The sequence below is a fragment of the Lepidochelys kempii genome, chromosome 9, assembly GCF_965140265.1.
Source record: "Lepidochelys kempii isolate rLepKem1 chromosome 9, rLepKem1.hap2, whole genome shotgun sequence".
Taxonomy (NCBI): domain Eukaryota; kingdom Metazoa; phylum Chordata; order Testudines; family Cheloniidae; genus Lepidochelys; species Lepidochelys kempii.
This window is the reverse complement of record NC_133264.1, coordinates 24,959,937-25,204,886: the sequence shown is the minus strand read 5'-3', so window position 1 is coordinate 25,204,886 and position 244,950 is coordinate 24,959,937. Positions and strand designations below refer to the sequence as shown.

The 244,950-nt window shown below is 41.3% G+C and overlaps 2 protein-coding genes and 1 pseudogene across 6 annotated transcripts; all 3 read right to left on the bottom strand.

Annotated features, from left to right (window-relative positions):
• Nucleotides 1-26,026: 26,026 nt before the first annotated feature.
• On the bottom strand, nt 26,027-35,664 carry STRIT1 (small transmembrane regulator of ion transport 1). The gene is made up of 2 exons (XM_073358764.1): nt 35,625-35,664; nt 26,027-26,121 (listed from the first exon to the last, which is right to left on the bottom strand). Exons 1-2 carry the CDS (start codon nt 35,662-35,664, stop codon nt 26,027-26,029), a joined length of 135 nt encoding a protein of 44 aa, XP_073214865.1.
• A 34,907-nt stretch (nt 35,665-70,571) lies between these two features.
• Nucleotides 70,572-72,107, bottom strand: LOC140916990 (uncharacterized; annotated as a pseudogene).
• Nucleotides 72,108-79,784: 7,677 nt separating this feature from the next.
• Nucleotides 79,785-242,833, bottom strand: PLCH1 (phospholipase C eta 1). 5 transcript variants are annotated; one of them, XM_073359624.1, is made up of 24 exons: nt 242,689-242,833; nt 213,669-213,786; nt 158,284-158,430; nt 156,934-156,969; nt 152,948-153,191; nt 146,460-146,589; nt 141,538-141,708; nt 133,482-133,575; nt 129,635-129,838; nt 122,714-122,834; nt 119,833-120,004; nt 115,729-115,836; nt 113,225-113,386; nt 104,510-104,581; nt 101,365-101,459; nt 100,463-100,560; nt 97,389-97,568; nt 97,182-97,289; nt 96,237-96,361; nt 95,699-95,783; nt 92,240-92,386; nt 91,825-91,904; nt 88,985-89,345; nt 79,785-83,514 (listed from the first exon to the last, which is right to left on the bottom strand). In XM_073359624.1, the coding sequence occupies exons 2-24, from the start codon at nt 213,745-213,747 to the stop codon at nt 81,410-81,412; spliced, it is 5,124 nt and encodes a 1,707-aa protein (XP_073215725.1). In that variant the 5' UTR covers nt 213,748-213,786; nt 242,689-242,833; the 3' UTR covers nt 79,785-81,409. The 5 variants fall into 5 exon arrangements, with proteins under 5 accessions (XP_073215725.1, XP_073215724.1, XP_073215726.1 ...); XM_073359623.1 differs by lacking the exon at nt 156,934-156,969 and adding an exon at nt 89,813-89,872; XM_073359625.1 differs by lacking the exon at nt 156,934-156,969 and having other exon boundaries at nt 79,786-83,514.
• Nucleotides 242,834-244,950: the final 2,117 nt, after the last annotated feature.

The following is a 244,950-nucleotide window of genomic DNA, read 5'->3' as shown; positions in this document are numbered from 1 at the left end:
GATGTGTTTGGGTGGATATCTGAGGGTTGTCCATTGTCTTGTAAATATGTGAGGCAGGCAGCTATGCCACCACTGTGAGGAATGTTGGTGTCAGGGAAGTGACATCCATGGTGGCAAGGACAGTGTTCTGAGGGAGGTTGTTAATGTTGTAGAATTTGTGGAGGAAGTCAGTTCTGTCCTGGAGGAAGCTGACCCTTTGTGTGGTGAGTGTGGTTTTTGTTTTGTTTTATATTACAGTCCATTCGCCTGTGACAATGGGCTGTGGGGAAGGAAGTATGTTAAATTCCAGTGAGATACAGAATATAAAAGAAAATGTGTGAAAAAATGAAATGACATAGTGTCATAAATATAAAGGGAAGAGTAACCACCTTTAAAATCCATCCTGGCCAGAGGAAAAATCCTTTCACCTGTAAAGGGTTAAGAAGCTAAAGGTAACCTCGCTGGCACCTGATCAAAATGACCAATGAGGAGACAAGATACTTTCAAAAGCTGGGAGGAGGGAGAAAAACAAAGGGTCTGTGTCTGTCTGTGTGATGCTTTTGCCGGGGACAGAACAGGAATGGAGTCTTAGAACTTAGTAAGTAATCTAGCTAGGTATGTGTTAGATTATGATTTCTTTAAATGGCTGAGAAAATAGCTGTGCTGAATAGAATGAATATTCCTGTCTGTGTGTCTTTTTTGTAACTTAAGGTTTTGCCTAGAGGGATTCTCTGTGTTTTGAATCTAATTACCCTGTAAGGTATTTACCATCCTGATTTACAGAGGTGATTCTTTTTACTGTTTCTTCTATTAAAATGTTTCTTTTCAAGAACTGAATGGTTTTTTTCATTGTTCTAAGATCCAAGGGTTTGGGTCTGTGGTCACCTATGCAAATTGGTGAGGTTTTTTACCAAACCTTCCCCAGGAAGTGGGGTGCAAGGGTTGGGAGGATTTTGGGGGGAAAGACGTTTCCAAACGATGCTTTCCTAATAAAAATAAACCCAGATAAATGTTTGGTGGTGGCAGTGGAAGTCCAAGGGCAAAGGGTAAAATAGTTTGTATCTTGGAGAAGTTTAACCTAAGCTGGTAAAAGTAAGCTTAAGAGGTTTTCATGCAGGTCCCCATATCTGTACCCTAGAGTTCAGAGTGGGGAAGGAACCTTGACACATAGTTTCACTGGTTTGATGTTAATTGTGTGCTCGGTGAATGTGGCAGATCTTTCTGACATGGGCAAATGAAATCGAAGTTCAGTGTGCCTACACAGAGCTTCCAAGAAATAACCACATGTTACTTATTTAGAACTTGCATGAGATACCTGGACAACAGGTAAGGGTAACATTTTTAAAAGCACCTAACTCCCATTTTCAAAAGTTATTTAGGCACTGAGGAGCCTGCATGACATTGATTTAGGTTCCTAAGTCACTTTTGAAAATAGGAATAACCAATGGGAGGGGTTTTCCATATGACCATGAATGGAAGACAGGGAGTGTAAAGGAATAAGCACCCATGTGGGTTTCTTAAACTGGGTAAGGGCTGCCTCGGAGGAAGGACTCCTACCTATACCTCTGACATCCCTTTGAAAATCACTTATGCCCCCACCTTTCATTCAGATGCTCAACTAGGCACCAAGCTGGTGATTTAGGCAACGAGATATTTTTGAAAATTCTGACTTCAAGTGTTCAAGCAGAAGTGCTATTAATGTGCATGCTGTACTCTCCCTTGTTTTTAATAAGCAGGTTTAGTAACTGAAACAACAGAATATTCTGATTTAGAAGCAGCCTCATTACTCAGCCATGAGGCAGTGAATATGATTCTTTCACTCAAGCGAAGGCAAAATCTTGGTTTTCTTAAAAAAAAACCCATAACACTCCTCATTCAGAGGTGAAATATTTGACATTTAACAGCACTGAAGATCAAAACACACTTTTCATCACAGCATGCAAACTAATTAACCACAATGAGGTTTTTCCTTCTCTAAGCATGAATATGTCAGGGAAATATTTATAGATATGCCCTATAAAACATATAAGATAGAAAGTGTTTACCAAAGGCCTTAAAAACAACAGGCCAAGGAAATGTCACTGACTCCTACATTTATATTTTACTGCTTCCTCAATCAAACATTTAAATGCCCTGAAGATTTCACAGCAGGAATTCAACTTGTGGGTGACTGCATTGGATCTCTGTAGAGCTCACTGTACAATAAACTGTCAGATTTACAAGTTGAAGTTATAACCATTATAAAGTCCACAATTTTGGCACAGAAATGTTTAGTAAATTTCCTGGCAGAGGTATGGGAGAAAAAACAATGTCAGAAAAAGGGGGAAGATTGGGGTGCAAGCCCACCCCACATTCACCCTGCAACCACCCACAGCTCCTCTGCCACAGAGCTAGGCCCAGCTCCCTGCTCCAGGCTTTGCAACCTGGCACATGGGATTGCAATGCCTCTCAGGTTTGGTCTGTCCGCCCCTCTGTAGATGGAGACAGGCCACATTTGAGTGGCATTGCAACCCTGTGCACTAGGTCGCAACACCACTCAGTTTTTACAGCAACTACCAACAATTCATGGACTTTATTCAAATTCACGATTTCCATGATCACCGTGACCTCTGTGACAAAATCGTAGCCTTAACCATGATGAATAAACAACGTACCAGTGATGGAAACAATGTGCTACCAAGTGTCTGCATTTTCCATAAAATGCACATGGCTCCTAATGCTATAATGTCGCCAATGAAAATCTGGGGTTTGGATTGGTTTTGTTGAAGGAAAAATGCATGTAGAATGAAAGTGGCATTAACAGAGACACCATGAAATAGTAATGTCTGGGAGAAAAAACTAACTGATGTCCCATAAAGCATGGATCAACTGCTTCTTCCTCAATTTTCTTAGCAAAAGAGAATCTCACACTGACTGTATCAAGGTGTACATGAAAGACAAATATGCTAATCTCTGAGCATTTCAATTTCTCCTTATTAGTGAATGTCAAATGCGAATTTCCTCTCTCGCTAAACCCCTCCACTTTGCTTTCCCTGAAGGTTCCATCCTTGGCTTCCATCTCCTGTGAACATCTTATCTCCTTTGGTCATCTCCTTTCCAATTCATTGCAGGCTGAAGCCAATGTACAAACAGGGGAGGAGAGTCTCATGGTCTTCTCCCTGAGGTACTTCCTCAGTCGAAGTTCTCATCCTCCTTGGTTCAGGGAGGGAAGACGCTGCAAATTCTGCACTTGGCAGAGATATGAGCCTCCCCCAGGCAGTAAAGGCAGTGCTGATGTTTGTCACCACCAACGGAGTTAAACCCCAGGACAGTCTTAAATCCCAGGACTCTAGGCATAGTCCTTCTCTCCAGGGAGAGGGTCCCTGAGGCAGAGAGAAACTAAAGTATAGTATCTAAACGAAAAAACCACAAACACTAAAAATACACAGAGGATTCCAACTCAGGCCATGCAGCAGTAAGAAGTGTTAGTCCACCCGGCCCCTTATGCCTTCAGTATGGAGCACAAGGGGAGTGATTGTACAGGCATAGACCAATGGACTAATCACTCCCAAACCCCATCCAGACTAAAAACTAAAGCTTTCCATCCTCAACCTACTTCCCTCCCCATTCAACTCACCCCATCAGAAAAAGACCTGGGGAAATAGACAGGATTTGTAGCATGTCCTGAATGCTATACTCCTGAGGGCATGCTGCACCAAAAAAATAAAAATTCTGTGCACAATATTTTTAAATTCTGAAAATTGTATTTGTCAAATAAATGTGAAGCCTCCAGCATGGCATTGGGGAGCACAGGCACAGAGGTGGGAGATCACTGTGCAGCTCCCCCGCAGGACCCGGACTGAGTAGTGAGGCTGCGCCCAACCCTGACACAGTGCAAGGCCCAGGGCCTGCCCCAGAAACACCCCAGGACCCTGGCCCTCCATGCCAGGTGCACCAGGTGTGAGCAGGCAGGCTTAGCAAGGCAGAATCCAAATGTGGAGGGACTTAGTGGGGGAGATTCAGGTGTGGGTTGAGAGGGTTCTGTGTGGGGCAATCTGGATACAGGCGGCTCAGTGAGGGATCCAGGTGCAGGGCGGGATCTGGCTGCACAAGGGCTTGTTGGGGCATTCTGGGTACAATGGTAATGGGACTCTGCAAAGGGGTCCAGGTGAAGGTGGTTGGGGCTCAGCAGGAGGAGGTCTCTGTGTGTGGGGGGGAATAGAGCTTGGCGGGGGCTCTGGGTGTGGGGAGCTCAGTGGGGAGTCCAGAAGCTGGGGAAGTGGGGCTCGGTGGGGTGGGGATCCGGGTGCGGGTGGCTTGTTGGGGTAGCCCAGGTGCAGGGGGAGTGGGACTGGTCGGGGCAGTTCTGAGTATGGGAGTGTGACGCTTGGCCAGAGGATTTGGGTGTGAGGGGGTCTGGATGCATGGGGGTTAGGCAGATGCGGGAGCAACTCCCCGGACAGGGATCCATCCCCCTGCAGCTGAGGAGCAATGGGTGCAGGAAGCGGAGGGCAGGAGGGGGGGGGTGAAGTTTGCAGAGCTTTCCTGCATTGGGGGAGAAATCTGGGGGTGGGTCTGACCCGGCCCCAGATGCCATGCAGGGGAAGAGGAAGTCCTGTCCTTCCCAGTCCAGCCAGGACTAGCAGCTGAGCCTGGCACAGGGTAGGAGCCACCAGCCTTGTCTTCCCCAGTCCTGCCCCCTGCCCCACCGTGATTTACCTTCTCTCTGTCTCCAGGACCCTCTCCCTGGGCACCCAAAACATACTGCTGGGGAGGGCCACATGACCACTCTTGCAGCTTCCCTTTTCTTCCCTGTCAGAAAGTCATTTTTCTGCAGGGACACAAATAAATCAGTAGGGGACATAAATTCTGTGCATACGCAGTGGCGCACAATTCCCGCAGGAGTTATGTCAACCACCTTGGGCTCTGCTGGACCAAGAGGGGTAAGAACTACATCCTTGAGTCTGGAATCCCTTTCCTGAGAACACTCCAAATTGTGGGACTGTGACCTGGAGAATCCCAGCTGGCCTCCAGTACTTGTGACAACACTTCCAACGCAAAACTCAGTGCCAACTACAGACATGTAAGCAAAGGTGAAATGGGCCCTATGGACATGAACAGTGCTGTTCTCTGAAAAATGAATTTATATGGCAGGGAAAGAGCACAGCCACACAAATTTCCCATCTGGTACTGCTAACAACTGTTTTTGCATGATAGCCCAAATACTGCTCATGTGATAAAAGCAAGCTGAATGTGTCCCCATGTGGCCTGGAGGTACAATGTATCCCCCAAAATGGACAGAGATGTGAGAGGTGTTGTTTTGCAACAGACTTTTTCTATTCCAGTGAATACTTTTGTGCAATTAAATTGGCCAAGTTTTCCTATTTCCAGTGGCTATTTATTCATTCAGCACTTTAGTATTTAGCAAAAAATTACATTATAAATCTAATCACCCAGAGAAAGATGTAGAAGTTCTTTATTTCTTTCTCTTTAACAGTTTTATGACAGCATTCATAAAGAGTTAATGTATTAGCTGAACTCAGTTTGGAAATGCTTTATGACTAATGGGGGGAGGCATAGCTCAGTGGTTTGAGCATTGGCCTGCTAAACCCAGGGCTGTGTAGTTTAATCCTTGAGGGGGCCATTTAGGGATCTGGGCCAAAAATTGGGGATTGGTCCTGCTTTGAGCAGGGGGTTGGACTAGATGACCTCCTGAGATCCCTTCCAACCCTAATATTCTATGATTCTATAATGTGAACATCTGTCAATACCTCTTTTATCTATTATTTGCAGACTGTCCTGGCATTCAAAAAATCATGTATCTGATTGAGTACTATGTTTAAGTAAAAGATGATTTACCATGCTGCAAGCGTTTATTGTGCAAGCAATTAATGTAATCAAAATATTTGGTTACATCTGTCAACTTCATTTTCCAAATACTGTAAATGAAAATGTAATAAAATATATAAATGAATTAAATAAAATAGCCCCTTTTCATTTGCATGTTGTGTTTTAGTCTTTCAAAGCAACTGGAGATTACATAATTTGCAGTTGGAGTCACAGTGTGACTTCGTGTGGGGTCAGAGAGTTATGTGAGCATTTTGTGGTGCAACTCTAGAAATAGATCTTTATAGGCCATAAATAGGTGGCAAAATTTGACAGCTTTGTTCATCCTACTCAGCTTAGTTTTGCCGTTGCATTTAATCATGATCCCCAGTGCTTCCGTCTACTCCTATTATTATAGCAAATGGTGTCTCTAAAGCACAGACTCTCAGTTGGTGTAAGTTAATTGAGGGTTTTATGCGAAGGATGAATTTCTGTCTAGACACTAGACTGAGATCCCTAACCTTATTTCACTTATGACTAAAGCAAAATGTGAACTTGGGCCTATACGGAATCATTAGTCTGTTAGTCAGTTACACCACTTAACTTCTGCTCTTTCAGGAACCCTTTCCCTATTGCTGTTTAATACTTTCCTGGGAGGAGAAGCAAGAGTAATGACCCTTTGCCTTTCTTCAGAGCAGTAAGAAAAAAAATAAACTTTTTTGAAAAAAAGGGTTATCACAGATTATTATCTTCTCAGCAAGTAATTGACCGATTTATGCGCTAGTGGGTTTTTGGTGTTATTTCTTCTTTAGTTTTTGGTTTCAAGGGAGTAATTTTCTATGTGAATCTAAAAATGCATTACCACAATCAACCTGAACATTTCCAGCATACAGCTTGAGGCTATTTATTAGAGTAGGATGAATGGTTCATGGGAAAACATTCAGAGCCTTGTGAAATTAGCCTGTGTGAATCTGTACACATCCAAGTTTGGTCATGCAACCTTGGCATTGCAGCATTTCAAAGGGAGACATTTAGCTCGCTCATTCTCCCTGAGCTCCGTAGGACTACTTCCTGAACTAGCTATCTCCTAAAGCTGGCACTGCAATGGAATATATCACAATGCAAATAGAAGCACTTTAGCTTTGAGTAGGGTTTCAAGTTCACTGAAATTTGTGGCCAAAACTCCAAACTTGAACTTCTGATCTGTCCATTTCAACTCCTTATGGAGGAAGGGAAGAAGCTCTCATTAGATTTCCAGGCCACTGATAGGATGATGCTGTGACCACCTTTTTTAGAACATAAGATGTGTTGCACAATATTCCAAAAGGGACGGCAAACAGAGAAAAGGCAACAAGAACCTGGGGTAAAACTGGATGCTATTGGAGGTAATTTTAACAACTGAGTAGTGAATGTTAATGGTGCAACTATTCATGATCACAGATGGGTTTGGGATAGTCTCCTCTGAATCCAGCATGTGAGGCCGTAATGTCTAACTGACCATGCCTAAAAATTGTATTTGAATCCCATAGTTAAATGTAAATATGTGTATAGCATGAAATATTAAATTCACAGCCATGATAAATGTGTCCCGGACTGTGAAATCTGATCTCCCTCCATGAAATCTGTATAGTATAGGGTAAAAGCACACAAGACTGAATCCAAGCATTAGCTACAAATTAAAAAAACAAAACATTCTCTATCAAATTTAACAAATGGAATAGAAATGAAGCAAAGGAAACAATGAACTGTACAAATGTCATTTTTAGGCATCAAGTGTCAGGGACTTACCACTACTTTCAAAATGCTCCCTTGAAGTCTTTAAACCATGATTTGAGGACTTCAGTAGCTCAGACACAAGTTAGGGGTTTGTTACAGGAATTGGTGGGTGAGATTCCATGACCTGCGTTTTGCAGGAGGTCAGACTAGATGATCATAATGGTCCCTTCTGACCTTAAAGTCTATGATTCTATGATTCTATGATATTGAACACTTATTTCTGCAAGCTGATACACCCATGAATGCATACTTATTTTCAGCATTTTTTCTTGCTATACTATCCACAGAAGAGAGACTAACTGGCATTCCCCATCCCAATCAGCGAAGGTTAACCATCTCCTTTGGCTCAATGGCTACTAAATAGGCCCACCTTCAGGGCCTGCTCTACTTGGAAGAAGCAAGCTTAAAAGAGAGAACTCACCACAGGAAAGGGCAGTAACCAGTAGGAAAACTGAGAGATAGTGGGCACTTGTAACAAAGTTGTTCGGAGGAAGACAGCTTGTAAACCTCTGCCGCTCACAAGGCCTAACCAGACCAGGGACAAGATGATTGTCAAAAGGGAGGTTTGAAGATAAACTAACTCTGACCCGGGGTTTAGCTGTACCTAACTACCATAAACAAGCCAGGCCTCTATAGATTCTCCTGAAGGAAAACCCAGAGCTTAAACATCCTCTTAAATGGCAGATCCCTATACCTGTGAATCTGGAAAGACTGGAGCAGGGTTCCAAAAGGGGGGAAAGGCCTTTGGAAGAGAAAGAGACTCTGAAAATGCACAAACGGGGGCCTGGTAGAGACTTAACGTATCACTCTCGCCTATTAACCTTTTCCATGTCAGACTATGAGAGGTTGGCTTGAAACAAATTGTTGGTATCCAAGTGTCCCTGTGTGACGAAGTGGGAACGTTCTTAATGTTTTCTCTGAATACTGTGTGGGTGCCTCAGTTTCCCCTATGCAGTTCTTAAGTATCTAGGTGGTGGGGTAAGGGAGTGTGATTGTCGCAGAGTCCTAGAGGCCAGTGTGATGGTGTCTGCACAGAGAATGGCCAACACCCTGTCTCCTGGCAACTGATGGCCTGGGCCCCTTCTCTGCAAAGGTGCCAACTGAAGGTGTTGGAGAACAAAGAGATCAAGTGGCCTCCTGGCCCGGGGAAAGAAACAAAGGCCAGAGGAGGGGTGAGAGAGTGGCAGTTTGGAGCTGGCTGGGGAAATGGAGGGAGGCTCAGATGGGGCTCTGGCCTCTCTGCACCCCAAGACGGACCTGACTGAGGGGTCCTGTTGTCTGTACCTACAAGCTCTGTTTTAGACCATGTTCCTGTCGTCTAATAAACCTTCTGTTTTACTGGCTGGCTGAGAGTCACGTCTGACTGTGGAATTAGGGTGCAGGGCCCTCTGGCTTCCCCATGAGCCCCACCTGTGCAGACTCGCTGTGGGAAGCGCACGGTGTGAAAAAGGGGGTGCTGAATGCTCCGGAGTCAGACCCAGGAAGGTCGAAGCTGTGTAAGCTTCTTGCCCTGGAGACAGTATGCTTACAGAGAGGAGGCTTCCCCAGAGTCCTGACTGGCTTCATATGGAGTAGTCCCAGAGCATTACCCGGTGACTCTGTGACATCCTGAAGTTTGAGACCTATGTCTGAACTTTGTGACTTAAGTTCATCCTTACATATTCTGTGAACCAGGATGACTCTGTAGTAGCTACCACAAGACTTAGAGTGAGCAAAGTCACCTAAATCTGCCCCCAAAGCAAGAACAATCCCCCTGAAAAGGGAAATGTACTACATGACCTCATAAAAATCTTTCATCTCTAATTTCTAGACCATAGAATATCCATCTATCTTGGAGTTTTGCACCTGTCTATAGTAATACTGAACCAAATATCTGCGCCTATTCTTATGAAGAATAATGGTGCAGAGTATGTGCCCTTCCACTTCTTAGCATGTAAATTACACAAAGTTACTGACATGTAGCTAACACCCCCCTGTATAACACCTGTGAATTTTGCTCCAGGACTGAGTGTGTCTACATAGCACCTGGGAGGTGCTAGCACACTAAAAATAGCAGTGGCTCGGTCTAGATCCCCCAAGTATGTATCCGGGGGTCAGATGGGCTTGTACATGGGTGACTAGCCCAAGCCACCACCTGAGCCATTGCAGCTACACTGTATTTTTAGCTCACTAGCCTGAACAGAGCATGTATATATACCCGAGCTGGGAATCAAATCTCCCAGCAGCTTTGTAGACATAACTTTTGTGAGTTTGCTAAAGTCAAAATGTTTTGCTCTTTTCCTGAACTATATTTTTAAATGTAGATTTCTTTACTAAAGTGGCAAATTTGTACTTGTAGCAAATTTGGGACTTTTGACATTTTCATCACAAAAAGCTGTGTTAGTTGACAAACAAGGAGACTTGCAAATACCTGAGAATACGAAAATTCAAGTGCAAAGCTAGACTTGCAAAGCTAGTGTGGTAGTTTCTCTCACCTCCAGTCCAAATGATTTGAGTCTGATTAAACTTGCACTTGCATCAGTTTAGATCAGGAGTAATTCAATTAAATCAATGGATTTGTACCAGAAAAAAAACAGAGGAGAATTGGGCCCTTTGTATGCTATTCAACTGGAAGTTCCTTTGCTGGAGGTGAGAGCAGCAGATGGGGAAATATTCACAGCATTTTAACACTACCTTGAATTAAGCTGCAAAGATTCATAGATTCCAAGGCCAGAAGGGAACATTGTGATCCTCTAGCCTGACCTCGTGTATAATGCAGGCCATAGAACTTCCTCAGAGTAATTCCTAGGAGACACCTTTCAGAAAAACATCCAATCTGGATTTAAAAATTGTCAGTGATGGAGAATCCTCCACAACCCTTATTAAGTTGTTCCTATGGTTAATTACTCTCACCATTCCTCCATAACCCTTATTAAGTTGTTCCTATGGTTAATTACTCTCACCATGTATGCCTTATTTCCAATCAGAATTTGTATAGCTTTAACTTCCAGCCATTAGATCGTGTTATACCTTCCTCTGCTAGACTGAAGAGCTCATTATCAATATTTGTTCTCAATGTAGGTACTTCTAGAAGGTAATCAAGTCACCCCTTAACCTTCGCTTTGTTAAGCTAAATAGATTGAGCTACTTGAGTCTAACACTATACGGCATGTTTTCTAATCTTTCAGTCATTCTCATGGCTCTTCCCTGAACCTTCTCCTGTTTATTAACATCCTTCTTTAACTGTGGGCACCAGAATTGGACACAGTATTCCAGCTGTGGTTGCACCAGTGCTAAAGATAAAGATAAAATAACTCTCTACTCCTACTCAACATACCGCTCCGGACCCCTCAGTCAGGTCCGTCCTGGGGGGCAGAGAGGCCAGAGCCCCATCTGAGGCTCGAAGGATTGTAATAGCCCTTTTGGTCACAGTGTTGCACTGAGAGAACTTGCAAAGATTGTGGAAACAGCATCTCTAGCTGTGATGATGATCATAACACCCTTTGAGCCTTGCTTTCTATAGGATAAGATGTGCTGTAGTAGTTGTATATTGACCTAGGGGGTTATTTCATAATGAAGGGACAAGGCTCACAGTTATATATCTTTATGCTCAGCAGAACTACAAAGCACTAACACAGTAAGATGTTGTAGTATTTTGAAAACAACTCTCCCAATGTAAAAACCATTATAGATAGGTTTTTGCTCTCAGATTATTCTTTCTGTGAGTGAGGTCTAGCTCGGCTCATGTGGCAGATAGATCTAGCTTTTCACTTGAAATTAGAGCAGACACTGGATGTGTTGAAATAGAATTTATGTGAGGAAGATGGGAAAAGATCTATAAGGGATGAGTGCGGGAAAATTTCTTTTCTGTGTGAAGGAAGATAAGTAGCACAAGGCAAGAGTAACGAAATACAACATGTTCCAACAGGCAAATGGCTGTACTTTTAATAAACTTTGGAAAAAAGCCACCCAATTCAACATAACAACTTACAGTACTATTCTTCTGTCATTGTCTCTCAGACATTAGAACGTTAGAACCATTGCTTATAAAGATACTTCTTGACTATTATGTTTGATTTGAAGATTGACCTACTGTAGCAGTAGGCTGCTGAAACTTGAGTGAAACACAGAAAATACACACACTTAGCTTGCGTGTGAGGTACTGAAATGAAATATATACCCAAGAGATGGCACTGTACCTAGGTAATATTGGAGCTGAAAAGATTTAAGCGTATAGGTTTTGTTGCAGCTACAAAGAAACTCGGAGCCCAAACCAGCTCCCACTAAAGTCAGTGGCAAAAGTTCCACTGACTCCAGTGGAAACAAAATCAGGTTCTTCAACCTGGATTTTTTAAGGATTTAGGCAAGCACCCATGTCAATTTCAAAAATAAGATTCAGGTGTTGCAATCCTGAGCACAGTGACGTCGAATACCTTTAAAATTCTGGGCCTTGGGATCCATTTTTGTCACATGCTGAGCTCCCTCAGCTCCTCTTGAGTTTGTCATTCCAGGTACTCGGTCTCTAGGAAAAGCTTACAGATTATGGGGACTGGATATCTGAACAGACTGGTAATGATGGTGGCAACTATTGGGCTCCTAATGATTATAGAAATTGTGACAGTGAATGTTGTGGAATCACTGAACCCAAGCCTTTCCAGCGCAATTCAGAATGTGAATGGAGATGCCAGCTAGTGGTGGAAAACTGGGTTCAATTCCCTAGTATGGACAAGGTTTATGTGAAGTAAATATTTCTTGCCGATCAACTTTTGTATATTTTCCTACATACAGTAAGTTTCTTGCTTTTCTCCATCCAACAATTTCAGAAACTTGAGCAACAGTCAATTATATTAATTCCAAGAATGGTTTTTAACAAAAATGCAAATGCCTTGAGGTTTCTCAACCTATTTCATAACTTCTTGCTCACAACCATAGCATAGCAACAAAGCAAAAAACAAAATAAATTAGCCATCATACACACACGAAAGTTTCATGGGGATAATCATACATTTAAAAGCCATAAGTATTAGAAGAGGTTACTGAGTAATTCCAGTTAGGCTTATTGCTCAGTGCATGATCTTCCACAGCATCATGTTGAATCAGATGGAACAATATAAGGCAAATCATCATCAAGATGACCTGGATATCTGAAATCACTGATCCGTAAGACTCACTATGTATCTTAAACTTACAGACGGCCTAGACACTATGGTGACAGCCATTTTACAAACAGATAAGATGAATAAATACATCTGAACAGGGGAATATCAAATAGGAATAAGGAGGTGGCATAACCTATCTATATGGCATTAGGCAGACCGGTATTGGAATAGTGTGTCCAGTTCTGGTGCTAACGCTTTAAACAGAATGTTGAAAAATTGGAAAGGGCTCCAAAGAGAGCCCTACTGCCCCATGGTGGGGAGTCCACACCTACACCCTTGTAGGCCCAGGGGGTGTTGGGTGGCTAAACAGAACACTTAAAACAAAATCCACCTAAATTATTTTAGCATGAGACCCATATACTATTTAGTTATTTTTCTTTCCAGAAAAACAAGATATAGATCATGTCAGTTTACAACATGAGGTAGTGCAATTGGGATGACTTAATGTAATCAGTTTCACGCTGTTGGAGAAATGCTTCACAATACCGAAATATGTCAGTTTGGAAAACAAAAGAAGATGGCAATTGTGAGTATAATAAAAAGTAAACCCTAGGGATATAGGGCAACTAAATCCATCTTCCACTGGATATAGTATTCTCCAGTTACTTCAATAATCTGTAGTGCAGTGAAGCTGGGTTCTGATGTATTTCTCAGAGTGAGCAGTGGAAAGCCAGTCTTTGCAGTGATCTGCACCCACTGCAATCCACACTGCAATCTGTACAGTCTTTAAAGGGCTTTGGGATCCATTTCTGTTAAGGCACGAGGTAAGATTCTCCTTAATATAATGGAATCTTTAAATTACATATTCTGTACAAAACTTCACATCCTGTGGGAGCAGTGGTTTGCAGATATTCAGAGCACTCAGACCCTATAAACATTCACACATTCTATTTTACATAGGCCATTCAGTGACAGCGGCTACAAATTTTCTCACTCTGTCGTCGTCAAAAGTAGTTGCTTGATTCACGATGTCATCTGATGTCCCCAAAGATACATTATCCATATTATATCAATCTCAGGGCCAAATCAGCATTCAGATACCACAGTGTTGGGCCTTACAGAAAACTCTAACATAGATCATGATAATCCACAATGTGGGCTGACAAGAAAACCTCATAAATGGATCCTTGTATTCCTTTAAAAATTCCTTCTTTTGGGAAGATTTTATCTGTGTGGGGTTTTAAACTAGCTGAAAGAACCAAACAATCCTCTCTCTTTATAATCCAGAACAGGATAACTCATGCAGAGAGAACAGGATAACTCATGCAACACACAATCTTTGAATTTTTCAGAGTTTTAAAGCATATACCTCCAAATGCTATGGGTGTGACTCTCTGCTTGCTTGTAACCATGTAAATCCTATCAATGGAGTTACAGTGGTATAAATGGAGTGTAAGTGAGCACAGAATCAGGTCCTATGAGTCTTCTGCCGTCAAGAACAAATTACTTCCCCAGGTCATCCTAACTACACCCCACTTGTTTATCTCATTCACCTGTTCTATCGTCTCTCAGATTGCAAGCACTTCAGGAGCAGGTGTAAGTGGGGGAATGGTCCCACTATTGTGGGGAACTTTCCTGGCTTCTGCACTACCCCAGTGAAATGGGCTAGAGGAAGGATCTGAGTCCTCTCTCCTACTTCCTTTTCCCAGAGGCCTCCCTGCCCTTGAGGACTCTCCTTCTACTCTCCTGTCTGGCAGATTTTTTGTAACCCCAGCAGGGCTGGGCCCAAGATTGGGAGTCAAGCCTCCCAGAAATCCTGCTGTGGTCACCTAGGACAGGGGCTAGGGTGTCCCCATTCCAGGGTACTCTCTCTGCACTGGACACTTCCCTGACCCATTGATCACTACGTACAATTTAAAGCAAATACAATTTATTTAATCAGCAATTAATTTAAAAAAGAATAAGGAAAAATGGGAAAGGTTAAAGGGAAACACATCACCCCGCTCTGTGGCAGGGAACATCACAAACAGTGTCTCTGGAATGTCAGGGCAGTTCACAGTCTGTTCCTTGTAAGTCCCAGGCCTTCTTCTCAGGCCCTGGCTGTGCTGCAGGGATGCTGTGGGTTGGACACTTGCTCTGGGGGTGGCCACACACCTCCAGGCTTTGGGTGGTGGGACCCTTCTTCCCAGCATCAGCCCCACATCAGGTTAAGATCCCCCTCCCAGTCTGGCCTGCAAGGACCCTTGGCTGGGGGTGTCTTTCTGCGCTGGGCCCTTTGCCCGGGGTTTCCCCTTGGCTGGCCCCAGTGGCTCACCGCACCCGGCTCCAGACTGCTCCAGCTCCAGCCCCAGCTCCACTGTTCTAGTTTTGGCTCCGCTCTGCCTCAGCACGGATGCTGCTGCTCTGCCTCCAGCCCCCTGGGCTGCTTCTCTGACCCCTCTGGCTCTGTGGCTGCAGCCCTGCTCCCAGCACAGAATCTGCTCTCCCTGGGCTGTGTCTCTGGCTTTGGGGCTGCAGCTCTACTCCCAGCACAGGATCTGCTCTCTCCTTGGCTCGGCCCCACTCTGTCTGTCTGACCTAGGGTGACCAGACAGCAAATGTGAAAAATCGGGACAGGGATTTGGGGGGGGGGTATAGGAGCCTATATAAGAAAAAGACCCAAAAATCGGGACTGTCCTTATAAAATCGGGACATCTGGTCACCCTAGTCTGACCCAGGGCGATTCCAGCTCACATGGAGGATGGGACCTTTCTGACCCCCTAAGTCCATCATTAGCCTGTCTGCCCTGTCAATCAGGCTGACCTGGAGCATTGGCCTCTCCCCATTGCCCCAGGGGACTGTCAGTCTCAGGGTCCTGGTTTCCCATCAGGGCCAGCTCCGGGCACCAGTGTTCCAAGCAGGTGCCTGGGGCGGCAGTTCCTCCAGCCGCGGCAGCAATTCGGTGGCAGCTTTTCCCCTTTGCCAGCCACGGCGGCAAATCGGCAGCAGCTTCTTCCTTTTGCTGTCCGCGGCGGCCGGTTTTTTTCACTGCTTGGGGCAGCAAAAACTGGGACCTAGCCAACCAAAACCCCCCACTGAATTTTAGCCCCTTATACAGGGACTGTCACTGACTGATTGTTTCTATCCTGCCTCGCACCACGGGGCCCTAATCTGGATTGCCTCTAGTGCTACTTCAATATAAATATTAAATAACAACAACAATTTTAAATGAGGTAGCCCTATAGTGCTTGTGTGCACAGCTGCCAGAAGCCCATCAGTGCTGTTGATCCTGCATGCTGCTGAGTGCCTTCAACTCCAGTTTTAGTCAATAAGAACTAAGGAAGCTCAGCACTTTGACGGAGGTTCTTCAGACTCTTGAAATATCAGCCCCAAAGTCATTCGAGGCATTCCTAACCTCACTCCCACTCCCCATCCCTTCCTCTTCTCGGGGCTGGAAATACTACTTATGCAGAACACCCAACTCCTGCAGTCTAGAAGTGAGTGACCACGTTTGAGCCTAACCCTCAGATTGGCATATGGGGGTAAGATACAAGTCCAGGAGTAGCAACAGCTTCTTTCTTACACATCGCTGTGAACAAAATTATAGCACCTTGCCGTCTTGCACAATAAGTAAGCCTGCTTTGATCAAAAGCAAGCCTGTAACCAACAGCGAAGAAAACTGAATTTTAATGAAGTTAATGTTTTTTATTCTGCTAAATATATATACAAACCTCACATTCTCTGGAACTTTCAGTGTATGATGGTATTTTAAACATGTCAAGTTCAAATAAATACACCCTAAAGGTTATTTACATTTGTTGATTAGCTACATTAATAAGTCAGACAAAAAGGTCTGGTTTACATTAACCATTTGAATGACGTAATCTAATTTTACCTGACAATAGCATAACATAGGGCCAAGTCTTTTGATAAATTAGAATACTAGCAATCAAAAGACAGAAATAAAAGGGCTGGAGTAAACTAATGAGTCTCAATGTATCCTTGGAAGGCTCTACCACACGTGCTACACTGTTTTAATAAATTAACAGATGTTTATAAATGGAGTAGTGGCCAGGGGTCTGAAGTTCCATGTAATGATGACGTGGGCCCTGGTCCTGGAATGAGCTACATACATCTTCAGTCCCAGTCCTGAAATGGGGGCCTCTGCCCACATGGACCTTATTGCAGGATCAGTGCCTTGCTTTTTACAGACCTAGTTCTGCATGACACTGAGCATCTTCAGCAGGGAAATCTGAGAGGGCAGACCTCTGTGGAGCCCTACTGAAGTCAAAGGGGCTCCACACAGATGCAGGCAGGTCCACCTGTGCAAAGCCCAGTGACTTCAGTGGGGTTCTGTGCAAGCCAAGTGGAATTTGCTGAAGGATGATGGCCTTCCTGCATGCTACTAAGCACCTTCAAACCCCCTTAAATACTCCTCAACTTCCACTGAAATCAGATAATTAGCCTCTTACAGTTGGTATGGCTACTTACACCTTTTCATGTTCACTGTATGTATATATACAGTATTTCTTACTATATGTTCCATTCTATGCATCCGATGAAGTGGGCTGTAGCCCACAAAAGCTTATGCTCAAAATAAATTTGTTAGTCTCTAAGGTGCCATGAGTACTCCTGTTCTTTTTGCGGATACAGACTAACACAGCTGCTACTCTGAAAACCGAGATCAATGGTAGTTATGGGTTCACAGCACATTTCTCTGATCTCCTTGCTCATGCAATGAGAGTGTGGGGAGAAAGGAGGCAGAGTAAACAGAAGCAAGGGAACAAGAGGAAGAAACAAGATAACACAGGAAAAAGCAAATCCCATATGGCAGAGAATAGTAAGAATATGAGAAATAAAGAATCAGTGTGCATTTTCAAAGGAAGAGATGAAAGGAGAGAATGAAAAAGAGAAAGCAATCAATAAAATGAGAGAATGGAAAGAAAGTGGAATTGAGGTGAGTAGAACAGATCAAAAAAGGAAAGGAGAAAAGAAAGTCAGATGGCAAAAGAGAGAAAAGCAAGAAAGGGCATATTTTAGGCCACCGAATTTAATTCAATTACTTTATGTTCCTTGTCTCATTGTAGGGGACAAGTGCCAAATACTATCTGTCTATTTGGGGGAGAATGTCTATTTTTATACTAATGTTGTATGAATATTGCTAGCTACTCTGGATAAAATAGCTAAACAATATAAGCAAAAGACAGAGAAGGTAATATGTACCAGAAAGCAGCACACAACCCCCTGTGACAGATGGAACCCCTAGCAGCAACCAGGCCCTGGCTTATTTGGATAGATGTCCCTTGAAACAATTTTGGGGAAACTATGCACAGATCCCAGCACAAACAGCTGGGTTCCACTTCTCCAGCAGCAAAGGGGGCTGGTGGAGCTCAAAGATTCTCACTCTGCTTCTTCTATCTAAACAATATCACTTTGGGTTTGGGGGTGGTAGTGAACGAATCACCTCTGCACAAAATCCTGAGGGTAGTCCTGTGCCTAAGGCAGTGATTGCATTGGACAGGAATACAATCAGTTTTGAAGGCTCTGAAAAATTGGTTTGCAGATCCACCCTAAAATGTTATGGGTCATCTTAGCTTATAGAGAACCAAATCCTCAACTGGTGTATACTGGTGTAGTTCCTTGGACCTCAATGGAGTGACACAGATTTATACTATACTAGCAGAGAATCTAATCCTATACTGTATGCATAATACAAATGCTAACACATTGTACACTGACCACGCACTCAATGACACAGAGATAGAAAGATAAAACTGCCTCAATTTAATTGCAACACAGCCCTCCCTTTGGTGGAAGTCAGCCAGAGAAAGTCTCCTTGAGAAATGCTTCAAGTGGCTGAACGCTAAGTGCTCCTGCCAAATGGGGCAAGATCACAGAGACAGAAATGACCTATTAGATCAAGTCCACCCCCTGCAAGTGCAGGAGGTACCAGCTGAATGCGTTGGGTTTTTTTGTGATTAAAAGGAACATGTGTGGGCTGCTCAGAGAATGGAGCTGGATGGTTTGTAACAATTACAAAAAAATCGTTCTGAAGAATGGTCAATGCAGTTTAAACTGTGTGCGGGGTGTATATTTTGTTGAAACAATTCACCCTTTTCTTCTATAAAACTGGCCACAGCTGCCTTTCCTTATCATAACAGGACCCAACAGTGGGAGCATGGGAACCATCAGTGAAATACTTTGTTTCAGCATCTTTTTCTTTTTATAGTGCTGTCAATTCATTTATATTGTGGATTCTGCTGTAGGAGAAAGAGGGCAGAGACAAGAAACTAGCTAAGAAGGACATAATCTGACGAGAATGACTACACAGGGAAAGAGAGACAAGGTGGGTGAGATAATATCTTTTATTGGACCAAATTCTGTGTCTGTCACCAATACCCCAACAAAAAACTTCAAGAACAGACTCCAATGAGAAACTGCAGAATTGGAATTAATTTGCAAACTGGACACCATTAAATTAGGCTTGAATAAAGACTGGGAGTGGGTGGGTCATTACACAAAGTAAAAATTATTTCCCCATGCTAATTTTTCCCCTACTGTTACTCACACCTTCCTGTCAACTGTTTGAAATGGGCCATCCTGATTATCACTACAAACATTTTTTTTCTCCTGATGATAATAGCCCACCTTAATTGATTGGTCTCATTACAGTTGTTATGGCGACACCCATTTTTTCATGTTCTCTGTGTATATATATCTTCCTACTGTATTTTCCACTGCATGCATCGGATGAAGTGGGTTTTAGCCCACGAAAGCTTATGCTCAAACAAATTTGTTAGTCTCTAAGGTGACACAAGTACTCATTCTTTTAACTGCTGCTCTGCTTTTCGCAAATACTATAGCTGCAAAGAGAGTGCCATCTGGTGGGTGCATGTGAGATAAACCTCTCTGAAAAATAATGGCCAAAATATGTAGCATCACCAAGGGGTAGGTTGCAGCAAATGTTGCAAAAATTAAAGAAATAATTAAATCTACAAAGTAAGCTCTGTCACTTAATTTGCTTTATGTAACAGAGTTAGTGTAATGCAAAACAGATACAGCTGTGAAGTCGTCTGGTAAAAGACCTTAAATATTTGCTCTGTCCAATTGCAGGAGGAAAACTGGTCTTATTGAAAAAACATAGAACTGGGAGTTAATAGAACTTAGATCAGTCCCTGGCTCAGCATAGGCACGGAAGGATATATTCAAACACACAAAGCTGATTTTCAGCGGGAGCTGGGTGCCTCTGAAAATGTCCCGCTTTCCGTGGGGCTACGATCAACTCCTGCAGGAACTGATCCCTTTCCTCCTAGTAAGTAAATAATATAATAATACCTAGCTTTTATATTGTGCTTTTCACCAGTAGGTCTGAAAGTGCTTTACAAATGAGATATAATTATCGCCACTTTATGGGTAAACAGGCACGGGGTACACTAAAGTGAAGCGACTTGTTCAAGATCACCAAGCGGAGCAGGGAATACATGGAGGTCGCCTGAGTTTCAGTGTTCTATCTCCTAGGCTACACTACTTCATTAAAATCATTGAAGGGGCATTGAGTGGGTTAATTCATGAATGTCTATATAGGGCTTTGAGATCATCCGATGGAAGCAGTCACTGGGGAAGTTCTGAATATTTCCCAGTGCCAGATTGCATGCTTTTATACAGAGATAAAAGAAGAGCACAATACCAGGGCTAATTCAGCTGGTGCTGCCAATCCTGCAGCTACAAGAGAAACGTCTCATTACGGTGACCCATGAAGGCTAGTGAAATGGTTGCCATACTTACTGCTCGTTATTATAATTTAATATTTATATTAAGCTAGTGCCCAAAAGCCCCGAACAGGATGTGGCCCATTGTGCTAGGCACTGCACAAACACTCAGAGACCCCCCACACACACCGAAATCAGACACTGTGTCTCCATGTGGAGGCAAGTGTCCATCCATGCAGATCCAGTTGCAATATCAGGGACAAATATTGCACGGGATGAAGGATGAGGTGTTGATTTAGACTTCTGTGAGCCCTCTGTGAAATAAAATCATCTCCCACTTTGACATGGCCTTGGCTGGAGCGTATCACAGGTTACCTCCCCTGTTTAACAGAAAATCTCCATTCCCCGAACTGCTTCCACAAACACCAGTTCAGACTCATTACCTATCCTCCCTTCCTTTTGAGGCACTTAATCTCTATAGCTGACACTGTATAAGAGACCGGGGCAGGTAAGGTATTCAGAAGAAAGAGGTTTGTTCACCAAATCTTAGGAATTAAATTGAATAATTTCTCAACAGAACCCAAATTTACTTGAGGCAGTCCTGACTACAATTAATGTATGTTCTATTTATTGGTTTGATTTGTCAATGGGCAGAAGATGAAAACTGAGTTTTTATTTACTTGCATAAAAATCCAACAAAACACTGCAATCTGAACTCAAGGACAGGGTCAGAAAACCATCTCTAATGTGATAAATATGTATTTGCAAATTCTATTTACTTTACTGGGCTTGCTTTCAGAAAAGAATTCAAAGAAATGCACTAACATCCTAATCTATTTCAATGTTAATCGAACTAACCTTAAATCCACTTGAAACAGCTGCTTCAACACATCTGATATGGATGATGACACTAAGTCGAGACAGCTGTTTGAATATTTATCAAGCTTGCCTTTTGGCATTGAGATTCTATGAATATTTTCTGGTTTTATACATCTGATTTTGTTTTACCCTTTCAGCTCCATGTAAATGAGCTCACATGTGAAACGAGTGGAAAAAACAATATATCAAATCCATTCCTACAAATCTGGAACACTCTAATATTTCAGAAGTACTCTCTCAATGCATTATATCATCCACCCTGACAATGGTGTCTGCGGCTGAGCAAACCTTTCAAGAAAGTATGCACGCTTGTCTTATGAGGTTTCAGAGTAACAACCGTGTTAGTCTGTATTCGCAAAAAGAAAAGGAGGACTTGTGGCACCTTAGAGACTAACCAATTTATTTGAGCATAAGCTTTCGTGAGCTACAGCTCACTTCATCGGATGAGGCTTTCCCCAAGGCTTTTCAATCAATCAATTAATTTATTTTGGGGAAGATTGTAATATATGTTTTAATGCACTCTGCTGCCAGGCCTACAAGGTCCAATTCATAAGAAAACAAAAACCATAACTGTCATATGCAGCTATTCCTAGATTAGATTGTGAAATATTAGGGTCATTAGAGTATTAGGAATCCAAGGGGAACTGACGGTTTAAAAGAAAACCTGATGTTGAAAGTGTGTCTAGTCTAGGTCAGACTAGATGATCTGGTGGTCTCTTATGGCCTTAAACTCCACAGCCGTATGCTTAGTAACATCTGTATATATAAACCACTTTTGCTGTACAAGCTGGGTGCAGCAAATTAATAGCCCAGTCCTAAAATCTTTACCTGACCAAAAAAAAAACAACCCATTGAGTGAAATTCTGCTCTCAATTACAGCAGTATAAATCTTGAGTAATTCCATTGACTTGTCGCCATGGGATCTTTACTCAAAATAAACAAACACTCATCCATAGTAACAGAAAACAAACACACCATTTAACCAATCCTTGCTCTACCCTAGGAAAAGCAAATGATAATTCCCTCGCTGGGTACCTAGGAACCCCTGATGTATCCACTCATGCTTGGCCCTTTATTACTCTGTGACCTCTGCTGTGCCCCCCTCATCACAAGGTATCCTTCTCACCTCAATTCTTGCTCCTTCAGCCTTCACTTCTCCAGCCCCCCTCCTTACACGTCTATTTCTTTATCCAAAGTTAAGCGGACATCACCAGCTTCAGTTCACTATTCTGAGTGCAAAGTGTTTAGCATCTTGTCCCATGAACCAGGTGTCTGTCTTGGAAGTGTGAATGTCTCCAGCTGGTGCTTGGAGGTATACAGCTTTCAAGCTGGTGCTCCTGTAATCTGCAGGGCTTTCCCATAATGACAAGAGGAGCTGCTCCTGGGGGAAGTCTTCAAGAATCTCTCTCCTGAGACGACAGGAGAAAGAAAGGAGTAGCGGGGCCAAGAGCTCCCTTTCATCAGAATGAAGAAATAGAAATTCACCTTGAGGAAGGGGGTGGGAGGCTGCTATTATGGGGATATTACAAAGGCCCCCTATAATGATACAGCAGAAAAGGACCCCCCCCAAAAAATATTGTGATCTAATAAAATGATCAAATAGCTTTCTATTTCATATGCCACTCTCTAACACACAGATGTACTTGCATTCCTCGGTCACTCTCCTTACTATGTGACCGGACAAGAGTATACATTGCTTCCAGGGCCACACGTCAATCTGTTGCTGCACATAAACTGGGGGTACCAGGATGTGTCAGCAAATCTGCTCAGAGTTTCTTTCTATTGCACTCGATCACATAAATGGTGGCTTCAAGTGCAGGGTTTAAGTGTCTATCTCACCTTAGCAGCTCAGCAACCATCCGGAAGGTTCTCAGAAAATACTGAGTTGAGGCACTAAACCAGGGGTGGGCAAACTTTTTGGCCTGAGGGCCACATCGGGGTTGCAACACTATATGGAGGGCCAGGTAGAGAAGGCTGTGCCTCCCCAAACAGCCTGGTCCCTGCCCCCATCCACCTCTTCCCACTTCCCGCCCCCTGACTGCGCCCCTCAGAACCCCCTACCCATCCAACCCCCCATGCTCCTTGTCCCGACTGCCCCCTCCTGGGACCGCACCCCCTACCCAAACACCCCTTCTCCCTGTCCCCTGACTGCCCCGCCCCTATCCATACCCCCGCCCCCTAACAGACCCCCCGGGACTCCCATGCGTATCCAGCCTCCCCTGTTCCCCATTCCCTGACCCCCCCCAAACCTCCACCCCATCCAACCGCCCCCCTTCTCCCTGTCCCCTGACTGCTCCCCGGGACCCCCCGCTCCCTGCCACACTGGAGCCACCACGCCGCCGTGCTGCCTGGCAGGAGCAGCAGGCCAGAGCATTGGCGGAGCAGCACGCTGAGGCTGCAAGGGAGGGGGAGCAGCGGAGGAGGGGCTAGGGACTAGCCTCCCTGACTGGGAGCTCAGGGGCTCGGCAGGACGGTCCCATGGGCTGGATGTGACCCATGGACTGTTGTTTGTCCACCTCTGCACTAAAGAAAACTGGCATGGCTCAGAAGGCACTCACTCCTTCGTGGGCTGGTGCCTGTAACTAGGAAATGGGACCATTATCCTGTGATATAGTTTTAATGCATTCATCAAAAAATTACCTAAGGGCTTGGCTATACTTCCAAGTTGCAATAAAGGAGCCCTGGGCGCACTAGCTCACTACCCGTCCACACTGGCAAGGCACGTAGAGCGCTCTGACTCCACGGATACAGCGCGGCTGGTACTCCACCTCGGCGAGTGGAATAACATTTGCTGCGCCCCTGCTGGAGCGCCGCGGCACCAGTGTGAACGAGGTGTTGCAGAACTCAAAGCGCTCTACATCTCCAAGTGTAGCCATGCCCTAAGTATTCTTGTCTTCCACTATGGGCATGGCTACACTTGCAGATGTAGAGCGCTCTGAGTTAAACCAGCCTTCGCAGAGTGCAGTAGGGAAAGCGCTGCAACCAGTCCACACTGACAGCTGCAAGCGCACTGGCATGGCCACATTAGCAGCTCTTGCAACGGCCACAGAGAGCAGTGCATTGTGGTAGCGATCCCACTATGCAAGTGGCTGCAACGTGCTTTGGGGGAGGGGATGTGGGGGGGGTGTGTGACAGGGAATGTGGGGGGAAGAGAGATGGGGGGGGCTGAGAGCATGTCAGCATGCTGTCTTGTAAGTTTAGACAGCAGCAGACCCCCCCGCCATCTCTCTCTCTCACACACAGCGTTCCACCATAATAGTTTGCTTTGTCTCAGAGCAGATAAGCATGCCGGATGTCAGAAATGGTGCTTTCAAAGGGTATAGCCGCATTCCTGCAGTGATTCGAAAACAATGACAAGAGTGGCCACTTGACTTAAGGGGATTATGGAACGTTTCTGGAGGCCAATCAGAGTGCAGTAATGCAACACCTCGTTCACACTGACACCTGGGTGTCTCAGCCAAGGCACACCAAGCATTAATCTTCTCGCCGAGGTGGTGTACCAGGAGCGCTCTACGTGCCTTGCCAGTGTGGATGGCTAGTGAGCTAGGGTGCTCAGGGCTGCTTTAATGCACTCTAACTCGCAAGTGTAGCCTCGCCCTGGGAGTGAATTATTAGTTCCAAATAAAGTCAGTGATTAGTATCACTGGTGTAATTATTGTGTAAGCTTCTCCAGACAGCTCTCCCTATGTACCTCACTCCTGAACCACATCTCCCCTGCTATTCTACACACAGGGTTTTTTTTTCCAGACATGCCACCTGTATCAAATTTGATATTGATTTGATAATGTGCACAAATGGACACTAAAATGAGAAAATCATTTTCATCAGCCACCAAAGGGTCAATTTCTTCTCTCCTTATGCAGGCAGTCCTATTAAATTTAATGGAATTACTTGTGGTAAGGCCCAATCCAACTTCCAGTGAAGTCAAGTCCCAATTACTCTGATGGGAACTAGACTGGATTCTGAGTGAGGAGATCAGAATCTGTCCCTAGAATTGGATTTAAACATCAAAGATCAAGAGTTAAGTTGACACTTATCTACATGTTTATTAGACAATACTTTAAGCTTTCAGGCCTTATGAAGCCTAAGTCATGCTTATACTACAAACTACATATAGAATTCTTGCCACATAAATATAGCAACTTTTCCTAGCTCCCTTTCATCCTCCAGAGAACACTATGGATTTATACATAGCCATGTTGGTGTGATTGCATTTTAAATGAGAAAAGAGAATTTTGTTTTGGAAAATTTATTTAGAGAGTAAACATTATTCCAGAGTTAGGGGGGGGTTTCGACAATTTATTGTTTAATTTAGTATTTCCTTTCTACCGCAAGACATTAAAGATGATCCATGTACTGCTTCGAGGTGTCTTGCATCCCACAGAGTTTACTTGTGTATCTAGGTCACCAGCTCCATTTGGCACTGTTTGTCACCACCAAAAATAAGGATTCTGGACATTTTAGTTCCAAGGAGGCTGATTTTCAAGATGGCTAGGAACTAGTGGTTTGGAGGGTAGGCAAATACCTGACCTACCACAGGACTCCAAATACCACTCAGTTCAGAAGTATCTGAACTAACCTCATATCTATGTTGTAGATAGAAAGTGTATATCATGCCTACATTGTGGTATTAAAATAAAATAGGCACTGTACAAGTTGTAAGGACTAGACATTTCCATTTAACTTCTGGGTTCTTCCAATCAATGTCATTGTGAAATCTTCTTTTCTGCAGAACAAAAAATTCCCTTAGTAAAAAGGTAGCACTGCAAATTGTAATAAGTGTTGACTGAATATGCACACGGTACAAATAACTTACCTTCATCAAGAAAAGACGATGTAAACCATTAATACACAACCCACAATCCAGCCAACCATGAGAAGTGCAGGTACAACAAGACGTGAGTATGGGATTTCCCCTGAAGAGAGAGAATATAGACTTTTATTCAGAAAGAGTATGACAGATAGGTCATGTTACACTAACTCTAAATCTGTTAAGTAAAACATGTGAAAACTGTGCTGATCTTTAAAAAAAAAAAAAAGACCAGTGAACTGAGGCAACCAATAATAGACAATAGTGAAAGCCTAACGGATTTTTTAATTACCATGTAAAATTATGATTGTACATGAAAAGATTCTTATTTAGCACAGTGATTTAGAAAATAGAAATCAAGTTTTAGGAAAATCTATTTCTGTTCTAAATCAGGATTTCAAGAAAAAAATTTCAACCTCTTCCAGCAAATAGTAAGTTTGTACTGCCCAAAAGCTTACTACTAAGAATGGGATCCACAGAAATACTTTTTGGCCAGGATGAGTCCACTTTAGTTTCCTTTTAGAAAACATTTCAAAATAAGTCCTCCAGCAATGAAAAATATAGGAACTGTTTTGATAGCATAAGACCACGCATCACATTGAGGTGACTGGATCACATTGGCAGTCTTGGTGGGGTAATCAACAGCTCAATATTTTGCTCACTACACTATAAAAGCTAAATACACAGAGTATGCCATACCACTAAATAATAGACAGCACCTCTACACACAAGAACTGCATAGACTTCTATTTAAAATACAGCATGGATAAGCAACCACATAACACAAAGATAAACTCCATTGTAGGGTTTTGGTGACATGGAGCCACAAGGAAATTCCAAACTACACTTTCTTTTTGAGACACTTACGTATCGGATACTTCATTAGAGAAAGATACTTCTATTGAGAGACTGGCTGTAATATTTCCTAAAGGTCACATTACAAATGAAGGGCTGTATCCTGCAGGGTGGCAGCACAGAGTTTGTACAGAACAGTTGCTAAATTAACAGTAGGGCTGCTGAGTATGGTGCTTTGTTACTTGAGAGCTAATTAGATGAAGTAAGATATGAGAAGCAGGCGCTGCAAGCTGGTGGGTCAGCAAGAACACTGCCCAGCATAAATCATAAAGCACTGAGCAGCTGGCTCTGTGGAATAGTGTTTCATAGGAACCATTGGAAGCATTTATGTTAGTGGAGGAGCAGTCCTAAACACTGCTCACAAGCACAAGACACTGCTCCTGGGACCTAATCCAAAGTCCATTGCAGTCAACGGAAAGGCCCACTGACTTCAAGAGACTTTGGATCAGAGAGGTGGTTGACAGCAGGAGTAACTGAAAATCCTAAAAACAGCTGCTATGCCCCATATTTGCCAGTCAGCGCCTATGCTACTGCCATGCTCTCTTTCTCCCCATCGCCCTAGTTTTTCCTCTTTCTTAGTTGTATGAATCTCAGAGCCAGGGGTTTGTTCAGATTGCCGAGCACCCTGCTCTTTTCTGCACACTCCACGGAAGCTCCTCTGCACAGGAAAGGAGCAAACTGAGTGCTTTGGATCTCTGCACTTCAGCAGCTTGCAAGAACAAGTGTAAAGAGCCTAATCCTGCAATCCTCACTCCCATGAGTAGTCCTTATGAAGTCAAGGATTTCGCTAGTACAGGATATTTGCATGAATGAGGGATTACTGGCTAAGTGCATCACTATATAACTGGAAATGGGCACTAAGCAGCCAGTCTTTCCATTCCTCACTCAGCTTCCTCCTTTTTATCCAGAACGGTGTAAGGGCTCAGCTTTTCAGTCTTTACTCAGGTAAAGCTCCCCCTAACATGAATAGGATTGTGCCCAGGGTCTCAATGAACTCCTATTGCACTTGAGATGTCCAATCTGGCCAGGGCTGAAATGGGTTTACAGTGGTGAGTAAAAACCACATTCTTTGGTCTTTAAGCCAGTGTGCAAGCCAATTTGCTCCTTGCACAGGCTTAAAAATCTTGATCTTATACCTCCCATGCCCCTTAACCCCCAAATATCTCAGCAGATTTCACTTAGTAGATTTTTTTATATTCTATACCGTATGTACACACACATACCCCTAAACTACCATTTAGCCAACAGTCTGAATATGGAGTAGTGTGGAATCACTCGGGAGCTCGTGGAGGGATTGTGCAACCCCATGCAAAGGAGATGGTGTATGCTGCACCACCCTGTGCTGTGAGCCTGCGCTGAGGGCTGGTACAGATGGAGACAGGCTATAAACTCTGCCTCGCTGTCCCCTCTGGGGTGCTATATGCCTATGGGGTGCACTGAGGGAGGGGTCATTATGTGTCACTGTCTACATCTATTCCCCTTGTATCCTTGTAAGTGCTTGTCACAATATGGCAGATGCTGCCTATGTGTGTCCATCTACATATCTATAGCCACACATGCTTTATGGTACAGAATAGAGACCATACAAATATGTTGGTCTTAAAAGAAATTTAAAGATTCTTCTAAGATTCTATTATTTCCCTGGGATAAGGAGACTCATTCCAACAAACTCTGAAGAAAGGACTAGCATGGGATCTGCGTATAAGAATATATAAATAACTCGGGAGCTTTTGTTGACTTTGTGTCCTCAGTATCGAAGAGGCATATATTGTTCACAATTACACAGCATGGAAGATGTTGCTGCTTTTATAAAATATGGACTTTATTTTTTTTTTATTTGTAACATCTATCCAAAGAGCAATAAGGGAATGTCATTCTTACAGGAAAATAATGTTACAAAGAATTTCTGACTGGAGCAGAAAGTTACAACATTCTAAAATGAATGTGCAATCAAATAAATACTTTTCTAAAGAAGAGAAGCACTCTTTATAAAGTGATAATTCCAATTACACAAATCAATCCATCTCCTGGGCTAGTCAGCTCACGCTAAAGAGGTGCTGGTTTGAGGCATCAGTATCCCAAAGGGTCAACAATATGATGAAATAGTTAATAACCAGGCACCCATCCATACTTGTATGCGTGGATTAGAATGATAAAATAAACCTGTCAATCCTGCTTTTTCAGAATGTGTATTTGATGATACACTGCATACTACATCTTCCTAGATGTCAAAAGCCCCAGATGTCCACTGTCCACCTGCCAAACTCCTCTGACAGCTTCTTCAATGCAATTATGTATTGTCAATACAAAATCTCTGACACACTGAAAATTCATTTCAATAACAAAATAAATAAAGGGAGAGCTCTGGTATGGATTGTTTTAGCAATTTTCATATTTAAATAATTAAAATCCTTTTATCTTTCAGTTAAGTGAGGTTGCCTCATGAATTGTCTGTCTGCTGCACTGAGGTATTGCAAGAGCCAGGGACCTTAATGGAGAATTTTGATCCAGCTTGCAGTTGAGTACATAGGACCTTGGTTAAAGATATAATTATATAGGAAACAGTGACATCTAGTTGATAGGGCACCAGGCTGGGCGTCAGGAGACCTGGGTTCTAGTCCTGACTCTACCACTGTTTTACTGTAAAATCTAGGCCAAATCATGTGTGTCTTCCTTTATTTATTTATTTGTAAAATGGGAACAATGAGACATACCCTACTGATGTAAAGTACTTTGATATCTATGGATAAAACAGCTATATAAATACTAAATATTATTATTTATTCTGCATAGTGGTTGAAATGAAAAAGTCAGCATTCACCAACATTTATCACACTGCTGAAGCTGAGATTAGCACAGTTTTCCCTGTACTTAGAAGATACCAATGGTGACTGTGTAGGTGGCAGATTGTTCTCACTGGCTTTTACCATCTACAAATTTATAACACTTAATACTACAAATAATAAATCAAACAGAACATTTCTACAAGTAAACAACTTGAGTAACTACATGTACCAACCGCCAACATGGTTACACCTATAGTTGCTTTCCATCCACTCCTCGTGAAAATGGTGTAAATACAGCAGTGCACTATGTGTAGAATGCACTTTATTGTCGTTTGTTATGGGCAATCAATGCAAAAATCACACGTTGTGATTTCACTTTGCCCTGCCATTTGGAAACTGTGGAGTCACAACCTAGCTCATATAAAAACAAAAGGATATTTATCTTTCTCACTTTCCCATACCCTCAGACTGTACCCACACAAACAATATCATTTATACACACACAATCTATACATATACATGCACTGAACATATTGTTAAACACAAATCAAAATATTCACAATAGTTTGGTAAATTAGAGACTCCTGTCAACTTAAAAAGTACATGTCTGGCTGAATAGATTGCAACTACTGTTGTTTAAACAACAACTGAGATGACTACTGCTGAAAGAGATCAAAGAGAAAAAAGTGTTCTCCGGTTTCCAGTGTGTTGGTATATTTGACAATACTTTGCATATAGTCATTTTTAGTGTTTAACCTATAAAGTCAGTTAGTCACTTTCCCTTACTGTTAGTCTTTCATGGGGACAGACTTTAAAAAACAGGAAAATGTGATTGTAAAAGCACAAAAACTGCCAGTGAGATTCGGAAGCAGGAGACTTCAAAATACTTTTAACTTTTTTTTTTTTAGCAGATTGGATTTCAAATGTACTCTATTCCTTTACTGAAAAGTAAAATATACAATACATCATCTAGGAATTAGTAGCTTACAAGTAGCATAATATCTTTGCACTATACTGCTATACTTATGCATTTTAAACATACATTATTTATCTGTGCATCTTACCTACTTCTGCCATTCCTCCCTCTACTGGATTTATTGACAAGTTTTAAGGTTTGCCTCAGCAGTTGTTACTGTGAGCTCTGGGATGCTTTAAATAGAGCAATATTTGGAATGTACTGCAGCTGCTTTTACACTGATGCCAATTTTCTGCTATATGCATTCAATTGTTTGAAAAGAGTTCAGGTCTTAAAGTTTACAACTTCCAGTTCTTGTTAATTTATAGAACTGTATTAAAGAAAGATAGGAGGTTAATTTTTGCATGGACAATGAAATGAGGGCTGAAGTTTGATTTATGGTGTCTTAGCTTAGTTTCAGCATTTTACTGTGTAATATTCATGATCATCACTTTATTTAGAGCAAGACTGGGATCCAATTTGCTCTTGAATTCCCAATCCTCCTTAATTCCATTCCCTGATAAGAAGACAAGCAACATTACAGTTGCTTGTACATTTGTGTTACTATTATTTTCTATGCACCAACATTGAGTTTGGCATTGCACAGGACAGGAGAGAAAAGGAGACAGTCCCTAACCCTAAGAGTTTACAATCTAGAATCCTGTTTCTCTTATTCATGTGAGTGAGTATATTCAGTGGAGACACTCACATGAATGACGTAAAAAGCATTTTGCCATAAATATAACATATAAATAGGTAATTTAATAAAAATGGTTACAAGCTGCAATCTCGAATAATGCAGGGGAAAAATATAGGAACTGTTGCCAGCTGTATGCCAAAAAGATAAACTGTATGTGTTGAATTAAGGGGGAAATCCACATACAGATTATTAGGAAATGTTCCTGGTAATAGCTTTTTCACTGATTCATTAAGGATCTGTTCAGAGATCATTTGCTCGATGGAATCCAGTATTAAATATAGATTGTTCCACAGAAGATTGGAGATTGTTAGATATGCAGGTTCAATTGTACATTATCCATAAACACTAAACAGGATGTTTTTCTCTATTTTGCTTCAGGGTTAGGATGACATTAATTTTCAGCATGCTTCAGCTCACGAAAGCTTATGCTCAAATAAATTTGTTAGTCTCTAAGGTGCCACAAGTCCTCCTTTTCTTTTTGCGGATACAGACTAACACGGCTGCTACTCTGAAACCTGTCATTCATTTTCAGCAAAATTATGTCCTTCAGAAAAATTAATATGATATGCAATCCCACTTGAGAGCTGTGCCTAAATGTCAACAAAGTGAACATTCTCCCCTATGGTTTTGAAATATAGCAAAATGATGAAGTGTTGGTCAAAGCTATGACAAGCTTTACTGGATTTTTGGGGGTTATCTGATCCAGATGTTTGCACTGTAAGTAATTTAGAACTGATCATACTGCCCCAAAGCTCTGCCCCTGCTCTACCTACATGTGACATCAAAATGAAATGGTGCTCACAGCATATTATGCAGATCTTCATAACATAATTATCCCTTTTCATATGTGTTTTAATCAGCAGTGAAGTAATTAACATTGTTGACCTTTAAAATGTTATCATTGTGCTTCAGCATTAACTCCTTATTAAGATGGATGGGGAGCTCACACCTTTCTTAAAGCAACTGTATCAGGCTGACCACAGGCTGACATTTTTAAAGGTTTTCTTAATATTTCTTTTGAATCAAAGTTTAAATATTGGAGCACAAGATGTTCTCCACCAGAGACAAGCAAGGACTCGTGGAGCCATTGTGAGCTAACTGATTCTAAAACCTGCTGACAACACGTGCACCTGCTCTTTTAAAAGGGGTGTAAATGAAAGCTAAAAGCCCAGGGTTCTGCGGGGTGAGGGTTTCCCTGGCACAGGCAATGTGGGATACAACGATACAGCTACTTTTCAAGGACTCTCACAAGCCCTGTGTAGGAGGCACGCCAGCTATGGAGATTCTGGGCCGAACTACAGCCCACAGGGACAGGAAAGACTGCCATAACTTAGAAACTAAATACCCACGTAAAAGGCAGTCGAAAGTGTGCTCACCACTGTATACAGGGTAAGAGCTCTTTTTCCTGTAACGGTGGAAACTATGGGCCCCGTACGGTGTATATTTGGTATCTGTGTGCAAAATATTCTCATCTAGGATGAACAAGAAAAATGGGTGACAATGAGATAATTGAAAGGGAATGATTTCTATTTTCATAGTCAGTGTCTTAGAAACCACACTAGGACACACAAAGTGACTTAGCTGCACTCAACTCAGCATAACTTTATTGAAGTCAATAGAGAGGATTAATTTAAACTTATTATGTATCTATTTCCCATCTTGCTGTCAACAATTCTTGTTTCCATGCCTGCTTACTTCAGCATGGTTTCTAAACTGATGACCACAGAAAAACAATGAAACCAAATGTCACCCACTGAAGTTCCCACCAGTCTCCAGTATCAAATGTCTGACTAGTTTTCTGGTTTCTCTTTCTGCCACTCTGTATTTAACTGATTCACCATTGCTTTACTTTAGCTTAAGGACGAATTACATGGACATAAAACAGAAGTAATACTTTTAAAAGGGCCAGAGCAGTATAAAGGGGACCTGCCCTGAGTGCATCAGGCCCATGCTGTCCTGTTTAGGTAGGTATATTTTTTCCTGTATTTACCTTAAACTGTATTTACCTTTTGTCCCCAGGCCAATGGAATTTGGGACTTCTATGTGGACTTCCACTCCTACCACATAACTCCTGGGCCATAACTCTCTTCAGGCAGACTGGCCAATCCAATGGTCATACTATTATTGGTCCATCTGTCCATGGCTGCATTCCCTGCCACCCTTTTCAAAGGGTGGATGAATGTACGGATTGCAAAGTAAAACTGCTACCGACATCTGCTGCTACTTATATGGGTTTTCCCTGGGGAATATATGTTCCTAGACTGGCTGCTCCTCGACTATTGCTCCCCTTCAGCTACAATATCCAAAATTATGTGTTTAAATGGGCTGCCACTGACTCAGCGGGTTTGGGGAGATGCTATGTAGGTTTCACTCTACTATTCCCATTTGGCTGCAATCTGTGGCGTGGTTTGATTTCCTCCATGCATTGCAATGGAATGGAGCAAAGGGCCCTTATCCTGATTCCACACACACTCTCTTATTCCTGTCTGATAGTCATCTAACTATTTTCTTTTCCATTTATATACTTCTGTTTCAACCCTTTCTCCTAAAGTAGCTTTGTTCTTCATAACCCTTGCAGAAAACCTCAGTGTGTCACAGCTAACCTTCTGGTCTGTTATCTGCATTGTATTCAGAATGGAGAGCAGATTTGTTCCCTGTTTAATGGCCACAGTCCTCTACATTCTCTAAAGAAATCAGAGATTACATTATTTTCCCGTGATACCTGAAAGATTTTTTTAAAAAATTACAGAAATATTGAGCCCATCACTGAAGCACAGCTGCTTCGGTCAATTTGTGCTTATATCTCCTACATTCTTCTGTTTTTAAATGTATGTCAGGGGCACCTAGCCCTCTGGATGAGTGCTTTCTTTGGTGGAGTTTCCATTGCTACAGGTACCATGGAGACACAAAGCCTGATTCTCCTATCGCCTGCATCAGTTTTACACCAGCGTGTCTGGTGACATCAATGAAGTTACTCCTGATTTACCTGAGGGCAGGATCAGGCCTGTAGAATCTGCAAGCTCCTGCTTGGTAGAACCATGAGGCTGATTTCCTGCAGGACTCTGCAGTACTTCTAGCACTGCAGAAATGTGCCATCTACTTTTCAATGAAGGCTCCTCTGGTCTCCTCAAAGAACATGAAGGGTCTGATCCTATGATCACTGAAGAGGATGGAAAGACCCCCCACTGGCTTTTATAGGCAGTGGGTCAGTCTGACTGTACGTTTTTGCTCTCATAAGTCTAACTATTCTGATTATTATACTATTCCTGCATCCTAAATTTGATTTATTTCATTGAATTATTCCTAGGACCCTATTGTTGAGAGTTCTTCAGTTTATAAACAACCATTCCTCACCCCGGTGGTCTAGCAGGAGTGAAGTTAGCATTGAGGGATTATTAATCACAAAACCTGGGCAGCAAAACTCATTCTCTCTTCCAAGAGGAAAATAAACTCCCAACTGGGAGTTATTAACCTCTCTTCCAAATTCTTCAGCATTACATTCTGAGATTTGTAATAATCACCTTATAAAATTATAGGATAAACAACCAGCACAACGCAGGTCTGTTTCACTCAGAAGTTTCAACTTTTGCTGGCTTTAAAACCATTTGTTTTTTCATAGGCCTCTGAGGAGCGATTCTTCTAGCACAGTAGGTGAAACACAGTGTTCCCTAACAGATCTTTGTTTATAATACTTCCTAAAGATGTCAAGATTTAATAAAACAGGTCCCAAGCCTTTTCCAATCTATAGTACATCCTAGTAAAATCTCTAAGTGAAGCATTTAAAACCTGAAGAGATTTTCTACATATTGACTAAATCTTTCTTTGTTCAAGATAAACCAGAATTTTAATCTACAGTCTCATCCAGGAACTTTCTTCTAAATCTAGGTAGTGGCATATGCATCATCCCTATAGTATAGCTGCTCCATTTTAAATCATATTTAAAATCTGTAAAGGCATTTCCCTTTTCCTATCTTACCACTTGAGTCCTCATTGGTTTTATTGGGCTATTTATTTGTGAACATACAGAATAAAAACCTGTAAGATACAGTATAGAATACAAAAAGACCTCTGATGGAGTCCAACTAGGAGAGCTTGTAGGATCAAATATACAGCACTTTAGTCAATTGGCTTATGAAGCACTGGGGAACAGAGTAAATGGTTCCACTGGCTACTAACCATCGCCATCTTATTTTTCATTACTCGCATAGGAAAAAACAACATAAACAAAGAAGGAAAGAATGCAGTGGAGTAAACTGATGTAAACAGGAGCTAAACAGCCTACATCCCCTGTTTCTCTCTCTTACATGACTAACCTTTTCCGTCTAACCTGCAGATTCTGTCACCATTATTCATGTTAGGGTTTGACCTCAGTGGGGTATTTGTGCAGTAGGGAACTAACTACTCATTCAACAACTCCATCAGAATCTGGCCCCTGATTTCTAATTTTCGTGGTAACTCCTCTGTTACCTTTGTTTGGGTTAAAACCTGGATTAGGCACAGGACAAAAATGAAAATTAGTGTTGTGCTTTTAGATTAGTTCTTAATAAAGAATGATGCAATGTTGTCTGAGTCACAGTTATCACTCCTTTTTAAGGAGACACTATGGACTGAATTAGCAAAGGTGCTGCAGATTAGTCCCGAAGTTTTTTGGCAGGGGTGTATGAATATGCCTACAGACTGCTTGTCAACACATTGCTGGCTTTTGCAAATCATTCTTTCAAGTTCACGAGCAATACAATTCCCTTTAAAAAATGCCTGCCTCTCAGCAAGCATTGCATGAAGAGTCTAATTTGGTTTTAGTAATTTAAAACAGGTACTTTGCAAAACAACTCATGAATCTATAATATTCTATCATGCTATGCATACCTCCCGCACAGCTCAGTGTATTATTTCATGATGAGAGACAAGATTAAAGATTAAAGCCCAAGCTTTAAATGCTTTTTCTAACTTTGGTGTTGAGGACAATAGTTTTTTGGGATAGTATCCAGTTCATTGTAGAAATAGGATTCTGTTCCCTGTACAACACAAAAACATTTATTTAAAAACTCTGTGATGCAATACCGTCATTGTCTGCATAGCTGCTCCTATAAGAATTCTATTTGCTGTACTTCTGCTAATTATATACACCTGATCTAGTGGAAATAATTTCTGCCATGAACAATGTATCCCCAACAAGACATACTGACCTTCGTGAATTGGGATCTTTCCAGTCCTTGCTCTTTTGAGCAAGGACACAGAGTCAATGCCCTTTAAAACAGCTTCAAGAACTAAATTAATTTAGCTGAAAGCATAAAAGGGATTATTTAGCAAATCTCAGGTGTGAAGTTCAGTTGTGTTACTCTACATTTTTTGTAAATTTACAGTTTAAAATGCGAGTTATTTGAAGCTACTAAACCACAATACAGAATGCAAGAATACACATTGGAAATAAATTAAATTCTACAATAGATCAAAGCACAACAGCCAAAACAAACAGGTGTACAGTTTCAAATATAAAAGCAAAGACATCTACACTACAAATGACCAAGGAAACAGAGCTCAGAGGATAATTCATAGCAAGTACTTGACTTGCTTCTTGCCTGCTTGCAGAAAGTCCATGAGAAGAACATGATTTCCTGAAATTGACTAGTGATTGAATTTGCAACGTTTTTTTTCATTTCCCCCCTTCCCTGTTTATTGTGATGATCCCATATGCAATATTCAACATTTGACCTGTTTTGGTTAGGGGTGATTGGTCACCAAATCACAGGATATAATTTCTCCTCATGAACTGGGTGAATAAGGTATTCAAGCAAGTGAGTAGTCCTATTGACTTCAATGAGTCTACTCATGTACTTAAAGTTAAGCACATGCTTTAAGTGAGCTGCTGAAATCAGGCCATAATCAAGAGGAGGGATTGAACAATCCACTGGAGCTTTGAGTTTCTTGGGAAGAGAAAGCATTACATGGGGTGGAAACAGGATTGTGCTATTTTAGAAAATATTAAATCTTTTGCTTTCTGGGCCATACAGATTTTGCTTTAGAGAAAGATCAGGCTACTGCTAGATTGGCCATATCTATTGTTTAAACGACTATATCTATAAAATAGTTGATAAAATACCATGGATCAGAGTGACTATCTAGGTATCAAATGATAAAGCATAGCATTTCTATTTCTGTTAGCAGTATTTATAGCATCTGAACATCTATACACACCATTTTGTAGATTAGCTGAGGAATGCTTTCCTTTTTACATATCCCACTTGATTCATACATTCTTTTAGGAGGCACTGCTTCCAAAAAGGCTAGAAGCATTTCACTGAGAATATTAAAATCTGATTTGAGGAGAAAATTGCCTCGTATAATTTACAAGTTTCTTGGACTTTCCCATTATGAAATGTTAGCCCCCATCAAAGAAAATTGACATTTTCTTCCATTAAAGCAGCTTCTTCTCTTAGAAAATGAGGCGGCAATAAGTCAAAGGCCCTATTTTTATATATATATATATCTTATTACTATTATTTTGCCAGATTCCATCAATGGCCTAGGAATTTTAATATTGATGAGAAAATATTGCAGTTTTATTAAATCTGAAGTTTAGGGACATGTGGATATAAACACATCTAGAGATATTTTTATTTGACATGGGCCTGAGTCTCAAAATGTGAATCCCTCCCCTGCCAAAAAGTGGCAGCAAGGTTGGAGAGAATTTCTGATCACTTTTGAGAGCATGAAAAATAAGACTGGTTGTTGACTTCCTTCATATTTGTTAAGTAGAGAAACTAAGAAATCTCATTTACTCTGCCATGTAAAATTTAAATCCACACACTCTTTCCCAGGGCTCAGGGTATACGTGAGCAATTTGTTTGTGAGCTAAGTGGGGTCAAGGACACTGGTTTATTGGAATACTGAAGCATATCAGTACAAAGATAACTGTGAATAATGTCACTTGGAGAAATGATGTTACCAATTCGCAACTTCACATACAATCTAATTTGGGGGTTGTTTCCTTGTTGTTTTCTATAATTTTAAAAATTATCTTGACAAAGATTTAGGTTTTGACTTTGCATTGTTTCATTTCAGACAGTGACTTTTGAGTGATTGCTTGGTGAATATCTTCTTTTGGATTGGCACAGGGATAATTGTTGTGAATAAAAATTCTTGACAGGTGATTTATGAAAAGTCATCTCATGCTGGATTTCTTCGTAATGGGCTCTAGATCACTAGAAGGCATGCTGCACTGTAAATTGACAGTATGTAAGGCAATATCATATTTTAAAGCAGCCACTTTAGCAGCTGCAGTATCTACTGGAGCATTGCAATTCTGTGTGGTGAGTAACAACAACAGATAGAGCAGCTTGTGATCTAGTTGTCAGGAATTTTATTTTCCAGTCAAATGTTATCCTTCCTCATCTTTTAACTGTATTTATTACCTGGGACAGAACCAGTTTAATAGCAGTAATGCCAGCCTGTGTTTTCCATACACTCTACCAAGAAATCTGACAACCTGCCCCATCCTCTGTCACATGATGTGCTATATGATGAATAAGAGGCCAGGCATATTTTACTACCGTGGTTTGGACACGTAGAGAAGATTAGGAGTCCTGTCCTGAAAAGTGCTAAGCCACTTAATCAGCCACTGATCACAACTGAAGTTGAGGGTACTCAACACCTGACAGGAATTACTCAGCACCCTGAAGAATGAGGGCCTGGGTCACTGACAGAAAGCGCTATAGATATTTCATGTAAACCTTCCTTAGTATTTCCTCTTCTCCAGTGAGCCTTATTCAGCAAGGAAAACAGCCAGACCATATACAATAGCACCTCAGGAACATGTCAAGTCTTCAGGAGGCTATGTTGTCAGATTGATGCCTTATTGTACCACCCTGGTGCGACTTATACTGCAGGAGCTGAAGAAGACCTGGCATTGCCGTTATAATTTTAAGGAGTTTAACATGTCACACTTTCAAAATTACATTGCTCTAAAACTTTCTGTCTGAGCCCAGGTGAAAGTTTTGATTTGAGCATGCCTGCAGTGTTTCCCACGTGACTTTTTGGCCATCACAGAAGCATGGTGCCAACAGTTAGTTTCCTTGCAGTATTGTGTAAGCAAATATAACCAACAGTGAATATTGTACACTATAAAACTTCAGGGACAACAAGACCAGTATGTATTCTAATGTGGATCTATTAGCAACTGACTGGATGCCAGTCTCCGTCCCTTCCACTGCCCCCATGCCACATGTAGGAGAGGGTTTCACCAGGTGTAGCGGCAACCCCTTTCACTATTCCTCAGGAGTGCCCACGACCAATGCCCAAGCAGCAACTGGTTTCAAAGACCCTCAGCTGGACCATTTCTAACTGACCAATCAACTGGAATGCACCAAAATTATGACAATTGTAATTTAGTCCCTCCTCTGAAACCAAATCGCCTGGATGCTGGGTAGCATGTGAAAAGATGCACAGCACTGTGCCACTTCCATCATTTTGGAAAATCCCTTCCAGACACACAGACTGGATATCAGCTTAGCCCCCAGTATCTCTGCAGATCCACTAACTAGTTTAAGGGTGGAAAGGAGGGGACTGAGCTAGGGAGCTCACAGTGGTGACACTGCCTAGAAAGCAAACTGTATACACCTTCCTGCTCGTCCACCAGACAGGAGCCAATCACCCAGCCCCACACTACTCCCATTGCACAATGGCAATGTGCAGGACAAGTGCCAGAACCTGGACCCAACAGCAGTGTGCAATTCTCCCTTCCTCCCCACCATGCCCTGCAGCATGAGGATGGAAGGGGAGGGAAGAAGGAATCAGGGTGAGTGAAGTAGCAGACGCCCCTACCAGAGGTGGAGGAAGGGGTATGGGGAACACTGCCTCAGTTGCTCCTAGCCACGATCACCCCTTCCCCACAGGGTGTCTTCACTGCTCCGCTCCCATCCTGACTGGTAAGAGAACATTGCTTAGAGTCAGTTTTAGTTAACTTCCCAGATTTCCCTGCAGTGCTTGGGACCAGAACCTCGATTCTGCCAACACCATTCCACTCCACAAAGGGAATAGGCAATGGAAGACTCCCCCAGTAAATGTTGAGGATGGGGGGGAATGATGAAGATGGGGACATGTAGTGCCAGCGGTGAAAGGAGGCAGGGTTGTAGAAATGTGGGACACTACAACAAATGTAATTTACAGCAGCCTAGTGGCTGAGAGCCATTGCAGCCCCCAGCAATCTGAGGATCAGGTAAACAGGTGACTTAGAGCCACCTTCCCCTCCTTCTCAGCTGCATCAGTCCGCAGCTGGGCATAGCTGAGGTTCACGCTCTTGGTGCCTTGACATTGTGGCAATGGGCACATTAGAATACCTAGCAAGCTGAAAACCAAATTTAATAACTGGATATTCTTGGCTGGGTGTATGATGGTTCTCTTGCTGCTTTTCCAAAATACAGCAACAGCAATGAAATGTCCAGCCTTGATGCTTATTTCAGGTCTTGATTCAGCTCCGAATTTCACGAACAACTTCCTATTAAATTAAAACGTTCTGCATTTTTGTGTTTTCAGTTCATGTATAAAGAGGCAGAAAGTATTTGGACCTGGGTCTGGCTGTATCTTCTAAAAGAAAAACACTGGCAGGTGCCAAAAGTGAGATATAATGACAAAACATGAACTAGGGAAGCTGGCAAAAAAATGGAAAGAGAGAGATTTGATAAATACTCATTGGCATTGTTTGTTAAGAACATTTTATTTACTTGAGATTTAAATTATTTTAGTTTTAGTCTGAAATCATTTTGTTTGTTTAGTGAAAAGGCAGCTAAAAATGGAGCAAAAAGATTTCATTACCCTCTTAGGAACAATAAGTGTCTTGCCAAAATGAGGGATCTCCCCAGAAAGATTCATTCAGCAATTTCCTTTATCTAAAATTCTGGGACAAAACAGAGGGACAGCTAGCCCTGCCAGCCCTCCTCTAAAATAATTAGATGCAACTGAAACTTCCTTCCAGGAGATACTGATTCCATTAAAAAAAAAAACTGGGTCAAAGCAGGACTAAAGAGTAGGGCAGTTAGTGAAAAAGGATAAAACAGAAGACCAAGAGATATTACAAAGAACTTTCAATAGAAACAAAGTATGAATATACATTAACTGAGGATGTGGCCCTATATTTCACACCTCTGAGAAATAGCGAACCCTAAAAGCCAGATCCTCATCTTAAGAGCCATCCCCTAGAACCCACTCATTGCATCCAAAATCCAAATGGGTGATAGTGAGCTCCAGACACTCAAAGGGTATCTATCATTTCAGAATTATGGACCTGTACTTGCACTATTCTGTCAATGAGAGAGTTGCGACAGATTTCAAGTGGGAACAGGTTCAGTCCCTATAGAACAAACGTATTAAACTGGATAGGAAAGAAACTAATAAAATAGCACAAATAAATCTTTATACATTACTGTTTCAGTGGCACCTGATATCCTCGCAGTTAAAGAAAATTTACAAGATGTATCAGATGGCTGTTGGGGAGAATGTGGGTTGAAAGATTCCTTCATCCATATTTGGTGGGAATCTCATAAATCACAGGAATATTAATCAGGATTTTTTACTTCATAATAGATATAAACAAATGTGGAATGGATCCCATGGGAAGAGCTTTTGGATTTCCAGGATTTAAAAAATTATATATATATACATACCCACTCCCAGTACCAATTGTTCTCACATCTAACAGTATCAGGATGTGGACTGTCAGAGGTTAGGAAGAAGAGGGAGCCTTCTGGTAATGTCTTCAGCTTCAGAAGTGCATGGGATCTTCTCATATGGGGAAAGCTCACAGATGAGGCATTAGTTCTTCACAGAGTCTATTCTATATAGGTTCTTATACTGCTCATCACCCCAGTATCTGAGTGCCTACCAGAAGTGCATTAAGCAATATGACTTGCATCTGTCATGTGTGGTTTGTTCTCTCTCTCAATCTCTAGTCAGGAGAATTGTGTGCACAGTGGCGTGTTTTGGTGATGGGTTTTTTATTTTCTTAATTTAAATGCACATGCTACTCTATGTTTATGTTAGAGAAAGCAGGTTGAAGAAATGCGCCTTGTACTTGAAGAGGCAGGTGGTGAGGTTTGTGATCCTCCTCAGTTCCTATGGGAGTTTGTTCCCCAGTCTCAGAATGGCCTCCGAGAAAGCTTTGTCTCCCACACAGACAAGCTTTACCCTTATTGTAGAGAGTTCCATTGTGCATGAAGAGTGGAGTTGTCAACTACAGTATTTAGCCAAGAGTTCAAGGTGACCTTTTAGATATGCTAGGCCCAGGCCAATGGTGTACTTTTGGTGGCCCATGTTGGTGAGAAGATGTGCTGCACCATTCTGTACTAGCTGGAGTTTCCTAAGTGTGAACGGCTTCATGGCCAGGTATTCTGCATTGCTATAGTTGAGACAGGAGGTGAAGAATGCATCTATAACATAGGGAATGTCATTGTTTGCCAGGATGAAACAGTCTCCTAACCAATCAGTGATGGTAGAAAGCATGATGCATACAGTTATTTGAGAGCTTAGTGTCAGCGAGGAATCCAAGAGCACTCCTAAATTATGGACTGACCTGAACAATTGCAGCAGGTGTGACCTTGCAACAAAAGAAGACTGGCACCATGACTGCAAACTCAAAGTGCTTTTCTCTGCCAGCTAGCATAACCTCTGCCTTGCTCAGATGGATCTAGAATTATTGTAATATAGAAAAAGATAAGTCAAAAGAAACACAGGGGGTGAAATCTGGTGCAATTTCATCTGTCAATTAATCCAGTTAATGCATGCAATTAACGCAAAACCAATTAACGTGATTAAAAAATAGTCATGATTAATTGTGGTTTCAGATAACAGCCGTGTTAGTCTGTATTCGCAAAAAGAAAAGGAGTACTTGTGGCACCTTAGAGACTAACCAATTTATTTGAGCATAAGCTTTCGTGAGCTAGCTACAGCTCACGAAAGCTTATGCTCAAATAAATTGGTTAGTCTCTAAGGTGCCACAAGTACTCCTTTTCTTTTTATGATTAATTGTAATTTTAATTGCACTGTTAAACAATAATACAATAGCCATTTATTATAATTCTTTTTGGATGTTTTTCTGCATTTTCAAATATATTGATTTTAATTACAATACAGAATACAAAGTATAAAGTGCTCACTTTATATTATTTTTATTATAAATATTTGCCCTGTAACAAAGATAAACAAAAGAAATAGTATTTTTCAATTCACCTCACACAAGTCCACTCAGTCCTATTTCTTGTTCAGCCAATCGCTAAGACAAATAAGTTTGTTTACATTTATGAGAGATAATGCTGCCCGCTTCTTATTTACAATGTCACCTGAAAGTGAGAACGGGCATTCTCATGGCACGGCTGTAACCGGTGTTGAAAGGTATTTACATTCCAGATATGTTAAACATTCATATGCCTCTTCATGCTTCATCTTGTAGATTCTAAAGTTTTACATTTGTAAGTTGCACTTTCAAAATAAAGAGATTGCACTACAGTACTTGTATGAGGTGAATTGAAAAATACTATTTGTTTTGTTTATCTTTTTTACAGTGCAAATATTTGTAATAAAAATACAAAGTGAGCACTGTACAGTATATTTGAAATCAGTATATTTGAAAATGTAGACAAACATCCAAAATATTTATAATAAAGTTAAATTGGTATTCTATTATTGTTTAACAGTGTGATTAAAACTGATTAATCATGAGTATTTTTTTAATCTTGAGATTAATTGTGATTTTTTAAATCGTTTGACGGCCCTAAGTGTAATGGCAAAACTCCCTTTAACTCCAATGAAGCCAAGATTTCATGCAGAGATTTCATAGGAGCAGATTTCACTTCCCTAAATGGATTGCACTCCATCCATATAAAGGCTTCACTCAGTCCTTAGGGAAGTGGGGAGGAGAAGAATAAATTTCATCCATTCTGCTTAGGGGAGACAATGGAAAGAAGAAGCAGAGACACAAGGAGAAAATATCCATTGAAAAATAAATACTATATATACACTGAATAAAGAGCCCCTACTTTTGCCAGTATGGCTATTTCTGGATGGAGTGTGTGTTGGAGGTTCTTTTTTCCTTAATACATACATAGCTTTGATTTCCCTTTATTTAGAAGTTTCTTTGTAAATCAATCACAACTGGGAGAAAACATGGATTTAAATGACAAGGAACATGATTCACTAATTCCAAATAGTGTTTCAAGGTTTGAAAAGCTGTTAAGTTATTTAAGCAAAACCTTCATATGCACCACAGGCAGCTCTGAATTGAGTTAGGCTATGTTACCCTCTAGTGACAAATGGTGGAACTTCACATTTAAAGCAATCTGAAGAGAGACAGTGCTCTGTTGCACTAGCATATTGAAGTGCAGTAATGATATAACTGGTACAAACAAAAAAATCAATGCAAAAATATTTTAAGAAACTAAATATACTGTAGTTTCTGAATAGAGTGGAGTTTGCTTCTTCCCAATCTGGTATTGACACTCTTGGGCTTTGAAAAGGCTGATGGACATTTGCTCTGGCTTATCAGAATATTATAATTATCTGAAACTTTGCTGGGCCCCAGAAACCTACTACCTAATCCCCACATATGTCTCCACACCTGTGGTTCCCCAACTTGTTCCGCTGCTTGTGCAGGGAAAGCCCCTGGCGGACTGGGCCGGTTTGTTTACCTGCCATGTCCGCAGGTTCGGCCGATTGCGGCTCCCAGCGGTCGCGGTTTGCTGCTCCAGGCCAATGGGAGCTGCTGGAAGCGGTGGCCAGTACTTCCCTCAGCCCACACCGCGTCCAGCAGCTCCCATTGGCCTGGAGCAGCGAATCGCGGCCGCTGGGAGCCGCAATCGGCCAAACCTGCGGATGGGGCTGGTAAACAAACCGGCCCGGCCTGGCAGGGGCTTTCCATGCACAAGCAGCAGAGCAAGTTTGGGAACCACTGCTCGATACGATAGCCTTCCTCCTGAAAAACTCCAGGTCAACTAATTCACAGCCTTGGAAAGGATCTCAACAGCAGAAGTGGTGCTGAGGGCCCCAGAAAATGGTGATGGAGCTGACAAGTACATTCAATAAATTTTAGGAACAAAGACATTGGTGAAGCTGCCAGGGAAGGGTGGGCCTTGGTCTCAGTTTCCCTTGCTGAAAGATGGACTGACTTTGATTTTCCTGCTGTGGTTCAATATTTATTGCCTTGTGCTTTCTAAAAACACATCTAAATGCAACGAGCACTACCAAACACTCACATCAAAGACTGCTATCGTTTTTTGAAAATACAAGCATTGATCCATTCCCAAAGTTTGTTAGTGGTGTCAAAATAAAAAAATGTAGATATGAATAATAGAGTCATTATTTGGAACAGAGTTTTCCAAACATAATGCATTTTAGTATAGCAGACATTCCAATTCATACCTAAAACCTTTACATTATACCATCACATATTCCAGTCTCCATCATAACACCCTATTATTCTTACAACTTCACCAAACTTTAGCCATTCAGGCTGAAATTTTCCAGGCCATATGTCTGCACCCCAGAGAGCTCTGAGAAGAATTCTACCTCAAGGACGACTTCTTTTCAGAGTTTTTCCTGGGGAGGGACATCTGTGCTCCTCCTCCAATACAGGGCTGTGTCTAATGTTATGAATGAGCCCTTAGAAAGTAAGTTGGAATCATCACATGCATCGAGACATTGTATGTGATCTTGCATGTATATATATAATCAGGGCCTGCTACCAGCTGCTTCTGCAGAATTGTGCTCCAGAAGTTCAGCTTTCATTGAATAAAATAATAAGGAAAGTTTCTGTTGTATCAACCAGGCAAGGTACTAACAAGCTTCAACAGGACTTTATTTTCAAAGTGGAAACCTCTTTACCAAGCTGCTGCTGCACTCTGTAGCTTTCTCTCAGCCTCTCAACTCCTCCCCCCTCCTTCCTGTTTCCTGTCCTTTCAGACTCCCAACAGCCAGTGCTCCCAATTCTAATAATTACAAGCAACATCTAAACACCACAGTTTCTCAACCTTAAGTTTCCAAAGAAGCCTTCCAAACATGAAGTGCAAATCAGACAGTGCCATCTGGTTGAATCTGCAGACAACCTGAAGCAATAGCTCTGAAATGTGTGAAACTGTTTGTCTCAACAGGTTGTTGACGCTGAAACCGAAAGACGAGTGTAGAATTTTCAAGTCCCACGACTTGGGCTGCTAACTTCCTTAAACTCCTTTGAAAATCCCAGCTTTAAATGTCAACATTAACTATCTCACTGATGATCACTTTAGCAGAAGGAGCCACTTAATGTGCGTGTTCCATATTCCCTAACTGCCTTCTCATCTGCCAGAGGCCCCAAGTGCTCCTGTCCAGATGTCAAAATCTCTAGCTTTAGCCCAACAACAATGCATCTAGGAGTATTCAATACAAAATTCTGCAGCACACTAACAATTAAAAAATTAGAGGCCAGATAAAATCAATTCAATTGAACATCAAATTAAAGAACACCAAAAATACTGTGCAGATAACATCATTCAGTTTCCTATTTAACACTATAAACCTCCACTTTTAAATGTATATAAAACTGTGGCCATTTCCAATCTGCTGCACCGGAGCACTGCAGAATCCCTGCCACAGAACACAAAGACCGCAAATCACAATCAAGGTGACTGAATATTAGTAGAAAGGAAGTGATACAGTGGAATGAACAGGGCATAAATCATCATTAGCTCAGACTGAAGTTTACTCATTCACAAATAGTTAACTGGGATGGACTAATTCTACCTGGTATCTTACAAAAGTTCATTTCCAATACAGAAAAATTGCCAACCACACACAGACACAGGTAGACAAGCTGCAGAAACTCCTATTGCACTGATACCAAAATAATAATTCTGATCAGCTTCAGTTTGTCTTATGACCTGTGAGCTAAACTGTGCCCTTAGCAGCCTCCACACAATTCCTCCGGGGACTCTGGCAATGCACCCTGTTATGGCAGCTACATTGCCCTGAGAGAAGAGGCAAAATGCTGCACAGTGGTGCCAGAGAAGAGGAGTGGCTGCTTGTAATCTCCTCCTCTTGCATATCCTGCCAGGGGATGGGCATAGTCCAGCCCTAACTGTATAGTTTAGGTATCTACAGCAGCATCGCCAACTCCAAGCATTCAAAGGATTGGCTTAAAATTCACAATAGTTTTCTTTTTTTATATGGCAATTTGAAAAGCAACATTAAAAGTCAACGTCCAAGTTTGTCATCCATTCTATGGCTTTCAGTAACCTGGAACGAATCAAGGCTTCTCCTCCAGAGAAGGATCTTAGAGGGCAGAGATTCATTAGATGTTCCATGGTTTTGATATCTTTTTCACAGTCACATACTGAGCTGTCCTTCATTTGCCATTTGTTTAGTAGGTAACTGCATGGCACACATGAGGTTCTGATGTGGTTCGCTGTGATCCATATCTTACATGGCATGATGAAGCCAGGTTGTCGGTCTATAGGATCTGGGATCAGGTCTTGATTCTTGACCCCGGTCTTTTCCCAGCAACTCTGCCACTTGTCTTTTGGTGACAGTTCTGAGGTTTTAAGAGCTTTGGCCACTACCAAGAAGGGATTCCTGGATTTAAGGGGGCATCTCAAGGGGAGGATGGTGTTGGAGATCTTCATAGATGGGCAAGTCTGAATTCGTTGGCACTCTGTTGTAGTCTTGAATTATTGCTGCTTCTTTTTGGAGGGATGGCAAGATATGCACAAAAGAACAGGGAGCCAGACAGCTGGTGTTGCTTCACTACACCTGTAACAATTCTCATAGCAGCGTTCAGTTCTATATGTACGCTACGTGCCCCTACTTTGGCACAATATTCACCTGCTAAAAAGACAAGGATCAAGGTGGCTGTGTACAAAGCAGGTGTGTCTGCTCCCAGCAAGTTTGTGGATTATATTGCTTGTAGCTTTTACCAGGGCAACAGCCTTCATCGGATGTTGGCAGTATGTGAGGCTACAGTCAGTACCACTGAGATTTTTCAGGAAATTCTCGTGCCTGAGTTTGGTATCACAGAAGGTGACATTCAGGCACTTCTTTGTATGTGGTTGCTTTACTGGTATGCAGAGACAGCTGGTTTTTGAGGGCATGGTCAGAGTAGCCATAATCAACAGTATTCCATTTTTTTCAGGTCTTCTGTGAGGATGAGTTCCACTTGGGTGAAAGTGCTCGCTTGGATGGCGAGTGCAAGATCAACCATGTATCCAAATTTCCATGACTGGGCCGATGGCATGGTGTTGATATAAATATTAAAGAGTGATGCTGTCAAGATGGATTCCCAGGAGATCCTGTTATTCAGTAGATGAGGTCTGCTGGTCTGTTCATTGGATGTATGTGACACTTTGGTGCAGAACAACACTGAGCCTACTGAAAATTATGTTCACCAACCCTATTTTCAACACTTTCAGGAGCAAGCCGGCCCACGAAACTATGTTGTATGCCAAGGATAGACTACACAGGTCTCTGTTTTGAGCCTGCATTGATAGCCAGCTCTGATGTAAGTCCTTGGTATGATAACCTGATCACACATGCTTCGTCCAGGTCTAAATCTGGTTTGCTGTTGAAGAACAAAATCCTCAAAGATGGGTGTAAGTCTCTAAAGGAACATCCTTTCCAAGAGCTTGTATATTACACATAGTAATGATATTGGCTGGTAGTATTTCAGATCATTGCTTTTTTTCCCTGGTTTCAGGATGGTGGTGACCTGCCTATCACCATACAATGGTAAAGAAGCACAGTCAGTCGTGGCCATGCTGGTCTAGTTTTTCAGAAATTCTGGGAAGATGCCCTCTGGGACTGACACCTGATGAAGTTTAGTGTTATGGCCTTGTCCACTTCTTCTCTAGTGAATGGCTCTGATAGATTCGATGGTGCCAAGCAAAGTGATAGGCAACAATGAAGCTCTTTCTTCACTTTCCTTCTTTGATGACAATCCGGTTGAGCCTTGGAATTCATGAGCATTTTGGTGACAATGGCATTGGCTGTGACTTTTGGAACTCCAATTTGGGGAGGTTAGCACTGCCAAGATAATGGAGAAGCCTCCAGGCTTCCCCGCTTGAGTGGGTTAAAACTAGACTCTTCATGGTTTTTGTCTCATCTAGCGGAGTTCAGTAATTTAAGAAGTGAGGTTGCAACAGCAGGTTTAACTGCTGTCCTCTACTCCTTTAGCAGTGTTTCACCCTCTGCCAATCAGCAGGGAGTATAGGTTTTTCTGTAGCTGTGGGGGATGTTCCCTTTCACAATTTAAGGAAGCTGATGAAGATGTCGTAGTTGGCTACATTCACAGACAGTCAGGGAGCCATTTTTTCTTGTTTACATATAGCCATTCCAGTCAGCCTTCCTAAAGTTCCAGTGTGGCTTTAGGAGCGACGTGATGAGGTAGATGTGGAGACCAACATATATGATGACAGAACAGTGTTGGCTATGTAGAAAATCACTGAGGATAGTTTGTTCTGCCACTAGGGCCCGCGCAGTCCAGTCACAGGACAGAAAACCCAAGTCCAGTCTTTTCTCCATCCTCACAAGATTAAAACAACAACAGTAACAGTTGGGCTCTTTTTCTTTGCCTTTAGGGTGCACTTGGATCATGTTGTCAGGCATTTTTCTGCAGCCATGACAGCTAGAAACTTTCTTTTTTTAAATGGAAGCTGCGATTCTCACACAGTCAGCTACTTCCAGGAGCAGGGCCTTTAACATTAACAAGTATAATGAGACCTACTACAAACTAATGAGAGCTGGCGACACTACTCCAGGGTACCAAGCACTGTAGTATTCAGGCACAAAGTACATTCTTAAGGTAAGCATAAAAAACATCCACATAGATTTTAATTTTGTCATTCATGGTCCAATCGTTTGCACTTGCACTTTACTCCCTTTCCTCATTACTGAAGGTAACTCTCTGTAAAAAGGTGGCTTTTGGCCCAGTGCTATAAACTGGCAGGCTAAAGCCATGTCTACACTAGAAAGTTTCGTTGGTAGCAGTTGCTGTAATGTCACTAAAATGTGGCTGCATGTCCTCACTCCTAGAGGTTCTAGAGGAAAAAGACACACTGCACTTTAGGTAGACAATCCAGTGTGCCCTAGGTCACCATCAGCTACATTGACTTTTGAGGTATTTTGAAGGTATTGTGGGATGCCAATACTCCTCCTCAGGAATTGTGAGGGTTTGGGGTCAAGTCGCCACAATTCCCTCTGCTCCATCCCACAATTTTTGCACTGCTTTTTAAAATTCCCACTGTTCATTCATAAGGCTACTTCAAATCTTTGAGGAGGGTGTCCCACAGGCTAAGACCCAAAGTCAAGACAGCCCCACCTCTGGCTACCAAAGTTGTCACTCTGTGTCTCTCACCTCTATGTCCCAATAAGCACAGATGTCTTGGTGGGGCACAAATGGACACTAGTTAATGGATTACTCTCAAAGTAGCCTAGTTTTCCCTATACTATACGTGATCCGTTAAATCTGATTAACAGACCAGTAAACTAGGGTGGGGTTGTTCCCTGAACAGCATTCACGCTCCTGAACTACATTTCACCTCTCTGCTTTGCAAGAATCTACATCAATACAACAAATTTCATAATCAGTCAGTTTAGATTGAACAACCAGGTCACCCTATTCCCCCCACATCTGCTTTCCTTAGATCTAGCAGATAATTTCCAATACACAAAGTTTTCCTTCATCAGCTAGATGACCTTTAGACAGAAATAACTTGACATGCTGTATATCAATCAGTATGTACTTTAAAGTACTATGGCATTGTGGCCACCAGATGGCAACCAAGGTTTCAAGTCCAAATCAGCAAATCAGAATGTTGGTTAAATACTGATGTTAGATTTCTTCGATTACAGATTTTTTCAGCAGGTAGAAGAGTAATTATTGTTTAGAAACATACACAGTGGATTGGCAAAATAAATCTGAATTACAAAAAAGTAATTACCATTTCTTTAAACAGATAGCAATAAATTGTTTAAAAATCAGGAATATTTTCTCATCACAGCTTCTTGGACTTGATTCTCCTCCCTTGAAATATAAATCCTACAAATTCAGAATAAGGCTCCACGTGTATTTTAAAAGGCTAATTGATCTCTCTCTCTCCACTTTCACATACACACTCACTCTTGTATAGCAGAATGATTTGTGCTTCTCCAACATTTGAGGAATGCTTCATCACCCCCCACTTTTCCATTCCCCGGATGCGCTCTCACAAAAAATAACAAAAGGATACCAAGCCCTATTGAAACACCCAAACTCACTAGTCACTTTTGAAAATGTAGGCATATTACACCCACTGAGCTGTCCAGATATGCATGTGTCTTCTTTTCTACCATGAACTGCTTTTACTTAGGCCCCAAGCTTCAAGTACATTCATATACATTTCCTTGTATTCTCCAAGCTGTCTAAACCGTGCTCTGCTCTCACAGCAGTTCTAAAGCCTCCTAGCTCCAGGAAACTTTTTATGTTTATATAGATATTTTACCTCTTAGCCAAAGAAGCAGCAACCTCTGGCAGAAATTTAGACATTTTCTGTGGAACCTGGCCCTGAATATGCATTCCTGGGGACGGGAGGGCGGAGGGGGGAGATCACCTATTTAGTCTTATTCTATTCTGCTTTTAAAATATAACAAAATATTGAAGGTTAACCTTACTAGGACCAGAGATTATGGATAGAGATGCAAACTGATTTGACTTTCAGCCTGTCAGCAAGCAGATGGATTTATTAGCTCCAACTCAGAAGATAAAAGTTGAGTCTTCCTCTGTAAGACCTTAGCTACTCACAAACTTGCACTAGTTTAAACAAACTGGTTTAGTTCAACTGGTGCAATTCCCTACCTGGACACTCTTATTTTGGTTTCAGAAATGTTTATTTCACTTTAGCTTCAATTTGTTTCTAATTGACCTAATCTAAACTGAAATAAAATGGGTTTAACCTGAAATAAGAGTCCACCCAACCTTTTCATCAGTTTAAGATCCCACCTTAAGTAAAAGGGTTGCAGCTCTGCACATAGACAAGCCCTGAGGCAGAGGGAATGAGAGGGAGGTCAGAGGAAGATCCTACCTTATGAACAGTCCAGTTCAGTCAGAATTTCAGATGGAGGTTTACATTAGTGAGTGAGTGAGAGCATGTGTGTGTACATATATAAGAAATCCACCTGTTTACACTAGTGTTTAAATTAACATACTGGTAAAATATCATTAGTACATATCCTTAAGTACCTATTTTGGGAATTGACAACAGAACTGCTGTTTGACTCTTTCCCTCCCTGGCAATTACAAGTGTCACCAACTGTCAAGTACAGTTTAAAAACAAATTCAAACCCCCAGATGAAACACAAATTCTCTCATTCTTTCCTCGCCAGGGGATTTTGGTTTGTTGCTTATTAATTCAGGTATGTCCTGTGAATAGTGATATTTAAATCTATTTTGCAACAATTACTCATCTAAAATACCAAATGAGACTTGCACATTCCATTTAAAGGGTCTATACATTGTAACAATAATTGAAATATGTTTTTACATAGAGATACAGATATGAGGGATAAATACAGCAGACTATTTCATTTCAAAATATTTTTTGAATTTTTCAGACCTTCCCTAAGCTGAGATGATTTTTTTTTCCTGTTTAGCTATTTCTGAACTAGAAGCCCTCAAAGTTTAAATGCTGCCAAATGCCAAGGGATGCCAAGGGATGAATACTAATTAAATTAGTAATGTATGTAATTATGCTGATTTTAATGCTGTATGTAGTATGTGAGGCTAAAACAAACAGACAGAATTTGCATGCACTGTCAAATATGACTACATCTTTATCATTTAGCACTAAAATATTAACACAGATCTGTTAAGAGGGTGATGTTGGTAAGTTAATGCTCTATAGTGCATAATTGTTAATGACTCTTTCTGTAGCATTAGCCAGCTACTTTGCTTTTGCAACGTTAAATGCAAAATTCAGACCAGTTTCTAGTGCCTCTAGAGGAGACTGTTGGCCAAATCCTGCACCAATGTATTGTACATCCTTTGCATCCCCCCTGGGGCCAATGAGATTGTCTTTGAGACTGATTCCTATTTATACATGGATTCCTATTTATAGCATGAGCATGAGCCGTGCAAGCTTCCCTGACCCCCACCCCATACCAATGTGGTCATTTCAGATATGCTCCTGAACAGCCATCATATGAAAACTCTCAGTCGCTGCTTAGCTGGGATGGATTTGAAGCAAAGATGAGTGAGCAGTTCCATTTCTTTTAATTAAGTTCCTGGGCCAACATGATACTTCAGACCTCCTCTCTAATTTTACTGAGCTGACAATCAGGTGTTCCACTTCGATCTTGCGCATTAAAACTAGTTGCCTCACAAATTCATGGTCTATATTTTAGTTGACCTCTTAACTCCTGTACTCTAGTTACTGCAGCGAACTTGCTCATTCACTGCTGCAATGCTCCTGTTGCACCCTGTTGTTTTCCATGGGACTACTCCCAAAGCATAAAGTTAAGCATATGCATAAGACTTTGTAAGATCAGAGCTTTGGTCTGTTAACTCCATGCCCCAAAATGTAAAACTGGAAAGATGGAAGTAAAAAGAGACTTACCAGAGCATCATAAAAAAAATTGCCCCAAAAAATAGTCATATCTTGGCTTACTTGGCATATGCCACCAATACTTATGGAGGCCAGAATTTCAGATCTCATGGATAGCAAGCTCATTTTCTCCATTTGTGCAGTAACAATGCAGTGTCACACAATGCTATTCAAACAGTTATGCACTTTTAATAACATACCATTCCACCTTTGCAAATACTATGGAAAATATCAATGTAAAGTGTGACTCGCATACTTAGACATTTATAAGAGAGAGTCCCAACAAAGGGCCCAAGCCCGCATTCCTTATTTGAAATCATGGAGACTGCAAGGTGAGGTTTGCCTTGCAAAAGAACTGAGTGTAAAGTGTTGGACTTTGGAATCTCACTTGAGGTGTCTTTAACCTTCTGGAGACTACTGCAGAAAAGTCACTTACATACAACTTCAGTCTAAGTCCCATCACTGGCATCTGCCATCTCCTCTTTAATTTATTATCATTTGCAGAATATTGTAAAATGCATCAAATATTTTAATGTTATGTGTGGGGAAAGCTGTTAGAATGAAAAATTTGGAAAACTAGCTCCGAGCTAATAAAGAATAGATTTTAAAAAAGCTGTTTGCAGAATTTTTGAATAACTTTTGCAAATAGTGTAGGAGAGCCCATCTTTTAAACATGACTTTTTGAATATGCTACAGCAAATTAGTTATTTTCCCCTTTTTTGGCTGGAGAAAGGAACTCTCTATTGATATATCATATAGGAGGATCTGGATGACCTTGTAAACTGGAGTAATAGTAATAGGATGAAATTTAATAGTGAGAAGTGTAAGGTCATGCATTTAGGGATTAATAACAAGAATTTTAGTTATAAGCTGGGGAAGCATCAATTAGAAGTAACGGAGGAGGAGAAGGACCTTGGAGTATTGGTTGATCATAGGATGACTATGAGCTGCCAATGTGATATGGCTGTGAAAAAGGCTAATGCGGTCTTGGGATGCATCAGGCGAGGTATTTCCAGTAGGGATAAGGAGGTTCTAGTACCGTTATACAAGGCACTGGTGAGACCTCACCTGGAATACTCTGTGCAGTTCTGGTCTCCCATGTTTAAGAAGGATGAATTCAAACTGGAACAGGTACAGAGAAGGGCTACTAAGATGGTCTGAGGAATGGAAAACTTGTCTTATAAAAGGAGACTCAAGGAGCTTGGGTTGTTTAGCCTAACTAAAAGAAGGTTGAGGGGAGATATGGTTGCTCTCTATAAATATATCAGAGGGATAAATACCAGAGAGGGAGAGGAATTATTTAAGCTCAGTACCAATGTGGACACAAGAACAAATGGATATAAACTGGCCACCAGGAAGTTTAGACTTGAAATTAGACAAAGGTTTCTAACCATCAGAGGAGTGAAGTTTTGGAATAGCCTTCCAAGGGAAGAGTGGGGGCAAAAGATCTATCTGGCTTTAAGATTAAACTTGATAAGTTTATGGAGGAGCTGGTATGATGGGATAACATGGTTTTGATAATTAAATATCCATGGTAAACAGGCCCAATGGCCTGTGATGGGATATTAGATTGGGTGGGATCTGAGTTACCCAGGGAAGAATTTTCTGTAGTATCTGGCTGATGAATCTTGCCCATATGCTCAGGGTTTAGCTGATCGCCATATTTGGGGTCGGGAAGGAATTTTCCTCTAGGGCAGATTGGAAGAGGCCCTGGAGGTTTTTCACCTTCCTCTGTAGCATGGGGCACGGGTCACTTGCTGGAGGATTCTCTGCTCCTTGAAGTCTTTAAACCACGATTTGAGGACTTCAATAGTTCAGACATGGGTGAGAGGTTTTTTGCAGGAGTGGGTGGGTGAAATTCTGTGGCCTGCATTGTGCAGGAGGTCAGACTGGATGGTCATAATGGTCCCTTCTGACCTTAGTATCTATGAATCTGTGAATATCTGGGTATGTACATTGTGCTCATGGCAATAGTATCTGAGTACAGTGCAACATTATAGAAGTAAATAAAAGACAAAACCCACTAAGTTTACGGGACTCTAGTTCTCCTGTCTCTCCTCAAAATGTCTTCATTTTCTTGGTCATTACTATGATCACTCTCTTCCTATTAGAGAGCTCTGCTGTGTTCTAAAATGGCTTTTATAGTGAGATAGACTTCATGGAGGTGGTGAAATTGTGGCTCTTTTAATATCTTTTTTCAATATTTGGGTACCTCTGAACATATATTATATTAATTATAAACTTTAAATACTGAAAAACTCCAACTCAAAAATACAACTAGTCTATTGTCTGAATCTTTAATTTTAGAACTATCAGCCAAATTCTAAGATACATCTAATTTAAAGGCATCAAAAGGAATCTGTTGTAGTAATTTAACTTACACATTTTTCCAGCTCCCTTAGCTTGTGTAGAATTGGCTTAGACTCACCTGTTTACTGATGTATGATTTATACCCATTCTTATACATTACCTCTGAATCTGGCCTACTGAGCTGAATTGACCAAACTCCCTGACACCAGTTCAGATCCATTCACTGATCTGTAATCTACACATCACCTCTGAATTTGGCCCAGTGTTAATCTTTGGACACAAATACAAGGTTCAATTTTAAATTTCCAGCAATTCATTAAATCACTTTTGTTCCAAGACACAAATGAAGAAAGTTCAGAATATATATGCATTTTATACATATGACATCATCTCTGTAATGTTAAAGTCACTGATACGCAAATCACATGGAAATACATAGAAGACTAGAACTGAAGCCCCCTGAAATCAGTGAGTGTCTTTCTATTGACGTCAGATATGGGTTTGCGGATTATATATTGTTCTACTGAGATCTGTTTAAAATAATATTTTAACCAAAAATAAAAAGTCAGCCTTCTCCCAATAAGAACAAAACTTAATGTAAATTAAGTACATCAAATACATTCTGTTTTATATATTTGAGGTTTTCAAATCAGAGTAATTTCATTATGTATCTTCACAGAGAAGGCTGGTTCTTTCCTCATTTAACTCAGTATAAACCAGGCACAAAGGCAACAGCATAACATTGGTGTACAACCAGAGAACAGTACAGCCCATCATGGGGAGCTCTGTACCTCAGGGAAGCACGATCCACTCCAGAGTCGCCTGGAATGTGAAGGGACTGTTCCACAAGGAATGACTGCCCTGTTGTATGGGCCAGCATAGACGAGAAGATACAGGAACATTAAGAGCTTCAGCAGAGCAAATATTCCTACCAAGTGCAGCTCTCAAATAAATGAAAACAAATGATCCCAACTGACATGAGTCATTTTTAAACAGTGCAACATGAACTGCATTTACTCAAATTTAGCAAGATAATATTAGCAAATTCCTGGTATTGTATTTATCCCAATTAAAAGGCTTAAGATATTATATTCCCAGCTCCTTGTATAACCAATTCAAGTTACATAACATAACTGTAACTGCTTCCAACTGTATTCCAGATGGTAATATATTACTAAGCCAAAGCTATACAATCACAATTTGGCAGAGAACAGGTCACGACTTTATTACATGTCAAAACTATCAAACTGGCCTGAACATTTCAAATTAAAAAAGCAAACAGAAAATAATCCTTGTATTGGGTAGGTTTTATTGCATTACTTCACTCGTGAATTTATAGCATGATTATTTTACCAATTCTTTTGCTATTTTCCATTACCTCTAGGTGGGTTTCCATGCCTTTATTATGTCAATTTAGGGGGATATTGTCATTAGCACTGTATGGGTGCACAAAGGCTGTGGGAGGGGGGGTGACGACAACAAAAGGAGCCCTCTCCAAAACATAGGGAACACAGGGACAAGACACAGAATGGCTCCATGCTATCACTAGTCCCAAGAATTTGTAATTCACAGACACAGAAAATAGTGCAACAGAACTAAGGGGAAGGGGAAGCTTTTCATAGGCAGCCTGCTGCATGTAAGAAGAATGCAAGAAAAATCCTGGGACCAGCCTTTTACATGGATTTTGTCACATTTTACCGTGAGAAGATCTAAATACCTTTGTGACACAAGGGATATGCTTTTGCTACTAATGAGCTGGGGGCCAGGGCTAGGGGGTGATTGCATGGGCCTCTTCTTACTAAAGCCGTAGAGAGAATCTTAATTTCAACTAACCAAAGAAAGGCTAGGTTTTTTCCCCTCTTTCCCCTACAGCTTTGAAATATAAACTGACGTGAATAAGTCAATGTAAACCGATCAGTAGGACTGAGAGGAGCCGGGCTGCCTCTCTGCAGCAGGAAGCCAAGTGGGATATAATTAATTTCCTTCTCTCACACACACTTATTCTGTACAGTGCGGTAGTCAAATGTTGAGGTGCATCCCAAAGAATCATCTGTGTACCCCTTCCCAAAGTCCTCATGCCAGGCCTGTGTAGCATGGCAGAGAGGAATCAGTTCATAGGAAGGGGGGACTGTTTTCAGGCCCACTTAAAACTGCTAATGACAGGGTATTCCCTAAGGAAATGCTGGAAATAAAGATACATAAAATGAAAGCTTTAGAAACATTTAATTAAAATCATGCTTCCGTACACTGTTTTGATGGCTTTTATCTTAACTGTGGTCCTGAATACCACAGAGTATAGATTTTCACATCGATCTGTATGTAAAATACATAATAAAGGGCCCAAATTCATTAACAAACCCCAGCACACAGCAAAGTTTATGCGATAGTGAATTGTTCTCAAATGAGCAGTGCAACGAGAAATGCAAAGGGCCTAATTCACCACTGTGTATTGCTCCAGTTTTATGCTGGTGTAACGCCATTGACATCTTTAAGATACTGTAGGCAGTCATTCAGATGAATAACCCAGGATTCAGAGTGGTATTTAAATTGGATGCTGAGCCTTTGGTATTTACTCTGTACCATCCACAATAGTAGATCCTCTATAGTAGTCACCCTGTTATACATAAGGAAATTCAAAACTACTACAAAGTGAGGGTCCTGCCTCTCTCTCTTCTCCCCAAAAGAGGAGGGGTGGCAGAGGGGTTGTAGGACGGAGTAGTCCCTAAAGGGCAGGGATTGATATGATGATGATCTGTTCCTACGTGGGAGGCATAAGGCCCAATCTGCCCCTAAGCTGTTTTTGTTCAGTATATCCAACAAACCCTGCACTGTTCATCATTGCTGTAACTACACAGAAATCAACAAAGCTTGTGTGTGTTACTACTTTTGATTTTTTGGGGAGTTTGAGGGTAAAGGCCAAATAATCCTTCCATTAACACCAGTGCAAAGCCACTGACTGCACTGGGGCTGTGTGAATGGCTCTAGATCTCTTTTGGCATTACTCCTTCTCAGATTTCTCTCTCCCATTACATTACCACTAATACTGACTTGTTTTTCCCCCAGATAAATTGCCTTGATTTTTCCAGAATAGTGGGCTGTCCTCCTTGGGGTAGACACACCCACTGTGTAGCTACCCCCTTTTTACAGTCTAATCACACTAGCCATGCTGCTGGGGGCACCTCCGCAGCCTCAGATGAGAAGGTTAACTCGTTAAGTGCATAAATCTCCCATCCTTTGAGAGACCACACCTATGTGTTGTGCTGCACTGTTTGGGTCACAAATAAGTGTTGGAGAATAGGGGTTTTTTTTGTTTGAATAAACCTTGTATTCCCCTGCTACTATATCGCAAAGTTTGTGGAGCAAAATATGTGAAACATGAAGGCAAATGCTAGGGAAGTGAAATAGTCCCTGTAATTTAATTATGCACTGAAATGTGGCTTAGGCAACCACTGAAGAGATTAACTAAAATCAATTAATAGAGTTGATCTTCTGATAAAGCTAAAAGAAAAGGAGTACTTGTGGCACCTTAGAGACTAACCAATTTATTTGAGCATGAGCTTTCGTGAGCTACAGCTCACTTCATCAGATGTTTACCGTGGAAACTGCAGCAGACTTTATATACACACAGAAATCATGAAACAATACCTCCTCCCACCCCACTGTCCTGCTGGTAATAGCTTATCTAAAGTGATCAACAGGTGGGCCATTTCCAGCACAAATCCAGGTTTTCTCACCCTCCACCCCCCCACACAAATTCACTCTCCTGCTGGTGCTAGCTATCTCAGACACAATAATCCTCTCAGGATGTTTGATAGCTGAAGAGAAATACAACCAGGGAATTTATTAATCTAATGGCATTGTGCTAAAATTAAATGAGTTACTGAATGATATTTTACAGTTCAATAGTCCCTTTCATGCCAAAGCATTCCAAAACAACTACCACACAGCACCGCTGAAGCACACCCATCTCTGGAGTGGCAGGGTGGCAGACAAGGGAGAAAACAGCACATAGACAGTGGAGGTGAAATATGGGGAGATGTTAACACGAGGACGAACCTTGCAATTTCTCTGATTCTAGGTATTTGAAAAATGAAGCTCCTAAAGCTGCCCCTCCAAACAAAACACAGTATTTGTCTTCTATAGAGACTTGGCCCTGAACCTCCCCACTGAAGTCGAAGGATCTGAAATCTGATAAAGCTGGACCTCAGCTGTACTCAGTACTTTTGGGGCTCTCTCTTAAGACACAAGAGTGCCTAATAAGGATAGTCTCTTGTACAAATTTCACTGCATTTAGCTCCCACAACCTCTTCTTTTAAAAAAAAGGTACCTGGCAAAGTATAAATCCTACCACTATAATACCATTTTAATCATAGAAGGTTAGAGAGATGATAGCCCCGATCATCTGCTCCACCTACCACAGACCTATGTAATGTTCTTCTCTTAACAAAAAGCAGCTTCCTTTCCTCATTCTACTGCTCCAGAAACATTCACAGAATCAAGCAACTGTTTAATACTCAAGATGCTGTGAAGTTGCTTTTAAAGTAAAATGGTCAATAATTCCTACCAAGACATTCCTAACATAGTTTCAGCCTCTAAATACCTTTCCTTTCAGCTGAGCCAGGATCCTTTTTATGGCTTTGCTAAGGCTGACCTTTCATTCTCCAGGTCACTTGATTCAAACATATATTGCAAACAAAAGACAAAAAGAAATTCCTCTCTCTTTTCTTTCATCAGTAATTTTCACTTCCAAGTACAGACACTCTAGACATTTGCTTTAAAAATAAGTTACTGTTTTTTAGGGAAAAGGTCAGGTATTCATCTTAACTCCACCCCCATGCCGTAACTGCTGGCAGTCTCATACTATAAAAGCAGTGTCTGAGAGAGCTGCTTTCTTTTAAGTGTCAATTCTTGTTTCTAGGATAGGTTGCATTTATGATGGCTTGGGTAAATTTATTCCACAGAAGCTTATGCCCCAAAGCATATTTTACATACATCCCTCAGTTTCTTTGGTCAAGCTCTTAGAAAGTTAAAAGGGTATTTGAACCTGATTTAAAGAGAAAAGCGGCAAAAAGACACAAAGGTCTGAGCCAGCTCCAAATACATAGCTCCAAACAAAGGCATATTGCCTTTATAGGGGCAACCAATGACAAAACACATTCAGGTTTCACATATAATCCAGATTACTTTAACTCAGTCAGCTTTAAAAATTTTAGAGCTTTCAGGTGATCTATATGCTGCTTTTATAGCAGTGGTGGGCAACCTCTGGCCTGGGGGTCATATGCAGCCCGTCAGGGCAATCCGCTGGTGGACTGCCAGACAGTTGGTTTACATTTGCATGGCCGCCCGCAACTCCCAGTGGCCTCAGTTCGCCGTTCCCGGACAATGGAAGCTGTGGGAAGCAGCTGCTAGCACGTCCCTGCAGCCCGCGTCGCTTCCCACAGCTCCCCTTGGCCAGGGAAGGGGAATATGTGCAAATAACACAGTATTTAATTAAACCCAACCCAATCCTTTCACTATGCTATAGGGATCAGATACCTGTCCAGCTCACACTGTGGAAGGGGGCTGGCTTTGCTGGCAGGGCAGGCAGAGTGAAGAGAGTGTTGGCTGGGTGTGATCTCCCAGATCTGATTATGAAATGCCGTCTTCCTTAGGGGGGAGTTATGCCTCTAGTTGACAGTCTGCTATTGTCGCTGTTTGATATTACTACACCCGCCATGATGATGACACAGCGAAAATCAGTGTTGCCAGATCTCATGATTTTATCACAAGTCTCACAATGTTTGGTGTTTTTCTTAAAGCCCCAGCTCCTGGAGTCATGAGAATTTCTGCATTCATTACCAAAAAAAAAAAGTTTCTAGCCCTCATGATTGCAGAGAAAAGCTGAAAAACATGTACTGAGTATAACCCTACAGGGATTTAACCCCGGGGTAAACCTTAGAGTTGGCAATACTGCTGTCTGGAATACCCAGCATGGGCTCCCTTCCACTATGTCTGCTAGCTCCAGCAGGAGCCATTCAAGTACTTGACCTGTCCCGTCCTCCATAGCACAGCACCGGGGGTGGGTTACACGCACAAACTTTAATAGGTTATAAAGGCTACGTGGACTGAAATAAGATATTATTTTGCTCCATTGATACAAAATTATATGGCTGACTAAAACCACACAGCTGATGTCCACAACTTCACACCTACTCTGGAATCATTTACTGTCAATAGGTGCCCAGGAAATCTGCGCTGAGAGAGGTGCTGTGTGCACACTAGTTTTTTGCCTATTTTCAAATTAGCAAAATTATCTGGAAGCCTGGCAGCTGAGTCCTCCCGCAGGCTAATCACAAAGGAGCTTCCCTTTTCAGGAACACCAATTACTTCATAGAATCAGTGCTATTCATCTCCTTTTCCACTTGATTGGACTAAAAAATTTAATTCAACTGGGGGGGGAGAGGGAAGTGTGCATAAATTAAAGAGCCAATCTTGAAAGTACATTTTGAGCACTTCATTGAAACAAGCACTGGATGCTGTGATCTGCTCATTAGGTTGAGTTAATAGAAAATTAGACACCTCTGTCATTTTAAGCTATAAAATTTATTGCAACTTGCTCCAAGACAAATGAGTTTTTGTTTTAATTTTTTAAAAGAGCAAAATGTGCAGCAAAAAGTTATTTTGTCAGATTTTTTTTTGGACAGTAAAAAACAAAATCCAATAAGGTACAAATCCCCCTTCTCCCCACAAACACACACACCAAGCAGGGTAGCTGAGCTTGAGGCAAGGGAGTTCTGCTGGAATTTGGATAGAAGAATCTTCCACCCATTAGAGAGCAGCAGTGAAGCTGCTCTGACGGGCAATGGCTAGCAAATCGACTGAACCTGTCTTCCAGTCCTCCCCCAGCCTTCTTCCATGCTGCACTGCAGGGACATGATGGAAACCCATAAAACTGGGCTCTGTGGCATGCTGGAAGTACAGTATGGGCCCTAACTGCATTCCACAAATCTTGTCCTCATTCCCACATGTGAAGTAGAACTGTCTCAGTCCTGCTGCTTCTGGGACGCTCTGCAATCATGGAGGACTTTTAATTAGCAAATTCCTTTACATATTGGATACACTGTACTGGTTAAAACAACCAAAAGTAACATCCTATTACTGAATACTGACGGATTACTCAAAGAGAATTTAGGACTCTGCCAAACATAGTGAATGCTTTGGCAGATGAGTCCACTTCACAAAAAGCAAGATTAGGTATGCAAGAAAAGTATGTCAAATTTTGACAGCATAATAAATTTGCCAGTGCAAGCAGCAACATATGCTAGGATTGGCACTAAGAAATGCCATACGGCCAGGATCATATCACAAGACAAACAACGTGTTAAAGATTCAATAAAGAGTTTTTATCTCAGACACAATAATCCTCTCAGGATGTTTGATAGCTGAAGAGAAATACAACCAGGGAATTTATTAATCTAATGGCATTGTGCTAAAATTAAATGAGTTACTGAATGATATTTTACAGTTCAATAGTCCCTTTCATGCCAAAGCATTCCAAAACAACTACCACACAGCACCGCTGAAGCACACCCATCTCTGGAGTGGCAGGGTGGCAGACAAGGGAGAAAACAGCACATAGACAGTGGAGGTGAAATATGGGGAGATGTTAACACGAGGACGAACCTTGCAATTTCTCTGATTCTAGGTATTTGAAAAATGAAGCTCCTAAAGCTGCCCCTCCAAACAAAACACAGTATTTGTCTTCTATAGAGACTTGGCCCTGAACCTCCCCACTGAAGTCGAAGGAGCTACGCCAATTTATAACAGCTAAGGATCTGCTCCCCTTGTTTCCATAACTAAGCTCTCCATGCTCCTGAGATTGTATTAACATGGGTTACATCCTTACGTCTACTGTGAGGAGAGAAGTTGCCACAGAGAGTGGGCGCCTGCAGTCGGGGAGCCCCTAGAAGCAGAGATGAGCAAGGTCACACTTTGGCCCTCAGAAGCTTTGGAATCTTTTCATGGGGCAAGAATACAGATTAGGAATAAACAGAACAAAGCAAAATCACTGTTTTTCATTAGGGTGTTCTGTTCAGAGACCCTCAGAGTATTCAATATCCAATTCACATTTTATTTGTTATCCTTTTGAATAGGGTGGTTGGCTATTATTAGTACTATTTATTATTTATATGGTGGTAGCATCCAGAAGCTTCAAAGAGGATTGGATCCCCACTATGCTAACACAGGAAGATGTAGTCCTGGCCCCAAAGAACTTCAATCTCAGGGCAGAATCCTTGTCTTCAATTACTTCAGTGGGACTCCACGCCATTGGCCTCTGCAGTAACATCAGTGGCCCAGCTTCATAGTAGCACAGCAGTCTGCCTGCAAGGCTCAGAACGCTTGGTGAAAGATAAGATGGATAAGATAAGAGCCTGGTGAAAGATAAGATGCAGTAAATAAATGTGTCAAACAACAGGAGAGAAGGAAGGATGAAAGATGTCAGTAAGGAGTTCATATAGTTACATCAGAATTAAAGTCCATGTTGCCAGTAAACTAGAATCTTGACATTTCTGCCAGAAGTCACCGAAGATCATCATTTTTTCTTGTTGCATTTCAAATGTTCAAGTTCCCTTTTCAGCTAGAATTTGTAATTAGATTCCTTATGGGGTTGGTTGTACAGAGGAGGGGGGAAACAGGCTCAAATTTGAACTTTAACCTTTTCATCAGAGGTCACCCCAAGACAAGTTAGTCTAACAAATTACAGTCGTATTAATTTCTTCAGTGACTCTGGGCATAAACCCTCTAATCTGGAGACAATAAGGTAACCTGAGGTCATAGTTTCTGTTAAGCAGATTTTAGTCACAAACTGCTCAAGATGAAGATTTCACAGAAGACATGGACTGTGATAGCCACATATATGCAAAGGGTGGGTGGCTGGCACCTAAAATATAGTCCTGGGGCCTCTACGACTTAGATTTTGGTTTGTGAATTGACTTAGTACTGGAGGACATTCTTAGCTATTATCCATCTTTACATTTCTCTCTTTACTGTCTGAGCAAGCAACAAATTATCAATAGTTTAATTATTAAGCTTCATGGAAGGTGTATTTGTAGGACATATTTAACCCCATTTCCTATTTCTCATAAGTGGTAGTATGATTCACATTAAAACTATGAATAGATTCTGTAAATATCATACACCTGCTTCTGCTGTCAAACTGATTCTGTTCTACTGCCAATTATTTCTCAGTGCTGCCTCTGAGTATATGTGAATCTCATTTGTATACAAAAAAGGAGCAGATGGGTTTGACAGCATCCATAGATTATTTCACCACAATGGCAGGAAAGTCAAGTTGTATTAATGTTTGACTATGTTGGTTTAAAAATAATTTAGTTCACTTTTTTATGATTATGGTTGACATGCCTTGATACCTGCTGCAGATTTCTTAACTAATTTGTCCTGACTAGACGGGCACAAATTATAAACAATAGTGAACTTTCAACGCATAAACAATATTATTCATGGTACATGAGCCAAAACCCTTAATATGGAAAATCTTGCCAACTGATATAGAGTAAAACACATCAGTCTCAAAAGGTATTATTCATCCAGACCACATGCCACTAATGGAGTGACTGCCAAAAGGAATATGTTCTCTTCTAGATGTTTTAGTCTCCCCTGTTCATATATTGTAGTACCTTCAATCATCCAATGTGCATGATATTTTTTTAAAAAAGACTATTTAAAAGCGCTGAACTCATATGTGCTAGAGGATTTTTTGATATGTTACTGAGGTACCTGTGGTTACATATACTGGCAGTAAAAGAAAGTAGAGAAGTTATTTTTGGGCTACCTTGTTACTCCTTAAGCATCTGATTGCAATGTGTGAAAAGAAAAATTGTGTTTTTATGGGCACTTCAATCTGGGAGATGTACGATGGAGGGCCCATGCACAGTAGCAAGATATCATTAGATATCTAAAAATAATAGATAACTTTGTAACACAAAATGTATTCCAACCAACACACGGTAGCTATTTTGGATCTCAGGGATAAATATAAATTAATCACTGGACTGGAAGTTGGTAGTTGCCTAGGGACCAGTGATTATGATCCAATTACATTCAACAAGGGCAAACAGAGGACAGTCCCAACCAGATATATGTACATAACTGGTGCTTCAAAAGGGCTAATTTCCAAGAGAGGAAGGAAATCATGAGCAAAAATGACTGTGAGGGAAAATTTAGACATAAAAATTTCAATGAAAATTTGGAATTTGTTAAGAAGAGTTTATTAGATAACAAAAAAGCCATTATTCCAACAATCAAGAAAGAGGACTTTGTCAAAAAGGCCATCCTGGTTCAGTGGCAAAGTGAAGGCAGAAATTAGAAAGAAAAAAAGCTATATAATAAGGAGTAACAAGGGCACAGATAACCATCAATATAAATTAGACATTATTAAGTATAGAAAGTAGATAAGAGAAGCAAAAGACATCAGGGAAAATATATGGCTGGTAGGGCTAAGAGAGTTCTGTGAGTATATTAGGAACAAAAAAAACTAAACAAAACACCAGCAATAGTATTGACCCCAACTAGAAGAAGTTGGTAAAATTGTTATTAATGATGCAGAAAAGGAGGAAGTGTGAGGCAGACTCAGAGCCAACCCAGGGCTGCTTGCTCAACTATACTGTCTTAACCTTCCAACTCACATCCCATGTTTGAACATGATTGAGAAGAATCGAGTTAGTTGATAAAATGTGGTCAATGTGGGCCAGGATAAATTGTGGTTTGCATCAGGTAAGATAATGTGATTCTTCACAACTGCGTTCAGACATGGTCAAAACTGTAAGAGTGTACACCAGCAATCAACTGTCCAGGACAAAACTACAAAAAAAAGTTTAAAAAATTAAAATCTCATTTTACTGCCAACATACTAAATACTTGTATTCTAGCTCTACGTTTTTCAGTGAACAGCACAACACTTCTCAGAAACCCATTTTTTAGTGTGTGGGGATCATTAAAGCAATGATGCCATTCTGTGCCCTACCCCAAATTCAACCCACAAACGCACTTCCAACTAACTTCCATGAAAATCTCGGCACACACATAATGTCAGCTATTTGTGATTAGGGCTTCTGTTCAGCATTTGCAGTTAATTTGTCTCCATGCAGCTTTTGAATATGTATGAGGGGAGGTGATTTATATGCAAAGGACATGAAGCTGAGCAGATGGATTTGACAGCAACAGCATATTATTTCACAAAAATATGGCAGCATTACAAATAGAGCTCTTGTAAAGCATGGCAACTGTTAACATAACCACTTATTTACCAATATTTCATGGCATGTCAGACTTATTGGCAGTGTCAGAGCTTTACTTGTCAAAAGCTGAACGTATTGCCAACTACTTTCTCCTGGACTTACAAAATCAACACAGAGTTTGGGCAGGTTAGTTATTTGTCTATTTTTAATATATTAAGAGCCAAGATCAATATTTGGAGTCAAACAGATAAATACAAGTGATCCAGAGTAGAATGGGCCATGTGAGAGAATCTTTGAAGAGAACTAACTAGTTTCTTTAATTATCTTGGGAGAGAAAAGTATCAGCCTATTAAGTCTGTGATTTATTATCTATAGGAGGCAAGATTTCAATTTAAAAAATCCAGTAGCCTCTAGTTCTCAAAACAGGACCACATACTAGTTTTCAAAGACCCAGCGAGCTGTAATCACTTGTAGGCATGATGTTAAAATGAGTTCTTCTTGGCCCGCGCTTTATCTATTTTTAAGGAAATTAAGTTCAAGATATTCTAAAAATAACTTTCAAAAGGCCTCAGAACATCCCCCACCTGGTCTTTTACTGGCCTGGTGTGTCCAAGCATAGTTCCGTTCAGATCATTCAGTTCTCCTTGTGCCTATACTGGTCCTTATCAGCTCTTTTGTGGCACGATTTAGGGAAGAAAATCACAGCCTTTCCCATTCCATGGGCCTACCACTCAAGCTGTACACACGCAGACAGACAGACATACAATGTACACATAATGCATATGTAAAAAAAAAATTGTTTAAGTATTATAATGAAGTGGACCCTTGCTACAAAAATAAGGCAATTGTTTTTAGTCTATTCAGATTGTGGACTATTGAAGAGATACACTGACATATAGAAATTTGCACAGCAGATCCTGTCTTTAATGCTTTGTAATGCATGCTACTGCCTAGTGCACCATGTTTCCATTTCAGCTTAAAGAAAGAATGGTTCACATCCAGAGGAAGCCATAAACACTTTAATGGATTTATGCAGTGAGTAATCCTGCTTAGTTCACTGTAATGTGATAAAAATATTGAGCTGTACTTTCTCTCTTTTTTTTTTTTACTATTATGCATACCAGCCTATTGTTCCACTTTCACAGTTGAGAGCTGCTACAATAAACCAATGTGGGGTCTTAAACAGAGAGATTCCTGAAACAAAACTCCATCTCCCAACATCCTTGCAACATGTTCAAATGAGCTCTCTCATACTTTTCCATCATTACTTGTAAATAATTGGTGTTTCCTGTAACCACTTGATAAAGGTGAAGTGGTTTACAAAAGTGGTTAACTACACTAAAGCTCTATTCCTATTACTTTAGCAAATGCTGCATAGAGATATAGAGCAAAACCCCTTTTTGTGACCAAACAAAAATATAGTGCAATTGTGACTGATTTGGAGCTGCCTGTAATAATTTATGAATACTGTATCGTGACTGAGTTATTATGATATTTATTACATACAATATATTCAGTTAATTCAATACCAGGGCTGTCAGGAAATGCACTCAGGAAGGGGAGGTGGAACCAGTCACACACTTCCCAGCAAACCCTTAAGGGTACCAAAGCAAGAACCATACATGCTGATGCCCTAGCTTGGCCCCCTGCAAGACCTGCCAGGCAGACTTCCCAGGAGGGACTTGGTCCCTGGGCGGGGGGGAGCACATGGAGAAAACAAAGGATCCAGAAGTGTCAAAAGATACACAGTCCCTCAAGGGAGAAGACAGGTCTTTGGAGACTGAGAACCCAGACCTGCTATGTGGGGGTCTGGGAGAAATTAGATATACCCAGGTCTCCAACAGGAGGGTGCCTAAACTATAGGAAAGAAAGACCTGTGTACACCTTTTGTTATTTTAAAATCTTTTTTTTCCGGATGTCATGCTTTGTTCCAACTGTTAAGATTAAACAATATTTTGGTTTGAGAAGGCTGCTTTGGGTCACAGTAATTCATTGGTTATAAGCTCCTGAAGGGAAGTACAACAGATGGCTTTGTGTGTGTTGTCTTTGCTGGGACCATCAGTGGTGGAGGTTATTGTGGGGGGGTTGTGGTACTGCTACCCTTACTTCTGCACTGCTGCTGCTGGTGGCCCTGCCTTCAGAGCTGGGCACCTGGAGAGCGGCGGCTGTTGACCAGGAGCCCCGCTCTGAGGGCAGAGCTGTTGCCAGTAGCAGAAGTAAGGGTGGCACGGTATGGGATTGCCACCCTTACTTCTGCACTGCTGTCTGCAGAGCTGGGCCCTCAGTCAGCAGCCACCACTCTCCAGCTGCCCAGATCTGAAGGCAGCACAGAAACAAGGGTGGCAATACCGTGACCCCCCTAAATTAACCTTATGAGCCCCCTGCAACTCCCTTTTGGGTCAGGACCCCCAATTTAAGAAACGCTGCTCGCCCCCTGTGAAATCTGTATAGTATAGGGTAAAAACACACAAAAGACCAGATTTCATGGTCCGTGACACATTTTTCACGGCCACAAATTTGGTAGAGCCCTAACTACGGTAAACAGAGAAGAGAGTTTAAGGGAGTCTAAACTGGTGTAAGGTAAGTTATTTAACACGTATATTGTAGCAATGCCCTGAGGCCCCAATTAGGATGGTACTGCAGGGAATAAGGCATTTCTCCAAATTCTTCAGGAACAGCCAGGGCCGGTGAAAGGATATTTTGCACCCTAGGTGAAACTTCCACCTTGTGCCCCCCTGGCCCCATCCCCCCCGCAGCATCGCTTATTAAAAGCTTTCAAAAATGAATACTGCATACTGTGGCATTGTTCATTAGAATTAATACACGTTCGGCTTGAAAATTTATTAATTTCATTATTTAGTCTACATATTTAATGAAAATAAATGAATTACCTAACAGTGTTGACATCGTTATTGTTTTCACTTTGCACAACATAGCATGCATCTTAAAATAAATTACATACATTATACACAATACACTGTCACAGAGTAACACATTAGAATTTAGAATTTATTTTTCCGCGCTTTCAGTTTAGCAAATTTAGAAACAAGCCCCTCCAAGTCAATGCTGCGAGCAATGTCATGTTCTACTGACAAGGTAGATAGCGCAACAACTTGAGCTTGGAGAAGCTTCACTCACACTGGCCATAGAAACTGGGAGAGTCAAGAGGATGCGAAGAGCAATAACTGTTGGGGACGCTATCTGCCAGCTTATTTGTCCATATGAAGTTCAATACATCTTGCGGTGATGCACTCTTTTGGACTCGTCTTGCAATAGCTTGCAATTCATTGCACAAGTCAAAGGCATCAATATCTTTGGATTCACCATGTTGCAAAGCTTGGTCCAGATTCAAGCAATATTCTATAATTTGCTTTGGTGTTGTATTTTGCAAACTGTAAACATCATATAGGAAGCCAAATACTGAACTAATTTGCTGCATCAATGTGAATCTTTCTTCAACCGAATGTATTGCTGTGTCGATGACTGCCAAGTTAAAGTTCACTTTGAATTTTTCTTTTGCATTATAAATAGGTTCATCATCTGCTTCATTTGTGAACTGCTTCCTCCGCAAGTTCACCTGCATCTACCAATGTTTTCTCAAAGTCTGCATCACTACTGTGGCCTACAAGAAACTTCTTCATTTCTCCAAGTTGATTAATGGCTTCACTTATGTCGATTCTTTTGCCTGAAGTTGTTTGCTAGTCATGTTGATCTCAAACAATATATTATACCACACAACAAGAGAAACAAGAAACTTGAAACTAGAAATGGCTTTTGCAAGATCCTTTGCATCAACTTGTGACTTATTGCCAGATGATCCTGTTAGAGTAGTGTCATCATAGATGTCTATCACAGCATCATAGATGTCACCAAGCTGATAGCGAAGAGGTTTCAGGGCATCAATTCGACTTTCCCATCTTGTTTCACTCAATGGTTTAACTGTGAGATTAGATACGTGGTGTGTTAGAACTTCCCAGCGATGTGTAGAAGCTGAGAAATACACATAAACACGTTGAATTAAATCAAAGAAGCCAGTTGCCTCCAAGCAACACTTTGCAGCATCATTAACAACCACATTCAATGAATGTGCACTGCAAGGAACGAAAAAGGCTTGTGGATTAATATCCAAAATTCTTTGCTGGACACCATTTTCTTTCCCTTTCATATTGCTCCATTCATCGTAGCCTTGACCACGCAAGTTTTCTATAGGCAGTGACATCTCTTCTAACTGGTGAAGAATAGTTTCTGTCATACCAGCTCCAGTTGTCTCCGTAACCAACACAAATCCCAAGAAGTGTTCCTTTATGTATACTGATTCAGTCTCATTCTCTGTCTCTGAAGTAGGCCTATCCACAAACCGAACGATCGTGGTCATTTGTTCAACATGGCCTGCATCTGGTGTACAATCTAGAATGATCGAAAAGTATTTTCCAGCACGAGCAGATGCTAGGATTTTTTGTTTGATGGCATTGGATAGAAGCTGAATAAGCTCAACCTGTATGTCTTTCCCTAGGTAATGTACATGCATCTCCTTCTCCTTAATCCTGCGAAGATGCTCATCCATAAGCGGGTCAAACAAAGCTAGATATTTGACAAATTTGAGGAAGTTCCTGTTACCAGAAGTGTGCAGTGTTTCTTGTTTTCCCCGAAAGGCCAGGTTTTGCATACCAAGAAACCTGACCAAAGCAATCAGACGTTTTAGTATTTGCTGCCAATACTTTTCTTCTTGCTCAATGAAGCGCAAATGTTCTTCATCAATTGTTCTCTTGTATTTCAATCACAGTTCAAGTTCCTTCCATGTCTGAACATTCGTCAAATGTTGACTGCTTTTCTCGTGCCCTGAAAGAATTGCAGACATGTTTTTCCAGTCCCTTGAGCCTTTTCCAGAAAGAGATGATGCGCCAATAGTACTACTGGCAATGGCAAACAACTTGGCGCAGAAGCAAAAGACAGAATCATTTGATGTGGAATACTGCAGCCACTGACGGTGCATTTCTTCTCCATTAACAAGCCTACGTTTGTAATGAATTGTCGAGAATTTTCTTTGCTTACTACCTTTGGGAAAATCGAACTGCTGAACTTGTTCCGGCCCATGTTCCACCAAAATTTGTCGGACTTGGTCATTGCATTTGGCCCAAGTAGCAGGATCACTAAAGCTCAAATTATAAGAAGGGAATGGGATGGAGGTGCAAGCAAGGTGGGGCAGGAGCACAGAGCAGGCTGACCCATTTGTCACAGGAAAGGGGGAATGAGGCAGAGCTGCCCTCAGGTGCTGTGCTGGGTTCTTGCTCTCCCCTCCCCTTGTGTGAACGGCATCAGCTGCTCCCTCCTATTCAAACTCCCTTCTGTCTCCTGACAGGAGGGTGACCAGATAGCAAGCGTGAAAAATCGGGACGGGGGGCTATAGGCACCTATATAAGAAAAAGCCCCAAATGTCAGGACTGTCCCTTTAAAATCGGGATATCTGGTTACCCTACCTGACAGAAGGCGGGGGAGCTCTCCCCACCTGTCCACCTCTGATTGGCTGCTCTTCCCCAGGAGGGGGAAATGGAAAGGGCTGGGGCCAGGCTGAAAATCAAGGGTTGGAGCAGTTCTCCTCATTGCTACAGGCTCCAGCAGGGGCTAAAATCCTAGTTAAAGCCTGAGAGTTGGCAACAGTGACTTGTGCACAAAAGTCCTGGTTCTAGTTTACCATTTCTTTGAGCAAAGCCCAGTACAGTCTAAATAAGCATTACATTGTCTATATTTAAATAAATATGCATAAATGTAAATAACTCTGTAGTCATATTAAAAGAAAGGAAGAGAGAGTGATGGGGGAGAGCGAGAGAGAGCGCTTTCAGCATTTCATTTTATAAGGACATAAGAACGGCCCTACTGAGTCAGACCAATGGTCCATCTAGCCCAGTGTCCTGTCTTCTGACACTAGCTGGTGCCAGTTGCCTCAGAGGGAGTGAACAGAACAGGGCAATTTATTGAGTGATATACCCGTCGTGTAGTCCTAGCTCCTAGCAATCCGAGCTAGGGACGCACACAGCATGAGGTTGCATCCCTGACCACCTTTGCTAATAGCCATTGATGGACCTACGATCCACGAACTTATAGAACTTCTTTTTTGACTCCAGTTATACTTTTAGCCTTCACAACACCGCTGGGCAACACGTTCCAAAGTTTACTGTGTATTGTGTGAAGTACTTCCTTATGTTTGTTTTAAACCTGCTGCCTATTAATATTATTGGGTGGCCCCTGGTTCTTGTGTTAGATGAAGGGGTAAATAACACTTCCTTATTCACTGTCTTCATACCATTCATGGCTTTACCGACCTCTGTCATATCCCCCTTAGTTGTCTCATTTTGATCTTTCCTCAGATGAGAATTGTTCCATACCCTAATCACTATTGTTGCCTTCTCTGTACTTTTTCCAGTTCTAATATATCTTTTTTGAGATGGGGTGACCAGAACTGCACACAGTATTCAAGGTGTGAATATACCATGGATTTATATACTGGCATTATGATCTTTTCTGTTTTATTATCTATCTCTTTTCTAATGGTTCCTAATATTCTGTTAGTTTTTTTGACTGCCGCTGCACATTGAGCAGATGTTTTTAGAGACCTATCTGGAGTGAAAGCCGCTAATTTAGACCCCATCATTTTGTATGTATAGTTCGGATTATGTTTTCCAATGTGTATTACTTTGCACTTATCAACAGTGAATTTCATCTGTGATTTTGTTGCCCAGTCACCCGGTTTTGTGAGATTCCTTTGTAACTCTTCACAGTCAGCTTTGGATGTAAGTTTCTTAAGCAATTTTGTGTCAGCTGCAAACTTTACCACCTCACTGTTTACCCCTTTTTCCAGATCATTTATGAATATGTTGAACAGCACTGGTCCCAGTATAGATCCTTGGAGGATTTTGCTATTTACCTCTCTACACTACAAAAACTGACCATTTACTCCTACCCTTTGTTTCCTGTCTTTTAACCAATTGCTGATCTGAAAGAGGACCTTGCCTCTTATCCATGACAGCTTACTTTTCTTAAGAGCTTTTGGGGTGGAATCTTGTCAAAGGCTTTCTGAAAGTCCAAGTACACTATATCCACTGGAACATCTTTGTCCACATGCTTGTTGACCCCCTCACATAATTCTAATAGATTGGTGAGGCACGATTTCCCTTTGCAAAAGCCGTACTGACTCTTTCCCAGCATATCCTGTTTGTTTATTTGTATGATAATTATGTTCTTTACTTTATAGTTTCAACCTATTTACATGGCACTGAAGTTAGGCTTACCAGCCTGTAATTGCCAGGATCGCCTCTGGAACCTTTTTTAAAATATCAGCATTAGTTATCTTCCTGTCATCTAGTACAGAGGCTGATTTAAGTGATAGTTACATGCCATACTTTATAGTTTTGCAATTTCATATTTGAGTTCCTTCAGAACTCCTGGGTGAATACCATCTGGTCCGGCTGACTTCTTAATGTTTAACTTATCAGTTTGTTCCAAAACCTCCTCTATCGACACCTCAGTCTCGGATAGTTCCTCACATTTGTCACCTAAAAAGAATGGCTCAGGTGAAGGAATCTCCCTCACGTCCTCTGCAATGAAGATCAATGCAAAGAATTAATTTAGTTTCTCTGCAACAGCCTTGTCATCCCCGAATGCTCCTTTAGCACCTTGATCATCTAGTGGCCCCATTGATTGTTTGGCAGGCTTCCTGCTTCTCATGTATTTAAAAAAATGTTTGCTTTTAGTTTGTGTGTCTTTTTCTAGTTGGTCTTTACATTCTTTTTTGGCCTGCCTCATTATATTTTTATATTTGACTTGCCAGAGTTTATGCTCCTTTCTATTTTCTTCAGTAGAATCTGGCTTCCCATTTTTACAGAATGCCTTTTTGCCTCTAACCACCTCTTTTACTCTGTTGTTTAGCCATGGGTTTTTTTGGTCCTCTTACTGATTTTTTTAATTTGGTTTGAGCCTCTGTTATGGTGTTCTTAAACAGTTTCACTCTTGTGAACTGTTCCTTTTAATTTCTGTTTAATTAGTTTCCTCATTTTTGTGTAGTTTCCCTTTTTGAAGTTAAATGCAGGCTAAATGGGCAATTTTCATATGTTTTGCAGTGATTACTAGTGGAGGGCAGGATGCAGTTCTATCTATTTAAATTTGCGTTAAGTCATTTGGTAACATTGCAATATTTACTTTAGAGTTTAAGGATTGAGATGTGTGCAATGTAGAGCCAGATCCTAAACTGCTGTAATTCACTGAAGTAACTGGAGCTACATAAATTTACACTAGCTGATGATCCGGCCCTTTCATTACATAACAAATAGCATGGTGTAGATACAGCAAGGTAAAGTGGAGCAAACATAAAATACAATATAAATATACCATCGTCTGTGGATTCAAGTTTTGGATACTTGAGTCAGGATTTCATAGCAAAGAGAACAAACAACAATGGTCAGTACATAAGAGATAAGATGTCCAAAATGATGAAAAGCTTACACATCATGAGCTAAATCTATCCCTTGAGAACTCCACTGAGGAGCTCCATCGAGTTACAGCAGGGATGAATTTGGCCTAACACCTATAAATAAGAAGGCAACATTGCTGTTGGCAAGACAGCCTGATATTTTACAGTAATTGTAGTTTTCATCACCAAAATCTAATGCTCCTCCATAACTTGCATTCCTTTTTGTGGAATAACATGAAGCTGACTCAGTTAAATGAGCAAATTACAAAAGCAGAGAGAGAGAGAGAGAGAGAGAGTGGGTATTTCTAGACATCTGTGAAATTGTTTAAAAATTAGAATAGAACCCAACATAAAACCTACTATATTGCAATACATCTTTAAAAATAAAGGATTATCTCAGTTTATCAGCTGACTTTCCTGTATGACCCTTATTCAACATACATACTACTGTATCTTAAACTTTCATTTAGCACACAGAAATACTATGTCACACAAGCATTTTCTTTAGCTTTCACTTCCATCTTTTGTCGTTGCCTGAGGTCCTTGCTATTTAAAAGCTCATCATTCACACCATTATGCATAATGATGAGCAATGGGGAAATCATCATTTATGCAAATGGCTTATACAATGGAAATGGAATCGAAGTTTAATCTCAGATTTCAAGCATCTTTGTCTAACACTTACAGAAAGGCTCCCAATCCTGCAATACATTTATCCACGTTTAACTTTAAGCACATAACTAGTCAAACTGACTTCTATTAGACTAGACACATGGTTAAGTGGAATCGAAGTTTAATCTCAGATTTCAAGCATCTTTGTCTAACACTTACAGAAAGGCTCCCAATCCTGCAATACATTTATCCACGTTTAACTTTAAGCACATAACTAGTCAAACTGACTTCTATTAGACTAGACACATGGTTAAGTGCTTTGCCAGATCATGGTCTATGTTTTTACCTCCATTATCCACAAATATAATAACTTCATTAAGGGCCCAACCTTGCTGGACATTGAGGACCAGAGGCTTAGCTCCTTCAATTCCTCCCAAATTAAAAAGAATCAGATGGGACTCAGCAACCGGCAGAAGGAGAAGGACTGAGCCTAACAAAGGAGGGGTGTTTGTCATAATAATAAAATATTGAATTGGTTTCAGACACTCTAAAAATTAATACTGTTTTCTTATCATGTACAGTATTTACTCTTATTATAGACCTATTTTTCTACCACAATTTTTTGGAGAAAGCAACAATCCACTAAAGGGCTTGATCTGGGATTTTGGTTCAGACCCCTCTCTAATTCTAAGTATGTAAACTGTAAATACTTCCTTCTATTCTTAAAAATGCCTTGAGGAAGTAACAAACGTCTGTAGCAAGGCCCTTTTGGATAGCTGGCTGTTAGTACTGTACATTTAGACAAGCTGAGGTGTGTCAGGGCATTGGGCTTGCAAATCCTGTTTGGGGAGGATAGCTTTGTCATGGACTTGTAGTTCTATGTATGTACTTCACTTTCAAGCAGCAAATCTATTTCAATCAATTTCTGAAAACACCATCTTTCCAGACTGAAGGCTTTACTGACCTAAAAACCTCTTTCTCATAGGTTACTGCTTAGTCAAATAGACCTAAAACAGTCTTCTTATCAGCTCCTACCTCCCAGACCCACACGACACCAAACGTTATTCAAGAACAGGAATTTATGACAGTGGATGTGTGTAATTCTTCCCTCTTCACCTGCCCTACATATTGTGACAAGACCTTTGAAGGCACAAAACATTTAAGGGGAAAAAGCATTCAGGCACTTATGGATTCTGGCACACAGAACTATTTTGTCATCAAAATGGAGGCTCTGTAACATATTGCATCTCTCAGTGAGATTCCACATAAACAGAAAAAACACTGAGCCAAGGATCTCGGCCTGAGTCTTCACGGCATATGTTTTACCAACAGGCATTCATTTCATTACCCAAATTGAGCTGCAATTATCACATATACACATAACTGAAGGCCCGTTCCCCCGTAAGTCTCTCCTCCCTATATGTCCCCCGGATGAGCTATACAGAAAGAGTTTTCAGGTCCTACTAATGCGGACAAGAAATAGTTTTGTGAGTGTTTGTGACACGCAATGCCAAAGGATACCCAAAATGGCAGAGCAGTCACACCACTTTTTCACCCTATCGCTCAGTCAATGGTCACTTCAATGGTCAATATTGTTAAGCCACACAGTTAGTGTGACTTGAAAGCTGAAACTATTTCTCAGGAGGCACCAAGGCAGATTCTGCCACCTTTACTTATGCTGAGTAGTATCTTGCTCTGCAAATAGTGTAGAGGAAATTGCTGGCCCTGTTAATAGTACCAGGGTTAGCATCTATTGGTAGACTAGAGCTGGGCAAAAGGCTTAGAGTTTTGATCTGTTTCTGAACCTCCCCAAAGTTAGGAAGTTTGGATCAATCAATCCAAAATGGATCTCTCTTACTGGGATAAGCCCAATCTCTGGATCTGGATCCAAAGTTCCAGGGAATTCAGATCCCAGTATAAGATTTCCACTCCATTAGTAAAAGCATTCTATAGTTAGAAAAAAGCCTGTTAACATTTCCCTATATCCAAGTGAACATGACTAAAGAACAATTCTGCATAGGATAGTCAAAGTCACATATATCAATCCCGTGGCTAGTGCAAGATTATTTCTGCCCTTGCTGCATTTGTAAACACTGAAACTGACTGTTAACACCTTTTTATCGTTAGTTTTGTTCTTGATACATTGTATGATCACAGCAATGTGTGGTTTTTAATGCAAAAATAATGACAAAGAAAAACAAGTGACCTACTTAATCTCACAAAATAAACATTTTTTCCCAAGCAGTTGGCATAATTAAGTACTATTCAAGGGCTTCCTGTTTTTCATTCACATATTTTGCACAAGCTCCAGAGTCATAATATTAATGAATGCTTTGAAATAGCATATCTGTTCCCTAGGAAATTAACACTGAAGTGAGACAAATTTTCATGAAGTTGCGTTATGCATTATGCATTCATGCATTTATCTAGAGTGAGGGATCTGTACAAAATGTAAAACAACATCAGAATGAGCAGACAGCAATCTTAGTGCTTGGTAGAAGGCATCCAACTGCATTAAAATGCTGCATTCATTAAAATCAGTATTCTATCATCCTAGTCCAAATTTTTTTGGACAATGCCTTGCATACATTCAAGAGGCTCACCAACATCAATATTGTCTAGCTCCAATGGGAATAGCAGTAAAATATTGTCAGATAGAAAGACTAGCTCTTGCGGTTGCAGTGCAGAGCCTAAAGCCAAAGGGCAACATGTGCCATTGTTATTTTTTTGCCTTGAAGCATTTTTATGCTGCTACTCCCCCTGAAAGCCAGTCAATATCTGTTTTACATTCCACACAGGGCTCCAGCTAGCATGCTAAAAATAGCAAGGTGGAAGTTGTGGTTTGGGCAGCAACTCAGGCTCTCAAGCCCAACCAGCCCTAGGTCTGAGCTCAGATGGCTACTCCGAGTCTTCACCAGAGCCACAACTTCCAGCTGCTATTTTTAGTCAGGGAGGGAGGGATGTACCAGGCAGGGAGGCATGTTCTACCTGCAGTGTAGATGTACCCTAAGAGCACTGGACGAGTGGACTGGAGGGCTCCCAATATTGTCACTGAACATGGGGATTTAGCAGCAGCTAATAGAGCTGGAGACTACATTGGACATTATTCTATCCTGTATAGTTACTATCCTTGTGTGTATGTTTTGATTTGATTTGCTCTAGCTGAGGGATATAGCACAAAATATTTTTGTCACGTGACTGGTTAAAAAAAATCAATCAGGAGAGTCCAAAAAAAATGGATCTATTAAAAATACACACTGTATCAGTTAACATTCAAAATCTACAAATGGGCATTTTGACACAAAAAGTAGGGACATTCCATTGAAAAATATTGGATTGGGAGAAACTTCTACAGGGAGAGAATAGATAAATGGTAAATATGGCACTGTCATTTCTAACTGTTAATTATAGAAATACTCAGTAACTATGACTTCCTTTCAGAACCATTTAGCAACATTGGATGCTTTTCTCCCCTTTAGAAAATAGAATGTTCTGAGTTGTAAATTACTTGTTAGAATTATGACCACTACCTGACATGAGAAGGGTTTTCCTTTATAAAGATTTATTGCAAATGCACGACAAGACAAATGTCTGCAATCACTGACTGCCACAAGTTCAACAGTAATTGCATTTGCTGTAACATCACTAAATATGTATCAGGTGCATAAAAATCTATTTTAATGATGTCTCCATGAATAATAATATCCTGTATTACAAAAGAAAAGAGGTAAAAGGTCTTTTACGTATCATGAAAAATGTGTTCACAGTGACAGCAAATTATACCTTAAACCCAAAATAAAGCTATCTTGCTCCCTTCAGGGAAGTTTTGTGTATTTTTGTAATTCACTCACTTGGTTTTCAACATAATGCAGAAAAAGCCCTTTTCTCAAAACCATGTGATGATGGAAGCCAAACTACTTATCCTGATATGTATGCAGTAACTACTATACTGACAATCAACAATTTAGCATATAACTACAAACATAGAAAACATCTCTGCTACTGTATTCAAGTTACATATACAGCCAATATCAAAAATACATAACAAAATACTTGGAAAGCAAGATTTTCTTCCACTTGTTGAATGCTCATTTCAGGATGGGAACAGGATGAACAGGAATGCTGGAAGAAGTCTATGTATAAGAACATTCCTGTTCACCACACTCGCATCCTGAAATAAGCACTCAACAAGAGGAAGAAAAAGTTACCATTCTATTTCATTTAAAGAGCGGAAGTCGATCTACAAGTTACTTGCAAATTTGAATGAATCCTAATGCTACAAATCTGTATTTCATGTATGGAAAGGCTTAAAATCAACATTAACAAACATGTAAATACAATTAAGATAGAAAACAGCTTTATGAATGAAACATCTAATCCTGAAAACACCTATTATTGGTGTTAGTGATTCCCACCGTCAATAGTCCCATTGACTACTAATGGCAGGAAGCATTATCCTAAGTAGCAATTCCAAGATGGTGTCCAAAAAGGTGGTCTCCTAAAATTCTCTCTGCAAGCAGCTAAAAGGTTTAGGGGGAAAAGCAATATATTTATTGAATGAATTGCTGAGCTCTGCTGATGTGCACAGAAGTGCAGAACTCTATTCTTAAAATTTACATGCATTACAAATACAGGACACTGAATGTTCAGATCTATTGCATGCAAATAATTCACATTGTCATTTCTGAATAAAAATACATACATACATAAGAAAGGATCACAGAATCTATTTACATAATTTTTGACAGGAAACGGCACATGAAGTCAAGACTAAATCATTAGCTTAAAATTGCATTTCTAAATAATTTAAAAGTCAAGGACTATACTTCTTGCTAAAAATCCTTCATTCAGTGAAATAGTTTGTAAACACTGAAGATGTACATGTATACAATTTACAGTCTCAGAAGGAAATAAATTTCTGGTTTATCATCACTGCTTGGCTCCATCTGCAAAACGGAATCATCTGTACAAAATTGGTCATTGCCTCCATAGCGCAAAGAAGTACATGCGCCCTCTGGTACACCTCGACCTTCCAGATCCTCCCCACTGAAGTCATTCAGGTATCTTGCTATGTAAGAGCCAGTGGAATGCCTGTTGATAACATGAGCTGATACTGATGGCTTGTTTCTTAGCACTACCCCTGCTATGCTGCTAGCATTAGAAAGTTTTTGCTTGTTGGCTTCTTGTCTTTCCTTAGCACGACTAGCAATATTGCGTACTCTGCTTTGACTTCTGGATGACAGTTTTCTGACCAATGCCTTGGGGCAATCATCATCATTCTGCTTAGAATACAAAGTTTGACAGTTGTCCTCCTGGTCAAAGGACACCAGTTTTCGCAATTGTTCTGTCAGAGTGTCTGTAGATTGTGGTCTCTTAGTTTTCATAGCTGCAACTTTCTTGTCTCTCATGCCAGATGTAATAAAGCTTCTACTTATGTATTTGTACTTGCTTTCAAAATTGCAGGAGATATCCTCTGATGTCAAGTCTCCCAGGCTCTTGGATTTGCAAGGACTAGGCTGTTTGACGACTGTAGTAGGAGGGTAGGGCAAAGTGTTCTTGGGTGTAGGTGAATGCATATTAAGTCTGGATCTTTGGGAGACATACAACAAATCATTTCGTGTATCTGAAGTTTGCAGATAATTATTATGCAAAAAGCCAACACTCTGAAATGCTGGGTAAGGAAAACTTTGATTTCTTGCAGTCCTAAAATTATTTGAATTATCCAGGGCAGCACTGTGAAGGTCCTCGTTAATTAAATTATTCCCAGAGATTCTCTCACAGTAGTATACTGAGTCCTGATTATGCTTCAGTTTCAAAGAAGCAGCAAGTTGGCTCATATCTTCTCTCTTGAATTCATATGCAGTTATCAGGAGGTCTTGGGAATCTCCCTCTACTTCCATAAGACTGCTGCCTGCTGAGGTTATACAAGCAGGAGGGTCAACTATTGTATCCTCCAAAGTGCAGGAACTGCAATCCTCAAGGGTTTCCCAATTTGTTCCACACTTCCTTTTGGGATTTGCTGTTAGCAAATGGAGAGAGGAAGTGCAGGGGGACACTGGAACGCTATTTTCCACACAGTCTGATTTCTTGCAAGCTGGTTCATCTATTGGTTTACAATCAGAGGCTGGTGAAAGAGATGCCTCATGGATAATTGTATACACAGAATACTCTGTTGTCTCAGGGCTGGAGAACATAGCAGTATCTGGTGTTGAGAATAATGGAGATTCAACAGATTTTACATTAGTAAAGTTTTGTTTAAGGGGGGTACTTAGATCAACAGTAAACATGTGTGGATGTGCCGACACCACACTGAAGGTTTGGTTGCTGGTGCCATGAAGACTTGAAACCACAGTCAGATTAGTTCGGTCATCTGTAACATCAAACTGTCCAATCAGTGCTGAGACAGAACTGCTCATCTCGCTCTCGTTTGTTAAAGAAACCTCATCTATGAGACGAGAAACATCACTATCTTGCAGAGCTGCAGTCGAGTGTAAATCGTAGATGTCAGAACAGATGGTGGAAGATATATCAGCCAGTGAAAAAGCGGTTACAGTACTGCTCATAATGACATCATATTTATTATTTTCAAACTCCTGTTCCTTTGCAGAAAGACAACTTCCTGCCGGTGTTTTTTTCTCCTCTTTACACCCTCCAGTCTCCTCTTCTCTCTTTTCATCTGTGTAATTTGTATCTTGTATTTTTTCTGTATCAAGGTCAAAAACTGAATCCTGCCTTATATGAACAGGTTCATTGGAAAGGTGACTTTTCTGATATTCTGTGGAGTGATTTGTCTCAGCTATCCCACTTACAAAGTTGAAGCTTTCTGCATGTTCATGTACAGGTGATTCTGTAGAACTGCCAATTCTGGCGTCACTCTGGGAAGTAGCTTTTTTATGCAGAGATGCAGAATTTGAAGAAGGTGCAGCTTGCTCAGGGGATGAAAAGATATGTTCTTTCCAGTTTGTTTGGTTCACGCTTGTACCATTGTTGCTATCTGCTAAATCAAATAAAAAGCACATTCGTTATACATGTTTTGTTTACTATCTGCTAACAACTATTTTGCCTTTAGACAGACAAATGGAGAATGTAAAATTAGTTACAATTGTGATAAGACTTAATTATGGGGTTGTGCAGGTTTAGTAAAAATTATTTGTGTGATATGAATAAATGGGAAAATATAGTTGTAGGCACTTCATTGAAGCTTCCTTTGAATGTCTATTACATCAGACACCTGATGTAATATTTGTTGTAAATAATGTCAATGAGGTACCATATTTTGTACATGTGGCATTACCTTCAGTTGTGTTCCTATTCAGATTTGTACTATAAAGAAGCATGGTAATAAAGACAGAACAAAACAGCTCTGTTAAACAACATAATATATCTGGAAACAAGAGGCATGTTTATAAGAACTCTGAGTAGAACATCAGATAGTTGGACCCCATGCATAATGTTTTTGGTAACAGTTTATGTGCAATTTCAGATTTAATTTGTGAGTCTCTAACAACATTTAACTTTCTAAACTTCTGCATTCATAAGAGAACTAGATTTTGAATTCCATGAAAGAATATATTTTACATGTTTCTACATTAGCTTATCAAATTCTGGTTACATTTCTACAACTATATAGGCTGAATCCTGCCTCCATTACTCATTCCTTACATAGGTAAGACCCCTGTTAACTTCAGCTACACTTTTACCTAACTTAGGGCTGGATATGTACAGCAGGAAATTGACCTTTTACGGATTACAGTTTCTAACATTCAACAGAAATAAGGTACAACTAGAAAAAAAAACCCAAAGAGTAAGGGCCTGGTCCCTCATTTATTGGACATTCAAAACTCCCAGCATTGGGGTTTATAGTGCACAGGCAATGCAGGATCAGTCCCCGAATTATAACAGTGAAAACATTCCTAATGTTCTCAAGACCAAACATATTAAGTTGAAAGTATCTCCACATACTGATTGAACTGATCCATATTTGATTTCTTTCTGTAGAGAACACAGCAAAATATACAGGGCCAAATTCAACCTTGGTGTAATTCTAGTAAAGTTAGTGAAGAATAATTTAGCCACAGTATTTTGCTGCAATGAGCCTTTGTTGGGTTCAGTTTAGCAGCCTGATGTTCTTTGCTTTCTGTAATGAAATACGGACAATTTGTAACCTGATTATTTCCTTTCTGGGACTGACCTCTCCCCTAGGCTGAAAAATTGGGGCTGAACCTCTTTTTCTACAAATACAATAGGCACTTCACACATGTGCATGTGTCTTTGCCACATCCCTTCCATCCTTGCTCAAGATAAGTACTTCCAAGGCTATACAGATATGTAAGATCCTTAGTAGCAGATAGACTATAACTAAGGATAAGATTTTATCATGTAGGTCATGGAAGTCACGGATTCCATGACTTTCAGAGACCTCCGGGACATTTTCTGCTTCAGCTTCAACCCTGTGCCCTTGGAGCTCTGAGCTGCCACAGAAGGCAGGGGCCGTGGAGCTCCGAGTCTCTTCCCCTGGAGTTTGGAGCCGCTGCAGGCGATGGGGGCCACTAAGCTCTGAGCCTCTGGCCCTGGAGCTATGAGCCACTGCAGGTGGTGGGCGCCTGGAGCTTTGAGGCACTGTAGGGGGGGGCTCTGGAGCTGTCAGCCACATGGCTGTGGCTGGAGCCCTCCCCATGTGGCATAGCTCAGGCTCTCAGTCCCCCCCACCTCCATGCAAGGCTTGGGCTTCATTTGTTGTAATCGCGCTCGCCCCCACCCCTACCCCCCGTTACTTTTATTAAAAGTCACAGTTGCGGACTTCCTTGAATTTTTGTTTATTACCTGCGATCTGTCTGTGACTTTTACTAAAAATAACCGTGACAAAATCTTAACCTTAACTATAACTTTTGAACAGCAATGCCTTATTCGATTATGTCAACTATGTACATGGACCCTGAAGAGGCCACTGTAAAGATTCCTAAGTAACTTACCTTGGGTGAGGCAGACTGAAGGGAGAGATCAGTGCCAGAAAGAAAATCATCAAGGAACAAATTTTCCATTCTGGACCTTGATCTTTCCCCCAGTGTAAGGCATCTGGGAAGGAGTGATCAATAGGGGAATATTCGTAGGGAGGGAGAGATAAGTAAAACACTAGAAGAAAGCTCCCCTTTTCTGTAAATTAGCAGTCTTCATCTATTTTGGGACCACTGCCCCTGAGCACCTTCCTAGCAAAGGATGTTTCTGCAGAGGAATGAGGTCCAGCCTTTAGTGTTTTATTAACGTAGTGATGGATGACCAGATGGTGATAGCATTACAGATTTCCTCTGTAATGGCTAATGCCCTTTGTCCCCACAGGCCACCACAGAACATGTTGAATGGACTCTGATCCCTTATGGAATAAGTTTATCTGTGGCTGAATATGCTTTGGTGATGCCACAGTTTATCCAGCTAGCTATGGAGGATTAGGGTACCTTCAGGCCCAATCATTTAGAGTGGGAGGAAACAATAAAGATAGAACAGTTCTGCGAAGATACATTTTAGTTGCTCTTCTTGCATCCAGCATGTGCCACACTTTATCTTATAGGCACTGAAACTTTAGGAGAAAAACTCCTTACTCTGTAGGGAAGGAGTTAGTTGTGAATTATTCTGGAGTATGACCCTAGAGATACAGTAAGTCCTCACGGAAGATACAGTAAGTTCAGTGTCTTTCAAGAGTAGAGGAGATGTGATTGTGACCAGGGAGCATGTCTTTATGGAAAGGAAATAAAAGGAACTGGGTGACGTCAGTTCACAAGGATGACACCTGTAGCACTGTAGTCAGAACCCAGATTCAGAAAATTGGCCTAACGGTTGTTTTGGATTGAGGTACTGGTCTCAGCTGGTCTCTCACAAGACTTGGAAGAGTCTGTGTTAGACACATTTTAACAATGCAGTGTGAGGTATGATGATGGGAGGATTTAGGCCCAAATCTAGGCCATCTAGCAGAAATCCAGAGGGCCTGGACTGTTTAGTTTTCAGGGCTGATCCATCCTGATGCTGGTAGGAGAATTTTATCCAAATTCTTACATAGGCCAAGAGGATGGAAAACTTGCACAAAACTAAGAGAGTCTATAACTGCTGAGGAGTATTCCATCTTGTTTAACGCTTGTCACTCATTAGCCAAACTGTGAGGTTCAGTAATCTGGACAGAGATACAAAAGTGGGTCAGAGAACAGGAGAGCCTGCCTGCTGGACCATGGAGTACATCCTGCCTGTGCAACAGCTCCACCAGCTCTGAGAACCACAGCCTTCTTAGCAAATTGAGGGTGATTAAAAAGGAGAAGGCCACAGTCATTCCAATCTTCTGAATCACTCTTCCGAGTACTGAAAGAAGGAGAAAGCGGAGAGAGGCTGATTCAGTCATTTGTGTCTATTTGTGTCACAATCTATTTCCAGTGACATTTTGTCTGGTTCCCTGGTGAAAAATAACCTCACCTTTGTGTTCTGGCTGAACATGAATAGGTCTGTTTCGGGGTGGCCTAGCTCCCTGGATATCAGCTTGGTTCATGGACCATTCTGAGCTGTCTATCTGCTGATAACTTAGCTTATTCACTTTTGTGATGTGGCCCATTTATGAGGATCACACCAGATCACTGTGTCTCTAGCACGTTGTTGCTTCACAGAACACTGAAGAAGCTTTGAAGTCCCTTCTAAGGATGTCTTCTATCTAGCTGCCTGTAGAGTCTTCAGGAATTACCACATCCTCTACCAGGGATGCCCATGCTGCAACAGCCTTCAGGCAGAAGAAGAGAGAACCTTTGAATTCTAGGACTCTGCAGAATTTCAGGGCTTGCTAACTAAGTCTTATCCTTTATTGGGATTTTCCCATTCTTCCCTAATGACTTATTTGAAGGAGGAATACAGGGGGATGGCAAACTTTGTTTTCATTTTGCTCACTGCTCCACCAGAATCAGCTTTTAAAAGCTAGGGACCAGATTCTGTTTCTTCCAAGAACGCAGGGAAGTAGGGCAAAGATGGCTTATGGCTATAGACTTTCTCTTGCTAGGAGCCTGGCTAAGCCTGCTCTAATTTAAGAGTGGCCGCAATGGCTCTGTAGGGTGCCAGTCCATAGCCAAGAATAACCAGAATGCAGGCACACTCTGGCCATGCCTTCTGCCACCGATATGGTCCAAGCATGCTTCCTGCATCAAGAACTGAAAAGGGAACTGAAAAGAGGGCAGCTCTTCACTATCTGAAGAAACCCCTTATTCCCTGAGGGGCCATTCCTGCCAGGTGAAGAGCCTTTTTATATTACTGGAACAGTATGAAGGGGCTAATCTGGCTTTCGTATTACAGTGCGTAAGACGGGAGTGCTGAACTGCTGCTCTGCACTGCCAAAAGCACCGAACCTGGAACAAGGGTGCAGGGGGTATGGCAAAGCCCTGGAGCCATGGAGGTGTCTGAATGGAGTATTTGCAGAACGAAAAGTGCCGCTCAGATGTTTCAGACTGGGTGAGAGCTCTGGATCAGGAACAAAAAGGTCTCAGACATCAATACCACACAATTACAGACTTTCTGGAACTATTCAGATGCTCGTTTGTGTCACCTGTTTGGCACACTGAGCTGGGTCTGCATTTCATTTGCCCAGGTTTTACACCAAAGGCCACTGGATTCACCCCAGTATATCAGATATCAAACTCAGGCCGAGTGGATTTAAATACTTTTGTGCTGAGTAACTTCAAGAATCAAAACATACTACATGTGAACGTTTATATTTAATCTAGGAATATAAAAAATAACTAAGATTCCAGCCTCGCCCACCATTTTCCACATATAATCCAGGTTTATAATTTTGAAAAGTTAATTTTAAAGGACAATGTCAAGGTTCCTAGATTCAAAATTTGACCTACTTTTTTCCCCTTTTACATCTGTTTGCAAAGTCCATGTTTTTCTTTATATACAAAACAAATGCTTTTCTTTCTTTCCAAAACAAATGCTTCCTGCTTTTTTTCCCTTGAATAAAAAAATTAAAAATACACAATGCCAGCTCTCATGCGTAAACTCACAGTAACAAACCCAGAGCTTGAAAATGATTGAAGAAAAAACAATTTTGGCAAGGATGTAGATTTCATCTTCAAGCTTCTAAAGGATACTTAAAAAATCAACTGCTAATAAACTAACTTTTTAAATCATGAAAAGAAACTTGACAAGTGTTCTTTAAGCAAATCTGTGGAAAATACTGTAATCCATTTGCCTAGTTTGGGGAGAGGAAACTTTTCTTGGGTTTCACTTGTCAGGATACAGGAAGAAGTTTAAAAATGCAAGTGACTGTTTTGTTGCATATCACTTTGATAAGCATAACAGTCATTTTACATCCTGTTGGGCTTGATCCTGCAGTCCTTATTCACATGAGTTCAATGGAACTACTCATATGAGGATTGCAGTACTGAGTTTAATAAAATGGTTTTAAAGCTACTGCAGTAAAAGTCACTTTGGAAGCATCTTACCAGAGGTATTTTCTTTTCTTTTGGTGTCTTTAACCGTTTCACATTCTGGGGAAGACAATCCCATCAGAAGGAATTTGTCAACTGGCATAGAAGCAGGACGTGCTTGCAAACTCCTGGTTGTACGCCTTATAACTCCTTCCTTGTCTTTCATGTCTGTTGGCTCAGAGGTACCGTCTTTAATTTCTGTAGTTTCCTGAAAGCCCATTTTGCTCTTTTTCCTGCCTTTTGCCGGAGCACTGGCTGTGCGTCGGAGAATTCGATCACCAATTGATCGTTTCCGCACGTAATGCCCATTGTTTTCAGCAGAATTGTGTTTAGGATTCTTGTTAAACAACCCTTTGAGTCCTATCAGCTGCCTATTCTGAAAACAAGAAAACAAACACATTCTTTAAGTTCAGCCTGTGATTTAAACTGCTATTGAATACATATGTGTGAATCATGAATGCAACATCAAAAAGCAAAGCAAAGCAAAAATTCACACCAACTAATTCACACATATTCAGACCAGGAAACAATCAGCACAGGTCACCATGAATTCGTGCATGTATGAATTCCCCCTCATTCGGAAGGCAGCCTGCCATAATTATTGTGGATCTTTACTAGAAGTTTCCTAATCAGAGCTGAGAAGATTGTAAGAAATGCTCTGTAGTGACAGGCTGCCCATTAACATAGAGTTTTATGACATGGGCCTGATCAAAGCAACATTTAAATATTTCAGACTCTTAATGAGGAATGAAGAGATATAGTAGTTATGGTACATCATGCGACTGGGAACTGTTTGATAAATCTGTGCCCAGCAAGTGCAAAGTGCATGATAATGAAGACTACCTTAGTGGCTCCTAGAAAGTGCAATATAGTATAACTGGGATTGAGGATTAAAGGACTCCACTGAAAGGAAAACAAATGCAAACATATTTGGCTAACGTTTTCAAGGCTGTGACACAAGCAAGCAAGATAGGTGGTGTAAGTAGTTCTCTATAGTTAAGTCATTTAAAATAGATTATTAGTCTTACACTAATCTCATTCAGATACACACTTCACTCGGTATCCTCGGTTATACAGGGTATGGAAAGTATTAAATATAGCTTGTAAAAAAAACAATACAGTCCATCATTATAGTAAGCATTTGGTGGCAGAGCAAAATTTTAAACAGAAAAGCTCAAGCCTTACAGGGTGTTTTTTAAATCCTCTCCTAGTGCTACCATTCAGCCCAATTATACTAGGAAATTACTCAGAAATTTTTTCCCCTTAACTCTGTCCTCTCTGAAGTGTATGTGAGCCAAACAGCAATCCCTGTTGAACGTCAGTGACATGGGATTTCACTTGTATTCACTTGTGCATCTGAATACCTACAGATCCTGTGAGCCCCTATACATTTTCTTCAGTCCTTTTAATTTTAATTTAAGATGGATTTAGTGTTGGTGAAAGATGCCAGACTGATCACTTTGGAGACTGAGGATCTCTGTGTTTCCACAGAACAGAAACAGCCCAGGCAGTGTCAATGCAAGTTGCTCAGCAATGGCCTCCACCCTTTGTTGAAGGGACCACTTCCAGAGGTAAGAGCAAGTAATTCAGTTCCCATGTGCATTCAATCCCACATATATGCTGAGACCAGAGTGCCAATTGTGGGGTAAACTCCTGTACACATGAATCTGGACTGACATCGCCAACTCATTTAACATAGGGCAGGATGTTTATGAAATGGTCACGAATTCAGTCACTGTTGATCGGACAGTGTTAAAACTGGTGACCTAGGCCCCATCTACACTCGCCTTTTCCCCTCAAATGTTTCCGCTGACGCAAATCTACTAGTTGGAGCAACTGCAGGGGCTCTAGTGCATACAAAGTGCTGGTGGTGTTGCTTTTAGATCTTGTTGTTTAGATCTGCTCTGAGCAGAGAGAGAGACTCTGAGCTACCTAATTCCTCTTTTCACACTCCTTAAAAAATAAATCTAAATATAGTCATTGAAATGAAAGTCCTTTTTGTTCTTGGTACCCCTCTCTGTTTTAATTATCTTATCTATGCCATTGACTTCTGGTAATTCTTTTAACCCCCTATTTATAGTAAAGAGTTGTACAGAGGTAGCTAACGCTGAAATAATGAGTAATGGACTGAGCTTTTGCTTTCATTTTAAAACTTGAAGTTTTAAAATTTTTCATCTGAAAAAACAGAAAAGCAACAACACTTCACATGCTAAAACTTAAACGGTTGAGAATTAAAATTGGAGTTTAAAATGTCTTGTCAAATACCCAGAACTAATGGTGTGACTACAGCTCTTGACAATTACTTTTTAAAAATAAAGTAACTTAAAATGAGCCTATAGGGATGTACATACTGTACATAGGTGAGAAATTAATATTAGGTGACAAAGAAAAGAGGATTCACTGTTATGCGTGCTAGGATTATGGCAATGATATTGCTTTGAGGTTAAAGAGATCTTCTGCAAGCGTCGGGCGGGGGGAATTTTATATTATGGGCCTTATTCTCCATCACCCTGTGCTTTGTGCAGTCATTTACATAAGGGCTAAGGGAGTGAAACTGCACTGGTGTAAATGATGACACAAGGTGCAGAGCAGTAGAGAATTAGGCCCTATCTCTCTTGTTATTGTTGCTGTTGTTTTGTATATTTTGCTTTTCTCTGAAGCGTTAGGTGTTAGCCCCTAGATTTGATAGACCACTGGTCTGATCCAATATAAAAAATGCCATGTTCCAAAATTGTAGGAATCAGTCAGAGCCCACATTAGTTCTACGAGGTTATACTGATGCATCTTAATCCATTGTTGCCAGCAGTACGATATAGAAACATTTGTAAAGTATTTATGTTCCCATGTATACCTACTTTTCCATAGATTTCATTGATTGTTATATGGACAAATATGGAGGCTTCAGTCAGTCCCTCTAAGTACACATGACGATAGCCTAATAAAATGAGAAAACAAAGTAACAAAGAATCAGCACTATGTATTTTATGTGCAGTTAGCAAGGCTGTCCATACAATGTCTTTTGCAATTATACATTACATATACAGTAACTCTGAGCAATTGTTTATTTATAATAATACAGTCCCCTTCCATAACACCTTCCATCTGAGAACCTCAAATGGCTTCACAAACATTAATGACTTTAGCCTTACAACCCCCTAGTGAGGTAAATAAGTATTTATCTCCATTTTACATTCTCTGCTTTAACTACAAAACTATCCTTCCTTCTATTTTCAACTAAATATCAAAGTCAAGTCAATGAGTGGAACTAACCAGGCACAAGACTGCTGAAGGCCACAGTTCTTTGTCCAACAAAATCTCGACCAATAGGATCATGGTCCCAAACAAGAAATCGAACCAAAGCTATTTCAGGCATGTGGATGGTAAAAGTGAGAGTTTCCTCCCAAACAGGGTTAAATCCTATGGGACAAACAGAATAGAAAGTCAGGAAAATACAAAAGCAGCAGCCGATGATGATGTCATTATCTGTGAAACACCAGAGGTAAGGAAACCAGCCACTCAAACAGACCTGATGCACAAGTGAATGTACATTATTTCCCATAAAATCCCTAAGAGTCACTAGCAGACAAATAAATGAAGAAGCTGCAACATAGCCATGTCCCTTCTCTAAGTGGGAGCTTTGCTTTGTGGTTGCTACATGGGAGTTGAGCTGTGTGCCTGGCAAGCCCAGAGGATGGAGTGAATAGCTACTAATGCAGTCTGTGTAAATTACAATGCACTATGATGTGCCAAGGCAGCTGTGCGAAGAGACCCATATGCAGAAAAATGAGTGGTATCTCTCTAGCAGCTTTTATGAACTACAGAAAGGGTCTGGATTGAGCATCTGGCAGAGAGTCTGCATGTGGCAGCATGGCAGGGCAGATTGCTGTGCTACTAGTGTGATAGGTCAAGCTGAGATGGGCCAAGATGCCCAGGAACTATCCCTGTGTTTCTCCACGGGACATTGCCATTCATGAGAATTGACAGCCACATCTCCCTGGCCGTTCCACTCTGTTGCTAGCCTTGTGTCCCATAGGAGCTGATGTGGCAGAGAGGCTTCTATGGCACGGTTTGTTTTCATTTTGTTTCTCATTATTTGTATATACCATGCATGTATGTACGATAGGTACTAGGGACTTCTACCTAAAGGAGACATAAGCAGAGTCCAGGGAAAAGAGAGATTGTGAGGAAGGCATTCTCCCTTCTCAACCACTCCATTATCTTATTTTTCCCACTCCTGCAATTTTTGGCTAGAAAGCAAAATTTTAAAGCTCAAGATCCAAGAATATATCATCCATCAAAAGATAGTCACTTGGTTCCATGTGCTATCAAGCTTTGCAGTCTAACACTGATGTGAAAAAAAATTAATACAGGATCTGACTGATATAGTTGACTGCAGATACAGAATTTTTCTTAACCATTTTGTTTTTCTTGGTTCTGGTGTTGGTCGTCATCTTACCTGCAGACAGCTTTTGTCATGTCGCTGTTTCCATGATTCTACCGTGAGCAGGTCAGTTACTACTCACACATGCCCTCTTCCCAGGACTCTTCTTAAAAATTGAAGGGTTAACCTTGTTTTCTTCTCCTCTCACTAGCTAGGAAATTCCAGCCCATTCTTCACTCTAAAGGGACTGTGGGCTTGAATACGTCATAACTATGTTACCTGCCTAATTAAGGACCGGATCCTGCCACCCCTTTCACATGCTATGTAATAACTTACCCTGCAAACTGTCCCATTTTAATCACTATGGGTACCTTCACCAGTGTTAGTGTTCAATGGGACTACCAGCATAACAAGGTATTACTATAGTATTACTTGACAGGAGGCAAGCATGTCAGAATCTGTCCCTAAGAGTATAATTCAATAACCATTGGAGAGAGAATTACACATAGATGTAGCAGAGAAGACTAGACCCCAAAAGACTAAAATATTCAGGGCCTGACTCTTATCTATGCCCTGTTGCCTCTATATAGCTTTGGTGGGGTAAAAGGGCCATAAAGGGGGAGAAAACAGCCTCAGGAAATGTTCTCTACACAAGGAGACCCTCTGGCAAGAGAAGAGCTGGCAGAGTAGCTCTGTGCTAGCCTCCTCCATGTCCCTAGGTGTATGCCAGGAACAAGTCAACAATAATTTATAGTCAAATACTATCAAAAACTGCAGACCAAGCTAAAAATCAGCAAGGAAATTTCACCCTTGTCAATCACTAGAAGGTAATTCTCAAACTCATCAGGGACATAATAACATGGAGAAGGATCAGAATATCACACAAGGACAATCATGAAAACTGGAGTTATAGAAATGGGATGAAATTGAATGGTGAAAAGTGTACGGTCATGCACGTAGGGACTAGCAACAAGAATTTTTGCTACAAACTTGGGATTTATTGGTTGAAAGTGACAGTGGATGAGAAAGACATGAGTATATTGGTCAACTATAGGATGACTATGAGCCGCCAGCGTGATGTGTCCATGAAAAAGCCTAATGCAATCCTAGGATGCATCAGGCAAAGTATTTCCAGTAGAGACAGGGAAGTGTTATTACCATTGTACAAGGCCCTGGTGAGAACTCATCTGGAATACTACATGCAGTTTTGGTCTCCCATGTTTAAGAAAGATTAATTCAAACTGGAAAGGATGCAGAAAAAGGCCACTGGGAGGACCAGAGGAATGGAGAACCTGCCTGACACGAGGAGACTTGAGGAGCTTGACTTGTTTAGCCTAACAAAAGGAAGTCTATGGGAAGATATGATTGCTCTCTATGAATACATCAGAGGGGCAAACACCAAGGAGGGGGAGGAATTATTTAAGTTAAGGGACAATGTTGGACAAATGGATATAAACTGGCCTTCAACAAGTTTAGGCTTGAAATTAGACAAAGCTTTCTAACTATCAGAGGAGTGAAGTAACTGGGTCCCATAACACAATTGTTATTGGAGTGTGGAAAATTCTGAGTCTAACCACTTCCTAACTTGGTTTGGCTGGCCAATATGGACATGGCAAACCATGCCTGAATAACTGCATTATGTAGCGCCCTACATTACAGCATAGTATGGCCCCATTTACATTGGTTGACCAAACCATATTAGCATGTCTAAGCATGGACATGTTTTACACTTTTAAGAAATTTGGGCTAAACACAGTTTCTAACACACTTTTGTCCAAACCGTATCAGCAATGGCCAGCTGAAACTGATTTTGCTGGAATTGATGTTAAACACAATTTCTCAGAATGATTAAAAACCCTGTATAGGTGGGGCTTAAACCAAATGAGAAGAAAGTCCATGCAATCCCTGAAGGATTAGTAGGTCAGCAGTTGTCACCCCAGCATTCCACAGCTCGCCTCTGCATTGATCTAGCAATATGTTTTTCATTATTTGAAAATATGGTTGTACTTCATATTAAGGGTACATTTATAAATAACTTATAAAAGGCTAATAAATGATTAATAGAAGTTATAAGCATATTATAGACATGAGGAATATGTTTTATTGATGATTCTATGTCAGTAAAGGTTTTATAGATAGTTATATGCCCTTATTTTAAACAACTTTTTGACCTGTTTATTAACTGTTTATAAACTATTGATAAATATTGTTTTATTATAAAGTGTGACCAAAAAATACTATGTTCGTCACTCTTTGCATCTCTGGTAAATTATTCTGTGTACCTCTAGTCATGCATAATTATTCAATAATTTACTATAGAAAAGAGGAAGGAGGGTACGTTATCTTACCATTGTCATCAACCACTCTGGTCTGGTCTTTACAGCAATCTACAGGTAACCCAATAATTTCCACCTCGACAAAAGGATCTATTATCTATTTTAAAAAACAACAATTTAAAAGCAACTCATTGTTATATATACAGGATTATTTTCTATTAAACTCTCAAATAAATGCACATTTGATTGCTAAGTCACTGCTCAGTGTGATTTTCCCAGTAGTGTGATTATGGGAAATGCCACAATAGACTACAGGATGATGTAGGTTTCATCACTGCTGTTTTGTGACACTGGGATATGTGGCTAGGTAGAATAAACTTTCAGATCAGTGCTAACAGCTAAAGAAATACTAACCAGCAGAATATATAGAATACAGGGATTGTGGGAAAAATGCAGATCTAATGTGCAAATCCTGAACATCTGAAAATTACTGGCATATTTTAATTTAAGAGAAAAACTCTCTTTAGAACAAATGCTGCCATGTCACTCCTAGGCGTACTATGGCAGCTATAGTGGAAAAAAATATTTAGTATCACTCAAACTACTTTACCTCCCCTCTGTCTCCTAATACTGAATCTGGAGGTTTAGGTAGTTGCTGTCCACTAATGACTTTGAGAATAAGCTGCTTTTTAGAGTTGGCAGGAAGTGGATCACCGGAATAAGGGTTGAATGTACCTAGAAATTTGCAGAGAATGAGAAAAAATAAAACCCTTAATATTAGAAATCCTATACAGGAGAAAAAAACAGAACTTCTACCCTCCCGAATGCATAGAATAAATAACATCATATAATCACATGCTTGACTGGGCCTCCAGTCTATAACTTAATTTCTAAGAATGACATTTGCCCTGATGCAAAGGGCTCATTCAAGGACCAATAACTACATAGGCCCATTTTACGAGAATGATCCTACCAGTTCCAGTGTTAATCTGGCTCAAAGAAATAATGTGATTTTAAAATGATGGTGGCGAACCAAAACCCTAAACAAATAGAAATGTGCTCACTGTATGAGCATAAGGATAACTGATTCCTGTTCTAGAAATACAAGGACGCCTATTGATTTCAGTGACAGATCAGGCCGTAAAAGCTGACTGCTATGGGGTGTTAAGTCACTTCAACTCCCAAGTTGCTCAGGCTGGTCTACACTTTGTAGGAGGGACCCAGCATATCACAAGACTGGGTGCTAATAACTTACCTAGATTAACTCTGAGAGATCATATTAGAGTATTTACATATTCATAAAGTTGGCAGTCATTTTTTTAAGGTTGATAGCAAACACTGCAAATGTGCCTTTCATTAATCATTTAAAAAGTCAGCTGCAAACCAAGTTAATTATTTTATATATGTGTCAAAAAGCTCCCATGCAAGTTCTTGTTTTAATTCCTTGTTTTATTCTAGATATTTAGCTCTAAATGCAAAATAATGGGAAACTGACTGCAAAGTCATTTTCTAAAATAACTGATATAATAATAATAAATGTGCAGTGTGACATTACCTTTGCACATCTGCTGAGGTTTGAGGACATACCCACAGTTGCCATTAATCCTGAATTTTGCTTGATTAACCTGCATCACGCGCCCATCAGACTGGTAGTTTAATGCCACTGTTGAATTAAGAGATTTAGGAATCATTGATAAGTGTAACTGTAACTTGCATTTAACATAAAGCCCATGTGAAAACATTACATACATAAAACACCTACCCAGCTGGCAACCAGCATTCCAGTATGGTATGGGGTTGAAATTGCTGGAGTCAATCCGATATGCAGATGGATAGATTCTGGTGAGCTGTTTCTGGTTGTAAAGTATAAATTGCTCAGACTTCTGCTGCACTACCTGGTGGGCCCTTGTTTCACTGAATGATAACACATTTCCCATAGTCCCTATGAGTTTATAGTTTAAAAAAAAACAAGAATAACAACTGTGAGACAAATTGCTATATTCACAGGTCAGTTACACTGGTGTATCTCTAGAGTAATTTGGACTGACATCAGTGGAGTTAGTCTAGATTCACAGATAGATTATCATCATACCTCTTACAGCTGGAGATCAAATGGAAAAGATATACAGTATAGCCTCTAATTCCCATTTGGCAATATTCCTAAACTGTGTTGAGTTCAATAAAGCTGATGTATAATGAACAAACTCTTTCCATACGTATGATTACGTTCTCCCTCATCCTACCTCCATATACCCATGACACCTTTCAGCTGCCTCCTGACAGCCTGCAAATCCCCTCGGGCTTTGACAATCCTCTTCCACACACCCCATCACTCCATAAATCACTGTATGGACCAGAAAGCTGGGTGAAGTTCAACCTTCCAAGCCAGGGCCAAAGAAGAAGCTAGGGAATTCAGGCTCCACCATGTCTTGCTGGCACTGGAGTCAGACAAGAACATGGATGTGGAATCAGGAATGGAACTCTGGCTGGCAGGTTGGATTTATGTGTGGGGGTTGTGGAGCCCCTGGAAGGACAGATCACATAGACCTCAGAATAGCACTGCCTTGCTCTTATGCTCTTTCTGTAACCTTGCCCCACCTTACCTGCAAGTGTGTGCCACAAGGTCTTTCCTCTACAGGGATTTGGGCAAGGGCTGGAATGGGACGGAATGGACCAAGGCACCAACCTCCATTTGCAGGACTGTCCCTTGCTCGGCCTCTTGCTTTCCAGGCTTATGTGGAAAACCAGGCAGGAGTCAATGTTAATTGAAAATGCATCATATCCTGGAAAGCCCCAACCAGAACTGTTGGTAAGAAGCTACAGAGGACTCAGACAATGACAGCATGGCTAAAATCTTGCTGAAGCCTTGTAGCCAGGGGGAGAGAGTAATCAGCTCAGCCCCACAGAAAGTCAGCTCCTTCCTCTATGGATCTGGGGATGCCCTTCGCTGTGGATCCCCCAGATCCATGGGAGGAGAATGCCTATGCAATCCACAGTCTCCTAAATTCATTCCACTAGAGGAAATATTTGCATGAAAGCTTGGGTTTTCATTTGGGGCCTAAAACATTATCCTGATTCTCACTTTTCCCTAAGTCAGTAGGCATTGTCCTGCACTCTTACATAGCTTGTCTCTATGGCTGAAGTGCTTTTGAATGTAGGTTCATAATTCTCTGCATAGTATTTTTTTAAAGCAGAAATAACCCTTGCACTTGAATGTTTTTTCTATCTTCCATATAGAGACAGAGACTCTAATTAAACAGAGCCACTGAGCAGTATCTGTCACTTTCAGATATTTAAAGCTGCTCAGTGGCATAATTCGTCTTTGCTTATATTACTGTTCTGGGAGAGTTGAAAAAGGCAGTAAAAATTGATACAGAAATTAAGAAATGTTTGCAGCCAATAGAAAAGCATTTATATTCCTTTAAAAGAACAAGGGTTCACTTTCAGCACTTAGGAAATGAGGAGCTGATCTAAAAGACTAGACCTGTGATCCACAGCTAGACCTCTGACAGTAACCAGTACCAGATACGTCAGAAGGGGGTGTCAAAAGCCTTAATAGTGATTGTGGAATAATCTGGTCATAGGACAAGTTTCTTCCAAGCCCTGTTAGTTAGTTGTTGTCTTGTGCCCTGAATCATGAAGGTTTAGTTCCCCTATAAAAACGTTTAGCCTATTGTTGAAACTGTTACTCATATGAACATCTAATCCTAGTAAAAATGCTACTAAGCTCTTGGACTCAACGACATCTTGTGGCAATGAGTTCCTCTAGTTTATTAGGCAATGTGTGAAGAAGTATTTTCTTTAATCAATTTTACATCTATTGTCTTTCAGTTTCACCAAATGTACTCAAGTCCTTGTTTTATGTGAAAGGGTAAATTGAAGCACCCAGTCTACCACCTCTATATCAATCACACCTCCAATTATTCATCTTCTCTCGAAAGGGACCCAGTCTTTTCAATCTTTTTTTAATGCAGAAATCTTTCTTCTGAGCATTTTTGTCTTTTTTCTGAGCTACAGTGACCAGGACTAAGCACAGTATTCTAGGTGGAGATGCCCAACATGAGAAACTCTAAAGGGGCCTGATTTTCAGAAAATACTCAGCATTCAGCATCTGAATGTCAGACCCAAAATTCACCCAAAACGACTAGTCACTTTTAGGTTTCTTGGCCTGAGATTCTCTGCAATGCCTTTATCCTCCTTAATTGCTCCATTTACTCACTGGTAGTCCGAAAGCCCATATATTCCCATACAAGCTGACATACACATAGAATTTCTTGTTTGTTTTTACATCTTTGGCTATCTGCTCTTCAAATTCCATCTTAGCCCTGTCAATTTCCATTTTCCCTTGTCTAATAAAACAACAGTAAGCTCTTTGGGGCAGAGACTTGTGTACCTCTATACAGCACCTAGCATAATGGAGTCCTGATCCCAACTGCGGCCTCTGGGCACTACATAATATCAATATTAAATAATAGTACATACTGTTATAATAAAAGCTAAGATAAATCTCATAATACTGTGAAACTATACAAGCTGCTCCTGGAAGAGTCTGCATTCCCAGAATCACGCAGGGAGAAGATTACTAAATTATGAAGCTCACAAGGAAATTGAAGAAACACGGGAGGGCACATTTCTCTGGGGAAGAAAAGGAAGGTGTTATATTGTCTTTCACATGGACAAAGATAGATGGCAAGAACTGATGAGCTACCTGGTCAACTTTTAAAAGTTCTCTGAAAATAGAGGAAACTTAAGACCATAGGCATGTGTCCCATCCAAATATATAATCAAGTGAAATAACAACATTTATATAAGTAAAATCTACATTCCCAGTCTCACCATCATCTACTATATCTTGGGCTGCCACAGAGTTTGTGTACACCACTAAATCAGAAAGAGCACGGCACAACTTCATGGTTTTTCTCCGGCGGCCCAACCTGTTGAGTAACGTTATATATTAAAAACAAAGCCGATTTTTATTTTTAATACTTAAAAATTATTTAAATCTCTCTCCTGTAATTCCTTTTCACAATTTATCAAAAAATTAATTCACAGCTGAGCACGGTTATATCTATTTATACTATACTAACTATAGCTATTTCCTAACTGAAAAATAAGTTTAAATAGCAAGAAATAAAGGAAAGGCAAGAGGCTTACTAAACAGGATTTGGGGCAATCTCTAAGATTATGGTTCATTCCACACCCCTGTTTCTCTCTCTCTCTCTCTCTCTCTCTCTGTCTTTCTCTCACACACACACACATACACATTCTAGATATCCTGTTATACTAACAAAAACAAGGTGGGCAACCAGCTTTAGAAAAAACATCAGCAAAAGGGATATTTTAAATGCAATAAATGCATACTTGAAAATGCATTTATTCCATTCTCAGCTGTAATGAACTGGGAGAGGCTATGATGTGCTTTTATTCAGTCTATTTTCATGTAAAATTGACTCCGGCTTTTTTTCACTAGCAAAGTATTGCTGCACCATTTCTATTTAATTTAAGAGTCATTATTATTTGTATTTCACTGAAACACCATGTAACTCAGTATTTTAAGGAAATACATTTAAGGAAATACATACTTTAAGGAAATACATTTCAACAATGCAGGCGACACAACAGATTTGCTATTGAGAACTGACTTAGGTCACTGAGATGGCATAAAGCATAATATGGACATTTAATGGCAAACATGTCTCTAGTTTTCAATGAAGTGAAAAATTGTGGGGATTTCTGACCTGTACAACTGCCCAGTTTCCTTTCCAGAAGAATTTTTCTGACTTTCTTCATCATCAGATGTGCTATGAGATTTGGACCTTGATTTGACAGCTTTCTGTTGGGGAAATCAATGAATCCATCTGCCATGTAAATCCACCACACTTTACTGACATTAAATGAAGTTTAAGATGTCCCAAAGGTGCACAAGGTGACCTGACTGGTATTTTATATATCTCATTTCTATGATTAAAAAAAATAACAGATCTGGTTTCGATTCAAAATATGCAATGGCCATCATCTTACTGTCTCAGTGTAATGTATTAGAGAACATGGGGCTACATTCTTGCTGGCAACTCTGCAAATACAGGATAAGAGATGGCCAAGATGGGATCTGTGGGGTCAGCTCTTGTGCCCTGATTTTTACTCTCACAAAATCCAAGGTCTTCACACCCCACAGGCACTCCATGGATTAAAGCAGCAGTGTGGCAATCTGGGACAGGGTTTATAGGCATCATCCATGTGAATCCCACCTCACCCTTGGACCCACTATCACCTTACACTCCTCCTTCACTTGCACTATACTTTTGGTACCAATAACCTGCATGTGTGCTTTTGCAAAGGCTAATGAGGCCAAAGAAGAAGGCCAAAGAAGAAGCTAGGGAATTTTATAGGTGGGGGACAAAAATGAGGAGAGTCAACATTTGGCCTGTAATAAAACCAAAGTTATGACTGCTGTTTCCACTAAACTAGTATTGGTCATATTGGGTTTCTAATGTACCATAGTATATCTAATAACAGCAAAAGATCTTTAATAGACAGCAACACAAATACAAAATGCATTGCTTCCAGCTATGACTTCTGCGCCATTTATAAGAGAAGATTAACAAATGCTTTCACAAAGAATTGAACAAACAGTCTCCAGGCAAAATTTTCAAACATCTTAAAGTTTGTTTCTGTTTTATGAGCCACACAGGATAGGAAAGGATCAAAAGATTCTAATTCCATACAATATACAATAAAATTTCTATCTACAATAAAAAGGCTAATATTTCTCTTTTCATAAGCATCTCTCTTTTAAATAGCAATAATGATTGCCAGCTGTAGCTTTTGTGATGCCAACAAGTAGCCAGTTTACTGAAAATATCTTCTCTACAGTGTAGTCTCTCCAACCTTTGATTTCAACATTCTTACATATTCAGTGACATTATGACTGCAGTTCAAAGAGCTCTTTAATTTCCCCTCTCAGTATTAAGTGGCTACTGTGTAAGTGAGAAGCCCTTTTCCTTTCTCTCGCAGATTACTCCTATTACATTCCATCTGAACTTCACAGATTTTATTTCATTTAATATGGTATACTAATAATGACCATAACTGAGTTGATCCTGCTGTCCTCTGTGCTGAAATAGAATGATCAACCCTTTTGTAGATTATGTATGCTGTTTAGTCTTAAATCTAGGGGCCTGGGAGTCTGTACTCCTGAATTTGACTTACAGCTCTGTTAATGACAGGTTTCAGAGGAACAGCCGTGTTAGTCTGTATTCGCAAAAAGAAAAGGAGGACTTGTGGCACCTTAGAGACTAACCAATTTATTTGAGCATGAGCTTTCGTGAGCTACAGCTCACTTCATCAGATGTTTACCGTGGAAACTGCAGCAGACTTTATATACACACAGAAATCATGAAACAATACCTCCTCCCACCCCACTGTCCTGCTGGTAATAGCTTATCTAAAGTGATCAACAGGTGGGCCATTTCCAGCACAAATCCAGGTTTTCTCACCCTCCACCCCCCCACACAAATTCACTCTCCTGCTGGTGCTAGCCCATCCAAAGTGACAACTCTTTACATAATCAAGTCGGGCTATTTCCTGCATAGATCAAGGTTTTCTCACATACCCCCCACCCCCATACACACACAAACTCACTCTCCTGCTGGTAATAGCTCATCTAAACTGACCATTCTCCAGTTTTAAATCCAAGTTAATGACTCACTAAGTGAACCTGATGTAGTTACTTAACCCTGATTTCCAAAGTTCCAAATTTTCAAAGCATTTACATTTAATACACTTGTAAGTATCCTGATTTTCACAGGGGCTGTGCACACACAGCTTCCAATTAGGTCATTTATTTAGGAGCCTAAATTTAGATTTAGGTAGGTAATTTTAGGTACTAATATTTAAAAATATTGGCCTCAATCCCCTGTGCCTCAGTTTACCCTTTTTCACAGTGTATCCACTTAAAGCTACCCAGCAATCTGTTCTGTTGTGAGAATTCATTAATGTCTGCTTAGAGTTTTGAGAGTCTCAGTTGGAGGTCTCTGTACATGTGAAGAATATTACTACTACATATCCTCCTAAGCATCCTTTTGGCTGCCTGCATGGAAAATGACAGTGTTCTAAGAGTTAAGTTATTCTAAGTCTGTCTTGGTCTGTCTGCAATAGTCATTAAAAATAATAATACTCTGCCTTATTTATTTCAGCAATGATATGAAGTAAATGGGGCATCCAACTGGCTACATCCAATTAGAATAATTAGTTGAAGTAATTAAATTATTAAAACATTTTCCACTCCTCAGTGTAGCCAGTACTTTCAGTTTTTTAGCAACTGATTTCTTTATCTGGCATCCCAGTACAGAGCATTTATTCTCTCATCGGTGTACACTGGATTCTAATGTGTAATGCCCATTAGCGTGTATGTTACTTGTAGAAATCACCTGTGTATTGAATGGACAGAATTTCTTATTGCTCACCTTTTAGTTCCCTGAAAAACAAAGATTGTGAACATGTGCACTTAGCTAAAGCAACAACAACAACAAAAACCTACTAGTTTTAAACCAGTGCAATTTTATGATCTAATTACAAATTGGCTTGATTCTCTTCTCCATTATACAACTTCCACACTAGTGTAACTTCACTGATTTCATTTTAATTAAACCAGCATGATTAAATGGAGTTATTCTGCCATAAAAATGGTATAATGGATTAAAGAATCAGATCATGCAACTCCACAAAAATTCAGATATTATCTGAAATGCAATTAAAAGCTATGAAAAATTACACTTTTACAAAACAGAAGTATAGGACCTGGTTCTGCCATGGTTATTGAGTAACCTCTATTTATTAACCCTTAGACAAACAACAGATATGAGACACTGCAGTTCCACCTACCTTGTGTTTCCCAAAATTGCCCATTAATGAGCGGCTATGGGATTTCTTCCCACTTTCTTTTGTGTCTCGGTTCTGTACAAAGAAATATGCACAATGAACATATTTTTCAAGCCACCTCAGGAAGTGTCTTTGTTCTGTAATTTTTTTAAGTTTGCTACAATCTTTAAAAAGATGTATTTTTCACACTAATGTGCATTCTTGTATGTGACACTGCTATTAAGATAATATAATAATTACAGGGGGGGAATAAGAGTGAAAGTGAAGCTGTTGAAGCCTAAACCCAAAATACTTAGCTTTGGATGTAAACTTAAATCTGCATCTGTAATACAGGGGTTTTCTGCTGCTTTATACTATTAATGACTTGGCAACCACTGATGGTAGGGAAAATGTACAAGTAGTAACCCAACAGCATTTTAAAACTAACTGAAGACCAGAAAACAAGAACAGAAGGAGATATTCTTTCTCATAAGTGCATTTTGATGATGGGAAATCAGCAACATCATCTTTATTCAGGCTAGCTGATGAAACCTCATTTTACAGACTGAATGTGATGGAGGCCAGATTAATGATTAAAATAGGAAAGATTCCAAATTTCTCTCTGCTTTTCTTTTAACAGACAAAAATATTCCTCTCTCCTCCACCTAATGCCATTTTCCTAACTATTGCTATCACTTCATCATCAATTGCTTGCTGCGAATAGATGAAGAAGCACATAGCGGCCATTCAAGAATTAGTGGATTCAGAGGGACACCATACAAATAGATGCTCCGAGTACAGAAGGCCACAGCATGATCGATAACAGTAGCAGGTCGTTAATGGAGAGCAAGCTTGATTTTTCATTTTATGCATTTCTAGATCAGTTGATCTGCCATGGACACTATCGCATAGGACTAAATTACTCCTGTTTCTAGTTAAACCATGCAAGTCAAGAGTAATTCTGTTCCCATATGTAAGTAAATCAGGAGTCACTAAACTGAAGTCAGTGAATTACAAATATGCAGAAACAGTGGGCTTAATTTTTCTCTCTGTCTCAGCAGCTTGTGTCACCAAATATACTTCTGCAAAGTGAGTGGGTGTAAAATCTTACCACCAGTGTAAGTGAGTGCATAATTCTGATAAGGTATCATTTTACAGCCACAGTGCATACACTTTGCACAAGTGTACATGAAGACACAAGCTACAAAGCACTGCAGATATAGGTCCTCTAAATGAGATTAAAATCTGTCCTAATAGATTTTTAGATTTTTTAGATTTTTTTAGATTTCCTAAACCACAAAGAATATTCTTGACTTAGCAACTCCATGGTTATCAGTAAATTCTGAGGATTCTGAATGGTTAGGCAATTCATTACATAGTTAATTTTACTCAGGCTAAGCATGCTTGTGGACTATCTCGTTTCTCAAGCAGCCTCTGAAACAATTATTACCCAAGTGAGCAGGCAACACATATGTTACATTATCTAGAGGCTAATGCTTTTTGCAGATGCCAGTAATGGGGCCATTTGTAAGCAATAAGTACATGTTTTAATGAGGTAACAGCAGGGTTGTGGGGTCCCTTTAGCAAAAGGAAGAGATGAATCAGCAAGATGTCTCAGGAGTTGAATTGAAATCATAAGGAATGGAATCCAGATGGACCAAAAAATAATACAAAAATCCTGCAGCATTTGAAAGTGTAGATAAAGGACACATTAAAAGCTGAAAAAAATGGACAGGTGCAGAGTTTGTTAGGCCACCTGAGTTTCACTTGTATAGAAATATCCCCTGGGACATCAATTTGATGATCACTGGCAGTATCCAGTTTTGTTGTTGGAAAAACACATCCCTTCATCTGTCTGAAGAGCTGAAGAGAAACCTAAAGATATTGAAAATATTCCCCCAACATTTCACAATGTGAATCCAAATAGTTCCAGTTATTCAATGTGCAGCTATGGGTTGGGATGTATTTTTAATTACCAGAATGTTAGAGGCATTAGATATTTTTCTTGGCTCCAGACAAGGTTGCTAATTGTATGCATAATTTTCATACATTTATTTCTAGCGTAAGTTGCAAGGCATAGTATGTAGAGGAAACTCTTAGCAGAGTTATTTAGATAATAGTATAGCCGTTGACAGTGTCAAATCTGCAAAGTCAAAACCAGTAGTAGACCTAGTGTCAAAAGTCTTACAGCTTCTGATCTTCTCAATACTTTTTCTCATTGTTAGTTGTAGATTCCATTTCCTAGCAGACGGCATTACACTTATTGCCAGGTAACTGAGATGTCTGTGAAAATACACACATTATTTATGAGTTTTCTTTCCATTATTTGTTTAAATTTGGCACTTTTAGAATTAAGGAACTAGTAGGACTGGCTAGATCCAGATAATAGTATGGGAGAGGACTCTCAAGACAGCTTGGCCAATGCACTTCAGTCCTGCTGTGTGACACATAGGAATGTATGAAATGCCACAGTGGAACAGGTCTGTGGGCCATCTAGTCCAGTATATGGTTTCCAGCAATGGCCAGTACCAGACATTTCAGAGGAAGGTATAAAACTCCTGAGACAGAAAACTGTGCACATACTTTTCTAACCCCAGCAGTTAGTGGTTTCCATGATTGTTTACATATCCCTTGTTTTTATACTATCCATGTCCTGAAGCATGATTGTTTATATATCCCTTATTTTCACACTATCCAATGTACTTGTGGATATTCTTGTTAGTCATATAAAGACTCATCTCTAATCCCTTTTTTTTTTTTTTTTAAATCCTACTAATAGCCTTGTTTTCCAGTCCAGGGCCTTTCCTGAACAAGGACAAGCAAATGTGCAGTGCTTCTCTGATACAAACAAATACCCACTTGGGATCCTGGTGATTGTTTTCATTTGTGGCCTGAACAGGATTTGAACTCATATCTCCAAAAATAAAAGGATAGTGCACAAAGCCACAGAGGAGAAAAAACCCCATGACAGTAAGCACAAGGAATCAGTGGTACTAGAAGGTAAAGACCACGTTCGTTTAAATCTTTCTGCTTTTGTACTTTTGTTGTGGTTCTTATGCCAAAAATACAAATTCTGGAGTTTGTACAGACTTGGTACAGCTAGTACTTTCCATTACAGTGGTTAGCCTTCACAAGTGACCAGCTGCCTCAGACTGCAATTAGACACACAGTTCAGTATGTTCTTTCTTTCCAGTAAATTCATAGATCATGGTAATTCAAGGAAAAGTTTACAGAAAGTTGTGCCAGGTCAAAAAGAAAAGGTCAAAAGACATCACCTATTTTTCCTCTGGACAGACTATTTTTCTTGTTCTAGGACTATTTACACAAAGTTTTTGAAGTAGATTATTAATAACAATCTCTCATACTTCTGAAGCAAGTTGCAGCTAAGAATCTGCAAAAACTTTGCAAATATAAATCGATTAAGACTTGTAAATCCCTTGTAAAATAGGCGGGTGTTATTAAACTCATTTTATAGACATGGAAATTGAACTTTAAAAAAAATCACACTTGACAGCATTTGATCTCTGAAAGGGCCTTTGACACAGCACAGAGAAGAGAAAAAAAACAACAAAATGTAGGAAAATTAGGTGATAAAACCTCAAAAACTGAACTCAGAGGCAAATGTAATTTCTTGAACTGCTTTCAATTCATTTTTTAAAAAGTGACTAGACTTCAGGTTGATGGAGTCTCTTTAAGTGATTTGACAGCAGCACCCAGGACACAACAGCCACGGTGATGGTGAGCTGAGCTGAGTGGGCTCAATGCTTGCCCTGGTATGGCGTCTGCACAGAAAAAAGGAGCGAAACAATTGTCTGCAGTTACTTTCACAGAGGGAGGTGTGACTGACAACATGTACCCAAAACCACCCGCAACAATGTTTTTGCCCCATCAGGCATTGGGAGCTTAACCCAGAATTCCAATGGTGGCGGAGACTGTGGGAACTGTGGGATAGCTACCCACAGTGCACCGCTCCGTAAGTCGATGCTAGCCACGGTAGTGAAGACGCACTCAGCCGACTTAATGTGGACATATGCAATCAACTGTATAAAATCAATTTCTCAAAATCGACTTCTATAAAATAGACCTAATTTCGTAGTGTAGACATACCCTAAGATTACACCATAAGGCCCTGTGTCTGAACAGCACCCCTCAAGAGGTGCAGCCTAGGAATGGCAGCGCAAAGGTGGCTTTCTGCCTGCCACCATTGTACCTCTGGGCTTCTGTGCTGAGCTGGAGCATGCTTGAACCTTGGCCTAACTTAGAGCACCGCAGAGGCGGCTCTAATTTATGACGGCTTTGAACAGCTCCCTATGGGTCATCTACCATGCCAAAATTGTAGTGCATAAGTACAGTGGACTCCAGTCATCCCCCCCATTTCCTGCCCTGTCCCTTTCTGCCTCATGCATGCCCCTACACTGTGTTCTGCAAGGTGGCAGGTTGTACAGGGACATTACATTGGCTCTATGCCTCCCAAGAAATGCCTCTTTCCCGCCCCACTACTGTATTATTCCCTAAGGAGAGTTACACCAGTTTTGAGGTCCATTTTTCATGTCTGACCACAGAATCAGGGCCTATGTTTTGTGGACTATCTAGGAAACAGAATGTTGATTTCCTGATGCCTAGTTCTGTAATCTAACCATTACACCATGCTCCTCTTCTATTATGTGATATTAACTTGAGGACAAGGCATAAACTTGTGCTATAACATGCTCTGTTTTTGAAAAACATGGTAATGCTATGGGGAAATGAATGACACTTGGATAGCTGCAATTAAGGGGCATGAGATTTGCATAATAAAACAAAAGCAAATGGAAAAATCTTCTCAGGAGATACCTTTCAGGTACGACAATCAGATGAAAATGATTTGAAACTAGCTTTATAATGACAAACACTTAGTATAACAGAGCTAGCTAATGAGTTACTGAATTACCAAAACATAAAAGTTTAATTCTTGTTTACAATTGTTTCTCTCCTATGTAGGTCAACATTTGATATCAGTTAAGCCTCCAGATACGTTGGCTTGTTATTGCATTGCTGAGCTCTGAGCTGACAAAAGGACCAAAAATCACTCCTAAAAGCCATAGTCAAGCACCGCAAGGCTTCAGACAGGAATGGGAAGAGACAAATGGGTATCATTAGTGGCCACTTAAATTGTATCAGATTAATGAATCAGCAAAAGTCTAGCCTCAGGGCTGGTCTACATTAAAGCTGTAAGTTGACGTAAGTTCGTAAGTTACATAACTGAAGTCGAAGTCGACCTAAGTTATGCTACCTCAGTTACGTAAGTTACATAACTGAAGTCGACGTAACTGAGGTCAACTTTCAGTGGTGTCTACACCACGCTGTGTTGACAGGAGATGCTCTCCCGCCAACTTACTGTACACTTCTCACAGAAGTGGAGTACAGACGTTGACGGGAAAACGCTCTGCCACTGACTTAGCTTGTCTTCACCAGACTCGTTAAATCGACACCACTGCATCAATCGCAGCAATGCCGATTTACCCGTAAGTATACACAAGTCCTCAAATTTGATACTGCTAGTTGACAGCATCCCACTCAATGGCTGGACATGGCTACAGTCATTGATATCTGCAACACTCTCATCTTCAACAATTTTCTTGGCTCATATTCATTAGATGTAACTGCTAAGCTCAGATGATTAATTTCTCCAAGGTGAAAGACTCATGCCCAACATGACTACCTCCTGGAGGAAATTACTATCATTTTTGTAAATAATCAAAGTGATGACCTTTTGGTGACTTATGTGTTTGACTTCCTAATTCCAGATTTGGTTATTTTCACCTAATCAGCAATTAGGTGTGTACCAAAGAATGTACTAAGTGGCAGGATTCTAGCTCAAAAGGGAACCTGCGTGGTTGATATCTGATCATAATTACTAATCCCCTGAGAACAACTGATGACTTTTGGTGACCTCTTGTGGAAAGATCAATGTTCAAATTTGTGAGAAGAGGAAGGGATCAGAGGAAAAGTCTTTAACAGTCAGACATGACAAGGTGGGGCTTTGGTCTCACCAGTAAATTCATTTTCAACAAAAGAGATTATCAATCTGGAAATGGGCTCCTTCTCCTTGTGGCGTGGCCTCAGTTCAGGAGGCTCTGGCCCCTAGGTTCTGCTACCCTCCCTCCTCCAATCAAAGCTTCCCTCCCTCTCAAAGAAGTAAGCAGGCTGGGCAGTATAAACCTGCCAGAATGATGCTCAGCTTTAGGCAGGTGCTCCTTATCCAGCCTCCCGGTATCAGTATCATAGAATATCAGGGTTGGAAGGGACCTCAGGAGGTCATCTCGTCCAACTCCCTGCTCAAAGCAGGACCGATCCCCAACTAAATCGTCCCAGCCAGGGCTTTGTCAAGCCTAACCTTAAAAACCTCTAAGGAAGGAGACTCCACCACCTCCCTAGGTAACCCATTCCAGTGCTTCACCACCCTCCTAGTGAAATAGTTTTTCCTAATATCCAACCTAAACCTCCCCCACTGCAACTTGAGACCATTACTCCTCGTTCTGTCATCTGCTGCCACTGAGAACAGTCTAGATCCATCCTCTTTGGAACCCCCTTTCAGGTAGTTGAAAACAGCTATCAAATCCCCGCTCATTCTTCTCTTCTGCAGACTAAATAATCCCAATTCTCTCAGCCTCTCCTCATAAATCATGTGCTCCAGCCCCCTAATCATTTTTGTTGCCCTCCGCTGGACTCTTTCCAATTTTTCCACATCCTTCTTGTGGAGCAGTAGCGGAGGTTTGGGGAAAGACAGTGGGCTGCAGGCTCAAATTACCTAGCAGCATCTCGGGGCAATCAATGGGCGACTCACAGCAGTAAATGCTATGCCCATTAGTAAATCAGGCCCTAAGAAAGTATCACTGGTTATTAACTCACTGTAATATGCTGTGATGGGGCGTCTGCCCCCACACTAGACCATAAAGCGTTAACAGAACCCTAGGGAAGCTGCGCAACAAGCAGCCTATTAGAGAGAACCCTAGGGAGGCTGCACAATAGGCAGCCAATTAGAGAAGACCTGAGGGATGCTGTGCAGGAGACAGCCGATTGGAGGGGGCTACGAGGAGCAGCTAATCAGGGCCCATATAAAAAGAGCCTCAGGGCAGAGAAGGTCAGTCACTCTCTGGAGCTTGAGGAGTGTCGTGGACTGGCTGCCTTGCAGGCTGAGGGCAGTAAGCACCCTAGACTTAGCAGTGCTGTAGGCTGGTGCTGCAGGTTGAGGCCCTGAGGTTAGGGAAAAGAGGGTGCTGGGGCCTCAGGGAAGTGGCCCAGGGAGATCCACAGAGGAATCCGAGGGGATGCCGTAAGTGGCTGCTATATATAAGGTCCATGGGCCGGGACCTGGAGTAGTGGGCGGGCCCAGGTCCCTCCCCCCTGCTCCTTGCCACTGAAGGAAGTGGCTGGACAGTGGACTACAGTTCCCTCAGAAGGGGGGAACATGGAGTGTGGCACAGCCAGAGGGCAGTGTCATGAAAAGTACGCCATGGTCCAGGGAGTTATGTGGGTCCAGGAACAGAGGTGACAGTGGGTAAGACATCACCAGCAGAGGGCAGCTCTATTTCCCTGGACAGCCAGCAGGAGGCGCCACAGTGGTGAGTTGCCCCCTGTCACGTATGCTTGAAAGCTCAGACAATGTTTAAAATTCAGTGCAGAAATACTTTGCTTCACATTTACACAATCAAGTTCTCTTGATTCTGCTCCCATTGATTTTAGTGATTCAGAATTAAACCCTTTGAAATGGTTTTTACAATCTGCCCTGCAGTACAGGAGGGAACATGGCTAAATAGAAATGGAAGTTAGGACTCCAGGGATCTATTTCTCAGCTCCGCCACAGATTTTCTGTCACTTTTAGCAACTCATCTAACCTTTCAGTTTTCAGTTTATATTTTCAGTATAAAATGGCTAGCTGCTTACTTCACCTTGAGGTTTAATCAATTATTGTGGGTGAAGTAAGTTGAGATCTTCAGACTGAAGGAGCTATGGAAGTGGAAAGTGTTAGCATCGTTTACTATATGTTTCAAGCTACACTAAGCAAATAGAGTAAAGACACAGCTGTAAAACTACATTAATTTTGTAACTGTTTCTGTTTTATTTAATGTCTGAGGTCACACTCTCTTATATTGCCACAGTTTGGAATAAAAAACTGACTGGACCAGTTACACCAATGATAATCCAGAATGATGCCACTCACTTAAACAGAGTTACTCCAGATTTATACCCATGTAATTGGGATGAGAATCTACTCTCAGTGTGACACATACTAGTGAGACCATATCTAAAGCGCCTGCTTCGCTCACATTCTGTCACCAGCCTTCACTTACCCTTATCTTTCCTCATACAGGACACAATTTATGCCAAAGGACCTGGTGATGTGATGAGACCCATTAGCATGGACCTTTTGACCCATGTGCAGTCTCAGTGACTAGTGAACTTTATCTACGTATGAGTCCATGCTGGCAAATCCCTTCCAGTGCCAATAGTTGCTGCAGTTTCTTTACTAATACAGATTAACATATACCCTTCACATCTGACAGTTCTAGAATCCTCTCTTAACATTTTTAAATAACTGTTCCAAGCTCTTATTTTAGATAAAATAATATTTAAAGGGTTGTTTATAAAATATTACTATGAGCTTTTATTACACACCAAATCTGCAATGAATATTGCTACTATCCTAATATTACTGCATTTGTCATAACACGAGGAAGGAAAAAAGAATGATCATACCTGTTTCAGGTTTACATTTAAGCCTTCATGTGTTGCCTTTAACAGCGCTCTCACGGTGAAACTGTCAGGGTCTTCTTTGTCCCGGATTTGAGATTCTTTTATCAGTGATTCAAGTTTCTTTCTTATAAAAGATTCCATCTGGTGCTCAGTTGTACCATTACTCTGAAATGAATAAACAAATCCTGTTAAAATACATTCAGACACACCAATTCTATTTGAGTAACCCAAATGGAGCAGTATGGATGCTTCCATCCAAGCAAACTATTGATGTTCTCAACATTTCCTCCTACCCTTTCCAAGTACAACTAGGATGATGGAAAAAGCTTTAGTTTGCATCTTCCTATTGGCTGCTTTCCCTGCCATGTTTTTCCCTTTAGTCCTTTGATGTGTAAGTTACGTTGACTTAGGTCACCATTTAGATCACCTCAGAATTTTGCACCTCTGTGTCAGCTTCCCCATATGGGAACAATCGTATCTTACCTACTTACCTACTCTCTCTGAGATGTAGTGAGGAACATACAGCTGACGTGTTGCCACAGCCCTTTGAAAATGTAGAGCACTAAGTGCAACATTATAACTCTTTCTTGATGGAACACAGATGAGGCATTTTTATTATTAATAATAGTCATTTGTATTGTGATAGCACCTATGGGCCTGATTGTGCTAGGTGCTGTACAAACACAGAAAAAAAATGTTTAGCGGAACTTTTGATGTCAAGGGACTCACATCAGAGTGGAATTCCCTCTTCGTTCCTCTGCTGAGGGAGAGGGAGAGTTCACCCCTATGGAAGAAAGTAAGGGCTTATTACCAAATCCTACAGATGCTCCAGTGGCAGACACAGGGCCACCCACAAGGAAGCCCTGTGCGTCCCTGTTGGGTCTAAGGACTCCCATTCCCTGGCAGTGCAGCTCTTGCCTCGAGTGTCTCCTTTAAGATAATTCTATATGATGGAGGGAGTACCCAGGGAAAGCTAATATAGCCTCTGCCAGTCACTGAGAATGTTTCTGTTCAATGGTGTGGGTGCATGAATGGGGAGTTAAAGCTGTGGTCACCATTGGTTGACTAACCTTACCTAGCAAATGTCATAGTTTTTAATGCTTGGGGTTATATTTATAGTTGTATTCAATGGCATCTCTTCACTTCAACTCCGATCCTGCAAAGATTTAGACAAGTGCTTAACATTAAGCACAGCCTAAAGGCTTTGCGAATCGGGGACCTAAATTGCATTTAGCAACCTTCACTGTAGCTTAGTTTTTTGTTACTAAATATGAAAAAGTTCCAAGCTGCAAGAAATACGGAGGGAACATAACTTCTTGGGTCACTGAACGAGCAGTCTTTGCCTCATGCTTCATGGACCCAAATCAAAATTCTATTTCTCCATGAGGCTGTCTTGTAGACCATATGGCTCAAATAGCATCACACTACATTCTGACCACAAAGTAATAGGAAAGCCTAAGGCTTTGTAAAAATCAAATGAATCACATCTTCTTGCTCAATGTTAAGTATCACTGCATTTATCTGTCTTGAGAGAGAGAGAAATTCAGTCCCTTTATGCAATGTACATGACTCCTAGAGAAGACTTTGCTGATTTCTTGACATGTAGGTGGTGCCTGTGCATAGAATTAATGAAAAGAAGTGGCGTGAACATCTGCTTTCTCTAAACTAGTTCAGAAGGGAATCTATAGTACCTAAATCTGCAAACTGATTCCCAAGTCAGCCTGTGAAATGTTTAACTCCCAACAGCAGATGTAAATGATAAAGAAAAACAAAACAAAATCTGTTTAAAAAGCTATTGCAAAATATTTATTACAACTGAGAACTACATGGGGATGTGTGTCTGCAGTAAAAACATTCAATATGAATGAAAACTGTGTGTGTGAGAGTGTGTGTGTGTGTGTAATTAAAACAGTCAGTATAAATTAAAATGATATGGGACTGAGTGTGGGTAAAATAAAAAAGCAAGCTCACTGGGCCAAATTCAAACCTGAGATCAATGGAGTTACATCTGCTGATGCCAAATCTGAATTTGGCCCCTTCTATTTGTACCGTACTGTATAATATCTTCTTTCTTGTTCAAAATTTTAAATTAGTGAAGTGTGGCTGCTGCTGGGCTGGACATCTGTTGCATAGTGTGCATCAGCACTGCACAACTGTTTGTTAGGTAGCAACAAATATGGAAATGGCTAAAAATAAAATTAAAGCATCAAAAAAAATAGACCAGAGTTAAATATTTAAAAGAGAGAGTAAGTAAAGGGTCCGGAGTTAAAGGCAACAAAAAAAGAAGAGAAAACAGACAAAAGGCTAAGAAATAATAAAAGAATGCGTTAGAACTGTGAAATTCAGACCACTCTGGTGCTTACATAGGGATTTAGGTGCATGAGTTTAGGCATCCAAATTCAAAAATTTTAATCTATATCAGTAATAATATTAACTGGGAGTTTAGGGTGTGTAAGGAACACAGGATTGGGAAAGAAAATTGTGCCATATAATTGTTATACACTTACGTAACAGAGCTTTAACTTGCAGTCATCTTCAATTTCATCAGCACTGTCTTCATCAGAAACCTCCCCTTCTTCAGCATCAGCTCCAAGGTTATATGGTAGCTTCTTACCCTAAAAATTAGCACAAAAATATATATAATATATGTAGAAGTTGCTAGTGTTGGTTACTGGGGAGAAGACAGGCTAAAATTCTTGTTCATGTTCATAGTTCCAAATAAGGTCTGATGGGAGAATACATTTTTTCAAGTTGTGATCATGACCATGTGGTTTCAGAATTTTTCATTTAGGTTTTGACAGATACCTCCCAGGGAACCAGTTTATCCTAAGGAAAATGACTGCTGGTTAATGGGACAGTATAAGCAAAATATCTGCTTAATGGAATACACCCAGCCAGTGCCAAGAGCATTTTGCTCAGAGCACATCTACGTAGCATGGTACTTAAGATACTGGCAGCTTCCAGCACCATGTCTATGCTAGTAGTTGGACTACTGATACCACAGGTGGAGGTGAAGTGGTAGGAAATTTTAGAGATATAACCCTAGTGTAGACAAGTCCTCAGAACCTTGCTAAGAAACACAATGTTCAAACACAATTGTAGGCAGTGTGGTTCTGATCTCAGTTTGGACAGGTTCTTCATAATCATTGCCCTTCACAAAGGCCAGATGCTAAGCCCACTGAACTTAATGGGAGTCTTGCTATGGACATCAATGGATTTAGACTACGCCATGAGTCTGGACCAGTCTCTCCGTGCACTGGTAACAGGCGCTAATTATATTGCGTGGGATTTTCAAAGCACCTAATGAAGCTAGGTGCCAATTCCCCTTGAATTTTGAAAATGCTACCTATTTAATGTTTTGATGTTTCCTATTACCTTTCATTACACCATGCAGTTGCTAACTCTGATGCTATCATTGAAGTGATGTAAAACAAATCTTTTAAAGTTATGTCCCCCAGTACTGAATTGCTTAGCTGTGGGTTGTCTATGATCTCTGGAGTCTTGGTAACATCACATTTCTATTCTTAAAGAAGTTTGAGATGCTAAAAAAATAAAAAGAATCCTTCCTGGCAGTAAGTTGCCTCTTTTTAAAAAAACTCAAATGAAAAAAGGGCTGCCATTGGTAATATGTACAGTTTAAGAATTCCTCTCCCAGTAAGATGAGCAGCTCTACAGGCAAATCTGTATCTTGCCTGCTTTTGACAGACGTGCCATGAATATTGCTGCACGTCTTTTAAATCATTAGGCACTGAAGCATCATTATACTGCTAGTCAGCATAAATGCTGTGCAATGTGCTGGTCCTAACTCTAGCAGTAAATTGACTTTATGTAAGATAGTACGTGCCCCACGAGTACTTTTAGATTCAGTTTATTGTTCAGTTATTATGTGTTAAAAATAGTAGAGCCCAAAAGTGTATTGTGCATTACTCCATTTTCTGTTCTCCACTGACCAATGGTAGTAATACTTGGCTCCATAATTTACATACTTAACTCTTGGAATGCAATATTTTCTAGCCATTAGAATACTTAGGATGACATGAGCATATAGACAGATAGATATATGAGGCATCCAAAGGGCACAATTATAAAGATGCTGATTATCTATGCTTTTAACCGCTAAGGCCCTCAGCTTTCTTAAGTTCAGTATGTCACAGTCAATTTCTGCAACAAGAGGTAACTGCCTCAAAGGCAGGGTTAACAAAACCCTTTGGGAAGTCTAATTTTTGACTGGCAGAATTCACTGTCAGCTGCAGGATTCAAAGAACTTTCTATCCTGACGTTTTCAAAAAAATATTGGACATTCTCCCATCTCTAGCGCAGCCTTTTTGTCAGAATGTCTTTGTATAACGAGACTCAGCTGTTTCATGCTCACCTCCAGCAGGCTGTTCTGTGTTATAAAATCAGACCCTAAGGCTGACACTCTACATCAGAAGCAGGGAAAGTGCAGACACAAGGGAACTTGATTGCATTTGGCAGTTAGCGTGAGGGAAGCAGGAAAGCATATAGAAATATTGCATGTACAGTTCGGAGTGTAGTCATCAGTCTGAAATTAGTGGCTAATCCATTGCTGCAAGGCAAATATGTCTTGGGTCTGGAAGGAATTTCCCCCAAGCTCATGTCTAGCTTTGAACAGCTGGCTAGTGTGGTGGAATATGGATGCAGCATTTGTTGGCTACTTCTGGTGACAGGATACAAGGCTTGAAGGATCAATGGTAAACAGAACAATAAATCTTCCTGAATTTTCCTATATGATCACTCACTTTGTAAGTGCAGTTCTGTAGATACCTAGCAGTGTATTAATAGAAGGTCTGATAAGGAATAAAAATCAAGATGCCAGTTAATATCTAGGAAATTAAACTTGTATGCTGTGATGTGTGCTTACCTTCACCACTGATTAGGCTCTCTACATTTGTCAATGCCAGATACCGCCACAAACTACATTATTCTCCATGAGATTTATACCGCGAGATAAACAGGACATTAACACTGCATTTTTTTGAATGGATAGTAGTAGTCTGCCAGCCAGAGGGTCCGATTCACCTCTGACTTACACCTTTATAACTCCACTGAAAGTGGAGCCACTCCTGATTTACACTGACCTAAGGGCTTGTCTACTTGGACAGCGTTTCAAAAGCGGGTAGATCAAAGTGCACTTCAGAACTGTTAGTTCACAACAGCAGGGTACACTGGATACTTAGCATACGGCAGGCCAGCGTGGGGTAATTGTACATCCCAGCCCACCACAAACTAGGTGTTTGTGTGGATAAGCCCTAAGTGAGGGGAGAATCAGGCTCAGTGTCTGGATAATCCAGTAACACTACATGTTGTTCAGGGATGAAGGATGAACAAATGCATAAATGGAGTACAAATAATGGCAGGGAGCTGTGGAACTGGCTTGTTACTTCCCCAAAAACTGCTGATTCATAAGTAACAAAGTTTGTTTTTTCTAACATGCCGGGCTGACATGAGTAATAGATGGGATAGCAGTTACAGTATTTTGTGAAATCAAACAGTCTCCAATGATGGTGAAAACAGCCTTTGTCACTTTGAAATGCTGGCCGCTTCAGCTCCGTGCTTAGACAGCTAATTCTGTGCTTACAGAGAATGAAGTGTCCTCACCATGCTAAATTAAATTAAAAAGAGGCAGTCTGATAGGGTAAATACATATTACTCATTCTCTCAAAGTACTATCTAGCATTTTCATCTTTATTTCATTATTTTCATCTAGTTCTCTGAAATACCTTTCAGAAAGGAACTGTTTACACTGAAAAGTTCAAATTATTCATCTCAAGACACAACACTGACACTTTTCCCTTGTTGTTCCTTAGCTCTTCTCTGAAGCATTCTTCTCACTTACATAGCCACAACTGATGTACCATGAAAAAATGCTTTTATCTGATGAACCGTTGCTCTTAGCAGCAGGAAGGTGAGAAGAGAAGGGAAAGAATGCTTTTCTCATAAATTTGAAATGATTTGTCACTCTTTTCTATATTGTGCCTAAAGAATACACTGTAAGGAGAGAAAATTCCCAGCTTAGGATCATAATGCAGACTGGTGCTTAGCACCACTGTGAAGACATCTTAGAAAAACCACAGATCAAATGGAATAGATAGAGATTAGTTTAGGGGAATGGGAATCAGGGACCTTGGATTCTATTCTTGACTTTGCCATTGATTCCTTGTTTGATCCTGGCTGCCTCATATTCCCCAGCTATAAATATGGGTATAATAATATTGCTCCTACCTCATAGGGCTACTGTAAGTGTACGTAATTAACAGATGTAAAATGCTTTGAGATCTTCAGATGAAATAATATATAAATACAAATTATTTATGTATTTTTATTATTATTAATTATTACTATTATTATTATTTTATTTAATATAGCCTGGTAATATCACTTTACAGGATACTTGCTAAGTCTGAAATAAAACCTGTTTTAATGTCTGTGTGAAAAGAAACACAAGATCAAAACCCAGCTAACTGTATCTGTTCTGTTGCTTGTGTTACTGGTAATTGCGTTCTTAGGGCCTGAGGGGACAAGAGCTAGGATGATAAGTATAATATACTGACTGTTATTACATTCTGTACATAATACTGGTAGCAAATTACCTTCACTAGGATTTTGCCTTTCAAACTTTGAGGGCTAGGAAGCTGCTTGGAATCTCCAGTGATTACAGATGACAAGTCCAGTTTGTCACTGAATATTTCCTTGAGGTACTGAGCAATCTTCTTTTGCTGCTGGATACTACAGTGATTCTCAATAGACAATATCACTGGAAACCTAAAACAAAAGCAAAACCCCCAGATGACATCATAACAGCTTTTCATAACAGCTTTTCATAACAGCTTTTCAAGATATATGACCAGGCAGTCATAATGCAACTTAGAAAGTAGGCTGTTTTACATTCATCTTGCTCTTGCAGTCTCTGTAGCAGCAATTTTGTTTTTAAAATTGTGTTTTTCATCATACTATTACAATCATATCTCCTTGAATAAAGCATGAAAACTGACTAACTGTGATGAGGTGTACAAATCCCACACTGGGCCCAAAGGGGTTGAAAGGCAATACTGGACCCAGGTAACTCTACCCCTCTGGGACTACAGGAGCAGGTTAAAAGGAGCTCAGAAGGCCAGGCAAATGGTGGTGGATAGGCTGCAAGAGAGAGTTCTTCTCCAATAAACCAAATGGAGGATTGAGTCTGACATGGGATCACAGAGCAGGTCAGGCCCGCAGGCAGAGTGTTTCTAACCACCACATCCTGCAAGGCTCTGCTCCTTTGAACTCTTCTGTTAAAGGAGTGACTGTTTCGACTATAGGGGCCATCCCTCACATAGATAAGAAGTAGCCCAGAGCACTGGACTTGGACTTGCTGCAGGGAGGATCCTGCCAGTGCTGCTTCCCACAGCACTGTGTGCTGGGACCCCCTATTTCACAACCCCCCACCCCCACCCCACCCTTCAGGGCCAAGCCCCAAGTGTGGGTAGAAAGCAGAAAATTCCCGGCTTAGAATCAAGAACAGGCACCTCTACTGCTTTGACAAAGAGATGAGGGGCTGGAAGTTGGGTATGCTAACTACTTGGCTGTCCAGCTCTCTGAGCACCCATCACACTAATGCAGTGGTTTTCAGCCTATGATCTGCAGACCCCTGGGGTCCACAGACTGTCTAAGGGGTCTGCAAAGGGTTGTTGTTACCATAGAACACTGGTTTTCAACTTGTGGTCCCCAGGCCCCTAGAGGGTCCAAAGACTATGTCTACAATTTCCAAAAGGGTACGCACCTCCATTCAAAAATTTTTAGGGGTCTTCAAATGAAAAAAGGTTGAAAACTAATGAATAAACTCAGAGGGACACATAGTTTGGTTGAGCCCTACACCACCTGGACCAAATTCTGCATCTGGTTACACTGATGCAAATCCAGAGTAATTCCACTGAAGTTAACAGTCACTATGGATTTACACTGGTGTAATTGCAGGTAGAATTTTGCCCTATATTTTTATCTCATTAATAAAGACAACAAGAGTCAAATTCTGCCCTGACATGCACTCTTTGCACCATCATTGAAGTCAATTAGGGTCTCAAGAGCTACCTAATTTCTAAAAACAGCTCAGTGTAGCTTCAGAGAAGATCCATGTTGTCTGTTTATGGGTCAAGGTCCTCTAAAGAGTAAGGACCCCATGACACTCTTTGTAAGACCATGTGTGGGTGAAAATATCCCCTCTCCCGTTGTTTTTCAATGTGCATCAGTTGTTTGATTGGCTTTAGCCTTCTGCCCTACAGACAGATGCACACAGGTAGTTCTCTGTGTGTATAGATAGTTACCTTCCCTTCCTGAGTAAAACAGGTATGAAAGGAAAACCCATGTGGAAAATGCCACCAGCTTTCCAGCTAATTTGGTGTGAGGGTAAATATCAATTTGATGGCAGAATAGACATGGGAAGGTCTATAAAGCCAAGATCCACAGGAATACAGGCACAGATCTCAGACCCAATAGTCTGCCATCTCCTCTCTGAGGCCACTACACAGGCTCCCTGTTCTGTGTGGAGTAGGAGTTAGGAGATCAAGTGATCTACAGACCACGTTCTCCTCTTAGGGCTCTGAAACTTAGCATGCAAAGCAATACTGTTGCCCTAAACAGGATATCTCCCCCTCTGCAGCTTTCAGAGACCTCACAAGGGGAATAAGAGTCCGTGGTGGAGCAGGGATATGAACATGGATCTTCCAAGTTCTCAGCTACCGTCCTAATCACTGGGCTGGTCTTCCTAGCCACTCTACATCCTCTCAGCAAACCTAGCTCACTAGAGGGAAGTATTTAAAAGCTCTATAGGTTCATCCCATGGAGTTCTCAATCTTCTCTGCCCCCCTTCCAAAGTTTTTATCTTGGTGGCAGGAATGATCTAGCCTTCATTTTCAATGTATCATGTTGTGCTTACAGTAGGTGCGGTAGTATCACGATTGACTTTAATAATATGGTATATTCTATAATCCTGAGGCACAATAGGATAAATAATGAGCAGAATGTTACCTTCTTTACCCTTGAACTTCCTAGATTTTTTTACTATGAAGATTTTAGAAAACTTTGTCCTTTTTCAGGCAAATCTGCCACTGAAATTGAGGACACTTATCCCCGAAAGCAACATCATGCCACTAATTTTTAAGCAGAATTCCCCACTGGAAATCAGTGAAAAATTCTTCTTAAAAATGGACCAAAACAACTCTGAAAGTATACAGTTATGGCTATCTCCATATATTAAACAAAAAGATGATTGAGTTGGCGATTTATAACAGATCCTCTGTAGCCTGGGTATTGATTAATGGGAAGATAAAATGTTCACACTGTTAAAAGATAAATCAAAGTTAACAATAGGGAAAATAATCAGATTCGCTGTGTGTTTGAAGGAAGAAATTTACATTGGGATACAATATTTCCATACAAGATTTACTACACAAGAGAAGTAGACTGCTCTACACTCAGAACCTGCATTGCACTTACTCATTTTTGACAAAGGCATTTTTACTGATAGCTTCTACCACATCTCTGAAGAGTATTTTGGAAGTAAAGGTATAACCGTGATGCACTACTGGCTCTCCATCTGGGCCATCCCAGCAGTCAACTGTCAAGACAAGAAAACTATACATGAAAAAATATCCAGTGTCTTATACATTTTTTACAATTTTCTTCTGAAGGGGAGAGGAATTTTGTATGTGTTCATGTAAATCAGACATGAATCCTGTGTAATAAACTGATACTTTCATATTGTATTTTTTACAAACTATACAAAACATAACGGCAAACAACCGAAGACCGATCTCTATTATACAAACACTGTGATAAATTTATATTCCCTTCAAGTATAATTACAAGGATCTGTTGCCATCAGAACCAGAAGAAAAGCCTCCGTAAGAACATTCAACCTTAAGGACCTGACCCTGCAGAAGCTAACTCACAACAGTAGTCCTTATTTGTGTGAGCAGTCCAGTGTATTCCTGCCCGTAAATTTCATTCAGCCAATAGGACTACTGATGTGAATTAAGGCTGGGGGGAAAGGCTTTCTATATGCTATCAAAGATGGTTATTTTCTCAATTATCTGCTCTCAGAATATGGATATTTTATTTGTGGGGAAATATAAATCAATTTTCACTCTGTTACTCCAGTTTATATATTATACCATCTCCATACTGTATATGAATATGTGAAACATTTCTGAGTACCAAAACATTCTGATTACCAAACTGACGCTCAATTTACTATCACACGTGAATCACATTTCATTCATGAAAAAGTATTTTAGATCATTTTATTTCAGAAAGGAGACTAGAAAAATGTAATAGCAAATCATAAGAAAATTAGAAATAAGAAAATCATAAGCAATTACTTACATTGCAAAAAGTTAATAGAGTTATCATATACACTACATGAGTGGACAGGAAAACCAGTTTCATCATAAATTTATTTATAAATTGGTTTACCTATCCAGTCATGTTTGTAGAACAGCTCTATTAGGTCTTTGCAAATACAGTTTCAAAAATGTAACTTACCAGATCTGTTCATGGGTCTCAATTATAATACATTTTTTTACAGGGCAGGGAGGTTGTTATTTTAAATTCTGAATATTAGCCTCATTATAATGCAGAAGGATAAGCTTATTGCCATTAAAATTGCTCTGCCTTTTGAAAATTAGTAGCGAGAAGGTGGGTGAGGTAATATCTTTCATTGGAACAGAAATTGGTCCAATAAAACATATTATCTCACCCACCTTGTCTCTCTAATATCCTGGAACCAACACAGGTACAGCTACACTGCACATGACAATTTTGAAAATTATTACATTAAATGTTATTCCTCATAAAGTACTCTCATTCAATGATGAGCAGGGTTTCTGCTTTATGTGATCATACATTGAGAAATATTTTGTGTCAAAAGTTCTATGAAAAAAATTAAGGGACTCCTCAGGCTGGCAAAACCCTGATCTTCAAGAATTAAGGAGAAAAGAGTACATGAGTTGGTCTGAATGGTATATCCAAGCACCAGGCCAAATTCTCCTCTTGATTCAGTGGTCCTCTACAGGTGGGGTAGGGTTGGCAGCACAGAAGGAACCAATATCTCCACTGCAATCCATGCAGATGGAAGCCATTATCCTGATGACAGAGGTGTCTGCTAATGCTCACAGCAGTGCTGCACGCCAGTAGGAGTGAGTGGGGTGTCTGAGAAGGAAGGGAGGAATGGATACCCGCTACTCCTGCTTCACTCCATCAAGCTCTGAGGGGAATTCATGCTATGCTTTTTCTACAGAGGAAGTAAGTGCTGCTTCTGAACATGCCTCCCTCCAGGATTCCTAAAGCCATTAACTTACAAAGGTATAATGCCATCCTCCACTACTGCTCATAAGTTCCAGTTGCTAACCCCATTGTCTGGCGCTCTGCTGGTTCTCAGAGCCATAATTTACTACACGACAGACAACAAATTCATAATGAAAACTTACTAGCCCAAATACGTCTATTTATCCAACATTATCATGATAACATATTTTTCAAAAGACACTAAATACAATGTCCATTAGAATTACTTCAGCTTCTTTTAGGAAACTGTGTATGAATTTTAAAAGTATCTGGATAATTACCTCTATTCCACTATACAGCTTTTTTCTTCTCTCTTTCGTTTATAAAAGCTCAAGGGAACTCCCTCCCCCACCCGAAAAAAAAAGAATAAAGAATTTCGTGCCTGGCTTAATACAACAACAACAAAAGAAAGCTGTGATGGGGCGTGCATACCTGGCACTAGGCCAGAATGGGTTAACCCCACACTATCGGCAGAAGAAGTCCCACCCCTCACACCACACTGGGCATGCTCCAAGTGCTATGCTAGTATACAAGGGAGAAGCCCGGCTCAGTCTAGGCTGACTGCTGGAGAGGAAGGACCTTTGCTGGAGGCTCCAGCTGAAAAGCTGTCTCGGCCCATCCCTGCGGGACCCGGAGATCCTGAAATCTGGACCAGAGACCTGTTGCCATCAGAGTCCCAGGGAGTTACCTGTGCTGAGGAGCCCAGAGACCCCGATGCCCCAGTGACTACAGCTTCAGGAAGCTCGGTAGGAAGTGACCCAGAGAGGGTAAGTAAGTAGTATCTCCCACTCCTGTGAGGTCAGCGTGTTTTCTTGGGACTCCCCACTGACCCAGTGGTGGACCACTCTGCCACTGTTTGGGCCCTGGGTCGGGGCCCGGTGGAGTAGAGTGGGCCCGGGTCCCAATACCCAGGCTGCCACCCCCCTGGTGACAGCCCCCTGGGTATTGGCCACTAGGCCACACTGCCCTGTATCTGAGGGTGGCTATATTGATTCTGGCCACTAGGCTGCGCTGTCTTGTTTCTGGGGCTGCTATATGGACTCTGGCCGCTAGGCCACGCTGCCCTGTACCTGAGGGCTGCCGCTCAGACCCTGATCCTTGAATCTTAGTGTAGCGAGACCCAAGACAATTGGGTAGGCTGTAACCATGGTATCAGCATGCCCCCTGCCCACCCTGACAAGGGACGGGGTGTGCATACACCACCACAACTGCCAAAAGAAGGAATTTGCTAGAATATTTAATGTCATATGTGGATATGCCTCACAGACAAGTTGAGGAGAAGGAGAGATTCCATCAAAGCTGAGAACTTGATTATCAGAGCAGATCTTAACAGACAGATGGGAGAACACAGTAAGGAGTATGACAATCACCATGGAGGATGAGTTTTCGGAACCTGAAATGAAGATGGTGAGGATATCGTAGAGTTAGCCAGAGCCCAAGGACTGAGTGTTGTCCATACATACTTTGTAAAGAGGGAGAAGCACTTAATTACATACATGAACGGTGCCAACAGGTGCCAGATTGATTACTTTTTGACATGAGGAAGAGATCTAAAAAATGTGAGAGACTGTAAAGTGATCCCAGGAGAGCAGATTGTGGACCAACAAAGATTGCTTGTAATGGACTTTTGGTGATTATGTTAGTGGGAGACAAAAGATGAGTTGTGGATCAAAGGATAAAGTGGCAGGGGCTCCTGGAAGGTAATTTAGTCTGAGATTTAAGCATGAGGTTCTACAGAAGTTGGAGAATGACAAAACCGACCATGATGATACCAACAAAGTTTGGGGGGAAAATATCCGAACAAGTTACAGAAGGTGCACAAGTTACCTGTGGCTAGATGAAAGGAGTGTAATTTCATGGCAAAGAGACATGGTGATGGTCCAGCGATGTACATGTGGCAGGAAGGAAGAAAGAGGAAAGGTTTAAATGATGGCAGAAAGTGTGAATGGGGGAAAGTTATGAAGACTACAAGCTGGTAAAAAAATAATGGTGAAAAAGAGCATTGCAGAAGCTAATAGTCAGTCATGTAAAGCCTTATACACAAGACTACTTAAAGAGAAAAGATTAGCCAAGATAAGGCAAAGAAGTACAGAGCACTTAAGAGCTGTGACATGTGTCAAAGGTGAAAACGAAAGAGTGCTGGTGGAAATCTGCAAAATCACTAGGAAGTGGCAGAGATTTTATGAGAAGCTGCTCGATGTAGAGAATGTGAAGAAACTGTCGAGGGACGTGTCTGCAAGCAACAACCTCACAAGACCTATCAAAATGGTGGAGACAGTGGTAAAGATGATGAAATGTGGGAAGGCAGTGGGACCAGACAGTGTATCAGTTGAACCAGTCAGAGCATTAGGCCATGAGTAGGGCCCTACCAAATTCACGGTCCATTTTGGTCAATTTCATGGTCATAGGATTTTTTAAATCATAAATTTCATTTCAGCTATTTAAATCTGAAATGTCACGGTGTTATAATTTTAGGGGTCTTGACCCATAAAGGAGGTGGGGTCGCATGGCTATTGTAGGGGGGGCTGTGGGACTGCTACCCTTATTTCTGCAATACTGCTGATAGTGGCGCTGCCTTCAGAGCATCTGGAGAACAGCAGCTGCTGCCTGGGAGCCCAGCTCTGAAAGCAGCCCAGAAGTAAGGGCAGCAACACTGTGACCTCTCCCAAAATAACCTTGTGACCCCCCTGCAACTCCCTTTTGGGTCAGGACCCCCAATCTGAGAAACACTGGTCTTCCTGCATGAAATCTATATAGTAGAGGGGAAAAGCACACAAAAGACCAGATTTCACGGTCCATGATGCGTTTTTCATGGCCATGAATTTGGTAGGGCCCTAGCCATGAGGGAGTAATGTTGATGACTAACTTTTTCAGCTTACTTCCCTATACTGGACAAATGCTTGACAAGTGAAGGAAAAGCACATTGGTCCCAATCTTCAAGCGTAAAGGAGATGTGAAGAATGTAGCAATTATTGACGCATCAAGTTAATGATCCACATCATGAAAAGGCTGGAAAGAATTATTGAGAAAAGACTTCAGGAGAAGCTGGAGTAAGCAACAGTCAGTTCAGGCTTAAGCCAGGAAAGTCAACAATGGATGCAGTGTTTGCACTCTGAATACTGCAGGAGAAGCATAGGTAGAAATGCCAAAAATTACACTTTGTGTTTGTGGATTTAGAGAAGGCTTATAACAGCTCCTACAGAATTGCTGTGGTGGTGCCCATGGTTGCACAATCAGCTGAAGACATATGTTCAGACTAACATGGATATGTACTAGGGTGGCCAACAGTAGCGAGAAGCAGCAGTGGCTACAATGAGTCATTCACTGTGATGGTAGGTCCACATCAAGGATCAGCTTTAAACCCATTCCTATTTGTGATTGCAATGAACACCCTGACACAGGAGATTAGAGGAGAGGCTCCATGGAGCATGCTTTTTGCTGATGACATAATGTTGTGCTGTGAAGATAAATATGAATTGGAAAGGGACTAGAACTATGCAGAGCTGTTTTAGAAGAAAATGGCTTATTAATCAGCTGACAAAAGACAGAATACATGTGATGCTTCGTTGAGAGGGACAACGAAAAGCCACTAAAACTAGAGGGTACAGAGTTAAAGTCTGTGCAACAATTTAAATACCTCAATTCAGTGTTGAGCCATGATGGGAATGTGGATGCTCTGCAATAAGAATATGCCAAGTAAATTAGAGAGCAAAGTGTATAAGGTGATGATTAGGCCAGCCATGAGTATGGGCTGGAACGCTGGCCAATGAGGACAAGAGAAAAATAACTACTTCACACTGACAAAATGAAAATGCTTGGGTGGATGCTGGGTAAGACAAGAGCTGATAGGCTAGGTAATGAAATGGTACAAGACATGATGAAGGTAGCCCCCCACACGGAAAAGCTGAGGGAGTATCACTGAGACAGCTGGGTCATGTGAGGCAACAAGATGTGGGAAGTCCTAGAAAAAGGTGGCTTGAGACGCTGATGGAGGACATGAAGAAGGGTGGTGTCAGTTTGGAAGATGGACTTAAGAAGAAGACTTGAAGTCAAAGAACAAGAGCCACCCAACCCAACTGACAGGACAAAGTGAAGGCAAAGAAGAAGATGAAAACAACAAAAAAGAGAGGCCAAAAGAAGGAACTGCTAGTCTGAAATCCCGCCAAGGTGATGAAGAAAAAGGGGGGACTATCCAGAAAAAAGTTTATTACAGTGTCTCCTGCTTCTACAGCAGGCATTAAAGGCTACTAAAGCTCTTAAAGGCAGTACCTCTTTATCTTAAAATATATAGTGAGAATTGCTATTGTCGCACATATCCCAGTATCTTATGCTTCCCAAGTGTACATTATCAACTGCAGGGGTCAGGAAGGATTTATTTCCACGATGTACAGTGTTGCACAATTGTTTGTTTTTTTCCCCACCTTCAAAGGTCACTTCTGGAAGCACAGTGCTGCTGCAGTAGATGAACAAATGGTCTAATCAACTATTGCAGAGCCTGTGTTCTCCCAGTGTTTGTTCTTAACACATTCTAGTCTATCTCAGAATGCTATTACTGATGAGAAAATCTGAACATCGAGTTTCTAGAATGACTGAGATTCTTATAATTAAACTCAGATGGTCAAATTTATCCCTGGTGTAACTCCAGTGATTTTGATGTTATTAACTTTGAGTTTGACTTCAAACTCCACCAACTTAGTCTCAGAGATGTTTCACACAGAAACACCAGGTTATTGGGCTATGACAGATATTACTAAAAGCAACAGGAGGAAAGAGAACAATGGGGAAGACATGGAAAATGTTATTAGAGCCAATGTTAAGGTGAGCCATTTAATAAAGGGCCGCAGAGGAGAAACCAGCAGTGGCTATGCTTTGTCTGTATGAGACACTCATCTCAACAGCAAACATTACTTGTTAAGATTGCTAACAAATAAAATTTACCAAACAGGTGAAGAAGATAGTGAAGTAAAATATGAGCAAATTAATTTGCACATTCAGTGCCAAACTTAAAACTTAAGAGTAATGTCTGTCAGACTTTATAGAGCTTTACACCCAAACAAATAACATTAAAACTACCTTCAACGCATCGACAACCATCCTGCAACACCCGGGCATACATCTCCACTTTGGACTGAGATAGAAGTTGGTCTCCTGTCAGGTATGTATTGTGAGATGAAGCAATATAGTAGTTACAAAGGGGCTGATCCATATCCTGGTGGACTTCAGAATGCAAAGGGTTAAATATATCGCAAGCAGAACTGCGCATGAAGCTGGTGAAACCTTTGAACAAAAAGAAACAGTTTTTCAAGAGTGCAGTGTACCTGGACAGATTAACCTTAGTAGAATACACAGGTTGATAAAATAAATACAATTTATGCTAAAGCCTGTCAGTGTTAATCTGCCACCCAAGAATGGCTGTGTCATGTGGGATGAATCCACCATCCTGAGTATCTGAACTACCATCTATGGTTTGACTATTTCTTTTGCAAGTTCCTTCAGGCGAGGCCAAAGACCTATAGCATGGGGCACAGGTCACTTGCTGGAGGATTCTCTGCACCTTGAAGTCTTTGAGGACTTAAATAGCTCAGACATAAGTGAGAGGTTTATTGCAGGAATGGGTGGGTGAGATTCTGTGGCCTGCCTTGTGCAGGAGGTCAGACTTTATGATCATAATGGTCCCTTCTGACCTTAATGTCTATAAGTCTATGAGACCAAATTCATTGCTAGCATCAACAGGAGTTACACCTGCTAAAGTCAATGGGAGTTCTGACCATTTATGCCAGACAAGTCTATCATTTTCTCCTGGTCTCTACAGCATCACATGCACTGTTGTCTCTCAAGAAATATTAAACAAACTACAAAACAAACAAAACAGAACAATGTAGTAATATGTTTACAAATCCATGCCTACCAAAGCCAGCAGAGTTTGGACAGCAATGGCACTGAGCTAAGGGATTCATAAGACATCTATTAACAAAGAATAGCGGGAGCAGAAATTTGTATTCAAGTAGTAAATATGAAAGCTTAAATAATGAATGGCAGCAATATGGCAGACTAAGAAAAGCAGAGATCTGCAATCCCATTATCAAGTCAGTGTTCACATCATACATTTCCTTCATGCCCTTAAGGAGTATATGATGGAAATCTGTGTGTAAAAATTATTTGGGACCCTGGAGAGTTTCTCTGGGCCAAATCTGATGCACAGACTTAGGCAAGTACTGTATGCTAACACAGTCTCTTGCAGTTCAAACGAAAACATTCCAATAACAAACAGAACAAAACAGCTCATCATTGTTTCCATTAAAAGTTATAAAACTTCCTTTCTTCAAATTATTTGATAAGATTAAAAATTATTTATCTTAATCTAAACACCACTGCAAACAATCAGGTACTTTGTACCCAAACAATGCCTCGCTGTCATTAAAAACTGCCCTGCACAGATGCGACCCTCGGCAAACTGATATCTCCTGACTCCTTGGGATGCGTTGTGGAATGGGGGAAGGGATGTCAATTGCCTCTGCAGCCACATCCCTCTTTCCAAAGACCCGGGAGAGTGTTCCTGCAGGTTGGGGAACCATTTGGAGGAATGGGGAAATGACTGGGTTGGTGTAAGGGATGGAGTGGGAGCCTCGTGTTGGGGGTATGAGGCATCAAGGGGATGCACATTGTCTTTCTACTGGCCCAGTGAAGATTATGGACTAAGAGTGATATATCCTGGGTATCATAGGATGGTCATCGCCTGGAAATGAAACCAATCCCGTGCACCTGTGCCCAAACAGGTGTTTCCACTTAGCATAATTAAGGGCCATGGCAGCACCTGGGCCAGGTAAATAGGAGAGAGCTGGTGCATCAGGACTGCTTGAGTGCACAGACTGGAGAAGCAAAGGACAGGGGCAGGTGAGAGCTGCCTGGGAGACAGTCTGCAGGGAATGGTAAACTTTGCAGGCCCTCACTGGGCAGAGAGGCTAGTGCACTGACAGTCCTGAGCTAGAGAGGCTGACAGGGCTGAGAGCTAGGAGTCAACAGAAGGGCTAGTTTGCTGTCTGTCCTGAGCTAGGAGGCTGGAAAGGGCTGAGAGCTAGGAAGCTGTGGAGGGGCTAGCTGCCGGCCCTTGCTGAGCCACAGAGCCATGGCTAGAGAGGGCTGAAGGCTGAGAGCAGGAGAGGGTGATGCCTGCTGGCTCTCTGAGCCAGAAAACTGAAGCCTGGGAGTGAAGTGTGGTGAGAGATGTCAAAGTTGCACTGGAGAGCTGGAGCATGGTGAGAGATCCCATGGTGAGAGATGCTGAAGCTGTGCTTGGTGTATAGCATGTACCCTCTGGACTATGCTGGGGAATTTGGGACTGTGCTTATGGGATTTGTGTTATAGTTTATCTGCACAGGGCTTTCTCTCATGATAGATTAAGCTGCTAAGGCTATTTTTATTCGGAAAGACTATTTGGCCTAGTCCTGGGGACTCTGAAGGAGAAAATGAGGCAGGTGTGCCTGTTGTGCTCTAGCCTGTTGTGCAAGCAGCCCTATGATACTGGGATAATATTACCTCTTCCATGGAGCCTTCTTCACCAGTGGGATCCCTCTTTAAGAGAAATGTCGGGACAGCTGGAGCCAGAGTAAATGCCTGGCAGCTGCTCGGAAAGATATGGAGGCACAGGGCCTGCAAGGGGATAGGCCTGGCCTCCTGGAGATCCCCCAGAATTTTGTACTGGTAACCATTTCCATGTTGGAACCCACGCTAAATGCAACACTGCAGAAATATTCCAATAGGTCACAATAATGTGAAAACGACCTAAATCCAGCTCTGGCATAAGTGGACACGATTCCCATTTAAATTAATGAGAGCTACCACTTATACCAGGGATGAATTTGGCTCCGAGGTCTCTACCATATCCTGACAAGGAATCAGAGGGCTTGATTCTGATTTCATACCACCATGACTCCACTGCATCAGTTACTGATTTACACCAGTGTAACTTAGATCAGAATTGGGACTAGAGTTTAAATAGCTAACTTTAGAATATGGAATTTAAAATGTTTTAAAGGGACAAAGCAAACTATTAAGACTCTGAATGTAATTAAGTGTGAGGGGAGCGTTATTAAACCTAATAGGAATAGAAGTGTTTTCAAATGTTTAAAATGCCACAGTTTGTTGCTTTGTTTTGTTTTCTTAATTCTAGCCTAAGTGAATTTCCCAGAGTAACAGAACTTATGGCAGAACCATGAGGATAAATCCAGGCCTCCTGTTTCCTTGCTGTGGTTTAGCAAGAAGATGATTCTTATCCCTACAGAATCCAACAAGCAAATTAATCTGCTCATGGAAGTTACCTTCTGGGCTAATTAACCGACCGTAGCATTTAAATTATTTCAATCTAATTCTGAAAGATTTATTGATACATGCAGATCTGAATATGGTATTAAGTTGGTTTCAGAATTAATATACCACCTGCAGCCTTGTTTTTGCAAATGAAAGGAGCAAGTTTCTAAATCTTGTAAGAAAATATTCTGGGCCCTATTATGTTCCCTGCTGCCACTTACTCGAGTGTAAATTAATGGACCACTGTAGAGTGGTTTTACACTAGTGCAACAGCACCAGTTTTTTTTACATCAATGAAAATAGGTTATGGTATAAACAAACACAAATAATCAATTAGCAATAAGAACCAATACAAATTTGTTTGCACTCTTGTTTTAAGATGATATTGGAATCACTTGCAGTACAATTGTGGCTGGTAGTACAGTACTAGAACCCATTGTTCTCCCATTTTTCAACCCATAACTTATTAAAATACCCCCCAAACAATCATGTGGTTGAGCCTTCACATTAATCGGTTGTAGTCATCAGACATTAAAAGCCACATCAAGGAAAATGTTGTTAGAACTCTTCCACTCTACTGCAATGGAAATAAATTGAGAATCAAATACTTTACCTTCTATCCCCAGAACATTTTGCTCCTTGTTTTCTTCTGAAACTTCAAACTTCCTTATGATGTCAAGGCAATATTCTGTGGTCACATTATTCATCTGCACAAAAATGACAGCACTGGTATACATATTTTTTTCTAGTATGTGACCAACATGTCAAAATATACTTCAGGCCCCTGTGTCTGGCTGAAAATCTTGTGATCAAACACTGAACTCAGTCAACCATGAATAAAACTGGCAGTAACACTATTATAAATTACCTTTGTTTTTTTTCTGGGGTGGGAAAGGGGGAAAGAGGGGGTTGGTAACTCTCCACAAGCCTCATGCTCTTTATCTTTTAACTTTTAGGATGAACATGGTAGAGAATTGATAATCACAACTACACTGGTTGGTTTAAGAGCTGAAAATTTGCAGGAAAAGAGTCCTTAATAGTTCGAATTCCAATATTATAATAGTAAGTACAGAGAAAGGATTGATACTGATATTTTTAATGCAATTTACTTTTTAAAAAATCTGATTTTTTTCCTCACACTTGTTTTCGACAATTAACTTCACTGCTTTCAGCAGTTACTTGTGATACATAGGAGATGTGACCGGAGAATCAGGTTCAGAGATGAAAGTCTGGCCCTACTGAAGTCAGTTATCTCCTTTCTATAATGACAAGTAGCTGTTTTTCATACCCTAAACTTAACAGAAGTGAAGTGAAAAAATGATTAGGTTAGGCATATTTTTTCCACAAAAATGATACTATCATATTTCCATAAAGCTTCTCATTCTTCACCAAAGTTAGTTCAAACACTGGCTTTGCATAACTTCAAATTAAGACATCAATCATACTTCAAGTGAAAGACTCCAGGAAGATAGATGTTTTCTTTCTCAAATTGTACCTAGTCTGTATTAAATATTATTGCTTCAGGCAAAGGCAACAAGGCGGATTGCTCAGTGTTGCAGGTTATTTGCTATTCACGGTTCAGATTCAAAGAAATGTTCCCTTGGTGGCTTGTTGCTCTTCCTTCTCATTGACTGGAGGAATTTACTTTCTTTTGGCTGGCATTTCCAGTGACTTTACTACTTCTATAGCCTTGATTTGCTTTTCATCCTCCCTACCATTGTCTGTAGGTAAGCAGGCCCAAGTACCAACACTTACCTTTGTGGACATCTTTTGAGGAAGGTTGAGATCCTTGAGCGGAGCTCTTTAAGGGCCTAATTCTGCCAGGTGCTGAGCATCTTCCAAGAGATGGTGAAGGCCCTGATTCCCACTGACCACTTCTCAAGAAGCACTCAGCACCATGCAGCATAGGGCCAAAATGTGAAAGAAAGTGGAAGGGGGAAAAATCTTAATGTGCAAACAGTAAGTGTCATAATGGGAGGGAAACAGATAGTGATATTAGTAGATATAACATAAGATCGGCCATACTGGGTCAAACCAAAGGTCCATCTAGCCCAGTATCCTGTCTTCTGACAGTGGCCAATGCCAGGTGTCCCAGAGGGAAGGAACAGAACAGGTAATCATCAAGTGATCCATTCCCTGACTCCCATTCCCAGGTTCTTGCAAACAGAGGTTAGGGACACGAACTCAATATGGGCAGAAGTGAATTATCCTAGCTAGTGAGAAGTTCAAAAAATGTCACTAACTGAGAGGAAGGGACAGAGTCTCATCTACTATCCCCAGACTTATGTGCACTATTTAAAACTAGCAGTAACTTGGGAAACATTCATATCTGTAGCAGTAATGGAGCCTGTAATATTGCTGGGCTGCACACACAAATGAGCAGGTCTGAAAAGACTTACTCGTATGCTTAACTCTATGCACTGTAAACAGCCCCCATCAAGGAGTTATCCACAGTGCATAAACTTAAGCACGTGCAGAAGTCTTTACAGGATCAGGACCAGAGAGAAGCCACATCTGATGTTTCTGCTGTCAGTTACACCAACTTTATGCTAGGAAAATCAATTAACTGCCATACAGTTACTCCAGTGACTGAAGTGAGAGCAGAATCACTGTCAATATTTGCCACTTCATCAATCCTGTAATACTAAAGTACTTTCTGTTCAGAGTCAGGAAGGTACTGCAGTTACAGCAGATACCTAAGGATGTTGAGATTCTAGTGATACACTGAAAGAGATATTAATCCTGATGTTTGCTTTGACACTGTTTCTTTGGATCTCATTTGAAAAGAACTTTGGCTATTGAAATGCAAATTGTCAAGCAAAATGAGATGCCATTATCTCCAGGCCTGTCTCTCAGAGGTTTACACGTCTTCACTCAACCACAAAAAGTAGTTCTCTAATGAGGTTTTCTGGCAACTTTTTAATGCACACAAATGCAACCGCATAAAAGTTTTCCTGGCAGAATTTGATCCTTAGTTTGCACTAGGAATCATTTCATCTTACACTGCTGTGTTGTTGTTTTTTTAAGTCCAAATAACGATGGGACAATGAAGTTTCCCCTGGCAACACAGTCCGCGCCGCTTCCCGCAGCTCCCATTGGCCGGGAACGGTGAACCACAGCCACAGGGAGCTGCGGGCAGCCATGCCTGCAGACAGTCAATGTAAATAAACTGTCTCACAGCCTGCCAGTGGATTACCCTGATGGGCCACGTGCAGTCCATGGGCTGCAGGTTGCCCACCACTGATCTATGCTCTCTGTATGTCTCTATAAAACACTGAAGAGATACCACAGTCACTTTGAGCTCTTCCCTTCAGACACTAATGATATTGGTCTCTCTTTTCGCTATTATGATACTACTTCTGACTCCCAGATATTGCATAGAAATCAGAAGGTGAGTCAGTGTATCACATCCCCACTCAGCAAATGTTCCTGGGCCTCCTGGATTTTTACAGATTTCATGGCTGCGATGGCTTTGCAAACATCTTCAAAAGCAGAAGTTATCCAGGGTTATTCTGCACCACCCATTGTTTCACATGTTATGTGATACATTTGTGGTAAAAATGGATGGTAAGACGTTCACACCATTAATGCATGATGCATATCTTTGTCAATAAGGCTATAAGACACCTCTTCTAAGGACCATAGGCATTTGTGGCAAGCTGTGCTAAGCCTAAAAGCACAGCTAGACCATCCAGACTGCCGCATGTCACTAGTGATGTCCCTATTTGCCAGTATTGGCTCCAATTCAAGAAAGCACTTAAATATGTGCTTAAGTCCATATGCAAGACCATGCTTAAGCATACGCTTGAGTTCTATTGATTGCTATGGGATTTAAGCCTGTGCTTTAGTGTTATTGTGACGAACATATTTTCCTTAATGGAGACCATTGTTTGGGACTGCCACATGCTATCGTAATACAATCAGAAGTGTGGCCCCATTGTGCCAGGTGCTGTTCAAATCCAGTGTAAAAGACAGTCCCTGCCTTGAAGAGTTTACAATCTAAATAGACAAGAGAGGCAGACAAAATGGACAAACGCAAACGAATATCAAACAAAATATATGCAAAAACTGAAGCAGAAAACACAGCCAGAATGCGGAATTATTAAAGTGAGGGAGACTTCTGCTGAGGGTCTCTCTCTCTGCCATCATCATCATCAATTGAGTAGATGAAAAACTTGTCAGGTTGCAATAGAAGACAGGCTGTCTGACCATGTGTGTAAAGTGTATTCAGTCTCCTTCTGCACAGACGTGCCTTCTACACCATTAGCAGGGTTTCAACATTCCTGTGTCTTTGCCTTTGCCAGTTTTAGGTGAGCACTCAGTACCCTAGAGGAAGCAGGCACATTTATCTTTGCTTTACTGGGATGCATTAAATAGAATAATTGGCCAGTGTTTCTGAGAGCTGCAAGAATAAGAGTTATGCACCAGAAGTAGCATATGGTTTAGTGGCTCTTCCTTACCATGACTTTTAATGCTAAAAAGTAGAAGACTTGGTATTTCTAAGAATTTTCACTTCAACTTTCATGCCAAGATGCCAGCAGAGAAGGAGGTTTAACAGGTTTTGAACAGTAGCTCCAAGATTTTAAGCTGAAGTTAATAATTTTGTCATAATATGACCATCCTGCTTCTGTCAGCCCAACCCCTCACAATTGGTCCTTCTCAGCTACAGCACAGAATCTTTGAACTGTGTTCCTAAAAACTGCTCAGGTTTCTCAGTGCTTCAGAAGAAGCAGGGTGAGCACTGGGTACATTTGTTCGCGGTGCTCCTCATGTCTGAGAGAGACCAGCTGCACATGTCTGAGCAATTTCTTTTCTGTGGAAGACAAAGAATGGGAAATGGAGTGTGACACGTGAAGACAACAACTGGTGAGCATCTTGGCGGCTGTGACCCATAAGCTGAGAACTGCTGCTCTCAGCTAATGGAAAGAAACATGAAAATAGTGGATGACTTGCAGGTTCTTATAGCTAAATCTTTCAAACAAACCTCAATACAAATACCAAACATCGCTAGTATACTGAAATAACTATACACTGTAATCATAGGACAGCTCATCTATCATCTATCAGCTCATATCTCTCTCCCTCCAAATGTTATAGAGAGCACAGGGGATGGCTCAGTTTGTTTCTTAGAAAATTTTATTTATAACTCCAAGCTAAACCTGCATCATGAGAAGCCTACTAGAATTACACAGGATAATAGAAATGAGAACACTTCACTGGAGAAAATAACTGATTATCCAAGCTCAAGTAGAGGCTGCTCTTTGATTGTAAAGGCTATTCCTAGCAGAGCCTTCTTCAGCACAACCTGTTGAGAATTAACTTTTTCATCATTTTCACAGGCTTCTTGATGTCTGTATGGCAGCGTTTGCATGTGTAATAGGAATGAAAATGTCTAATCTAAGCAAAGGTTACAGCTGTTAAGGGACAGGAGTCCCTTCACTTGTGCTCTTTTAACTTTAACTTGAGAGAGATGACACAGATTCTCACTTCTAATTAAAATTTACTTTAATTAAATTGTAAAATGCCTTTTACATGAACGGTAATGTTTGAATATAGGCATATATGGATACATCAGTTACTGAATATGCTAATTAATACTGGAACGTAAATCTTTTGAATGTAGGAATTTATACGCTGCTGATGAAAGACTGATTTTGATGCAGACATTTTTCTTTCAAAAAACCAACCCTCTACAGGTTCAGCAAGATGTTGTTTTTTGAGTATTTGAATGAGTCATCTGTTGGCCTAAAATAAAGTGTCACAAAAACTCATCAAGAAGTGACACTATCCCTGGCTTGCAGAGGAGAGAGTGGAAGGAGGATGTCACAGTCCCTCTGGGTAGGATGTTAGAAAACTCCACCACCCAACAATCAAATGTTAGCAAAGCAGCAATAGAGCGATGAGTAAGGCTCCATGTTTGTCACCCACGTCACAGATTCCGTGACTTTCCATGACCTTTGTGACTTCTGCAGCAGCCCATGCGGCTGGCCCGGGAGCCGTCTGAGCAGCCCCTGGACCAGTCACACCGGCTGTTACTGGGGCAGTCTCGGACTCCCCCACACCCAGGCAGCAGGAGTTTGGGTGTAGGGGGACTCAGGGCTGGGGATTGGGATGCAATGCGGTGCTTACTGGGGGGCTCCCCAGAAGGGCAACAGGAACTCCCCTACCTCAGCTCCGAGCTCTACATGCTGCCTCTGCCTGCAGGCGCCACCCCTGTGGCTCCCATTGGCCTCGCTTCCCAGCCAATGGGATCTGCTGTCCACACACTAAAGATAACTTTCATACACCAGCATCTTAATTTGTTATATGTATGACTGTAGCTCCTAGGTCTCCAAGCCCAGGATTAGGACTTCACTGTGCTAGATGCAGTACAAACAAAGAACTAAAAGACAGCCCTTGTCCCAGAGAGCTTACAGTCTATCCATATTTAAGCAAGTAAGTAAAAGTAGCCTGATTTTCAGAGGTGCTCAGCACCTGCAGCTCTTATAGTCTTCACTCTGAGTTGCTCAGTACAACAATCAAGCCTAAATGTGGATTTCGGTGCCTACATTCAAACAATTCTGTCATAGTCTCTGACCTGAAGAGCTCAAATACAGAGGTTTGTGCATGTTGTATAGCTTATCTCTAATATTTTTTAAACAAAAAGATACCAGTGCCCTAGCTGGTAAAGGCAGTGAAAATGTTGCCTGTTACAAGAAGAGAACTGCTGAGTACTAAACCAAAATTTATACACAAAGAAAAGCCTTGTAAGTACTAAGCCAAAACAAATTTCACAATCTCTTCAAAAATCTTTTTAAAAAAGAAGCCCTGTACAAAGAACATGGATTTTTAACAGAAAAAGTTGTTATAAAGATATATATTTCTAGGCACACTGCCTAACCCCACTCTGACATAGTCAAGTCAGAATTCAAAACAGGAGATTGTCATAATGTAATACTCCAATAATATTAATTCTGATATATTGCTCATTACTTCACTTCACTTTAGGGATGAACAAAAGATTATATTAAAACTACAATAAAGAAAACACTAATCAATTGTCAGTAGTGATAGCTTGAAGTGAGTCCACTTTATTAACTTCCTGTATAAGTAGCTTGAACATTGTAAATTTTTATTAATTTGTAAATATTTAAGTCTTGCTTTTTAAAGGTACAGTAGCTGTTATTTATTGTTTTTAAAGTGACCTAGAGGCTCCTAGGTTGAGGATAAAATTCAATAAACGTATGGGATTTAATTTAAGTTTAAATGAAAAGATGTTGCATCAAAAACTCATTTTAACACAAACTACTGAACTAAAACTAGACAGGCAAATCAGATATGGAAAGTCACAGACTTTAGCTTTTTCTTCATCCTACATTATTTTGTTAAAAACCAAGTAATTGTTTCTACTTTAAAATGTAATCTGTATTGTCCTCACTCACTTTCTAACACGCTTTTCAAACCTTTTGTTTATTAAAGGTCAGATTCTGCCACCCTTACTCATATTGCACCCTCCTTTCAACATAAACAAGAAACTTTCTAAAGGCAAGAGAAGTTATAAGATACAACATTACAGCACTAAAATGCACTGCTTGTTGGATTACTAACATTAAATGTAAATTTATTATCTGGAAGTCAGTATAAGCCAGTGTGGTTATTTACCTAATATGCCACTTTTCCCCCATAAAAGATCAAAAAGCTCCTGCTTTCCAAAAGCATTTGATTGTACAGTAACTCCTCACTTAAAGTCCTCCCACTTAATGTTGTTTCAAAGTTACGTCACTGCTCAATTAGGGAACATGTTCATTTAAAGTTGCACAATGCTGCCTTATAACATCGTCTGGCTGCCTGCTCTGTCCACTGCATGTAAGATTTTGTGGAAGAGCAGCGACTTTACAAGGGAGCATTGCACAAGTTCCTCTTCTCCGCCTCCGCCTCCTCCCCCTCCCTCCCAGCACTTCCCTCACTGCCAAACAGCTGTTTGGAGGCGCTTAGGATTTCTGGGAGGGAGGGGAAAGAGCGGGGAAGCACCACGTCTCCACTCCTCCTCCTCCCTCCCAGAAAGTCCTAAGCCTGCCAAACTGCTGTTTGGCAGCGCTTAGGACTTTCTGGGGGTGCGGAAGGAGCAGGGATGCGGCGTGCTCCAGAGAGGTGGTGGAGTAGGGGTGGGAAAAAGTTGGCCTGGAGTGGAGCGGGGATGGGAAAAGGCAGGCCTGAAGCATCCCCCAACAAAGTCAGCACCTGTTCTTCTCCGCGTAAGCTGCCACTGCTGCTGCAAAGGTGCTTCCTAGCATCCATGCCTGCAGTGGGCTGTGTCTGTGTGGGGTAAGTGTGGGGCACTTCCCAACCACAGTACTGTACAGTATATAATGCCTTTTGTCTGCCCCCAAAAAATTTCCTTGGAACCTAACCCCCCGCATTTACATTAAATCTTATGGGAAAACTGGATTCGTTTAACATCGTTTCACTTAAAGTTGCATTTTGCAGGAACATAACTACAATGTTAAGTGAGGAGTTACTGTACTACAGTATTTAATCAGATTCATTTTGTCTTAGCATCTCCATTCCAAATCTTTCATTTTTAGCATTTGCTAGTGTTTACAGCCTGGACAAAGTAAGAGCTAACATTGGTCGCACACTTTTGTTGTGTGTTAAAACAAGACCATCAGCTAAATTTATTATTCTCTTACCTTTTGTTCCATCTTCAGAAACTGAGCAAATTCTTCAACAGTGAGATGATCTTTCTTATCACTGTAGCTCAAAAGCAACAAGTAGAGATCGCGTCGTAATGACATCATCTTGTAAAACACAGAGAATTCTTCAAATGTTAGGGTTCCCTGATTCTCATCTGTGTCAGCTTCCTGAGGAGCAAGAACACCCAAGTAAGTGTGCTGGGTAGGTATATGATGAATTCAGGGAATGGAGCAGAATAGAACATACGTATAAGAAAAGATACACTTTCAATACACTTCAAGCCACATGAACCCACTCATCCTCAACAACGCTAGCAAGCACTTGCTAATGTTACAACAAAATTTAAAGGATTCTTATTGGATTTCTTGGTGGAAATTAAATTAAGTAAAACGACAAAATCTCAATGAAAAGGCAAATTCTGTCTTTAGATTTCATTGTATTAAATTATTTCATGAGAAGGACTCACATTGGGCCAGATTCTGATCTCAGTTACACTGGTGTAAATCTAGAGTGATCTATTGATTCAATGGAGTCACACTGGATAGCATCAGAATCTCGCCCACTGACTTCATCGAAAGGCAGAATCAGACATTTATAAATGTTCTGTATTATATTACAATGCTAAAGAGATGTCAACATGATAAATTGCAACAATTGTTTAATCCCATTGCCAGCACAGTGTATGTGAACAGGATTAAGTCTGCAACAACAGCTACATTCCATGCAGAAAAATATCTCCACAGTCTTGATTGCTGTTTTAGTTTGTCCTCAGAGCTATTGTTAGAGAAGAAAACAGTACTTACTGTATTATTATTACTGCTTTTTACTTTGAGCATCTGCCTAATAGGATTTGCTTTGGATTTACAAAACATTTGACAGCAGTTTTATAATTTATTTTCTCTTTGATGTAGGTCTCTCCAGTAACCCAAACTCAAGAAAGACTCCTTTCACTGCTGAGTTTTAGATTGTAAGCAGCTCAAGAAAAGTGAAAGGAAGTTTTAACATCATAGATGGTTTAGTTTCCTATGTGCATCCATGAATAACACCTCTCATTCACAGCATTGCATATTGTTTTTCTTTATGCACTTTCTTTACATTTCAGTTAACCCAGGCCTTATGTCCTGATCCTGCATCAAGATCTGCAAATGAAGATGCCTGCAGCCATGCAGAGTCCTATTAAAGATAGTGCCTCCTTAACTTCTCTGTACAGGGCTCTCCTTTCTGTACAGAGTTCTTCCCAATGTTGATTTGCCCTGAATTCCCTCAGGGTGGGTTCTTCTGTCCAACAGTTTACCCAATAAAATGTGAACACAAATTCTCACAACAGCCTGCATCTCATCTAGGGTTGCCAATTCTGGTTGGACGTATTCCTGGAGGTTTCCTCACATGACATAATATTTAATTGAATATTAATCTTTAATTCCTGGAGACTCCAGGACAAAACTGGAGGGTTGGCAATGCTAATCTCACCACCAATCCTTTTTGTTCTGGGGTCAGCTTTTCCTTCCTCCACCCACTCTCACACTTGCCAGAGTGGAGCTGCTGATCAGCCAGCCTGTAACTACAGTGAACAGTAGCCCCAGTTGTCCAGTTTGGAACTACACCTTCCATTTTCACTTTCCCTTTGAACAAAGTATTCCATTTACCATTTGTTTTAAACACATTTCTAGGATATGAATATCACTGTACTCTATATAAGTAAACACCAAGATGAAAAATACAGCCTCATAATTCCATGGTTCTACACCCCTCTTTCCTTATAGACCAGTTGTCTCCTAGATGCTCTTGCTCTGTAATATATAATCCTCCATATTCAGGGGTGCTGGGAAAATGAAACTATACTGGGGTTAGCTTTCCCAGACTACGTCTGATGGCAAATTTGAAATCTTCTAGTCAGGATATCAGTCGATTCCCTGTAGTCCGCTTCTGGTGTCCTCACTCATGAATGCCTCATAGCAAGATTTACCTGGATCACATACATCTAATATTTCCTGGATTCTGGATAGCAGGTTATCTGTCTGGCATAGTTTTACTATTTAAGTCTACATAACAAAAGGAAGGGGCACATCTTCAGTGGTGCAAGTGAAAACTGGGAACAGGTAGCACAGAGCCCAACTCTGTCAGGAGAAATCATTTAGGACAGGTTTCTAGCTGCTTTGTATCATCAGAGCAGCACAAAGCTGCCTGATCCAGGACTAAGAATTTGGCACAGTGTCTATCCTTTATCATGCATGAATCTGGTAATAATGGAAGTCCACTGGACCCCTTGCATGAGTGAGGATGATTCGAGAAATAAGGGCTATCCGCCTGGTCCTCAAGCCAGTCTAACAACAGGATAAGCTTTCAAAATGTCATTCTTTCTTCAACAGCAAGGGTTCTGACCATTTCTGCAACATCTATGATATGAACCCAGATAAAGGCTGGCAGCAACAAAGGAAAAAAATTCAACTTGTTTTTGTCAAATCAAAATAATAGATGGTTCTGGGTTATAAAAAGGTTGCCTGTTAATGAGATCATGTTACATCCCTAGATATTTCTTTTCCATTTGAAAGTGAACTAAAAGGCTTTTTGCCTGTCAATACATGACTTCACAATTCTCTGTTTCTCTTGCAGATGCAGCATTAGTAATAGCTAAGGAATCACAGGGAGCTGCATTCATTACACCAGTGGTTCTCAACTGTGGGTCAGGACTTCAAAGTGGGTTATAACCCCATTTTAATGACATTACCAGGAATGGCTTAGACTTGCTGGGGCTCAGAGCCCAAGCCAAAGCCCGAGGGATTCAGCCCTGGATGGCAGGGATCAGGTTACAGGCTCCCTGGCTGGGGCTGAGGCCATTGGGCTTCAGGTTTTGAGCCCTTCCGCACCTGAGGCAGTGGGGCTCAGGCTTTGGCTTTGTCCCCCCTCCCTACCTTCCTCCCCGCCACCCTCCACCTGGGGCAGTGGGATTTGAGCGGGCTCAGGCTTCGGTCCCCCCTCCTGGGGTCATGTAGTAATTTTTGTTGTCAGAAGGGGGGTCGCAGTGCAATGAAGTTTGAGAACCCCTGTATTATACTATGTTAGGAGTTAGCATTGCTGTCATCTAAATCCATAAATTCAGATCTTAGCACATAAGTGAAAAAGGAAATGATTTTTAGCTACAAGGTAAGAAATAAGATTTGTTTGCTCATTTTAAAGTCTACACATACCCCAAACAAGATTTATGATTTGGGGGCAAAATTCAGTGTAATTTTTCTCTACATCTGCTAGCTAGTCCATACTATTCCCAGGCTTTGCACAGCCATGGAGCGTACTCTGCATTCCAAATCTTACAGCTGTGCCATGCTGACTGTACCCCAGAAGGCTATGCACATTTGTAAAGGGTTCTAGGATCTTTAAAAAACTTCTGTTTTGTGCAGTGGTCTAGGTTTTGGCCCATAATCTTGGTTTTTGCATTTTGTTTTGCTCATGGTGCACCCAATACATCTTTAGCATCTTTCATTTCCAATGGTGTAAATATTAGGGATGGTCAAACAATGATGAATATATTCTCAGAAAATTTCAAAGTGAAAAAAAAAATTAGTTTTGCTAACTTTAATTTAAAAACAGAAGTTTCTGCAAAAATTGTCATTTCCTTCAAAAAGTCATTTTTCATTTAACATTTTTCTATGAAAAAAATTTCAACCACTTCCGCATTAGGTAGCAGCTCCACTTTGCATTTACACTAGGGTAAGAGCAAAATTAGATACAGAATGATGAGAACAAATAGTGCCCAAAACTGTGTGTCCTTTCTACAATTTGTGTATGTTGGGCCCTTCAGCATGAGGTATATATATCTATATGAAGTTAAAAGTGATACAGTGCAAACAACATGCTCCAAGAGAAATTCCATGGGCTAGAAGAGAGGACAGGTAACTTAGAAGTTCCAACTCCTGGGTTCTATTTCTGGCTTCCCAAATGAATGCTCCATGCTGCCCCCTAGTCATTCTAGTGTCCGATGGGTTCACTGTGTGACCCTGGACAAATTACTTGACCTCCTAGCACTTTATTTTGTCCATCTGTAAAATGCAAATAATATTTACCTACCTCACAGGTGTTTGTGAGGCAACTTAATTCATTAAGGGCTAGATAATCCTCTAGTTCAAACAGGAATCCAGAGAGGTCCTGTATTATACAGGAGGTCAGACTAGATGACCACAATGGTACTTTCTGGCCTTATAATCTATGAATCATGGCACCTATGTCACAGCTCTGCACAGAATGTTCTGGGACTTACGCATTGGGGAGACTGTGCCTCAGGCAGGCAAAATCTCTGGCTGGACTCCTCTGGGCATGTGTGTTGAATGCAATCTGCACTCCATGCATTAGAAAGGAGCAGACTGTCCCCCTGCACCATGATCCCACCTCCTCTTGCCCCTTTCAACTCCCTTTTCGGGCTCTTGCTCCCCTTACTCACTACACATGGGTTTTCTCTTACGGTTAATGAGACACTGGTTTTTGGAAGACAGGCGAGGAGGTGGAGTAATGTTGAAAACCTAATTGAAGACTTCATTCTGTCACGCGTATTCACATTCAGAAGTACTTTAATACATAAGTAGGATCATTGATTTCCAATAAACCACTTATGAAATGGCATACGGTGGGGGACACATACCTCAAAATAATAAAACTTTTCTATCAAGACTGTAATTAATCAGCTGTGAAAATTCCTGGCATGGAGGCTTTTGCCCAATGTCAGCAACCTAGCTAGAGCTAAAGGGTGAAATCACATAGTACAGTGTTCTCTCCTTCTCTTCACTTATATAACAACAATGAAATGGAACTGTTTGCTCATTAATCTTTAAAAATACCCACTTTTGTCAGTGACCTCAAGCTTTTCCCCGAGAAGGCAATATGTATTTACAAACAAAATATTGCACTGTGTGAAAAGTACACTGACCTGGAACATCTGTCGCACCTTTCTGCGGGGCAGATTGACATTCAGTTTATGCATCAATTGGTGGATCTCTTCAATATTCAAAAAGCCATCTCCGTTCTTATCAGCTTCCTCAAAGGTCTGTTTCACCCAAGTGCAAATATATTAAGGAAAGGTTAAACTACTTAAAATTAATGTTTTTATCTTGGAGAATTACAAAGGGTCAGGTTCCTCCAGCCTTGCCATATATGACATATGCCAATCAGTCCCTCAGTATAAGTAACGGTGGCAAAATTTGTCCCAAAGTGACAGAATATGGCCCATAGTTTGCATCAAAAAGTGTCCACTTCCACACTCTGGGATAAATTCATCCCTGGTGTCATTTCTCTGGAGTCAATAAACCAGATGCTGATCTCACAGCATCAGTGTACACATTAGTGTAACTCTCTTGATTTTCACAGTTATTCCAGATTTACACTGGTATAACTGGGATCAGAATTATGATGTCACGGGAACCACACCAGGGATGTGTTTGACTCATGATTTGTACCACCAGGAGTCTTGCTCAATGGGCATGTGTATCAGTGACAAAATTCATCTAGTGCTAGAGCATGGAATAAAGATGTCACACAGTGAAATTAGTCTAAACAGATAACTGCAAGACTGCAATTTCAATAAGACCCTTATTAAAAAATTAACAGCTCTTGTTTTTCCATCCTCTCTCTCCTCTAAGTTTAAGCTTTTGTTTTTTCATGCTGCTATTTCACCTTTATATTTTTAATTCTTCTGAAAGCTTCTTCTCCATTCCACCATCACATTCTTAACCATAATCCCATCTCCTTAGGTCTCTTCTCCCCTCTAATCATGTTTCCTTCACCCTCTACATATTTCCTTTCTCTTTCATTCCCACCCTTTCCTCCCCATCCCACCTCACCGTCACTGCAGAGTACAGAGGGAGTCAGACATACTTGGGGAAAATAAGCTGAACCATCCTACGTCCACATGTAATCTATATGCGATGTGGAGTTCAGGGCGGGAGGGTGCTCCCTGACACACAATCCCCATCTTGGTGCTACTATAGGCTGGTGTGGAGCATCCTAGACCTTATAGCCTAGTGCCTAGCTGGCACAATTTGTTCATCAATCTAGGTATTAGGCAACAGGCAAGTGCTGTCCACTTTAGCAGATACACAGGGCAGATGTGTTCTCTGACTGCAGGCTTCCTTACATCCATGGGGACGTCCATCCTACAGACCTAACAAGGTTCCAGGGTCGGAGTTCCCTTAACCTACAGCAAGTCCTTTTGAAAAGTATGGAAATGCATATTCTGTGCCTTTGGCCCCAGCTGCTTCTGTGACCCTGTGAGTTTCCTAAACTTTACAGAACTCCCCTTCCACTCCCTGACCACTGACTTTAATAGATGTAGGACCATTTGAGATAAAAATATTTAGGAATTGCTTGAGCCATCCCAGTGTTGGGTACAACTGTTCTATACCTGCAGCACTAGGCAAGAATGTTTCAAGAGGCAGAATTACACTCTGATCACTAAAATAACACTCTGATCATTAAAATGGCTCTTCATAATTACAGCACGAGCTTCAAAGACAACATTTACTACATTTTAAATGATAATGCAAGATAATTCAGTAGGAGAAGTGATTCCTTCATTTAAATGCAAGAGATAGGATGGGGTCAGTGTACAAATGCAAATTCCATTTATAATTCCTAAAAGCTTTGGGGAGCATTAAAAATTTGTTAACAAAGTTGAAGGTGGCTTTACCTTGAATAAGGACTTCACGGCTGAGCACATTAGGCCAAAACCTGACCACTATGCTGAAGCCAAACACACAGATTTGACTCAGGGGTTCTCCACAAGGGGTTGGCTCTAGGTCACACGTTAAACTTTTCTGCAGCCACTCCTGCAGCCCTTTGTTCTATACCTCCCAAGGAGGTTTTAGCCAAGACCACCGGCTTACACCACTTCTCCTGACTTCACTGGAAGCTTTCTGTTGCTCTTTTGTGGACCCCAGTAATGTAATCCTTAATCTCTGCAACTCTCCCCAAGAACAGACTCATCATGATAAAAAGTTTGGCCAAATTTAGCTTCCTTAAAAAGAAAAATGATAGAACAATGCTTTGTGATGATAATTTCACAAAGGTAGTTTTCCTTTGGTTTATACAGTTATTCTGGATTTACACTCGTGTAATTGAAAAGGAAATTAAAATCTGGCCATCTGTATTTATTTGACTCAAAAGTAATAACGTACAAACTCTCCGATGTTTCAGACATGGCCTATTCCTCCTCCCATAGAGGCAAAGTCCACTCCAATCCAAAATCTTATAAAATAGTTAAGCACCAAATCCAGCTCTCCTGATGGTTAGCCCTTATCCTAGCAGGAATTTCATTGTATTTTGAATATTTAAAAATAGTGCCAACTTCTGACAGAATTTTTTTTGTCTGAGTCCATAACACTTTCCCCCTTTGCCTCTCTTGTGTCTGATTTTAGCTGTTATTCCAGTAGTGTATGTTTAATTCTCAGACACCCCATTGACTTTCTCTGTCACTCTCTCTCTCCCCTGCTACTCCCAACCACTTATTCTCAATTACCTTTCTCCAGCTTACAGGTCCCCCGCTCTCTCTAGCTGCAAGCTTCTACCCTCTTTGGGGATAAATCTACACCTTTGTGGCTTCCATTACAGTCTCAGTCAAGATGGAACTGTAACAGGGTCATTTCATTCTGCAATCTCCCAGCTTTTTCTCTTGCTTAGTCTCATTTAAATCTCTGTTCTTTGCTAATACACTTATTCTTAGGTGTACTATAAACTATCTCAGTGCTGTTATAGTGAAGTAAAGTCTGAGTCTTCAGCTAACCTCAGAGGCTGGTGTATGCATTGAAGGCAGTGAATTTAATAATTTGTGTGTGTGTCCAGCAAGAGGAACTAGACCCTACTGAGAGACGTCTCGGGGAAACTTGAGAACTGGGGTTCACTGATTGTTACCTGCCAGGCAAGATTTGGATGGACAGATTTCTGAGGGGTTGGCTGGCAAGGCAAACAGGCGGGTGTGTCAGGGATCTGACACACAGTATAACAGCAGCAAACCTCTCACTTGCTGAGGCAGAGAGGCAATGCAGTGGCTTACAGTTCTGGGTTTCCTGAGCAGAACACCATATCCCTAATCCTGTCCTGGACAAAGCTAGGAATGAGGGGCATGGAAGGGACTGCTGGCCACATTACAACTGCAGTGTAGCCCAGACCAGCACCATGCACAAGTCACTAGGAGTAGAATAATGTGTACCAGCAGGGAGTGGGGGTTGTGCATAGAGTCTTCTGCTAAATCAGAGAGAGTATGAAAGCTTATGCTCAAATAAATTGGTTAGTTTCTAAGGTGCCACAAGTACTCCTTTTCTTTATGTGAATAATTAGCATGCAGACCACACACACTGAATACTAGTGTACACACTGTAAACCCTTCAAAATGATTCCTGTTTGTGGAAGACCAGCAGAGCAGCCTGTGTGTAACATTTCAGAAGGGCCCAACCCGGGGCAGCCAAATCCATCCAGCTCTCCTGCTACCATCTGAGGAATGTGCCTATGCAAAGCACGACGCAGAATTTGGACCTATCTATCTGCAATTCACAGATTTACACAGTTCCTTTTATTGATTAGGACATTCATTAAGTCACTTTAATGTTTGTAATTATCTGTCCTAAACCCAGTGTACAGTGTAGACCTTGCTGCACTGGCCCCAAAACTAAAGCACACCAAAGTAACTTTTCTGTGTATTGTTAACAAATCAAAAACAAATCTATTGGGGCAGTTTTAAACAAGTGGAGTGACCCTGCTACTGGAATTTTTACCAGATAATAAAATAGCTTTGAACTACAGAGCCATATTGTGTATTTTGATAGAAAAAGACAGTCATTATGAAAATTATGCAACATTTTGCACCTAATTTTATGTGTAACCACCACCAAATCAGAACACTGAAAGTGAGCAAAAATGTGGACCTTATTGGCCTTGATTGACCAAGGTACTTAAGCATGTGCAAAACTTTAAGATCAAGTAGTTTGTTTGCTTCCATGAACTATTTGCATGCATAAAGTTAGTCATGTGCTTAAGTGTTTCCCTGAATTGGGGGTGTCGTGATCACAGCTTAAATACCTGCATAAACTCAAAACACTTAAATATAAAATATAAAAGCCTAATTCAATGCTCTTTGAAGTCAAGGGGAGTCCTCCCACTGACTTTAAGAGGCTTTGGATCAGACGCTAAATCCTCACTTCTTTCTACTAGACTTTCACCACTACCACGCACTCCTGCACTCATGCCCCACCTTATTATCTTCTTTTATAACCAGCTCAAAAATTAATAATATGAAACAAAAAACCCTGGAGCTAGCAAAATGCATGTCACACTGAAGCAACCCTGCTTGCATTAGACTGTCAACTCTCTGAGGCAGGGACCTTGTCTTACAACATGTCTTTGAAGAGCCATTGAGACCAATGGCACTACGCAAATAATAAATTATAATAATATTCATATGAGTAACCAAGTAGGATTGGACCTTTTGTCCTTCCTTTGTTTATCCAACTTACTCCTATAAACAAAGTGCAAAGCAAACAAGGAAAGATGGTTTAAACTAGGGTTTTGGGGTGGTTATTTTTTAATTAAAAACAAACAAACAAAATGAAGTGATTGTATTTTTGTTTGACAAATTTTTGCAAACATTTTCATTCCTGAGAAAGGGATAGAGCACTAAAATAATGAGACTGTGTGAAGGGAAAAAAATTCTAACTTTTTAAATTTATTTTCCATTGGAAAAAAAGTCCAAGTGTTACTTTGCATAATTTTCTCTCACTTACAGAAAGTGTTAATTTTAAAAGTGAAGCTTACTTTCTTTCACTTTTTAACTTTTTAAAAAACTTTTCCTCCATTTTTCTAGAGGAAAAGGAGAGGAAAAAAGTATAAAACTAAGAGGTAGACATTTTCCACATGAAAAAAAATTAAAAATGTTGTCTTTTTTCTCAAACATTTGTTGTTTTGAAATATTTTTGGAAAATGAAAGATTTCTTAGTTAGTGAAGTCACTTTTTTAACAAGAAAACCCAAAACATTTAATCAAAAACATTGAGAAACAGCTCCACTGTGACTATCAACCTTCAAATAAAGGGTAATGATGTCAGCTGTGTACATTTTACCATCACCTGTACATTTCTGTCTTTTATTGGTTTAATGTTATTTGAATGCAGTTTTCTGTGATTTATCATCAGTTGACCCTTCCACTCCGCACCCGTTTCCCTCCATCCTTCCCCAGCTGGTAGCCTCAATCTCCACAATCTCCTAGATGTCTCATTGTGATTTAAAGTTAACATAGTCTTTCCCCCAAAACGAAACCCTCTCCACTCCTGTAAGATGTGAGCATCTGCTGAGATGTGCTGAGTACCCTCAATGCAGGCTGATCATGTTGAGAGCCTCTCACGAGTTTCAATCAATCCCTAACTTTGTATGAAGATGAAAATAAAGATCAGTTTCCATGATGGCAATTTCAATTGCTGATTTTAGGAAATGAAAATCTTTTCAAAAATTATTATACAAAGCCAGTGGGGAGATTTAAAAATATTCTTAATTTGTAACAATAATTTTACAAACCAATGACCTGATTTATTCCCAATGCAATCAATGGCAAAATTTCAGTTGTCTTGAGTGGGAGGTGGAGTGTACCTGTAGCGAGGTGGTCACCCCGCTCCAGCCCTGAAGGGGTTAAAGCAGCCCTGGAGAGGGCTGTGGCTGGGAACAGCTAGGCTGACTGGGGGAAGCAGCCACAGCTGGGGCCACGCCCCAATCAGGCCACAGCTGGCCCTTATAAGAGGGCTGTGGGCCAGAAGCTAGAGGAGTCTCACTCTAGCCCTAGAGTGGGGAGGGTTAGCTGCCTGGGAGCAAGGGGTGCGGTGCGGTGCGGTGCGGTGCGGTGCGGTGCGGGGCAAGGCAAGGCAAGGCAAGGCAAGGCAAAGCAAAGGCAGCTGGGGAGCTCCAGCCAGGTAAACCTGCAGGTCTTGGTAAAGGCCCAGAAAGTTACTGGAGCTGTAGAGAGGCAGCCTGGGGTTAGGCAGAGGCAGCTGGTCCAACCTCCTTGCCAATGATGAGTGGCCATGACAGACTGCAGTTTGCCTCAGGGAGCGGAGCTAGATGATGACTGGCAGTAGCCACTTAAGCAAGGTGGGTTTAGAGGGTTGGGGGTTCCCCAGGGAGGGGAGACCCAGAGTGTGGGGCTACTGCTGGGGCAGCACCCCAGGATAAAGGGCACTGGGGTCCGGGAGCATCATGCCTGCCAGTGGCAGGAGAGACATAGGCCTGCAGAGGGAGCTCCGAAGGCTGGAAAGAGCTAATTCCCAGGAGGAGGTGCTGCACTGGTGAGTCGTCGCATTGCTACAGTACCTATAACACCAAACCACATAAAACAAATGAGAAAATACCAAAATGAAAGCCAGAGCTAATGTCCTTGAAAGGATATTGATCATGAGTTCTTTGTCGTTTAGCAAGAGAATCCTCATCACTTATTCCAGCCATCAAATACTTAAGTCCTGTGATCCAGGTGCGAGCCTCCTCTGGATTAGAGGTGATCAGATCTAGTGACTCCATGTGGTTGCCATGGTAAATGGTAAAGCAGCAACTTGGGTCAAAGTTCCCCTCAGCATGGCGATGGAATATTTCAGACTGTCGGCCTTCTGTCACTTTGTAAATTGAATCAATTACAACTGCAAGGAAAAGGGGAACAGAAAAATTAAGCTGCTTGAATGTTCATCCAGTTTCTTTGCGTTTTCATATTCATCTATTTTTCAAAGTAAGTGTTTCTAAATAAAGGTAAGCTCATAAGCCTTCACACTGGAAAGGGCACTTTGGGTCACCAACTAGCCCTTGTCCAGGTGCAGGGGTGTGTGTAAGCAGCTTCCCCTGACTTGCATTCCTGAGCAGCCAAACTGACAGTGCCAGTGATCTCCTGAGTGTGGGATTTATTTCCTGAAATGCCTAGGGAGTGCAATCCCCTGCAGAAGGGGCAGGGACTAGATGGAGCACTGCCACCCTCCACCCCCACACTGGTTTCTGCCAGCCAGCAGACATGAACAGCCACGTAAGGGAGTACGCGCTATATACCATCCACAGAGAGATAAAAGCAGCTGTGCTTGTCAGCAGTGGCATAACGCTCATGGAGATATCCTAGTGTTCCTGTCGGGGAAGTATTGCTCCACACAGTTCCAAAACCAGGACAATACTTGACAATCTCAAACTGGCCCTCTGATATGAAAACACCAAAAGTGTTATTACCTGACCGTTTCCCTGTTTTTTACTAACTACCAAGCCTTAGTGGTAACACCAGACCTAATTACTTACCTTTTACTAAGTAAAACACTAGTTCCAGTAGGCACAATTTGGGTCCCTGTTTTTGTTTAGAAGGGATGGAGCAGGAGAATTGTTTAAATTAATAACAAATGTCATGTAATAATTGAAAAATAAATATTTTTATAGAAACAAAATGCCACTATGTTCAAATTTACTTCAAAGCAGCTAGAAAAGACATAGATTTCATTTGGTATCTGGCAAAGAAATTAAGCAGGCTTTTCTCTGACATCCTTCCTCTGGTGTCCCACAGGACAATCCAAATTAGTAATGCTAGGTTGCTTCAAAGTAACTAGCCCTTCCTAAAGAAGGGCAGCTGGAAGAGAAGCTTTTAAAATAGGTAGGTTCCTTTCTACTAAGCTAGACTGGGAATGTCATCCCAAGGTAACACATAAGACATCTACATCCTGTCACTCAGACTCCAGGCTCTTCACTGTCCATCAAGCACCTTACTTGAACATTCCATCTGCAGCTCCTAATCTGTATAGCAATGATGCGAGAGTAAACCATAAAAAGGTAATTTCAATACATAGATAGATACTATTACTTAAATGACTGGGGTCATTTTTGCAATTTCTAGGAACAGCTGTATTCTTAACTCTGCTTCTCCCCTACAATTATACAGTTGGACAAACAGTGTGGGCAGTCCATTGTTCCCGATATTTGTTACTTAGGAATAGATCAAAGAATATAAAGCAACATTTAAAATGGACTGCCTTCTCTAACTGACTGTAGAGTCTTGTACTATTCAAATAAAATAGTGATGGCCATACTTTGGCATCTAACCAAGTCATACACGCCCATGAGTTTATTTATGATTCATGTAAATTTGGGTCAGCATTTTCACATTGGCCTGAATTGTGTTCTCTGTTTAATTAAAGAAGCAGTGTTTCCTTTTAACTGCAATACTTGGAAAATTATAGACAAAATATAGCAATGACTTACACACTATGCACAAGGAGGTCACTGGAGCTCCCCAGGGTGAAGTCAGTGCTTAATTTGGTGGGCTAGGTTTTAAAAAATATATTATTGACTATTTAACTACATTTATAAGACGCCCATCTCTATAGTCTATGTAGCACACTTTAAATCATTTAGATCAACAGAAGTATCACTTACCCCAAAATGGGGAGTGAACACTTCTCAGCACCTTGCAGTAGCCAAACTAACTCCCTTGAAAGGACTAAGAATGGCACACTACCAGGCAGGGGACTCAACTGTACCTACAAAGTTTGAGCATAAAGATTTACAATACATCACACTGCAGAAGTGCTCTGGTTCACATTTTTGGCAGGAAGACATTCCAGAGCTGAAGGTCCACTACTGACATCATCCTACCACCAGTTAATGTGAGCTCTACTTTTGGGGTTAGACAGGCAAAGTGTCCCTTCTGTAAGTAGGTGCTATGATGAAGCATAGGGGCAGAGCTGATCTCTGAGATACCTGGGACCTTGACCACATATGGCTTTTGTGATGGCAACCAGCACCTTTAACTGACAGCAAGTGAATAACACACCAGACTGATTTACTATGGTCTAAGCGGTCTGTCCTTCACATAAGGCAGGCACGCCACATTCTGCACTAGCTGAAACTTCCAAGTGACTCCCAAGCATAGCACATTAGCATAGCCCTGAGGTGAAGAAAGTCTTGGGTGTCACAACAAGGTCTACCTTTGAAAGGAAAGGATGCAGTCTCTTGACCAACTGTAGATAACAGAAGGTGTTTCTGGCCAGTGCTGCTATATGGGAACCAAGAAGCAGTGAGTAATGAGTCCAGTCAAACTCCTTGACTGAGAACCATTTTGAGATTAAGTGAGCAGGTCTCAACTGAGTCCCTAAAAACACTTTCCCCTGCCAAACACACCCATCTTAGCTGAAAGGAGCCTAAGCCAGTTGGTTTCACCCAGGTCCCTATTTAGAGACATTTGTAGTAATACTTCATTGACAAAGGGTCTTGTTTAAATTTGGAGCAGGAGAGAAACAAAATGGATAAGGGAGGCATTTTAAAATAGTATGTGCTTTTATGTTTATGAAATCATTTAAAAACTATTATTTGTACAAGTACTTATCATGCTTTTTTTCCACACAAAGACCTCTCTGATGCCTCACAGGAGGATGAAGGCAACATGAATGCCAGTCCATGTGTGGATCAGTGAGGGCTATTTTTCAATGTTGCTACAGACACCTGAAGCCTTGCCATAGGAACTCGAAGCATCTCTTTTCAAATGTACTCAGCTGTCATCCCCCAGCCCTACAGCGTGGTTCTACACTGAAAAGTGGCGAGGGCCATCCCTACCCATACACAAAGTACGCAGCTGCGTAGGACAGCTCCTCCCTCCGCCCCCACGGGGAGAATGCATAGGGCACCAAAATGGCTAGGGACGGCCCGGAAAGTAGCTATGTAAAATTGGCATCTTTTGCCGTACACAGCTGCGTGCTGCTCCAGCCCCTGCTCCGCCTCATCCCCAAGGTCCCCGCCCCTTCTCTGCCCCAGCCCTGCCTCTTCCCACCCCTGCTCCACCCAGCCCCACCCCCACTCCACCCCTTCCCCAAAGCCCCTGCTCCACCTCCGCCCCGCCTTTTCTCACCCCTGCTCTGCCCCAGCCCCACCCTAACTCCCCTGAGGACTGCAGCAGCAGTCGGGTCCCTGCACTCACAGGGCAGTGGTAAGTGGAGCGACCCGGCCCCAGCCCGCTCCACACCACTGACTCCCAGCCTGAGTGCTCAGGAGCGATTCCCCCTGGCCCCCCAGGCCGCAAGTCTGGGAGCCAGGGGAGCAGAGCAGAGCGGGCTGGGGACAGGTCACTCCACTTCCTGCTGCCCCGTGGGTGTGGGGTCAGGCCTGTCCTGTACTCACCAGGCGGCAGGAAGTTGAGTGACCTGGCCCCAACCCACTCCACCAGTTTGTGCTGGGGGGCTGTTTCCCCCCTGCCCCCCAAGCCTGCTCCTGCCCCCCCACAAAGGCCTGGGGCCAGTCCCCCACCCCCACAGAGGCCTGGGACCCCACACCTTCCCCCCCCCCACCCACGGGGGCGCTGTATAAGGCACCAAAATGGCTAGGGATGGCCCTGAAAATGACTATGTAAAATTGGCATCTGCTTACACAACAGATTTGCTCCTTGTGCGTCCTCATTCTTAGCTGTTGAGTGACAAAAATAAAGTTGTTTTATTGGTTTTTACTCCTGCTGGACCTGTAGAGCAAACACAGTTAATAGAAGACAAGCTGGATTCTATTTCTTCTTGTGCATCATCAATAGATAATTCACTAAATTCCAATTACTTACACCTAGGGAAACCCATAGGTGTCACCAAGAAAATAATCTGAAAACAATGGGAATACATGGGTGTATTTGATTTAATATAGCCTGCCAAATTGTTGTTAGTGGTGATGATGTGCAAAATGGAATAACCCAGCTTGACATTCCATTTAGACTGAATTTGCAGGGTTGGCAATTGAAATGACCCATAATTTCACTTGGAAACTTAGTGCATTTTAAACAGCACTCAAGGAGAGACAATATACGTGGAACCCCTCAGTAACATTTTTATAGTCACTTTTCAGGGCAGAACTGTGCTTTAAAGATCAATAATGCCAAATTCACTCATCCCTTCTGTTCTTAAATAACAGCAAAAACATGCTGTGGGCATGTCACCTGATTCTGTCGGATTCAATCTGGCCCACAAGCAATCTGTCACCAAACCTTAAGACAGCAGAAATATTTCCAGGATGTTTTTGCCAAACTCCAGTTGAAGCAGTGTTTATAAACACACAGAGTGCAGGGATTGAATATCTGCTTGGCTCTTACATGCGTCACACTCCTTACACCCTCTCCTCACACTGTGCACCAGTATAAGGTCTAGGTGGAATCTGGCTCTAAATAAATGTGATATGGCCTTTTCACTGAACATGTTAATAATAATAAGGATTTCTATAAATTAGCTTAACATTTCTGGTTCCTTTTCTTTTAAATCTGGAGTTGGATCAGGATATAAGATATTACACAGATTTAAGCTAGTATCTGGACTATTTTAGAAGATGTATTTATTTGTAAGCTCTTATCTTCCCATATGAGGACAGTGTACTAAGGCCAACAGTCTTCTCCTGGTCAATTTATGCCAGATCTATCCTATAAAGTAATTTGTTGGCAATATTACTACATGGTTAAACTGGCATTTGTACTGTACAGTGCATGTATACCAACATGCTACTAAACTGCTAATATTAACAGAAATATGTAATTTTTTCTGGCAATAACAGTGCCTTTCACAATGTATTTATTGTGCAAAAATGGTCAATAAGTGTTTATAAGTATATCACATTTACAAGTATCACTAATAAGAGTTTATAAACTGAAAGATACATACTGTAAAGTACAGTTTTTCTCTATCAACCATGTGAATTCATATTCCAGTGCACAATTATTCAAGCAATAGAAATGTTAAGAGAATTTACTTTTAGCCTTTTCACTTTTTCTGGACGGTCTCCATCTGATGCAAGTCCTGTGTTCATCCAGGTAAAAGAGACGTACTAGCCCTTTTGTTCCACTCTTCAGCTTAATCATCTGAGTCCCAGACTGCATTACACTCATACATCTTTCAACTGAAAAGAAGATTAGAACAAAGTCAACTAAAAGTCTATTTTGTCACACTAATAAAAAGGACTTACCAACTTTTAAACATCTAGCTACCACATAAAACCTTTGATTTGCACCTTATATGACAGGAATTAAACATTAATCTAAGAGAATAAAATTGAAAATGGAGTAGTTTTTAGAAGGCTTTGTCAAATCTGATTAAATACAAGCATGAGAACTGAATCTATCACTTTATTAGAATACAAAATAATTATTAATGTATAAAGATGCAAGTCCTGGTACTTGGTTGTACAGGACAGCCATGTATTCCTGTTCAAAGAAAGAATAATGTTTAGCTTCTTTAAATACTTGGGAGTCTGCTTCCATCACCAGAAATCCAAATGTCATGTACAGGTTTTCAAGTCCAGAAACAATGAGCACCAAAGACATCCTATTGCTTTCACATCTGTAAATCCCAGTCAGATAAAATCCTATCATACAAACATGATTTAAAATAGCAGTTCAATAAGTGATACTTATTCAGCACTAATATTTTTAGGTTGGGATTTATCAAAAATTAAAGTTGAATATTATCTACTGACACCAACAATTAATATATTCATAGCAGCATCACAAAAGAGAAGCTGTAGTATTTTGTACTAGAGAGAGACTCACCATATCATGATTGTGCATATGTGCATATTTTATTTTAACAGAGTGGGGGGATGGTTGTATATTTTAAAAAGGAAACAGCAAATGTCCAAATGTAAAGGCTTCTATGTTGAGATTATTGACATTTTTTAAAGCAGATTACGTAGTTCAGTCAAATATTTCAGATTTTGTTATGAAGTGCATATGCACTATGAAACATGCACTACCAGGATACTGCTACCTGTATTTTGATCTGTAAACTTGAATTGTTTATAATTTGTTACATTAAAGACCTGATTCTGATCTGACAGCAGTTTTACTCCTCTATAACTGTGTAGTAACTGTAGAGTTACTAATAGTTCACACCACTCTAGTGAGATGAGAATCAGGTCCCAAAGCTCTTTTACACTCTTTCATTACCCTGCCATTGTTTCACCATGAAAACAGGCACATTTCAGCTATACTACAGGTGTTTCACCTCTACAAATAGTCAATCCATAGCAACCCTAAGAACCCATCAAACATTGTAGGATTACACTTATTTGCTTTTCAAAGTGACTCAGTCACAGGTATTCATCCATTAAACCAATATTCTTGTGTCTGGGCACAAATGTCACAAAATACCTGACCATTACAGCACACAAGCCTGCACTTAAAAAAAAAATTACACAGAAAAAGGCAGAGTTGGAGTTGGACACAATGTCTCATGGAAATTGTATATGTGACGACTGTAAAATGTCATCTTCAAGTTTCTCATATAAACCATTTTTTTTAATTTTTCTGCAAGACAATAAATTCCTAGCATGCCTCTTCCTTATCTCTGTAATCACAAATGAGCAGTAATAGGATCCCATTATTTTCTGAAATGCTGCTTCGATTATGCTAATGGAAAGCCTTTCTGAAAATGGAACATTAAAAACAGTCATTTTTGTTTTGACAAGTTCCCACTGCACTAACTTGGATATTCACCCTTATTTCTCAGAAGAAGAAGACAAAGTAGCACATCTAATCACAAAACAGCACTGAACCTAGGACCTGATCCTCAGCTCCAGATGAGCTGTTGTGCTCAGCACAGGATACAAAGAGTGTGGGATGCAAGCTGGCTTTACAACTCCTTTGTGCTCTCCCAACACCAGGAGGCAGTTTCATTCCTAAAGCAAATTAAAGCAGTCTCAGTACTCTTCAGTAAAGGAAAATCTACCAGAAACATGGGGCCTAATTCTCCACTGCCTGGCACTTTGGGCTCTGTCATCTACTTCTCCTAATGTGCCCTCAGAGCAACACGCAGGAGAGGCCACAAAGATCCATTAGTGGCTCCAAGATGCTGGATGATTCTGGCTGGATATGCCCCCAAGATAGCAGCATGCAAATGGTCTAGCCATGCTCCCTTCCTCCCAGCCTCTACATCAGAGGCTCTGAGGAGTGGTGGAATAGAGATGGGTAAGTCTACACCTTCCCGGTTAGAGTAGCTTTAAAGTATGAAGTACAGTGAGCTGACGACACTCAGTTATGTCATGACATTATTATGAATCTTGAGGAGGTAGTGTCTGGTTGAGAATGGGACCTCCATGAGGGCTGGCTTGCTGAAATCCAATTCAGATAAGACTGAGTGTTAATGGAGGGTTGGAGGAAATTGTTTCCCTGTACTCCCCCTCTCTGAATCCAACCTTTTGTCTCTTGTCTTTCAGTTCCATATAGATAGAGGGAACACTGACATTTTAGCACTTTAGCTGACTTGTCTAGAGCTTCAATGTAAAATTCAACAAAGGGCTTTGGAAAAGAGAAGAACTTATTTGGAGTTTCCCCATTCAGTTTCACGTATATTAATCGATCATCTCACCTTCCGCTTTTTTGACTGGAGTACTCTACAATGTACTCTACCTACACAGCTGTAACTGTTGGTGAAGAATAAAAAGGACCTATTCTAACTCTTGTAGTCTCTATTCTGCAAGGTTGCACAGTTTCCTCTCCTAGAAGCAAACAAATGTGTGCATTATCCAGTACAGCTTTTTAATGCTGTATATCAAAAGTGCAATTTGGAAAAAGATTTCTCATAATTCAGATATGACCTCACTGGGTCACCGCAATTCATGTGGGTGACAGTGTACCTGTCAGCAATGGGAATCCTCTGACAGGAATAACAATGGTCTAAAAGAGAAAGAAGGGTACCATTCAAAGGCAGTGAAAAACAGGGCTGAATATGAATTTTTTTCTGGCTAGTTTCTCCTCACAGAACAATAAAAGTCAGCTATCAAAATGTCAAGCACTTTTGACTTCACAACAAATGAGGAGAGGGAAAAGTTAATAAATCAACAACAGTATAGTGAAGGAAAATATATTTTAATTTACTGTTCCACATTTATTTTCTGTAAATTGGATTTTATTTTCAGATCCATGTTATCATTCACAATATTAACAGTAGAGGTAGTGGTGATGGTACATAAAAAAATTAAATCTAACAGCAAATTTTCAGTGACAAAACTATAGTTCCAGGATTGTGTTCTAATGGGCACACAAACCCCGCTAGCTTACCTCTTCTGGTTCTTGATCCCACCAGAACACTGAGTGGCATTATGACCATGTAATCTTTCCTTTTCCCCTTACACACTTACCCTTATTAGACACTGTCACTTTTCTCTTTACAGTAATTCTAAATGTCATCCTTTCTCCTCTTCCTACTGCCAAAACTCTAGTACCTGCTCTGATAGCTTCCATCTATCTCTCCAGCCAAGCATCATGGATATTTCTACAGTGACGATTTTTTGCCTCGATAACCATAGCCTCCTCTTTTCTACCCTGTTCTCATCCCTCCCTTCCTCATCTTGTATAATGCGGTAGTCAAGACTGCCTCCCTCTCTGCTTGCTCTGACTACATTTCCATCTTCTTAAATCACTTCACTCCCTCATCTCTAATTAATCCAAGCTTCTCCTTTTCCTCATAGTTAAAGCACTCTAGCTTCATCTTCCAGCTACCTCTAGGACCTTGCTTCCTGCTACAGTTCTTCTGGTTCCAGAGCTGCACCTGAGCTTCCCTCTTTACAGTTCACTTTATCCTCCTCCTTCCACTCCTTGCTCCAGCTCCTCAATTCAGCAGCAAGGATTAATGCACACTTCTGCTCCTCTTCCTGTGACATTAGCGAGTTCTTTTCTCTGTGGGTCAAATCGTGAAATGTCCTAAGCACCTAAGGATGGGCTTAAAGCAGATTACAAGTTGTGGTTTTCCAGCAGCAGCGGAGACTTCAGGAAGGAGGATTCCATAACACATTGGCATACCCAAGTTCTCCAAGGTGGGGATTTGCAACTCAGCTCAAAGGTAAATGTGGCCAGCGTGTCCCCTCAGCACAGATCCACATGGCCAAAAACTCACGATTAAAGGTGGACAAGTTCACTACTCCTTCTGTGATGGGGCATCTGCCCTGCACTGGCTCTGATAGGGTTAAAATCCAGCATGGACGGCTGCAAGGAAACAGCCAATTAGGGCAGTGGCTGCAGCCAATTAGGACGGTGGCTGGACCAGCCAATCAGAACCCAGCCGGCCCCTATAAAAGGAAGCTGCAGGCCAGAGCAAGTGAGTCTACTGCAGGAAGCCCAAGGGAGGGGACTGGTTTCCTAGAGGCTGCAGAGACTAGTACCTTGAACAGGGCTGCTAGGGGTTGCAGGCCCAAGGCCCTGGAAAGAGGAAGAAGGAGCCAGAGGCAGGAGCTGAAGGTGCTGGGGCTGAGGGGAAGTGGCCCAGGGGGTTGAGACAGACTGGTGAAAAAAGAAAGAGGGGCAGTGAGAAGCTGTTGTTCGGGTCCCAGTCCAGGGACCCAGGGAGTAGTGGGCGGGCCTGGTTTTCTCCCCACACTCACCACTGAAGAAGCGGCCAGGCTATGGACTGCCAAGCCGCTGCGAGGAGTGGCTGAACTGTTGCGGAAGGAGTCCCCCAGAAGGGGGGAACCTGGATTGTGACACTGCCGGAGGCAGTGAGACTGGAACTTTGATGGGTCTATGGGTGGAGATGAGGACGGGTGAGCCACCACCACTGGAGGGCATATCTGCTGACCAGAGCTAATTCCTGAAACCACCAGGAGGAGGTGCCAGTGTGGTGAGTGACACTGATACTGACTCAAAGCCAATTATTTTTGTATCAGCTGGCCATGGCCAGGATGGTGTCCCAGGCTCTACTTCTAGCATACAAATGAAAAGTCCATCCTCCCCAGCTCTGTCACTGCTCCCACATAAAAGCCCTTTGCTTGTGAGTCCAGTGTCAGACCCCATGATAATTTTCCTGTTTAAGAGCTGAATCTGAAGTAGTATGTTTCTGTTGACTGTGCTGTCTTGCTGGAGGAGGGGACTCAGTGTGAGCCGCACAGAAATGCAGAAGCATGCTGGCAGTGGGCTCCACTTTTAAAAACATTTATTTTCCCTTCTCTTCTGGGAGACAAGCCTGGTGAATGGTAAACAACACAGTACCCTAGATTCAGATTTTTAAACTCCAAACCCAATTACCTTAAGGCTTGCCAACATGGGAGATTTTTAGAGTTATTCCTATATAATTATACCAGTGTAGTTAACCTACGTAGACACTTTTGTAGGATATGTCTACACTGCAATCAGGTCTGTGAGTGCAGAACATATAGCCGTACCCAAGCGAGCTTTGATTTAGCTAGCTTGAAAACAGTAGCAGTGAAGTTGTGGCAGCGTGGGCTGCAGCACAGGTTAGCTGTTGGAGTACAAACATGTCCAGGACCTTGGTTACATACTTCGGCTTCTAGCCCTTGCTGCCAACCGTGCCGCTTCACTGCTATTGTTACTCAAGCTAGCTAGATCAAAGCTAGCTCAGGTATGTCTACGCATGCTGCAGATACCTCTAATCACTCCTGCTGGAATAAAAGTGGCTTCCACTTCCAAAGCAACAAAAGCTAAACTGGAAAAGGGTCATTTTATACCTTAAGAGTGTCCACCTGGGGAGTTATACAGATATAATTATAGTGGTTTAATTCACAACCTTCCTTCTACTGGTACAACTTTCCTGTGCAGACAAGCCTTAGATGATGGAGGAAGAGACAAATCAACAAAGGGGAGACGTGATCTGGAACAGGAATAGACCACTACACTTAAAAAAAAAAATACATTAATTTTGCATAAATTATTAGGCAATTATTAAGCAAAGGACAATCCTTGAGGTCTGATTCTCTATATACTAGTGATGGGCCTGAACTCACTCTTTTTGGAATTGAATTCAGATCCAATCATCCCCAGTCTTTAAGATTGTTTGAGCTCAGGTTCATCCCTACTAAATGTATGCACAGAATTTTGCACAGGAGGATATTCTCTCTTAGGGTTTATCTCTTTGAGAAAGTTGCATGGCTATAACTTAAGGTGTGAATTTAAACAAATAATTTTACCGCTGCAAAAGACTGTGCTGACACTCTGAGTTCAAGTGGCTTATTGCCATTTAGCTTTAGCCTAGGAGCAGGCTTACCTAATCACAACAGTCCAAGCATGGACTTAAATACAACTGTCCATACTGCCTTTTCCAAAGGTTGATATATCAGTTAAAAAAACTATTTGTTACACTGGTAACTTTCTCACATAGATAAGCCCTTAGATTTTCTATGGCTCAGCTGGAGGCGAGTTTGAACTGGAATTCATATTACAGATGCTGCAGATCTTGCTAAGGTCTGCGGGGTAGAGGGAGCAGGGGAAGTGAGGACTGAATGAAAGAAACAGACAAAAGTTTTGAGGACAATGTTGTGCATCAAAAAGGTAGAAAAAGGGTGCAGAGATGAGACAAGGTTGTTTTTTTTTTGCTTCGTAATTCATCTTCAAGGTTACCACTGCCTTAACAGTTATACGATATCACTCTTCCATTTGAGAGCCACAGTAAACTCATTTCCAGAGAGATTTCAGAACTCAATTAGACCTACAAAGGATCTAATCCAACCACTCCTACCCACATGAATAATTCTTACTCGCACGCTGATGGGGTGTCCACCCCACACTTGCCCTGAAGGGGTTAATGGAGACCAGATGGGCCAATTAAGCAGCAAACCAGGGAGATATAGGCTGCATGGAGAGCCTTGATTACAAGGAAGCCACTCACCTGAGCAGAGTGAGCTGGGCTATTATAAACCCTGGAAGGCTGGCAGCAGCAAGGGATCCGGGAGGAAGTTTGCGGTCACACTCTGCTTAGTAGAGAGGGAAGGAGAGAACCAGGGAAAAAGTAGGACCCTAGGGGCTTGACCCAGAAGCAGGGTGTACCCAGAAGAGAGCAGGGTGGAGAAGAGAGCCTATGGAATGTGGATTAGGAAGCAACCCAGGGAGTAAGCAGCAAGGTTGAGGACTGAGCAGACCTTGTAGGGTCCTTGGGCTGGAACCCAGAGTAGAAGGCAGGCCCGGGTTCCCCTACCCACCACTGGGGAAATGGCACTTCTGGGGCAGAGAACTGGAAGATGGCCTGGGTCCCTGTGGGAGTGACAGAGGCTTTGAAGGACTATTCCCTGGAATTTGGGAATGCTGAGTGACCTGGCGGGAGGCCCGAGTCACAAAGAGGACGCTGTGGTTCCTGGAGCAAGAGAGGGGCTGCAGGATGACAGAGAGACAGCATGCAACTGTGGGAAAGGGTGTTGATATCACGGAGCTAATCCCCAGAATGGCCAGGAGGGGGTGCCATCCTAGCAGTGAGTGAAGCAACCCCTCACACACACATACTGAAATATACACAAGATTAGCTGAGTTAAGAATCTAGCCCATTTACTTCAATGGGTCTGAACAGGTGTAACTGAGGGCAGAATCTCATCCCGAGATATCTACTTCACAGAGAGATAAAGAGATGAAGAAATCCTATTCCAACCACACATCTTCCATTTTCCACCCATTTATCAAATGCCATCACTAATCCTAGACAACTTTTCTAGTTGGAGTTGTACAGTTTCAAGCAAATGACATCAGAGAGCAAATACTAAGGGTGGTAAAGGGGCTACAACACTAGTCCATTATATTTTTCCCTTCAGCTGCTTCCTGCACAAAAATAATCCATTTTAAAGAGACCCACATGGTGAAGAAAATCCCACACTTCTCAAATACCCACTGGGATTGAACTTTAAGAAACCATTCCCTTCCTTGCTGCTGTGTATTTAATAATACACACCAAACAACCAAAATCCTTTTCTCCAACTCAGCTTTTTAATATGCTAATTATAATCTTTTAAACAAGCAAAACAGAACTTACACCCTTCAATAAAAACAGAATAGGATACACGCATCCAATAAAGGTGCATGCCTAAGAATGAAGCGCTAGAGAAACAGGGAACTCAGGAATGCTTTTATTGATAAAATGACATATGGAAGAGGTATGTTCCTGTAACCAAATAGGCTATTTGGGAAAGGATCTACTACTGTAGAAGAGCAACTGATTTTAGAAAAGGAATGCTACTTTAAGGAAACTTTTCTGTGGTGATTATACTGTTCTATATAATCAACTACTTCTTGAGTGGTAGGCTACTCTAGATAAACTACCAATTCTGGAATGGGTGTGCTACTTTTGCTAGAAGGATAAAATTACACTCACATGAAGAGGTGTGCTAAATTTTAAAAAAGTAAAGATATTTCTCCATTATAGGGAAAAAAAACTTCTAGGGGATGAGAAAGGGTTAGGAATGCATTTTTATAATTGAAAATCCATTTTCAAACATCATAACTTAATTTCTGTATTGCTGAGAAGAGATTTAATGTTATCACTGGAAGATGATACAGTTTGTTGTATCTGGAAATGCAAACAAAACATTAATATAATGTATTGCAAACAAGCTATAAAGTTTTAATTTCAAATTAAAAGGAAGCAAAGAAAATTTGATAACTGTAAAAAAAAAAAAAAAAAAAAAAAAAACCCTATTGGTTTAAAAGGTTTGAGAACTTGCTTTTGACAGTCTTCTAATCAGAGTAGAAAAGATTCCTTATAACCAGACTATGATCATCATTAGATTACTGTGTTGTGTTAACTTTACATGATTGATATTTTGTTAACAGAGTGATTAATTTCAGAATTTTAAATTAATCTTTACACTCAAAACTACACACACAATATTCGGGTATTGTACTGACTGGCGCTTAACTGTTTACTCAGGTTCGGCACAAGTCTTACAATTACATGCAGAACTATATTTTGTTTTGTGAACAGCATGAATGAACCAGTAGCTCCAAGGCTTATACAAAAGCAGAACCAAGATATAACAGTCACTCACCATTAGGATTCAAGAAGGCAACTCAAGTGCATTAAGCTGTATTCTAGCTGTGCCTTGCAAATATGTCTCATTTACAAATGGTTTTGAAACCTAACCTTTGAAAAATCAGCTATGGGCTATTTAAACCTGGAACCGAATAAACATTTTTTAAAAATCCAGTGACATAGAATCTTACTTTTTTCTCTGAAACTACCACATACATACAAAAATGTACCCCCTTTCACTCATGATGTAACAAAGGTCTTGCATCAAGATCAAAAATAAATCTCGAAGACCACATCTTTTATAAAAGTAGAATGAAACCATTTACAGAGTAATCAAAAATAGTAATTCTGAATGCAAAGAATTTCCAAAAAGAGGATGTCATAAATATAAAGGGAAGGGTAAACATTATGACAGAGGAACTATTGAAATTTAAACAATGAATAATGCAAAAACATCTGTTACAATTTAGCAGACATTTGGGATTTTATTTGCCATTTAAATTAAATCTATTTCATTTCTATACCCAAACTGATCATACAACATTGTTATGTCTTTTTTCAAATCTCATAAAGCAAAATAGATCAGAGCACCGGCAACATCTGCTACGGTAATTAGCACAGCTACAACCATCACTCTCAACAATATGCACATCCTCTAATTCTTTTCAAAGGTACTTCAAGTATCAAACTCTAAACGAGGTACAAACCCATTTGTGCCAGCCGGCAACTCTGTGAAGTAGCTTCTCTTCCTACCACATGGTACATCTCAGATGCCAGGAGGGAAGCCATTTCAGCACCACAGAAGTCCAGATGTTACTTGAAAGCTTGTACATAGGCTGATAATATTTATTCCACCTGACAAACACTAATTCCCTCGGCTGAATAAATCAAAGCTGCTGAACTGGGAACACTAAGCTGAAACTCTGAGCACTAGCTATACGCGGCCTTACGTTCAAAAAGCATTCTAATCCACCCCACATCAGCTGATTCCATATAACCCAGTTCTAGTTTATCCCTTCATATCAGACCTTTAATAAACTATGAATAGTTTAGCATCAAGCCCTATATAAAAAGTCACTCAGATAAAGTTACTGTTATAGTTACTGATCATCAGCCATTTCTAATATAAACCTTGTTTTTATCAGTTCATGAGTCATATGATTTAACAAGCTCAACTTAAATGTCTGTCATTATGTGTTTTGCTTCAAAATTATTTTAATTACTCAGGAACTTTTTAGTTGATGTAGTTCAAAAATACTGCGATTTTAAAATGCTTTTCCTACCCACTCAATCTTTTTAAAAAATATTTATTTTATTCTGACTTATATGGTGCATTGGTGCCCATGGCACTTTACATCAGGTAAAGAAAGAGCCCCTGTCCCAAAGAGCTTGTTTATTTCAAATGAAATGTAGCAGCCACTTCATTCTTAGAGCAGATAGGCTCTTTCCATAAAAACCGGTAACAGCTGAACACTGGATATGACTGCTTCTTACTACGAACATGCAGAGGCTGCTTTCTGTAATACCCCCATCTGCTGCATGCTACAACCACACTGAAATCAGGTTTTCTGGGTTTCCCTTGGTCTTAAAAGCTGGCAGCCCCACCACAGCTTCATTTTCTACCCTCATGCTGTCCCTTCATGGAAAGCCTCTCTTAACCTTTAACTTAATCTAAAGTAATCCTAAAGTAAACAATTTAAGCTGCATCTTGTTTTTTTAATTTCCAATGACTGACCCCTTCCCCCAGCCCTTTGGCATAAAGCCATCTGTTGCCAATAGTGTTAAGTAAAATCTTGGGGAAAACCCTGGGTTCGGTGCCTTTTCAGCCTGATTTCTTTCACATCACATCTCATTTTAAAAACACATTCCCCTCCTTTGCCTATAAAGTAGCATAGGGAGAGAAAAATTATTTAATACTTAACTCTGTGCCTCCAAGGGCCCAGATCCTGCTTCTATTTAAAAGACAGGTCTTGCTCCCATTGAAGGCCGTAGGAATTCTGCCATTAACTTCAGTGGGAAATGGATCAGGGATTCAGGGTAAAATTTTAAAAGATCCTAAGTCACTTAGGCTCTATGACCCATTTCAAAAGGCATCTAAGTCGCACTGACTTTCAAAGACACTTTGGGTCCTAAGTGCCTAAATCACTTTTGAAAATGGAACTTAATCTCTGAAGTCACCTATATGCTTTTGAAAATTTTATCCTAACTCATTGAGAATTTTGCCATTGGCTTCAGTGGGTGCAGGATCAAGCCCTAAAAACCTGCCTTTTTGGCCTTGCTCCATGAGGCTCTACTCCATGAGGAGTAGAGTTCTTCCAATAAGGAGAACATGGGCAGAGGTGGCAGCGGCCCTCTACCCTAAGCACATATTGAACTGGTGGCCAACTCTCCTAGACTCCTACAGCTAGGCTTATTGTAGCCAGGAGGAGATGGGGAGGTAGTGCTACCCTGGAACACCACGCTTCCCCAGGGAAGCTCCTGTGGCCCTATAGCAGCCTCTGTGTCCCCATGAGTGCAGGGCCAATAACAATAATTGACCCATAGAATCATAGACTATCAGGGTTGGAAGGGACCTCAGGAGGTCATCTAGTCCAACCCCCTGCTCAAAGCAGGACCAATCCCCAATTTTTGCCCTAGATCCCTAAATGGCCCCCTCAAGGATTGAACTCACAACCCTGGGTTTAGCAGGCCAATGCTCAAACCACTGAGCTATCCCTCATGGCAGCCACATCCCTCCCCTCTCTGTAGCCACATGAGGGCTAATCACAACGTGGCCTTAAAGTAACATTCTGCAATACGCAGCATTACATAAAGAGAAACATTTTCACTGTAAATCTTTTATAAGGAATCTTATATTGCATAATATTCAAATTAACTTAAAACAATTCCTAGGTCATATGTAACCAAGTTTTATGAAACAGCAACAAAACTAAGTTTTGCTCCAGTTCTAATTAAATAAACCTTCCTGACACTGAGTGAAATCTTAAGATAAGCATCTGCGCTGTGGACTTCCCTTGACTTTGACTCCTACTGTGTGACTGTAGGTTGCACACAGCAGGTACGAATGTGAATAACACTGTGGAGAACTTACTGAAAACGAAGGGTTCCTTGTGCTACTCTCCTGTCTCCACCATCCTCTGCCAGAGCACACAGCAAGAGCACAAAACATCAAATAAGGGGCCAAACTGTGCTCTGTCCTACAGTCCCTTTCCTATGTAAGTGAATGGGACCATCACATGAGCAAGGTCAGCAGGACAGAGCACAGTTTTGAGGAAGACCATCTTTAGGCATAACTATAATCAGACTCTTATCATTGCTACTATACGCTGATTAAGAACACAGTGTAATAATGGGAATAGTATGCAATTTAAAATGAAATCCAGATTTAGGATATTAGGGTTACATAGAACATAAGGACCTGATTCTGCCATTCTTTAGTCACCCTCATGAGTATGCCAAACACTAAAAATTCATTAGTCAGGCCCCGCAAAAATTCAGATTCTTTAAATCTCATGATTAATCCAATAATAAATGTTGGGTTCATATTATTTATCTGGGTTTTTGATCTTTAGGATTCGTTTTCAAGCTTTGCTGTTCAACCATGAAGCTTAGAAATGTACTTTTTCTTGCTTAATGAAAGCTGAGATTCTCATGTTATCACATGACTCCTGGAGGTGGAGTTTTAAGGAAAACACCAAATACCCCAGAACTCTAAATAAAATCCAGAGACTTGGCAACACTAACACTGAATAGTACCTTACTCCTCTTCTAGTTCCAGTGACCTTAGTGGAACTACTCATGGAATAATGAACTACTCAATGTGAATAGGAGTGGCATAGTATCTGGCTCTTAAATGAGCTATTCAACTCCGTTTCAGTGCTGTTAAGGCCAATTTGTTTCCAAAGAATCATTGCTCACCAATGTGTCATGTTTGGACAATTAACACTTAAGTGGTCCTTGAAAATGAAATGCAGTAAAATGTATGCATTCATAAAGCTGATAAATATACACACAACTCTATTAGCTGCAGTGCTGCAATCTAGTATTTATCAGTATTCTGTCTCCAGTAATTAAGAATACAAATTTACTTTATACTATATTGACCACAAAACTACTTTTTCTTGGGGGGGGGGGGGGGAGATCACAGTCCAAAAGTTAAAAAAGGAGGCTTACTGTCATACCTAGTTTTTATGGAATTATTAATGTTCCAATCATCTGAAGAGCACTACCAAACAATGGCAAGTATAATTATGAAAGAGGATATAAAACTATATTTCTAAATAAAAAGTAGAAAACCGCATTAATGCAACATTAGAACTGTAACGTTAAAACCATAAACAGTTACAAAATGCAGAAATTACATTTCTTATAGCAACATCAGCTCTGCTCTACTCCGCTAAACTTTTGTATGTCCTGGTTTTTGGGGCTGCGGGCATACGTCAACTCAATATTGTCAGGCTTCAGTATTTATTTTCCAAACTGTTTCTTTTTCTTTTAAAAAATCAAGAATGAGAAATATCCTGTTTAATAATATTAATATTGAAATTGTTCCAGTTAGGGCCTCTTGATGGGTATGTCTTTACTGCAGAGCTCACCCAAGGTGATTGGCACAGGGGTCTGAGCACTTTGCTTGTGCTAGCCCACGTGTGAGCAGCCACATTGCAAAGCCCTGCCCGAGTTAGCATCTTCACTGCTGCTGCACTCGCCCATGTGTGTGGGTTTCATTTCTGGGGGCATATCCCATGGTTCTTTGTGCTGCAGCAAGCTGAACTGCTCTATATGGCTCTTCCCCAGTGAATTGTGGGAGAATTTGTCTGTTCTTTTCCCCTGGGGGGAGCTGTGGGAAGACACTGGAGGACTATCAGCACTGGAGTAGTCTAGCCTGCGTCCTCACTGCAAAATAGGTGTGTTACCAGCATGAGATAAAGCATCACTCAAGCTTTCGCCTATATCCCAGGACTGATCAGTTACCCAGGACTGAATGTAACACTAATGCTCAGATGAGAGGTTTTTGTGTGTGGACAGGAGCTGGGTTACCAGTGAGTAAGAGCCCAGGTTAACTCTGCAGTGATAACATACCCCAATGAAGCCTGGTCTACACTTAAGTTTTACCAATATAACTCTGTTGGTTAGGAGTGTGATGTTTTGCTGACATAGCTATACAGGTAAAAGCCCTAGTGTACATGCACTTACAGTAGTTTAAAGGTGTCTTACACCAGTATTGCTTATTTTGATTTCCGAATTGGAATAAGCTATACCAATATGAACTGCATCCACACTGTGGGGGAGGTTTTGTTTGTTTGTTTTTTCTCCTTGAGCTGTATTGGCATATTAGAGAAGCATTTTGCATATAGATAAACCCTTAGAGAAATTTGCACCCGTGTAACTACACCAATGTGGCTACACCAGTGCAAACTCTTAATGTAGATGCACTGCACTGATGAATAGCAGGGTGATTAAGTCATCCCCAGTTTACATTTATGCAGCACATCCACATTAGAGGTTTGTATCATTGCAACTACATCTTATATTAGTGCAAATTTCTCTAACATTAACAGGACCCTAGACCCTGACATTCACACCTCCTTGTGGTAAATTGGATGGGGAAGAGATACATTTCCCACCATTCACAACCATCTACTCAGGCTAGGCAGAAGAAGGTGTAGTGACAGCATTAGGTCTAGTCTACACTGGCAACGCTAAAGCCACAGCGCTTTAACATGCCTTGTGAGGTCACGGTGCAGTGCTGGGAGAGAGGTCTCCAGGCGCTCTAAAAAACCACCTCAATGAGGGGCATAGCTCTTAGTGCTGGGGCACTGTTTACACTGGTGCTTTACAGTGCTGGAACTTGCTGTGCTCGGGGGGGGGGGTCTTTTTTCACACCCTTGAGCAAGAAAGTTGCAGCGCTGTAAATTGCCAGTGTAGAGAAGCCCTTAGACGCTTCTAAAATGAATCGTAGCAGAACCCTCTTGTATCTTTCATATTTGTAAATTGTTTTTAACCCAAACCAAGCACAGAGCCAAAATAATCCCTGATATTATTGAATCTGGATCATGCCATTTTTCAAAATTCAAGGTGGTTGTTGTTTGTATAACCATAGCACTTAAAAGCCCTAACTGAGATCAGGGCCCTATTGTGTTAGGTGTGTACACATGCTAAGACATAGACAAAGGACTTGCAATCTAAATAGACGAGACAGACAAAGGTAATTAGTAACATCTTCCCCTGTTACTCTTGGGAGACTGAGGCATAGAGAGGTTAAGAGACTTGCCCAAGGCCACAAAGGAAGTCAGTGACAGAGCCAGTCATTGTATCCAGATCCAATAAATCTTAGAACAGTGCCTTGCACACACAGACACTTTTCCAGTCTCTTGTTTTTAGAAAAATCAGATTAGATTTTTTTAACCTTTTGGAATATTGCATTGTTTTATTGTCTCAACTTGAAAATGGCTGATGGGCATTTTGCTCAAAATTTCAAACCAAAAAACAACCTTGAGCAATGACTAAGAAGGGGAAATGTTATCCCAAAGGGGAATGTTTTGGGAAACAATTAGCATATGAAAAGTAGGGATTATATATGCAAACTGTTTGCCAGCATCAGCAGCCAGGCACATTACAGCTTTGCATCCACTGTCATGGGCACTGTAGAAATTTGTAAATAAAAAGCAAAGCTTCCTCTGCTTTCATGGGGCGCCATTATGAAACTAAGGCTCCACATTGCAAACAATCAGACAATTGTGATTGTCACTGCAAAAACATACTCACTTGATAAAGAAATTTCTTTCCATTTTTTCGTTATATGCCCATCATACTATTTTGCAGATAATTTCTGCACTGCCAGTACTGTATACTCTAATTTTGCACTTATCATATTCCCATTAAATGCCATTTACTACTTTTCCTCCAAAGAGTACATTTTAGCTAAATCCCATAAAACAGCACTAATATCTAGAACATAATGCAGCTTACTACTGATATCACCAAATTGTTGATTGTTATCCCTGTCTCTTGTTGATTACGTAACAAAAAAACAAAGACCTCAGAGATAGTCCCAAAGAAATCTCACTGGTAACCTTATCTGTGCAGGGCTAGTTTTCAATGATAACTACATTTCATATTTCCTGACAGGTTTTTTTAATTCATTCTGCAGCAATTCTTCCAACCCTTTGTACAAACTTCCATTAAGCCTCTTCCACTGGATTTAATCAAACCTGCTTAGACGTCCATGAACACAAGATAGACTAACTCACATTTTTGTAAAATTCATAAAATCCTTATTAACGCTGAGCAATTGTCCCAAGTTAGTAATCATCTGTATCCGCGCTAGAACCATTTGCAAGGCCCACCTGAAAGCAGTTTGAGGGTGTTTCATTCATTGAGGAAGCAGAAAAAGTACAAAATGCCTGAGTTCACTAGCAACTTAGGAAGAGAGTATCCTCAAGCGGCCAGGCAGGGAGGGTGCTGGGGCTATTTTTTGTAGTGCCAGAACTTAGCTCTGTCCTGTATGAGGTTCTGGAGCAATGCTCTGGATAGCTCTGGCAGCACTACACTGTGGCAGAGAGAGACTGGGGTTGTGGGGAGACTAAGCCTCCTACCACCTATGCATGGGCCTGAATCTCCTCTCACTGCCATCAATATTCCTTATTTACACCAGTGCAAGAGAGAGGAGACTCAGGCTTCTGGTCTCTGCCCGGAAGACCCTACACTCATTTGCATGACTCACCAGGATATGAACCAAATATTTAAGAGAAAATTGGTAATTTCCCCCTTCCTCAGATTTGCCTCACTGTTAAGATGGGTTTGCCATTGGGATACATAGATCACTGCTCCACTCACAAAAGCAAGACTATACAACTAATTAAAGCAAAATACATGTAACTGCATCCCATAGCATAGCCTGTGTAAGGAGGATCCATGCTGAGGCAGCTTCCCTCTTTTTCCAGACAGTGTGCCACATGTTGCAGCAGGAGGCTCCAGTGCGTGACTTTACAGGAAGATGACCATCCTTCACTGAACAAAAAGCAGCCATTGGAGGACTGAGAGGCTTTCAAAACTACTCTTAAATAGCATGCCAGATCTTTAAGCACCACCCTGTTCCTGAGTTAAACATGCCCACGTATTTTATATATAACTAAATATTAACATTTTTGTGGAACTTGTTGAGGCACTAGGGGGGCATTCAGCTCTCACATACTGCAGTGTAAATCCAGAATTGTGCCCCAAAGTTAATGGAGTGACCCTGAATTTACTCTAATGTAACTAAGATCCAGTCTGGTCCTTTATCTTTATTGGAGATCAGTGCACAAGAAGATGTTTCACTTAAGGACATCTTAACTGTTCAGTTTAAAATGTCTCATCTGGAATTCTGACCTTAAGAGGCCCCTGTGTGAACACATACCAAACCCTTAATCATGAAGATTGCTTGTACTTTACCTAACATAACACCAATTACTATTTCACAGTGTATTTCCTAATTCTGTGTCTCTTCTATTATATTTCACATCAAATATTTATAATTCAGTGAAAAACTAGAATGTGTAAACGTATCTAAAATGTAATATTGGAGCTAACTTCTGTGATCAAAATGTATTAAACATTTGATTTTCCATCTCTCAGTTTTGAAAATATTACATGTTTTTGCTGTGTACAATTACAGTGCACTATAAATGCTTCCTATTAAGTTCAATAGCAGTCATGTAGCTAAAGCCTTTTTACAATGCTCTGAAATTGCAGAGGATAATGTTGACACACAACCTAAAATGACAGGTTGCCAATTTGGTGGTAATTAAAAACCGGACACTCCAGCAGGAGTGCCAGAACCTCCCCTGCCCTACCTCTTCCCCATGAAGCCCCACCCTGCCCTGATCTACTCCTCTTCCCATCTTCTCCACTCTCCTCCCCCCATCACTCGCTGCTTTTCCCCTCCCACTTCACCTCCTGCCCGGGTCAGAAGGGACTCACCTCCGGAGCTGGGAGCTGCAGCTGCCGGATGTGGGTAGGAGGCAGCCCCAGCTGAGTAGGGGCTGCTGCGGGTGAAGACCCGGCACCTCCCTGCTTCCCCTTACATGCAGTAACCGGACTTTGGGTTTCCATCAGAAAACTGGGCACCTGGCCACCCTACCTAAAATATCCATCTAAATTTACACTTTGTAATAATAATTCTTTGCAGTTTTACAGCACCTTCACTTCAAGGTTTTCAAAGTGCACACAATTAATGAACCCTAAGTATTAAGCACTACAGACACATAGCAAGTCAGTAGCAGAGCTAGGATTAGAACCCAGGAACTGCTCACTCTCAACCCACACTCATTCCTTGAGACTGGCTATCCCTCTAATATGATTATGCTATTTTACAGCTGAGTCCAATGAGGAGTTAAGGGATTTGCCCAATGCACACTTAGCAAGACAGTAGTAGAGATAAGACCAGATCACAGAAATCCTGACTTTCAGTATCATGGTCTAATTGTTAGACAATGCTTCCATCCCAAACAAAAAGATTGACCTGATTTCCAGAGCTGCTAAGCACCCATCTCTCCTACTGACTTCAAATGCAGTGGTAATGCTGAACAGTTCTGAAAATCAGAACCAACTAGCTTAACTGCCCTCAAAGTTTGAGTGCAATCATTTGTACACACACAATCTCAAGTGTGTGTGTGTGAATCAAATGGGTAACCACAAAGAAATCAGCCTTTTTGTCCATAATTTTACATATATTCAAAAATGTTGATTCAGGGAGACCTGACAAAACTATGGTGGTAAAGGTTCAAAGAGCACCAACCAATCTGCGCTGATGTACAGAATTAGACCTGTAATTACAATTTTTTTAATTGTTTAATTCTTGATAAGTTTGATCACTTGTACAGTTTTGATTCCATGATTTGCAAATCATGGAATTTAACATTTTCTCCATGACTGGTCTGTGAAACTGACCAGCTATGCTCTTAGCTATACAAAGGGCAATCAACAATACTGTGGCAAAATAGATTTTTTTTTTTTAATTTTTAAAAGCAGACTGTAATTGCCATCATTGGTATTTGGCCAGGACATTGAGGTTAACACCTCTACAGTTGCAAAAAAGTGCCATAGGATTTTTAATGGCCACAAAAGATCAGGACTTCTGTTTTACATTTCATCCAAAAAGAAGCATCTCCAGCAGCTGGATGATTTCTAACATAATGCTGGAAAACTGATTCTGTGCCAGTTTACAGGGGAGACTGCCACTTACACAATAATCCCCACCACTTCCCAAAGCACACTGGCTTTTTCTTAAAGCTCTCGCCTTCAGGAACTGACCAGGTCAGCACAGTCTCAGTTTGTGGGATCTGATATATTCAGTCTGAGGTGGTATGGCTCCAGATTAGCAAACCCTTTATCAAGGCTGCAGACCTAGTAAACCTTTTAGCTAGTGTGGAAAGACACAACCATTTAACTGCATGCATGGCCAGCTGCCAAAACCCATTGTAACACACTGTCACATCATTATTGCAAGCAAAGATTGCACACACAGTTAAGAAGTTTACACAGCTTAATCATCTTCATTGCAAGGGGAACAGACCAACAGCCTTAGAACAGATGGAAGCTTTTACATAGCCATTTGACTCTGTGTTTCCCCATGTTCCCTTACTGGTGCTCAGGGTCCCATGTTCTCTCCTGCACCATGTAATGCTATAAGTTTCTGATTTCCAAGATGAGTGAGGACTGGATCTTGGACTGCTCAGTGTCAGCCAGGGGCAGGGGAAAGAGTCCCAGGAGTGGGGAAGGTGGGGTGAATGATCAGGTTCTCTGTCAGCCAGAGGAATGGGCCCCAGGAGGGAGCTGGAGGGTGGCAGGGTAGTGTCAGCCAGGAGAGTGGTCCCCAGGTGGGTTGGTGGTGATTGGATATGGTGTCAGCTGGGAAGCGGGTCCTAGGCATGGCCACAGCTGAGGTACAAAAGAAAACAAAACATCCGTGAGGATACTGAGCTCATAAAACTGCACAGTTGGCAGTATGTAGTGAGCACTCTTACAGATTTTGCAGAACAGCTGCCTCAAAAAAAGGTTTCAGAGTAGCAGCCGTGTTAGTCTGTATTCGCTAAAAGAAAGGGAGTACTTGTGGCACCTTAGAGACTAACAAATTTATTTGAGCATAAGCTTTCGTGAGCTACAGCTCACTTCATCAGATGCATGCAGTGGAAAAAAAGGATGATCTTGAGAAAACCTGGACGGATGGCAACCCTAGTGGTGGCTGAGTATGGCATCGGCCAGGGAGTGGGGCCCTTGCGTGGAGTAGGGGTTACGGTGTCAGCCAGGGAGGTGGGTCCCAGGGATAAGGAGGGGCCAGGTAAGGTGTTGGCCAGGACACTGGAGTTTCTATCCCCATGAGTGCTAGCTCAGTCCTGGCAGTGTGGTGGCTCCCTGCAGTGGAGCATTTAACCCCCCCAGATGTGCCCTATGTTCCACTGATAAATTAGTGCTTTGCTCATTTTTCTTTATTTAGTGGTTTACTTAAAGTGTTAAAACATTTTCACTTTAGTCTGGTCATCTTTGCCGTTTTAGTGTGCCGTGCTGCAAATACATTGTGTATTACTGCAAATACAGGTTTTTCTTCTCAGTGCATGTATACAGTTCTAGCAACATAGCAGAGAGTTAGTTCAGAGTAAGAAGACTTTACAAAAATAAAGTTTAAGCCTCCAGAAGGACAAAAATGTAGTGCTCTGTAGCCCACTCAGCACAAAGAAAATTCAGCGGAAATGTTGGTCACAAGCAGCTTTCTGGGAATCCGAATCCTGTTCCCATTCCTTGGCTCCAATTGGGAATTCTATACTCAGTCTTTACTTGGGCAAACTCCCATCAAAGTACTTTGCCTGAGAACTGGATAAGGGCTGTAGGTTTGGGTGCTTTGTCACTGGTCTTCCACTGAAGCAGGTTTGCTTAGTCACTGATAAACAGTTCTCAACAATGCCAATGCCAGCTGCACCTCCTTTGAGACACTTTTAGAACCAGAGGAAAGGATTCTGGAGTGCATCCATGAAGGAGACAGTTGCTAAATGCAGAGGTCACAGTGCGAAAAAGTTAAAAAACCTACCCAAAGCGAAAAGTAGGCTGCCTGTCCCAAGAGCCATGTTCAACAGGCTGTCTTGCTTCACAGCCAAAAAGACCTGACATAGACACAGCACAAGCAACGTCTCGTAATTCAGGAAAAAATCTTACTAATGCATCCAATACAATGAGTGATCGCCAAATTCATTTCTACTTTTGCCAGTGTCCCAGGCCTGACCACTTTAGCCAGAGGAAGGGCACAGGATTGGATATCAGCTTCTCTTGAATTCTAATTCTGGATCTATGTAATAAGCATTAATTACCTTGTTTGCTTGATGAAGAGAAGCAAACACAGCAAAGCACCTGCAATAACTATACAAGACAATCATCAAGCTAAAGAAAGTCATATTACATAACTGTCCCTTATTGTTTGAACATGATGTGTCTAAATGTTTCTCATTTAATTTGTTTATAACTCGAGACAATAATGATTCATGCAACATTTGTAACCCATAATGGAGAAGGACATTAATTAGCATTGCATGCAGTCTATTTTTCTTTGAAGTTTTATAAATGCATCATTTAAAACCTTATGAAATCCAGGACCTGGAACTTGCATATGTGGGTCCAATCCCACAGCCCTTACTCTCACAACGAAACCCACTGATGTTAGTAGAATCACTGGGATCACGTGTGTGAGTTAGAGCAATGTGCAATAAAGGGCTTGGCCTTGAACTAATTTGAAGACAAAGACAAAATTCCCTTTGATTTCAATGGAGAGAGGTCAGGCCAAATAAGTGTGCCAGTGATGTGGGATTTGGACAGTGAGTGAATGGTTAGTCACTGCAGCCATTATTTGCACTCACTGGTGGCTACTGAATCCCCACAATGTCTGGATAAAGCTCCAGAAGCTCTAGGGCACAACCACCCTGGCAGATGAGTACGCACAATCCCACTGAATTCACTGGCTGATCAGATTCAGGCCTGAGATGTTTCTCTAAAACTGGGGAGGTTCCTGGCTTTCAGCAGAATCCTACCTTTCCATCTACCTCGCCTACAGGTCTATAATAGCCACAGCCAACCCTCCCTGAAAAAAATCCATGGTTTATGACACCACACACCCTCCTCCATTTTAGTGAAAGTGTTGTAGGCCTGCCGCATATCTGCTGGCCTTGATCTCGTTTCTTTTTTTCAAATGTGCCATCTATTTGGGGCTTCCTGAAAACGTTAACAGAGACAGCCCAGCACAAAGACTAGTGGTCTGCTGCCCGCAATTCTTTCAGCAAGCGGCAAGAAGTCATCATATACTTCAAATGAGTGCGGGGAATCCACATGCCAGACTGGGAAGGGGGAATGAGTTACATCTTGTTACGGTGTGTATGGTAACACCCATTGTTTCATGTTCTTTGTGTATATAAATCTCCCCACTGTATTTTCCACTGCATGCATCCGATGAAGTGAGCTGTAGCTCACGAAAGCTTATGCTCAAATAAATTGGTTAGTCTCTAAGGTGCCACAAGTCCTCCTTTTCTTTTTGCAGATACAGACTAACACAGTTGCTACTCTTTCTTTTTGTAGATACAGACCTAGATTAGGGAGCATACATTTCTAATGGTGAGACATCTGTGGATAAATAATGAATTTATAGAGACAAATACCCCAAAGTAATCTTGTTAAGGCAAATACACAAAATAAATTCATTTTTTGCATCTGAGTGTTAGTGCAGAACAATGCTTCTACATTCCAGTGAAAACATCTGAAAATGTATCCAACTCAAAACGAGTGGGCAGTACAACATGTCTGTTACTGTCCTGATTTATTTACTGACTGCTGATATACCAGTAATTCACTTCCTCTATGCTGAAATCTTGACATACAACAGGAAGAAACTTCCTAACTTTCAACTGCTTTCTAGGTTTCCAACAAAACAAGCTTCTGTGTTTCCCAGTTTATCTTCTGTTATTTGACAGGCTAACCAATACAAGACTAATGTTTGTGCACTAACAAGGTTGTTTTCAATTTCTGAGCCCTGAGTAATTACTTTAAAAACAGAAAATAAAGAGGAGAAATATACACACACACACATTCTCTCTGTAACCTAGTAAGAGAGTAGAATCAATGCTGCAAACAGAAGTAGGGAACATGTTTTTTCTCTGTGAGGTTAATTCACCCAGGATCTTTTCTATTTCCAGCTAATGCAGACATGGACATAGCTCCTTTGGCAGCAAAAGTCCACCCACAAATGAGTAACAGAGAAGCCAGTTATTAAGAAGATCTGTAGATGATGAATGGACCTTTTTTAACATTTTTTTTTCACCATCCTAACAAAATAGAACCTGCTTAGAGAGAAGCAATATGGAGGAAAAGGCATGAAAGCAGCAGCATGCCTACAAGTAATTAACCTTTGTTTATGTTAGTCTCAGGTATGCTTGCAAGTAAGATAGTTACAACCCTTCTGGCCTTCACTGGTACAGAGAATATAGCAAAAGAAACTCAAAACACCAAGTTTCCTTTGTTATTTTTCTATTAAGCACCTGAATTTTACACACACAAAAAGTCAGTTTCACATGAAACAAAGTAATGAACACGTTAAAGTAACTAAGACCTTACTGCCCATTTTCACATTTGTGTATATAATATATGCTTCTCTCTTTATCCTGCATCTAAACTACGGATCATAGTCACAGACAATAGGGCTGAAAAAGCCTTTCTGGTTCAGTCCCCTGGATAAAGCACTTTTCTTTTCACTAATTTCTCATGTATCCTACCTTGCCCTCTCTTAAATACCTCTTTCGTTTCACACAGCATTTTGCAATCCGTGCACAGAAGACACAATACCATGGGCAAAGTATTAATATTGTGTCTCCAAGCTGTACATATTAAACTCCTTTTACCTCACCTCAGAAGTTGTATCTCCTAATCGTTTTAGTCCTGAATGTGATCTATCTCATGAAAATAAGAGAATTCATCATCATTTGAACAAGTACAGAGCAGTCTGAGTAAAGAGAATATCAGAAGAAATGCTGTCCTGACAGAATGCAGATTTTATATTGGCAGACTCTGGCTACCTCTACCCACAGCAACTTCCTTTCCATGACTCCTCTTCCATTTTCTTTGACAGCAAGGGGAATGAACCTGCAGTTTTGGAGCCATATGTGGAGAGATTAAAGAGGCTAGGACTTTTCAGCTTGGAAAAGAGGAGACTAACGGAGGATATGATAGAGGTATATAAAATCATGAGTGGTGTGGAGAAAGTGAATAAGGGAAAGTTATTTACTTGTTCCCATAAAATAAGAACTAAGGGCCACCAAATGAAATTAATGAGTAGCAGTTTTAAAACAAATAAAAGGAAGTTCTTCACTCAGCGTATAGTCAACCTGTGGAACTCCTTGCCTGAGGAGGTTGTCAAGGCTAGGACTATAACAGGGTTTAAAAGAGAACTGGATAAATTAATGGAGGTTAAATCCATTAATGGCTATTAGCCAGGATGGGTAAGAAATGGTGTCCCTAGCCTGTTTGTCAGAGGGTGGAGATGGATGGCAGGAGAGAAATCATTGATCATTACCTGATAGGTTCACTCCCTCTGGGGCACCTGGCTTTGGCCACTGTCGGTAGACAGGATACTGGGCTGGATGGATCTTTGGTCTGACCCAGTATGGCCGTTCTTATGTTCAGTAGCTAAAATGTTGAGGCTCTCCTCATCACCACCTGGATACATGCCTGTAACTCTGGTGTTCTGAAATACCAGCAGGTGATTCCTTCCATTTTCCTTCATGTGCCTCCCCAACCCCCACAATTTCTGCTAGGGTTTATGTCCTACCCTGAACCCTCCTGCATACCACCAGAACCTTTAAATCAGAGGTTTTCAAACTGTGGGGTGCACCCCCCTCGGGGGACATGGAGAAATGTTTGGGGCGGGCTCCAGGAGCCACCTCCACTGGTTTGGGGGGTGGGTGGCAACCAAAAATTTTAACTCAAAGTAGGAGCTCAGCTCAAAAAGTTTGAAAACTGCTGCTATAAATTGTGCCCCTCCACCCCCACCCCCCAACAGTTACGTGTCGTCTCTGGCTGCATCCAGTGTAGGGGACGGGACAGTTGGGGGACGGACAATTCTTAACTCACCAGGGTAAAACACACCTGTGTATCTTCTCTTCACCATGCTCAATAGCCTCTATTTAGATTAGACCTTTAAAGGACAAACTGTGACCCTGCTCTTACTCCCACTGGTTAGCAATTACTCACATGAGTAGTTATGTTGACTTTGAGCCTCAAACAGATATGCAGACTAGGGGTCTGACCCTGCAACACTTATTGCTAAGCATGAATCAGTGGGACTACAAATAACTGTATGCACTTCATCTGGTAGCAAGCATTTGTAATGTTGGGTCCTATAGCAGATCACTTCGTCCAACACTAAAAGGGAAGCACTTCTTACAAGTATTACAAGGGCTCTGGCTGTGCCATCCTTACCAGTTCATACTCTCCCTTGAGCACAGAGCCTGTAACCACTCTTGATTCTTATGTGGACTGCATAAAGATGGGGCGAGACGCCTGCCTTCCTCTCATTCCCATTACACTCTGTGGAAGGTCCAGGCATAATACTAGCCTCAAATGAGGACCGATTGGGGATTAAGGCTATGTTGACAAGATAACAGAAATTTTTTTTATATAACACATTTATTTCACACATGTAAAAATCTAACTGACACATTTTCCCCTGAGGGTATCTGTAAAATACTGGTCAAACAGCATTATTATCATTAAGCTATAACATGAGCTATAAACCCAGGGGGCCCAGTTTAGCTCTTAACTGCACCGACGCAACTTCACTGAAGTAATGGGGTTGCACAGATGTAACCGAGAGGAGAATATGGACCATCTTTTGTAAAAATGGAGTGCGGCAAACTTGAGCTGCACAAATCAAATATGCAAGGGGAACTGGGTTGTATTGTACTTATATTTATTTTTACTCTTTGTCCTTGAGCTGCCTTCTCCCACAAAGAGGAATGACAGTGTTACAAACTGAGCAGGATTAAAGAAAATGTACATTAGACAGTTAATGTTACATTTGGCAGGAGGAAAAGTAGCTACCAAATGGCCTTTGAAAGAACTACAACATAAATTAAATATTTCAGTCTGAAATGTGCCTATCTGTGGATGCACACTTTGAAATAAGCTCTGTTACACAAAGGAACTTATAAGAGCTAAAAAGCTAAACCAATAAAGTCTGATTTATCTCTACCACTTCTAAAGGCTTTAGCAAAGCTCCCTTTTAAAAAGCTAATTCTTGTATCCCCCCTTTACATCCTTTGCTTCCTAAAACAGATGGAGTGGCACTTTGTCCTCTTTACTTCACCATATACATAAACTTAATTTAGAGTTTTGTGTAACGAAAATAGAAACCTCCAAAATATAAATACAGTTCTTGGAAAAGTAATATACCAAATCCTCAATACATGTGTCCCTTCTCCTAGAGGACAGACCAATAAATCTCATTCCCAGCATCTTATTTATGGATTAGAGAACACCAATGTCCATTCAGATAGCATCAGATATTGGTAACAGTCAGAAAATATTTATCATAATAAATTACACATGGTAAATACAAATTGCCATGAAGAAAGTTAGTATCCGAACTTTGAAAAAATCAATGAATAAGTCTGTTAGTCTTAAAAAGATACTTGGGACAAATATCACTAAGCTATTTTTGGAATATTTCAGAATAAAAGATATTGCTGAAAAATGTTTTCTGAACTTAGAGAAACCAGTCCTTTGCCAAATTTATCCAAACACTTCCAATATTTTTAATATTTTAGTGTATTTAAATATTTTTATTTTAATGTTGATGTTGATCTATTGTAACTTTTTCTTTAAAAGCACACTACCTAAAACCATTACTAAAGACAGGCAGCATACAAAAGGTATAACATATTTAACGGATAAGAAATCATGATCCATTTCTATTTCCATCTCTATTTCACCATATCAATTATTTTCATCCCATTTACAGGCTTAAGCTAATTACAGTTTTCCACCCACCACTTACTTTAGTTGAACAATATTAGATTTCATAAATTGCAAATTACTGAAAAAAATTGTTCAGATCTTCTTTCTTACATAATGCTCATATACTCCTTGGTAGGACATATATACTTCAACATATATTGTCTGATCAGAACTTTATACACAATTTGCCTAGATACACACTATTTGTAAGTGCTACTGAAGTAAAATAGGTGAGGTTCTTATGCAAGCCTGTAGTGTATATCATGGCAAAATGACTTGTAGATTAAACGGTCAGGAATGTTTATATTGGCAAGTAATTTGTATTAATTTAAAATGACACAGAAGTACAGTTTGTCAGTCTGATGAAAGTGATAGCTCATACAAGCCCACGTTTTAACGGGGACACATACTTCTGAATGAATGAAAAAAAAATTTTTTTTCCACTCAAAATACACAGTAATATCTACCACAATTATTTCATGATATCAATGTCCAAATAAATGTAAAATGCAACTTACCATTGATGAAGTATAAAATATATATGATCTTTCCTATATACATGTCGAGAAATGTACATGATCTTTCTATAGTATTTCCAAAACCAAAAAATCCTTACCTTTTTCTGGACTTAAATTTTTATATACTTCAAGGTCTGCCATTAAATTTATTATTGTTATGCATTATTGACAGACACAATGGAATATCTCCCTGAAGGAAAGCCTCGATTCAGTCTTCATGTCTACAGAGATAAAACATTTGGAAAGCAGTCCTTAGAACTAGATGAGAATTCTGCCAGTGCTGTCATTTGTGAGTCATAATGAGGTCTCTGTGATCCATAAGACAGAGACGGGAAAATATAAATCCATGAGATATTATACAACTTTGTTCAAAGCTGAAAAGCACAGCCTGACAGGAAAACTGGAAGCATCTGCCTTGTGTGGCTGCTATTGTGGGAATGCAGGAGCTGTGACTACTTTTGGTCTGAGACATGCATGCAAGTATAAAGATGAAGACCCTCAAGGCACTAAATGTGCATAATGCCTGTGAAGAGCAGGTCTTTAAGGGTCAAGGAAATCCTTCCCATACCTATGGTGGGTCAGAAACTGATTAGCATACTTCAGTTTAAGAATGGGTGAGTGGCGCAGCCTGAATGCTGAAGATGAATCTCACTCAAAAGTAAGTCTCAGCATCTGCAGCCGAGGGAATCCATGAAGTGGAAGAAGTAGTCGTCTTGTCCTTTCCCAGTTTTCATTTTAGCAATAAAGACATTTTTCAAAGGTTTCTTCATGTCATATGCATTAAAACGAATGCACCACAGAAAAGGCTGCAGTGCTTCCATCTAACTTAGGGTCTGATCCTGCAAGGTGCTGAGCACAGGAATGTCACTCATCAGGGCCCTACCAAATTCACAGTCCATTCTGGTTAATTTCACAGTCATGGGATTTTAAAAATAATAATTTTCATTACTTCAACTATTTAAATCTGAAATTCCATGGTGAGGGGGTTGTGGTACTGATACCCTTACTTCTGCGCTGCTGCTGGCAGGGCGCTGCCTTCAGAGCTGCACACCTGGCCAGCAGCCGCCACTCTCCGGCTGCCCAGCTCTGAAGGCAGCACAGAAGTAAGGGTGGCAATACCACAATCCCCCTAAAATAACCTTGCAACACCTCCCCCACCTCACCCCCGCAACTCCCTTTTGGGTCAGGAACCCCAATTTGAGAAACGTGGGTCTGTCCTGTGAAATCTGTATAGTATAGGGTAAAAGCACACAAAAGACCAGATTTCTTGGGGGGGAGACCAGATTTCACACTCGGTTACACATTTTTCATGGCTGTGAATTTGGTAGGGCCCTACTCATCTGAGAAGAACTTCAAGAATTCTGACTCCCAGTCCCCTGATCACTGAACAACACTTCCTGACTCAGGGACTTGTTAAGTAACTACAAACCCATACAGGTGTTTCATAAAATGAATCAAATCCATTCAGCAAGAATAAAAGATTGTATCCACATTCTGACTGTAACTAACACCCAGAAACATATGTACTTGGTTGTGGAAGGGGAGTGTAGATTGGTTTGCAAGGCAGAGGGGGAAGTTGCTCATTCTCCCTGACCATGGTAAATATTTCATCAGTCACCAGGATGGTCTTCCATTGTGCTCCTTCCTGAGCACTGGGGAACACGGGAGCCATGGGAAGTGTGAGCAAGCTTGTGCAGAAAGTAGAGGATCTGTCTTTAGGGCTCTACTGAAAATAGGAGCCAAGCAGAAGACAGAATACAAGTAGATTTGATATATGTTTCAAATTCAGAGTTCACTACCTCTCAAGTGTTGATGACACACATAGCAGGGTTCCCTGCAATCAAGATATATTCATGATGGACTGCAGCATACCAGGAAACAGGCACGCAGAATACCCAGCAGGTGCAAAGTCTGCAAAAGAAATCTAAAACCCACCTTTGCATTGTCATTAATAATATTCATACTTTGTGCTTCTACTAACTCTTTCAACTACATGCAACATGATTTACAAACTAATTAACTCATACAAACTTATGAGATAGCTAAGTAATATCATCCTCATTTTACAGATGGGGAAACTGAGGCACAGAGAAGCTATGTGATTTTCCCACCACTACAATTGCTATTGGAGCCAGAATTAGAATTCAGAGCTCCTGACTCCTAGCCCAATACTCAAAACAGCAGACAGCACTTCTACTTCATAGTAACTATGGGTACGCAGTATGTTGTATCTTTGCTGAAGCCAATGGCAGCTTCACACAAAGCAAGCTTGCAGATATTGGGCCCTATACAAACTCATCTACATTTATACCATTCATCTTTTCCAAGATGTTTTAGAGAAGAACTCCTGAGGGTTTTCAATGGATCACCAACTGAATATGAGAAAAGGACTTGCTCACACTTAATATATCACCCTCTCACAAGATGAAACAGCAAACAAACAACAGATGAAGAGTCTTTTATATTGACCCCCAAGACAACAATAAAAGCCTCAATCCAATATGCTGCCTTCCCCCAGCATTTCAGGAGACCTATATGGTACACAATACATGCACTGAAGTACCTGGCTATCAGTCTGCAAGAAGACTTTCATTCGATAGAAGCACCACAGTGAAGCTGTTAGTTATAATCTGAGCTGCACAGATTTACATTCCAATGTAGTGATCTGTTATACATGCAAAAAATATTAAAATAAACTGTCTCACTGAATTCCAATTTTAAATTCTTGATATAATCAGACTACTCTCAATTACATATTATTAGGTACTAATTACTGCACATGCTTTAATGATTTAGTACCCAGAAACAATCTCAGCTCCATTATAACTATAATTTTGTTTTATTCCATAATATCATCTATACAATGCATCCTTTAACTTGACACTTCCTCTGGAAGAACGCCTGCCCGGTGATTTATTGATCCATCCCTTGATGTTTGGGCTTTAAAATATTACTTCTCTTTTCTTTTTTAAAGGCATAACGGCTTAAAAGATAAGCCATTTTAAAATTTAAAGCATGGTGAATGAATTAGCAAGAACATCACAATAAAGATATCAACATAATTCAAACTATCTATGCTAACCTACATGAGAAATGCTTGTAGCTATATTTAGCTTGAAATATCAACACAACTCAGTAGTGACATATCAGATTTATGTCAAATCCCTAGCACTGTCATTCAGAGAGGGATCTGAAGTTGATGCACACATGAAGACAGCCTCTAGATTACAGTTAGGCTGTCTGGAAAGGGAAAAGTCAAAGGCAACAAACTCATTTTGCACCACCTGATACAATATCCCGGTCTTACTTAAATACTAGCTGAGTCAACCTCATACTGTTCCAGTTTTCCTGCTTTCAGCTCAAACCACTATAAATAACAGTGAAAAGAACCAGCAACTTAATGGTAGGAATAGCAATGTACATGGGATCCTCTAACAGTTTTGAATGTGAAACACTGAAAACAAAATTCTGCCTTGAACATTCAATTTTGCATCAAAATATCACAATTTCAGTATAAAATGTATCAAACAGTATAATATGTTTCATATATGTTCAGGATAAGAATTTGGCAGTATGAAATTAGTTTCTACTAGCTGCGTTAAATAAATATTAATGTTCCTGGTACATAACAGTACAGCTTTCCAAGGCCAATACTGTATCCAGAAGACTGGAAAGGGGCAAATATAGTGCCCATCTATGAAAAGGGAAATAAGGACAACATAGGGAATTACAGACCAGTCAGCTTAATTTCTGTACCTAGAAAGATAATGGAGCAAATAATTAAGCAATCAATTTGCAAACACCTAGAAGATAATAAGGTGATAAATAACAGTCAGCATGGATTTGTCAAGAATAAATCATGTCAAACCAACCTGATAGCTTTCTTTGACAGGGTAACAAGCCTTGTGGATGGGGGGAAGCGGTAGATGTGGTATATCTTAAGTAAGGCTTTTGATACTGTCTCGCATGACCTTCTCATAAACAAACTAGGGAAATGCAACTTAGATGGAGCTACTATAAGGTGGGTGCATAACTGGTTGGAAAATCATTCTCAGAGAGTAGTTAACAGTGGTTCACAGTCATGCTGGAAGGGCATAACGATTGGGGTCCCGCAAGGATTGGTTCTGGGTCCGGTTCTGTTCAATATCTTCATAAATGATTTAGATGATGGCATAGAGAGTACACTTATAAAGTTTGTGGACGATACCAAGGTGGGCGGGGTTGCAAGTGCTTTGGAGGATAGGATTAAAATTCTAAATGATCTGGACAAACTGGAGAAGTGGTCTGAAGTAAATAGGATGAAATTAAATCAAGACAAATGCAAAGTACTCCACTTAGGAAGGAACAATCAGTTGCACACATACAAAATGGGAAATGACTACCTAGGAAGGAGTACTGCGGAAAGGGATCTGGGGGTCATAGTGGATTACAAGCTAAATATGAGTCAACAGTTTTGTTTTTTTTTGCAAAAAAAGTGAACATCATTCTGGGATGTATTAGCAGGAGTATTGTAAGCAAGACACGAGAAGTAATTCTTCTGCTCTACTCTGTGCTGATTAGGCCTCAGCTGGAGTATTGTGTTCAGTTACATTTCAGGAAACATGTGGACAAATTGGAGAAAGTCCGGAGAAGAGCAACAAAAATGATTAAAAGTCTAGAAAACATGACCTATGAGGGAAGATTGAAAAAAATTGGGTTTGTTTAGTCTGGAAAAGAGAAGACTGAGAGGGACATGATAACAGTTTTCAAGTACATAAAAGGTTGTTACAAGGCAGAGGGAGAAAAATTGTTCTTCTTAACATCTGAGGATAGGACAAGAAGTAATGGGTTTAAATTGTAGCAAGGGCAGTGTAGGTTGGACATTAGGAAAAACTTCCTGTCAGAGTGGTTAAGCACTAGAATAAATTGCCTAAGGAGGTTGTGGAATCTCCATCATCGGGGATTTTTAAGATCAGGTTGGACAAATACCTGTCAGAGGGGGTCTAGATAATACTTAGTCCTGCCTTGAGTGCAGGGGACTGGACTAGACGACCTCTCGAGGTCCCTTCTAGTTCTATGATTCCACAAAATACACATTTATTCAAATGCTTGCCTTGAAAATGAAATATTCTTATTTAATCCTCTCTCCCTCCACTCTTATTTGTTATTCAACTCTATCGTTCTATTATTTTAACTCTGTAAAGCATTTTGAGATACAGTCTGTAAGTAAATTGAGATGCAAAATAGCTAGGGCAGGGCCTAAGTGCTATGCCTGTCAGTGTTTGCAGGGTAAGCACATAAAAACTGTATTATATTGTCGCAAATTATGGTTTTAAATATATATATATAATTTATAGATAAAATGTAACTATCTGAAAGGATTTAGAACGCAAAGAAACTAAAGATCAGTATAACAGAATACTAAAGTGCATTATATTATTTAGCCACTAGGTGGTGCTATGTGTAACATACCTTATAAAGCTAACCTCAGCCATACCTGACAGAGCATTCAAGGCTCTTACAGTGAACATATCCAATGTAAAAAGAAAAGGAGTACTTATGGCACCTTAGAGACTAACAAATTTATTTGCGCATAAGCTTTCGTGAGCTACAGCTCACTTCATTCAGTGCATCTAATGAAGTGAGCTGTAGCTCACGAAAGCTTATGCTCAAATAAATTGGTTAGTCTCTAAGGTGCCACAAGTCCTCCTTTTCTTTTTGCGAATACAGACTAACACAGCTGCTACTCTGAAACCTGTCATTATGCAAGGCACTGAATTTAGCCGTATGGAGTGGAAATCTATCCACTTCATGAAAAAACTCGTACAGATACAGACAGACATCATCTTCCTTTCCAAATGCAAACAGATGGACATCGTACCAAAAGGACTGAAGGTAAAAAATCCATTACAATCTACATACCACACAGACTATGCTGACAGCTTGTGCCACACACTCTCAAAAGTCCACTGAATGCATCCGATGAAGTGAGCTGTAGCTCACGAAAGCTCATGCTCAAATAAATTGGTTAGTCTCTAAGGTGCCACAAGTACTCCTTTTCTTTTTGCGAATACAGACTAACACGGCTGCTACTCTGAAACCTGTCATATCCAGTGTGTATCTCTCTGAGAAGGAAGCTCAGTGGCCAGTCCATATCTGGTACAGCAGCCCTGCAACCTACTGTGTGCATGCACTGCATGATGTAAACCTTCTTAGTGAAAAAGATACCTGACACTAGAAGGCTCAGTTATCTAGCAGACAAATGCATAACGATCCAGTGACAGGATCCTGAGGCTAGAAAAATTCAAACTAGTAATAAGGCAAACAGAATAATTAACCACGGGAATAGGCTATCAGGGGATGTGGTGGAGTCTCTATTATTTGATGTCTTCTGGGCTAGATGTGGTTGAACTAGAGTATATCTTTCAGAAAGCAAGTTATCAGGCTCAGGTTAGAAGATACTGGGAGAAATGCTATAGCCTGCATTGTGCAGGAAATCAGAACTGATGATCCTAATGATCCTTTCTGGCCTTAAAATCTCTGAGTGAGAAACTCACCCCTACTCCAGTCCCTATACATTGGGGAAAAAGGCAGGAGTAGCTTAAAAGAATTAAAAGGGGCTCTAAACATCCTGGTTCCTGCTGAGAAAAGGATCTTTGGCACTGGCACTGCAGAAGCCATCCTTAAGGCTGCTCACTGAGGGCTGCATAAGTCCTGCTGTAGAGGGTATGCCAGGAGCAGGGTGGCAAGAGGGCAAAGATTTCAGGCAGCACTGCAGCCCACTAGGCAACACCAAGAGGCTGACTTAATTTAAACAGGATCCCCAGGACTATTTAAATTATGCCGAGGCCTCTCCAACAGCCACAGCAGCCTAGGATTGGTAGCTGCAAAGGATGCTTTAGAAAGAGTCACCTTACATACCCACCCCTGGGCTGTAAATTGTCACTCTATGAAACTAAACAAATATTTCAGAAGCATAAATCCTACACCTACTTCCTGCTCTATGATCACCGAAGGCCCTGAACATACTGGAACTGGTGCAATTCTGGTGAGGTGGGTGATGGGCTGCAGGAAGCCCTTACAGGGTTTCTCCACCACAGAACTCTGCTGTGATGCGGCTCCCTCCATCCCAGCACACAAAGGGGTAGACACAGGAGGTGAGTAGGCCCGATAGGATCTACCAGCTGAACATCTATCCATTCCTATGCAAAGGATGAACACAGCAGTAGTGCAGACAACTGCAGAATCTGAGGCTACAGCAGCAGCTGCTGCATGATCCAATACCATTCCACAGACTGAGGGGACGTTTCCTTCCCCTCCCTAAACCCTGTGGGCTTACTATTTTCCCCTTTGTGCCTGAACAATACGAAAATACCACATTTTGTTGTATATTTAGTATAAGGATATTACTTTTCATTGCCAAAAACTATTGCTTCTTGACAGGCAAGAATTTTAAGCACCAAAAAGACATCTTAACAGGAATATGCACAAGAAAAAGAGAAAAAGATGGTGCAGACTTTACAGCAAAGTATTCATTTACCAATAAATGAGATTGTGGCTTAATTATTAGATCTTGAAATTACAACATCACAAGAATTTTAATTTTCTGCTTCACCAGTTCGTCTCTTTCTCTGTCAAAGTAGCTGGAAACAGTTACAAAGGCTAATTTTGCTAACGAGCATGGAGAGCAGATATATAGAACTTTTCTCTCCTACAATAAATAATGAAATAAGAAAACAATAATATTTTAGCACTTCATCTAAATTTAATCTAATTTTGACCTAAACTGTAATACAATCTCTTCATGAAAAGTCATCTAGCAATGAATAAAATTTCATATTATCTGCATCAGAAATCTGCCATCTTTATCAGATTAAAGATTTATATTGATTTTTCTACTCTATACGTGACAAGTGAAGAGGATGTTCTTTGGAAAGATGGCAAATACAGGCAGAAGAGAATAGAGATATACACATGAACAGAATTGAACGGTCTGGTGCATTTTTAGAAACCTCTTATGCAAGAGAGATCCCAGAAGCAGTGAAATGTCCTGCCTTCATCCAGAGATATACCATTTGATATTCACAGACATCTGAAAGGTGTGCATGTGTTTGATGGCAGATGGGGAGGCAGCTAATTCATAAATTTGATATACATTGTTTATATTTATTAATTTAAAATTGCATATTTAATTGCTATCTTTCCATAAATTTGTTTACCTCAATTATAATTGGCTCTTTAAAAGGCAGATGAATGAATGAACTCTCTACATGTTTCTGTAGTCAGATTGTAAATTCAAGCACAAATTATTGCATTAGATCTTTGTTTTAATTCCCTCAGGTGTCTTTATAATTTGAAATTGATTAAGAATGTGAATTCTGCAATCTGTATCAGGCACTTATGGCACTGTAGCCTTAAGTTCAGGCTTGAAAAAGGCTTCAACCAAGCTCATTATATAGCACTGCCCATCAGCGAAATGAAGCCTAACAAATATGTGCTATTTTGAAAATAATTTAATAATGTTTTAGTAAAGTTCTTGTGCTCTAGTGATTAGGCAAGATTTTTACTGGTAAAAAATGAAAAATAATCAGCATTTCTACAAATATAGCCTAAAGTATTGTGTTATGTTACTATTCCTTGAGTACAAAAATCCAAGACCATTGGAGCAAAAAATATTACAAGAAGTTGCACAATGGTTAGAAGAAATGGAAGAAATATATAGTATGTTTTGTCGTAAGCAATCTCTCAAGAAACTTTCCAAGACTGGCTGCTTAACAAAGGTAGGTGTTTGTCACATAAAGATGGAGCAGAACTGTACTCATTACATTTGGGGAATCTTGGCCCAATCTTTGAGGGAGGTTGCACTGTACAAATTTAACTGTAGTTATATTTAAGTCATGCAGTCTAGTTGTAACTGTGTCGGTCCCAGGATATTAGAGAGAGAAGGTGGATGAGGTAATATGTTTAACTGAATCAACTTCTCTCTCACCAACAAAAATTGGTTCAATAAAAGATATTACCTCACCCCCTTGTCTCTAATATTTAGGTTAGGAATTTGGAGTAAATTGTGGGGCCGGGGGTGGTTGAATTGAGTGCTCCTGAAAGTGAGAGATAATAGCAAAGGCCGGAGTCATACATAATGTAGACCAGCACTGAGCAGCCCTGCTGCCTGCGGCTGGATGGGTCTGCAGTCTGGTGCTCCTGTGTTGGGCAGAAGGGTCATAGAATCATAGAATCATAGAATCATAGAATATCAGGGTTGGAAGGGACCCCAGAAGGTCATCTAGTCCAACCCCCTGCTCGAAGCAAGACCAATTCCCAGTTAAATCATCCCAGCCAGGGCTTTGTCAAGCCTGACCTTAAAAACCTCTAAGGAAGGAGATTCTACCACCTCCCTAGGTAACGCATTCCAGTGTTTCACCACCCTCTTAGTGAAAAAGTTTTTCCTAATATCCAATCTAAACCTCCCCCACTGCAACTTGAGACCATTACTCCTCGTTCTGTCATCTGCTACCATTGAGAACAGTCTAGAGCCATCCTCTTTGGAACCCCCTTTCAGGTAGTTGAAAGCAACTATCAAATCCCCCCTCATTCTTCTCTTCTGCAGGCTAAACAATCCCAGCTCCCTCAGCCTCTCCTCATAACTCATGTGTTCCAGTCCCCTAATCATTTTTGTTGCCCTTTGCTGGACTCTCTCCAATTTATCCACATCCTTCTTGAAGTGTGGGGCCCAAAACTGGACACAGTACTCCAGATGAGGCCTCACCAATGTCGAATAGAGGGGAACGATCACATCCCTCGATCTGCTCGCTATGCCCCTACTTATACATCCCAAAATGCCATTGGCCTTCTTGGCAACAAGGGCACACTGCTGACTCATATCCAGCTTCTCGTCCACTGTCACCCCTAGGTCCTTTTCCGCAGAACTGCTGCCTAGCCATTCGGTCCCTAGTCTGTAGCTGTGCATTGGGTTCTTCCGTCCTAAGTGCAGGACCCTGCACTTATCCTTATTGAACCTCATCAGATTTCTTTTGGCCCAATCCTCCAATTTGTCTAGGTCCTTCTGTATCCTATCCCTCCCCTCCAGTGTATCTACCACTCCTCCCAGTTTAGTATCATCCGCAAATTTGCTGAGAGTGCAATCCACACCATCCTCCAGATCACTTATGAAGATATTGAACAAAACCGGCCCCAGGACCGACCCTTGGGGTACTCCACTTGATACCGGCTGCGAACTAGACATGGAGCCATTGATCACTACCCGTTGAGCCCGACAATCTAGCCAGCTTTCTATCCACCTTATAGTGCATAGGGTCACTGCACAGCATCAGTTAGTAAGTATTATGTTTCAAAGTTATTTGTTTAGCGCCAACAGTGCGCTGTGTGCTTTAATAAATAGGCCTGAGGACACTTCCCCTGCCTCAAGGGGCACTGGAGTCTAAGGCTCCGATTCACAAAAGTATCCATATCAGGACCGCACTTAAGCAAATGCTTTAATGCTTTCCTGAACAAGGCCTCACCTTGATCTTAAAGAGTAGAATAATACATCTCTCATTCTCCCTTCTCACCTCTCCACAATGTTCTCTGTTCCTGCTGGCTCAGGGAACTGAGGACTAAGCTCAGTACCTGATCTGCTCCAGGAAACACAAAAACAATGGAGTAGCAATCCAAGTCATTTCCAGTTGCTCAAGCTGAACTCTTTGAACCTTCACATAAAATGATCAGTTTTCATCTGCTGGTCTGATCACATATATTAACATGAACTAACTGGCCACCTGCAAGGCTGGGGGAGGGAGGAGGGGGTTGGTTTGTTTGAAATCAGGTTTATAATATGGGCTGGTCAGCTTGACACTAGCAAGTGAAAAATCATTTATGGGCATCTCTGCTCCAGGAACTACGAGCAACGGCTTCTGTCCTAGCTCCTTTGCCTGCCCAGCAGCACCACTAGGGGTAAGAAAGAGGCAATCCATCTACCCACCATTCCCCTCCCTGCAGCAGCTGCTTCTCCTGGCAGAGAACTAGGATGCCCAGATAGCAAGGATGAAAAATTGGGACAGAGTGTGAGGGGTAACAGGCGCCTGTATAAGAAAAAGCCCCAAATATTGGGACTGTCCCTATAAAATCGGGACATCTGGTCATATTACAGAGAGAACCTCTGTGTTTGCCTCCCCTGCCTCCCCCCATCCCTTTGAACAGAAACTCCACCTCTATCTGTGGAGACTTGCTCCCAACCCTGCCAGTTGTCATGGAGACGCTCTCTCCTGCACCCAACAGCCTTGGGGACCTCCCCTGTTCCCCACACGCCAACAACCTGGGAGGACTCCCAAATCCTCCACCCATTCTTCTGTGCTACACACACAGTCTTCAGAGACCCCAACTTCCCTTCACAAACACACACGCAGCCTTGTGAGACCCCAACTCCCCCCCAAACACAGGTCCACACAGTCTTGTGAGACATCTACCTTCCTCTACTCTCTCACTCTCTCTCTCTCTCTCTCACACACACACACACACACACACACACAGTAGACTCCTGACTCTCCCATACACAGCCATGGCGAATGATGTTCAAATATATCAAGTAGCTTCTGACTTGAGATTTTGAGCTTTGTTTTATCCTCCTAAAGAGAGACAGAGCCAAAATTTGCCAAACAGTGTCCGAGGCCAGCAAACAAAACAATTATACATTTTATACTATAAAACCCCTGATAAAATGTTCTTGTGTTGCCTTGTGCAAGTTTCCACAGCCTGGAGACTGGAGGTACTTTGTGTCTGTTGGCTCATATCCGTTTAGACCGAGGGTGTGTGTGTGTGTGTGTGTGGAGGATTAGGTTCATCCAGTCCTGAAGAGAGTTATTACAAACATAACTATTTAACCTATTTTTCATATTGGAGCCAGGTTTTGTAATGGGAAACTACTAAAACATCTGTTTTTAACTAGCTTGAGCCCAGCTGTGTCTCTAATTTGTTATTCTCTACACATACGTACTACTGTATCTCTCCTTTAGTGAAGAAAACTGACATTGTTGCTTCAGGACATGCAGAGATTCCCTGGAGTACAAGATATATCAGCAACAGCCTCCACTTCTGTGACCAGAAATTTCAGACATAAGCAGACAAGAATTTTAATATCATGCAAATGCAGTTAGTAACAGCTTTTCCTAATAAAATTAGAGAAGGATAAGAAATCCTGAAGCAATGCAGACATGTTACATGCTTGAGCGTAACATGCATGGAATGTTCAGCTACTACTTAAACACAACTTGTTAGACCCATGTGGAAGGGATACAATTAGGTCTACTCCTGGCCTGCAAAATAACATACACACATATGCAGATACCTACAGACTTCATTATAATATGGTAATGAGATGTCTTGTGTATATGTGTACCACTATTCTCTTCTGAAGAGACTCAAGAAATGCCAAGTTGTTTGTTCTTTAAGAATTAGTAGAGACCTACTTTTAGTTCAAGTGTGCTTTTGAAATAGGGGATCTAAGTTCTATCCCTGATGTCACCAGGATGTTCAGAGTGTACTGTAGCCAATGACGTGGAGCAAAGTAGCAACTGTGAAGTTCCTCAGTGGTCATATTGCTAATGAAATGTGAGAAAGGTATAGTCCCTATTCATTAGGAAGATATTTATACTTACAGAATGAAACATCCAAATGAGGCACAGTGCTGTAAGATGTTACTATGAAAGCAAACCAGCTAAATTACTCCAGTTAAATGCAAGGTTTCAGAGCTCTTGTTTATAAAGTTCACCCACAAAAATCACATTTTCAGATGCTTCAGTGAAACCATTTGTGTTCGACAGGCGGCAGAAAAAATGTCATAAAAAGGCAAAGGCAGGAGGCAAATTCTAAACTGTACATCTCCTGAGACAGTTCCAGTCCTGGAGTCTCCAAGGAGACAGATGACACTAAATTTTAAAATAAGTTAATTGATGAGGTGACTTTTCAAACATGTTGAGTTCAGTGCACATGAAATGCAACAGTTTCTCCAGATTAGAAGTCCAGTCACGAATAATAATGATCATGGCATAATGTGAAAATTATAGACAGCCCTATACAATTGAATTAATGCATTGCACTGGGTGAGAGGGCACCAGCTAGGATAATTTGAGCAAGACTGATTTAACACTACAGCCTCCCAATAACGGTCAAATCACTATTGATACTGAGGTCTGAAAGTAGAGAGGGAGCTGACAAAAGGACAGATTAGAGACTAAAAGGAGAATTAATGACAATTATGGAAATGAAGTTTACACAAAAGGCTGAAATTTCTGATAAGTCAGAGGAAATAATTGTCTTAAGTAAACAGCTCTAATATGATAAAAATGAAAAGCTGTTTTCAGACCTGGTGAGAGAAAATTCACTGTTTGTTAAACATATTGTGTCTTCTTTCACTTAGGCAATTACAGAATATTAGCATTCCTAAATCTAGAAGAACAGGCAAATCAGTGGTGCTCTGTGTGCCTGCCCAGTAAACAGCCAAGACTCTAGATGCCAGAACATGAAGTTCTAATGAAAAAATACTGCAGAAGAGATGCTTAAATGAGAAATACACTTCTTGGTCTGCATAACACGAACACTTAGCTGACAGAAAATCACTTGGGCCAGATCCTGATGCCCTCACTCTTACTGAGGATCACTTTACTTCATGAGTAGTCCCTTCACCAGATTTTTTTCTTAAAATTTACCATGGTGCAGTTACTCCACTGCAAGCAACAGGGGGAATCCTAGTAAAGACGGGCCACCAGATTTCTAACCACTACTGTGTTCTAACCCTGCTAGCCCAAACGCAGTCTCAGTCAAGAGATAAGAAATTCCAATTCAGCTGTTATTTGGCTATTCCCTTAGCTGTATGCCCCATGGAAGACTCAACTTCAATATTCAATCCCAGTTTGTCCTCCTGAGGCTGGCAAGGACTGGGAGAACTCCAGAAGCAACACACTAGTTCCCTGTGGACAGGGTGTCTTGTGCCAGTTAGTAGCAGCTCCTTTGTCCAACTGCAAAGTGGCACTGACAGTCTGGACGTGAGGAGTGTTTAAAAGTGGGAGGACAGGAGGACCCGTGGGGGAGAATGATGATTAACCCTGTATGGTCACAAACAAAAGCCAACTAAATTAGGCAACAGAATTTTTCTGTTTTAGGATGTCGGTTAATTACGTCTTCTACTTTAGCTGATTATCACCTTTGCAGACTAATCGCTTTAATGGCTGTTGAAGGATTAGTGGAGTTTGTGGTAATAGGCCATTCTTGAGAGTTCTCACTATCAGTAGTGTTAAAATGTTTTGTTGTTGTACTACAAAATACCAGATCAAGGTACAGGTGGAGGGTCAGGCCTTGTCCACACTGCCACTTACAGCGTTGAAACTTTCTTCGCTCAGGGTGTGAAAAAACACCTCCCTGAGTAATGCAAGTTTCAGGGCTGTAAAGTGGCAGTGCAGAGAGTGCTACAGAGTTGGGAGCCGTGTTCCCAGAGATGGTAGCTATTCCTCTTGTGGAGGTGGTTTTATCCCAGGGCTGGAGCCGCAACTACACAGCCACGTTAACGTCGGCTGTGTAGACATACCCTCAGATTCTGCTCCCAGTTACACAGGAGAATGGTAACTTGACTGGCTTCAATGGAACTATTCCTGGTTAATATTGGTATCAGAAATCTGATACTTGCTTGGAGAGAAGTATTATAAGAAGCCATTCTATAAAATGCTACAACAATGGTCAAACTCATTCCATGAGAGCTGAACAGAAGATACTTTTGGGCCAAATTCTGTCTCCCTAACCCACGGTGAGATATATTTCGCTGTGCAAGCAATTCCACTGAAATTATCAGGATAATTCACACAGTAATACAGACCTCACCATGATTAAGAGTAGTAGAACTGGGCCTTCACAAGGAAAGAAGAGACTTTATTCTGATTATTTACTGTTATTAATTATTAATTATTATTATTCATTTAGCATATTCTTATTGTGTATCTCAATGAATGCCAATCAAAACTCCTAACTAGTAAATACAGAGAAAATACACAAAATAATAAAGAGTACACTGAAATACTACATAATACTACAAAGAAACTGTGATTACTTAAAATATACAAACTTAAGAATTTACCTAAAAATTGCCTGAATGTCTACACTGAGCCATATGAGTAAAATCAAACCATAGCTTTACTGGGACATACTCCACCCTGACTACCCCCTGAACAAGCCTTCTGATGCCAATGGTACCACACAGAATAGGTCCTGGCAGAATTTGCAACTGCAAGGATACTTTGTATAATCTAAAAATGTCCATGTTCATCTAAGAGTCCACCCTTCTTTGTTGCTCTTATCTTTGTGTATGGGATGCTGGTACATGTATGTGAGTGATATACAGATTTACATTTTCACACCTACTGAGATGTTCACTGTGCTTTATCTTCCGGATGTCATGAATTCAGTACCAGCTAATTTAATCTTCTGAAGCCAAATGTTGATGAAATATAGCTCTTGGTAAGTTTTCCTAACATGGCATCTATTGCTCCATCTCTTTCCAGAGGTTACTTTAGTTGATTATTCTAATACTTTGTAAATAGAGATGGGCCCAAACCACAATTCATGAACCAAACACCTCTAGACTTTTGGAGATGTTTGAAATCCAGGCCCAGCTCTTATCTAATCTATGCATCCATCTGGGTATCTCTCACACACCCAACTCCACCCTATCTAACAAGAGGAGGATCCAAATCTCCTAAACCAAAACCCTAGATCTAAATAAACATGTTTCTACTAACTCTTGGGGGCTCATAATCGAGGTCTGGAACTGAATCTCACAGTTTGGACCCATCATCTCTATTTCTGAGGTTTATGATGTGGAATCAAACTAATTCTGAGGATTTTCTTTTAAGACTCACCCTCAGGGAAAACCTGGATCCGTCATTTTATCATCTAAAGAAACAGCTTTGCCATAGTTTTGTTGCCAGGATCCCAACATTCTGATCTGCCTGTGTCCTCCTGGCTGGATCACAGTAGTTAGTTCATTATCTGCTGGTTTTTAATCTTTTTCCTAATGGGTGTGTGTAGCACATACAAAACTCTCTGTTAAGATGCTCACTAGTACTAAAATCTCAAGCATATTATTTCTATGCCTTAGCATGTGCAGAAGAGCTGACTTCAGGATTCTCCATAGACTTGCTTCTTCCTGTCTTTTTGAACTAATTTTCCACCGCAAGGCTTAGTGTATTATTCATTCAATCTCTGAAACTGTATTGTGTGTTAGATTAGTGCTGTTTTATTTGGTCCTGGGTGCTCTATTCATTTTACACCTTCTTTATGGCACCCATCACCTCCCCCCTTCAGATATTGGGGTCAAATTTTCATTCAGTCTCAATCTGCCTCAAACTCTGCATTTGTATAGGCCAATCAGGGGGCAACCTAGCTTCCTGACTTGTAAGAAGAATGCTTTCTTGCACATACAAGTTTAGTGGCTTAGGGGGATGATTCACCCCTGGAGACCATAGATAATTTCAAGAATACTCTTATTTTTATGATGTTCTCATTCAAACCCCTCCTTGATAGTCACTTCTTCCTACCAAATCCTACCAAGAATATGCCAGCCAAGAAAAAATAGTTTCATACACCTATCTAATAAAAATCCCCCAAATCCTTGGTCCACTCCAAGACAGAACCATACTCTGGGTCATCCACTGTATTAGGGCAAAATTCACCCACTGCTGAGGGTTCACCCCTGGCGTGCCACACACCACATGGCCCCTTGGGGAGGGGGAGGGGGTCCAAGTGGATCTGGGACATGGAGGACAGCCGGGGTTGCACCATCTGCAATCTGTGGAAAGGGGGGGGTCCCTCAGACTGGAATGGAAGAGAGTTGGGAGCATAACAGGGAAGGGACCACAGGATTCACACTTACATGGTTCCAATTAACCAAAACACCTGCTAAAGGGAAATGAACAGGTATCCAATTGCAGGTCACCAGGAGGACTAGTAGTTGTTAAGATGCTGCATTGCCACTGGTGCATAGTCAGGCCATTGGTTTGATACATTAAAATCATCCCCCAGCTCCCACTTATTTTCCTGCACAGAACATACTGATTCCTGGGATCGTGCAGCGAATTTCACCCTTTGTATCTAAATTGTTAAGAACATAAGAATGGCCATACTGGGTCAGACCATGGTCCACCTAGCCCAGTATCATGTCTTCCAACAGTGGCTGGCACCAGATGCTTCTGAGGGAAAGAACAGAACAGGGCAATTATCAAGTGATCCATCCCCTGTTGTCCAGTCCCTGTTGGCAGTCAGAGGCTAGAGACACCCAGAGCATGGGTTTGCATCCCTGACCATCTTGGCTAATAGCCATTGATGGACCTATCCTCCATGAACTTATCTAATTCTTTTTTGAACCCTGTTATAGTTTTAGCCTTCACAACATCCCCTGCCAACAAGTTCCAGAGGTTGGCTGTGTGGTTTTGTCTGTCTATTTAAATTGTAAACTTCTAGGGGCAGGGACTGTGTCTTTCATTCTGTTTTGTACAACACGAAGCACACTGTCAGCACTCAGTAAATAATACATAGGAACAGTACTCTGATTGCATACTCTTATGGCATTTTTATTTGATGATACCTTTCTAAATTGAATTCAGTTTGCATGTTTATTTTCATTTGATTTATGAAGAGATCTGAGATTATCAGAACATAAGAACGACCATACTGGGTTAGACCAAAGGTCCATCTAGCCCAGTATCCTGTCTTCTGACAGTGGCCAATTCCAGGTGCTTCAGAGGGAATCAACAGGACAAGTAATCATCAAGTGATCCATCCCGTCGCCCATTTCCAGCTTCTGGCAAGCAGAAGCTAGGGACGATACCATCAGATGGGGTACACTGTACACAATAACTGACTGAACTTCTTACATATAAATAAGTCTGTGACATTGCACTCCATATGATTTTATGAAAATATGCTAATGAGTGTGAATATAATGTAACTGGAATATGCTTCATGCAAAAGGCATCTTGTGAGGTATCATTACAAAGCTTATAATCTACTGAGTGTGTTCATGCTATTTGTATAAATGTATCACTCTTGTATCTGACACTAGAAATGTGAAATATAACTCAGAGGTCCTATTGTAATTATGCACAGTGTGGGCCCTTAATGGTGGTTTGGAATCTTGACGGCTCCCATCAACTAGGACAATTGACTGCAGATGGCTCTGTTTACTTGTAAGTCTTCCTGTATACCTGTGTGCTGGCAAGTGGGTAATGAAGTCTTACAGTGACATGTGATCATGTCACCTGGTACTGGAATACATCTTTAACCTGGTGCTTTTCCGTTTAGAAGGAGGGGTGGGAACCCAGAGAGGGAGAAAGGATTCCCGCCTTGTGCAAAAGATATATAAGGGGTCGGAAGAGAAAAAAGGAGGCTGCAGTCATGAGAAATCCCCTAGCTACCATCTGAGCTGGAACAAGAGCTTTATACAGGGTAAAACGGATTTATTTGGGGTTTGGACCCCATTGGGAGCTGGGTATCTGCGTGCTGGAGACAGGACCACTTCTTAAACTGTTTTCAGTTAAGCCTGCAGCTTGTGAGGGATGTGATTCAGATTTGGATCTATGTTTGCAGCAGGCAAGTGTGTCTGGCTCAAACCAGTCAAGGGACTGAAGTCCCAAGCTGGCAGGGAAAACAGGCTCAGAGGTAGTCTAGGCACATCAGGTGGCAGTCCCAAAGGGGTTTCTGTGACCCAGCCGTCACCAAGTCAGAGACATAAAAATATTAAGCACCATATTTATCCATTCTCTATTCTTTTCCATGATTCAGTCTTCACTTCTATCACTGCACGGCAGCGCTTATTTATGCATTTGGAGGAGACTGTGCTCACACATCAAAACTTCGCTCTTCCAGATTTGCTGTGATTACCTTAGGAAATGTCTTCGTAAAAACTGAATAAGTCTTTCCTACAATGTTGGTATCAATTGTAATACACAGCTGAAAAATATTATAATGTGGATGCTTGAGATGCTTTTTTACAAGAAAGTTACTAATATTCTTCAACTAGAACTAGAAGCACCTAAAGGTAAGAAAACGAACACAGGAAAAAGTGATGTTACCTTTGAATAGGCTTTTATTAAAGGGATGCACAAGTTAGCAAATGTTTAATCCACACACCAAAACTAAAGCATTAACTTCAGTAAACATTGGCACTGCTCAAATGACAAAAAACAGATATGCACATAGTTATGCAAGGGATTATATAATTGTTCAGTGAATTGCAAACATTTCTTGCTTTGCTCACAGACATGGAGATCTCATGATAATTATCATCTCTAGCAAATTTGGGTCCTCCAGACCAGAAGATATTGGATTTCTAAATTAATAAGGATTTCAATAAATTAATCTGAATTGTAATTCAACCTTTAGAACAATAGTGGATATTTGCTTTCAGTTCTTTCATAAAAGTTCATAAAGTCAGGTGTATTATAACATCTACTACAAAGAAAGGTGGAAAATAAATAAGAATACACAGGGATCTCATCCTCCATCAATACAAGACAATAACTTAAATTAGTGGGAGATCATAAGGCTAGATATATACAGACCTGTAATGAAAATGGTGCTGAGTCTCATTGCCTAGCCCAGGGGAAACTCTACAATTACTCTTTTCTTCAACAAACTTCCTCTCTACTTCAGTATTCATATAATATATTCACATGACTTACGAGACTTCGGGCTGGTCTAAACTACCACGACAAATCGATCTAACTTACGCAACTTCAGTTACATGAATAACGTAACTGAAGTTGACGTAGTCAGATCCACTTACCACCGTGGCTACGCTGTGCTGTGTCAACGGGAGAGCGTCTCCTGCAGATCTCCCTTACACTTGGAGGTGGAATACACAAATCGATGGGAGAGTGCTCTCCCATTGATTTAGCGTGTCTTCACCAGACCCACTAAATCGATACTCGCTGCATGGATTGCAGCAGTGCCAATCTACTGGTAAGTGTAGACATGGCCTTACATAAGCCACCTCAGGCAAGCATATCTGGGGCTAGGTGTTAGTGGGCTCTTGGGATGATGATGGCAAAGCTTCTCCCACGACATAGCTATCGTCTCTCCGGGAGATGGACAAGCTCTCCCTGCAGCATAGGAGCATCTTCACTTACAAGCTACAGTGGTACAGCTGCATCAGTGCAGGATTTTAAGTGTCAACCTGCCCTCAGTCTGTTGGGAGTTTTGATAGAGCAAAGACTAAGAAATATTTTGCAGGATTTGCCTTACTTTTTATTTATTATTTAATACAGATCATCGTGATAATACCTGCCTTCATTTTACAGGTGTCTTGGATTTCTGCAATATCGCCATCATTTCAGAAAGTAACACTCATAAGAACATAAAATAAAAGTAGAACTATCTTGTATTTATTTAGCACCATTCATCCTGAGCCAGCTCCTTCCCTCTGAAGCAGCAGTCACACTTCTCGCCTCCTTGCAAGTGTCTCTTGCAAAGAATAGGACAAGAGCAGGTGAAGGGAGCAAGTTGCTGTTGATTCTACCGCAGCTGGGCAAGAAGTTGGCTCCTGGAAGCAGCCAAAGAATCATAGTGCCAGGCCTCAGCTGGTGTATAGTAGGGTAGCCCCATTACCTTCAGTGTAGCTATACCAATTTACACCAGCGAGGAACCAGCCCATAGACTCCAGAGGAGAAACAGACCTATTAACTCACCTCCTGCCTCTCCCAGCCAGTGCAGGACTGCTCCCTACACTGTCTGGGACAGATTCCTGGTAAATGTGACAAGCAATAAAAAACTTTGCCTGCTAACAGATCTTACTAGAGAATCATAGTAAAGCAGCCCTGTAGCCCTGCATCTGCTCAAAGAAAAGGTCTTTACTTTAGACTGCACTGCAGTTCTCAGGAAGAGGCCGACTCCTTGGACTCAGGCCAGTCATACAGACTGCATTAGATTTTAATATTTATATTTATTGGAAATATTATGGGTAAATTATCCCTGCTGTAACTCCACTGTAATCAGTGCAGTTTATACCAGTGTGACTGAGTGACTGAGTAGAATTTGGCCTAAAGGAGTCACAGCAGGACTGAAACTGGCCCTCGAGATGGGCTAATGTGGTGGGACTTGGGCGAATTCAGGCTTCAGTCCCACGTCCTGGGTCGTGTAGTAATTTTTGTTTTCAGAAGGGGCTCGCAGTGCAATGAAGTTTGAGAACCCCTACTTTAGCCAAATTCTCACTAAGTCAAATCCTTTCCTTGGTTACAATTACCAACAACAGTAAGTGCCAGGAAATTTAGATCTTCTGAACTCCATTCTATTTACACCCCAGTTGGAGCTCCATTTACTTTACATCTTATTCGTACATTGCAGACATTGTGATTGCATGGGATACAAGTCAGGGAAGAATTTGGCCCATGGGAATTTTGGCTGTATAAGCACTCAAGGAGTTGGACTATAGTGGGATTTTTTATGTATAAAGTTAAATTAAAGAGCTTATTTTAAAAACTACTATCTTGGTGTCCTCAGTTATTACAGGCCACCTGTAATTATTTTAATTAATCCAATTAGTTCATACACTGTATTAACTCATGATGCATCCTACTCAGTAGCCAAGGGTTAAAAGCTCTAAAACTAGATATAGCATTTTATATGCACAAACACTATTCAGTTCCAAATATTTACAAAGAGTTTAAGCTAAAGCAAATAACATGGGTATAAAATTGCTGTGGTCACAGAATACGGACATCTGTTCCTGAGGCCTGACTGATGCTAAAGGAGTTAAATGCAGGGCAATGTTGTAAAATAGTGCACAGTGAGCTCTACAGTATGTACAAGGGTGTTAGCAGAGGTGTCTTTGGCAAACCTGACACCTGTGCTGTGGAGTGCTGAAAGTAGACCACTCAGGCCACTCACTGAAGGGAAGTACTGAGAGTACTACTTTCATCAATGGGGTTATTATACCATGCTTGCAGTCTACACTGCTAGTGCAACAATCAGCAGCTGTGCTCAAAGCAACTCTATTCCAAATGCTTGTGCGACCATATGTGTACCACTGGGAGCCCTTGTGTGTGTGAATGCAAAATGTATTCCAGGTGTGCCAGGAGGAGCCAAATTTCTCAACAGACTGTTTAAATGTCCTTTTTATGACTCAACAATTCTACCTAGAAAACCTAGCCAGAGACTGGGGTTCAACTCTGCTCTGCTACAGACTTCCTCTGTAACCACAGGCAAGTCACTTGAACTAAAAAGGTGGGTTCTTAACTCAAGTTAGCTTACAATGAAAAGAGGAACTTTTTCCCCCTCTGCAGGAAACACTGTAATTTACATTTGTGGCAGAATCTCAGAAGTTCCTTTTTTAAAAAAAATTATCTTTGAACAGTCTCCACACTATATTGTACAGAAGACCTTCTTTAGGTTTGTAAGGAATAATTACAGTTACATTGTCTCTCACATACAATTTTTTTAAAATGTTTTAAAATATATATTTTTCATATCCCTCCGTCTGTACAGCCTCAGTGCCTAGCAAGTTTAACTGGACATACTTGCAGGGAATGGAAAATTAAAATTAATAAATTTTAAATATCTAAAAGTAGCTTTTCTAGACATAAAAAGGCCATAACTTTAAAGTCTAATATTTCAGGATCTGACAGAGCTAGAAGCAAGTGGAAAGCTTCTTTTGAATAGAATAAAACTCCAGTTTGTAGCACGCTCCATGGTCACACAATATCAGACCTTAAACTTACAACTGGGGAAGGACTGAATATTGCCCATACTCAACCTTGGGCCAATGTAACTTTTGTGGAAGCTGCAGGGAGAACGGAGGAAGGGAATTCCTTATTTCGGGGAAAAGGAGGAAACATTTCTGAGGCATTTTTTTTAATGGTGTGACTTTGAGCTTGATAAGTTTATGGAGGGGATGGTATGATGAGGTTGCCTACAATGACATGATAGGGGCATTAGATGGGGAGGGCTCTGAGGTACTACAGAGAATTCTTTCCGAGGTGTTTGGCTGATGGATCTTGCTGACATGGTCAGGGTTCAACTGACCACCATATCTGGTGTCGGGAAGGAATTTTCCCCCAGGTCAGATTGGCAGAGACCCTGGGGTTGGGTTTTTTTGCCTTCCTCTTCAGCATGGGGCATGGGTCACTTGCTGGTTTAAACTAAAGTAAATGGTGGATTCTCTGTAACTTGAAGTCTTTAAATCATAATTTGAGGACGTCAGTAACTCAGCCAGAGGTTATGGGTCTATTACAGGAGTGGGTGGGTGAGATTCTGCAGCCTGCAAGTGTGCAGGAGGTCAGACTAGATGATCACAATGGTCCCTTCTGGCCTGAAAGTCTATGAGTCTATTTAGAAGCTGGAAACTGAAATGCTTATTTGATATCCAAAAAAACTTTTAAAAATGACTATGTTAATAGTTACATAATTCTGATGCACTTTGATAACTGTAAGCTTCTGAGTCCCTATTATTTCCAAAAACACACTTCATTGTTTAAAGATGTACAATCTTTTAGATATTTTGTACGTTTAAATTTATTAAAAGAATGCAACTTTATATTAAGTCCTCTACTGCCCCCTTGTGTACCTGTCTAACATTTAAACAGCTAAAGCTGCCAAAGAAATATATATTATATAGTAAGAGGCAGTGACACTAGCAAAATCTTGTGCAGTATTTCAAGCCAAATCCTGCATTAAGTGACATATGTGCAAACTCAAGTAACTCAGCACAAAACTTAGCACTGCAAATTTTAGCACAAACGTTATTTTAGCACATTGACTACACATAGTTCCACAAAAACCCTTGTGAACTTCCTGCACTACATAGATACAATGGGTGAAATCCTGGCCGCATTAAAGTCAGTAGGAGTTTTGCCATTGACTTCAACAGGGCAAGGATTTCATGAGTACAGATACAGAAGGTGACAGCCATAACTCTTGAATCTCTCTGCTTTGGCTGGTTTAAATTAGACCCTTATAGTTTAAATTAGACCCTTATATTAAATATAAGTTTTACTATGATCATAATAAGCAGGATCAACTTTATGACTGGCAGCAACCAAGCAACAGCAGGAGCCCAAACTGCTGGAGGGAGGGGATCAGTTTATCGTTGTCTCCCAGCCAGCTCTTACATCAGAAGAGCCAGCTCATGAATCTCAAAGCTTGCACAAAACCCAAAATGGCAGGGCCCTAATCAATCGTCTACTTCACTTTTACTAATAGCCAGCCCTGAAAGAAACACCCATAATTTTGCACCAGTGTTAGAAGAGAAGAGGGATACACAGAGATTTTTCTGTCGCTGATGAAGTTCATCCCTGTCCTCTTGATATACTAAACCATAACTCCAGAGATTGTTGGATCATATTAAAGAAGTTCTGTATTAAAATCACAAATGAGTTTGATTCTCCATAGTTTAAATTCCAGGGTATTACTAATTAAGAGGTCTCTTGGTTTTTGGTACTGTTTCTCTCCCTCTATGTGTGAAACTTGCAAGCCGCTAATTGTGTTAGTACATTCTAAGACAGAGTCTGCTCTCAAAGCAATTCTTTGTAACAACAACTACTCACACAGAGAGAGACTCAAAGCAATACTCTGTAACAACGAAACAGCACTCAAAGACTCCCCGCCCTTTTGTTGTATTAACAATTGTGATTAAAATAGAGATAGAGGATGTATGTGGATGGATGCTTGGTGTGGATAATAACTGAATGATCAGGGAGGTGCCAGCCTAAGAATCCAGTGTCCATCGGCTGAAGAAGGCGTCAAGTGGAAATAATCAGAGGACCCCCGGAGGGCAGACTGGAATCCACCCAACAGCCTCAAGAATGGGAGAACCAAAGAACAAGATAACATCTGGCAGCACAGAGCCATCAGGAATGTGAACCATCTGCTGATTGATTCAGCAACAGCATGATGAAGCAATTGCCATAGACTGGCATAGGAAGAAATTCCTATAAAAATGGACTCTAGAAAGTGAGAACTTTGGGGTCTGATTCTGCAAACCAACTTCCAGGAGCATCAGATGAGCATCTGACAAGGCCCTGTTCCCTCCTCATGTCCAGGCCACCTGGCCAGTGGCTTGCCATGAGCAACTCTAAGGCTGGTAACTATGATAACAACCTTACAGAACCTGTGTGTGTGTGTGTATGAATGAATGTGTGAATAAATATGAAATTGAATGGAATGTTATAGCTGTAACTAACTGCTTACTATGATTCTTTCTGTATTCATAATAAATGTGTGTAAATTTTGCCTTTCCCCCTTTAATAAGATCCTTCTGGTTTTTAATTTATTGGTATAACAAGATAACTTTCTGAGTCGGAGGTAAAAGTTAATTCTGAAGGGTGAAGGTTTTACTTTGGAATCCACCAGGTTCCATCAAATTATGTGCTTTCAAATATTTTCCTACAGAGAATAACCTTGGACCACTCTGTAAGGAATTGGTTACCCTGTGCCCCTTTTGTAAGTGGAGAACACTTCCTCACCTTGCTTAGTCCTGCTGCACTTAGTGATTAAAATAGCGTATCTAATTTAAAAAAACCATACAGACTCCAGTTTTCCACAGCAATTGCCTACATGACTGCAGCATCACTGCTGTAAGATTATGGGTCTGGTTGTTGCCTAAATTACACCAATAGCATAAGACACTGGGCCTGATTCTCCACTGTGATCCCCAAGGACACCACTCTTGTGGGGCACAGGGGTTGGAAAGCTGATGGACACTGCCTTTGGGGAACACCCCTAAGACAGATGGCCTCCTCTGGCTAGTATACAGTTAACATAAGGACCCTGCTTCACTCCCCTTCCCAGCCTCTGCCATAGGGAATATGTAAGGGGGAAGGAGGTGATAGGAGGAGATGTTCCAGGCAGAGAGGTGCGCTTGGCCAGTGTCCTGTGAGCCAGCATCTCTGTTTCCTATGGTCCACATTTAACTTAAACCATGGGGAACTCAAGAGCGGTTGGGGTTCCTATGGCCCAGCAACAATGACACTCAGAATCAGAACCACTGATTCCAGTAGTATTACTCCTGTTTTGCCCAACTGTAAGTGAGAGGAGAATCAGGCCTTACATCTTATCATAAATATATTGCAGTGTGTTAGACCATCATCACAGGAGTGGTATGAGTCCACACTAGGTATGTTGTTTCATGTACTGGGGCAATATTCAGCCATTAGCTGCACCTGTCCAACCCCAGTGATGTCCATGGGGCTGCAGAGATGAAATAGAGCAGTGACTATGGCTCACTTTGAACATATCACAAAAACATGTTTTACTACTGTTAGGTGGTGAACAGCCTTGAGCATGATCCCAACTATGGCCCTGTCTGAACTACCAATACAGTGTTTTGGAACTAGTTCATGACACTCACCTAACGTAGTTACAAAATACACAACTGAGTTGTGTCCTCACAGAAACCTTATTCATAGCATAGCCATGTGCGTGCATTCACACCTGCCGCTATGTTCAACTGTTTGTATGGGTGCATTCTGGAAAAAATTGGGCAACTATCTCCAGTGTTTCAGCAGGGGAATACAGTACCTGGAGTACATGAACACAGAGTGGCACCATCATCACATGGGTTCAGAGCACTCTAGGATACACCAAGAGCTGGGAGGAAGGATGACTGGCCTGGGTGGCATGTGTATGGTGGTGGGGGTATCATGGAAATAATATACAAAAGCTGCATGCCAAACCAGTTACAGGAGGACAACTATATGTCAGCCTAGTCTCTGAAAAGGGTGACACAGTGTTAGCTGCCATGCTTACTGAGTATTAACTATGTTGTGTGCAGATACAGCCATGTCACTAACCAGTTACAAACTTAGTTAAGAGATGCAGCATAAGCAGGCCCTTAGGCAGTCTCTATCCCTTCTGTAGCTGAGCACTACATACTAAGCAACCTGCTGCACCTCATCCATTCAGGCACATGCTATCCATATTGAGAGACAAATGGGAAAATGCAAGATGAACTGGGAAAAATATTGACATTAACAAAAAGACTTAAATGAAAAGTTTATGATTATTGCTTTAAAAAACTCTGGACTGTAGATTCAGCTAGTCAAAGCAGTTACCTTGAATGTCTCCAATACTCATTAAAATAGACAGTCAGATGAATTGACAAGAAATTAAAAGCACATTATTCAAAACAGGGCTCCTCACAAGCCTCTTGGCCAGATACAAAGCTGCCTACCTAAGGAACACAGCTTTAATCTAGACCTGGTCAGCTACACCAGCCAGAAATCCTCCTCCCACTTCCCACACAGTTCTCTTTCAGCACAAATGGAAACTACATCTCCATCAAGGACTGACAGAAGTACTGCCTGTTGAACAGCCACTTCACCAGGGAGCTTGCAGTTTAATAGTGCTTAAGTGATCTTGGAGATTTTGGCCCAAATTCAACCCTGATATAACTGGGTGCAACACCATGGAAGTCAATGGAAACACTCAGTACGGAATATGACTGTTTGTCTTAAACATAAAAGACACAGAATATGACTGTGCCCAAAGCAAGGGGAAAATTCTAAATAGCAGGATTTTCTCCAGTATTTCTGGTCATCATCAGTAGTATAAAAGCAGAATTTTCCCTGATATGTTTACATCATACCCCTGACCTACACCATGAATCAATACATTTTTATTATAGTAAATTGTAATTAAAGCGGTATATCTGTATGCCTCAATAAGCACTTCCATAACAAACTAATATGCTCTGTTATCTTGCCAAGTAAAAATTGTAACTCCAAAACATTAAAAATCATTACTAAATCTACTTTTATCTACAAGAAGATCATTATTACCTAGTTATATGCCACTATAAAATTTCAGTTGCATCCGAGTGAAGTAAGAAATGAAAAGAAAACATGTAGCTTACCATGAAATACACCATTGTCCACTAAAAAATGTCTGCAGTACTGCAGACAACTTTTCTTATCCAGGCTCCAATAACTCATTGTAACAAGACTTCCTGCTCAGCATCAAAGACAATTACCCTGCAAAATGAAACAGAATACAATTATAGATAATAGAAAGGTGTCTATATTACCTCATACCTTCTCTCTCTATTAAACAAAAAGAAATGTGCCCATCTCCAAGACATCTAGGCACCCAAGAACCTATCACAGCACACAACAGCCACAGTTTAACCCCTCCAGACTATACTAATTCACACCTCAATTTCCTGTCTGCTGTACAGACGGGGATTCCACCTCCCCCAAGCAGCTTGATTGGGATGGGGAAGGAGATTAATCTTTGTGTCTTTTGTCCCTTTTCACCCACTCCTTAGCTGACCTCTGGAAAAAAGTAGTCAGTCAAGTTGACTCCAAAAACTTCAAGCCATGGCCCCTTTACACTGGCTCCTCAACTGACTGACATTCTGGCGGCTGGAAAAATACCCACTTGTGTTAGGATTCAGAGTCCAATCCTGCTCCAGTTGAAGGCAGTGTGGGTTTTCAAGAGCAGCAGGAGCAAGCCTATCAAGACAGGTCTTCAAGGGTAATTTACTACAGAATGCTAGCAGTGATAGCCCTCAGAACAGACAATAACCTTTCTTATAACAGGCCCCAGAAATTTCTCAGAACTTAACAGCTCCAGCAGCCAATTTTGCTTAATCAGCCCATTAATATTTATAAGTCAGTTAAAATGAAAATGCACTCTAATCAAATTTTAAAAAAGACAAGCTAAGTGAAAAACATGTGTAGCTGAGAAAAAAATCAGCCCTTCAGTGCTCATGAGTATTTGGACCACGAGTTAGTCCTCTGTTCCACTGCTACAAGAGAATACCATGTAAACAGTTGGAACTATTATTTTCAGGGATCAGAGGCCATGTCTACACTACCATTTATGTCAGCAAAACTTATGTCACTCTGGGATTCGGAAAAAACACTCCACTGAGCGACATAAGTTTCATTTGCATAAGTGGTAGTGTGCACAGCGCTATGTCAGCGGGAGACCTTCTCCTGCTGACAGAGCTACCACTGCTGGTTGAGGTGGTTTTATTTTGTTGACAGAAGAGCTCTCTCCCGCCGGTGCACAACGGTTACGTGAGTGATCTTACAGCAGTGCAGCTGCATCGGTACAGCTGTGCCGCTGTAAGCTCACTAGTGTAGACATGGCCAGAGAAGATAAAATATAACTCTTAAAAAGCTGATGGATATAGCTCAAAACAAGGCTTTATTTGTTCAACCCATTTTATTAAATTCATTTTTGAAAAATTCCAACCTTTTGTTTATTAGAAATGGGCCTTGCAAAATCCATCCCATCATAACAGGGCCTGTTAGTACAGACTTGGTTAAGGCTCAATCTGTCAAATAAAGGGGTTTATAGATCTGTCATGAATATTCCCTTCACAATGGGGTTTGTTACTTACTAAAGATCAGATTTCTAAAAGAGCTCAGAACCCCTATTAGGCCCACATTTTCAAAAGAGTTCAGAACCCATTTAGGCATCAAATAAGCAGCCAGATTTTCCAAAGTACCCTCCAAGATGAAAATGGGGGCTGGATGCTAAACACTTTTGATGTGGTCCCAGTCAATGACTAGGGCTCCTAGGCACTGTAGTCAAAATAATATCTGACCAATTATTTTGGTGCCTCAAGGGGATTGTAGCTCTTTTGAAAATTTGGCCTCAATTGTGGCTGCTCAGCATTTGAAAATCTGGCACCACGTAGCCAACATTTATTCTATTGCCAATCAGCATTAGTATGAGTGAGCAGCAGGCAAACCCAAGAATTTTCACTGAGCTGCCTCCAGCTCCCTCACTAAGACTATATGGTCCCCAACACCATCGTAACTGAGCTCCATACAATCTCTAATGTACCTATCCTCATCACACCTCTGAGGCAGGGAAGTGCTGTTATCCCCATTTTACAGAGGGGCACTGAGAGACTAAGTGGCTTACATATAGTCACACAGGACATCTGTGGCAAAGCAGGGAACTGAACCCAGGTGTCTCAAGTCCTAGGATAGTGCCCTAACCACTGGACCACCCTGCCTCTCTAACACTAGATTCCGCAGCCTGCATTTTCTGTTCACCTCTTCTGCACTCCTGAGTGGGGCAAAGTTCTAAGGCAGGCAAGGCCTTTGAATTGGCCATATGGCACAACCAGTCTCTCCATCTCTCCTACCTCCTCCTCCTTTCCCCATTGGGGTACTACAAGGAGTCATAATCCAGGTAGGTGCTAGGAAAGGGGAACAGCAGGGGAAGGAGTAATCTTAGCAGTGCAGCATCCTCCCCAGTCTCCAGCAGAGCAGTCCCCTTTGCAGGTGGAGAGCCTGCAGTATGCTCTGCAGCTGCACTGAGTTCCTGCCCCTTTGGATGAGGTCTCTGCCTATCTCATCCCCAAGAAGGTGGGTGCTTCCTGTCCCCACCACCATGTGGCCTTAGGAGAAAACTGCAGAGAGCGGCCAGCCAGAGACTCCAGTTGGTAGGAGCAGGTGCAGGAAAAGCAGGGACCTCGGCACATTCAAAGAACTTTCTACAGTTTTAGCTGGACTTCCTCTCCCCTGAGCTGACTGGCTATTTGCTCCACTCCTCGCACCCTCAGTCTCTACAGTCAGCTTCACTCCTCACCTGCCCCCTTATTGTTCTCTCCCGCTCACTGCCTTCCCTCCTAAGTAAACTCATCCCCACCGCAAACATGTAACTGCCATCCCACAGTTCACTCTGCTTCTGTGTTCTACCTCTTCCCCCACCAGGTGTCTGTCTGATCTTTTTAGATTGTAAACTCTTCGGGGCAGGGAGCGTCTACGACTCTCTGTACAGCACCTAGCGAAATGGGGCACCACTCTTGGTTGGCCCTTTAGCACCACTGTAATAAACATGATTAATACAAACAATAATCAAAGGAGCTGCTGAATGCTCATGTCTAGAGAAGGGGGCATATGGTCCGAGAAGGAAAGGGGCTGAGAGGGAAAGGTTCAGTCTGCCAGAAGGAAGAGGGGGAATCCCCTTCTCCCCGTTTGCCGTGCTTGCATTTTGTGTTCGTTCCAAGCTGAATTTTTCTCCACATGCACAAATGAGTGTAAAGGCCCTTCTCTGATTCAGACAAAATGCTGCTGCTAAAATAATCTCATTAGCCTATTGCTCTGCAACTTCCCAGTCCTTCCACTGGCTTCCAGTTTCCCATCATATCAAGTACAAGCTTCCTGCCTTTACCTTCAAGGCCTGCCACAGCTCTGCCCCCTTCCTATAAACATGCTCTTGTCACCTAGTTATCACCCTCCCGCCTCCACTCTTCCAGTGCTGCCTGCCTCAGCTACCTTCTTCTCTGCTCCTCCTGCAAATACCCTTTCTTCCCCTTTCTTCCATGCTGCCTCTTATCCTGAAACACCCTCTGAACTGATCTGTAAGGCTGCTCCCACTTCTCCTTCAAATCTCTTCTGCAGACACACTTCCGCCACATCTCCTACAAGAAATCAGTCACCATTTCAGAGCTAGACTGAGGGGCTGCTGGAGGAGCTGGCTGAGGGACAGTTGATGTCTTTTTACTTATGTAATTACAAAATTGAAAAAACAAATGAAATGTATGTATAAAATTTTTAGATATATTTAATTATCTTCCCATTCCCCAACCCTTCACATTGTGTCTACCTTCCACCTAGACTATAAAACTCTTCAGGGCAGGGATCCACCACTCTGCTTGTAGAGCACCTAGCACAACAAGGCCCAATCCTGATCTTAGTGCTACCATGATATAAAAAAATTAATTAAGAAGATGAAGGTTTCCATAAAAAGTGTGAAAATTAGAAATCAGGTCTCTCCAAAACAGCAATTTAAAAAAAAAAATCTTGTGATCTTTAAGCCAATCACATAATTTATTTGGGTTTGTCCCATGTTTTTGAAGCCTTAGGGTTGACAGCACTGCATATCCCGTAGCAGGAACATAGGGCCCCAGATTTGATTTATTTTTTTAACCTGAACACAACCTACAGTCTCCAAACCTGAGTCATAAGCCTCTCTGAAATGATCATAGGCAAAAGGATGCATGTGTGGAAAAGGTTTTGTACAAGCTTGGCTAAAAAGTCACTCCTCCTCTCAGGAGAGCTCTGCATGGCTGCCTAGAAGTCATCCACTGTCTCACAACAGCATCCATGGAATGGTTAGTTGTAAAAAAAAAATTAAGCAGAAAACATCTCAGCAGCTCTACAAACATGGCAGACCGTACAAAGAGCTTTGTATTTTCTAATTACACATTGAAGGTGTTAAAGGTTTTCATGGGTTTTCAGTGCAGGGGGCAATGATGGAGGGCGTTTACACACTATCAGAATTAGAAAACAGATTGTTTGGGGAAAGCAAGGAAGAAAACCATGCATAATATTTAGGGAGAAAGAAAAGAGAGAGCAGAAAGCATTGTCTGTGCATAAAATTATGTTAATTTTTCTTTACTTTTATTATGTGAAGTTTTTGACCCCAATTTTTAAAGGGGTGTTTTGCACATCCCTCTTGCACATACAAACTTTTACAAATTTCAGTTGTTGCTAGTTCTGGTTATTTAATCTCATTATCATCCCAAGTTTTTTGTAGCTCAGTTGAAGAATTTTCTGCCTACTTCTTTATGATGGAGGCGTCATGACTCTGGACCCAATCCTGCTATTATTGAAGTCAACAGGATTTTTGCCCCTAATTTCATGAACTAGATACAGCACATTTTCATTCTGGGTGGGTAGGTGGGTGGATAGGGGGAGGGAGAGGGAGCAGTTAGTGTGTGTTTGTAAGTTTCTTTCTGTGGGACACAGGATGTTACTCTGAAGCTGAGAGGTGGCGTGGCATGGGAGAAGTGGTCTCTGCATATGGTCAGTTTGGATGAGCTATTACCAGCAGGAGAGTGAGTTTGTGTGTGTATGGGGGTGGGGGGGATGTGAGAAGGCCTGGATTTGTGCAGGAAATAGCCCAACTTGATTGTCATGCACATTGTGTAAAGAGTTGTCACTTTGGATGGGCTATCACCAGCAGGAGAGTGAATTTGTGTGGGGGGGTGGAGGGTGAGAAAACCTGGATTTGTGCTGGAAATGGCCCACCTGATGATCACTTTAGATAAGCTATTACCAGCAGGACAGTGGGGTGGGAGTAGGTATTGTTTCATATTCTCTGTGTATATATAAAGCCTGCTGCAGTTTCCACGATATGCATCTGAGGAAGTGAGCTGTAGCTCACGAAAGCTTATGCTCTAATAAATTGGTTAGTCTCTAAGGTGCCACAAGTACTCCTTTTCTTTTTGCGAATACAGACTAATACGGCTGTTACTCTGAAACCTGATCTCTGCATATTGTTGGTTAAAATGTCAGACAATTAGCATTGAGTAGGTGATAATGGACTTTTTATGCATGCTTCTGTTGTAGTTTTTGTTAATAAGCCATTCTGTTGCACAAGTGTACTTTGTTTTCTCCCCTGGGGGTTAATTAGGTAGGTATGTTAGGCCTGTTTACTTATCTTTCAAATTTTGTCTTTACTCTGAAATTGAGTTTTGCTGTCTCTGGGCAATTCTGTGGCCAACAGTAATAATTTAAGTCACTTTCCTTTTGATTGCTGTGAAATACTGGTGTGTTCTGATGCAGTCTCTTTCTGTTTTATCCCAATGTATCGGGTTTAAAAGTCTCCCTCAGAAAAGTACTAGACAGGCAGCCTACACTAATATGTGGTTAATTACACTAAAAATTAGATCTATTAAGATTGTCTTGGATACTAAGCAACAATACCTGTGACTTCTGCTGGTGGTTGTGTTCTTCTATATTTCTTTGATTTTTGCCCTTATCACACATGAATTTTTTCATTAAAACAGCTGAAGTAAAATCACTCTCCTAGTTATAATTAATAAGGAGCCCAAGCTGAGAAATTCCGATCCAGGTTTTCCCAAAGTTTGGGGGTGATGCAGACCATATTTATTCATGTTTCATCAGATTAAAATTGTAGGCTAATCATCAAATAATGAGAAAAAGATAAAACTAAGTTATGTTTTAATTAAGTAAATACATTTTATTTATCAATCCTTCATCACTAAGATTATGTGAGAAAGAAAAGATAATTTCTTAGCCCCTCTCAGCACCCACAGAGTTCACGTTGCCTGGGGATTTTTAACAAAAATATTACTTCCAATATACGTTTAGTCTCTTTCAAAGAAATTCTTCAGCCTAACTCTTATATTGTGTCCCACGCTGATACAATATCCCCTTTTATTCTTAGCACAAAGGATTCTCCCATACCACAGGAAACTCTTATCAAAAAAAAAAAAAAAAAGCACTCTGCTACATGTTAGAGATGAAGACGGAATTATAAGGGAAAGGCAACTACTCCACATTTGAGAAAATCTTCTAAAAAGTACTTTCATTTTCATCTATACTATTATTTGTATTATGGTAGCTCTGAGGAGCCCCAGTCAGGATCAGGTCCTGGGTAATGTACACTGTACAAACAAAGAGTAAAAGACTGGTCTCTTCCCCGAAGACTAAAAAATATAAAGGCAAATACTAAGGGCTTGTCTGCACACAAAAGTTGTTCTTCTTTAACAATACTGATCTACCTCAAGTGGTACAATCCTCCTAATGTGGACTCAATTATAACAGTATAAAAATGGTTATACAATACAGTTTATTCTGTACGTGAAGGGGAATAAACTATACCATTGTTTATATTGGTATAATTGCATCTATACTGGTGGTTGTACCATGTAACTATTTCAATGTAAAAATCACACCCATAACCATGATTGTTACACTAGTACAAAATCTGTGTGTAGTATAGGCCTAATTTACATAAAACAATCTTCTGAAGTAATCAGTAGTTGGCGCTGTAATTTAGCTGTAATGTCGCTATTTCACAAGAGGCAAAATTCACTGGTCAGCCCCCCCGAACTGGCACAAGACAAATCTCTGTTAGTGTCCTACCTCAGCAAAAAGAGGTTATTGTAAATCGGCAAGAACCCATTCACAATACAATACAATAAGTTAAAATGTACTTAACACCTAAACTCAGCTCAGTAATGGATTCTATGAAGCAGCCTCTAGAAATACATGAAGTTAAAAGAACTATTCTTTCAATAAAAATGAATCAACTAAAAGTTGTGTGTGAGTCAGCAAAGGTTATTCTGGTACCTTGAGTACTGTAACTCACAAAGCCTTCCAAGGTACTTCACAAAATGACATTACCTGAGCAAAACCAATTTATCTTCAAATTCAGTTTGCCAGCACTTGTTTATTTTATACAAGAAATTACAGTTTACTTATGTATCCACTTACCAACGGTTCTACAGTTAGCATTAAATTACAGCTTTAACCACAGCTCTTCATACAGGAGCTCAGAGGTACACTGACACAGGGGAAGCATAGGTCACAGCAGCCTTTGAAAAGGACCAATACAAAAAGGACCCTCACCCCCTATGATGGCTTTGCTCTGCTGCTGTGGTGTGAAGGCAAGAAGATATCCATGCTCACAATTGATCGTTCCTTCCCGTAGGCACTATGAATGTTAGCTAGCTAGGTGCAATGACTGTGAATACAACCGGCAATGGAGGTTTCTGGTTCCCACTCCTCTTCCCCCGCCCCCGCCTTCTTATGCACAGAACAAATCAGAATCTAATTCTTCATTAATGTTTTATACATCTTGCAATAAAATATATAAGCACTGGATTCAGTACACTCTATTAGAGTGTACTTTATTTACTGGTGTCATTAAAATGTGGACTAGTTTAACAAGAGAATGAGCATCTGCCATGATTTTAAGAGACATTAAAAACTCATAAAAATGACCATGAGTTAAACAAGAACAAGAAAGGACAAATGGGAACTGCTGCACCTAATACGCCATAACCCTAGCAAAGGGCATCAGAATTCAACACAATTAAACTACAGATTTCACTATGGAGTTTGCTTCTCATTAGTTTCAGTTCATGTAATAAAATAATAGTCAAAGGAATTAGAATAGATCCACATTTATCCCAATGAAATGGGGGATAAGGAATTTATCTGGATAATTGGAGACTTTTTAATGTAAATAATTCATATCAAGGGACATATAGCAATTGAAATAATAGGGGTTTACAACTAGATGAGTAGATAAACTAGTTTCTGCTGACTTCTGACCACTTTCTTTTTCTCATATATACACACACACTTTAGAAATGACAAGTGTGACAAATTAAGTAAAATATTTTCCTCCAACATTTTTCTCAAGTTTAAAGGCTGGATTTTTTTAAAAAGTTGAGCATATGCAATACTCTGATTGTGTGTGTATATCTATTTGCCTATGCAAATATTTGATTCTTATGTGCAATCCCACTAACTACACATAGCAAGTATGCACACAATTGTGCAAGTAACTTTTTTAATATCAGATTTTTAATACTGAATGGCATGGAATACTTATAAAAGGAATTTCTCTTTAATCCAAGTACTTTAATGTGATTACTGAACACCCATATGTGAAGGTCTTATGCTATCCCAGCCCTTTTTCTAGTTGAAAGGTCAGGGTGAAACATAACCAGATTCACAGCAGCCCAAATATCCAGTCTCTTAATAAAAGCCTAACTTTAAGCACTGAAAGTATCAAAGCTAATGTAATTGGCTCTATGCAGCCCAACTGATGGACAAAGTTTGTGATATATGCCATTGAACCTAATTTGGTAAAAAGTAGGGCTGTCAGGTGATTAAAAAAATTAATCGTACTTAATCACACTGTTAAAGAATAATAAAATACCATTTATTTAAATATTTTGGATGTTTTTTGCATTTTCAAATATATTGATTCCAATTACCATACAGAATACAAAGTGTACAGGGCTCACTTTATATTATTATTTTGATTACAAATATTTGCACAGTAAAAAACAAAAGAAATTGTATTTTTCAATTCACCTAATACAAATAATGTAGTGCAATCTGTTTAACAGGAAACAGATTTCAGAGTAACAGCCGTGTTAGTCTGTATTCGCAAAAAGAAAAGGAGTACTTGTGGCACCTTGGAGACTAACCAATTTATTTGAGCATGAGCTTTCGTGAGCTACAGCTCACTTCATCGGATGCATATGCTGTATGAAAGCTCATGCTCAAATAAATTGGTTAGTCTCTAAGGTGCCACAAGTACTCCTTTTCTTTTAACAGGAAAGTCGAACTTACAAATGTAGAATTATGTACAAAAAAATAACTGCACTCAAAAATAAAACAATGTAAAACTGTAGAGCCTACAATTCCAATCAGTCCTACTTCTTGTTCAGCCAATCGCTCAGACAAACAAGTTTGTTTACATCTGCAAACAAGTTTGTTTACATTTGTTTACATAATGCTGCCTGCTTCTTGTTTACGTCACCTGAAAGTGAGAACAGGCATTTGCATGGCACTGTTGTAGCCGGTGTCGCAAGATATTTACGTTCCAGATGCACTAAAGATTCATATGTCCTTTCATGCGTCAACCACGCTTCCCGAGGATGTGCGTCCATCCCGATAACGGGTTCTGCTCGATAATGATCCAAAAAGTATGGACTGATGCCTACTCATTTTCATCATCTGAGTCAGATGCCACCAGCAGGCTGATTTTCTTTTTTGGTGGTTCAGTTCTGCAGTTTCCGCATTGGAGTGTTTCTCTTATAAGACTTCTGAAAGCATGCTCCACATTTCATCCCTCTCAGATTTTGGAAGGCACTTCAGATTCTTAAACCTTGGGTTGAGTGTGGTAGCTATCTTTAGAAATCTCACATTAGTACCTTCTTTGTGTTTTGTGAAATCTGCAGTGAAAGTGTTCTTAAAACGAACAACATGTGTTGTATCATCATCCGAGACAGCTATAACATGAAATATATGGCAGTATGCAGGTAAAACAGAGAAGGAGACATACAATGCTCCCCGAGCACATCATCAGCACGGAAGCATGTCCTCTGGAATGGTGGCCAAAGCATGAAGGGGCATATGACTGTTTAGCATATCTGGCATGTAAATACCTTGCAATGCCGGCTACAGAACTGCCATGCAAACATCTGTTCTCACTTTCAGGTGACATTGTAAATAAGAAGAGGACAGCATTATCTCCCATAAATGTAAACAAACTTGTTTCTCTTAGCGATTGGCTGAACAAGAACTAGGACTGAGTGGACTTGTAAGCTCTAAAGTTTTACATTGTTGTGTTGAGTGCAGTTATGTGACCAAAAAAAACCCCTACATTTGTAAATTGCACTTTCACAGTAAAGAGATTGCATTTCAGTACTTGTATGAAGTGAATTGAAAAATACTATTTTTTATCGTTTTTACACTACAGATATTTGTAATAAAATAACAAAGTGAGCATTATATACTTTGTATTCTGTGTTGTAATTGAAATCAATATATTTTAAATGTAGAAAAACATCCAAAATATTTAATAAATTTCAATAGGTATTCTATTGTTTAACATTGTGATTAAAAGTGTGATTAATCATGATTATTTTTTTTAATCGCGATTAATTTTTTTGAGTTAATCGCGTGAGTTAACTGTGATTAATCGACATCCCTAATAAAAAGACATATGTTCATAAACAGTAAGAAATAGAAACAATGGAAGGTGGACTGAGTAAACTCTTCAGGCTGAGGGTTTCTTTTTATTATCTGGAAGCTTTTACTAAGTTATTCCATTTCTAAAATTGTCTGTGTGTGTAAAAAATTAGTTTTGCACCAACATGTGTGTCTGTGTACACAAATCGGTTTTGCATCAATGTATGTAACTCCAGTATATGAATCCTCTGTTAAATACTCGATAAAGAATACACCTAGTTTTTGATCAACAGGGACTCCTAACCCCAAAAGGTTTGTAACTTGATATCCCTAGAACACAAGGTTAGAAGAACTTTCTGGTTCCACAGTACTTTGCAGGTTCTCTCACACAAAAACTGTCCCCTGGGGAGTTGTTCAGGGAAGTAGGTCACTACTTTTGCAGACCCACAATGCACTGGTATAGCAATAGTTGGAGGGAATGCTATATGTGCTCACAAGGAACCACTTTACACAAACCAGACTGGTTAATGTTTCAGGAACAAACAGTACTAGAAATGCTCAGCAGCAATATTCAACCTTGAAGTTTTGCAGTTTAGTAGTGCAGACGGGGTTTTAAGCACCTGACCACTTCACACTAAAAGGCTGAGAATTCATACCAATTTTCCCTGTCTCATATCCTTGCTAATGTTCAGACAGATTAACTACATTAAAGTGAGCAGTGCACTGGATGGGGAGATTACTAATCCCATTTTCTCTCAACTGCCCCCCTTCCCTCCTTGTTCCTGAAACACTTCAATAGACACCAGTTATACTGACTGGCTGACCATCAGGGATTCCTACTGATCAGAGCAGATGACAGTCCACTGAATCCCCTCCCCCACTGCCAAAAAACCAATCTTACTATTCCATTTTACTATTGCAGCCCAGTACCTGTTACCATCTTTTGCAAACATCAAATGCAATATTCCCCCTTTCTTTAGAAAAAAGGGAACCCCAGATGGTAAAATAAATAAATCAATATTGAGACCTTCCAAGAGGCGCCACACACAATAACCTCCTGTGCCTGGTTGATTTATGTTTTACTCCAAAACAAAAAGTAATCCAGTAAGAATGCTGTGAAGCACTGAGGCAATAATATGGAAAAGGCACCAACCCTCAGGCCATGATGGGTGGGGGTGTGAATCCCTGTGACTGACAGAAACTTTAGAGGGCCTAGCTCAGAAAACTATTGAAAGCTACAGAGAACTTTCAGAAAATGAGTGGGTACAACAACAGGGGGTGGAGGAATGGGGAGAGAATTGAAAATATATTATCCTACAGGTCAGGCAGCATGCAAGAAAACCAAACAAAGCCAAGCAAGAGACTCAGTTTCAGGGCACAGAAGAGGCATGATTAGAAGTAATAACATACTAGCTTTAGGAATTTCCAGAGAACCACTCTTATAAGTACCACAGACAACTGGATCAGAAAAAAAACCCATACCTCTAGACCAACTGTCTAGCAATAGTGGTAGGTGTTTGGCTAGCAGGAATATAGTGCTCACAAGAAAAACACTGGCTTTTAACTTTGGAGTTGGGATAGAGGAGTGAGCCTGTATGGTGGCAGGCCATATTCTGTGCTGATTTGCACCCTGTGCAGCCCCATCGATTTCTATAATGTGTTTCTTTCAACTGCCCCCAGAATACACAAAGACAGAGGTAGTGAAAATATTTTGCACTTGTACAGCACCTTCCATTGGAGAATGTCAAAGTGCTTGAGGAATTTACAACATGCCTGTGTAATTGGTATTACTGGCCTCCTTTTATAGATGGGGAGGCACAGAGGCACAGAGAAGTTAAGTGACTTATCCAGAGTATGATTGGAAATTTCTGGCAAAGTCAGAAATGGAACCAGCGTTGCTCATATCATATTCCTGTACTTAGACCATATGCAGGCAGTAGGAGGGACCATGTTAGCCAGAACCATGTTTTTATGAATACTGTTTTCATACAGTTTGCTCGGCTGTGTAAATTAGGTTTAGCCATTTACATATGGTGTTCTACACTAGGGACCTAGTCCTACATCCCCTTACTCATGTGAATACGCCATTTTCGGGATCGAGCCCTACATTTCTAAAGGCCAGATTCTGCTATCTTTATTCATATTGGACTGGGTATCTATTTTAGACGAGTATGGGTGGCAGAATCTGGCTCTGAACAAACGGAGAAAATGCTTGGTAAAGCCAAAGCAGAGGACAGCACGGCACTTTTACTCTCATATCCTAGAGCGTGCAGTGTTGCTGTAGCCGTGTCAGTCCCAGGATATCAGAGAGACAAGGTGGATGAGGTAATATCCTTTTTTGGACCAACTTCTGTTGGTAAGAGAGCTTAGAGACAGAAAAGCAAGCTCTTCTTCAGCTTTGTGCGGCTCAAAAGCTTGTTTCTCTCATCAAAAGAAGTTGATCCAATAAAAGATATTACCTCACCCATCTTGTCTCTCTAATATCCTAGAATATGCTGTCACACAATCCAAAGATTAGAGCTATTCAAATTTCTCTTGCACTTTATAATACCAGTATATGCTGAGCAAGTCATAAGTGAGAGGGAAGACATTACTTGCACAAGACTGCTAAACAGTGACACCCAATTACACTCCCACCTTGCTTTGTTACCTATTGACAAATTGGGGTATATTTAACATGTTGCTCCTTGCATCAAAGTTTATAATCACCCATAGACCTGAGCGCCAATCTGCCTTATTATGAAATGTAAGAAAAGGAGCTGTCATTTCTAGCCCATGTTTTTACTAACCAATATATTTAATTAATAAATCACACAGCTGCTTCTGGTAAAACAACCTTCAAACCTCTGCAAGAAGACCAGCTGCTGCACTGATCAGATTATAAGTAATATAATATACTTATATAATATATACTGTTACTCTGAAACCAATTTTAAAAGACTTTTAGAAGACTGAGACATAAAAATTGAATGTTGCTTACAAATATAAGACTTTTCATTGTCCTTGAACATGTTTTTAGCGAAACCCGGTGTGGAGTAACTATTAAGTTGATGGTGAACACCCAAGATGCCAGTTAGTGCTGACTATGGTGGTGGCTTTTGTGATGTACCCATCTGTCCCACTAAAATATGGATGAGGGCCACTTACTTATTTCACTTAGGCCACCAGATACCCACTAGATCAGAGGTGGGCAAACTATGGCCTGCGGGCCACATCCAGGCCACAGGACTCTCCTGCCCAGCCCCTCCCCTGCTGTTCCCCCTTCCCCGCAGCCTCAGCGCGCCGCACCGTCAGTGCAAGGCTCTGGGCGGCCGGGCGGCACAGTTGCAAAGTCGCGGCCTGACCCAGTGCTCTGGGCAGCACAGCTGTAGTGCCGCCAGCCACCGGTGCTCCAGGCAGTGCGGTAACAGGGCAGGGATGGTTGGACAGAAGGCAGGGGAGTTGGGGGGATTGTCAGGGGGCAGGGGTGTGGATAGGGGTCGGAGCAGTCAGAGGGCTGACGACAGGGGGGTTGAATGGGGACAGGGGTCCTGGGGAGGCAGTCAGGAAGGAGGGGGGAGTTGGATGGGGCAGCGAGGGGCAGTCAGGGGCAAGGGTTCTGGGGGCAGTCAGGGGACAGGGAGAAGGGTTGGTTGGATGGGGCAAGGGTCCCGGGGGGCAAGTCAGGAATGAGGGGGGTTAGATGGGGCAGCAGGGGGCAGTCAGGGGTGGGAGGTCTGGGGAAGGTCAGGGGACAGGGAGCAGGGGGTGGTGGATGGGGTAAGAGTCCCCGGGGGGCCATCAGGGGACGGGGGGGTTGTATGGGGCAGGAGTCCCGGGGGGTCCATCAGGATGAGAAGCAGGGTGGGGTCGGATAGGAGGCGGGGGCCAGGCCACGCCTGGCTGTTTGCGGAGACACAGCCTCCCCTAACCAGCACTCCATACAATTCTGGAAACTTGATGTGGCCCTCAGGCCAAAAAGTTTGTCCGCCCCTGCACTAGATGGTGACAACTTTTGGCCAGTATTTAACTAGGCTGAAGTTGAACCAGCAATCTAGAATTTGAAGGGCTCCATATATTTTCTGTGCAAAATTCTCCTCTGATCAGCACTACGGGTCTGTAGTATATATTTTGCACTCATTTAACATTGAGAATAAGGGCTATAGACATCAATGAAGTTACGCACGTAGGACAAATGCAGAATATGTAAGAGATCTGTTCTGTAGTGCAAAAGAGAGACACAATGCAGGGGGTTTGTATTGCAATTTGTATAGTGGGGTGCTGAGAGCCATTGAACCAAACTGTAAACTCTGTACATGATGGAAACCATTTCAAGCCTAGTTTCAGCACCTATGTCACAGTGCAGATAGGAGTAGATAATTTGACTCTATGGTTTAATAGAAAATCAGTTTTGTCATTTTAATAATTTAGTCAGCAATAAAGGGTACTGGTGAGTATACAACGCAAGCTATTTGTTTTACAATAAGGATATTAATAACATTTGGGAACTTAAAATCTTGCTTTCATATCAACAAAGAGAAAAGAGAAACATGCCAGCATATTATTCTCTCTTCTCTTTTATTTACGGTGACAGGAATTATGATCTGTAAACAAACTTCATTCTCTGCCAAAAATGACAAAGAACATTTTATGGCCAAGATTCAATGGTAGATGTGAGAAACACTTAGGGCCTTATCCATATAAACTTTCCAAGACACCGTAACTTCAAGACTTAATTTCATAAAATTATCCACAATTCAGAAGTGATACAGACAGAGCCTCCAATTCACTGGAGTTACAATCTTTATATAAGACAAGAGACAATAGTTGGAGACAGACAGACACAGGGGCGGCAGGTTTCTATAATTTTTGGTGGTGCCCAGAACGGGTCCAAGTCCCACCACCCCTCCCCGTCCCCAAACAGACCTGCCTAAGGCTCAGGGAGAGAGTTTGGGTACAGGAGGGGGTGCAGGCTCTGGGAATGGAGTTTGGGTGTGGGAGGGGTGAGGGGTCAGGCTCTGGGACGGAGTTTGAGTGTGGGCTTTGGGCTGGGGTAGGGGGTTGGGATGCAGAAGGGGGAGGGCTCTGGGAGGCAGTTTGGGTGCGGGAGGGGTGAGGGATCAGGCTCTGGGACGGAGTTTGGGTGTGGGCTTTGGGCTGGGGTAGGGGGTTGGGATGCAGAAGGGGGAGGGCTCTGGGAGGCAGTTTGGGTGCGGGAGGGGTGAGGGGTCAGGCCTTGGGACGGAGTTTGAGTGTGGGCTTTGGGCTGCGGCAGGGGGTTGGGATGCAGCAGGGGGAGGGCTCTGGGAGGGAGTTTGGGTGCGGGAGGGGTGAGGGGTCAGGCTCTGGGACGGAGTTTGGGTGTGGGCTTTGGGCTGGGGCAGGGGGTTGGGATGCAGCAGGGGGAGGGCTCTGGGAGGGAGTTTGGGTGCGGGAGGGGTGAGGGGTCAGGCTCTGGGACGGAGTTTGGGTGTGGGCTTTGGGCTGGGGCAGGGGGTTGGGATGCAGCAGGGGGTTGGGATGCAGCAGGGGGAGGGCTCTGGGAGGGAGTTTGGGTGCGGGGTGCAGGCTCTGGGCTGGGGCAGGGGGTTGGGATGCAGCAGGGGGAGGGCTCTGGGAGGCAGTTTGGGTGCGGGAGGGGTGAGGGATCAGGCTCTGGGATGGAGTTTGGGTGTGGGCTTTGGGCTGGGGTAGGGAGTTGGGATGCAGAAGGGGGAGGGCTCTGGGAGGCAGTTTGGGTGCGGGAGGGGTGAGGGGTCAGGCTCTGGGACGGAGTTTGAGTGTGGGCTTTGGGCTGCGGCAGGGGGTTGGGATGCAGCAGGGGGAGGGCTCTGGGAGGGAGTTTGGGTGCGGGAGGGGTGAGGGGTCAGGCTCTGGGACAGAGTTTGAGTGTGGGCTTTGGGCTGGGGCAGGGGGTTGGGATGCAGCAGGGGGAGGGCTCTGGGAGGGAGTTTGGGTGCGGGAGGGGTGAGGGGTCAGGCTCTGGGACGGAGTTTGGGTGTGGGCTTTGGGCTGGGGCAGGGGGTTGGGATGCAGCAGGGGGAGGGCTCTGGGAGGGAGTTTGGGTGCGGGAGGGGTGAGGGGTCAGGCTCTGGGACGGAGTTTGGGTGTGGGCTTTGGGCTGGGGCAGGGGGTTGGGATGCAGCAGGGGGAGGGCTCTGGGAGGGAGTTTGGGTGCGGGAGGGGTGAGGGGTCAGGCTCTGGGACGGAGTTTGGGTGTGGGCTTTGGGCTGGGGCAGGGGGTTGGGATGCAGCAGGGGGGTGGGATGCAGCAGGGGGAGGGCTCTGGGAGGGAGTTTGGGTGCGGGGTGCAGGCTCTGGGCTGGGGCAGGGGGTTGGGATGCAGCAGGGGGAGGGTTCTGGGAGGGAGTTTGGGTGCGGGAGGGGTGAGGGGTCAGGCTCTGGGACGGAGTTTGGGTGTGGGCTCTGGGCTGGGGCAGGGGGTTGGGATGCAGCAGGGGGAGGGTTCTGGGAGGGAGTTTGGGTGCAGGAGGGGTGAGGGGTCAGGCTCTGGGACGGAGTTTGAGTGTGGGCTCTGGGCTGGGGCAGGGGGTTGGGATGCAGCAGGGGGAGGGTTCTGGGAGGGAGTTTGGGTGCAGGAGGGGTGAGGGGTCAGGCTCTGGGACGGAGTTTGGGTGTGGGCTCTGGGCTGGGGCAGGGGGTTGGGATGCAGCAGGGGGAGGGCTCTGGGAGGGAGTTTGGGTGCGGGGTGCAGGCTCTGGGCTGGGGCAGGGGGTTGGGGTACGGGAGGGGGTGCGACACTTACCTCAGGCAGCTCCCGAAAGCGACCTGCCCACCCCTCTGGCAGCGGCTCTTAGGCAAGGGGGCAGGGGGTCTCCGCGCGCCGCCGCCCGCAGGCAGTGCCCCCGCAGCTCCCATCGGCCGCAGTTCCAATGGCAGAGTCGGCACTCAGGGCGGGGGTAGCGTGCGGAGACACACACACCCACTCCCAGAGGCCGCAGGGGACGTGCTGGCTGCTTCCAGGAGTGGCGTGCCGTGCGCAGCGAGGGCAGGCAGGAAGCCGCTTTACCCTCGCTGCGCCGCTGGTGGTGGCAGCGGGGCCCCCAGGCCCTTTTACATCTGCTGGGGTCTCTGCGGGGAAGGGGGACTCACCTGTGACTCTCTCCGCTGCCGTGAGGGGAGGTGGGCCAGGCGGCGCCGAGTTGGTAGTATCCTTTGCATTCTCCACCCCCCGCAAAGTGGACCCTCCCATTGAACAATGGAATTCCGTCCCATCCCCCCCCATCCCGCAGCCCAGCACTGAACGCAGCCCTCCCGGCGGAGCGGTCAGCCCGGCGGGACTGGGTGGGGTGGAGGCGCGCGGGCTGGCTGCCGAGAGGAAGAGACTGCACGGGGCTGGAATGCACAGCGGCTGGGGAGCACGTCTCACCCGGCTGGCAGCAATCCGGGGGGAGTTGCACGGGGGCGGCAGGCGGGGTCAGGGGAGAGACCCGGCCCCGAACATTGGTGCAGCTGGGCCCCTGTGCTCTGAATATTCCTGGAGCTCGGGCAAGCACCATGGGCCAGTACAACTCGCCATCCCTGGACAGAATCATAGAATCATAGAATCATAGAATATCAGGGTTGGAAGGGACCCCAGAAGGTCATCTAGTCCAACCCCCTGCTCAAAGCAGGACCAATTCCCAGTTAAATCATCCCAGCCAGGGCTTTGTCAAGCCTGACCTTAAAAACCTGACAGACAGACGGGGTAGTACAAGGCACCCTGGATGGTGAAAAAAAGTGTCTGAAAAAACACTGGATAGGGCAGGGGTGGCCAACCAGTGGCTCCAGAGCCACATGTGGCTCTTCAGAAGTTAATATGCGGCTCCTTGTATAGGCACCGACTCCAGGGCTGGAGCTACAGGCCCCAAGTTTCCAGTGTGTGGTGGGTGCTCACTGCTTAACCCCTGGCTCTGCCACAGGCCCTGCCCCCACTCCACCCCTTCCCGCCCCCTCCCCCCCAGAGCCTCCTGCACGCTACGAAACAGCTGATCGGGAGGCGCTGACCGGCAGGGCTGCTGGTGGGCCACGGTGGGAGGCACTGGGCGCAGGAGAGGAGGGAGCTGATGTGGGGGCTTCTGACATATTACTGTGGCTCTTTGGCAATGTACGTTGGTAAATTCTGGCTCCTTCTCAGGCTCAGGTTGGTCACCCCTGGGACAGGGAAAAATTAAAAATACATTTCAAGGCTTCAGAATGCACAATAAATAATGAGGAAATTTTAACAAAACAGACCATTGTTTCTTAAGGCTAATAAACTTTCCTCAGTGAACATGCAGTGTAAAAGTTTGGACATGTAAAAAAAAGAAAATGTAAGTCTGTCAATCAATAACTCTAAATCATATCAGAGCAATACAAATTATATTGCTAACAGCTGTATTTCCTCTTATTTTGTAATAAGCTACATTCTGGAATGTTTAGCCTAGTGTACTAATATTTAATTCTTACACTCATTACCTGTACTACAAATAAAAGGAATTCAGGAGAGGTCTGCCAAATTGTTTTACCAGGGCCTACCCGGTGCTACTGAATCAATAGTATCTTTACCCATGCTTTTTCCCATGAGGGGTCATTAGGAAATAGTTCCGCCGTTGGGAAAATTAAGTTCCCTCAGATGCCAATTTAGGAGTTCCTGATAATTCCCAACCAGGTCTTCAGCTCCTTCAATGAAGACTGAAGACTCCAAGTTTACTCATCATGCTTGAGAAGACCAAAATTCAAGTTTTCTGATGAATGGTTCTATCATTCAAGGACAGAAAATTCTATTCCGCCCCTGGAGAAAACAGTTCCACTCATTTCAGTGCCTAAAGATGTCAGCAAAGTGGGCTATGCAGGCCTCCAATATTGAATCATTGAGGGTGTGAGCAAGAGGACATTGCTATCATTCAAGAAAGCATGCAACTCCGGTCTTAAGTGCATTGTTAGCACTTTATCTATATGAAAGCCACCTCACTGTAGTGTGAAACAGCAAATGCTGGTGAAAGGAACCAATGTCCTCACAGAGTGATCCAAGAACATAAAGAATCCATTTAACAGCTGTTAATGACATTCACATCTTTAACAGCTTCATGAAGTACCTGGCACAGCTTTTAAGGCCTTTTCCTAATAACAAGAGCATAGCAGTGTATGAAACAGTGACACTATGGAGCAATAGGTGCGCTGATTCAGAATGGTAACAAGGCTACATTGTGCTTACCTATCATCACCTGAGAACCATGTAAATCTTTGTCTGTTTCCAGAAATGCCTTCAGTAAACATTCCCATGTTCTAGCATAGCTTTAGAAAAAACCTGCCTCTTCATCAGAACAACCAGAGGCACACCTTGCAAAAGCCAGGAGTTGTGCAGCACCAGAGACTTTCCAACTTGCTAAGTAGTCACACTTTCTGAGTTTGGAAAGCAGTTGTTCTCATATGTCGTCAGCCACATCACTAACATAGCATGAAACAAAAAGAAAAGGAGGACTTGTGGCACCTTAGAGACTAACCAATTTATTTGAGCATGAGCTTTCGTGAGCTACAGCTCACGTGAGCTGTAGCTCACGAAAGCTCATGCTCAAATAAATTGGTTAGTCTCTAAGGTGCCACAAGTCCTCCTTTTCTTTTTGCGAATACAGACTAACACGGCTGTTCCTCTGAAACATAGCATGAAACAGTTGTTATTTGAGAAGCCCAATGTTTACAAGTTGGTAGCTGCTTCAGGCCCTGTAACTTTTGAAACTATACCTCTTGCTCACAGAACGGTAAGATTTTCTGGAATAGCACCCATCTCAAATAGGGATAACCATTAAATGCCAGAGTGGGGTTCATGCTGATATTGCCGGTTTGGGTAATCAGACCCTGTTGATTTTTTATTTTTTTTTAATATTCTCAGATTTGTCTTTCACTGACTGAAGTTTGGTTTCTAAATATTGTGTCAACTCTGAAGATTTCCTGTTCTCAGCCACAATCACTTTCCATCATACCACACACAGTTGTTTTGCATCAATCAATACAGAAACCATACATCATGTTTTTGCCATTGTATTTCCTCACTTTCTTTTTTCGCCATCACTGGAACAGCTTGCTATGCAATGATCAATCTTTCTGAATCACCTCGGGCCAGACCTGAGCCCAAACAAAGAGTGAATGATGTACGCAACATGTACGGTGACATGAGGCTCAGTAGTGCTTTTGGCCCTTAGCAATTACACTCGACTCATCTGGTATTCCAATGCAGTGATACATTTGGTCATGGTCTGTGTGCATGGCTACATGCACTTATGCTCTAATAAATTTACTTGCACTTTGTGTCATACCTAGGAAACAATGTTTGTAATGGGGCTTTTCCTGTTTTGTATAAAATAAATTCAAACACACACACACACACACATGTTCACTAACAGAGGGAAAAGCAGCCTCCTACACACTCACCTCTTGAAATTGTCCACAGTAAACCATCAGCTGGTATTTTAATGGACGAGCAAATTGATCATCCTTATAAGGACACATCATGACAGGACTTAGAGTGGGTATCTACTTTTATTATTTTATATTTATTGATTTTTTTTCCCAAAAAACATTTACATTATTTGATAACTGACCTCAGCCTCCATGGATCTCGCCAGGCCTCCTCTGAGTCTTTGACCCATAGTTTGGGAAACAGTGATTAAGAATTTTGTTTTTTTTAAGGGAAAAAATAGAATCACAGAATAACAGAACTGTAGGACTGGAAGGAACCTTGACAGGTCATCTAATCCAGTCCTCTACACAGAACCAGGACTAAGTATTATCTAGACCAGGAGTAGTCAAGCATTTTTAGTCAAAGTCCAAATTTCTTGGTCAAGATATAGTCAAGGTCCAGACTCCAGAGAAACATTTTTCACACAGCAATAACAGTAATGATAATAATAACAACTAAATAAGAAGATTTTGGGGTCCATTCAAAAGCATCTGGCAGTCCAGATTTGACCCATGTTCTGCCTATTGACTTCCCCGATCTAGATCATTCCTGACAGGTTTATCTAACCTGTTCTTAAAAACCTCCAATCACAGAGATTCCACAATCTTCCAGGGTAATTTGGTCCAATGATTAACTCCCCTTGTCATTAGGAAGCCTAACATATAACCTAAATCTCCCTTGCTGCTATTTAAACCCATTACTTCTTGTCCTATCCTTAGTGGATAAGGAGAACAATTTATCACCATCCTCTTTATAACAACGTTTTACATACTTGACTGAACAAACCCAGTTTTTTCAATCTTTCCTTGTAGGTCAAAGTTCTAGAAAACATGATCTTTTTTGTTGCTTTCCTCCGGACTTTCTTCAGTTTGTCTACATCTTTCCCCAAGTTTGTTGCCTGGAACTGGACACAGTACTCCAGTTGAAGCCTTATCAGTGCTGAGTAGAACGGAAGAATTACTTCTCATCTCTTGCTTACAACACTCCTGCCTTTATAATTTTGTCCCTACATGCTTGTGTCTTTTTTTTACTATTCATCCTTCATAATAATAATCTGAACTAATACAAAGAATCATATATCAATACTAAAACTCTAATTAAGAAAGCACATGGCATTTTAATAGGCCATCATAGCTTGACAGCCAAAGATGCTGCATATTAACAAGACCATTTTGACACAGACAGCTATACTACCCCATTAAAACACAAACAAAATTATCGGCCTTCACTAACCAAACAATCTATTTTTTACTACCGCTGAACCAAACAATACTCCTTTAGTGACAGTCTGACAACTAAGAGTTAATGGTTCTCCTAGAAAAAGTATGTGGATGCATTCTAAACTCAGTATATAACTCAAGGCTTAAATGGAAATCCATACAGCAATCAGAGATGCTTGCTTCATGTGCCTATATCCTACATGCCATACAGATGGTATGATCTGTAGTACTAGTGACTATCTATTGACATACAAGAGGTAATTAATTTTCATTGACTCTTATAAAGGTTGCCCAGAAAACCAGACCTAATTTTCTTAAAGGCAAAATAAAAGCTATTTTAAATTAGCTCCCACCAAATAGTACGAATGAAAATTTGTGACTAACTAAAAATGTGACTAACTACAAATGAAATAGTGATATAAAGTATGAATCACAACCACATATTTATTATTTTCTGAGTGCCAACAATATGCTCAGCACTGTACAATACAGAGAGGAAGACACAATAAGGCTACTTTGCATTTTTGAAGCACCTTCGTCTCAAACATCTTTCATGTACTTTACAAGCTCTAATGAACTGAGCCTCAACATAAGTCTGTGAAGGAGGTAAATTTTATCAACACTATTTTACTGAGGAAGAAACTGAGGCATAGACAGACTGTGCTTCCCAAACTTACACAGGACGTCTGTAACAGAGCTGCAAAGACATCCCTAACTGTAAGAGGACCGGTTTCAGAGTAGCAGCCATGTTAGTCTGTATTCACAAAAAGAATAGGAGTACTTGTGGCACCTTAGAGACTAACCAATTTATTTGAGCATGAGCTTTCGTGAGCTACAGCTCACTTCAAGAGGACCTACAGTTATGACCTGATCTAAATGGCAAAACTACTGTTGACTTCAATTGTAGCATGAGTAGGTCCTTAGGTGATATAACCATTAAACCCTACTCAGTGTTCATTAAAGGACAAGCTTCTTTTTATGTAGTGTAGTTGTAGCTGTACTGGTCCCAGAATATTAAATAGACAAGGTGGGTGAGGTAATATCTTTTACTGGATCAACTTCTGTTGGTGAGAGAGGCAAGCGTTCATGCTACAAGAAGAAAAGGAGGACTTGTGGCACCGTAGAGACTAACAAATTTATTTGAGCATAAGCTTTCCTGAGCTACAAGAGCTCTTCTTCAGGAGATACTGAGTGTCACAGCTAAATGCAAGGCTGAAGAGATTGTTTAGCGTAAGTAGTTAGCACATATTCTAAGGGACCATTCAAGGTGTTAATGGGCCACTCTACCTGGAATGGTCCCTTGGAATATGTGCTCACTGCTTATGCTAAACAATCTGTTCCACCTTGCATTTAGCTGTGATGCTAGCTAGGAGTACCTTTCCCAGACCTGAGAGCTCTGTGTGCCTCGGAAGCTTGTCTCTCTCACCATCAGAAGTTTTTCCAATAAAAATATTACCTCACGCAACTTGTCTCGCTTAGGCTACATCTACAGTAGAGAGCTTACAGCGGCACAACTGTAGCGATGCAGCTGCGCCAGCCACTGTAAGATCTTTCATGTAGCTGCTCTATGCCGACAGAAGAGAGCTCTCTCGTCTACCTAATTAAACCACCCCAACAAGCAGCGATAGCTATATTGGAGAGAGAAGCTCTCCCACAGACATAGTGCTAGGCACACTACTTATGCCAGCGAAACTTATGTTGCTCGGGAGGGATGGGGGTGGGGGTTCACACCACTGAGCAACATACATTTTGCTGACATAAGTGGTAGTGTAGACAGGGCCTAAGCTTCTTTGTAGTAACAGAAAGATTCTCCCCTCAGATCCACATGGTAATACTCAACTACAGTATTAGCATTCCCTAACATCACAAGAAAAGTCACACAAATCGAAGAAACTCTGAATACTGAAGCTGAGTACTAACATAAAGACCTGAGATGAGAATTTTCCCCTGTATTTTGAGGATCAAACCATTTTGATGTCTATAGTATTTCTTGACAACATATCAATGCAAAGGGCACTCCTGCTTAACGGCAGGCTTGGGATCTACTAGCAGCAAATCAATAGTGGATAACTTCACCTACAACTCATATGGAGAGAGATTTTTTTCCCTTTAAAATATTGATGCTTGCTCCCAAAGTCATCTTGGAACACAGGCCTTAAAGGGTGAAATGACAGAAGCGCTAACTCAATTCCCTAGGCAACATCCCAAGCTGAGCTGGCATTGTTACAAAAATGAGTTCCACTCCACTTGGTCCAGAAGTACCAGCTGATCCCTATTTTATAGACTTTTAAAATGGGAAAATGTTTTTCAGCCAGTTCCATAAATCTTTTAATTAATCATTGATAGTCAGATGATAAATCATAATATTCTTTTGCTATACAACCTAACCTTTTATCCAGAAACTGAATCCTTCACAGGCTATATAGAAGGTATAAGTATCTGTTCACTCTGTTGGGCTTACTCCAGGGGCTGTTGCTCAACAATACAGGAAGATTTCAACAGTGTGTACACTACAGCAGTAGTAGATTTTTTTCTTTTGTATAGAACCTGCAACCCTCACACCAATGAGTAATCTTTATTTATTTTAGTAGTTCTGTTGATTTCAGTGGGACTACTTGTGTTAGTAAGTCTTGCAGGATTGGACCCAGACTTCTTTTAAGTACTGTTATGGCAGAAATGTTTTGGATATGGGTACCTGAATAGTAACCATATTTATATTTAATAGTTTCTGGAGCTTTGTGAAATATGGGTCATGAACCTTAAGAACAAATATATAACCAGAGTGTATGTAAAGGACGCAAACACTGTACTTTATAACTCAGACATCTCTTGAACAAAGAAGCCCTGAATAGTACATTTGATACCACTGATACAGTCTTACATTTGTCTTGGTAACTTAAGAATTATGCATGATTCTTTTGGACGGTTTCTTCATTTCTTTTGCTCTCCAGAATTATGTGCCGTATCTTCTAGCAACTTAACTAAACCGAATAATTACAACAGACACACAGCTGTGAGCCATACATATCACAAAGGATGAAGATACAATTAGCGAAATAATGTTGGGGGGGGGGAGGTTGGGGGGTTTTTTTGGGGGGGAGGGTTGTTTGTTTTTTTGTTTTCTTAATTTTTATTTTAGGGCTAAAACTCAGTTTAAAAAAGCCTTAATTAGATGTTTGTAAAGTGCTTTCAGAAAGGACCCAATCCTGTTAGGTGCTGAGGTTAAGTCAGTGGGAGCTGAGAGTGCTCAGCATCTTACAGGATTGGACCAAAAAGTGCTACATATAGATGCTAAAAATACACTCAGGGTGAAATTCTCATCCCTTTGAAGTCAATAGCAAAACTCATATTGACTTCAATGCCTCAGTTCCTTCAACAGAGCTGCAAACAGAATCCAGCTCTCTAGACTCTCAGTCCTTTTTCTTAATCACAAGACCTCTGTAACGGTAAGATCAACTACAACAGTTACCAGCAGGACAGTGGGGTGGGAGGGGGTATTGTTTCATAGTCTCTGTGTGTATATAATGTCTTCTGCAGTTTCCATGGTATGCATCCGATGAAGTGAGCTGTAGCTCACGAAAGCTCATGCTCAAATAAATTGGTTAGTCTCTAAGGTGCCACAAGTACTCCTTTTCTTTTTGCAAAGACAGACTAACACGGCTGTTACTCTGAAACCTACAGCAGTTAGGGTCTCCTATCTGAATGGCAAAACTCCCATTTATTTCTGTGGGACCAGGATTTCATCCCTAAATATTCCTAACAAAACTGAGGGTCTAATGCTGAGAAATGCTGAGGACCTGCAGCTTCCTGGAAGCCGTAGCCTTCTGAATCTCACACTCTTCTTGTTCAACAAGACAAAAATAAACTTTTGTACATGAGGGTCTAAATGAACAATAGGAATTCTATTTCATATTTTCTCTTTGAACTGAAAAAATAAATACAATTTAATACAATTCCTGAAACAGACCCTGGAAGAGATACACAGCTCTTTATGACTTATCTTCATATCAACTGTATCTTGAATATCAAATAATGCCTAAGAAGCATTGAATTAATGTTGTAATTGCCAACACAATTTCTCTCTCCAGGCTCAATATTTCTTTCAAAGTTATTCATATGAACAAGGCATGAGCTCCTTATAGTGAGATATAGGTAATAAAGATGGTACTTATAGAGGACTTCACTGGAACTCAGATAAAAGACATGGTTTATTTATAGCCTCAGCGTATTGACGTATTGTAGAACTTTAAAGCATCTCATCAACCAGAAGAACATTCTAACTGAAAAAAGATGTCAAATACTGTAGATAGGGTTGGCAGAATTCAATTTTTTAAATAATGTCCAGGGATAATATCAATGTTTATTTTTAAGCATTTTTCCCTATTTTTATCTATTTAAATTTTCATGGTTGTGAAGAAATATGGATTTTGAGCTTTTTTGTTTGATTTTTATCAATTTACATTCTCAGTTGCGGGAAAGTATGGGGGGATAATTATTACAGATAATAATTATTTAAGGACAGTAGATGTTGAGATTCAAAAAGTTCAAGCTTTATAACTGTTAAAATGCAATTGTCAACATCACATGTCAAAGTATACAAGGTAAATATTCTTAAGTCAAACTCTAATAAGTTCACAAGCAGCAGTTTTCTTTGCCTATCTGTAAATTTTGATTATCATCAATGCAAAATTTTTGTCAGTTTGTATGCATACAGTGAAATTGACTTTACTGACATTTACCAATAAAATAAATTCTTCCAAGCCTGACTATACATATTTATTTTAGACACTTTGGCTATAAACTTTTAAGAAGCCGATGACCAAATCAGAAATTCTTTCAATGGTGCAAGTTTTAAAAAAATCCTGGACCAAATTACTCAACCTATTGTTCTTTCAAAACCAATTTTGCCTGGCTATAAATCTAGACTGCACCAAACCCTTCTGCCTTTGTTTCAGCCCCATCCCCCCTAGGTTTTTCTATCTAATTATCTGACTCCCTGCTAACATTGTTCTTTGCAATTTACCTCCAGGAACCAATAGGAACACATGTCATTGGGAATTAGGGAATTGCTGCAAGATACAAACCAGCAAACAGGATCATAAACTATCTGAATGCCAAAACTTTCTTTAACCATGAGATGTGAGGGCAACACACAATATCTTATTCCATTTACTAATAGGATATGATAAGAGAACTAGTCTTACAAAGCAGAAAAATGATTATTTAATTCAGATGTCTTTGTTGTCCTTGAGACCAAGCACTTAATAACGTATTATATAGCAACATACTGCACTTTATTCCATATAATCAAAAAGTAAGGCCCTAGTCATTTAATTCCTTTTACAGGGCAAGGAGATCAATTCCAACTACAGCTAAAGAATTCCCTAACTCCATTTAGGAATCCATGTTTCTTGTTTGTGGCAATAACTACTAGAAAAGGCTCATCGGCTTTCTCATATATGATGCGTACCATACATCAGCTAAATAACCACATTGGGTTACTGAGCGGAGCAGGAAGGACAAAAGCTGTGCTGAGCCACCTGAAATATAAGCCTGTTAACATCATAATCTAAGAAATATGTACATGTACCAAATTTAACACTCCTGGTAAACAAACTCTGTTCACATTCACTGAGAAGATTGTTTAAGAATAAGGAAATATGCTTCCCAAACAACGGGATAATCTGTATTGGCTATCTTAACTTTTATGGCTCTGGTGAGTTTCAGTTAACCTGCAAAAGACTTAAATGGGTACAGAAAATGAGATGGGAGACCCACAAGAAAAGCAATTAACCTTTCTTCAGAGGCTAACTTTTTGCTCTCTCTTTCACCTACATCTCTGAACTCATCCGCTCAATACAAGTGTATTACAAAGAAGGAAATATTAAATCAAGAAGACTTTACTTGACTGGAGTTTAATCAGATCCATCACTGTTTGCACAGCTACTTTTTATTCTTAATTAATGTTATCTAAAATCAAAACATACAAGGCAAAAGAGTTCTGTCTCTCTCAAGCGCCCACTTTGGGTCACACAGCAGGTGGCAAACTGGAAAAGTACAAACCAGCAACACAAGAGAACACTTATCCTTAAAAAATATCTGCCAGGCCAATTATGTTTGGTTAGTCTAGAGAAAACAGATGAATGAAAAAGATGTACCAATTTCAAGAGGGATCCGCACTCCAGTGTTGCGGCTTTCCAGCTCCCAGGCGAACGAAGGCACATTCGTAGCTGTTCAAAAATAACTGAGACGCTTGCTTAGGGTCTATCTAGTAACTGGGTATCAGTCATTTCTTCTGTCTACCCTCCTCGCCTCTCTTTGCCTTCTGTCCCCCTTCCATTAAATGCCAATGATTCACGCCTTTTGAGACTAGCGTGAGCTCCTCATTTCCATGGCATTAAACGGAGGGCTTAACCGTTCGTGGGGGCTGTCGCGGACACAATGACCTCTCCCCTGGCTCCCTGGGGCCGAGACACTCGGAGAGGCGATTACATCTACTCCAAGGAAGCTAACAAAACCTGCCTCCCCTGGGCTGCACCTCAAGCTGGTAACAGCCCGCTGGCGTGAAGCTCCCCTGGGAGGGAGGCTGATGGCTCCAAGGCGTCTGCACCGGCCCAGCAGCGCCTACCCATCTCCCGAGCGTGTTACCCCGACAGAAGAAACCGGCTGCCCGGGGGGCTGCGCCACACAACGGCCGGGGATGCCGCCACCGCCTGCCACGGGGAAGTTGACGGGAACTTGGTGCCTGTCCTTAGCCCCCCCCCCCCCGCCCCTCTCCCTCGAGCCGCTCCCCAGGGCAGCTCGTACCTCTGAGCGGCTCCCTCTCGCCAGGGCACTTCCCCCCGCAGCGGCTGCGGAACGGCTCTGCCCCAGCCCCGCAGCAGGAGCAAGCAGCGGAGAAGGGGCCGGCACCCGCTCTGCCGCCGCCACAACCTGCGTCCTCATTCAAACACGCACAGCGATCCCCCCAGCAGCGCGGCGACAGCAGCAGAAACCCGGAGCGGGAGCCGGCCGGACCGGAGCGCCCCGCGCCGCCTGCCCCGGGCACGGAGCACACGGGGCCGCAGACGCCGTGCAGCAGTCGGGGAAAGGGGTGGGGAGCTGCGGGGCCGGATCCTACTCCCGCTGTAGTCAGTGTAAGGCCAGGATCCTGGCAGATCAATTCCCCGCTGGGGGGTGGGGGGGCGGGCTGTGCTGACCGCAGCCCAGTTGCCCCAGCGTGCTGGGTGTTATTCTGCCATTTCCATTGTATCAGGATAGTTACAGACACTTGGGGGGGGGTGTCATTTTTGATAGTCTAGCCTAGTTTCTTCAGTCCTTCCTCGGGCAGAACTCCAGCTGAAGTCAATGGGAGTTCGGCTTCATGAACAGGGAGAGGATGATTGGATCCTCACCCCACCCTGGAAAAGTATGAGTAAATGGGAACTATAGAGGCAGGTGGTGGGAGAATTAAATCCATTACCAACCTGCGGACAGCAGCTCTGCAGTCCCTTCTCCACTGCAACTATCTAGCTCATCTATATTACCTGAGTCCTTGGGGTAGACCCCTGCATGAGGGTCCGGGTTGTGGCCACAGGACTGGCCCTAGCCCTCTGTTTCTCTCCCAACCTGCTGTAAAACCTCCTCTCTGCCATCGCTTATGTGGAGGTGGTGCAGAGCCTACTTCTGTCAGTCAGGAGGGGCAAGTTAGCTTCTTTCCACTCCTGCTCCTCAAGCATCTTCCCTCAAATGTCCCCTACACACATACCAGACACAGAGAGCAGAACTACTGTGATTATGTTGCATTGGAGGCCTTCCGTCCCACGGTCCCCCCTTGCCCGGGTGAATGGCACTTTCTGTAGAAAAGCGAAGCAAGCTGCAGCAGCTCTTTTGTGTGTCCACCCTGAACACTTAAAATGCACGAACTTGGTTTCTGTTTTCTAACAGGAGATTAATGTATCTAAAGGATTCTGAAGTAGTAGTGATCCAGCACCAGGTATTCCAGCATTTCTTGTCTCCGCTTCTATTCAGCATGCTCCTATTGTTTGCTAGTTCAAAGTCTGCTGGGAGTACTAAGCAGCTTTTCATTCACCTTCTATTTCAAATTTTCCTCCAATAAGAAGGGTCCAAGAAAATAGGGTCACATTGTGCCAGTCATTTTTGTATTTCACTTTACACAGAGAAGCAGTAACAACGTTACTGCCCATTCAAAAGGCAAGAAAATACTTTTAGTAAAGAGCTAAAAAAATTAGAGATGGAAAAGCCCTATCAGAAGATCCCACCCATCCCCTGCCAGTGCAGGGAATAATGATATAATTCCCTTCACAGAGCATGCATCAAATAGATGAATAGCATACTCAGTCACTGTCAAAAAAGCCAAGAAGAAGTGATCAAGTTTTAGTTTTTGTCCTTTTCTCAAACTGAAAGGTATGCCACGGTTTTCCAGGGCTTTACAGATTGTGAGGACATGATTGTCCGTCCAGTTTGTCAGACTAGGAGGCAGATCTGCGGAGGGGAGCTGCAGAGGGAGTAATGTGACCTCTTGGAGCAGCATCTTAAATTTCACCTTTTCATCTCTGTCCAGCGACTGATTGGCTGATACCATAGAAACAATCCATTGTTGTCATTCAATTCAGCACGGGCTATTACAATTGCACAGCAAAGCATCCTGGGCCAAACGGAAGAAACTTTATCCTCAAAAAGAACGCGGCTGCTACTCTGAAATTTATCCTCAAAGTAATTGCATGTGAAACGTGAGTTCGTCACCTTTAAAAGGGGTTGGGGGGAGCTTCCCCTTTGAATATATATTATCCCTCACTATTACATCTTGTCGCTGTTTTTTTTTTTAAACAAAGAACTTTCACAATATACAAGATCTTTAAGCATAAAAAGGGGAAAGCTACTGTCTAAAATTTCTCTCCCTGAGTCACCACAAACCGATTCTGTAGTTTTGGGAGTTCAGGAGTTTTGTTAAACCCTCCACATAATTCCCTCATTTAAGGAGTTCAAATGCATTCCTTCTCATTTGATCTTCATCACAGCACCTAAAAGCGCTTTTCAGGAGGTCACTGATCCTGATGTCTTTCACTC

Excerpts from the sequence above, each read along its gene's own strand:
- STRIT1 (XM_073358764.1), bottom strand. The coding sequence starts at position 35,664 with ATGAATAATGGTGACAGAATCTGCAGGTTAGACGGAAAAG. Across the intron at positions 26,122-35,624 it reads CTGCAGGTTAGACGGAAAAG|GGGAAATCCCATACTCACGT; the intron begins GTTAGTCATGTA and ends CTCTCTCTTCAG.
- PLCH1 (XM_073359623.1), bottom strand. The coding sequence starts at position 213,747 with ATGAGTTATTGGAGCCTGGATAAGAAAAGTTGTCTGCAGTACTGCAGA. Across the intron at positions 115,837-119,832 it reads AAGGCAAAATCCTAGTGAAG|GGTAAGAAGCTACCATATAA; the intron begins GTAATTTGCTAC and ends GCTAATTTTTAG. Across the intron at positions 101,460-104,509 it reads GCAATTTTGGGAAACACAAG|AAAGCTGTCAAATCAAGGTC; the intron begins GTAGGTGGAACT and ends TTTCCCCAACAG.